The sequence below is a fragment of the Neofelis nebulosa genome, chromosome X, assembly GCF_028018385.1.
Source record: "Neofelis nebulosa isolate mNeoNeb1 chromosome X, mNeoNeb1.pri, whole genome shotgun sequence".
Classification (NCBI taxonomy): Eukaryota; Metazoa; Chordata; class Mammalia; order Carnivora; family Felidae; genus Neofelis; species Neofelis nebulosa.
This window is the reverse complement of record NC_080800.1, coordinates 34179155-34467512: the sequence shown is the minus strand read 5'-3', so window position 1 is coordinate 34467512 and position 288358 is coordinate 34179155. Positions and strand designations below refer to the sequence as shown.

Here is a 288358-nt window from a genome sequence, read left to right as displayed (position 1 = left end):
GGCTCATGCACCTGCCTGCAAAACTTCCCAAACCGGGCCTCCTCAGCTCCCCGGTGCCAGCGCAACAACTCACGCCCACCGGAGTAACTCCGGAACGAAAAAGTCCCCGGGCCAGGGCTCCTGGCCCTTAGAATCACCCCACCACCGCCCCTCCAGCTTCAGCCAATCAGATGCCGTCTGAGAATGTTATGCAAATAAGCCTTCGCGCCCCAGCCAGTGAGAAGCCACAGCCCCCTCCCCCCAGCGTCCTCTTTCACCCCAGCCGCGCCGAACTGGCGGCCGCGTCCCTGGCAACTGGCGCGCAGTCAATTTTCCCTCACACGCGGCTGGAAAAAAAAAAAAGATGGTTCCCTGGGGTCACTTGGGAGGGGTGCGGGCGGGCCCTGGCCCGTCCGGAGGCGGCCAGCCTCTCTGGTTGCCCCAGGCATTTTCCCAAATCGAGATCTGGAACTGGCTGAAGATGCTGAGCTACCTGCCCAGGCTTTATTTTGCCTCCGGAGAAGAGTAAGTCGTCCTTGACAACTTCTGAGTACTTGTAGTCCGCCAACAGGCTCAAGGCTAGCAGCCCCTGGTCTCTGCTTCCTTCCCAATACGCTAAAATCTCAGTAAAAGCCTTGTCTGGGGTCTGGCGCCCACCCCAGCTTCTTGGTCCACAGCTCCAACTCTGGAGCTCTTAAGTTCTGCTTCCTAATTTGCACTTTACCTTCTAACTTCAGCAATCAGAAAGTCATGCGTTGCTGGCCCATCTCCCAAAAAGTGTCCGCCAGTTACTCCTTCTGTGTCCTTTGGATAGTTGGGAGGAATGGCATTTTAAACGATGAGAAATTCATAAATAAAATAGAGAGCAAGAGTCAACTGCTCAAAGTAGGCAGATTGGAGAAATAAGAGGTTCAGCCAAACGTTGGAGAGAAGGTGGTATAATTCTAAGGCTAGGAAGCAGCCCAAGTCAAGGTAGTGGAGATTCTGGATTACTTTGAGGCAGAACTTAGAAGGAACCACTTAATGCAAAGTGTCCAAGAAACACAACAATCAGTCTCTTATTCAAGGGCATGTCCTCCAGCCACCCACTTATACTGAAATCGCTCCCAACACCCCCACCCAGTGGTCACCCTGGCCCACATTCTTGTCATTTCTGTCCTCCAGTATTAGCTGTCCCTCCTTGGAGCCTCCCCAGGAGGCCGTGCAGCACACCATCACATATCTGAAGGTAGATTCGGTCTCCCTTAAATCCATTCTTCTTCTGGCCATCTATCCCCAGGTCCTCCAGTGGTTTTTCACCTTCTCTTTTGAGGTGCTCATCCATCCTGGTCAGTCTTTGGAAGTAGCTGCAATTTGCCTGTAAGGGTGGCATCTTGAATTCATTCCAAGCACCGTCTTTTCTAAACGGAGTGGCCTGGCCACCTATTTTATTGTTAATGGTAACTTTCTATGCTGCATTTATTGCACACAAGTGCTTGGAACTTAGACATGTCAATGCATTTAACTTCACAACAACAGAGGAAGTGAAAAACAGAGTTTACATGGCCAAAGTAGCAGCGCTGGGATTTGACCTAGTTTTCTGATGCCAAAATTAATGTTCCTTCTACACTACCCAACAAATATCTATTTCCTTACAATTCCACCTAATTCCACTTTAATGGACTTCTTTTAACAGCTACACCCATATGCTGCTGGTTAACAAAATTTGGTGCAGCTCTTTTTGGACCAAAGCACAAAACTTTATATGTATCTTACTTAAACTTTATCTCATTAGATTTAGCTCATTACTTCAGCCTGTTTCAATATTTTAGGTCCTAATTTTATGCTCTAATGCATTCAGATCGTACCCATACACTTGATCACTATTCTATATATTCATCCAAGTTATTGATAATAGGAAAAAGGCAGCACTCGGTAAAGGGCAAAGTTCTATAGAATATTTGGAAAGCTCCTTCAGCTTTGATATCAGTCCATTAATTAGCAACTTTTGCTGTATGTTGTTTCAGCCAGCTATGAATCATGTTAATTGTACAATCACCTAGCCTACATATTTTTTCTTGACGACAGAATGTTATGAGAGACTTTGCTAAAGGCCTTGCTACAGTCCCCAGTTAATGGCCGGTTTTCTTCTGATCAGAGTCAAGAAGCAAGGTATTTTTTGTCATCTGCCCATGGAGGAACCACTGTCGCAAGGTACAAAAATGCAGAAATAACATAATAATATTCTGAGTTAAAATAGGGAGGAAAGGATAACCCCATTGTAACTGTCATTATAGGAAACACCTTTATGAAGATTTAGCTGGGAGAAGACAGACAGGAGGATGCTAAAACCCAGGAACATGGCAGTAATGAGTCTGTTGGCTGTAAGCCTTAAGCTTTCAGGTTCTGGCATGTCTAAATATGTTGGAGTTAGCATTTTTGTTACATCTCATTTAAAAAAAAAAAAAAACAGAAAAGCTCTTTAGGGGCCCCTGGGTGGCTCAATCAGTTAAGAGTCCAACTCTTGATTTTGGCTCAAGTCATGATCTTGTGGCTTGAGGGGCCAAGCCCCACGTCAGGCTCTCTGCTGGCAGCACAGAGCCTACTTGGGATTCTCTCTCTCCCTCTGTCTCTGCCCCTCTCCTGCTCTCTCTCTCTCTCAAAATAAATAAACATTAAAAAAAAAAAAAAAACACAAACCTCTTTAGCTTTGAATCCGGGAAGTGTAGAGCACAGGAAAGGTTGAGAATACTAAAGACTACCTTTTGTTATATTCTCAGCATTTCTATCTTTGAGAACTTTCTATAGAAAATGAATCATTTAATTTGAGTATGGTACATAAGAAGAGTACATGACTCATTTTATGTTTGCTTGCCTACCATCTAGGAGCATCTCAATTGGGTTATTCTTGGAACTCTTAGAATTCCAGGACCTTCTTGTACCACTAGCATAGGAGGACACAGGCAAAGGGGTAGAACATTTGACTGCAGAACATAGAAAGAACCATGAAGAGTGTTCTTCCTTCACTCTATCCTGTTTAAGTGTGTCCATTTGGTGAGTTTAAATTATGAAATTAGATCCAAAGTTTATAAATTATAATGCTAAATTAACATAGGAAAAAAAAGATATGTGTCAATATTTCATAAGTTCAAGTCCTAACCTGAGTGATGTATGTGTGTGTATGTATGTATGTGTGTGTGTGTGTGTGTGTATATATATCCCAATTTATTGTTTTATATATATAACTTTTATATAAATTTTATATAAACATATAAACATTTATATAAGTTTTATATAAACATATATAAAAGTTATATACACATTATATATACATTTTTATATATTCTTATAGATACATACACACCCCCTTTTATTGAAGCTACAATATCATAAATACAATATTATCTGATAGAATGTGTCAATAGTTTCACACCATAGTTTACTCTTCTAACCCTACTAATAAAAGAAATTGGACCTGGATGAGGTACACTGACATTGAGCTGAATTCACTTATATCATGTTAGGTCTAGACAGAGCATTTAGGCTAATCTCATAATCCTGAGCAAGAAGAAAAGAATAGTGTGGCAAACTAAAGCCCCCACAAAATTAGTCGGCAAGAGATACATTTGGAAGCAAATACAACCCATAAGTCCCTCCAGCCATAGAAGACCTTAACAAGAATAGGAAAATTAATAAACCACTGGGAAGATTTTAAAAAAGGAACCTGCAGCGCAAAGAAAGCAAAATTTGAACAACAGCAGCAACAAAATACCAACCAAACACACCACTGGAGAGTGAACAAATGAACCAGAAACAAAACAGGCATGATGGAACGTTAAATTACTGCCATAGAGCGAAGGGTTTAGATCCTCACAGAGAGAAGCCACCAAGAGTTAAAGGAAGTAGAGGGGGAATGTTGGGAATAGGAGGCAAAGACAACACAACATGATCATAACTGATGTCACTGATGTAGAGATCTCAACAAGTAAAATAGAAAACAATTCAGATGTGATACAGAAAATTGTCCTTCGTAAAATGTGTTCATCTATAGGTTTAATAGGCACACTGCATACCAGGCAAAATTATTCTGACAAGTTGACGTTGAAAAACAAGCTAGTTACGTTTTTCAACTTCAAGGAAGAAGAACAAAGTCTTCGAGTATCCAAGCAGGAAAGGAAGTTACCAAAAAGACGGTGGTTACCGGGGAGGGTAGAACCAAGCCAGCTTTACAGAAACATTCCACAACAGGAGACAATGGAGCTAATCGGTAGGTTAGTCAATGAAGTCTAAAACCAAACTGTGCCGTTTACCAAAGGAAGACACCAACATCTTCATGGTTTTCAAGCTGTTTTTTCTTGACTTAGAAGACTCTTTTAGGAACTAATATTTTCTATTGCAGACTCTCTTTTCTAAAATTCAGTATTTCTTTTTGTGTCACTTCAGTCACTCCTCAAAATTCAAGTAAAGTTAATTGTAACATTTCATTTCAAGTAGCATGTATAATAATGCTCTATTCATTTGAGTGCTAGATGCCATGTACATAGGTGTGTTCAATTTGTTAAGCTGACACATTTGAACACTTTCTTCATAGATGTTGTACTTGAATAATTGCTCAGAAATTTCATGTATACAGAATTTTCTGAGAGCGAAAGAGAGATTGTCAACAGTCTGATCTGGTGAGTTGGTTTGGAGTCAAATGTTCTCAAGGGGCACGGGGGTGGCTTGGTCGGTTGAGTGTCCGACTCTTGATACCCCTCTGGTCATGATCCCAGGATCATGAGATTGAATCCTGCCTTATGCTGAATGTGGAGCCTGCTTAAGAATCTCTCTCTCTCTCTCTCTCTCTCTCTCTCTCAGCACCTGGGTGGCTCAGTCAGTTAAGCATCTGACTTTGGCTCAGGTCATGAGCTCAAGGCTCATGTGTTTGAGCCCCACGTTGGGCTCCATGCTGCCAGCTCAGAGCCTGGAGCCTGCTTCGGATTCTGTGTCTCCCTCTCTTTCTGCCCCTCCCCTGCTCACACTCTGTCTCTCTCAAAGAATGAATACACATTAAAAAAATTTAAAACAGTATTTTTCTATAAACCCTTTAAATACTGTTTCTAAAAGTGCAGTCACACAGCCCATTTATGGATGCGTATCTGCTTCTGTTATGCTGTTCTTTGTTATCCATCTATGACAGATGATTTGAAAAACTGGAAACATGGTATCTACCATTCTGTCTGTGAAGTCTGCATTTCTTTAACCCTAAAGATAGAAAAGTTCATGTTAGTGGAGTTCTGAGAGTTGCCTGTGCACTCATCTACACCCTGACCCTGGCCAGAGGAACATAGTATTTATCTATAGCGTATATATTGATTATCACACTACTGTGCAAAGATTATCCCTGCCAGTTGGGCCTGCCAGGATTGGACTTCAGGTCACCATTGCTCCTGGGAAGTTCAAAATCCAACTGGGGCACATGGTCAATTTCCTTTTTGCCTAAGCGGCTTCGCAACTAGGAGAAATTTGGAAATAAACTCAGTGTACACCATTAATGACCACCTTGAACTTTGTTATAATTATTGTTGCCTTCCCAGGAAAATATTAAACAAGGAAACACGTGTTTTCCATCTTTAAGATACAGTGTCTTGTGTCATTGCATTGTGTGCAAAGCAGGTCATTACCTTGGCTGGAATTATAAAGTGTGTGCTCGTGGTGTAGAGTTCAGCCAGCAATATTCGTCATAAATGTTTATTTTGGGCTACGTAGTGTCTATAGAAATGACTTTCTTGGTTTCTGTTGAGGGGACTTAAACATCATTTCAATCCTGTTTTAAAACAGTAGCAAATGTAACTGATAATGCTGGAGTGGTTCACTTTAATGATTAGATCTGGGGGTTTTAGAAAGAACAACCTTCATTTACATAACAAAACAAGTGTAAGAGAAAACATCAGGGCTGGGTGTTAAAACATCTTTTTCCTGTTTAGTCTCCTTCACTAGAAGGAGATTACCCACACCACCTGGCTTTGGATTCCGAATCCAGAATATTCCAAACTGAAGTTTCTTGGGAGTCTGTGAAACACTGAATTAAGAAATTCTGAGTGTGGCCTTAGTGTTTGTTCATTCCATCCTATTTTTTTTTTCCACTTAGTTTTACACAGCACAATCACCTTTATGAGATCCAGGTTGAAGCAAATTGGATGCCATTAAGAATGGCCAGTTCAGCTGCTTTTATAAATGTTGTTCTTGACCTACTGTAGGGACTATGCCTTTTGTATGTTCATCCAATTGGTTCAAGTACTTCACATGTCTTTGTTCCATTTGTGTAATTCCTCCATGGCCAGAAAATAGAGTGCTTGTATTATTACCACCTAATGTCATGTTTATTTAAATTTCTATTTTTTATTTATTCAAGCAAAGGCACTAATTTGCCTTCCTTCTAGAATACAATCCTTGACCTATGTCCCCAGACTGAAACAGTCTCCTTCTCCCCTTCTTCCTTCTCTTCTCTCTTTCCCCCTCAAAAGGGCCAGAAATTGAAATAGAGAAATGCTTAATGGGAAGATGATGCTCTCCCAATCCCTAACCATTTTTGGAACCCTTCTGGAACCCACTCAGAAAATGTAAGCTGTGTTAGGAGGTCAAGTTCACCTACAAGATACCATGTAAGGGGATAAGATAAATTAACAAAACAGAAAAAATAAACCCACCAAACATTGCAAAGTAAGTGATTAATTCTAAAATTATGACTGCATTCTTATAAAGGCCATAGAAACATCCAAGTAAATTTGTGTTATAATGCCAAAGTCAGGTAGAAAAAAGTTTTCTCTAACAAACTCTCTACTTACTCAAGAAGGTGGTAGGCCACATAATGTGAAAAGAGCCAAGTATCTGGAGTCACACCCGTCCGTCCCCTATCCGCTGCCCGCCCCCCCCCCCCCCGCCGCCCCACACACACCCCTCAACCCCAGGGTGTAAATCACCTCTCTGCCACTTCCTACCTTGTGAGCTCAGAGAAAACACATACTCTATGTAAGCCTCAGTTTCCTCACCAGCCTCATGAGGTATACACCTGGGGTGCTTGGGTGGCTCGTTCTGTTGAGCATCTGACCCTTGATTTCAGCTCAGGTCAAGATCCCAGGGTTGTGGGATCAAGCCCCGTGTTGGGCTCCACGCTCAGTGTGGAGCCTGCTTAAGATTCTCTTTCTCTCTCTCTATCTCTTCCTCTGCACCTCCTCCCTGCTAGTGCTCTCTCTCTCTCTCTCTTTCTCAAAAAAAAAAAAAAATGCAGTACACAGCTTACAGAATATCAGGCATAGGGTCAGCAGTATGTCACCCCACAGTGATACATCTCCACTGTATATTGCATCATGTCTATATCACATGGATGTATATGAGAATTATGAATGTATTCTCAATCTCCAGATTCATGTCTTCCTTACGTTCAAGTAAGTTTCCCGTGATTTTATCACTGAACGTCTTTTGTTTCCTCTGGATTCTCTATCCTCTTCTTCTGGAGTTTAATGTCTGCTTTTGCCTCTCATAGCTGTCACTTTGTTAAAAGTTTCATTTATTTGTCCTTTTTCAGTTCGTATTGAATAGTTTCTCTGAGCCCATCTCCATATTACTCACTTCTGGTATCAGTAATATCTATTCTACTTTTTGTCTTTCATATGTGTTTTTTTCCAACAATCTCAAATACGTCATGAAAAAAAAGACCTTAAAAAAAATGTTTATTTATTTTGAGAGGGGGAAAGGGCAACGAAAGAGGGAGAGGGAGAGAGAGAGAATCCCAAGCAGGCTCTGCACTCTCAGTGCAGAGCCTGACTCGGGGCTCAAACTCACGAAACTGTGAGATCATGACCTGAGCCAAAACCAAGAGTTGGTCACTTAACCGACTGAGCCACCCAGGTGCCCCTCAAAAATGATTTTTAAAAATCATGGTGAATATGCCAATATTTGATAAAATTGGATTGGGTTGTTCATTATTCTCTATATTTTTCTGTGAGCTTGGTATTTTAAAAGTAGACTTTATGTTTTTGAGCAGTTTTAGCTTCACAGCAAAATTGAGAGGAAAATACAGAGAGCTCCTGTATACCTCCTGCCCCCAAACATCTGAAGCGTCTTCCACTATCAACACTTAGCACCAGAGCCGTACATTTGTTATAATTCGTGACCCTACACTGGCACATCGTCATCACCCAAAGTCCATAATTTACATTACAGATATAGTCTTTATATCTGTAATGGTTTTGTTATTATCTCTATTTCCTGAGTCCCTCCAGCACACTTTATATCTTTTTCTCAGCATCTTATCATCCCTTACTATCTCTTCCTTGAGCCATTTTCTTTTTCAAAAACAAACTTTCTGGGGAACTTATTTATAATTGTTCATTTCTTCTTAATTGAGAACAGCTGCATTTTTCCAGTTGCACAGTTTTTTTTTCCTCTTTACATCGCTCTTACCCTCACATAGGACCTATCAATAAATTGTACTGGCTCGAATTTCAAAATATCTCCAAGATATGATCCCATTTTACTACCACCATCCCCACCCCCTCTTTGCAGCTAGGAGAGGTCAGCTCTAGCCAATGACATGAAAGAGGAAACTTCTCCATGGCTTTCAGGAAAAACTTTTGTGTGATTGTTGCTTATTTTAATTTTGAGAGAGCAGGAGTGGGGGCGGGGGCAGAGAGAGAGGGGGACAGAGGATCCAAAGCAGACCCTGTGCTGACAGCAGAGAGCCCGATGCAGGGGGCTGGAACCCAGGAACTCATGAGATCATGACCCAAGCCTAAACCGGAAGCTTAATTGACTGAGCCACCCAGGCGCCCCAGGAAAAACATTTATTTAAAAGAGGACAGACGGCACTGGCAAGTGCCTTTTGCTTTTTTCTCACTGCCCTTCGTCCCTTCGTACTGTTGGAAAAGCAGCTGGTGCTTCGGATACAGCTTCCGTTTATCACCATAAGGAAGAGGGCCACATATACCAGTATTAAAGCATGAATCTGTAAGAAGCTGGCTGTGGATGACATCTACGAGCATCTCTATCAGCCATAAAGTGTCTACCTACATATTTCCTGTTACATGAGAAAAATAAATTTCTATTTAAGCTACTGTGGTCAGCTTTCTGGTACATGCAGCTGAACACCGTCTTGACTGATGAACACTGTGTATACAGTATTTATTAGTTTCCTGTGCCTGCCATAACAAACTACCAAGGACTTGGTGGTTTGAAACAACAGAAATTGATTTTTTTTTTCACTACCCTCGAGTCCAGAAGGCCAAAATCAAGGCATCGGCTGGGTTGCTTTCTCCTAGAGGCTCTGAGGGAGAATCTGTTCCATGTTTCTCTCCTGGTGCCTACTGGCTGCCAGCGACCCTTGGCATCCCTTGACTTGCGTGTGCATTACTCTAATCCCCGCTTTGGTCTTCTGATGACCTTCCCCTCTGTTTTTTTGTCTTGTCATTTTTCTGTCTCCCGTGAGGACAGCAGTCATTGGATTTTGGACCCACCTTCATCCAGGATGATCTCATCTAGAGATCCTTATCTTCTTGACATCTGCAAAGACTCTTATTCCAAATATGGTCACATGCTGAGATTCCGAGTGGATGTATCTTTGAGGAGGGGTACCGTTTAACCCACTAAGTGTGCCTGTATGCACATAAATGGGGTAGTATGTACGTAGTTTTATTTTAGGGCAGTCCTTTTATTTATGTTTGTATTTATTCATATCGTACTTTTTTACTTGATTCTTCTTTCTGTCTTCCCACATCAGCCTACATTATACTACACCCCTAATTCATGTTAATGTATTGTGTATCTTTCTGTTCTTAACTACAGACATCTAATCCCATACAGACAGAATTTATACACACACACACACACACACACACACACAGTATGGGTTAGCTATTCTGCATAATGAACTATTCCCAAACTCAGTGATTTAGTATGGCAATTACTTATTATAGTTCATAAAGCATGAAATTGGGATTTGGTTACTTTTGGCTGGGCTTGCTCGTGTATCTCAGGATCAGCTGAGGTCTCTGTTCTAGCTTGGGTTTGTCTGGAGTAGCTTTTAGTTTTGCGAGAGTGGCTCTGCTTCTCTATCTCTCAACCTCCTCCTGGGACCAGTGGGTTAGCCCAAGAATATCCTTCCCATGGAGATAGCGGAAGTACAAGCAGGCAGATCCGACCACACAGGCTCTTTTTCAAGTGTCTGCTTGTGTCACATCAGCTTACATCCCATGGGTTAAAATCATAATCAATGGGCATGGAAATCCATTCCATCTCCTGATGGAAGAAACTGAAGTTACATGGCAAGGGCCTGGATACGGGAAGGAGCAAAAATGGGGTCCGTTAATGCAATCTATCTCATATATGGATATGATAAACACATCCGCCTTCATTTGGGGAGTGTTTGCCTCACAGAAATAGCACCATATTATGTAATTTGTTTGCATCTTGTTTTCTTAATGTAACCATGGAAATACCTCTAAATCATCTTTTTATCTCTGATTCAATTTTAATTAGCTGCATATTATTCCATCTTGTGAATCTATAATTATTTAACTATATAAGATATATTTTAAACTATATATATATAACTATAATACAGTTACTATATACAGTTTTATATATATATATATATATATATATATATATATATATAACTTTCTTGATGGGTATTCAGTTAGTTTCCTATTTTGTGCTCATTCATTTTGAACAGTACAGAAAGAAAAATCCCTTTGGGGTAGTTTTCCAGGAATGGATGTCCTGGACCGAAAGATATGTTTATTGTTAATTTTAGTAGAAACTTCCGGGCGGCTTTTCAAACGAAGCTGTGATACTTCACTTTTACCAGCAATTTATGACATCCCCCCCCCCCAACATTGCTGACAAGAAGTGCTGGCTGTGCTCTTTATTAATCTTTGCCACTTGTGCATAAAGTGACCGTGGCTTCTTTACTTTCCATTTCTCGAACTATTCATGAATTTTGGCATCTTTTTGTATGATTGCATTTCAATTACAAGTGTGTTTATACCCTTTTCTCAGTTTCCTATTGAGCTGCTTCTCATTTTCTTGTCAATTTGTAAGAGCTCTTTGTATATTGTAGAAAGTATGCCTTTGATTGTCTTATGGGTTATGTCTCTTTCCGGGTCTTTGTGTGTTTATTGACTTTGTTTATGGTATCCTTTGCCATGCAAACATTTTGTTCAAGGCTGTTGTTACTGTTTGAATATTTATCAAATTAAATGGTTTTAGAAACACTGCTATGTCAGCTAAGCTGGTGTAATCATCAGGAGGTGGAGTGGGGGAGAGGGATCATCTCTTGACACAGCCTGGAGCTTCCTGCAAATCCTCAGTGCATGCAAAAGAGAAATGAAATAGGGCATTTCAATTATACCTTTACAAAATTGAAAAAGGAGAGAGATAAATGAGAAGTCACAGGTAAAGAACATGTGATTGAGGCCCCAACAACTGTTATTTAACAGAAAAAAAACCCACTTGGGTTAACTAGAACCGAAGGAGGAGCTCAGCTAGCCCACCGTGTTTATTTCCTAGGACTGCTCTAACAAACTGCAGCAAACTCGATGGTTCCAAGCAGGAGAAATTCATTGTCTCACAGTGAAGTCAAGGTGTTAGCAAGGCTGTCCTTTTCTAAAGGCTCCGAGGGAGAATCTGTCCTATGCCTCTTTCCTAGCTTCTGGTGGTTGCTGATAATCCTCGGCATTCCTCAGCTTGTAGGCACTTGACTCCAATCTCTGCCTCCGTCATTGCGTGGATTTCTTCCTCCTGTGTTTTCCCGTGGCCTTCTTAAAAGGACACCAGTCGTTGGATTTAGGGCCCACTATAATCCATTATGACTTCCTATTAACTTAACTAATTACAGCTACCAAGACCATATTTCTAAATAAAGTCACATTCTGAGGTTCCGGGTGGATATGAATTTTTTAAGGACACTATTCAACCCAGTACAGTCTGCTCTCTGCCTGCTGTTCCCCCACCAATCACATCAATACCATGTGCAAAATACATCCCCACTGTCTTGACTCATCCCCGCATTAGCTTTAAATCCAGAATCTCGTCTAAATATCAAGTTATCGAAAAGCTAACAATCTCAAAAAGTTCCAAATCTCATCATGTAAATCATCTAAATCAGGGATGGGTAAGATTTGGGGCATGATCCACCCTGGGGCTAACTTCCTTCACATCTGCGGACCTGTGAAACTAGAAGATAAGTTATCTGCTTCCAAAATACAACGACAAGACAGGTATGGGATAGAAATCCCCATTCCAAAAGGGGGAAAGTGGTCACAGAATCTAGGATCGCCTCAGTGGAGAGCCTGAATCTGTAGGCTCCGCCATTGAGGCTGAGGTATCTGGCCCAGAGTGGTTCAGTCAGCCCCACCTTCAACAACTGGCCTTGCAAAGTAGATACGATTTCGAATATGTGTAGACAAATCTATCTTTTCCTTTACAGCTTCTGTGTTTTTAATCTGAGTTAAAAATGTTTCCCCTTTTTAATTGTCTAATTTTGTGTTTACATTTTTTAGAGCTTCTGAAATTTATTTGTCATATCATGGGAGATGGAGTCCATTTGAATTTTTTCCAGATGGATATTCTATTGTAATGTACTGCCTATTTTAACAAATCCATCCTTTTCCCAAAAAGTGGTTTGAACTATGACTTTTGCCATTTATTAATTTCTCAGATATATTGGGATATAATTCTTGGCTCTTGTTTCACACCGATTACTTTGTCTCTTCCTATGTCAATATTATATTGATTTGATAAAAGTGGCTTTTCAATATATTCTGATACTTAGTAAGAAAAGACTTCCCTCACTGACTTGATTTGCTGAATGTGTCTCTTTTTATCCTCCAAAAAGTTCATGTGAGAGGACAAAATGAAAGTATACAGCTGCACTAAACATTTGGTAGCCACTAGCCAACATTAAATTAATTAAAAATAAATTAAAGTGAATTAAAATTAAAATTACCCAAAACCTGAATGAAATAAGTAAAGTTAAAAATTTGATTCCTCAGGGACATCTGAGTGGCTCAGTCCGTTAAGGGTCTGACTCTTGATTTCGGCTCAGGTCATGATCTCACGGTTCCTGAGATCAAGCAGCCAGTTGCGCTCTGTGCTTCAGAGCCTGAATGGGATTCTCTTTCTCACTCTTCTGTCTCTTTCTCTCTCTGCCCTTTCCTGACTCACTCTAAATAAATAAATAAATAAATAAATAAACATTAAAAACCATTTCAATTCCTCAGTTGTACTGGTCACATTTCAAGTGCTCCACAGCCACATGTGGCTGGTGGTTACTGTATCGAACAGTTCAGAAAGAGAACCTTCCCATTGTTGCAGAACCTTCCATTGGACAGTGCTACTCTAAAGTATCTGGCTTTTTTTGTTTTTGAGGATGATTCTTCTGATGTAAATTCTTCCCCCAGTTTTTGTTACATGTTTATTTACTTCCCTTCTTCTACATGTGCAGGTGGGGACTGGTGGTGATACAAGTATCTACATATAGGCTATGTAGTATCCTTCCTTCATTTTGCTTATCTTTAAATGGTGCCACTTCTGCAAAAGGCCACTACCTGATAATAGCGTGAAGAGTATTTCTGCTTCCATTCATGACGGCATAACTGGAAATGGACTTACCCTCCCACCATAAAATACTGTACAACTGGAAAAAGCCACAGGAGACGATTGCTTTCAGGCTTTGGACAATAGACAGTACAAGAGTGTGACCATTCAGAGGCTGGAAACCAAGGAGATGAGCCTTAAATTCACATCATTTTTCTGCCTTGGGGTACTTTTTGGATCATGGTGCCAACCAAGCAGAATATGCCAGTCTCATTGCGCTGAGGATATCAGAGTTTGGGGTAGCTGGAGCATATGGGATTTTTTGAAAGTGTACCAGGATTTAAGAAAAAAAGTTGGGGGACTCACACTGCCCAGTTTCAAAGATGACCATAAAGCTACCAAAATCAAGACAGAAATCAAGGCATAGAGAAGGACAAATAGTTTGATGAAACAACATGTAATACATGAAGTTAATATAGATACACAATCAATTGATTTATGATAAAGAGGCCAAGACAATTCAAAGAGAGAAAGGAAAGTCTTTTCAAAAAGTCCCGCCAAAACAAGCGGTTATCCTTATGTTAAAAACAAACCAACCAACCTTCCCTCACACCATACACAGAAATTACTTCTAGATGAATCACAGACCTAAGCACACAAGCTAAAATTATAACCTTCTGGAATAAAAATCAGGAGACTCTTTCTGACTTCAGGGAAGCAAGGATTTCCCAATCAGGATGCAAAAGAAATGTATCATTACACATTGTAAATTGGGCTTCACCAAAAGTAAAAAGCTTCCAGTCACCCAAGGTCATTTAAGAAAATGAACAGGCAAACACAGTCTGGAAGGAAATATTCGCAATGTATGTGTCTCACGAGGTGCTTCATCCAGAATTCGTAAAAAAGGCCTTCAATAATAATAAGCACTCCAATTTTAAAATGCATCAAATACTTCAAAAGACACTTCACAAAAGAAAACATATGAAGGCCAATAAACACATGAAAAGGGAGTCAACATCATCAGTAATCAGAAAAATGCAAATAAAACCACAGTGTGGCACTGCTTCAACACCCACTAAAATGGCTCACATTTAAAAGTGTGATAAAACTCACTTTTGGTGAAGATGTGGAGTAATTGAAACTCAACCGTGCTGTCAGGAGTATAAAATAGTCCATCCACCTTGGAAAACTCAGTTTCCTGTGATGTGAAACACACACCTGTGCTATGACCATTAATCCCACTCTAATTCATTCAAGAGAAATGAAAATGTACGTCTACAAAAAGACTTGTGTAAGAATGTTCGTAGCACCTCTATGCATAACAACTCAAAACTGGAAACCATCCAAACATCTATTAACTGCAGCCTGGGTAAATAAATGAGCCATATTCGCACAATGGAATATTAGTCGGCAACGAAAATGAGTGAATGGCTTCCACTCAGAACAATGAATCTCCAAGACGCATTGAGCAAAAGAAGCCAAACACAAAGGAGTACAGACTCTGTAATCACCTCGATGGGAAGTTCAAGTATGGGCAGAATTAATCTATGGTGATAGAGATGAGAACAGTGATTGTTTAAGGGGGAGGGTGGGAGGGGTTAACAGATGATTAATGGCAATGAGGCACAGACAGCTCTCTTGAGTGATGGAAATGTTCTGTTTTGTTCTTGATGGGGGATGGTGATTAGAAGGAACACTGTGGTGGGGGGGATGAAAGGAAGTAATCTGTGGTGGCCTGTGGCTTTAAATCAGGTATGATGGCTTAGAAAACTCTGTGGTCAAATCTGTCTCTCTTCCCTGTGGGTGCCCCCATCTTCATCAGCTCTTGGCACAGCCCTTAAGGGGAAGGTCTCGTTCACAGGGGAGGTTGATTGTTTAATTTTTCCCTGGAATTTTTTCAGGGAAATATATGTATAATATATATATATCATATATATATATATATTTATTATATTTATTTATAAATATGTTATATTTATTAAATTTATTATATTTATATATTTATATAATATATAATATATTATATAATATATAATATATAATATAATATAATATATAATATATTTAATATATTTATATAAATATATAATCACCTCTGTATTTATATTTATATATTTATATATTTATATAAATATAATATATTAAATATATTTATATAAATATAATATATTAAATATATTTATATAAATATAATATATTTAGTATATTATAATATATATAAATGTATATTTATATTTTCAGGGAAATATATATTATTTATATATTTATTATATTTATTCATAAATATATTTATTAAATTTATATTTTTATATATTTTTATATATTTCTACATTTTATATATATATATATGTTTATCTTGTCTTGTCATGTACTGGTTTTGTTTTTCTTTGCTCTCTGGCTCTGTTGTCACCTCTGCCTTCTCCAGAGGAAGTTTATCTGAGCCTGGTGAAACAAAAATGGCAAACCCGCCGTGTCTTTTCCTCGCTGTCGCTTTCCCTGTAGTTCTTCAGGGTGGAAAGAAGTCTACACAGGGATGGCTCCTATTCCACCATGGCTCGCTCACTCCCCCAGCCCATCCTCAACAGTAAGAGGCTTGCCTATCGATGCCTCCAAACCCTCTCACCTACATGCAGACATTTTTTTTTTCAGTTTATTTATTTATTTATTTTGAGGGGGGGGGCATGGAGAGGAGAGAGAGAACCCCACGCAGGCCCTGAGCTATCAGTGTGGAGCCCATGCGGGGCTCGAACTCACGAACCAGAAGATCATGACGTGAGCTAAAGGCAAGAGTTGGATGCTTCACCAACTGAGCCACCCAGGTGCCCTGCGTGCAGACGTATCTGTACCCGCTTGAGATCTGGAGAGTTATTTGGTAGCTCCCAGCATCAGCCTAGAACTTTACCCAAATTCCACCGTACTTGGCAGATCGGCTTCACTATGTGGGTTGTCTAGCCATTTCTTAGTTTCATTGTGGGTGGAATCTTCTTTTGTTTTCCTTCATTCAGGTCTGTGGGCTTGGAGTGAAAAAGTGTAACAAATATACCTTTATTTCACCATCTTTTGTTGGAAACCTTGAGTCTTGTGTGAGCTTTTCTTTTTCTTTAAATCCAAGTTAGTTAACATATAGTGTAATAATGATTTCGGGAGTCGAACTTAGTGATTCATCACTTATGTATGACACCCAGTGCTCATCCCAACAAGGGCCCTCCTTATCGCCCATCCCCCATTTAGCCCATCCCCCCCGCCCAACGCCCTTTGGGCAACTCTCAGTTTGTTCTCTGTATTTAAGAGTCTCTTAGGGTTTGTCTCCCTCTCTGTTTTTATCTCAGTTTTGCTTCCCTTCCCCTGTGTTCATCTGTTTTGTTTCTTAAATTCCACATATGAGTGAAATCGTATGCTAGTGTGAGCTTTTAGAGATCCAAACGTGGTTCTGCCACAGCCATGCCTAATGCCTTTGGCCTCCCGCTGCCGCTGCCTTGCAAAGATAGTCTCAAAGCCCTGGGGTAGCTCAGCAGGCTCTATGTAGCCTGCCTTCTATTTAGCAATTCAGTCTCCTTTTGCTTCTGGCTCCCCAAATCTGGGATGCCCCAGTCATTTTCACCTTCTCTTATGCTTTTAAGATAACATTTATTGTTCTTCAATTTATGAAAGTAATTGTATTCAGAGATAGAGAATTGGAAAATAGCGAGAAGTATAGAAAAGGAAGAAAAAAGTCACCTGTTATCACACTTCCTAAAAGATAACCCGTGATACCCTTTTGTCTTCTTTTATTCCAGTATTATTTCTCTATGTAACAGCCAGATATTACTTTTATATGTTACATAGTTTATATATGTAATTTTAAGGCAATTAGTCTTTCAGACTCCTACCCTTCCACATTTTATTATGAGTATTTTCTCTTACCTCACCATCATATTTTAAGATATAGTGAATATTAATAAATACTTACTATGCCCCAGTACTACGTGGCTAAGCACCTGACATGCATTTTCTCATTTAATCCCTTGTAACCATCTATGAGATAGGTACTGTGATAGTCCCATTTTACAGATTAGGAAACCGAGTCTTTTCCGTCTTTATTTCTTTTAATGTTTATTTATTTTTTCGAGAGAGAAAAAGAGAGAGCACAATCGGGGGAGGGACAGAGAGCGAGAGGGAAGCACAGAATCTGAAGCAGGCTCCAGGCTCTGAGCTGTCAGTGCAGAGCCCAAGGAGGGGTTCGAACCCATGAACTGTGAGATCATGACCTGAGCCTGTGAGATCATGACGCTTAACCGACTGAGCCACCCAGGTATCCCAGGAAATCAAGTCTTAGTGAGGTTAAGTAACTTGCTCAAAGTCACATAGCTACTCAGTGTTGGAGCTGGGACCTCAATGCAGGTGAAGAAAACCTCAAAACTCTCCTGAGGTGTTAACAGAATTAAAAGAAAAAACATTAATTAAATATTGAATAGATACTGATGAATAATTACAGCCTATATGTAAAGTATAAAGAACTGTGATACAATGGAACAAAAGTTGCCAACCACCCAGTTTAAGGCAAATATGCTTGCTTTTGACAGTTCTTCAATGTGGCCTTCAATGAAACGATCGAGATTAGAATTGGCACACATACAGGTCCTAGGATGAAAATTCCTCCACGTAAAGGAGACGATGCCTGCCCTTGGGATACGGGGATCCCATGGGATACAGCAGGCCCTTGCGGTCTAGAGAGAATCAAGATCTGTTGGTTGTTGTGAGTCCAGTTCTGGTGGATGCTTCTTAGGTTTCCCTTCCCTAGCCTTAGCCTCTGCACTGAGGGGGGCTGGAGCCCTTAGAACAAGGCCACCCTGGGTGAGATTGACTGAGCAGCCTTGGGAGCAATGGCATCAAAGTGGGTAGTGACTGGGGTGCCCAGTCGGTTAAGCATCTGACTCTTGATCTCAGCTCAGGTCATGATACCCCAGTTCGTGAGTTCGAGCCCCGTGTTGGGCTCTGTGCCGATGGCAAGGAGCCTGGTTGAGATTCTGTCTCACCCTCTCCCTGCCCCTTCCCCTCTTGCACTCTGTCTCTCTCTCTCTCTCTCTCTCTTTTAAAATAAATAAATAAACTTAAAAAAAAGTGGGCTGTGACTAGGGGATGAGTGGGGTCTGTGCTGGTTGCAAGATCAGCTCGCAATGAACACTCTAGGTGGACAAAGCAAGGAGCCAGTGTAACAGCGACAGCACCTGTGGAGGAAGCAGGTACCTTGAGCAGCTAAGGTGAGGACACAGCCTGAATCGCTACCTAATTGGGTGACTCTGAGTCATTCTGGGAAAAGTCCAAGGACATTGAGGTTTTAGGAACCCTGTGAGATTCAGGGGGCTCAGCGCCAAAGGATTTTTTGTGACTACAGCCATCCTTACTCATCCCCTCATCTGTCCACCCTCCTGGTTCGTGTGGGCTGAGCAAGTAAGGATTAATCAATATTTAATAAAATGCAAGTTTCACTGCCCAGACCACTTGCTTCGTTCAACTTCGGTGGCCCTCCCGCCATTTTCTGTTGTACCGAGGGGGAAACTCAAAAGTTGCACAAATCGTCCTCAATCAGACAGACGCTTCTAACAGACACAGGAAAGCAGCATGCTGAGGTGGACTTGGTCACGCCACTGTCTGGGCCTCTTCTCCGCCTCCCACCGCCCCCGGCGATGTGGTTCAGGACCCTTATCATATCTTGTGTCTAAGCAGCATTCTTGCTCCCTGTCTGTCTGCCAGATTTGCTGCCAATTTGTTTCATTTTCCAATTGCTTTTGCTTTTATTTTTTTAACAGACATGGACAGTTTTAACACATTAAATTTTATCATATTAAAAAATTTTATTTATTTATTTTGAGAGAGAGAGAGAGCACACACGCACGGAGAGGGGCAGAGAAAGAAGGAGAGAGAATCCCAAGCAGGCTCCGTGCTGTCGGCCTGGAGCCCAACTCGGGGCCTGACCTCACAAACCGGGAGATCATGACCTGAGCCAAAATCAACAGTCGGATGCTTAACCAACTGAGCCACCAGGTGCCCCTATGATTGCTTTTAATTGACTAAAATGCATCTGTATTTCCAAAGTCAGTATAACAAGTTCTGTTCAGAAAAGTTTCACTCCAATCACTGTCTCCTCCCCACCCCCATCCCTTTCCTCTCTAGTTTAATATGTTTATTAGTTTTTCCTTTGCCCCTCCAGTGATTTCTTTTTTTGGCAAACACAGCAAAAATGTGTGTCCATACATGTGTTTATTAGTGTTTTCTCCCTTTCTTAAATATAAGCTAGCACGCTAAATATAATGTTTTGTATCTTTTTTCTGAACGACAAACTCGGGAGATGTATTTATGTATAGAAATTGTCCTCATTCCTTTTTATGGTGGCTTAATACTCCATCGTGGGGGTGTACTATTCTTTTTCCAACCAGTCTCTGTATAGAATGCCTGGGTTATTTCAAATCCTTTTACTGGTGACAAATTTAATAAAAAATAAATTTAGCGACAACATCGCTCCCCTGCTCAAAAACCTCTATGGTTTTCTGTGGCCTGCAAAACCAGATGCCCTTAGAAGTCTTCTAAAGTCCGTAACAATCTACCTTCCGCAACTTGTTTTTCCCCTATCCACCTGTACCCTGTGTAGCAGCCACAGTGGAACCTGTCCTCTCTGTTCCCCAATTTTATTTCCCCAAATTTACCCCGTGCAATGCTTGTGCAGTTCCCTCAGTTGAAGTTACTCTTTCCTCTTGTCTCTCCCTTTCCACTTCTTGTGTCCATCTTGGTTGAAACTATTGCTCAGTTCCTAGAAGAAAAGCGATCTTTCCAGGACTCCTTCACTGAGTCCTGTCCTCATTGACACCTTCCCCCAAGTGAAATTAATCACTTCACCATGGGATTCCCAAAGCATTGTGCTTGTATTTTTATATTTCATGTTTGTAATTTACATCATGCAGTGTTCTCTGGTTATTTATGTACATTTCCCCCCTCCCAAGTAGATTATGGAAAAATGATTCCTGCACAGAGCTTTTACATGGTTAAGTGCTCAATACATACTCGCTGAATTGTTTGTTTTTATTAAATGTCTGTAAAAATAAAGCATACATAATAGCTAGGGCCACCATTGCTTATGGCTTTGAAAGCCAAATGAGTGTCCTGAAGAAATAAGAATTCTCTGAACAACCGAAGGTTGTTGTTGTGTTTGTACAGCATATTTATGGAGTTTTAAAATTACCATGCCTTGACACATCAACCTTCCTCTTAATAGCTTTTTGCCAACTACACTAAATTTCAAATTAAGTTAGTTAGGTCCTACTCAGAATGACTGCCAAGCACTTGCAGAGTTCAAAGGGTTTATTGATACCTTAAAATCAATGTTTAAATTTAAGGACACGAATTATCATTGCCCTATGACATTGATATGGCAAATTCAAACCATTCATGGGGCCTCTTTAATAGGTGTACAGATCTGACCTCCTGGAATCCACTAGAAAATCCTTGGAAATATTCGATTTGCTTCTTTCTGTTGTAAGAGAAACAAAACCCCCAAAGTTTTAAAAATTTTTTTTGAGGTTTATTCATTTTTTTGAGAGAGCAAGTGGGGGAGGGGCAGAGAGCGAGGGAGACACAGAATCCAAAGCAGGCTCCAGGCTCTGAGCTGTCAGCACACAGCCCGATGCTGGGTTGAACCCAGGAACCGCTATATCATGACCTGAGCCAAAGTTGGATGTTCAACCGACTGAACCACCCAAGCGCACCCCCCCCCGACAAATTTTATTAAGCATCATCAGAAAGAGTCCTCATGAGCTCCCTCAAGGGAATTTTATCAAAATTAAGACAATATAGTACAAAATCTCTGATTGTAGAGACAAAAGTCTTTCTAGATATTTTGGAAGACCCAAAAGGTCACATCAACACTGATGGGATGCTGTCAAGTTCTAATTGATATGAGTATTTTTGGTGGGTCAACAAATGTTCGTTGTGTTGGGTGACCTATTTAGTCCCTGTATAGAGCCCACAGTCTATATCTTCATAGACTTAGAATCTCATAAGATATATAAAACCTCTCAATGGGAGAACTGTCAAGGAATTGGTGGCCATCTTTGATCCACCAGAGACTTGGTCCAGGATAATGACTACGTAAATAAGCAGATCCCAGGACTAGCTCTTGTACAGAATCCTCATTTGTAGCATTGCTCCTGTCAATTAATACATATTTCATGAATTAACAAATAGATATTAGAGATATTGTGGAGGAAAAAAATTAAAAGCTGGGCTTTGTGGTAAATTGTACGCAGGAGGCAAAGAAGAGGAGGGAAGGGAAATGATGATGTTATGAAGTTGGGAAGCTGATGGACCCCTTGATGGTTGTACTGATAGCAGTTTCAAGAAATGAATACCAGTTCATTTTCTGACAGATTGACTTTCAAAAACCACTGAAACCATTCCCAGAAATTGTCCATTTAAAATAATACAAACAATAATGCCAAATCATGGCTTAAAGGTAATGAGTTAAGGTGAAGATTTGGAAATCACAGAATTCCAAGCAATGGGTAAAAATGAAACAAATGATTTCATCCATGGGAGAGACTGTAGCAGGAACAATTTTAAACAGCCACCGAGCAGCGCCGTTAATGAACACTATTACAAGAACATTTTCATTGACCTTATTAGGATTGTTCCCCCATGAGTGTTAGTAGGTGCTCCATAGAGATCAGTAGTAAAGATACCTTGACTCTGAGAAGGAGCCATTTCCTTGCCAGAATTTCAGAGCTTCTCAAATTGTGAAATCTGTGATCAGATGGAATATGGTCAACTCCCATTCCATTCCATGTTTCAAGTTTACATTTTTCTAAAATTAAAACAAAATTTTTTAATATTTTTTTCTTGTTGAGAGACAGAGTGCAAGCAGGGGAGGGGCAGAGAGAGAGGGAGACACAGAATTCGAAGCAGGCTCCAGGCTCTGAGCTGTCAGCACAGAGCCCGACCTGGGGCTCGAACTCACAAACCGTGAGATCATGACCTGAGGTGAAGTCAGACTCTTAACCGACTGAGCCACCCAGGCGCCCCTCAAGTTTCCATTTTTCTACAGATGTTGAACTGGCTGCAGCTGGGGCGGAGGAAGCAGGAACCTCTTGTGAATCAGGGCTGCTCGCCTGGGGTTTACGTAGGGGCCCTCCCAGCCGCGCAGTGAAATCCCTCCCTGCCTTCCCGTAGCACAAGTTGTAAAGTGCTTGGTAACCCCGTGACCAGGAGAGAGGCTCTGCTGTGACTGTAATCTCACTCTACACAGGTCTCCGGGCGAGGGCTGGTGATTGGTCATACGCCACGCGGCTCTCTCCTCTAAAGGTTCCCAGTATCACCTCTCTGGTGCTCCCCGCTCCGGCTGGAAGATAGGGGAGCTTCCAGCGAGCGCGAGCGAGCGAGCGACGGGGATGGGTCGAAGTCTCCCGCGTGTAGCCCGCATGGCGCGCATTAGCTGCTGAGCAATAGGCCTGGCCCACAGCCTAATTATTAACATTTGAAAGTCGGCTCCGGGGCAACTGCAGGAATAGCTTCTATGACATTTAAAAGTATGGATTTTTCTCCCCCTTGTTACTGGACAGGCCTATTGCATATTAGTTTCTGGATATACTGTCAGGGCGATTGAAGAAGCCATCTCTCCACCATGACCACTGTGACTATTGATCACAGCGAGGATGAGTTCTTTCAGGGACAATAATCACTAAACACATATTGGAAAATGAGTAAAAGAAATATTCGTATTACTCGAATTACTTAATACGAATCCTAATATTATATTTATTCAAGCATGTGGGTGCCAGGTTCTATGAGAAGCAAAACCCTATCACGATAGATATCCCTGCTCATAGGACATTTTATATTCTGTTTAGATAAGGCAGACGGATGTATTAGAACTGTATCTCACACATTCAATCAATAGGCCATAATGATTCATCAATAGAGAAAGAGTTCACTTAAAAGTATGACCTTCCCAGCTTCTGACAGAGTGTTTATAGTTCCAAGGATTTGCTCATATGCATTGAAGGGAGTATTTTAGGCTGGACATATCACTGAAAGCTGGAGAACGTGGGTTACCTTGCAGAAGAGGAATTTTGTCGGAACCTGGCTCCGGGGAGAGACAAGGGGTGACTTACGCTAGAGCCTACCTTTTCCTGCCGTCACCGACAGATGCTGAGATAAGTCACATCCTGAGGGTGGTGAGCACAGTCGTGTTGGTCCTTTCTCAAGGGGGAGACGGGGACCAAGTTGTCCAGTGAGTGCTCAGTACATCAGGGGAGGGAAGCATCTGTTACAGGGATGTGCCCAGTGAGATGGTTTGGAACCTCTTTTCTTAACCCTGGATAATCCTCTCATCGAGGGCAGGCGTTTGCCTGATCTCTGGCTCACGGATCTGAGTCATCTTGTACGGTGGCTGCAAGGGGAAAATAGACATGTTCGAAGCTCTTCGCTTCATTATCCTACGTCTCCACCATTTCACCTGCAAAGCTACAAGAATAAGAAGACCCAGCACAAAGTAGCTGTGAAAAAGTAAAGAACACAAATATTCAAAAAGCACTTTTAGCCAGTAATAATAAAAACAATAATTTACACGTATAGAATAATTTATAACTAGGTAAGTCTTCATAGATCACTTTGCATACATTATACAGGACATTTAAATCTCAAAGCCAACCTACAAAGTGTACAAATACTTTATAAATACTAAATAACTAAGCCCAAGAACAAATTAGCTTAAAAATTAACTTTACAGATGACATTATTTTAAATGAATGGGAAATCATTCTTTTAGTAATTTAACATTGGCACCAATACCCCAGAAAGATAGACGATTTGACCTCGGCTTTAAAGTTGTCTCCATTGTTAATTTCCATAAAAACCTTAACATTTGTCTAATTATAGGGTTCTGCATTCATTGATCTCACTAATTCAACTGTTTTATCTGAGTGCCTCTCCTGAATTGATAAGTCTAAATTGCACATTTTCTAAACTGCTAAGCTCAGGAGAAATCTTGAAGGTGGCCCAAATGACTGTTGGAATCTTTTGCACCCGTCTAGCACCATCTACTGTAACTTTGTAATATTGGGTTTATCGTCCTTTTCTTGAAACCACAATGTTCAGATTCCTTTACTCTGTCCCGGCTTTACTCATTCCACCAAAGCTATGTACTCATGGTGAAAACCAAGCGATTTCGGCGGCACAACACGTAAAAGGGAATCTGAACTCCATGGCGTTGTTCAATTTTATCATCCAGGAGCAGGGTTCTCAGATTTTCTGGCTTACCCCGGAGTCTGTTGTGGTGGCGTAAGCTATATTTCTGCTAGAAACCTTTCTAAAAGGAATGAGTAGTTACATACGACAAAACTGTGAAGCCTTTGCAATTGCTTGCTTTGTCCTGGAAGAATGTGTGTTCACATGATTCACACAACTTATTGTTTTATCATTTATCTGCCTCTCTGGAAATAACAGGACATAAAGAGAATGAAATCAATATTCTTTTCTACTTGCCTAGCACAAATGGTTACTTACTTGGGGTCAATAGTCTTTCTTGAGGGCTTTATGTAATGCTCAAAACCACCTCTACTCCAGGTAGGGAGAATCCAGAGGATGGAATGATAAGGGAAACATAGAGTTAGCTGGAGTTATTACCAAGGTCCTAGGTTTTGTTTGTGGCTATGGGCTTGCAGGTGATTATTACGTTATTCAAACTAACCAAATAAACAAAGTGGAAAATTAATTGAAGTAAGCCATGAATGAACCAAAGATAGAGTCTATCACGGACCTAGGATTATGATGACTCCAATTCCTTGCTCCTACAATCCAATGTTAAAAGAAAAAAAAGAGTGAGAAAATATTCCTACTTCGGTTTGAGTATCGGAAACCAAAGATTTTCTGCCTAGTGATGTTTTGACCAGCGAGGGAACATCCCCCGTCAGTTCCTCAACACTACTTAGGAGTTGCTCAACTAGTCTCCTGATCTTCAGAAGAGTTTCCTTGTCACTAGCCTCTCTGTAAGCGATTCCATTTTCATGTGTTGCTGCGACCCTGTAGACATTGGGAGATAGCCTATGCATCAAGAGACAGGTTCAAGAAGCTTCCCAGAAGCACTGTTCATGACAGCCCCAAGCCAGAAACAATCCAAATATCTATCCACAGTAAATAAATAAACAGTAAATAGTATGTTCACACAAAGGCATACTCTAGAGCAATGGAAATGAATGAAAATACAGATACCACAGCATGTGGATGAAACCCACAAATACAACGCTGAGTGTAAGAAGCCAGATACACAAAAGAATGTATACTACATTAGCCTGTTTATGTAAAGCTCACAAAACAAGCAAAAACTGAACTTTGTTTAAGGGGTGCATGCCTGGGTGATAAAACCAGAAAGAAAAGCAATGATGTCATTATCGTAAAAGTCAGGCTAGTGGTTGCCCTTGAGGGGGTGATATAGTGACTTAGGAGGACACATAAAGAGTGGGCCTCTGATGCACTGGCAGTGTTCTGTTTCCTGACCTGGGGTTGGGTTGGGTCCATAGGTGCCTGCTTTATGATAATTCCCTTAGCTATATACACTTATGATTTATACACTTCTCAGAAATGCTGGTATATTTCACAGTTACAATAACAGTTTAAAGAGAAATGATGAAAACCCTGCTTTGTGACTGCACTGCCCCTCCCAACTTCCTCATATTGTTAATGAGTGCTCCCCACATCTGCTTTCGGCTCCTGGTCTTGTCTGGTTCACTCTTTGCCCCATCATGTACACCGTGTTCTGATCATGTTATTCTCTTCGAGTGACTTTGTACTTTCTCCACTTGGGTGCCTAAACACCCACCCCCCTTCTCCCAGCCCCATTTCTACACATTTGAATTCACACCCAGCTTTCAAGGCATAGCCAAACCAAGACTTCTTCCGTGAAGTCATCCCTCGGCTTATCAAAGCAATATCTTATGTCTCTGAATTCTCATTTCCATTTGAGCCTCTCTTACAGCAACTATTATATTTTCTGTGGTCTGGTCATGTGTCTGTATGTGTATGTGTGTGTGTGTGTGTGTGTGAGTGTGTGTCCTCTTTGTCCATAGACAAAACACAGTTTTGAGCACAGTAGGTGCTTAATAGATGTAGAATAAATTCATTCTTCAATAGATGAATGAGAATGATTATCCATTTGGCGGTTTGGGACTTAAAATACCTGCACAGAGGCTTGATTGCAGAGAAAGGGTCATTGTTTGTTAGAGGCACACTGCAACCCATGCAGTAGGGTTTACTGGCTGTTATGAGAGTTGGGTTGTGCCATTCTGGGAACTGGGAACTGGCCTGCAGCCCCCCACCAGGTGACTGGATGCTGCTTGTCCTGGAGTTGTGACCCAAATTTTGTTTGTTTCTAGTTTTTAACCCAAATCAGTTTGTGGAATGTATCTGGAAGGCTCTAGAAGGCACTAGAAGCTATTCATAATGTACATAGGAAGACACCCTGCATGTGAGTGAGCTTTTATGGAGATCCTACAGATAGCCACCATTTTGTGAGCATGGGTATGAGTGTGTGTGCCAGTGGGAGTGGGCAATGGCATGTGTAATTACGTTGTAAGTTACTTTGTAAATCCACAACTTACAAACGGGCGTGTGACCTGGTGGAATTCAGAATACCTCACTCTTTCTCCCCTTCCCACAGTCTGTGGGTCAGTCTGAGTACAGAATGAGACTGGGCAATAGAGAAGACTCTTCGGGCTACTTACAAAGCAAATTGATGCCATTACCGGTTAGCTGTTTGTATGCATAAGGACATTCATAAGTTAGGCATTCCTGAGTCACAAAACACCAACATTGTGAGTATGCATGTTTGTGTGTCTGTGTTGTGGCCTATATTTGGGAGCCTGTTCATTAGCAAATGAGCATCTCTATTTTGGTTGACCTCACAGAATCATGCAAAAATAACTGAAGTGTCACCAGGTTTTGAAGGAAGGATTATAGTAATACAAATGTTGACTTAGGTAGGAGCTAAACAGAAAAAACAAAACAATGAACCATTGAGAGAAGATTCTGGAGAACTTTGCTTGGGTGACTTTGAAAGGCACAGAAAGTATCCTTGGGTGAGGAGTCCTGTTAATCTGCTTAGCTCAAGTCAGAAGTAATTGTTCAGAATGGTGGTGGGGGGAGCAGGGGTTTGACCTTAGTGGTTATTGGGCAGGGCCATTAGTAGAGTTATAGGATCACAAATAAGTTAGTTTTGCATGTGGACTCTAAAATGCATTATACACATATGAAGTATTAGATGCGAAGTGTAGTTAATGGCTAACAAATGTTGGAAATCCAAAGCTATTCCAGGAAAGGAGGAATAAAATGAGTCCATGTTATATTCATTAGGCTAATGGCCTCCAACATTTGATATTTTACAAACATTCTGTGAATTGTTAGCTTTAACATGTTGCAATGTTGTCGGTTAAAAAATTATCAAGAAAATTCAGTAGAAGGCATTGAAATGATGTCCCACGCAATGATCTGTGAAGAAATACTTTTAACTTCGAAATCAGAGAACACTCCCTGTGTTTTTCCTCAGGTCCTAGATGAAGTAGAACTCAGGAAATGAAGTCATGTGATTAGAAAATATCATTAACTTTCTTTGTTATTATGTCATGATAATTTTTTATGGTTTGAATAGTTTCTTTACAAGTCCCTTATGTAAGCTGTAAACCCAGTTATCTATGTTTGGGAAAAATTTGGAACTGTCTGTGAATTTTATCCAGTTGTCCATAAGGAGACACAGCAAAAAATAGGCGGCTGTTCGGCTTTACCTTGAATTTGCTAGTTTAAAAGTGCTGCAGCTGCGTTTTTCATTGGGGTTCTCTGAAGAAATGTGGGGTTTTGATTTTGAATGTCAAGACTTTTTTTTTTCTTTAGCGTTGTCATTGGAAGTTTACAAGTGTTTTTCAGTTGTGGATGCTGGAGAAAATGAAATAAACCATAATAAAAATAATTTTGTCCAGGTGGCACATAAATCAGTTGAGGAAATACAGTTCTTTGTGGCAAATAAAAAACATATGTATTACCTAGTGCACTGAAATGTTATTATTCATCAAATGAATGTTATAGATGTGTTAGGGTTTAGAGACATGAGGAAGAAGACTATTAAGGTAGAACATATCAATACTGTGCATTTTTGCCTAGTGTGGAATAATTGGAAACAAATACTGAGGGCTTTTGCATGAACTTGGAAGGGCTGAAGTTGATTTCTGGGGTACATGGGGATCTCCCCATTAGGAAGACTCTCCGATATTTTCTCTTAGTTCACCATTTGTTGACCACTGCTGAGTTGCTATTCAACTCCAACTGGAGAGTTCAGAAATAGAAACAACAGCGGATAGAGTGTTTGCTAGAAAAATACCTGGTTACAGCGTAATGTGGAAGCAACAGGAATGTCTGATGATATGTATGTGTGTGTATGTGTGGATAGAGTATGTGTGTATTCGTCTTTTTGTCATTTGGCCAATCACTAGAGTTTGTAAATTCTCCTTCTAACCCCAAATCAGACACTTCCATCTATGTCCTTTCTGCGTTTATGTATGCAGGGTATGCCGCATTATTTTATTTGTCCTTATCCATGTGTTACTTTATAATTTTCTGATTGTTTTCTGTGTACTGCTTCCCACTTTAATTACAACTTAGAAATGGTTTGTAACTTCTTTTGTAACCCCCCTTCAACTGTGCCCACAAAGTGCTTAATACACAAGACACGGAAGTACTTAAAATTGCTTTTAAACAAATGAATGAATTTATTTATTTGCTATTATCTACCAGTGAGTTATTTTAAGAGATTAGACTCAGAGTTTGAGGAATTGACGTGGGATATAAAACAACTTTCGGGGCGCCTGGGTGGCTCAGTTGGTTAAGCATCCCACTCTTGGTTTTGGCTCAGGTCATGATCTTGTGATTTTGTGAGTTCGAGCCCCACACTGGGCTCCGTGCTAGCAGTGCGGAGCCTGCTTGGGATTCTTTGTCTCCCTCTCCCTCTGCCTCTCCCCCACTCATACTGTCTCTGTCTCTCTCAAAATAAATAATATATAAACTCAGGGGTCCCTGGGTGGCTCAGTTGATTAAGCATCAGACTTTGGCTCAGGTCATGATCTCATTGTTCATGAGTTCGAGCCCCAAGTTGGGCTCTGTGCTGATAGCTCAGAGTCTGGAGCCTCCTTCGGATTCTGTGTCTCCCTCTCTCTATGCTCCTCTCCCACTCATGCTCATGCTCATGCTCTCTCTCTCTCTCTCTCTGAAAAATAAATAAAACATTAAAAACAAACAAATAAATAAACAACCTTAAGATTTTTAAAAACAACTTTAGAATGTTATACTTTGTTGGCTTTAGTAACAGTAATCATTTTCGTATTTTAGTATTTTCTTTAAATCCTTGTGTGTTTCTGGGGCACCTGTGGCTCAGTCAATTGAGCATCTGACTCTTGATCTTGGCTCAGGTCATGATCCAGGGTTTTGGGATTGAGCCCCGTGTCAGACTATGTGCTGAGCATGGAGCCTGCTTGAAATTCTCTCTCTCTCTCTCTCTCTCTCTCTCAAATTAAAGAAAAAAATCCTTCTGTGTTTCTTATATTTTTTATGCCAATTTTGCACTGAAACGAAGTTTCAGGCTGAAAGTAAATGAAAATATAACTTTGCTCTTTTTCTATGACATTTACTAAGCAGGAATGAGCTATTCCAATGTTCATTTTAAAAATATTTTGATGCAGGGGTGCCTGGCTGGCTCAGTGGGTGGAGGGTGCAACGCTTGATCTCGGGGTTGTAAGTTCGAGCCCCATGTTGGGTGTAGAGAGTGCTTGAAAATGAAACCTTAAAAAAGTACTTCTGATGCATTACTTTTGTACTCAAAATACTCCTTGATTTAACAAAAATCATTATAGAGTATCACAATGTTCATCATTTGAGAGCAACTTTTTTTTAATTGAAGTTTTTAGTTCTCAAAAGCCCAATCTATAAATTATTGGTAATGAATTTTATATAGATTAAATGAATAGTACAGGCATTTACTTTTTTAATGAACCCGGTACACTTGTCACTTAAAATAAACGTTTGACCTAAGTCAGTCATTTGTTGGCTAAATGCACATTTGTTATGCACAAATTATTTCTTCTTTGATAACAAATTCAGTCCCTTTAAATTTCTTTCTCTTCCCTCTCCTCCTCCTCCTCTTTTTGACCTGCAAATCATAAAGGGGGCAGAGGTAATAGAAATAAATTATCAGAGGATTATGAACATTTTGAAAAACAGTATGAGTTAGAAAAGATCTGTGTGAATGATGACCTAAAATAAAACCAGAATGTTCTTTCTCAGGTAAGCGTGCTTTACATTAAGACATATGTTTATTCACCTCAGCACACAGGTCAGACTATGATTAAAAAAGTATCCCACAATTTAATGCAATCCATTAATGCAAGTTAAAATTGTCACAAAATCCTATCTTAAAGCATCAGAGCTCTTAATAGGAACGTGTCATGATGTTAAAGTTCAGATTTAAGGAACACACGTAGCTCCTGTGGTTTGCCTGAGTGTGTGAACGTGTCACATGGTAAATATCAAATGGGGACTGGATTGAAATAGTCTCCCTTGATATGCCATGTAGTCAAACTTTATGTAATATTGGGTTTATAGGGGCGCCTGACTGGTTCAGTCGGTTAAGTGTCCGACTCTTGATTTCTGCTCAGGTCATGATCTCACGGTTTGTGGGTTGGAGCCCCGCATTGGACTCTGCGCTGTGTGTGGAGCCTGCTTAGGATTCTCTCTGTCCCTCTCCTCCTCGCCCACATGCACTCTCTCTCTCTCTCTCTCAAAAAAAAAAAAAAAAAAAAAAAAAAAAGTGAAACCAAACAGTGATTAGGATATTTTGGCAGGAGTACTGATCCTGAACCTTGCTTAGCACTTGGAATGGTCAAACATACTGAGTGAATGAATGAATGAATGAATGTTTGGATGAGGCATGGATCATTAATTGAAGAATTGAGATTAGCCTGTTGCCTTTCACAATTCTGGGTCCTCATTTACGAAGAGAGGATAAAATTGGTTTTGGAAGTGCTTCAGAAAGTCTTAGGTCACAGTTGGTGTGTGTTTTGTGGGATGTGTGGGGAGGGTAGTAGTCACAGGGTACCTTCTCCATTCCATTTACTTTTGGGACCTGAAAAGCGGTAACAAGTGCTTCGGGGAACCTGGGAAATCAAAGAGCTGATAGCTTCTTGGTGGTTCAGGGCACTCAGGTTTTAGGACGTTTTCGACATTCACTAGGTAACCTATGAAATGTCACAACCTGTCAGTAGTTCCCCAATCTTGGGTTCGGATCGGAAGGCGGTACCACTCTTTTGTAAGAATTTGGCAATTTGCATCCATGACATCATCTTTAGAAGTTAGGGATGTAACTTGAACCTGCCTAATTTGCCCTTAGTGAACTGCTAAGGTTCTGCTAGCCACGAATCGATCCAAATTCTCCTTGAGCACATTCATCTTCTCATCCTGCCCAGCACTGTACAAGCAAGTTCTTCATGTTTGTTCTAACACAATGCCCATAAGTTTTAGGGCACACTGTGCACTCTAGACTTTTTATCAATAAGCTCATGTGCATGCTGGCTGTCCCTTCTTGGTGTCTTACTTGTTGATCCCATCCCATCTACTTTAGGGGAAGATCGTTGTACAAAGGAATTAAGACATTTCAGTACAGTCCTTTACCTGTTAGCCCAAATAAAATACACCCATGTTTTTAAAACTTTGAAAATTCTTTCAGAATGAAAGCTTCTCAGTCTTAGATTTTGGAAACTCCCAAATCCTTTACAATACATTTGTTCTGTGACAAAGAAAAAGATTTGGTATGCAAACACTCCTAGCCAGAGCACATACAGACTTTCATAATTCACTCAGATATACCAGCCTAACCCTCAATATGTGATAAAAATTGATTATCCATTTAAAGTTGTTTCATGGTCCATGCATGTGTTTCCACTGGTGTTTTAAGTGGCTTTACACAGAGTGAAATAGCATTACTTAAACAGTAAAGTATAAACATAATATGGCTCGTTTATTAAGGTCCCAATGCTGCAGCTGGAAGGCATCCCAGGCAGTCCTGATGCATAGAAAATGTCAGTGTCCTTGGCTTCATAAGCCGCTGAGACAATTGAGACACCTCGATGTGGACTATGACCCTTCTCTCCTTCTCCTCTAGCAGTAGATGAGACACTGTGCTTTTATCTTTCCCTCTAATCTAACCATTTCTTGTCAACTGAGCATTGTTCACATGAGTTGCTTGGTAATAAGTGTTGCAGCTGAAATTTTAGAGTGGATTGAAATCCATTTCAGTGTAAAATGTTGGAGTTGTCACCTTTGTTGATGGTCGTCAAAGGAGGCAGTGTGGTCAGCAAGATCATGGAAAAAAGGGTCAAAAAAAAAAACCTATTGAGCTTTTGCATAAAATCTTCATGAGATATCCTGAATCTGGTCTCTTCTGTTAGTGCCCACCTGTATCCCTAGACATTCCCCGTCTCTGTGCAAGCCAACCAGATGGCATCCAACCGACCACATCCCCATCTCTTTGCCTTTGGGCTTTCTCTGGTTGCCAGAGAGAGCCCCCCTTGGTTTACCTGTAAGTCAGGCTGGGAGTGCCAGGGAGGCAACAATGGAAGTTGACATATGTCCCAGCTTATCTGCACTGTGAGTGAAATATTTCTAAGATGTGATCTGCACTGTCCCCACAAGTTTCTAGTGGAATTGAACTGCGGTTTCCCACTGTGGTGGCCTGCTCAATAACATATGCCTTATTGGACTTCTCCCCTTCCTCACTCCCCTATCAGTATTTTCTGGAATTCTCTCCCGAACAAACTTGCTCTCACACTTTTGTCCCAAGGCCCAATTCTGAGAGAATCCAACTTTAAATGATTTAAAAAAACAATACATGTTCTCTGGCTCAACCTCAGATCAATTGCTTCAGCATCTCAGGGGAGTGAGGGTCAGGAGATGCAGATTTTTAACATATGCAAGTGAGCCTCATGTGTGGCTGGTTGGGAAACACTGAGAACCCTTTCACCACAAACCCTCTCTCCCAGCAGATTTCAACAGTAAGAAGGGGAGGCAAGAATGGCTTCTAGAACATGGTGGCCATCAGTGAAGTGGTACTCACAGTGTTAAAACATGGCCTCCAGGGGCACCTGGACGGCTCAGTTGGTTAAGCGTCCCACTCTCGATCTCGGCTCAGGTCACGATCTCAGTTTGTGGGATCGAGTCCCATATTGGGCTCTGTGCTGACAGTGCAGACCCTGCTTGGGATTCTCTGTCTCTATCTCTCTGCCCCTCCCCTGCTTGCTCTCTCTCTCTCTCTCTCTCAAAAAAAATAAAAATAAACTTAAAAAATATTAACCAAAAATCCCCCATGGCTTCCATCACCTTTTTGTTGGGAATCGCACAAACTCTAGGAAATCGTAGGTGAAGTTTAGATTAGGGCAGCCTGTCCTCGTACTTTTAGACTTTCAGGTCATTCTGTTTGTTTCATTCCCCACGTGGATGCCACAGGTTAAGCCGACAGACTGAAGTCGCTGGGCTGTACCTAAAACAGAATGCGTATTTAGAATTTCCACTGGTTGATCTCAGGCAAAAGAATGGTTCTTTACTATGTCTTTTAAGACAAGAGCCCTTGGTGCTTGACAATGAAGAGGGATGCTAACGGAACTTAAGGGCGAAAACCTCGTTGTGCCTGTTAATACTTTGGAGTAACTAGAAGGAAAAGCTCTCCAAAGCCAATGCCAAACCGGTGCCAAACCTGAAGCGATGAAGCACTGGCGGTTCAGAACTCACTGAGGCCGTTTCCGGCCCCGCAACTTGGAAGGTTTCAGAAGAATTTCGAGAAGTGAGAACAAAATTACGTCAAAACCTAAAGAATGAAGATACATTTTGTCAGGAATCAGGTAGAAGGAAGTGTGTTTCTTTAACCTGGAGAAGATACTACTAACGGGGGTGAGAATAAATTGCCATCGGGCTGGGTCTTGAAGAATCAGTAGGTTTGTTTTAAGGATATATTTTAAAACTTAAACAAAAATGCTTATTTGTGTGTGTGTGTGTGTGTGTGTGTGTGTGTGTGTGTGTGAGAGAGAGAGAGAGAGAGAGAGACAGGCAGACAGAGGATCTGAAGTGGCTCTGCACTGACAGCAGAGGGCCCACCGTGGGGCTCCAATTCACTAACTGCGAGATCATGATCTGAGCTGAAGTGGGACGGTCAACCAACTGAAGCCACTCAGGCGCCCCATGAAGTGCATATTTGAAATAGAGATTTATTTATTTAACTCAACCCGTGACTTTTCATTTCTAATATGGGTCAGGTGCTATGCTGGGCACAGGGGTTACAAAGGCGAGTCAGGTACAACCCTGGCTTCTCGTTAACTATCATGGAGTTTTGGGGGAACGTGAACTGATAAAGCACTGCATCCCTGTAGTGAACAGAGCGCTATATAGCTACAGAGGAGAGAGTGGTTAATTAGGATAACGTATGTAAGAGAAGGTATGTATTATCGCCTTTAACCTGTGAAGCACTACCCAGATGCTATTAGTGTTGAGAACAGCTGTACCTGGGGAAGGGCGAGGAAGGGGGTCAAGGAAGATTTCACAGAGAAAGTGACTTCTGTCCCAGGCCTTGAAGACCAGAAGGCTTTCAACAGGCAAGGTAAGGAGCAAAAGCAATATAGGCAGTGAGCCCAGCGGGGACAAAGCCTGGAAGCTCGTGTGTGGGGCCGTTTGCTGACGGACAGTCAGATTCTGCATGTGCCAAATATTTTCCATTTTCCCCAAGGCCACCGCCCCTGTCCTGCCTCCATTTACCTCTCCTCGGCATCACAGACATCTCTGTGAACTTGCTGACTTCTCTTTCTCGTCACCTCTGCGCCTCTGGATCTTTTTCCATCTTTTCCTCAGCACCAAAATGGTTCAGAAACCATAAATTCGGCCCACCTGCTGACACCTCTGAGCCAAATCTCCTAGACTAGCCCTTTCCTCTGTCCATGGCCTCGGCCACCCCTTGTCTTTGTGATGTTTGAGCGCTGCCTCAATCCTTCTCTGTCATCTTTTTTTTTTTTTTAATGTTTATTCATTTTTGAGAGAGAGAGAGAGAGAGAGAGAGAGAGAGAGAGAGAGGGGCAGACAGAAAGGGAGACACAAAATCCAAAGCAGGGTCCAGGCTCCAGGCTCTGAGCTGTCAGCACAGAGACCAATGTCGGCCTTGAACTCACAAACTGCGACCTGAGCTGAAGTCAGATTCTCAACTGACTGAGCCACCCAGGCGCCCCTCCTTCTCTGTCATCTTAAGTCTTTCCTACTCCACTGATTTTTTGTCTTTTGTTTTTGCTTTTTCTTGAATTGCATACTCAAGTTTCCCCTACCTTTAACAATCACCCTCCATACCCTTCCCTTTACCTCCCTACTCCTATGAGATGCTAACCCATCTCCCTTCCTTTCATCTCCGGTCTTCTAGAAAGCTCTACCTGTACCTGCTGCCTGTGCCACTCCCTCTGTAATTTCTTATAACCTAATTCCACTTCCTCATAAGCAATCCCCCTCGTGCCACCTGGCCGCACGCACCTCAAGCTTTACCAGGGACCCTCTGTGGGTTTTGCGGCCCGCAGACCAATTGGCATTGCATGCGTCTCTCTGCTTCCTCCCTCACCTTTGAGGGGCAGAATTCACTCCTTCATTCACTGAACACCCGTGTTCTACCCGACCCAGCTTCTCTGCCAGGCGCCTGCTCCACACATATACAAATGAGGCCTACTTTTGCTCCCCTCCGGACACCAACACTCATGTCTGTGTGTTGGGATAAAAGCACGTGCCCAAGACTCTGGAATGCTGAATAGGCAGTGAATAAATGAGTCTGGGGTGGACGAAGCTTTGGGGATGATCCCAAAGGCAGTGTAGACAGTCTTGCCACTGGCAGAAGTCTGGAAGGCAGGAGAGGAAATGAATCTGGGGACGGTGAGTCCAGATGTGGCTGTGTTGAGTGTGAGAAAGCAGCTAGGTTATCCAGGAAGTGGAGCCGGTCCGCTAGGTGTAAGTCACAGACTAAAGAGGTAGGTTTGGAAGTCACCTGCTGATGGGGGGTGGCTGACACTGGGAGGGTAGTAGGCTCACCGGGAGACAAGGCTAGCGAAAAGGGAGAGAGCCAGGGCCAGAGCTTTGCAGTGAAGGCAGAGGAGAAGCTAGAGATTCCCTGAAGGAGGGCTTGTCCCCTCCCTCTACCCCTCCTCCACACCGGCATGAGACTGGCGGGTTCGAAGCACAGATCTGTGATCGCTCCTGTGCTTGGAAACCCTCAGCGGCTCCCATACCGCACAAGATTAAACAAACAGAAAAAACAATCTCCTTAGCGCAAGGCCCTTCAAGTTCTAACCCCTGGGTAGCTTACCTTGTCTATGAACCCCTCTGGCAGGGCCTGTGCTGTAACCCAGTGCTTCTGGACCTTGAGCCTGCATCAGAATCACCTGGGGGGACTTGTTTCACACACAGATGGCCAGGCCCCACCTCCAAAGCTTCTCACTCCGTGGGTTTGGGGTGATGCCTGCGAGTTTGCATCTCTAACAGTTCCCTACCTCCAACTGCTGCTGGCCAGACCATATTCAAGCACCGCTGCTTTAAGCCTCGCAGACTCCCCTGTCCAGGACAGAGTTCTCTTCCTCTGCGTCTTTGTGGATGATACTGCGTGCCCGGAAAACCACCTTCTCCCCGTTGCCCAAGGCAAGGTTCTAGAAAACTTTCTGGACCAATTCTCCTCCTCGGTGGCTATACACCATGATTCTCTTCTCCCTTCTGCTACTAGGTATTCTGCATCTCTGATAAGGCAGGGACTCCGCTGGACTTGATCTGCCAAGGCAATTCTGAGAGCAATACTGCGGACTGGGCTGGCCCTGAGCCCCTGCTGGATGGGGCCAGTCGTCATATGTTCATGTGCTGCCTGCCCCCCCCCCCCCCCCCCCCCCCGTCGGGACCCTGGGTGGTCCCAAGGCTTGCGGGGTGGGGGAGGGGAGGGGGCCCAGCGGCTCTAACTGTGAGGCTCTGGAGAAAGAGTGATTCAGGGGGGCCGATGGCTGCCAGTACCCATGCATATGTCTTTTGTCCCCCTCTAGAACACAGGGTTCTTAAAATGCCAGAGTAGAACTCTGGATTCTGTGCTGTGACTGCCTCGTACATAAGAGAGGTGCTTATTCTTGAATGAATGCAATGAGAAACAGCAGCACGTCCAATTTGTTATTTGCTTCTAAGTTTATTTAAACAGAAGAGGCCATGACAGATGACATCTGTGCCATATACATTTGTCACATTTATGTCACATTTATGTTAACATGCAGCTTTTGAAAGTACATTTCATACTATCTCCATTATCTTCTGTTATCTTCCCGTCTTTATCTGATCAATTAGGAGGTAGCTTTTGACCAGCTGGCCATTAGGCAAAGAGACATCTATTTACCTATTTGATAGAGCCTGGGAGACTTGGGCAATTCAAAACGGTTCATTTCTAAACAATGATGCAGATACTAACTTCATATAGAACTTTGTTTTCCAAAAATAAACTTTTTTTTTCTTAAAGGACAGCTCAGTGGATTTGGATTTTTTGGGAAGACTTTTATACCAGGCTCTTCCGGCTCACAGGACAGTAACATAGCACCATTTTGCCATCTAGTGTTGCGGGGCAGTATTACCTGTGAGGGAAGCACCATGCAATTTTCTTCACCTTTAGGAAAGCTTGTAAAGACATCTGGGGCAGTTAAACGGATCTTCGAATCCCAAGGATCCTAATTTCTTAAAAGTCGGGTTTCCTTTTCATCCTTCCCTTCTCCAGGCTTGTGGTAAATCACCGAATTGAGCTAAATTCAGAACATACTGCAATTGTGTCCTTAGAAAGCACCCATAGGCATCTGCGGGGCGATTTCCTTCTTGGTGGGAGTGGACGGTAGACGACAGCACCCACCGAAGTGGGTCCAAGTTGCTCAGCTGCAGCGGCCGTAGAATTGAGCAGGGTTGTAGAAGTAAACCTCAGCTCGTGAGGAAAGAGCGTAGGTTAAAGCTTACACAGACAGCATCCGGAGCAGTACCACAGGGTTCACATCCTTGTGCTGTCATTGCAGCTGTGGGACCTTGGCTGAGCCATCTGGCCTCTTTGTACCTCAATTCCGTCATCTGCGAAATGGGGATGATGATACTACCCACTCGTATGGTTGTCGGCACAAATATAAAGCATGCATGCTATTGACTGCACAATATTTGTTCGAATCCTTCGTCTATGATTTAGTACTTCTGTGAATTTAGGCAAATTTCTTAACTTCTCTGAGCCTCAGTTTCGTTATTTGTGGGGAGGTCACACCTTTTGGTTACAAGCTGTAGCATACCTAGTGTATTTGCCACCCAGAGCAGATCATTTTTTGAAAATAATTTTTTTTTTTTTTAAATTTTTTTTTCAACGTTTTTTATTTATTTTTGGGACAGAGAGAGACAGAGCTGAACGGGGGAGGGGCAGAGAGAGAGGGAGACACAGAATCGGAAACAGGCTCCAGGCTCCGAGCCATCAGCCCAGAGCCTGACGCGGGGCTCGAACTCACAGACCGTGAGATCGTGACCTGGCTGAAGTCGGACGCTTAACCGACTGCGCCACCCAGGCGCCCCGAAAATAATTTTTTTAATGTTTATTTTTGAGAGAGGGAGAGAGACAGAGCGTCAGTGCAGAGCCCGACGCGGGGCTCAGACCCATGAACCTCAAGAGCATGACCCGAGCCGAAGTCCGACGCTCAACTGACTGAGCCACCCAGGCGCCCTAGAGCAGATCATTTTTAACACTGTCTTCCTGTATATGACAAAATCTTTTTCAGTAATAATCATGAAATGAAACGAATGATTAGAACGGCCAGCAAAGAAACACAGTGAAAACATTTTCTTTTATCTGACTTCCATTCTAGTAACCATAAAATAAAATAGAGATCAATACCATCATGCCAAAAAGGAAAAAAACTGGACTCATATTTTTTTGTCTGTATTAATATGTATTTTAAAGATGGGGATGCCACACGAAGACACACCCCTAATGCAGTGAACACCACATGGTTCAAAGAATGGTTTGTACCTAGAACGGCAGATGGAAGCATCTCAAGTGCTATTTCTTTGTGTTCGCAGTCACCGTGCTACCTGTGTGTTTCTGGTCCACCATCTGAAGGCAGGAACGTGCAGTGCTGCCGCGACTAGAGACACAGACTGCACCCAAAGTGAGCGCAAATGGTATCCAACCCGCTCGAACTTACCATAGGATTGAAGGCGCGTGACCGAGTCCACAAGGGTCGGCTGTCTACGTATCCTTGGGGCTTCTCTGCATCATCTTCCATGCCGCAAACAATCTTTGTTAATGGGTAAGTAATGAAAACATGCTCACTCAAAGCTCGCATACACGTTATTTCAAATTCAACAGTGACCTCCGCAATGTTAGAACTGGACCTGATAAGAGAGTTGGGGGGTGAAGGGAAGAGTATTATCACTGACGTTGTTTAGAATTACTTGCACATGTTGAGGGGCTCCTGGGGACCCCTGGGTGGCTCAGTCGGTTAATTTCCACTTGATTTCGGCTCAGGTCATGATCTCGTAGTTTGTGGGTTCAAGCCCCGCGTCGGGCTCTGTGCTGACTGTGCGGAGCCCTTGAGATTCTGTCTCCCTCTCTCTCTGCCCCTCCCCTCCCCTGCTCGCTCTCTATCACTCTCTCAAAATAAATAAATAAAAAAATCCAAACATTAAAAAAAAAAGAATTACGTGTACATGTTGACAATGAAAGCTACCAACTTGTAGTAGGTTTTATTATTGTTTTTGATTTCTCCACCAACAAGGCATCCTTCTTTGCCTGCGCCTGGGGCCCACCGTGCCCCCCACCCTGCCCTTGGCCCCCATTGCCTGCAAGAGTTAAACGAGAAGCGCTGCCAGGGAAATCCATTCAATAGTGAATATTTAACATATCCAGTATTCTTGCTCGAGTTATCTCCTCCTTCCCCTCCTCCTACCAACCCAAAGCCTGCTCTCCACCCTCCAATATGCACAAGTAAATGATTTCCAGCCTTCGGGTGAGTAGTGAATGACAAGGGAACCAACAAATCCAGTGTTCTGTGTTGTCTGATGGTAAACAATCAACAGCTTAGGCCTTCATTTGGAATCGTGGGTTTTCTCTGGATTTCCCCTCAAGACATCGCTCAACACCAAAAGAGCAGAGTTGTTCTGAGTCGTCTTGGCAGTAGGGTGCGGAGGTACCACCGCGGGGTTTGGTCCATGAGCCTGTCATCTGCTTCTTGGCTCTCAGATCTACTCCCAGCCCTACGCCTCCTCCACTCTGTATGACGATGCACTCCATTCCCCCAGTTTCTGGGCAGGTTTGGGCCAGCAGGAGGCAGAGACAGAGACCGGAGGGGAGAAGCCTGGCCACTTCCATTCTCGCCCGCCCTGGCTCCGTCTCCTCTGCTGAGACAAGTTTCCTGAAAAGTTAATGAAGCTTAACCCCCAGGGCCTCTCACTTACGCAAGCCCCTTCCAGGGCCCTGTGTGTATAATTTTGTAGCAGCTTTTTTGAAAGATAATTTACAAACCATAAAAATCACCCGTTGCGAGTGTATGCTTCGATGGCTTTTAGTAAACGTATCGGGTTGTACGACCATCACCACAGTCCAATTTTAGAACATTTCTTATCACCCCCAAAGGTTCCCTCATGTCTTTTTAGTCAGTCCTGGCTTCCTACCCCAGGGCCTGGTAACCAGGAATCTGCTTTCTGTCTCTATGAATTTGCCAGTTCTGGACATTCCATATCAATGGCATCGTGTAGTAAGTGGGTGACTGGGTTCCTTCACTGAGCACTATGTCTTTGAGGCTCATCCATGCCATAGCATGTGTCTGTACTTCATTCCTTTTTATGGCCAGATAGTATTTCATTGTATGGATAGGCCTCATTTCCTTTGTACCTTCACCAGTTGCTGGTCTTGAGTGTAATTCTGGATTTGTAACTTTGCATTCTTTATCTTAAAAAGGGTTTTCCAGATTGCCTGAGCTTTGGGCCCCCCAAAACCTAGAGCTGCCCGTGCCTCTGTGGCTACCGTCCTGTGGCAGGAGGCCTCTAAGAGGGCCCCCGTGATCCTGCCTCCTGGTATTCACGCCCTTTGTAGTGCCTTCTTCTTGAGTGTCGGCTGTACCAAGTGGCCCCCTTCTAATGACTAGGATGTGGCTAAAGTGTTGGGGCGCTGTCACAAAAAGATTGGGTCACAAAAAGGCTGTGACTTCTTCCATCCAGCTCTCCCTTTCTCAGATGCTCTTTTTCTCAGAGCCCTTGCTCGACAGGGAGCGAGTGCGCCATACTGTGAATAGCCCTAGGGGAGGCCCATGTGGCAAGGAACTGATGTCTTCAACCAGTAGCCAGTAAAGACTTGGGATCTGTTAATGTCCATATGAATGAGCTTGGGAACAGATCCTTTCCAGTTGAGCCTTGAGAGGACTGCAGCCCCAGCTGACGCCTTGATCTCAGCCTCGTGAGATACCCTGAACCAGAACCACCCAACTAAGCTGCTCCCAAGTTCTTGAGCTGCAGAGACTGTAAGGCGATCAACTTGTTTACAGCTGCTAAGCGTGGGGTTAGATAACTTGTTACTTACAAATATAAGCACCCCTGCTGGCAGCTTCCAGCATGGGTCTAGCTCCTGCCATATGAACATAGCTTCTGGTTTCTGGTAACACCACCTTCTCCCATGTCCCCCTAGTCCTAGGGGCATAGCACCTTCCTGCTGTGGCTAATCTCCGTGTTGCCTATGGGCCCTTCCTTGACTTCTTACTCTTCTCTGACCCATGTAACCAGCTGCTGGTATTAATCCCCCTGTGTTTTAAATACCTAGAGTGGTTTCTGTTTCTAGCATTGCAGGGTAAAGCAGTTCATCTTCTATGACATGTAGCCTCACTTGAGCCTTCACAAGTCTGTTTAGAGAAAGAAAAAAATTAGCGTGGGACCAAGAGTCTTGTAGGTCCTAGAATCAGTCTTCACAAATAAAATAGGTTAAGACAGAAAGCCACCCGCTGAGCTACCAGATAGCACAGCAACAGCTCTGAAAGGTGATGACAGGGTGACTGAGCGGCCCTTCTCACCATTCCAGTCGGTGGTGAGCATTCGCGAGCAGGGAGAACGGGTGTGTGAGCAAGAGTGTGTATTCTCCAGTGGCAGCGGCCGTACTTGGGTACTTGGGATTCCTCTTTGCAGACTCTCCCTGGGGCCACAGCGGGGCAGGGGGTGGGGGTGGGGGGGGCTGGTCCACAGCTGCAAGAGGGGCAGATGTGATCATGAGCAGAGAGCCAAGCCCACCTCCTCTAGGGCTTGGGCAGTCTCCCTGAGGGCTCCACACTGCTTAGGTCAGAGCCTGGCTGCTCTGGGAATGCAGTTCAGCCCCTAACATGGTGAAGAAGTTTCTACAGACTGCTCGAGGGCTGTGGTGCACCAGCGAGCGCGATGCTTTCTTTTCCCTGCTGGACGAAGGAGCTGCTCTTTCCTAGCCCAACCTGGGAAAATAGAAAAGAAGCCTCTGGGCTTGGCTCCTCATCTTTCGATCTGTTCCTTGCTCGGGAGCAGGGGCTGTTGGCTGGGGAACTCTTTTTCTCAGAAACTTTTGGCTTCCAGCCCCCAGCACTGTTACTGCCTCTTGTGGGTGGGGCCAAAGAGTAAACGAGCAACAGAGATAGCCCCTGGAACCTTTTGGCCCCTTAAGGGGCTTACTGTCCTGTGCAACCAGCCATCATTCTTCATTACCCCGGTAGCCCATGAGCCTCTCTCCCCTGCTTCTGGCACCTTCTCCCTTTCTCCCTTGTTATTTCATGGACCAGCACCTTCAAACCAACCCCTCCCCCCCCCCAACTCTGAGGAATTGGCAGGTTCCTCTGACACAAGTGAGCTCAGCAGCAATCCGCGCTCCGAGAGGTGATGAATTGTCATCATGCCCCTCTCGGCGGCGCAGACCCCCAGCTGACAGAGGGACAGAGAGGATGTTGGCAATAGGCAAGTCTGATATCAGAAACCCTACGTGGAGTTTGTTTCTGAGTGCACAGTCTGAACAGAGAGAAAGGGTGGACAAAGGAGGGAAATTAGGAATAAAATGGCTAGGAGGATTCTAAGATTGATTTCACTCGAGCTGCAACTGTCAGCTGTTTGGGGAATCTGGGCCAAGGCCTCAGCTAGAGCTGGAGAGAAGTTAAAGAACAATGGCTCATAAGAAAGACAGTTCTCCTCTACAGACCACTGCGGCTGTCTCTTGCTGGAATAGATTTCAGCGAGCAATTCAGTATTGACTCTCATCATTTACATCTTCATTAAATATTAATTTGATACCCTGTAATTGTTCATTACTTTTCAATCCGGGCTGGATTGTGTGAGGCACTGTGCTGATTTGCTCTCCTCAGGCTTGGACTCCTGGTCTCTTTGGGATGTCATCACCAAAGGCTGTTGGGCACCGGGCTCGGATCCAAAGCAGGGTACAAGCTCCGAAGCAAGGGAGTCACTCATTGCCCACAGTGTGTTTGATGGTTATTACTCGTGTGATGATGGGGAGGAACGTACATTATGCAGCCTCTCAGGGCTCCGCTGGTGAATTACAGATCACTTTGTCCTTTAGCCTGTTAGCCCATCCATAAATTTACAGCACAGCCTGGGCAGAACTCATACGGAAAACTACCATTTTAGAAAATCTTTTCTAGTGCCTTTAATTTGGGGACCACAAATCAATTAGGTTACCAGTCACCATAAACACTCAGTGAGTTGAGCAACAGGAACCACCTCCATTTTGTGGATGAAGAAGATTTGAGGACAAGTAGTGGTGAGTGTAGAAAGGGACTTGGGGTGGGGGGAAGACCTGCTCCCCGCCCCCCCCCCCCCAGTGGCAACCTATTGTTGCACATTTTGTCAGGCACCTTAAAGGAAAACTGGGTTTAGTTTCTATTGAAATATTTGAAAAGGAGAGAGCTCCTCAATATAGTGGTTATAATGCTTGGGGCTGCATACGACGAAATAACCAATTAAAATTGCTTCAATATCAGGATACTTATTTCATATACAAAAAAATCTAGATGTTGGTTCAGTGGTTCCATAGTGCACTGAGGACCCAGATCCCCTCCGTCTTTCTGTTCTGTCCTCTTCTGGGTATTAGCTAGGTACTTAAGCCTGTCTCTACCTCCCATGGTTGCAAAGCGGCTGTCTGGGTCCCAAGCATTGAATGGAAACACAACAGTGTCCAGCTAAGGAAGGGAGATGTTTCTACGCAGGAGAGATTTCTTGTAAGGGAGGGAGGCTTCCCCAGCAGCCCCTTCCTCAGTTCTTATTGGCCAGAATTGGGTCACGTGTCCATGCCTTAACTGCAAGGGAGGCTGGAAAGCAAGAAGCTGGCACTTTCCGTCTCTGGGATGGGATGTTCTCTGCCATCAAGAAAGGAGATGGAAATGGCCTTTGTGCTTATAATCAGCAGTGTCTTCCACATTCAGATTCAACTTTTACTGAGTTCTTAGGCATGCATTAAGCACTTTGTTAGGCACCTTCACGTGCACTACATTATTTACCTCATTAAGCTATCATAAAGTTAGAATGCTCAATAAATCACCTTCTGGGGTCTTAGAAGCCACTTGTTCATCTATTTCTCTCTGCAGCCCTAGAGCTGTTCATTGGCAAATAAGACTATCACCCAACTGACCCTAGAAACCAAGTGCACTGAAAAGTGGTATTAAAAAGAAAGACTGAAAAATCATTATCAACATGGGTTCAAACAATCTGGATCATTGAGACTTGGAGTTTCTTTGTTTCTGGCAGGGGGCTCACAGGGACACTGAACAGGCCACTCCGAACATCCGGAGTAAAAGCCACACGCTGAAAGGTCTTAATTCTTGTTCTTTCAAGTTAGGTAGGAACCAACATTGGCCACAGGTACAGACTCACCATAAGGAATGGCTCAGAAATAAAGGGCCCCAACGTTGCTGCGTTCCGGTTTATTAGCTTAGGTCAAACCCCATTGGCTCAGCTTATTCATTTTAGCCCCACTGAGAATACATTGCCGTTCACCTGTGTTTTGCATCGGAGTTTCTGTCAACAAGTAATCAAGTCTCTCCAGATGTTTCACTTGCTATAACAAAGCTACTGTCACAAACAATAATGCACAGATGTTCCCTTTGAAAAGCAGATTAAAAATGTTTTTGTTAATGTTTGTGAGTTATCAAATGAATTGCAAAGACTGTGAATGCAAAATTGGTCTCAGGAATATCTACTTGAAACGGGGTTTTTAAAAAATTAATTATCTGTCACCTCTTTGGGTAAGATTAATTGAACTTCAACAAATAAAGTACAAAACTAAACCCGGCGTTTTGGGGGCAAGATTCAAGTGGTTCGAGATTATGAAATTTGCTCTTCAGAGAAGGATTTTATTTCTGTTTTCTTTTTCTAGCCTCAATTTCCCTTACTGTACTTCACGTGGGGTCTCTTCGCTCTTGCACTGCTCTGACTGTGATTCTGGAATGTTTTTTTCTTTTAAAAAATATTTATTTATTTTTGAAGGAGAGAGAGGGAGAGAGAGAGAGAGAGAGAGAGAGACAGAGAGAGAGAGAGATACAGAGAGAGAGGGAAACACAGAATCTGAAACAGGCTCCAGGCTCTGAGCTGTCAGCACAGAGCCCGACACGGGGCTCGAACCCACAAACTGTGAGATCATGACCTGAACCAAAGTCGGATACTTAACTGACTGAGCCACCTAGGTGCCCCTGGAATGTTTTTTTCTTTATTTGCTAATCCTCCCCTAAGATCCAAAAGCTCTTTGAACACCCTCCTGTTGGTTAGCTGTAGCATTTCAGAGCCTTGCCATTTTCTGATTTATGTGGTTCTTTGATAGCCTGATCATTTTCTTATTTTCTTTTAACCTCATTTTGTATTATTACACACTAGGTCCCATTGTTTTTCTGCTGTGCCTTCATTATCTGGTGATATGTTATTTGATTCATCCCTCTTTTTCCTTATAATACCTGTTGTAAAGGGTTTGCTCACAATGTGACTCTACTGCGCATATTTAAATGAGCCAGACTGTCCCGTGCTTTTACGAGAAAGGTCCTGACGAGGGGGTAGGCAAAGCAGAGCTGCTCTCCTCTAGCTTGCATGCTCCACAGCTCCTTCTCTGCTTTGACTTGGAAGCAAGGCTTTCATGCTGTGCTCTCACCTTGAAATTAATTTTTTTTCTTTTTACTTGAGAGAGAGAGAAAGAGAGAGAGAGAGAGAGAAAGAGCACACGAGCTGGGGAAAGGGGCAGAGGGAGAGGGAGAGAGAATCCTAAGCAGGCTCCACACTCAGAGTGGAGCCCGATGTGGGGCTTGATCCCGTAACCCTGGATCATGACCTGAGTCGAAATCAGGAGTCAGATGCTCAATCTACTGAGCCACCCAGGTGCCCTCACGCTGAAAATTTTTAATAATTTGTGAACAAGGGGCCCTGGGTGTTCATTTTGCGCTCTGCTGTGTACACAATGTCACTGGTCCTGCTGAGGAGTATTAACAACATGGCCTTTGTGTGTAGCCCCCCCCCCGCCCCCACATGGCTCCGAGGGTGGCCCCTCTGGACCTCTCCTGGCCGCTGTGAGAAACTTCTGTCTCTCCCAGCAGAGTTTCCGGCTTGCTCAATTTGGATTCCACTCCCAACAAGAATTTTTCTTTTTCCTCAAGAAGCATCTCCATTCTTCCGGGTGGGGGATATTCTCGGGTATTTCCGAGATTCTTGCGGGCTTACTTCACCTCAGTACCCTGCGACCTTCCTGTAGCCTCTTAGTGGTCCTTTCCAGGCTTCCCCGCAAATGGAAAACTCTGAAGACGTCATCCAGGGTTGTTCTAGACCTACTTACTGAACATTCCACTCAAAGTAGAATACTTCTGTGGAAGCGTTTGCTGGCAATTTCTGTGTCCTAAGTCTCTCAGGGCGATCAGAACGCCCCACTGTCCTGACTCCATTTCACTGCGCAGCTACTAAACCCACAGGGGTCCTGCTGCTGTCAGGGGTTGGAGCTACCCACGCATATTCTGGAGTTCCTGGGTGAGCTGTCACTTACTTTTGTTGAAGATGTTGTCCATGGTGTGTGTCTTCTGCTATCCTAGCTGTTATGAGAGGATTTGGAGAGATCGAAAACGTACATTGCCGTCATGATCTTGCCCCAGCTGGAAGCCGTATAACAATTTTTAGATCTGATGCACTTAATTCAGAATCATTAACCATTAGCTGAGTACCACGTGAAATTTCCAAAGAGCACTTTCTGTCACTGGTCTTATCCAGGCACGTATTATCTCAGAGGCTGAAGTACAAAATAGGAGAGGAAGTGGTGTCATTGTCCTCAGCAGGGCACATGGGGTCTCATTTAAGCAATGAATATTAAACGAATTTTAAAATTTGGCTCAAAAAGTAAAAACCTTCACAAAATGAATAAAGTTCCATGCATGAGTCTTGTGAGTGGGGCACACGAATATGGCCATTACATTCTTCAAATCTCACCAAGTGGTAAACTCTGGGATAATTAGAGCCAATGAGAGCTACCCACTCAACACCTGGAAAAAGACACATGCTTGTTTTTAAAAAAAAAAACCATTTATGTTGTAAATAAAACGAGGGGCTATTATATAGTCTTCACTCAGTATATGTGGCATTATTTATTTTGGCAGAATAGGACACAGTAGCAGGGCACATATCAAGAGCATCGAGAATCATAATACACAATGCCCCCAAAAGTCCTTCTCGTACAGCCCAAGTTCACCTGTCATTCACTCATTTGTCAGATATATGTGAAATCTACCACGTGTCAGACATCTTTTGATGAGACGACAGAGCCCTTGTTTATTGGAAACTAGGCAGGCAGCCTCCTAAGTTCTCGGAAAATGTGATGAGTGCTCAAATAAGGACCAGAAGGGGGAAACCCGGGTCAATTTAGGAGGTCAGAGAAGGCTTGTTCTTGCACTGTGACTTTGGCTCCCGTTGTTTTCCAAAGGCAAGCTGTCCTTCTAACTGAATGACATCACGGTTGTCAAGTCTTTATGATTCTACTTATCAGTTAAGCCTTGCCTCCTGAAAAATAGCTGATAATGACATTTTTCTTTTTTTTGAATTCTGAGGTCCATACCACACTGTCTCATATTTGTCTATACATTATTGGAGAATTATCCTACACTTGCTTTGTCTTCAAGTGCCTGTGTGTATATTGCTTTTCTCCAGCTGAATTCTAAGCTTTTTCCACGATAGCAGCCATATCTTTACTTGCCTTTTATCTTCTGTAATATCTAATGTGATACTGGGCACACAATAGACATTTCATAAATACTTGTTAAAGAAAGGGACCAATGAGTGAGTAAATGAAGTTATAGATCCCATTTGCTGCAAACTGAAACATAAGATGTGTTTATGTTTGGTTTTGTTTGGTTTGCTACACGAAACTCGATAAGACCAGTTATACATTCTTCCAAATATGGATGAATGGAGCTGCTTTGGAAACTCCAATGATACCACTACACTGGCTTTCTTTTGCAAGGCAGATAAGGATTCTGTTGCTAATACAAAAATGTATCTTCGAGTGACTTAAAGCTCTTAGTTCCAAATACACAGCTTGTAGAACATACAGTGGAATCATGTGGTGGGAAGAACATAAGCTTTGGAATAAGGGACAGCTAGAGTCAAACGTCATTCACCAGCTGGGTGGCCCTAGACAGATTAATGGACATCACCCAATCTGCGTGTCTCCACATGTATTTTGCCTACAAGTACACGTCTACATTCTTGATATGCGCCCAACTTGGCCCAAGAGAACAGGTTCACGAGCCTCAACACTGTGTATCAATTGATACTATAAGCTTTGTATCGATGTTCTAAAATTGGGTCAGTGCCCCAAAGTTTCTACAGTCATGGGACTGATTTGGAGAACAAGTCTTTAGCTTCCTGTTGCATAGATAAGATCTTTTTCATCCCAAGCCCCAGTCATGTACAGTTAGAATCTTGTTTGGAAATTATAGCATCTGAAACTTAAAAACAACAACAACAACAACAACAACAACAACAACAACAAACAACAACCAGGCCTAATTCTTAAACTTGTCATACATGCACGGCGGTAATAATAGGCTTGAGAACTGCAGATTTTTGTACTGAGCTCCATGTAAAAAGGAACAAAAACAAAGACATCTTTCTACTATGCCAGTGGAGCATCTCAGCCTATGATTAGAGAAAGAGGTCAGACTCAATTCATTATCTGTTTGCCACCATTCTGCCAATACAGGTTCTCTTCTGTTGTCAAGTTCACAGGACTAAGGGCAGGGGATATTTAATAAAGCAATGAGTCTCTTTATATTTCAATCGTTTGCTGGTAAGCCTGCAAAGCTCATGAGAATGTTTAAATATGTTGACAAGGAAGAGAAAAAAAAAGGTATTTCTAAGAACTCTTATTCTGTCGACTACCTTACATTTCATCCTTGCTTCCAAAACCTCAAGTTCATGTCAAACTGAGAGCTCACAAATTTCACTCATAGATGTGGAAAACAAACTAAGCGGCCCCCTTCTGACGGACAGCTCAATAACACAATGAAAAATATCAACACGCGGATGATGGAATCACAGGAGACGGAATCTCCAGCAAACGGGAAAATGACCTTTATTTCTTGTTTTAGAAAATGTTCACTCTCCGTTTCTCCTCCAAAGATGTGCACATTTCGTGAGTTCACACACACGTGAGCAAACACTCAATAAGTCAAATGATAGGTGCCAGAAGGTAGTATAATGACTTCTATATCATAGCATTTGCCTGGTAGTGAGGTATTATTTGACCTTTTGGACACGTTTGTATAATTAAGTATGTAGTCAGTTTTTGTAGGTATTGTCAGGTGTTGTTGAGGAAAATATGTATTCACAGGTCGTTGGCCTCAGTTCTATACATTCCATGAGATGCAGCTTGTGAAGCATGTTGTTTGACTCCCGCTGCGCGCTAAGTTCTCTTCGTGATCTATAGCTTTCCGAAAAAGATTTGTTAAAATTCCCACTAATTGTGGAGTTTTAAATTTGTCTATGCAGCATTATCGACTTTTTATCTCATATATTTTAAAGACCTATTTTTGGATGCATGCTAGCTGGTGACTATTATATATTCCTGTTCTATTATTTTACTATGTAATGAGCTACTTAATCTCAAATAATGCCTTTTTGACTTGAAGATTATTTCATTTGATGTAAATATTGCTATGTCTGATTTCTTTTTGTTATTCTTTGGTTGGTACGTCTTTCTTCTTTATCCCTTTGCTTTCAGCCCCGTTCTGTCATCATATTCAAGGAGTTTTTCTGGATTAAAAAAATCCAAGGCAGGAAACTATTTTATAACTTTTGAATTCACACATATTCTTGTGGTTACTTCCCTTGCACCATGCCTTCCCTTGGTTTCCTGTTTTGTTATTTCTTTTACTTGATCTTTTAAAAATTGCTTCCTTAAAAAAATAAAAAATAAAAATTGCTTCCTCTTGTTTTGTCTTCTGGTTTGGAAGTTGTTATCCCATTTCTAAAATTTTTTTTAACATTCATTTATTTTTGAGAGACAGAGAGAGACAGAGCCTGAGTGGGGGAGGGGCAGAGAGCGAGCAAGAGAGAGACAGAGACAGAGACAGAATCTGAAGCAGGGTCCAGGCTCTGAGCTGTCAGGACAGAGCCTAAAGCAGGGCTCGAACCCACGAACCATGAGATGATGACCTGAGCTGAAGTTGGACGCTTAACCAGCTGAGCCACCCAGGCACCCCTGTTATTCCATTTCTATTCTTTTCTTGGGCACCCTTAAGTGCTTAACATGCACATTTGACCTAAAAAGTTAGCATCCGTACCCTCCTCCTGAACAAGATAAGACCTCGGAACACAAAGTCCAAGCATAACCCTCCCACCTTCCACGTTTTTGTTGTCTAGTATTTAGTGGCCCGTTGTCTTTAATTTTCTATCACTTATCATTATTATGGGTTCTACAGTTAACACTTGTTTAGACTTGAATGCCATGTTGAGCAATAACCACTCACATTGCCTCTTACATCCCACTTCTTCCTTCTGGGTTCTCTCCTTACTAAAGTATTTTCTCTAGAGGTTTTTCAACAAAGGTCCGTAAGTGGTCAATGTTCTCCTTCTTGTTCTTCTGAAAATGTTTTTCTTTTGACTCAATCTGGAATGCAAATCTAGCTGAGAATAGAATTGAGGTTAACAGTTGAAAATAGTATTCAATTGTCTTTTGACATTATTCTTGTTGATGAGCAGTCTGTTTTCAGTTTAATTTTTGTTCCTTGGTCTTTTTCCCCTGATTACAACTTCCTCCTTGTTTTTAGTGTTTTGAAGTTTCACAGTGATGGTCTCTACCCCATTCTCTCTAATCTCGCCTTCTGGAACTCTTATTAGGTATATGGTATATGTTGGACCTTCTCATTCTTGCCTCTGTGTTCCTTAATCTCTCTGCCCTGTTTTCCACCTCTTTGTCTCTCTTTGATGAATTATGAATCATTTTCACAGGTTTGTTTCCAGCTGGGTCTAACATAAGCCACTGAGTTTTTAATTTTAATGATTCTATTTTTCATTTTCTTTTTAAAAATGCTTCTCCTTTTTCTTTTTCTTTCATTATGGTTTTGACTCCTCCTTTTATCATTTTAAAGGTCTCATTTAAGGGTGCCAGGGTGGCTCAGTACACTAAGCATCTGACTCTTGATTTTGGCTCAGGCCATGATCTCACAGTTTGTGGGATCCAGCCCTGCATCAGGCTCTGTGCTGACAGCATGGAGCCTGCTTGGGGTTCTCTCTGTCTGCCCCTCCCCCGCTCCTCTCTCTCTGTCTCTCTCTTTCTCTCTCAAAATAAGTAAACATTTTTTTTTTAAAGTGTCTCATTTGAAGTCTCATTTTATCCATAAAATTTACAAATCAGAACAACATATTCCTCCCTCAGTGAGTAGCTTCATTTATTAGTTTCCTGTGTATCCTCACAGGGTTTCTTCATACAAATATAAGAATTAAAAAAAAAATTTTTTTTAATGTTTATTTATTTTTGAGAGAGAGAGACACAGAGCGCGAACGGGGGAGGGGCAGAGAGAGAGGGAGACACAGAATCGGAAGCAGGCTCCAGGCTCTGAGCTGTCAGCACAGAGCCCGACATGGGGCTTGAACTCAAGGACTGTGAGATCCTGAGCTGAGCCGAGGTCGGATGCTTGACCGACTGAGCCACCCAGGCGCCACTCTAATTTTGATAGACGAACCCCAATTGTTATGCATACAGGTTCCAACATTTGGTGCTCCATCAACAATGCACGAACCTGCCTGATCCTCTACAATCTCATGAACAAAGTGTATGTCAAACTTCTTTAATATTTTTCACACACCTCACATGGAGTCTTTTTCAGAGACTCTTTTTCAGAGAGTCTTTTTCAGGGACATTCTTCCCAGCTCTCAGTATCCCCCTGCAGGTTGTCTGTGGACTTTCCCTCATTGAGGATCATTTCTTCTCACATTCAGAATTTGTGTTAGTGAGCATCTCTTCACCAGAGATTTTCTTCCCCCATTTTTTGGTTATCTATGGCTACAAATCACTCCAAAGCACAGTGGGGTCAAATGACTATTTTATGTTGCTCACAATTCTGCTGGTCAGGAATTCAGGAAGGGCTTGACTGGGCAGTTCTTGCTTGAATTCTTTCATGTTGTTGCAATAAGATGCCACCTGGGCCTGGAGTCATCTGAAGGTTGTACTGGGCTAGGCATCCAAGATGGCTGGCTAGGCATCCAAGATGGCAGTTGGTTCTGGCTGCCAGCCAACAGCTCAGCTGACCTATAGGTGGGAGCACCTACATGTGAACTCTCCATCATGGCAACCTCAGGATGAAGATACTTCTTTATGGGGTGGTTTAGGGCTCCAGCATGAATATTTCAGCAAACGAGGTGGTAGCTTCAAGGCCTTTTTAAGCCCAACCTCAGAAATCACGTAGCATCACGTCGGCTGTATTCTGTTAATCAAAGGACTCACGAGCCTTCCGGGATTAAGTGAAGAAGCATAGACCCCACCCCTCAGGGGAATACCAAGAATATTTTTTCAACCATCATGATTTCTGAAGTCCCATGTGTCCTGGATTGTGGAAGAATCCCTACAGGATGTTTCCTTTTTCCCTCGGCCAGGTGGCTCGGAGATTCTGTTGGTCTGGAACCAGTTTTTACATTGATTTCTCACTTTAGGGCTTCTCATACCATATGGATAGTGAAAAATCCACACTCTGCATCCATTTGTGGCACAAGTGCCTTCATTTTCTTACAACAAACTTTTTTTTTTTTTTTTTTTTTTTTTCTAAATCCATCTAGAGGCTCAGGCAGACATGTCCTTCCTGGTAAATCCTTGGACCAATCAGGAAAGTTTTTCTGATCTACCTTCACTGAGGGGACAGCTCTTTTGGAACTCTGGCTTTATGAAATGAAATAAATTTAACTTGTCTTGCATGGAAAGAAGGTCACATCTTTTGTCCCTATGTGGCCATTAAATCCCAATGCTTGGCCATAAGGACCTATATCTGGGTCTAATGCTGTACCCTAAACCCACCCCAAACACATGGGGCCTTGCTTGTGATTCTTCTTAATTTTTCAGTCATAGGGATTGCTTTCCTTTATTTCCAACTAAGCTATATGTTTGAAAGTTATCATTGATATAGTCTATCCAGCGTCTCTGTGTGTTTGTAGTGGAAGGATCATCTGCAGTAACTCAGTCAAAGATGGTCCCAGAAGTCCCCAGTCCTCAGTTTTGAGAGTTGAAAAAGGGAGAATTATTGAATGATTATCTTGGAAGGTGACTTGAAGAGGGCATTATTAGTGGGCAAAAATAAATGCCTTCCTTTCACCGGCATGCTCTTTTGTAAGGGCGTCTCTTTCTTATTTTCTGATCTAGATCCGTGGGCAGATGCCATTTTAGCCAACCTCAAATGGCAGCTGAAGCATGGGTAGTCACTGCCTTTTTGCCATCCAGCACAGCTATTCTTCTTGTCGTAGATTTGGCAGGATAATCAATAGGACCCAAATGACAATCAATTTCATGTGATTGCACTTGGTTTCCCATCGATTTCAATGCTGACTCTATGGCAGAATAATGAGGGAAAGCTGATGCCAATCATTGCCTGTGAATGCCACTGCACATCTTTCTAGGTGACTGAACACCATCAAAGAGATGGGGAGAGAGAGAGACGTGCTGGCAAGAAAGACAGAGAGAGGACAGAGCAAGCTTCAATGATGAAGATGAAGAAAATGATGTTAATAGAGATGTGAAAAGGAAAGCTTGAATTATGACAGTCTTCTGATCCAGAACACCACTGAAAAATCTGGAGTTCGTACAGTGGAGGAAAAAATCAGCCTCGGGGCCATTGAGCTGGAAGAAGATTCCAAGGTACGTTTCCCTAACTATCATGATGTTTAACAGCTTCTTCTTAGTGAGGAAATCTTGGTTGTAAGTTTGCACTTGGAAACGATTTGTCTAATCACTGTTTGATCATCAGATGTCATTTTCTTGAAGCCAAGAACCACATTTTTATTTACCCACAAAGTAGTCAACCATCCTCCACCATATGGATTCTCAATGAATAATTGATGGAAATATAGATTGTACCTTCTATGGATATATTTTTCTAATCTGTGGACCTAATAATGTATTGTTAGTATTCTCCAGAGTTCTTTCAATGTTGACATCCTAGTTTGACAGATGACAGAGCCATCACACCAAGCGAATGATCGCAGTAGATGCTAATGAGGAGGCAAAGTTAACAATACAGTGAGACACATTTAACTTAGATCTCTTCGAAGGCATAAGCTCTACTCCACTCTTGTGCTTTGATCTCTGCCTTTGGCAAAAGTCTTCTACAGAGTATATTTTCAAATGTTATTTCTATTTTTTTGGAGAAGGAAGTATATCCACAATAGCCCAAAGTTAAAGTAATATGGAAAGACATATTAAGCTCTATCCCTCTTACCTCTGTCTCCATCCACTTCTGTCTCTCCTGTCCCCTTTTGATAATCAGTCATAGTAGTTTATCGGGTTCCAGTGCTTCCTTACACAAATACAAGAAAATATGAATAATTATTCTTATATTCTCCATTTCTTATGCAAAAGGAGGCATACCACAGATGATGTTCTGCCCCCCTTTTCACTGGATATACCCTAGAGCTTTTTTCCATATTGGTACCTAGAGAAGAATACATCCATTCTGTTTTAGCAACTGCATAGTATTCCATTGCGCGGATATGGCAAAGTTTATTCAGTCTCCTATTAACGGACAACTGAGTTGTGCCCAATCTCTTGCAATGACAAACAGTACTGCAATGAATGATCATGAACATATGTCATTTCTTTCGTGTCGCAGGTGAGTCTGAGCAATAGGTTCAAAAGATAAACACATTTGTAATTCCGACAGTGTTGATTTGCCCTCCATATGGGTCATAACACTTGCATTTCCACATGTAACGTACAAGAAAATACCTGCTGCCCCACACATCCCCAATAGAATGTGTTGCGGTGTATTCATATTTTTGCCAATCTGAGGTGAGAAATAATGCCTCAGTGTGATTTTAACGTACATTGCTACAATTATGTCTGAGGCTGGGTATCCTTTTACATGTTTGAGGGGCCATTTATATTGTTTGGTGTGCGTGTGTGTGTGTGCGCGCGCACTGGTTCTGTATATTATATACCTATTCACCCATGTTTCTTGAAATGCTTTTATGGTTTCTTTCTTACATGTAAGTCTCTGATTCCTTTGGGGCTTGTTCTAGGGTACAGTCATACAATCTGGGGTATAGACCCAACTTTGTGGTTTTTCAGATCACAACCCAGTAGTCCAAAATGTTTATGAGCCTACCAATCAGAGAGCCAACTTTATTTCTGATATCATGTACCTACCTGGCTTAATTTCTGGACTTCCTATTCTCTTCCATTGATCTCATTCATTATTCAAGCACCTTTTCAATTTTCTGAGACATCCCTGTATATGGTTAGTGTCTGGTAGGATTAGTGTCTTTGTATCATTTTCCTTTTTCAGAATTTCACTGACTACTCTTGCTTATTCTATAGTGGATATTTCTTATATTTTTGCTGGGAATCATTTGACCTTGGGTCTGAGGACATGACCTCTACATATGTTATAGAAACTTCTTTCTATAGATGGATTTTTCTCTCCTTGTTAAAAACAATTAAAACTGAAACTGAATGCAAGTGCCAAGTTTAGATGGGAGGGTTTGCTTGTGAATCTAAGATGAACTTTGCAGTGGTCAACATTAACCCAGCAGAATTTTGCTCTGAAGAATTACCTTATCTTACCAAGTAAAATAAAGCAGGTGAACCCACAGCAGTCAGAGCCCCATCCCCCCAGATTCTAGGATGAACTAAGCCAGTAAGGCATAAGCCTCTGGCTTCAGGTCTAACAGCTTTAAGGGAAAGGATCCAGGAAGCAGCTCTTTGACTCTGATGGATAAAAGCTGGGAGAGATGCCATGACATTTGCGAGTGAACCCTGCACCCAGACTAGGGCAGGGATTACATGCATCCCGTAGCCTACCTTAAGCTGCTCCTTCCTTAGATTGGAAAATGGTGGCCCAAGCAGCTGGGCATGGCTAGGAGGAGCCATTCATAGCACATCAGTGGAACCACAGGCATTCATCCCAGAGAAAACACACCTGGGCATACCTGCCTGGGAAGGACTGGGGTTTGGGAGGGTCAGGAAAGACATCCAATAGGAAGGTGCACTTGAACTAGATCCTGAAGGAAGACAGGGAGTTTTCTGATAGATGGGTTTGGAAAGGGCACTTCAGAGAGAGGAAACGGCACAAAACCCCAGAAGTTCTGGGATGCACAGTGCATTCTGGGAAGAGGAAGTGGTTTGCTGGGGCTATAATGAGGCACACAGGGGCATGGGTGGTGCCTGTGTGGGCAGATCCTGTAGCGTTCTCTAGGTCAATACCTGAACTCAAACCTGAACTGCTTTCTCTAGTCTGTGGGAAATCACTGAAGGATTCTTTATTTAGCCTTTTTTTTTTATTATAAAAATCTTACTATCCCATAATAAAAATTTAAGTAGCACACATAAGTCTTTCTTGCCCCCACTTCTCTCCTCCAAAAAGGCCGCTACTACAGTTTCTTGTAATTTTCTCTCCAGAAACTCATAATTACCATGGGTATGTGTCCTGTCTAAAAGGATATTGTACTACGTTGTACCGCAACTTTTTCCATTGAATTACCAGTCTTTTTTAGAACTGCTCCTGAAAAGCCACACCATGTTGTGTGTGGGGGGGGGGGCGGGGGGAGACATCACATTTTTCTGGGTTGGTATAATGACTTTTCCCTCACAAAACGTACTAAATAGATGTGCTATAATGCGAATTTTGACACTACGTTTTCAGGCCAAGACATACTCACCAATTTGCTCGAGTAGCGGTTTCTAGTCAGAGATTATCCTATAGAACTCCTCTGAGCTGTGCACCATGTTTGAATGAAGCCCAAGCAAGAGAAGTGAAGCATCAGCCCCTCCCACACATCTTCAGGGTTTAGTTCACGTGTGCCATTTCCACGTGATGGAGCCTTTGCTTCACCCCTACCATGGTTTTCTATGCTTTAACTCTGCTTTTAAGAGTAGCTTCAGGGCACGATAACCATGAGCCCACATAAAAGTGAAGGAAATGGCACAGAAAGCAGCATTCACCTCCCAAGGAACGACTCTTTTGCCCCCCACGCCACCTCCCACCATCCACTATTAAGTCTCTTCCCCTTTGGGCAAGAACACGGGGCCTTCATTACCTGCACACTTGCAGACTGTTTACTGCTTACATCCACTTGTTTTCATAGTTCAACGGATTTATTTTTCTGTCTGCAAAACATTTTGGAGTATTTGAGGTTGGATTAGAGCACAACACGATTTTCCCAGTGAGATGAATATAGGTGGCTTTTCATGAAACAGCTCTTCACTTCGTGGCCAGGCTTTCAGGAACAAACCAGAGTGTTCAGGGAAGAGGTAGAGGGTCTCTCAGGGCGTAGATCATGGCCAAGGCCACAACAGCCCACCCCAATCTCCACCATTCGGCTTACGACTTTCCAGTGTCCAGTCTCTTACCGTTGCCGTCTCTTACCAGATGATCTAGAGTTGGTTTTTTGAACAACAAAACAAAACGAAACAAAAAGCAAACCCAAAGGGAAATAGAAGAATCAACAAAAAAATGCTGCACTGGAGATCCTTTTATGCGCATCTTGAAACAGTCGTGCAGGCATATCTGTAGGAGAAATTTCTAAGAGTGAAATTGCTGGGTCAAGGAGTGTATGCATTTACAATGTGAAAGCAAATGCCAAATTGTCCTTCCCGGAAGACCTACCAATTTACATTGCCATTAACAGTGGACGAGAGTCCCTACACCCTCATCAACAGAGGACCATGGCGAACATTATCAGATGTGAAAAGCAGTCATTTGTTTTTATACGGATTTCCTTAAATGTTAGTGAAGTGGAGGAGTGAAGGCGAGCATTTTTCATGTACTTGTGGCTATTTGCAATTCTTTTTCTTTGAACTGCCTCTTCATGCTCTTTGCCCACTTTTCCATTAACTTGTTACCCTTTCTTTTATCGAGTTGTAAGATTTAAGGGCTTTAAATAAGGGTGAGATACCATCACATTTTAGGAAGTCCTTTTGCTATATAGCGCTACATTGATATTACAGTTTATCACTCACTTGACTAATGTGCCCATATTTTAGTGATTTCTGACGAATCTGGACGTAGGGTTCTCCGAGGCCCTCGGAAGGAGCGGAGCTACTATGAAGGTATAAAGTTTATAGAGTCTCGTACGCTACGTCTTGCTGAGGTAGAATTTTATTCTCTATTTTCTTTTTGAAGTCTGTGGGTGAGGCAGGAAATAACAGTCACCGGGAAATTGGACAACAAGAAAGAGCAGATAAATTATACCTTCTGCATCTCAAATGAAAATTTGATTTGTCAGATCATTTCGAAATGAGAAAATAAAAGATACACTGGCATTGTATGAATTTCTCTAAAACACTGCTTTCATTTCTCTCTGCAGGTCAGAAACATTTCCGCTTACTCCTCTTTGGAGAATACACACTTGGTTAATGAAGGCAATTCTTTTCCTACACTGAACTTTCCATTTTCCCTCATACACACTCTGAACTCCCCCAGGGGGCATTCGTGCCCTTTCCGACCTGGCTTTGAGCTACCTTCCCAGGAAGCTCTGCCTGTGCTCCTAAATGAGAAGTAGCTGCCCCAGCCACAGTAGACATTATCTTGTCCTCCTCTTGGGCTTAGTTGTCACGCCCCCTTTCCTTGGAGGAGATCCCCCCATGGCCCATCTAGCCCCCAACATCAGCCAGGTCCTGTTCTCTTTGAAATCTTGGTCCCTTCACTCCCACAGAGTCCTCTAGACCTCACCTTCCCCAGCCGTTTGCTTCTTCCTTAGGCCTTTATTTAACCTCTTTGATGAGTGAGTTTTGTTTCCCCGCGGTAGAGTCCTTAGCGGCCTCCTCCCCCCACAGGGACCGTCACAATGCTAAGCACTGCAATATTTACTAACTGAATGGCATGAGCAGGACACTGGGATGCTTCTAGCATGTGGTGTGAGGTCCTTCTCAAAACTTTCTGCCACGAGATGCTTGCTTCTGGCCATTCCTTCTCTGGCCCAGCCTGGTGACCCACATCCCTTGTGGTCCCATGTATCCCTTGAATGCTGGGGTACTCCAACCATAAGTCCCGGCCCTTCTGCTCTGGGAGAATCTCATCCATCCCATATTGTCTGCCACCAGGGACTCGAGAGGATAGCCTGAACAACCTCTGAAGCCAAACCCAGGCTCCCCTGGCTGATACGCCTATGCCCTCCAGACACCCGCTCCTAGCTACAAGTCTCTGAGGCACCCAAATGTAACCTGTCTGAAACCTGACTGATTGTTGTAACCCAGCCCGGATCTTGTTCCCGAGTCCTCTGTCTCCACTGGTGTCCCCAGCACCCTCCCCGTCATCCCAGCTAGAGATCCAGGAGTCATCCCTGATACCTCATTTGCCCCCCTTCCTACATCCAATCAATTACCAGGCTCTGACAAATGTGACCCCTTTCCAACTCTCTGTGCCTTAGCTAAGGTTTGCATCATCTCTGGATAATTGTAGCCATTTTTTACTTTGTCTCTCTGACCTTAATCTCATCTTCCCTCAAATCTTCCGGAATGATCAATTTCCCCTGCTCAAACAGTTCACCAGCCCTTTGTTGGCTGCAGGGTGAAGTCCCCAGTTCTCAGCCTGGTGGATGAGGCCCGTGGAACTCAGTCTCTGTCTATTCCTCGCGTTGTGTCTCTCACAACTGCCACAGAACACAGCAGCAACGCACAACTGCTTATGGTACCCGCCCACCACCCACCACCGCAGCATCCTATTCTTGCCCTGCCTTTGCTTCGAGTGTCTGCCTTGGATCCAATGCTTTTCCACCTTCTCTCTGCCTGGCCACCTCTATTCATCCTATAACAGTAGACTCAGGGTGCCCTTCTCCAGGAAGCAGAGCCTTTTCTGATATCTGACCCCCCCACTTTGGTTCCCCACTCCCAGCGAAGCAATGCCCCATCCAAATCACTGTGGTTTCGCATAGAATGCAATATTCTATTTGTTTATGATATTTTTCCTTTCTTGTATCGGGCTTCCAACCTGACTGAGAGCTCCATGAGGCCAGGGTTCAGATTTTATGCATCTTCGGTCTGACACATATTAAGCGCCCAGTTTGTTGACTGAAACAACATCAGTGTTTATTTTACTCCTCAGTGCATAGACCATGGCAGCGATGCACGAACAAAATCGTTTACGGTATTTCATAATCCAGCTTCTATTGCCTTATAGAAGGTACGTCTTTGTGCCTTGACACGGGGTGGAGGTTTCAGATATTGGCACGAATGCCGTGATTTATGACATATATTGGATACTTGTTGACTCATTCCTTTGCAACTTTTCCTGGCTAGACTTCAACATGGTGTTACAGAACAGGAGAAGCGAACTCTACACCTGTTATGAAATGACTGTGGAATAGATCAAACGTGTGTGGCAACAGGTTGCCTTATAAACCAGATTTGTTTGGATATTGCTTCTGGGATCCCAGAGACCACAAGTTGCCACACGATGAGGGTAACCGCAGGCAGAAGCCAGAATAAATCGAGTAGCTGGGGGATGAAGCAGACGGTACGACTGCAGTTGGAGAGAAACAGAAAATGAAGCAACATCGTCTTGTCCTTGGGCAGGCTGCGCTCGTGGCCCCTGGGTCAGTGTTTCTCACCAGATGGTGACTTCAGCATCAGAACAGACACAAAAGAGAACACGTAGGAGATTTTATCTTGGTTTCTGGTTCTTAGTAAGGAAAGATGATAAATTCAAACTCCAGCTAACATAAAGGGGGCAATTATCAGCAGTCTATCTCAAGTCACTGCCAGGGTGAGTGGGTTCTCAGGGTAACCTGGTGGTCAGCTTGTCTGCTTCTGCCCCCTAGTGGTTCACTCGGAGTTGCTGCTACACTTAACCTTGGCCTTCTGTACAGCAAAGGGGAGACAGTTTTCCCTAGAAATAATGAAGAAAACAGAGTATCTTTGTATAGCGGCCCGTGCATTGTAAAATCGGAGTTTATGGAGTGTATTTCATTTATTTTGCAACTACCCAGTAACTACCTATAGGTTAACCTGTAAAGACCTGTATCAACTCTGACTTTGCTTAAGTCTGGCCATGCCCGCGAAAAAAACTGTGGCTTCTTTATTCTGGTGGAGTGATTGGCACATTGATTTTATTACCTTCATCCTGTCTGGAATTATTAATAGTTCGTTGTTCCGCTTGATCTTCCTTCCCTGTTAATCTTGGTGAGATTTGTGGTTTGTAACTGTTTTGTAGCTGGCATTCTCAAAGAATGTAGTTTTCGTTTTACATTAATCTGAAATGGAATGTTATTGGGCAAAATACCCCTTAGGAGTATAATGAAAAGGACCCATTAATTTTCAGGGCAAGAGGGCTAATTACTCCCCTCCCCCTTAAGCCCGTATTAATTGCTAATAACTTTTTATAGAATTGAGTACATGAAGCTAATTTTGATTTCTTCTTTCCAACATATAGCATATCTGAAATACTTGGCCAAAACAAGAAAAGTAGCTTTGGAAGGTCAGGTGCTTAATAAATATGCTTTATGATATTGCAGTTTGTAAATGAGTCAAAATGGAAAGAAATTGGGGGCTCCAAGAGGGAATGCTCATGTTTTTAATTAAAGGGGACTGTAATTGGGAGACCTGAACATTTTATGAGCCCACACATGGGCCATACTTCATGGGAGATACTTTGTAGCAACATTATGTTGGGGCTAGAGAGTCCAAGATAACCTCTCACCCTATAAAGCTTCTCTTTTGTGGTCTCTAGTCATTTGGTTATCTGTCCCGGGCATTGTTTTGGCCTGATAACTGGGATGCAAGAATGCAAAAACAGAAGCTAACAGAATTTCTGCAAGGTTTAGGCCTAAAACAGGGACAGGGGCATTTGGACCCCATTATATTGGTCAAACCAGTGTAAGGTAAGGCTCATTTTAAAAATATATAGAATGTCATGGTCAATTCAGTGTTGAAAGACTTCTTCCTGCTTTGCAGCCCATGCTCCTCTGTTCTCGCACAGAATTCCATCTATTTTCTAAGAACCTGTTGAAGTGGAATCTTCATAAAAAGTCATCATCTTGGGGCGCCTGGGTGGCGCAGTCGGTTAAGCGTCCGACTTCAGCCAGGTCACGATCTCGCGGTCCGTGAGTTCGAGCCCCGCGTCAGGCTCCGGGCCGACGGCTCGGAGCCTGGAGCCTGCTTCCGATTCTGTGTCTCCCTCTCTCTCTGCCCCTCCCCCGTTCATGCTCTGTCTCTCTCTGTCCCAAAAATTAAAAAAAAAAAAAAAAAAAGTCATCATCTTCCAGTTGCAGATACATTCTCTCACTTTGATGTACATCTGTAATTTTATATACCTCGGGTGTTCTTTGTAACAGGTTACCTTTCCCATCGCTTGGGCATAGCTCTCTAATAATCTGGAAAGTTCCGTAAGACAGCAACTTTACCTTGAATGAGGATGTTGGCTGAAATGAATCCGAGCTGCACAATTGGTCACATATAGTTTTTATTAGTTTTTGTAGAATTTTACAACAGCCATGTTGATATAGCCCTAGGGCTCTGAGAAGGCAGGAATTAAATTTCTGTGAATAGTTTTGTCTTCGGTGTTTAGCTCACTGATATGTAAGAAACAGCCATTAGAATGTTATTGCATGTTTCCTTTAAAAAAAGAGAATGTAATGATCATTATAAAGTTATTCAGGTAACACAGATTTTATATATATATATATATATATATATATATATATATATATTTTAATATATGTATATATATGTATATATATGTGTATATATGTATATATATATTTATATATGTATATATATATATTTTTATATATATATATACACATATATATATATATATTTGAGACTCTCCCTCCCCCCCAAAAAGAGAGGCAATATAGCATGGTGGTAGTGACCTTGGGAAAGTTGCTTAACCTTCCTGTTTCTCAGTTCATTAATCTATAAAACAAGGATAACAAAAGCGCTTCCTAATTCATATTATTACAGTGAAGATTAAAAGAAATCATGTATATACAGCCTTTAGAAAAATTCCTGACATTAGTGTCATCAGTGCTAGCTATTTTTAGTATTGAAAGAAATTCTCATATTTGTAGCCCTGTATTCATAGCAGCCTTATTCACAATAGCTAAGAGGTGGATGCAACCCAAATGTCCATCCTCAGATGAGTGGATAAATAGGATGTGGTCTAGCCATACAATGGAACATTATTCAGCCTTCAAAAGGAGTGAAATCCTGACACCTGCTACAACATGGATGAACCTTGAGGACATCACGCTGAGTGACATAAGCCACTCACAAAAAGACAAATCCTGTATGATTCCACTTGTATGAGGTATCTAAAGTAGTCACATTCAGAAAGAAAATGAAACAGAAAGAAACAGAAAGTAGAATGGTTATCAGGGGATGGGGGAGGGGGAAACAGTTGTTTAATGGGTACCGAGTTTCAGATCTGCCAGAGGAAAAAGTTCGTAAGATGGAACACGCAATAATGTGACTATTCTTAACACTACTGAACTGTGTACTTTGCAGCAGTTAAAATAATACATTTTATGTTATTTTCCTTACCATAGTTAGAAGAAAAAAAAAAGACATTCTCTTCTGAACATGAGGGAGTTTCCGGGGCGTTGGGAACATTCTATATCTTGATCTGAGTGCTAGTGATAGGAGTAGGTTTCATTTGAGAAAATTCATCAAAACATGTTTATGACATGAGCACTTTCTGTGTGTCTCCTACACTTTCATGAGAAGTTTCAAAACAGAGCTACTCCCTTCTTTCAGTGGCTTGAGCTTGCGATCTCACAGCTGGGAAAAGCACACAACTGCTTGTGGAAGCAAAATTTTAAAATATTAGCATATATGGGGCACCTGGGTGGCTCAGTCAGTTGAGCATCTGGCTCTTGATTTTGGTTCAGGTCATGATCTCACAGTTCATGAGTTTGAGCCCCGAATCAGGCTCTATGCTAACAGTGAGGACCTTGCTTGGGATTCTCTTTCTCCCTCTCTGCCCCTCCCCTGCTCATGCTCTCTCCCTCTCAAAATAAATAAGTAAACATTTAAAAAAATATACTAGCATATACGGAAATGACTACTAGTTCAAATAGAAATGACTCGTTAGCAAGCAGGTGTATTAAGAATTCAAGGAATTTGGGGCGCCTGGGTGGCTCAGTCGGTCAAGCGTCCGACTTTGGCTCAGGTCATGATCTGGCGGTTCGTGAGCTCAAGCCCCGCGTCGGGCTCTGTGCTGACACCTCGGAGCCTGGAGCCTGTTTCAGATTCTGTGTCTCCCTCTCTCTCTGACCCTCCCCCGTTCATGCTCTGTCTCTCTCTGTCTCAAAAATAAATAAACGTTAAAAAATTAAAAAAAAAAAAGAATTCAAGGAATTTAAACACCCTTCATACATTGTTACAACCTGAAAAAACTATGTAGGAAAAGGTGACACAATTCTTGCTAACCTGCACAAGAATTTCACTCACTTTTTTAAACAAATTGTTTTTTAATGCTTATTCATTTTTGAGAGATAGAGAGAGACAGAGCATGAGCGGGGAAGGGGTAGAGAGAGGGAGACACAGAATCTGAAACAGGCTCCAGGCTCCGAGCTGTCAGCACAGAGCCTGACGCAGGGCTGGAACTCACAAACTGTGAGATCCTGACCTGAGCTGAAGTCGGATGCTCGACCGACTGAGCCACCGAGGTGCCCCAAATTTCACTCACTTTTTAAATCAACTCAGAACTCGGTGGCACAAAATATACCTATTTAAAAATTTTTTTAAATTTGTTATTATTATTTTTTGACTTGCTTTCCTACAGAGAAATCAGGAGAAAGCAGGAAAAAGGGATTATTTGATTTTTCTTCAGCTGAACTGGTGATGGAGAAACCCCAAATTGGGCAAAAGGCAAGAAACTATCAAAGTGACTGCCTTCTTTCTTTCCAGTGAGAGCACCTTGTCAAGGTGGGTAGACAGATTTCAGGAGCTCTGGCCTCATGGCTGTGATTGTATTTCTCCATGAAGATACAAAACCCCCAGGCCGCCTCTCCAGCTGCTGGCTTCACTTCCCTCTGTGTCACACCTTCTACGTCAGGCATGAGGCAGAAGATACCACTGAATTTGGATAGATGTCCCTGGTATGGCCAAGAAACTTTCATAATAATCTTACCTTTTAATGAAAAACGCTGCAGACTGTTTGCCTAAAGGGCAACAGATATGACTGATTGACTGATGCTCACCGTCTTGCCTGTCCAGATTAATTTTAACATATAGTTGTTTTGAACTTTAAATACTATCTCCCACAAATCTCATGGGACTCCGTGGGAAAGGGCACATTTATCCTCATTGCTGGCCCCTGCCTGTGAAGTTATTAATGACCCTTTCTCTTTTTCCCATGAAACTTTTGGAGTTGGTCTGTGCCAGGTTGCTGGCTTGAGAGGCAGGGGGCAGGTCGTGAGTAGGTTTGGAAGACATGTGGCAGTCACCCTTGGGCTTTCCTGGGGGGATTGTACTTTTTTTTTTAGAACCTCATTTTTAGGAGACTAGAGAGAGAAGCATAAGGTTGTGTTGATGTTTGCGTGGAAGTCAACTCACTACCAGCCTTTGGGCTGACAGCTCAGACTTCATCACTGTGTTTCAACTGTGATCTAGAAACCAGGCTGTGGGTGAATAGCAGTCCAGAGAAATGTCTTGGCCCCAAGGATTCTCCTCCCAACATGGCCTAAAGGCACAAACACACGTCCTCGAAGATGCCAGCGGGACTCTACTTACCGAAGACTCATGAGGAAAAGCTACTGGTGGCCTGGAACATGTGATCTTAGAGAGGGCTCTGTGAAGGGAATTTTTAAAAATCTGGATTTCTCATTGGTTTATATTATGATTTCCGAGCCATTGTGACTTCATTTTTGGAAATTCTTCATTGGCAGTGATGCCCAATACTTTGGCTTTATGTTTCCCTCTACTCTTTGTCACGACCACCCATCCCAGGAAAACTGTCACATTAAGGAATCCCTGTTTTAAAAGTTTCAAAAATTTCTTGCAATTTATTCGTTTTTTTCTCTCAGCATTTTTAAATTGACGTATAATTAAAATACAGCGTTATGTTAGTTTTAGGTGTGCAACCTAATGTTTCAACAATTCTACATTACTCAGTGCTCACCACTGAGTGTAAGTGTAGTCACTAAAATTTTTGCAATTTATTTTCTTTTTTGAGAGAGAGAGAGAGAGAGAGAGAGAGAGAGAGAGAGAGCACGCGCAGGGCAGGGGCAGAGGGAGAGGGAAAGAGAGAATCTTAAGCAGGCTCCATGCCTGGCATGGAGTCCAATGCAGGGCTCCGTCTCAAGGCCATGAGATCATGACCTGAGCTGAAATCAAGAGTTGGATGCTTGACCGACTGAGCCACCGAGGCACCCCTTGCAATTTACTTTTAAATTTAAAATTTCAACAAGGCTAGAGATTGCCTAGACTTATCCTTATCCCAACGCACCTGTGCCCCCCAAATATCTTCCCAATTCTTGCAGTCAGAATCAAGAAGTGAACATTTGGAAGATTAATAAGCACTGTTTACTCCCAAAGATCTATATGGCTAATATAAAATTATTTGGGGGGAGGGCCTGAAATAAAGTCTATTGATCATTTCAATCCTTGTTCTAGCTGATACAACAGCAATGATGTTACTGTCTTCCCCCTCCCCCCACCATTTTTGTACCTATGGGAGCATGTCTTCCTAATAATAGTGACGGTATGGAGACGCCAGAATCAGGAAGATAAAAAGAAATTAGAGAATCCTCCAACCAAGTCACGATTTCCTGTATAACAAGGATCTTATGGCATACAGGTTTGTTGAAACTCATAGAGGCCGAAAGTAGAATGGTGCTTTCCAAGCGCTAGGGAGAGGGGGAAGTGGGGAGTTGCTGTTCGATGGATAGAAAGTTTCAGTTAAGCAAGATGCGTAAGTTCTAGAGATCTGTACATCATGCTTATAGACAACAATACTGTATTGCTCACTTATAACTTGTTAAGAGGGCAGATGTTATGTGTTCTTACCACAATAAAAACAGAATGAAGATTACGGAGAAGATTACAATTCTTCATTCAGAACAGCTTGATGGACTAAGGGTTGCTCTGGGGCAGACAGCCAGGTTTTGGACTTCCTGTCTCTTCCTCGGAAGAAGGCCCAGCACAGATCTCTAACAAAGAAGGGTCACGGTCTCTTTTGAAACGAAATGCTATTAGGTCAAAAGAACTGGGAGGATAGAGAATCGCTTGTAATAATTTATCTCCAAGTGGTGTGGCTACTCTGTATTTCCCCATTGATCCTATGTGCACCTGTCGACGGGCAGTGGGTATCTCCACGATTAATTTGTGTGAAACGGTACTCCTGTCCGGGGTAGGAATTCCAGGTTTGCAACATAAGCACATTCTGGTGTTTCCGGCTGTCGTGGACGCTGGGTTTGGAAGATCACAACTCTTGGAAGCCTTAGCACCTTCATCTATTAAATGAAAGAATACCTTCCTGCTGAAGGTACTGGCTCAGACTTCTTGCCTGTTATTATGGGCTGGCATGCATGTCCCACAGCCATCAGCTCGGTGTGGCCTGTTTCTTGAGCAAGAAAACAGAACTTCACACACACCTTGTCTTAGCTCCCCTCCACTTGTTCTGTTAAAGCAACTCTGGGACCACAGAGAACGGAACACACTGGAATTTAAAACATAGAGTCTGTGCCTGCCTGTTTCCGTGATTCAGTATTCATTTAAAAAAAATCGGCAACGCCTGATGCAGAATGAATTTGTTGAACCATCTTTCTGGGAGACAGAGGAGGTGAAAGGAAGAAGCGCCCCCCCCCCAAAGGTATCCTCTTCTGAATGTTCAGCCACCTTCTCCCCTCCCTCAACAATCCCCTGCTATTTGCTTTATGACTTAACAAATGCACAAGGCCATTCTGTTTACTGCCTTCCGCGGTTTGAGCGATCCATGTGGCTTCCTCCCCTGGAGGAATCTCACGGATAAATTATTGCATACAATTACATAAAATAAATTTAAACTGGATAGGGTGAGTAGCAGGCAGGCTGGTCTGAGTGTTTCTACTGAGTTAATCCCTGGTGAAGAGGGAAAATCGCTGCATATAAATGAGATCTTGCTGCTGTCTACACCAGCTGATAAATGGTACCATCTGCTGGAAAGGAATCCTCAATGCCCTCACCACTCCCCCCGCCCACTTACAAGAATAGCCATTCTCCATTCATCATGCACTAGCTTCCATACACAAGGGGGATGTTGGACTGGGGTGCGGTGGGAGGCTGTCACCTCACCCCACTGGTAGAGGGTTCTAGTGAATTGACTTATACTATAAACCTGGTTCTCCAGGCGGCCAAACAGCCCACATTTTCAGGACACTGATCATTCTTAGGGTTCAGTCTGTGGCCTAAATCAGTGTTCTCAGACTTGGCTGTACATCAGAATCCTCCGGAAAGGTTTCACTCTCAGGTGATTCCAACGCACAGGCAAGTTTGGAAACCAGTGGCCTAAATGAGTACTTCTCAAATTTTTGTGAATATGCATCCCCTGGAGATCCTGTTAAAATGCAGATTCCTATTCAGATTTGGGGCAGGGCATAAGATTCTACGTGCGTAATAAGGTCCCGGTGAAGCCCCGCCCCAGGCCACATTTTGTGTAGCATCATGATCTAACTCCGTGATTTTCAAACTTTCTTCTGAAAGCTATGAAACCCTTTCTTCAACTCCAATCTCGCCGGCAAGCCCCATATACACAACACATAGTAACGTTGTGGTTCTGCAGGGGAAGGGCCAGAGCTCATCCACGAAGCTAGTCAACCATGATTATAGCACACACACTCCTTGTGAAATGTGCACACACGGGCACAGTTGTTATGCTCTTCCGTATGAAGTTGGCTCTGCTTTGCAAGGGAATAACCTTGATTAGTGATTAACTGAATTTGTGGAAGTGTCTTCAGGGTTCTTATCGGGGGGGGGGGGAGGGGAGGTTTTCAGCACACTGCCCAATCCAAAGCTTCAGGTGGACCTCAGCTCACATCTAAATTAACTCCAATGAGATGGTGTCAGAGACACCCAGCCCAAGCTCAAAAACAAATTCAAACATATAGCGCAAGTTGGACCGTTTGATGTCATCGACTTCACCCATTTTCATTTTCTTTCTAAAATATATCACTAATTTCGTTCATTCACACATCTATCATCTGCCTGCTTCCATAAAAATTTAAGTCGCACGAGGCCAAAGGCCTGCTCTGTCTTGTCACCGTTGTAGCCCCATATTCAGAAGTGTGCTGGGGCACCCGGGTGGCTCAGTCGGCTGGGCGTCCAACTTCGGCTCAGGTCGTGATCTCACAGTTTGTGAGTTCGAGCCCCACATTAGGCTCTGGGCTGACAGTCTGGAGCCTGCTTTGGTTTCTGTGTCTTCCTCTCTCTCTGCCCCTCCCCCGCTAGCACTCAGTCTCTCTCTCTTTCATAAAAATAAACAAACATTTAAAAAAATTAAAAAAAAAAGAAGTGTGCCTGGCACATAGTATGTGTTCAATAAATATCTATGCAATGACTGCATTGCTACAGTCCATCAAAAGTTTTTGTTTCTTTTAGTCCAAACAAGATCGGTCTGGACCTTCCCTTGATTTGCTGTCCGAGTCGGCCTCCCCGCCGTCACCACTCTGGGCTTCTATTCTTTCAGCCCAGTGGTCGTTGACAGCTGAACTGAACAGATCTGGAGCTCCAGAGACATATGTAAGCTGGCTACATGAAGATGGAAGTCACCAGCATGTACCTGGCAACTGAGGTCACAGGGATGGATAAAATCGCCCTGGAGGAGAGCATGCACATGACCTAGGCTTGAGGTCTCGTGGACTCAATCCTGAAAAAAGATTATTTCCCATGCTTTGCCATAGCGCCCCAACATGCCCCACCCCCCTGCACACAAACTTGCACAGCCAGACTATCACAAGTGCCTTCGAGCCTGGAATGATTTCTAGATGCTTGCTATTCTGGAGAGGACTCTGGACATACTCGTTTATCGGTTCATCAATGTCCCTTTAAAAATGTAACCTTTCTGCTACCAAAGAAATTACAAATAGAACCAATACCAACCCCACTGCTCCATTCCTTTCGCTGCACCGAGCATCATTTAAAAGGATCCTCGTGAAGTAAAGGTAATGGAAGAAAGGGTTAAAAATCCAATACCGGGGCGCCTGGGTGGCGCAGTCGGTTAAGCGTCCGACTTCAGCCAGGTCACGATCTCGCGGTCCGTGAGTTCGAGCCCCGCGTCGGGCTCTGGGCTGACGGCTTGGAGCCTGGAGCCTGTTTCCGATTCTGTGTCTCCCTCTCTCTCTGCCCCTCCCCCGTTCATGCTCTGTCTCTCTCTGTCCCAAAAATAAATTAAAAAAAAAAAAATCCAATACCAAGTCATCTACTTTTAATGATTTCTCCTCAGGGTTATTTTACCAAGAGGTGTGTAGCAGTACAGAAATGAGACAATTACTAGGATTTTTTTTCCCAAAAGAGAGTAGACACGCACAAATGAGAAAATCTTCCAAGATAAGGAAAAATAGTTTCGATATATTTGGAAACTTGCAGCAAAACTTGATTTTGCTGACCATAAGGAATTCTAACTCCTAAAGAAAAATATTTGAGGAAGCGGTGCAAAAAAGAAAAAAAAGAAAAAAAAAAGCAAGCCTTGGCCAGTCATGAAAAAATGAAGATAGTGGAAAACACCAAGGTTAATGACAGTGGAGTGTGAACTTACGTGTACAGAACCCTTCTTCCTTAGTTCAGTTACTGTTCTCGGTCAACTGTGTGTGTCATTCAGTAAGTCCCAAAGGGAAGCAAATCTAGTTGTGCCAGGCAGCCTGTCAGATGGCCCCCAATGATCCTAGCCGGCTGGCATTCACACCTTTGTGTGATTCCTTTCCCTTCTGCATGGACTAGACTTAGTCCCTGACTTCCTTTTAGAGAAGTGATGGCATGTCACCTCCGAGGTTAGGTTATAAGAAAGTGGCTTCTGTCTTAAACGTTCTCTCTTACTCCCTCTCTCTTGGATCTCTCATCCTGGGGCAGGTCAGCTGCCAAACTCCCCTACGGAGGGCCGGAGCAACCCTTGGGAAGGCCCCTGTGACGAGGGACCAAGGCCTGTCAACAATCACCTGAATGAGGCTAGAAGTTGATTACCTTGCCCCACGCTGAGCCTTTAAAGGAGATCACGGCCCCAACCAATAGCTTAACTGCAACTTCATGAGACACCTTGAGAACCAGAGGCACCCGTCCAAGCCGCACCTGGATTCCTGTTCCCACAGAAACTGTGATAATAAATGTTCGTTATTTGAATGGCTACGTGATGGGGTAATGTTTAATAAATACATAGGAAACTAGCACAACTGTATTCATAGAAGGTGTTACGTTGACCTTTTCACTATCAAGGGTACAAACCTAAATTATTCTACTAAAAAGATTAGTAGCTTGCATGATCTGCTATATACATAGAAATTAATCAACATCTTTTCCACATACCCCATCGTCTAAATCCGGTAGGTCTCCTATTACTCTTCTTTGAATTAAATTCTATTACTCCATGGACACATCACACATCCTGGGTCAAAAGGATCCAAGAACAGATCAATGAATTCCTCCTAGCCCGGTAGCTCTCTGCGACAATCAGTACTGGGTAACAGGTCACACTTTCTGTGCATACATTGAGTCTTTCTTAGCCTATTTATGCAGGTTATCTTGAAGGTTCTACTAGGAGACAGAGGCCACCACTTTTCCTCCTCCAAGAAACAAAAATCTGAGGATTATAACTATAAATCTAAATAAGAATCCAGGTTGGATCACACCAGTACTACTCAAGACATGAAAAGTTATTTATATTGAGGACAGTGGGAGAAACTATGACAAATCCATGGGATAAAAACAGTAATACATTAAATGGAAAACAAGACACGAGGCAAAAATAGAATGCCACAGAATTCTAGAGATAAAACAACAAATAGGGCTCAAGGAACAACTAAAATAAACTAAGACAATATATGTCCAGAGGACCAGTTCAGCTTCTGGCACATAGTTTAAGGACTTGGAGTTCATTCATTCGTTATTTATAAAGTAATTTGAGAACCTAAAATGGTCTTTCTTCTTTGCTAGTCACTGTGGGGATATAAAGGCAGTATTGACATTGTCCTCACCCTCAAGAACGCTATTAAGAGATCCTAAGCAACTGTGAGTGAAATTACTTACAAATGAAACAGAGAACAAGGGGTCATGTGATACACTGCAGATAACAGAGTATAGGTCCTGGCAACATGAAACACTGGGGGGGGGAAAGGAAGCCATATACACTAGGCAGAACCTCAAATACTGGATAAAAAATATGTTTAAGAATTAACTATACATGGGGCACCTGGGTGGCTCAGTCGGTCAAGCATCCGACTTTGGCTCAGGTCATGATTCAAGGTTCGTGAGTTCGAGCCCTGCGTCGGGCTCTGTGCTGACAGCTCAGAGGCTGGAGCCTGCTTTGGATTCTGTGTCTCCCTCTCTCTCTGCCCTTCCCCCACTTGTGCTCTGTATCTCTCAAAAATGAATAAACATTTAAAAAAGTTAAAAAAAAAGAATTAACTATACATCTAAAGACAAAGATGAATCACCAAGAGACAGAAACAAAGAAACTTAAAGCTAGAGCAACAGGCTCATGAATTGTGTTCCATCAATGACCAGGGTAGAGGGTGTGGTGGGATAGTGGACCTAACATACTCAATACCTTGAGAGTTGAACCCCTACAGGGGATCAAGAGACATATCCTTGGGCCCACACTGAGCAATGATCTGTATCTCAGTACCTTGCATAAATACAGTGAAGGGGAAAGTAGAAAAAAACCTGCAGAAATAACAAGCATATACAGGTGTGCAGTCTAAATTTATACTATCTATGTTGTATAGGATTCCGCAAGCTGAGAAGCAACTATAAAATCTGGTTCTGGATCAACAAAACTTCTGGGTGCCTGGCTAAACAAATGCAAAATCTCTCTGCAGGGACAATTCTATAACCCAGATGGCATGGTATTACCACAGAAAAACCAATCCACTCTCTAAATGTAATGTGGTATCCTGGATTGGGTCCCTGAACACACACAAAAAAAGGGCACTAGAAGCAAAATTGGTGAAATCTGCATGAAGTCTGGAGTTCAGTTAATAGCAATGTACCAGTACCCGTGTTGGTTTTTAAATATACGAGAATAATGTAAGGTGTTGACATTAGGAGGACTGGCAGGAAATCTCTGTATTGTCATTGCAACTCCTGCCTAAATCGAAAATTAGTCCAAAATAAGAAGGTATTTTCAAAAACCCTCACTGAAGAGAAGCTTACTTACACAAACTCAAAACACAAGAAAACAATCTACTATGAGTAATAGTCAGCAAACATAACATACAAGAGGATTAGCACCCGCAAACTTTAGATACTAGAATATCTGAAAGAAAGGATAATGATAGATGAGTATTAGACACAAGATGAGAAGTCGGCAGAAGAGGCCATCAAAGAAAAAGAACAGAAAGTTTTAAAAAAGAAAATGAAAATGACAAATAATGAGACAAAATTGAGAAGAGAACTGGAAGACATAACTGAGGAAGTTATCCAGGATGCTCTCCAAGAAATAAAGACATGGGGAAAAAAAATGAAAGGCTCTAAGAGGCATAGAAGATAGAAAATCCATTATATATGGAAGAGGATCATCAAAGGCAAAGAGAGAGTCGTACAATGATTTAGTGAGTCGTTTTTTCATTAAGATTTAGAAAGAGAAAAGTTGGCAATTAATTAAAAGTATTAAAACACTCAACCCAAGAGCATGAGGCTAGCATCACTGTTATATTAGGTATGAGATGCTTATTTTCTCCCAGGGTGTTACATGCAATGATGTCCCGGGCTATCCAGTATTAACCATGATTCAGCTATCCGAGGGAGGTCAGCATGCAATTATCTTTTCCCACACCTATTAAAAGAACAAGACCTAGTCCTGGGGGGTGGAGGAAATGGGGACATGTTGGTCAAAGAGCACAAATTTTCATTTTTGTAAGTTCCGAGGATGTAATGTACAGCGTGGTGAATAGAGGTAACAATACTGTACTGTATACTTCAAAGTTTCGGGGCACCTGGGTGGCTCAGTCGGTTAAGCGTTTGACTTCCGCTCAGGTCATGATCTCATGGTTTGTGAGTTCGAGCCCCGCGTCGGGCTCTGTGCTGACAGCTCAGAGCCTGGAGCCTGCTTCGGATTCTGTGTTTCCCTCTCTCTCTCTGCCCCTTCCCCACTCGTGCTCTGTCTCTCTGTCTCTCAAGAATGAATAAATGTTAAAAAAAAATTTAAAAAAAGTTTCTATGCAAGTAGATCTTAAATGTTCTCACCAAGACAATAACAACATTGGGAATTACGTGAAGGATGTGTTAACCAACCTTATTGTGGTGAACATTTCACAATGTATACATGTATCACACTGTACATCTTGAGCTTACACAATGTTATATGTCAATTATATCTCAATAAAGCTGGGGAAAAAAAAGAGTCTTCTTTTTTGAGAGAGAGAGAGGGGGACAGAGGATCTGAAGTGTGCTCTGTGCTGAAAGCAGTGAGCCCGATGCGGGGCTCAAACTCATGAACCACGAGATCATAACCTGAGCTGAAGTCAGACACTCAGCTGAGTTACCCAGGCACCCCAAAAAAGTCTTAATGGCAACTAGTGAGAAATGATATCACTAGGGAGAAATGATAAATGACCTCAAAACGAACAATTAGACTTATTATTAACAACAGTGAAAGCCAGGAATACTTTCAACTACCAAATTAGAATTTTAGCCCCAGTTAAACTATCATTTAAGAGTACAAATGACATGCAGATTTTTCAAAGGTTGAGATAATTTAGCACATATAAATAAACTCCTTGATAAGCTAACAAACATGTACTTCAAAAAAAAAAACAAAAAACAACAAACAAACAAACCCAAAATTGAACCCCAAAGGATGAGATGCAAGGAACAGTGGCTAAAGAAACAAAACAGAACAAAAAACTGGTATGCAGGTAGGTAAATCTAAATAAGCCCTAAAAACAGTGATGGTCATGATTCATTTTGGGAGACAGTAGAAACACAATGTCAGGCAACAGAAGCATGGAATTTAAGTGAGAAGTGCCTAGAATTAACACACTCCGAGGTCTTTGTGTTATTTTGGAAGAAGATAGAGATTCTGATTAATTTTATATTTCGGGGCACCTGGGTGGATCAGTCAGTTAAGCATCGGACTTCGGCTCAGGTCATGATCTCACTGCTCGTGAGTTCGAGCCCTGTGTTGGGCTCTGCACTGACAGCTCACAGCTAGATGCTCAGAGCCTGCTTTGGATTCTGTCTCCATCTCTCTGCCCCTCCCCCACTTGTGCTCTGTCTCCTTCTCTCTCAAATATCAATAAACATTTAAAAAAATTTAAAAAAGCTTTATATTTCAAGTATACACATTAAGAAATTAAGATTAACCACTAAAAGAATAAATATAATGTATAGTTTCCAAAAAAAAAAAAAAAAAAAAGAGGCAGGGAAGAGAAACAAGAAAGAAATGTAGACAGGAAACAAATGTGCTAGAGATAAAACCAAATCCTGTATATCCATAATCACAATCCATAACTGGATTAAGCTTTTCGGTTGAGACTTTCTCATATTGAGCCAAAGAAGAAAATATGCAGCTACATGCTGTTTAAGAGATGCATCTGAAATACGACACAGAAAGGGCTGGAAGCAGAGGGGTCTGGAGCAATAGCCTTGCAAATATTCATCAAAAGAAAAGTAATCTTAACATTTGTAATCGTCAGCCAAAATGAACTTTAAAAGAAAAAAATCATAATTAGGGATAAAGAGGGTCAGTTGATAATGACGAAGGAAATAATTCATCAATGGGACATAATCATGAACTTGCATGTCCCTAACAATATAGCTTAAAAATACATGAAGCAAAAATCGACAAAATCCACAGTCACGGTGGGGGATATTAGGGCATCGTCCTCGGAACCCAATAGGTCAAATGGACAAAATATTCCTAAGAACGCAGATAATTTGAACAGTCCTAAAATTTACTACTTGAATATATTTACAACCTTACTCAAACTCTGCACCCTATAATCAGAAAATATACATCCCTTTCAAGCACACACAGAACAAACTGGAACCACATACCAGGGCACAAAGCAAGCCTCAGCAAATAACAGAGAATCTTTATCTCACAAACCAAGTTGTTTTGAACAAAAATGCAGCCTCAAACTCTACACATTTGGAAACTTAGAAAACAAAACAAAACAATTCCTGTATGATTCAGTGCATAAATCCTAAAGAAAACTGCAAAATGTCTAGAATAAAATACAACCAAAATTGCAAACCAAAACTGAAGCAACTAAAGCAGCACTTTTTTTTTTTTTAGCACATATTAATGAGCTAAGATACAACACAAAAAGTTAGAGAAAAACCCAAAGAAACTCTCAGAAAGATCTTAATTCTCTCAAAATGTTGACCTTCAAAAAATTTTTTTTAACTTTTATTTATTTTTGAAAGAGAGAGCGAGAGAGAGAGACAGTGTGAGTGGGGGAGGGGCAGAGAGAGAGGGAGACATAGAATCCAAAGCAGGCTCCAGGCTCTGAGCTGTCAGCACAGAGCCCGACGCGGGGCTCGAACCCACAAACTGCGAGATCGTGACCTGAGCTTTAGTCAGATGCTCAACCGACTGAACCACCCAGGTGCCCCAATGTTTATTTATTTTTGAGAGAGAGAGAGAAAGACAGAGTGTGAGCAGGGGAGGGGAAGAGAGAGAGGGAGACAAAGAATCCCAACCAGGCTCCAGGCTCTGAGCTGTCAGCACAGAGCCCAACGCAGGGCTCGAACCCACAAACCATGAGATGATGACCTGAGCTGAAGTCTGACGCTTAACCGACTGAGCCACCCAGGCAACCCTAAAAATGTTGATCTTTTGAAGATGAACTATCTGAAGGTGTGGGGCAGTGCCCTTTGTAAGCACCGATGTATGTTCAGGCTAATAAATGCATATGGTTAGAATGCCATCTCTGTCCTCATTACAGGTTGTTCTACAGAAAAGAGGGGGCTTTTTAGATCTACTTTTTTGGGATCAATATATACTTTTACTAGTTTTTTTTTTTCCTCTAAGGGGACTCATCAGGAGGAAAATACAGATCGCAGATAACATATGCTGTACCTATTGCTAAAACGTTCTTTTAACCAAGTATAAGGATTCCATACTTTAGTATAAAGCAGGGCATGGGGATGACGGCATGGTATGATGTCATTTCTTCTCTAGACTATCTTCCTTCAATCCAGAGGAGAAAAAAGTAAGGGAAAAATACACGCTCATTAGAAACAACAAAGGAGAGAATCGATGCTCATTTCCTTTTTTTGTTGGTTTGTTTTAATGACATCCAGACTTTTGAAAACCGCTGAAATCTTTCTGCCTCTAGCCTGAAATAATGCGAAGCATCTATTTTTTGCAGCCAACAGTAATACATCCTGTTCATGATAAATGTTTTAAGTTCCTGAAGTGTTCATAAAAAAAACCTAACCCTTCAGCTTTGACACTGCCCGAGGCTGTTTCGGTAGGGTGAGAGCATGCGTGGAGCCGTGTGTCAGCGTGGAAGGTGGTCCTCCTCCAATCCCCCGTGGAACAAGATGAAATAGAAATACGTGTTTAGAAACTTACACAACAACCAAAGAACAAAACAAGGCAAGTTGTAGTGATTCTATTTATTAATACATGTATCACAAATGTTTCACAATATCAATGCATTCTTGTTGGCATGCTAGACAGAGGCATTGTTTCTGAAGGTCTTCTAAAAATATTTTGACTTTGTTCCCCCTTCACACTCATTTTTAAATTGATTCGATGAGGTCCTCGATGTCTGTAATGTCAATGCAAAGAAAAAATACAGAAGTAAAATAACACAATAGCAATTAATTGGGGAGAAACAGAAGTAATATTTCCTTCACAGGAAGTAACAATACGGCTTGGTAACAGGATTATACAGGTTTCAACCGAGAGGCATAGGTGCACTAAACTGTCTACACATACCCAGGCATGTAACAATAACGAGCAAGGAGGAGGCCACCTAACGCTCAGCAGTTCCCTTCATGCGTGACGCATGCTTTTTTTCTCCGCATGGACAATTACTGATGTATCTCTTTACATATCCTAGGCAGCCTGAAGAAGGTAGTAAGAGCCTTAGTAAAGGGAAAACCAAACCAAAGGAGGTTAAGCCAGAAGAACAGCTAGCTAGCTGCTTATCTACATCAAGGGGTATGGCGTTTATCGATCAGGAGGAAGGGCTAGCAGGAGCCTTCCACACTACATGCAGGGCCCGGCCGGGCCAGTGATGGTGGGATGACCAGTCACCTACAATGAGCTGCAGTCGGACCAAGTACAGATGGAGGATCTGGTGCGCACGGGGCCTCAGGTGGGATCCGCTAGGACCGGATGCAGGGAACCTGGCTACACTCTGGCACACGGGGCTTCACAAAATGGAACGCTACACATGATGCGGGCTGGAAGGCGGAGCAGAGACTGTGTGGGCGGGTCAGTTGCACGCTGGGTGGGGGGTGAGGGAGCGCGGGACAGGTGTGTTATGCACTGTGCTCTGACATCCTTTGCAAGTCTTTCAAAGATTGCCGTGGTTCCTTTTTAAAACAGGTCTCTTAGGCCATCGTTCTTGAAAGACTATGAGAGAAATGAAAATATGTGAGTGACTCACCATTACTAAGGACTGAAAAGAAGGTGACAGGCTGAAAAGGGCACTACATTTTGCACAAGAGCAGTGACCACATCTCCTCCCCAGCACCACGGAAACGAGGTTTCAGCACATGCACAGGTGCCCCAGCGAGCAAGTAGTTAAGTGGCCAGGCGGTACCCTTGCCCCTTTGAAGGGTAGTATGTGCCCCAAAGGGAGAACCCCGAAACTGAACGCTCCCCACATCCACTCACCTTCTCCTTACACCATCTCATACTGGTTGGCCGTGATGAACCGGGACAGACAGCAGGCCAGCAGCATGCCGATCAGCTGGTGCCAGAACGAGAAACGAAGACCAGAGTCTCAAGTCACGGAACGACACACGCCTATGACCCTCTAGATGTAATTTTTTTTAAACGTTTATTTTGCGAGAGAGAGAGAGAGAGAGCAAGCATGCGCGAACAGGCGTGTGTGCGCATGAGTGGGGGCGGGGCAGAGAGGGAGGGAGGGAAGGAGAGAGAGAAAGAGAGAGAGAGAGAGAGAGAGAGAGAGAGAGAGAGAGAGAGAATCCCAAGCAGGCTCCACACTGTCGGCGCACAGTCCCACTTGGGGCTCGAACTCACGAACCCGTGAGATCATGACCTGAGCCGAAAGCAAGAGTCAGACGCCTAACTGAGCCACCCACGGGCTCCACCCCTGGATGTAATTTTTGACAACTGAGGGTTTTTCCATGTGAGTGAGGAAAAGGGCACTAGAGAAAAAGATCAGAGGTGATCTCAACAGTGGGGTCGAAGACTTCGGGAGTCTCGCTGCTCAGGCAGGACAGCTGGAGGCTCTAGAACTGGCCATAACGTCCCACTGCAGCTTGCTCTGGCCGCTTGAAAGCAACTTTTGACACATAAGCACTATTTAAATTTGTTCCCGTGTTAGGAGAGTAGTGAAAACACTGAAGGACCACGGAATCCGTGAGGTCTTAACAAAAAGGCCAACATTTAATTCAAAGCTGTAAACACATGCACTGGGAAGAGATCTCAACGTGGTATGCCACCTCAGCCATACCTGGCTGACGCGAGCACAGTTCTTTCCTTGAGACAAGGAGACACTATTCTTGACCAGGTGAGTTTGCCAGTAAGAAAGTCATGGCTCGTGAGAGGGAGGTGTTAGGGAGGGGAAGGGGAAATCAGGGTTTTCTCTTTGTCTCTAACCATGTAGATATTTTAGGCCTAAACGAGCCCATCCACACTGAAGGCCCAACTCCTAGGTTTTAGGGGCTCTGGAACAACAGAGAGCAGGATATCCCCACCTCCTCACAAGACTGTGACTTCAGTAGCACAGGTGGATCTGATAAAAGCTGCTGTGACACCATCCAAACATCCTCAAGCACAACTGTTCTGCTTATTGGAAACCAAAATTCTCATTCCTGACTCTGGAGGATCAGCATTCTTTGGACAGGAACCTGACTGTGCACTTGAGATAAGAGGCCTGCAGCTTCTCTTGGCCACATGGAGTCCCTTCTCCTTAAGCAATTGGCCTTTTTTTTTTTTTTTTTACTGGATCAAAGGTGGGAATGACCTTTACAGATAATCTGGCGCAGTGTCACTCCAAGTGTGGCCCCAGGACAGCAGCATCAGCATGCCGCGGAACCTTGTTAGAAATGCAAATTCTCAGGGCCTCACCTCAGACTTGTGGGACCACACTCTGAGGCGTGGGGCCCAGAAGTGGTGTTTAAGGGGCCCCTGGCTGGCTCAGTTGGTTAAGTGTCTCCGACTCTTGGTTTCGGCTCAGGTCATGATCTCCCGGTTCGTGGGTTTGAGCCCCACATTGAATTCCGTGCTGTCAGTGAGGAGCCTGCTTGGGATTCGCTCTCTACCCCTCCCTCTCAGAATCAATAAACTTAAAAGATAAAGAGTTTGTGTTTAAACAAGGCTTCTGGGTGAGAGAAGCACTCAGCGCAGTCCAGGTAGTTGCCCTTATCTTACAGGCGGAACACGTGCAGCCCACACCAGGTCCCAGTGTTGACCTCTGTTCTGTTGGCTTTCCACCCACCCGTTCAGGTTCCCGTCCATCTGGCTACCTCTCTTGCTGAAATCTTAGATTCTTATCTTCCTCTTCAAAAGTAAAACCATGCTGTGAAATATAAAAACTATAGCCTCTGTCAGGTAAGGAAAAACCACCACCTTATTGGGCTCACCCTCCCTCCTACCAAGGCTCTGGCCAACCTCATTTTGTGCCACAAGATACACAGTCCTGTGCATCTGGCACCAAACCACCAAAGGAACCATGGCTGTGACCTCGAGAATTCTATGGCAAGTGACACATTAAACACCCCCCCCCCCCAATGATTGTAAGGACTTTGAACCTCGTAGCTCGTCCCTTTTCATTAGAACTGCCATTTTCCAGGACCACTGCCATACCAGAACATAGTGGGAAGGTTTAAAACCCAGATTTCCGGGGCGCCTGGGTGGCTCAGTCGGTTAAGCGTCCGACTTCGGCTCAGGTCATGATCTCACGGTTCATGGGTTCGAGCCCCGCGTCAGGCTCTGTGCTGACAGCTCAGAGCCTGGAGCCTGTTTCAGATTCTGTGTCTCCTTCTCTCTGTGACCCTCCCCCGTTCATGCTCTGTCTCTCTCTGTCTCAAAAATAAATAAACATTAAAAAAAAAAATTTTAAAACCCAGATTTCCGCCAAAAAAACATGTGAGCATTAGAGGAACAGCATATTCGAGTATATCCAGCTCTCTAACCCTTCCCACCTCCCTGTACAATGTTACCATCCCAACATTCCAGATAAAACAACGGGCTCAGGGGAGGAGAAAGAATCTTCCCCCAAACCACACTGGTAACTCACATTGAGCTCTACCTGTTCCCCTGGAGGAGGACAGCCCCTTTCCTTGTCCCCCACCCCTACAGCTCGGCCTAGACCCTGTCCTTTCCAGAATACCTCCTCCGTCTCACATTACTGGGGGTTCTTTTCTGCTTCATTTTGCAAACTTCAGAGAGAGAGGGCTTTCAGTGGGCATCTCCTCATTTGATTTCGAGTTCCTAAACTCTTCTTTCTTTGTGAAGCTTATCAGTTTCGTGTTTTCTCGTTGAGCTCATGTGTGCTTGAAACACAATAGTTACCATTATGCTTCATGGTTTGCAACGCTGCTAGAATTCAGTACTTTCCGATGCTCCTGGCCTCTGTGGCAATTCATGAGCCATACAGCCCGAAATCTCTTTAGAGTGTTTAAGTATTGCTTGTATCCAAAATCTCTGATTTCAAGGAAATAGAGCATGTGCCTCCACTTTTTTTTTTTTTCCCACAACGGGAACGGCATCATTCTTAAGCACTGGACATACCTTCTCACAGAAACAGTAACTTTTAAAAATATTGGCACAAATAAAAGCTACTTGCTTTTAAACTTACTTTAGTGTATATTTCTGGGGCACAAACACACCTTCCTGTTTGCCCATGGAAAAAGACAGATTCTAAAAATTATTATTTTTAAGTTAATTCATTTATTATTTATGAGAGACAGAGACAGAGAGAGATTGAGAGAGAGAGAGACAGAGCACACAAGTAGAGAAGAGGCAGAGAGAGAGGGAGACACAGAATCCGAATCAGGCTCCAGGCCCTGAGCTGTCAGCACAGAGCCCAGTATGGGGCTTGAACTCAAGAACTGTGAGATCATGACCTGAGCCAAAGTCAGACGCTTAACTGACTGAGCCACCCAGGCACCCCTGGAGTTACTGATTTTAAATTTGCTACTGCATTTTTAATCATATTTGCAAGAAACTTTGATCTCTCACCTCCATAAGTACCAATTAAGGGAAAGTCGGGGTTTGGGGGGAAGCATCCTATACTTAATAGCAGCTATTACCAAATGACTTGGGGGGTACATAACAGAAGGCCTGTTCAGCCAAAGTCATGGAAGACTCAGGGGGAGGACAAATGCTTGCTTGCCACTAGACGGAGAAGTCCATCCTTATTTAGATGATACTTTTTCTCGGGTCAGATATATGTAAAAAGCACCTCAAAGAGCAGAGGTATGTTCTGTGGGGTTCCGGGCTGCCTTTGAGGACCACACTGCTCATATGCATGAAGGATGCAGTACGTAGGCATTTGGACAGACTCCTGCTTTAAACCCCAGGCGGAGGCAGAAAAGAAGACCTGGTCTCTTATGCTGGAAACCCCTCAGGACGGAGACCCCAGAACCACCACTTGCCATTCTTGTGGCTGGTGAAATGCCTAATATCATACAGCCTATGGAGTTTTAGTCTCTGTCTAATTTTTGGAGGTAAACTTTTATTTTTCCCACTCTCTGCCTTGCCGGTACTATATTCTACTTTCTTTTGGGTCATGAAAACCTCTGGGAGGTTCTGCTGCTTCAAGAACTGAGAAACTAAGGAGGGGGGAGAGAGAAGAAAGGCCCTCTACTTAACAAAAGGGTGACTCCAGGCTTTCTCAAGGCGCTCTCACATAGATGGCTGAGCGGCCTGGGTGCCGCAAAGCTCTAGGGACGTGGATTGCATCACTGGGGCTCTGCAAATCACAGCAACAGGGCACATTCCTAGAGGTGGGAGAGAGGGGCTGGGGGGTGGGTTGCCCATGTCAGCAAAGGCAAGCGATGTAAGAGGAGATAGGCCAAGGGCGTCCTCCCTGCCATCACCATGGGAACCAAATGTGGCCCAAGACCTGATGGCTGAGGGGTGGAGGGAGGATGGCAAAGTTGTAAAGGCAACTTTTTCTTTTAATGTTGATTTTTGAGAGAGAGGGAGAGACAGAGTGTGAGCAGGGGAGGGGCAGAGAGAGAGGGAGACACAGAATCTGAAGCAGGCTCCAGGGTCCGAGCTGTCAGCACAGAGCTCGATGCTGGGCCCAAACCCACGAACTGTGAGATGGTGGCCTGAGCCGAAGTCGGACGCTGAAGCAATTGAGCCACCCAGGTGCCCAAGGCAAATTTCTTAATAAGAAAGTTTCTTAATAAGAAAGTGACAAGCAATAGATCAAAAACTTAGATCTTTATAATGCCTGTGGAGATTTTACGCTAATGACTTCAGTGGGAAACTAAATAGAACTTCCAAGTCTTTGGGAAAGTGCCGAGGAACCTGGTTTGACATAAAACTGTACAAATGCTATCTGGGACCATCTCAGGCCCTGAAAGAGGAGTAAGTAAATAGCTCCATTAACTTTCTTTGGCCATGTGTCATCTAGGCTATCAACAGCTTTGTCCTGCCCTCTACATGGAAGAGGTCAACAGGTCCCAGAAAAGAAATCCTGGTTCGTAATGAATCATCCCAGCAGCCTATGGGCCCTGGGGGAGGCTCTGCAGGGGTGAGGGTCAGAGCATGGATGGGTAGGAGGAGGATCTGTATTTTGTGATGAGTACCTTCTTGCTTTCAACCCCACAGACTCAAACCCTTGCATTATGAAAGCACACAATGAGTTTCCCTTAGGTGCCACACCTGAGGCAAGAACAAGAGGGATCTTTGGCCCCAAGATTTGACATAGCAGGCCAGCTAGAGAAGTCAGAATTATAATCCTGGATCTAGAAGAGCAGCCTAATCTCAAGCAAGCCATTCAAGTCTCCCCCGTTCTGGAAAACACCTCTACCGACCCCACTCAGGACTGTAACATCTTGTGATGTGGAGAATTAATCCAGCCTAGTGAAGCCCTGTGTCTATTTACATTGGACGCAGAAGCGTTACCACTTCTCCCCTGCAACACACAGCAGAAAGCCAACCAAGGTGGGAAGGGGCGTCACAAATGGAGTAAGTGTCCAGACCCAGACACCCTCACCTTTGGCTTCCAGGCCGTGTTAGGAGCAGGGGAGGTGATATTCCCGGTTTTGTTCCCTCCGTTTCTCTCTCGCTCTATCTCTCCCTCCTTGTCTCTCTCCTCTCTCATGCACAAATATGCACATACATTCTGCTTGAGTGTGTGTCTCTCCAAGCTCTCTTGAGTAAAAGAGAAGCTTTCAAAGATGCAGGGAGGAGATACCCTCTCAAAACACTCCAACCTCCTGCTACAAATTTCTAGGGCAGTGGGACCTGCCCGTCCAGTCCAGACAAGCGGGCTTTCCCTTGACAGGGCTCAGGCAATGGAAGTTTGTGGAGAGAAGCCTCAAATGCCTGCCCAATTCCTGCTGTCCACAAACAGAACTCAAGGGCTTTAAGTTAGCTAACGTGGCTAACGGGACAAAGTTTGCACAGTGTATTAAAAGGCTAGACTTGGCTTAGTTTTCCTTGTACTTTATACCACCTTTAATTTCTGACACAACAGATGGGCAAGGCCAGTGTGTCCCGACAGATGAGAATGATGGATGTCGCAAGAGCAGGTGAGGAAAAGGGCAAGGAGCAGGTAGAGGGCAGGTGAGGAAAGGGGAAGACAGAGAGAGAGAAAGAGAGAGCCGGCAAGCACATGAGAGCGTGCTCTGTTCTTTCCTACCTACTTTGGCCTCTACTCAGTAGAACTTCCATCAGTATAGGAGGGCCAAGACATAGGCTGACATGACTGATTCATCTAAACAAGCCAACATTTGCTGAGTTTTACTCTGGCGTCGATCTTCAAAATTTTGAACACTGGTGGCTAAAGCTTCCGTTCTGGGTGGTTGACTGGAGTCAGTATTGCTGGTTCTACCTGAATAGGCATCTAGTAAGTGGCCACCACTGTTCCAGAGAGGCCATGGATGGATCTACTGGTACCTGGAAGCCAACTCCAGCTTCCAGGAGCCCCGAGGCTGCTGGCACCATTAAAAACTGCAGCTGCTAGCACATCAGGCTAGTAAAAGCCAGCGATGGCTCTTCTTCTCCCTGCCCCAAGTTGAGCGTGGCAGGTCCCAAGTCTTGTACCACTGCACCTGTCTGGTCACGTAGGTGGATGGTATTAGCTATGCAAGGCCACCGGGCTTTGTGTTTTGTTTTCTCATCCCAACCACTATGTAGGACCTTGAGGACACCTAGAATCCCTGCAGAGAGTTTGTTTGGGGGTTCCTTGAGGGGCTTTGGCCCCTCTCTCACTGCCCTAGAGGGCCACAGAACAAACTCGACCATCCCCACGATGGGGATTTCTCCAAGGTTAGTGCAGACAGCTTAATGCTCATCAGGCAATTGGTCTAAAGCATAAATCCCCACACACCCCTCCACAGGGAAGCATGAGAGAGAAGTAGAAGCGAGGTCTTAATCAGATCCTTCATGACTTGGTTCACCTCACTAATGAAAATAGGAGAATCCCCTGTGCCCCCTCATGGCTACGCAGTAATATTCTTGGATGATAGGTTTTGTCCATGAGATTCCAGGCTCTGTGATGCTCTCTTCTCCCCATGGAGAGTATTGACATCATGTTCCTTTACGGTTCTAGGATAGCCATTAGGGGAGACCTATATCCCTTCTTCCAATGCGACAGCTGTCCTCAGTCACCAAGCACAAGCCTGGCCTGTCGGAGGCGTTAACCTGACACCACATATACATGTGGTAAACTGGACGTACAAGCTCTCAAGTGCACCTTGCACATCTATATCGGACATGACGTCCTGGAGCCTCTACAATGTCCCCTGGCCATAACAGATACGTCACTGAAGTGTTACTACTCAAGTATGATAGCAATCGGAAGAAAGGGCGGGGCAGCAACTTTCTGCGAAACGTCTTTGGAGACGCATTGGCACTGTTTGTGGTGTCATTCTGTGTCGGTGTGTTGGTGTGTTGAAGGTTTAATTCATTTCCTGAGCTACAAAAAACGAAGTGTGGTAAAAGAATTTTAAAACTGCTGGAAGGAGCACACACTCCTGTTGGATGATTCCACACGCTCTTGTGACATAAAATGTCACACGGGATTTTGTAACCACTGAGGAAGAAAAGCTTTTCGACACACCTGAGCCTAAACCCTCTCTTTGCAAAAACTACTAGGGCAATGTTCTAGTCTTTGATCTAAGTGAAGGTTACACAGGTGTAACATAAAGGTGTGTTCATTTTGTGCTAATTTATTAAGTTGCACATCTATAATTAATGCATTTTTCTATATGTGTCATATTTCAATTAAAAAGTTTTAAGGATGGGGGTGCCTGGATGCTTCAGTTGGTTGAGCGTCTCTTGATTTTGGCTCAGGTCATGATCTCACAGTTTGTAAGATCGAGCCCGGTGTGGGGCTCTGTGCTGACAGCACGGAGCCTGCTTGGGATTCTCTGTCTCTCTCTCTCTCTCTGCCCCTTCCCCTCTTGCCATCTCTCTCAAAATAAATAAATTTAAAAAAGAGTTTTAAGGACAAACTTGGCTAAAAAAAGTACATTCGCATTACGAGGCAGGAAGGAAGGAGGTATGGGGGCGTCGGGAAGAGGGAAGCATAGTCTGAGAGAGCCAATATTGAATTCGGGCAGGGGAAATTAGAGTGGTGGAGACAGGACTGAGAGAGAGAACATTAATTAGGCTTTGTTAGAAAAACGATCTGTTGGTCTGAAAAAATTCTGAGTTAAACATACATGAAGTTTTCATTTGGTTGTTGAGTATACATGCCAATCCTTCTACCCATAGCAATATCATAGCAACAATGTATCATTGGCTGTGAGATCAGAGGCCTGTGGAGGAGGGCCAAATTTTTTTAGATTTAGATTTTTAGATTTAGTTTAATCTTCTTCCATCCTTGAGTATGTGTTGTTCACTTCATGTGCAGAATTAGTTCCCCTACTATTTTATAGACACTGGGTGGGGATATAGGGATATAAAATTTAATATACAAAAATTCAGTTTCCTCTAAGAACCACTAGTCCTTAGGAGTAAAACAATGATCACAAAGATGAAGTTTGCTAAATGTAGACTTTCTGGAAAAGGAGACGTCTCGTGCATAATCGACAGGAACTAAGAACAAAACCGGGACAGGTCAACCAGGAAAAAAAAGCCTCCCCCAAATCCAGATCAGCCATTTGATGCTTGGAGTTGTTTATGCTCCAATTAAGACAGCACTTTGTTCAGTTAACCTCCATTTGACCTACAGAAGAAGCAAGTTGTTTTCTGGAGCTAGTCATTAGTTGAACTGTAACCGATATTCCCTTGATGGCAAAACTTCATTTAAGTTGAAAAAGGAAAATCAATAAACAGATGACCTGAGGACTAATGAGCAAGGAGCTCTGACCCCATCTATCAGCCTTCCCCAAGGAACAGGGAGGCAGGAGGGGAATCCGGAGACCAGGGAGGGAGGCCAGGGCAGGAGGCTGGGGAAGGACAGGCCTGACCGCACAATGACGCAGGCTACCTGGGAGAACGCGATTCCAAAAGCCACTCCAGCGATGATCCCCATGTTTGTCTCCATGAAACTGGTCACCAGATCGTAACAACCCTGCAGAGAGAGAGACAGAGAGAGAGAGACAGAGAGAGAGAGACAGAGAGAGAGAGAGAGAGAGAGAGAGAGAGAGAGAGAGAGAGGGGTGGCCTCAGAGATGTGTTTTACCCAGGCCAGACTGGGCTGTGTTAACTTGTGACACTCCCAGCAAACATTCTGACCCCGAAGTCAGCAAGTACAACTGCAACTCACCCTAGGAACTCTCATTAGCATTCTTTTCAAACTTAAAAAAAATCAGAAAAATTCCAAACATACAGAAAGGCACAGAGCGTAGTACAGTGAACCCGGAAGTAACTCCTTCTCTAACCTCGTAATTAACACGTGGCCAATCTTGTTTCATTTAGAGCTCCTCACCTCTCCTCCCCTGGCTTGATTATTTTAAAGCCAGTCCCAGATATATACTTTCAGCCAGAAATGTTTCCGTAGTAGGATTAAATATAGCAGGAAATCTGTAAGATCTATGAGGCAAATGCTGTAGAGGTAGGGAAGCAGACTCGAAGGATACAAAGGCATTCCACATCCTTGCACGGAAAGACTCAGCATCACAAACATAGTTACTAGCATTTTGACAACAAATGACAACATCTCAGAAAAAAAAGTGAAATCATCTGGTTAGAGAATGTGCTTGAATGCCTGCCACCTTTATGGTGTTTTGGGGTTCTTCCTAAGGAGATCATTATTTTATTTTTTTAAAACAGGGAAAAACCTATGTCTGAAAGTCCTCTTTTCCACAAATTTACTATGTGACCTTGGACAAGTCACTTCCCATTTCTGGAGTCAGTTGACTTAATCCATAAAATGAAGTGAATTTCCCCATAACGTACTATGAAATCTTCAAACGTGATTCAAACCAACACAAGTTTTACCAATTTCAATGGTAGTTTGATACTGATAATGTGAATCACCTTTCTTTAAAATAAACGATCTGGTTGGAGTTCAACAATGTTGCTGAACAAGTTTTTTCACTGTTGTTTTTCAGGATTACATTTTATCAACCTAGTCTAGGTAGTAAGCACCACAGTTTGTGTATCGCCCATAATGCAAAGGCGAAAGTGGACTCTTCCTGTTAAGTACCCAACAGGTTGAACTCTGTGTGTGCGTGTGCCCGTGTGCATGCATGCGTGTGTGTATATTTATTTGAAACTGGACCACATCAACCTAGATTTCTGAACTGACATAACAGACTCAGAAGACATGGTCTTTTTCCAGTTTTCTGAGAGAGGGCTTCTACTTAAATGTCTCAAGTCTGCAAAAATCAAGACATTGATTTCAAAAGGGGGCAAAAAGGATTCTTGCTTATCAAGAAAGACACACTAAATTGTAATAATATCTGAAGAACACACAAAAAAACCACGTCTTCCACATTTAAACTCAAAATTTAACACTGTAATATTTCTCGTAACTTACGAAAATTCTACCAATGCTGTACCTTCTAATGAGTGATATTTTATGTAGCCTCAGTCTGTCTGCAGAGAAGTACATTAACGTAGCAGCAGTGCTTTAACATGTTTCCTTTTTTCATGTGTATTTATTTTTTAGAGAGAGAGAGAGCCAGCCAGCGAGGGGAAGAGAGAGGGGGACAAGAGCTGTGTTGACAGCACAGAGCCCGACGCGGGGCTCGAACCTACGAACCGTAAGATCATGACCTGAGCTGAAGTCGGACGCTTAACTGACTGAGCCACCCCGGTGCCCTTGACACGTTTTCGATGCAATGGGAAAACTACACTTCTTGGTTAGCTGACGCAAATTTGAAGGCTGGGGGCGGGTGGGAAAGGAGATATATGACTACTTATGAGGAGTTCTGCAAATTGATTCTCTCTTTATTGTAGAAGATTGCTTGCTGATTTCATTTTTACTAGTGAAAGTATAAAACCAAACTACTTTTCAAAAGGTGGTGGAAGGGAGAACAGGTTGGGTTAGGAAGAATTCAAGGAGAGAAAAGAAGAGAGATGGATATTTGAACACTTTGCCAAATGGTAGCAATTAAGACAGAGCTTTGCTGAGGTGGCCGTCATGACCGTATCTTCTCCAGGCCAGTGACGGTCGGGTGGAGGAATGAAGTTCAGCCCAACACCAGTGTTAGGTCAGCTCAAAATATGAAAACACAAACCCAACCACACAAACCAGAGAGAAGCAAGGTGGGTGAGTTTCTTACTCTGCAATATATTTTGGCATAGACATTTTTCCTATGAACTTGGATTCTGCATTTTGCTAATGCATGATTTCTATTCTGTTGTAGGAGATTCCACAATCAATCACATTTTTGATAAGCCCATGCCACATCAGCAAGTGAAACCAGAAAAATGAGGTTCCCGCCATTAGGGCAATTGTGACAAAATCGTTCTCTCCAAACCTTGCTTCTCAAAGTAGGGCTCTTCCAGGGGCAGCAACAGCAACCATCACCTGAGAGTTTGCTAGAAATGCAGAATCTGAGGTCTCGCTCCAGACTCCAGAATCTGTCAAATCCCCAGGTTATTCATTTTTAATGAATTTTAATGAATGTGACCAATATCTCCAGATGTTTCATATGCCCTTTAAAGCTTGAGGAGTACTCTTCTAGAAGAAAAGTTCTCACATGGTTTTTCACTCCACAGAAGAAAGCAAATTAATGAAGCCTATCAGAGGGGGGGTTACTTAAAATGAGAAGGATGGAACTGATTTCGCTTTTTTTGTTGTTGTCTCCACAGTGTAAGGGCAAGGCGGAAATAAATGCTTTCCCTCTCTAGACTCATCTCCATTACTCACCACGTGGACCCACAGGCCCATCCTCCAGATCTCAACACAGACCGGCAGACCACAAGGACTGCCGTGGTATTAGAACACAGGCCGTGTTTGTATCCCACGCCATGGTCCCCACTACACCGTGATCTTACCCGCCCACAACAATCCCTTTTAATTTCCTAAAATGAAAGCCTGGTGGTCCAGGTGTGAGATAAATCTACAGAGACCTGCTAAGTGTCCTAGGAAACATCCAGAGACAGAATAGGTCATTTGCTTGCCCTCTCAGCATGTCGAAATCAACACAGTCGCCAGTGGGAAACAGCTGTCAGTGGCAGATGTTTGATATGAGGAGTAGACAGCTCGTCCCAGGCAGGTTCTGGGAAGAGGTGTATCAGTAGCGGCCAACCAGAATAACCATCTCACTTCCTCTTGTTCTTAAAAAAGGTCAAGAATTCCTATGGAGTAGGGGCTCAGTCAATGCTGTTTAGCCATGTGAACCTGCAGCTATCTCAACATCCTGCTAACAAAACCAAAATAAATTCCATCCCTCACACAAAACAATAAACATCCTGCTTAACTATTCTCACCTCCCCCCTGCTCTCTGCCCATTATTTGTACAAGGTAGGTTTCTCAGGCTGCCAGGAAAGAGCCAAGAGTCATCCTTCTGTGCTATTAAAGCATAGGGTTCAAGACACCAAAAGATCTACAGGGATTTAGAATATATTTATTCTAGACAACAGGATTCCATAGAACTACAATGTGGCAGTAGTTAAGCCTCCCGGGGGAGGGAGCTGGGGGGTGGCTAACACTTATAAGTATCTACTATTAGTATCTTCACGTCGTCCCCATCTCCTGCCTCTTACAGGTGGGGTATCTGAGCCTCAGACCCAAGAACTTATCTCAGTGGTTCGTGTGGGCATTGAATGGGAATATCTGATAAGACTTAGTAGACAAATTTCAGTTTTCACTCACTTTTTCTCCATGGAGAAAGCCAGGTCGGAGGAATTAAGCACCTTTTCCAGGTATTTGAGGTGGCCAAGAAAACGTAAAGCAGGACGGGGGCAGGAGGTGGGGTGGGGAGGCAGGGAGTGAGGTCAATTTGTAGGTTATCAATGAAATGGAAAAAATGTTACCCTATCTTTCTTTCTAAGGATCACAGAGATGCACTACAGGCTACGGCTCTCAACTTGCTTGTGAATAGTAACAAAAGACCCTCCAGCCGGGGCCCTGGGGTATCTTTCCTAATAAAGGACACGGTGTGGTGTAGTGGAAGACAGACCTCACCATCATCAGGGTGATGTTTACGTCACAGTTAACATTTAACATCGCAGTTCACGTTTCTCTTGTCTATACTCTGGGCCAGGCACTGTGCTTTAGATACTTTATGTCACTCAATCCTCGTATCAATCCTAGGTGGGGGGGATGATCATCTCCCTTTTACTGATGCGAAAAAGAAGACGGAGAAAGGGTAGGTCACTCGATCAGGGCTGCACAACCAGCAAGTGGCTGAGCCAAAATTTAAACGGGAGTCTGACTCCAGAGCCCATGCTCCTTCCTGACTTGTAGATCTCCACCTTTCACAAAGGAAATTTCGCTGTAATGGAAGACTTTATCCAGGTTGATGGCTGCCTGCTTCAACAAACGACCTCTTGAGACTTTGCTATGCCAACGTCTCACAGCCAAAAGCATTTCTTATCTTTTATAAATTGGAGCGTCCACTGCAGCTGGGTATGCTCGGCGCTTCGTAAAATGGCAGCATACCAACATCTATGGGGGCTCAGTGGGGATGTCCACAAGGAAACCAGAAGTCACCTTACTGATGAGAGGCAAAGGAAGCCTCACGCTTTGGATTCATAAGAAAATTCCAGTAGGAGCAGATGTCCTCTGAGCTAAGACAGGAAGTGGAAGCAGTCAGTACTGAACATCTTAACCTCACGACACCAGTAGCAAGCAATAAGCCCAGAATGACAGAATGAGCTTCTAGAATGGCAACAATGCTCTGTAGCATTTATGCTACAAATACCAACATTAAATGGGTAAAATATAGAGACCATTTCTTAACATTCTAATCTTGAGAACATGGCTATCTTCTATGAATTATTCAGTAGTTGGCCCAGATCACATCAAGTTTTGAAGACCTTGCAAGAACAGAATTTTATCTTAGTAAGAAAAGATAATTTACCCGATGGCTGCGGAACAGCAGGTAAAGTCAACAATAGGGTGTTTTTTTCCCCCTCCCTTCTGTTTTACCAAAACATATTTTTTATCTGGAATTTCTCTAAACATTTAAGAACACAGACCCCCTTCACACAGTTTTATCATGCCTTCATCATATTCTCTGTGAAGTGGGATACAGAATTGGTCTTCCTTTTTTCTCTGACTACTGAAATTTTATTTCCTTCATTTTTAGTACATGCTACCTTGCAGATTTCTTTTAGCCTGTCTTTTCCTCTCTCTCTCTCTCCCTCTCCCTCTCTCTGATTTCTTTGGGAGTCAGGATTCTGACAGTGAGTTGAAGCGGAGTTGCTGATTTCTTTTCCTAGAGCCGAGAACGCCCTAAAATAAAGGCCACCCTCCTGGCAGGAGCAGATGTTGTCTGTCAACTCTAGTCCCCCTTCCTGCTAAGGACTGGCACCCAGCTGTGAATAATTCCATGTTTAGAAGGTAGATTAAGCAGAAGAAAGACAGCCAGAAAGAAGAAAGGCAACATTCCCTGTCTGACATCCGCACCAGGGTGAACAGGAACCGTAGCTAAACCTCCCTAACTACGCCTGGTAGCTTCTTGCTGACTCACAGCTCACTCCTTCAGGAGCGGACAGCCTCGAGTGCCTCTCCCAGGCACCAAAGGGCTGCACAGAAAGATCCCGCACTCTCTCCTGGACTACATTTCTAACCCGTTTGTCACAGTTCCATAGAAACAACAACAAAAAGCCCTCCCCCAAACATTCACCACGGATCCCGTCAGGGCTGACAGGAAGTGTACCTTCTGGTTAACTTTGGTGGCCGCCACAGTCAGATTGTGTAGATCCTGGGAATTGCAGTCGGTTTCGTTCATGCAGCAACTCAGGGGGATGCCGCGCTCCAGGAAGTAGGGGCTGGTGCTCCAGTTGGTGTAGTTCTGCACGCCACAGCAGCTCAGCTGTTAACGGGGGAGGGGAAGAGCCAAAGAGTGCAGGTCAAAGACATAGCAGTCTCCTCCCTCATGACCCTGCACCATTTAGAAGAGAAACACGGGCCGAGGCCCTGAGTGAACAGGCACAGCTGTGGTGAGTACAGATGAGCTGAGACTCCATTAACTATTATATTCACCGGGAGGCTCAACTGGACTGAGAAAAAGGAAGTCAATCCTAGATTGCGTTTTTGTGTTGGCTTCCTTACCAAGTCCACAAAGCAAAGCAGTAGGTTCTCTGGCCTGGATCAGCATCAAAATCAATAGTTGGGTGCTATTGAAGGTACAGATCAACTAAATCAGGATACTGATGGGGAAGCTGAGACAAAAATGGTTTTAAAAATCTCTTTTTAGGGGTGCCTGTGTGGCTCAGTCGGTTAAGTGGCCGACTTCGGGTCAGGTCACGATCTCACGGCTCATGAGTTCGGACTCCGCTGTCAGTGCAAAGCCCGCTTCAGATCCTCTGTCTCCCTCTCTCTCTGCCCCTCCCCTTCTCATGGTCACGCTCTCACAAAAATAAATAAACATTAACAAAACTAAAAAGCTCTTTTTAGACCTTATAGATCTATAAGATCTCTACTGGTAAGTAATGGTTTAGGGTGGAGAATGATGTACACAGAGGAAGAGAGAGCTGTTGTTGGTAAACTACAGCTCACCAGCTGCCTGATTTTGTAAATCAAGTTTCACTGAGACACAGCCACGCCTGCCCATTTACACAATATGGCCGCTTCTGTGCCATAAGAGCAGAGCCGCGTGGCTTTGACAGAGACTGTACCACACTCAGAGCCTAATTACCATATGACCCTTCCCATAAAAGATGTGCCAACCCCAGACATAAAGAGTATTCAAGGAAATGGGGCAAAAGTGGAAATGGATTAGTGACTGGGTAAAAGGTAGCTAGTTCCTTACATTCTTCTAGCAACTTTTCTGTTAAGTTTGAATTTTTATCAAAATACCAAAAAGAAAAAAAAAAATACTGCTTCTGAAGTAACAAAACAAAACATGCAAAAAACACCCCAGACCCAAAACTTCCCCGGGTGCTCCAGATGGGCCATCAGCTTGAGCACCTCCAGGCACGAGACCGCCATTTTCCTCATCTCCTCTGCAAAGCATCAGGCAGCCTAGGGCCTTCCCACTCCCGCCAGACCCTCGGCTTCTCCTAGGCCCCCTGCCCACCCCACGACACCGCCCATGCCGGTAAACACGGCTCATCTGAGCTCTCCACCCAGCCTATACACACCACTTCCAGAATGCTCAGCAAGGCTGCCTATACCCACTGCCTCCTTTTCGAGGCTTCAGATTTTCAGGGCAAGCTGGCTTTCCTTGGGGTGTTCCTAATTCATACTGACGAAAGGCAAGCCACAGGCAGGGGGCCCTCTTGATACCAATGGCCCGGATAACTGGCCCCTGGACCAGTGCTGGGTGTGAACTCTTGGACACAGGACCGGAGAGCGGGAGTCAAGAGCAAAGGCTGACGGCCCCCCACCCCCAGCAGCCCCCCAGGCCGAAGGCCTGACGTCACGGGCGGTGGCCAGCCCAGTCTCCTTCCCTGGGACTTACGCTGCGCTGCACGTGATCCACCGCCCGGCTCCTCTCATCGTTGCCATTGTAATTCTGCATGGCGTCCGTGTAAGTCCTCAGGAAGGTGTCCTTGATCTATGGAAGACAAGGGGGAGTGCGGTTCTGGTCCACTGCCGCCCAAATGGACTCATGTTCATGCCCACTTCTACCCCAAGATGACCTCTTCTGAAAAAAATCTCTGAATAAATGTAGGCCAGGGAGGGAATGCCGTTTCCTGAGACAAAAGACCTCAGAAAATTCGCTGAGGGATTTGAAAGAACGCTCCCCTCATCCCCAATCCAGAGGAACCCAGTGAAGTGGCCAGTTTCTGAGAGGGCTGTGAGGGTGAGCGGCCAACCTCAGGTCTGGCTTTTTCTACTTACGGTCTTCGAATTGACTGATGCCCACCCTTCTGTCCATAACTTTTCCTGCCCTTACTCAGAAGAATAACAAAGGACAGGCCACTGGAGGGCAGGAAGCCTGCTGTGGCTGTGACGGGAAACAGGTCCCTGTTCTAACATACAGGGGGAGGGCACAACCAACTTTCACTTACCTGTCCTTATAGGGGCCAAAAAGAGAGGCTAAAAGATATGAACTTTTCTTACTACTAAGTAGTTAACAAAACCCCTCCCCTCCTCTGCGAGCGCATTTGACTGTGGGGTAACTTTCGAGCTCTGTTCCCCTGGAAACCTGCTGAAGGTAGAGTCTCAGGCGTGTTACCAGGCAACTCCACACTTAGGGTAAGACTGCCCCCAATTGCCCACATGACTCTGGAGTCGGGGGGACAGCAGATGACAATAACTGCCTGCTGGGAAGCTTAGGGCTAAGTATGGCGGCTCTCTTGACTAGGCATGTTCCTTGCTGAAATACTGGACGGTATGCCCATGGGATAAAGAAGAGATCAGTGGGCACTAGTCACATGGAGCTTCTAAGCCATGGTGGATGCCACACCTGGCTGTGTCCTTTCATGTCACTGCACCTGCGTTGTCTGTTGTGGGCAGGTGCACACAGAATAGAACTGGGCCGCTTTGAAGACTTCCACTCGCCGGTGGTCAGAGTGGCATTGCAACCCCTCCCCCTCCCCCCAGCTCCCTTAAGTGTTTTAGATGCACAGAGGGGAGGTAGATAAGGGGGCCCAGGCACTGGGTATCAGGGACCACTGAGAGAACCCTCCACGCCCTAGTGGAGCCCAGTCACGGCAGTATATTGGGGGGAAGGGGGCAAGGGCTTGGCTGCATCTGGGGTTCGCACACCCACTGGGGGTACCTCTAGGGCTACCGAGGCCGTGACTTCATCAGGTTTCACCTCACCTGAGAATAAGAATGGGGAATCTAATTCCAGATATGGCACCTGCACAAGATGGGTTCTAGAAGTCAGCCTTGACACCTGAGACTGCACCTCTGGTAAGGGGAAAACCACAGCAAGTAGGGGAAAGGGGCAGAAAGTGCATAAGCCAGCTGACTGGGAACTGAACTTGGTCAAGCACAGAACCAGGGTCTGGGACAGATCATGCCAGACTTTCAACGGCCTCATTGTCTTTTCCACCTCTGTCTTGCGCTTCTTTTCCTTTCTAACACGTGCGTATCTACTTGTGGCTTTACTGTTATTTACAGGGTGTGCTAACAGCCTATCGGGGCGGGGCGGTAGGGTTGTCAGAACCAGCCCTTTATCATAGCACCTACCCTGCCTGACCTATCACCACTATACGTGTCTGAAAGGCGACACCACGGTGGCTACAGACAGCATGAGGACGTCTTAGCTCTGCCTGAGCGGCTCCCCATGGTCTGAACAGAGCAGCCACAGTGAGGGTATGGGTGAGAATGGCCACACACGATACCAGACAGCCAGCAGTGTCCTTGAAACTACATCACGATCACAAAACAGTATTCGAAATCCTTTTTCTCCAGCTTTAGAAGTCTAAAATAGGACATGTGAATTAGAAACAAAGCGCTGTAGGGGTTTCAGATCACGACTGCCTTCTCTCCTTCCGCAAGGCTCCTCGCATCTGGCCTCCATTTCTACCCCCCCAGTTGGCAGGGGGTGGCCCCCAGGGCTCTGTGGAGGAGACAGGGGAGCCCAGGCTGTTTGGGGGATACCAAGCCATCACAGAAATCTTGGGCCTTGCTGAAGCTGCTATTTTAAAAGGAGTATTTAATCTACTTTGAAGGTCACTTGCTTTAAAACCGGGTGGAGAATCATTTCAGGCAGTAGCTATATCAAGAAATAGACGATCAACAACTAAGGTTTTGAGTTTGGCGAAATTCCTGTGGCATTTAGATTTTTATTGGCATTTCAGCCCATATTAAGTGACATTTGGAAAACAGCGATACCACCGGAGATGCCAGCTAGCCCATATGTGCCCTTTACACATTGTGAGAGGTTTCAGAAATCCTCCTCCCAAAGCCCCTTTCAGTGAGTTCTGTACTTCGTGTATACTCACCTCATGACGAAACACAAACCCTGAAATGCCAGCTACCAGCTCAGCCAGGAACACCAGGGACAGGAACATGGCATACTGAAAACCAGGCACACAGGGACAGAGTCAGACACGTCAGGATGGAAATGAGTGTTCCTTCGGGGTAGCTAACTTCTTATCACAGGGAATCACACAAATCCTCATATTCCCCAAAGTTTAGGAAAAGCTTAAAAATACCCTTGTCCAGATTTCCCCACATGAGCCTCAATATAGAAACGTGTCTGTTTAAATATGCGCGAGCATTTTGGGCCACACATGCTAAGGAGAGCACATCCGGAGACTGGGCTCAACCGGGAGAAATCTGGAAGGGCTTTTTATAACTCAGGTATGCACTACTTGTGATGCCGGAATCGTCGAGTGGGAAAGTACTCTGGAGGTCGCAGGACACGGTTCTGCCCCGTCCGGGAGTCCTTCAGACCAGCTCGGTCACGATGGTCAGCCGGCACCTGCATGCACCCTTCCTCTAGCATCTGTGAGCCCAGCCTAGTCCCTCCACCCACGCGCCCCTTGCAGCCCATTCAGTTTTCACAGCGTTCCAATTGCTGGAAAGGCTTTCTTTCTCCTGGCCACAGTCTGCCTCCTTGCAACTTCTACTCCCTGGTGTCAGAACTGCTTTCAAGAGCTAGAAGCACCAGCCCAACCTTGCTCCTCCACAATCGCCCTTCGTATGTGGGAACACAGCCATGGTGCCAACCTGCTGCTTCTCTTCAGGTGGGCAAATCCCTCCAGTTTTCTTGAGCAAAGCTAATAAAATGGCTTCCAAACCCCTTCCTCTGTGACTGTACCGATCCCATCCTGACAGAAAGACCAGAACACGCACAGGTCAACGTTCTTCCTCGATACGGTGATCGTGCCTGAATGTAGCACTTACAGCAGGGGCCGGTGGGCTCCGTACCGGTCTTGTTCTGCACAGTGTGTGGAGTCGCTAGTCTTTAAAAAGCAAAGAAGCTGTACTACTAACACTCTCCATAAGCATCCGAAACCCTTAGTGCTTCTTACTCATTTCACGCTTCCCGTACTTCCCAAGTTGAGTGTGTGTGCGTGTGCACACACGTGTGCCTAAGTTCAGGGATGAATTACATGGTACTTATGAGACATTAAGGGTTTCCATTTTTGTGACTTTGAAAAGCAGATAAAAGGAAAGAGAAGTGACTCTTTTCCTACAAGGCATATGTCTTACAATCTGTTTCTTCTCATCTCAAAATAAAATGGAATGTTTGGAATGCTCCTAGGTGATGCTTTAGAATTTGGATCGACTGTACATGGTCATGTTACTTGCTTGTAAAGTACGTATGTGCATAAGATCATAAACTATTTTTCTCAGCTAGTGGCACATGTTAAAAGGAGGGAATATTGGCTTAAAATGCCAGTTTTGTAGAAAATATTAACAAAAGTCTCTACGTACACTTAAAGCATGGCCACTAAACTAGCAAACACAGGGGCGCCTGGGTGGCTCAGTCAGTTGAGCTTCCGACTTCAGCTCAGGTCATGATCTCATGGTTCATGAGTTCAAGCCCTACATCGGGCTGTCTGCTGTCAGCACAGGACCCCCTTCTGATCCTCGGTCCCTTCTCTCTCCGCCCCTCCCCCGCTGGTTCTCTGTCTGTCTGTCTCTCTCTCTCAAAATCAATAAATAGACTTTAAAAAACATAAAACAAAATAGCAAACACAGTTATGAGTAGAACGCCCCATGGACATGATATCTGTCTCTCAACTTACTATAAAATACAATAAGAAACACATTTGACTCTGGAGAGAGTCTCACACCAGGCCTAGAATCCACCAGAAAGTCCTGTGGGAAAGTAACTGTCAGAGGCAGGTGGGAGAAAGGACATTCAACTCTGTAGTCAGAAGTCCTCGTAGGTTTACGTCCTAGCTTTGTTGTGGGCTAACTCTTAGGAAAGAGGCAGTCAATCTGGGCCTCCATAAAGTGGAAATAGTTATCTTCAGTTGTTTTGCAGTTAATGAGGTTAAATGAGGACCATAAAATTCTAGACTGACAGACAGTTAATCAAGTGACTTCCGCTCTTAACAGCCAGATCAGCGGTTTCCTGTCGCTGGGAAGTTCCCGGTTTCTAGGAGCTTCCAGAGAACAGCTGCTTCTCCTTCAGAAGGCCCTGGCCAAAAGCCTACTGTGGAAAGCGCACACTAAATACAGGTGGTAGGGGGCGAGTTTTCTCGAGATGAAAGTACCGTAGTAGAAATCGTCCTGGCTTTGGAAGGAGACACCCCTGGGTTCCCATCCCAGCTCTCCCCACACCAGCTGATGGCTTTTAAAGGCCAAAGCTAAAAACTAAACAAAACCTCAAGAAGTTCTCTCCAAAGGCTCACCTGCTAGTGAGCTCGCACGTGTTAGGAGAACACGGCAGAGTGGTTTGAAACCACCTTCAGCAGAGTCCAGAGAGGACTATTCCATTGTTGTGTCCCCTCTCCTATCCCCCTTCGCTCAGGAAGAAACCTTGGTGAGTTAGTCCAATGCCGTTCTCTCACAAATGGGGACAGGCCCAAAGAGGTTACATCTCGGCCACTAGAGACGTAGGCCAGGTCTCCTCCCTTCTTGTTCAGACGGATGAATTCCTAGCCATCTTTCTTTTCTGGTCCTTTCAAGTTAATCCTTCCCTTGCTACTCATTGTACTGAACGGGAGGCTCTCAACCTTCGCTGTAGGATGGCATCTCCTAAATGGCTTTTAGAGACTGTGGCGGTTGGCCTCGCTGCTGTGGAGTCTGGTTCGGTTGGCTGAAGGTGGGACCCTGGTGAAGGTGTCTTTCAAAAGCGGCCCAGGTGATTTAAGCAGGCATCCAGAATTGAGGACTATCACACCAGACAGAAAGAAATCCTAGTGCTTCTCAGAAGTACTAGAAGGTAGACTCGGGAGGCCAGCATAGAGTAGCAGGTGACAGCAGCAGAAATGCCTCAATGTGGCCTCGCTCTGGCTTTTCCACCAACCCAGAAGAATCAGTGGTGGCCAGGCCATCAACCTCCTGCGTGGTCTGCAGGACACAAGTGGCTGAATCAAACACTACTTCCGTGAGGCTGTCGAGAGAGGGACTGATCAGTGCCAGTTTGGAAGGTGGTTCCCTTGGAGAGAGTCATCCTCACACCCATCTCTGTCACTAGAGGGTATGAAATGTCCTCTAATCTAGGGCTAAACAAGGAAGTATGGGCAGCACGGCGCAGACAGACTCTCCACTCTCCCCTTTCACAAAATGAGACATCTGAAATCAATCTCTTCAAACAAATTGTTCTTTTGAGGAGAGGCCCTTGCTACCTTTTATCTATAAAATCCTTGAACATGAACTCTTATTAGCATAGGCAGTGAGCACGGGCAGGGGGTAGACAGTTGGGCAATGAGTCCACCAGAACGTTAAGAATCATGGTAACAGCCTTTCAGCAGCCTGCCCCTTGCCCTTTGGGGAACATCACGCCGAGTGTCCTATTATAGTAAAGGCGCCCAGCGCTGGGCTGGCAGTCAAAATCTGCTCCTGCGCCAACCCTCTGTCGAGCGGGGAAGCTCTCTGGCTTAGCTTGACTCCCATAGCATTGAGCTCAGGTGTGCAGGTTCGGAGAAGAGTGCGCCCACTCAGCCAAGCACGGCCAAGTTCAAGGAAGCAGGAAGTATTGCTCCAGTGGGAACTTGGAGAGGAAAGGCTGCTCATGTTAGGGGTGCTGCCTGCCCACGCTGCACGTCACATACCTGAAGAGACTTGGGAGGAACACTTCAAAACTAACCCAAGGCGTCTTGCCATGAGGATATAAATGGCTTCATGGAACCACTGGCCACTGCTCTGTCACCACCCACTTCGAGGGACGAGAACTGGCTTTTTGCGTGTGTGTGCCAAGCTGTGTTTGGGGTTGTTTTGCCCTCTAGGGCATTAGACGGTGGATTAGACAAGGTTCTGGACTAAGATTAGAGGCAACGCCTATGAAGGTCTTGTCTGTGGCTTCAAGAAGGGCCATGTCACTTTCGTGTGATTTCTGTGGTTTCAAAAAGTAATCGAAAAAGCAGTATTATGTCGTGACACACTCACCAGCTTCAGCATCCACGGGCTACCACGGCATGTCGCAAAGCATCCGAACAGGCCAAACACCACAATAGTGGTGCCGGTCCCGATGAGCACATAGGGGGCATTTGTGGAGTTCTCGGCGATCAGGGAGATGTAGGTGCCCAGAGTGAGTTTGCCCCAGACTCCAACAGCCAGCAGGATCACGCCAGTGATCTGAAAAGAGCAGGGAGGAGAAGGGAGCGTGAAACTGTGAAGCTGGGAATCGACGCGGCGATGTGGCCTGGATGCGAAGACTCACGTTCCCGTGGGCAAGTGGCGCTTGCTGCAGGAGTCCCCGGAGCAGTGGGAAATGTGGGAGACGGGTGGCTCAAAGGCATCACAGTGTAAACACCCTTTTGTTTTGTACGATTCGACCTGTCCCTTACACAGACCCACAGGCAGTTATCACATGAACTGGAAGTCAAGCTGATAATAAGAAACTTTGTCTTTAAAACTGCTTTGAAAAAAAATGCACGCGGGGCGCCTGGGTGGCTCAGCTGGTTAAGCGTCCAACCTCGGCTCAGGTCACGATCTCACAGTTCATGAGTTCGAGCCCCACATCTGGCTCTCTCCTGTCCACGTGGAGCCCGCTTTGGATCATCTGTCCCCCTCTGTCTCTGCCCCTCCCCTGTCCTGTCTCAAAATAAGTAAATAAACTTGTAAAAAAATTAAAGAGAATTAAAAACGCATGCCAATGCAGGTGCGAGAGCCCTCCCCGGGAGAGCCGCTGCCCAGTGCCGAGCCACCCTCTTCAATAGCATGTGTGGCTTCCGTACGATTTTAAAAAATTAACTAATTAATTTAAAGTAGGCTTCATGTCCAACGTGGGACTTGAACTCATGACCCTGAGATCAAGAGTTACACACTCTACAGACTGAGCTAGCCAGGTTCCTCTGGATATGGTATGTTTTGAGGACATCTCGCATGATGTTGTAAGGAGCAAGATGATTTTCTTTCACTATTATAGCAAAGATCTCTACAAAAGCAAAACATTCAAAATACTTTTGAATCCCTATGGATACACTTCCTTATTTACAGTGCTTTAGTCAATACAAAACAACAGAAGCGTCTGAGTAGTTCCTGGAATTAGCTGTAATGCGATTTGGCAAATCCTGCTGATCAGTCCAAAGGAAATCCCCACAGCATGTCTAAACTGAGAACCTTGCATCAATCGGGCCCTTACTTCAGGGGGTAGACTTGGGGCTACATGCTATGCCTTACTCTCCCTCCCCTGCAGGCCACACAACCCAGCAGCATCAGTGGCTAAAGCCAGCACTTGACTTTCTGTCTCTATCTCCCCAGCTGGTCTCTCCTTCAGTTTCCCAGTAGCTTAGCAGCTCATTCAAACGGACATCCCTCTAACGGCCACCTCTTCTGACGCCGCACGAAGCTTGAGAGAAGCCCGGGGTGTCCAGGGAGAGCCTTCCCCAGTTTTGTCCCACCCTATCGCCCAGTGTCCTATACCAAATGCCTCTGCTTCCTGTCCCGCCTGGCCATCCCAGCGAGGGGGCGTGATGAGATGAGAAACGGGAGCAAAGCCGTATGATACAAACCAATACCCACCATGCCAAGGTTTCCCCTGTCAATCAACACACTGTCCCAAATACATGCTACACGAGGAACCAGATGGCAGGGCCAGTGAAGATGCCTGGGCCTCTCTCCTGTACACTCTGAAAACTCCTTCTGCAGTCTGGATCCACCAAGCTCCACCATCAGACTGTTTCTCTTCTATTTGGTGGAAGGGATGAGTGGAAAAAGCAAGAGCTTGGTGATATTCCCCCACCCCCACCCCGATTGCCTTCTACTCTGTAGAACCATCACCGTGAAAAGACCGAATTAGAAGCTTTAAATCAGAAAAAAAACCGAGGGACTAGTGCTAGTTTTATAAGGGAAAGGTGAATAAATGTGATGCAATCTTGAGGAGAAAGTATTTGACACTGATATTTAGGAGAAGGCGGCCCAGTGCAGGTCCACTGCCTTTGAAAAGTTCCAATGGGGGCCTCGGGGAGTTAAGAAAGCCAAGAATGCAGACGCGGTCAAGAGTTTCAAGTCCTTTGCTGACACCTGGTGGCTGCTAAAGAAACTACCTCCCGTGAACAGCCTCTTCTGCCACATGGAAGCATAAAATGGAAACATAAAATGCTTTTTATCCACCAGAATCAAAACTGAACTCTCCGCTCATTAGGAGTAAGAGTGCAGTGAACACTAGGGACGAAGGATAGTGCCTGAGCTTTTATCACTCAATGCTTAGCACAGCGCCAGGCACAGAGGAAACGCTAAATATTCATTGCCAAACACATAGATTTCATTTCTCTGGGTCTTAGAACCTCTTCTTCATAAGAGTCCTTTGAATGTCATATACTTACAAAGCTGCTCCATCGGCTGGATACTGTGAGGGGCCTTAAAATGGAACCAGAGAAAAACCTCTGCCTCTGCTTCCCACTCTACCGTTGTCTGCCTAATGTTGTAGATGTCACAGCATAAATGTTCTGAACAAAACTAAAAACTCAGTTAAGCCAGTCGCTGTTCAGGCTGAATATAAGTCTCATCCACAGACGTGCTATTCCATGTGACTGCCTCCAAAGATTCAGTAACGCTTCAGACATGCACTGAGCAGCTCGTTTCTACACACCTACCGCCAGTCACTATTGGGGTGCGATGGCTTTAGTGACCAAACATGAGAGTCTGATAGCTTAGATTTCTGGGACCAGTCATTTCATCAAGTACACTTACCATCATAACAAATAGTGAATGCAGTATATCAAAGTTAACAGAAATCTGGCTTTTAGGGCTAACGGTATCAACATTTCTATCCCTTTCCTCCTTTCAAAAAGTACTTTGTCAGAATGCGACCACTGCTTTTGTATAGGACACCTCTCTCACGTAAGGTGCAAAACCTATGATAACAACTTATTAAAATCTTCATAAAATGTAAACTACATTAAAATTAAAAGGCTATTTTTGCAGACCTCAGAGGTACCTCTTAAAGACTGCCAATGGACGCAAAGAAACACAACACTGTGGGCGCCACATTGTATGGGAGAAAAGCCATCCAGTATCTTGAACTTGACCAGGTCAGTCACCCTCTAAGGAGCCCTTTCTCCACCCAGCACCTCTCTGGTAGGAATCTAAGAACAGCCCAGAGAGAAAAGACCTTCTCCAATGTTGCTCGTCTCACACTCAAAGATCCCTGAGCGACCAGCTCTGCGTCTGGAAGCCCGAGCCCCACATATGCAAGGTGTTTTGCACAAACAGGACCCGCCTCTGCAGCCGCAACTCCCTCCTTAGTCTTTCTGCACTCTGTGTAGTTCCAGTAAAATGGAGCTGTTCTCCGTGTACTTCCTGTGCTTTACTGCTTCTCAAAGTTTGCTCGTGATGATCCCCTTACCTAGAATTCTTCCCCTTCCTATCACTACCCATCTACAGCCTAAGCTCGTTCGGCATACTGTGCCCACGCCTCCCAGCCTCCTTACACAGAACTTATGCCATCGTCGTGCTGCGCCCTTTCCTCCTCCTGTGCACATCCAGGACTGTGACCTCCCTCGAGGGCAGGAGCTGTGTGTCTGCTGCACGGACGGATACACAGCCGATTGCGGATGTGAGGAGGGGAAAGAAGTTTCATGTTAGCCATCTCCCTGCCATACTGTCTGAATCTCTGCTAGGAACTCTCAGAAATGGTAAGAATGCCAATCCAGGCAGGTGCTGTGATTCGGGGAAATCATAATGCTAAGGGCAAAGAAGAAACGATGAGATGGACAAGGGAGAGAAGGTTGGGCTGCGGTGCGCCCTGCAGTGAGTAAAACCCTACTTGCTGGTGGCAGTGCTGGTGGACGAAAGTGCCAGGCTGTTGAAGGAAAAAACTACCGGCAAAGGGCTGAAGCTCCGTAACACACAATCTAGTGCTTTCTCTTTTTGCCTACGATAATAATGCTTCTTACCAAGCAAAAGAAACATACAAAGACAAGCCAAGTGCAAAAGTCTTCGCTGTCTGGGTGATTTTCTCCTTGGTTCTTGTCAGCACCCACACACGCACACTCACCCCTGCGTGTACCTTTACAAGCACACGCGAGGCTCAGGGCTCACCAAAGCAATTCTGTGTCCGGGCACCTCAGAGACCTGAACTTTCTAAGCCAATCATTGTGTCACTGCTTTAGCTTTCTCAAGGAAGTTGTGTTTCTTTCTCGGAAGACTCCATTAGCAAGGAGCCGACGGTGTGGCTTAAGAGGGGACAGATCAGAGCCCGGAGATCAGAGCCCACACAAGTGGCCTGGGGAAGGTACCGCCGCCTCCCATACACCCTCACGTCAACCACAAGCCAGGAGGGCAGGCCCAGCGCCTGCCGGCAGTAGCCAGGCTGAGGCTCAGTCTCATATCACTCCTAGCATCCCGGGGCAGCTCGACATATTCTGTGTGCTTCCTGTGCAGCTCAAGATATACAGATAGCGATGCACCCCCGCTACTTCTAATTTAGGCTTGGCGATGAGGCCAAAAAACCTATAATGGTAGCAGTAGAAAAGGTAAATCAGAAGTAGGAAATCAGAACTAGGCTCACGTTACCTTAAAATTACATTGAAAGGATACCGCGGGCAGGTTTGCCACTATATCACGGGGTGTCCAAAAGGCTCTGGAAGAGACTTACTGAGGTTTGGTTTCATCCTAAAGTGGATACTGGGGTAGCAGTGGCAGAGATCAGCACTGTCCTTTGCTCCCGCCAGGTCAACACAGCTGATGCAGGGAAGTCTCTCAATTGTCCCTGCAGCGTCCTGATCCTCAGAGAGGAGCCAGAGATACAGCGCTTCTATGTTTCTCACGCGCCCACAGGCATTGAACTTGGGCCCGCTGCCTCTTCTGCACACAGACCACAGCCCTCTGACTAAGCGGCAGCAGCAGCAGCTCCTGTCTTACCGTGAAAGGCTGTGCCTGGTATGGGTCTGACGGTGCAAAGTCCCTGTATTTTTTATTTCTTTAACTGTATGAGATGCTAAATACACGCTTGTGTCACCGTTGGAATAATGTGTATCTGTTCTTGTAGGTGGGGCTCATGAACCCACGTGTTATGGAATTAAAGAAAAGACAATGAAAAATTGACTTACAGAAGCACAAGCTCTCTCGAAGACACCCCATCCTTCAACAAATTTTTTTTTAATGTTTACTTATTTTTGAGAGAGAGAGAGAGAGAGAGAGAGAGAGATGGAGGGAGGGGCAGAGAGAGGGAGACACAGAAACCGAAGCAGGCTCCAGGCTCTGAGCTGGCAGCACACAGCCCGATGGCAGGGCTCCATTCCATGAACCGTGAGATCATGACCTGAGCCAAAGTTGGACCGACTTTGTTAACCAACTGAGCCACGCAGGCGCCCTGAAGACACCCCATCCTAAGAAGCCAGATGGGATACAAAGCACAGGAACTAAAGCCAGCCTAAAGAAACACACAGGAGAAGTTGTGGGCAGGAATCTCAGCTAGGTAGCATTTTAGGTGAAAGCCAAGGTTCACTCATCCTAGGGGTTTATAGGTTTATTCACCCCTGGCGACTCCGTGCAGAGCAGAGGCATTGTCAAATGTTCTTCCCCCACTCCAGACGATTCTATACCTCAGAAAAACCACATGGCACAGAAACCCCAAGTAATAATTAAAACAGTGATTAAATCCTGAAAATACAGGGTCCTCAGGAGTTAGGTTTTCAGAAGGAACCAGCAAACTGTGCTTTCTGCCCATTCTTCCTTGAAGCGTGATGCTGAGGAGGCTGCGGGGGAGGGCATCTCTGCACAGCTTGGAAGGTGTTCTGACCTGATTTTGTGCATGTGGATAAAACACACAGGAAGGCAGACAAACCAGCAGTTTCCACCACGTCGTGGTTTTCTCTTTAAACTTGAAGTAGTAAGGGTGCGGATCCATCACATTTACAACTTAAGATTGTATAACAGAGTATTTTTGAAAACACTGTTTTGGACCAGGAGGCGGAATTTATTGGGGTTTTCCAGGGGGCTGGAGAGCCCACTCCAGATGAGGGGCCGCAGGGGAGCCGGTATGTTTAAAAGGCAGGTGAAGGGAAGAGCTGTGGGCTGGGAGTCAGGATACCAGGGCTGGGGCCGCCGTGTGTCACAAATCAGCTGTGTGACTTTGGGCAGTTCACCTAACCTTCCTGGGCCTCCGTCCCCTCTTCAGTAAGATCAGGAGGTGGAGAGGCCTGACGTCCAGTGCTTCCCTGCAGCTCTAACGTTGTGATGCACCAAATCAGAATCTCCACGTCGTCGTGCTTATTCACTCTGAAATCTATTTAGGGACGTGCCCATTGGGCAAAGGAACACAAGAGAGTTTATTAGGTCCTCCCCGTGACTGACAAACCGTCAGCAGTGGGAGTAGGAAAGTCGGCTCATCTGTGGACTCCACGCCTACTGTTCCGCCAGCTCTCCGAGGTGACAGCTGGTTGCCGGGGAAGACAAGGAAAGAAAAAAGCTGCCCAGGGGGTCATGCATCGCAGTTTTAAAGAGACGCTCAAAAATGTATAAGGGTCCCTAGCATGACAACAAGCCTTACTTTTTATATGAAGATGCCCGTGTCATCCTGAGAGCAGTGAAGACATATGCTCTGAGCTGCTCCTCTCTCAGCGAGTATGTCAGCCAATTCAACCCTTTTGCTCCCTGGCTTTTGCGGCTACAGTATGTGTGGAAGAGAGCACACGTTACACGACTTACATAATGGGGAGATTAGGGTGATCATTAAAAGCGGATGGGGAAGTTTGAGGAAAGGGAGAGAACTGAGATGATCTTAAACACGGGTTTGTTAAACCTGGGTTTGCGAACCAATAGGAAACTCAGAGACCATCCGGTCCTGGCCCTGTTTTCTATTGGATTTGAGGTGACCAAAGGCCCCGCAGGGAATATTCAGAAGGCACCCGTGGATGTGCGACTGCATTCTGGGAGAGAGTCGCAGAGGCAAGTCAGGGCTGAGGCCGGAAGTGACAGCTGAGGGACCGTTGTGTCTTGGGAAACAGAAGCAGAGGATGGTGGGAAGGACGCCATCACTAGAATGTGGGGAACTGGTGCCGGAATTTGGGGAAGAGGGAGGAGATGCAGAACCGAATGCACAAGTCTGTGAAGGGGGCTTCCAACAGGAGAAGTGGGAGACTCGAAGAAAGGGACTTCTTCCTTCTCTAAACACTTCTGGGAAACAAAAGGCAGTACAGTTCACGGGCCCCGAGTACGCCAACAGGCAGGCACGGTAGTCGTTTGTATACCCGGTAAAGCCCACTACAATTGCATTTTATATTTCAACGTTGTGTCGTCCTGGAGCCGATTCCTAGAATTCAAATTCCAGGAGTTAGGTCACGAGCGCACAGTGACTTGTCACAAACTCTGGCTTCTGCTTGGATCTTATCACTGAGCAGCCAGGGTCTGATGCGCACACTGTCTAACGGATCCTACATAGATGCTTCTGAAAATATGAAAAGGGCTTTGAACAGCCCTATGAAAAGTCAGGAATTCCAGCTCTGGCGGTGGGCTCACCACAGGCCTTTCTTCACTTACGCTTACGTAGTGAAGCGGCACAGCTCCAAGAATGCTTTCATTCCATCAAACAATGCTTCCTGTCCTCCCGCAGGCCTTAAATATGCAGCCACCAGCTCACGCCCGTCGCAGATCTGTGCCTTTGTTCTTTCTCTGTGACATGACGGGACTGGCCTCAGGAACACCTACAGGAGCCCTTCCAGTGCGAAAGTTTTACGTGCTTCTTTGAGGTGCCCAGCGTCCCTGAGAGGGGCCAACAGCAGGCCCCGCCACTAGCTAGGGTGCAGACCACGCTCGTCAACAGCGCTCACCCGGGGCCTGTGCTGGCCGAGCTGTGTACTCAGCTTGCGGGAGTCTAGCTGGGGAGGGGCCCCCAAGCAGGTGGCTGGCTGGAGACTGGACAATCTCTAATGTCCTAGGGGCCCAGGAAGCGGTGGAAATGGATCACTGTTGGCAGTCCTTCCTGAATTAAAAACTGGGTCCGGACGTGGTGGAGACATGGTGGAGGTAGGCCGATCACAGGAAGTCAAGGTGACACAGCTGCTAAAATCATAGTAAAGACCACTTCACTCACACAGCCTTTTGCTACTTCAATTACTAGACCCCTTTCGAATTAGCCCAACCGGTTCCACCTTATATTAATTCCACTATTCAACAAAGGGTCGTAGGAAATGTTCCAACATGTTATTAGGGACCCTGTATATCCTAGTAGGAAATGAGAAAGAATGGGCAGCCTAAAAGGTTCTGGACTTTAGGTCTGCTCCCTCTTAAACAACAAACAAATAAACAACCAAACCAGAACAAAACAAAAAACAAATCCACAAAGGAAGGCCCCAGAAGCCAAAAAGAATTTCGCTTCATGCTTATTAACACGTTGAGAAACGTTCCGTTGTATCAGGGAGAAATTTTAAGGGCAGCCTATTCTGAGCTTCTCGGCATTTTTTTCCCCCGTTGGTAAGTATTGTCGAGTCCTCCCCGAAAATGTTGACCACTGGACTTGGGTGTTTGATTTACGCCAACAGGGAGTGTCCTCCTCCAACTTCAAGCCTCTAGGAGCATGTAAGAGAAGTGAGTGAACAAAGCAGAGGTTAAGTCTGTCTGGGCGTAGCTCACACCTCTGGTTGCACGGATGACCCAGATATATAAATAGATGGCATATAGGTGAGTGCCTATTAAGAATTGGGGCAGCGAAGCCACTTAGGAGGAGATTTGTGTACTTAGGAATCAGGAGCAGCTGCAGTGGCTAAAGTGACAGAAGCTTAATGTCTGGGGGATTCCCTCTGTGCCACACCCCCTCCACAGAACCCCCAAGTTGATCTTGCTCAGATTTAAAATCTGTTGGCCCGGTTGACACACACACACACACACACACACACACACACACACACACACACAGGCAGGTGAGCACCAGGGACACCAACAAACAGCCTTAGTGTCATGAGCAGGTGGCTGAGCAACCGCAGAAGTGCTGTGCTTCCTTTCCTTGGGACCTATGAGCGGACCAGTGCTGTGAAAAGATGGATCAAATTCCACACTAATAAGAAGAGGTATTAAAAAAAAAAGATCATGCCAGTGTAAGCTTACAAACAAGAGCTGCAACTATATTATTAATACCCATTGACAGAAAGTTTCTGCTGACTGCACATTTATCCCATCTTGTGTTGTTAATTGTGTATATATTATGATTTGCAGAGTCTTGTGGGAGGAAATAAGGTCAGTTACCTCCTCTGTACCCACCGGAGCCTCACCCACACACAACCTGGGTCTGATCTTACAAGACAACAGGTCGTTCAGACATTCTGTCCTAATGCCCATTTAATAGAATCGCTGCTCGTCTGAGGATGATTCCCATTGTTTTTTTAATTTGAAAGCCAGTCACTGTGCCCACAGTGAACACCCAGCGGGAGATCAATAAACGCGGACCGAATCTTGTGGTGATCTCGTCTTCAAATTGAGCTCCCTTCCGGGGGCCATGTCCTTGGGAGTTGCTGGGTGGGAACGAATGTGGATAAACTACTCCTATCAGCAACTCCATACGTATGACTCTAAATGCCAATCTGTGGCTGAACAGCACAGGTCTCCCTCAGGATTATGTTGTTGAACAGGTTTTGCTTTCCTGGAGTTTCATTATGCGCAAAAGGGAAAATTTTCTTTGCAAAATTTTTACATATCATCTTCAAAATACCAAAAAACCCCCAACAATCCTACATGTATATATACACATCTAAAGCAAACAAGAAGCGAGAATGTAGACAGCAAGGCAATCCCTGAAGGCCTGTGCTCGATCTGGCTTTGTGTTAATGGGGGCTGAGGGGCCAGGCGAGCTCCTGCCTCTTTTCAGATGAACTTGGCACGGATGAGACGTAATGCCAGAAGAGGGCCCATTTTTAAATGAGTAGAACCACCTGTTCGATAACAAGATTCTTACACAAATGGTAAGGTGGTGGTGGTCTTTCGGTGGTCCGAACTTTCCCCCGAGATGATTCAAGGGAAGACAAAAACTCATCTCTATTAGTGACTTATTTAACCTTCCCCTCAATATTCAAATATCCACGTCGCACACATATGTGACACTGCCACCAAATAAGAGACATGGGCACTATTCAGACGTCTGATATTGACAGGGTATCGCAGGAATTAACTTTAGGTAACACGTGTTCTTGGCAAAAAAAAGGAAAATAATTCAGTCATTCCAGAAACGCACAAAGAGGATACTTTGCCATGTCTACCACTGCCACTTGGGCCCAGCCACCATCCCTGGCATCTCTCCCTGTCTCTACCCTTGCCCCCATGCTCTGTTCTCGACACAGAAGCCAGAGCTATCCTATTCAAACCAAAGTCCAAGAAGATTACTCCTTTGCTCAAAACCTTCCGGCGCACCCCTCCCTGGTTCCTCTGATGGGACCTCCAGCGGCTCCCTCCGTGCTTACTCGGCTCCAGCCCTCCTGGGCCTTTTTGCTCCTCCAGCGTACTCTTGGCCTGCTTGCTGCCTCAGGGACTTTGCACTTGCTCTTTCCTCTGCCTGGACTTCAGAGATCTCTCATTTCTGAGTGAGAACGAGCCCTTCCCCTCACGACACGATTTAAAACTAGAACCCTGCCTCTCTGGCATTCCTTATGCCCTTTCATCCTTTATTTTTCTCCAGCACACTTACCATCTCCAAATGCCATTTGATTTACTCTCTTCGTCTGTCTCCCCAAACGAATTTAAGCTCCATGAGGGTGGGGAGTTTTGCCTCTTTCATTGATGTATCCCCAAAGCCAAGACAAATGCCCCCCCATAGTAGGTGCTCAGTAAATATGTGTTAAGTGATTGACTACAAGATGACAGGCTGGTAGGCCAGTGTGAGCTTTGGAGGACAGAAGGACAGAAGACCTATGGTCACTGACATTGCACTAAAGAAACCAAATAGTGGACTTGACTCTCAGGGTCCAGGCAGCTTTACTCAGATAAAACCCCGTTCCTTGGCCAATTCGTTTCTGATCCAGCACTCCGCTTCACAAACGTCTGCTTGTGACCACAAGGGGGACTAAATGAGAGAGCGCGGGCATGGCTAGGTCTGATCCACTAATGGAAATGTAATTCGAGGCTCTAACATCCTGTAACTCCATGAGGTCAATAATTGATGGTTAGGAGTCAAGAGAATGAGCAGTGCTTATACCAGCACGCTTTGTCTCTCAAAAAATGTACAACAGTGAGGGGCGGCGGGGGGGGGGGGTGGGTGGCGGTTGGTGGAGGAGCTTACTGTGTGCCAGGCACGCTGCTAAGTGCTTTAATGCTCTGTCCAGCTCAATCTCGTAATAATCCTATAAACCTTGCCTGAGGTCATCCCCACTAAGTGGCAGAATAGGCACTCAAAGCCCTGGCCCGCAACCACTGCCTTCTCTTAACATCCTCTTAAGTAGCTGACCTGTGCCCTAACTCCTCTGTAAGAAAAGCCCAGAAGCCAGTGTCATCCATGCTGGCAACAATGCCAGGTTGGTTCTCAACCCTGAGAATCTGGCGGCCAGAATTAAAAAAACAAAAAACAAAAAACAAAAAACCCCTGCAGGCCTAGTCACTAACTGATTTATTTTTAAAGGCTATCCCATTATTTCTCGTCTCTCAAGCACGCAAATCTATAGAAACGGAAACACGTTCTGCTCCAAGCTACAGCTTGATACCTTAAACGAACCAGGATGGGGACTAAATATCCTGATGTGTATGCTGGGATGAGCCGGAAGTGTTAAATATCACACACTTCACACACAAATCTACGTGAGGACCGCCAATCTGAAGAATCAAAGATGCAAACAGAAAACTGTAGCACGTTCTGGGACAAGTTTAGGAAACTAAAGTGTTCTGGGTTTTACCCTGGGGCGGGGGAGGGGGGAAACTCAAACACCAAGAAGCTGTGGCTGAAATATATATATGAGGGGAACCCACTCTGAGGCTGTGGAAGTCCGAGACACTGACTTTCAAAGTAGTGCGGACCCAAAGCGGTGGGCTGAGTTGCCAGCTGAGGCGGTTGGTGACGTATCTGCCTGCCCCACAGCCTGGGAGGGGGAGGTGATCGGTCCTTCACAAACCAAGAGCACGGACCGGAATCAGTCACCTGTGTACATGCCTGTGATAAATGGCATGCTCCTTTCATGCTTCATCACATTTACTCTTGATCTCTGTTTTGCAGATGAAAAACAGGCTCTAAAAACCAAGGCTCTGAGAGGTTTGGCTACTTGCTCGGAGTCGCAGAGCTAACAAGGGGTACAGCCCAGAGTTAGACTGTTGTCTGTGCGACTGGAAGGCAGCTCCCCCCACCCTCACGACTCCCCGCATCCCGCGGCAGCGTGAGCAGAACCAGCGAGCTCCCAGGGCTGAGGTCCAGGAAGGGGGTCCAGAGAGAGAAGCCCAGTCTTCTGTACACCACCCAGGAGCTTCTTAAGGTGAATGGTGAGGAAAGCAGCATTCTGGACCAATCTCCACGCGTTTTTAAAGCAGTTTCTAGTTGTCAACATGCAGGAAACGTGGGGAAAGGCAGGGGTGTGAACAGATGGGCTCTACACACCAACCCTGCGAGCATCGGTCTTCTCCCTTCTCCTTTCCTGGCGCACGCCTGCCGTGTCCACTACTGGGCATGCGCCAACTTATGAATGGGGTCATGCCCCAGAAGATTATTTATACGTTACTTGTTTGGAGCTCTGAATGCATTTGTTTTGCAAGCAGTGTTAGGTGTGGTGCCTGTGTTTCTAGGTCAGTCCTCAGAAGTCTATATTTAAGCCAGTATTGGGGAAAGTTACAGAGGAGCAGATTTTTGTCTCAATACAGGGAAGAACTTTCTAATAATAGGCATTGCCCAAAATGGAGTGGGTCGCTCTAGGAAGTGTGACAACAGAAGGTAAACAGCTTTCTGGGTACTCCCACAGAATCTCCAGAGGCAACCATGGGACAGAAGTCCTATGGATGGGAAGCCAGCAGGAAAGGCAGAATTGCCTGAAAAGTCATTCTGATCCGGACTATTGTCCCGGAAGCTTTGTGTGTTTCCCAGACAATTATCTCCCTGGATTTTCATACATGAATGAATAGGAGCGTTAGCAACACAGGCAGGCACCAGGGAAACCATTTTCCCAGACTCCAAGTTGTATTTTCTTTTGATCTCCAAAGAAGAAGTGATAGGTCACATAATTTTGTCACATGAAGACCAACAGAAATACCCGTTGGGTGTAATGAGGTTGCAACGAAAACGAGCTGGGTTCTTTAAAGGGGGATACGGCACTTGAAGGAGCGCTTGCTTTATTATCACAATGCCCTTATTTTCCCTAGGCAAACACACTCTCAACCTTTTCTCACCTAGAGTCAAACATCCTGGCTCACTTTAAGAATCAGTGAAGCTGGTTAAAGATAAATTCATAAAACCTGTACAGGCAACCTTCCCACTTTTCACATACAGACAAAGATTCTGTCAAAAACCTGACAGACGTTGGAAGCAAAAAAAGAAAGTATCTAAGAAGGTACTATTAGTAAATGGTGCATTGCACCAGAAATCTATTCCCTATAAAACGGGTGCGTAGCTCCTTGGAAAAGCTATGTAGTTAGCTCTTGGTCCTGGTGATGGGGGCAAACACAGCTCCACTTTTTACCCCTGACATGACACAGCTGCCCCTGGCAAGCTCGCTCCTGCGTGGCACCTGCTGGTTCCACGTGCCCGGCCCTCCTGCCCCACGGCCGCCCAGCCAGGTCGTGCCTGCCTTTCCAAGCCTAACTTCGATGCCGTTTGCACCGAGAGGCCTTTCCCGACACTCCAAGACAGTAATCTCTTCGTCCTCCTGTGAACGTGCTTAGGATTTTCCACAGATCTCTTGTGACTGGCATTTTACCCAGTGTTCTAGGCCTTTGTGAACACCTTACCGCATCCCCGTAACCCACTCCCTGCAAACAGAGGAGTCCCTCCTGGCGCTGTGTTATTAACTATGTACATCCTGTGACACCTTGCGCTTGGTTTTGCCAACTATGTGTGATCACAAAGAGTCCTTTTGTAGCAAACGGGTCTCATCTAGGACATGTCAACGGGCACCTCCACTTTGCACCCTCAGGTTGCGGAGAGGGCATGGGATGGAGAGGTGGGACGGGGACCCGACAGGCAGAAAAGGACTGGAGAGACACCAACAGTCGAGTGTGGCAGTGGCATTCCAGGCTGCTGCACTGCTTCCATTGTGCTTAGAAACAAACAGGACTGCTGTGGTCTGAAGCAAATTAGCACTTCAGAAAAGGACAACTTGGTAATTGGGTCCCCCCAACTCAGAAGCCACAGACGAAAGCCCCTCCTCCCCGGAAAGTCACCATCAGCAACTTATTTTAGAAAACTAGGCTTTTCAGCAAGCAGCAGCAATCCTTCCCCACTGACAGGCAGCGTGTGCTGAAAGTGACCCGCCTGCTGACCGCTCCTTAAGGAACGTTTGAGGGGCCAGAACTGCTGAGACCTCCCTGTACTGCACACAAGCTAATGACCAAGGACACACTTTCCTGGCATGGGGGAAGCCACTGGATCTTACCATATGTTTGCCCCCAAAGCCAACAGCCATCCGAAGTCCTGGTACGCACTGCGAGTGACTGTGACCATGGGACTTCCCGGACTCGCCGGCAGCGTGGACCAGCGGGCACCATGGGTATATTCTGCCCCCTGAAATCAGTAGGTATTGCTATTTTTGCTGAATTGTTCTTCCAACTCATTTGCCTTGTGTTGTTCAATCAGAATGTATTGTGAACCACAGGCTGGTGTGGCTACAGGGAAAAGCCATACAAGCCACCTTGAGCAAAAAGGGGGTTTCTGGAAGGCTGCAAGCATCGTAAGGGGCAGCACAAGCAGCCGGTAACTCCAAGGACGGGAGCCAGGAGAGCTACCTTTTCCCACCCCCCCCCCCCACAGCAAGGGCTCTGGGAAGTGCCTCTCTTGCACGCCTACCACATTCCTCTCCTTCTTGGGGAACTAGCTCTCTCTACCCAGTGACAAGAGCCTCCCATTAGAGCACCTCCTGATTCAAACATCCAACCGAGACTGAGAAGCAGCCCTGGATACTGATTTCCAACTGGTGGAGGACAGAATCTGAGGGGCCAACCTCAGGTCAGGTGACCTCACTGATGCAATCAGCTGTGATGGGGACAGGACCATGTCCCCGTGCCCCATCTTATCAGCAGGAGCTAGGAGAACAGACGCTCAGAAAAAGCTGGGAGCAGGGCAACCCACTGATTCCCATGCCTGCCACTGAGACACTTGGCCATCCTTCCCCTCCGGGAACAAGGGAGAGACTGTGAGGCAGTCTACATTTGTACCCTCATTTATTTTTTTAAATTTTTTTTCATGTTTATTTATTTATTCTGGGGTGTAGAAAGCGTGTGAGAGGGGGAGGAGCAGAGAGAGAGGGAGACAGAGAATGCCAAGCAGGCTCTGTGCTATCAGAGCAGAGGCCAAGATGGGGCTCGAACCCACAAACCGTGGGATCATTTGACCTGAGCCAAAATCCAGAGTCAGACGCTCAACTGACTGAGCCACCCAGGTGCCCCATCAGCCTCATTTAAACACTCTAATCTATGCAGCACCAGGAGATACAAATGGAAGACCAAACCACTGCCTCTTGAGAGAGTCCTGTGACCAGCACAACCCTTTGCCCAGGAGAGGTCTTGGGGAGACCCCACTTGAGGAGCCAGAACCATCTTACATGAGGAAGCCCTGGGCACCCAGTTGGGGTGCCCTGGGAGTGCGTGCAGCACTGGCAATTACTGGGGGGCCAGATAATTCCCTCATCTCCTCCCCCAAACACGGCTCAGGCCCCTGACCATATGCGAGGCTCAATGCCAAGTAACCTCAAGTGAAGACACGATCGTCAGGGAATCTGGCCGCTGCAGTACTCGCTCTACTCTTCGAAGGACCATTCGAAGTAGTTCTCTCTTAAAATCTAATGGGGTTGGCTGGATCCTTTGAACACCCTCACGCCTACACTGAGCGTCGGCCAAATCTGGTTGAATACCATCCCTCTTCTGACTTGCCAGCTCAGCCGATGGTGGCTTCCAGTACCGCAGCAGGGACTCCACCAACTCGAGAATGAGGGCTTGGTTGTTGGGAGAGAAATGGGAAAATATGGAGAGTACCATGTCGGAAGGGCTGTCACGCTGTGTCAATCTGTTAACATATTCATTTGGGGAAAAGAAAGAGCCTGAGGCTCAAACACATATGAAACTAACACCTTCCACAATGCTAGAGGATAGTAGTAAGAAATTTTTTTAAGTAAATCACATAGTAAATAAAAAAAGCAAGCGAGTTTGGGATCGCATCAGGGTCCCTCCTTAAACGACGGGAATAACATAATATTGGCATGTGTTGATTCTTGACTCATTTAAATTGCAAAAACTGAAACTAACCTAGTGTGATAGAAATCATAAGAGTAGCTATCCCTGGAGGGGACGAGACAGACAGGAAGATCGGGAGGGGTAACAGAGATGATGCTCATCTTCATGGAGGTGTGTTTTCAGGGACGATCTCAAAACACAAGCAGAGAAGGAGGAATGAAGGAAAGTTATTATATAACCATGAGAGACAGCAGGAGGAAGAAAATGGTGCCTGAATTTTAGGTAACAAGTAAGATTAAAATATCATCACATCTATAATGTGCTCTACAGTTTATAAAGTATTTTCATTCATAGAACTCCACTGAATACTTGTAAGAACCCCATTAGGGTCACGTGATCAGCATGCCGCCTTGCAAGATGAAGCAGCAGGTTCAGAGAAAATTAAGTGTTAACCGAAGTCCCACAGTCTGTAAGTGACCGAGACAGGATTAAACCCACAGCCTTGACTCACAGGCCAAGTCCTTTTGACTATACCACGCCATGAACTTTTGTCAGTTAGCGTTCCTTGGTTTAATTCATTTTATTTTGTGTATCCGGCTTGTGCCTGGCCTGGTACTCTAAACTGTGAAGTTCCCCTGAAAAATGAGTTTATTAACAACATCATCCAAGTGTACAGGACTCAGAGTGGACAACCTGCCACAGGGCACAGGGCCCCAGGCCTGCCTAACATCCAGTGTCTAGGGCTCTTTGGTAATCAAACGCTGAGGGTAAAGAGCGAAAATCAAAGAGTTAAAATAAAACCACGCAATCAATACTGCTACAATTATGTGACTTTGCAGACTGTGGTTTTTCCATCTGTCTCACACTTTGCAGGTGTTGGTCTTGTCATCTTTTTTGTTTAATGTTTGTTTGTTTGTTTGTTTGTTTATTTATTTATTTATTTATTTATTTATTTATTTATTTATTTATTTAGAGGGAGGGAGAGAGAGCGAGCGAGCAAGCGCAAGCAGGGCAGGGGCAAAGAGAGAAAGGGAGACAGAGTATGCCAAGCAGGCTCCATGCTATCAGCACGGCCCCCGATGCAGGGCTCAAACTCAAGAACCATGAGATCATGACCTGAGCCGAGATCAAGAGTCAGACACTTAACCGACTGGGCCACCCAGACGCCCCTGTCTTGTCATCTTGATAGCACACAACCAGGTGAGGGTAGGAACTGAGCCATCGTGTTTTATATTTCCAGGAGCACCCACTATGGCGCCCCACTTGCAGCATCAACTCAAGAAATGCTTATTTTGTCAATCCAGTTGGTACCTTCTAGAAATTAATATGTGTTTAGTGTTCAACACCGAATCCGGTGACACAAAATTCTGTATTGCAAAAACGTATTTCAGTAAAATTCAGGACAGATTTACTGTGATGGTTTATGTATTAATTGTATGTGTTCTCAACCCTTAATCCAAGCAGGGGAATAATTTACAGAATTTAACTAAAGGGCTCGGACTAGCAAAACTGACCTGCTGGCAATTTCTGTGTTAGAGTAGAGCAGTGAGGATACTTCTTTTCTTTTTTAACGTTTACATTTCTGAGAGGGCGTAATTAGAAGATAATCTATAGCCAGCCCTTTCCAAACTCTGACGTCTACCTTTGACCCCAGAGCACCCTTAATTCTCCCCCCAGGTCAGAACAGTTTTCAGGTTGAGTTATCTTCGAGATACACATCAGTGCTGCTCTTTGTAAGTGGAGCACAGGGGAGCGCAAGCCCTGACCTCAGTGAAGGACCACGCGCTGAGACAATGTGCTCTCCCACGGCTTTCTCTGGCAATCTGAAGGTACAAGTATCCCAGAAGTCAAGGTGGAAGCGATGAAGTTGCATGCTTCTCAGAGGCAGAACCTGAACAACTGAATGACACCGAAATGCATTTTAACACAACTTTTTTCTTTTTTTAATTTAGGGGCTTTTCAATTCACATGAATGTATATAATTATAGCATATACATCGCTCGAGCTTCTTACTTTTAAACTTACACCCCTTTTGGACAGCACAGAAAAGCTCATGCCCTCTTTTAAGATCATGTGGGATTCTGGGGCGCCTGGGTGGCACAGTCAGTTAAGCGTCCGACCCTTGATCTCGGCTCGGGTCATGATCTCACAGTTCATGAAACTGAGCCTCGCATGGGGTTCTGCGCTGACAGTGAGGCGCCTGCTTGAGATTCTCTGCCCCTCCCTGTCCCTCCCTTCCTCTATCTCTCTCTCTCTCTCAAAAATAAACAAACATTACTAAAAAGATTATGTGGAATTTCAAATATTCTTTCAAGCAGTGATCACTGTGAACATGCTTTCTCCAACTGCACCCGCCTCTCTCATCTTGCGTCCGACACCTCCTGTTGAGAAACCCTGTGTCACATGCACCCAGCCCTCCCAGTATGCTAGTCTGTTGCACTGTCACCCTCAGGGAAACAGCAAAAACAAATGCCATGTCCACAAATTCCCAGAGCTATATATGTTAATTTGTAGGAGCCAAATTGCCAAAAACCTTTTACTACTCAAAACCACGGCCCCATCCCACTTGGCCCCCAAACCCTGCAGCTTTTCCTGTCTCTAGTGAACATGGAATACAAATGATCTTAGAGCAAAACCTCTGCAGTCCTGTGTCTGTACTCTTTACGAGAAGACTCTTCCCCAAAGTGGTTTTTTTTTTTAATTTTTTTAAACATTTATTTATTTTTGAGAGAGAGAGAGAGAGCACGCGCATGAGTGCGCAAGCAGGGGAGGGGTAGAGAGAGAGAGGGAGACACAGAATCCGAAGCGGGGTCCTGGCTCTGAGCTGTCAGCACAGAGCCTGATGCGGGGCTCGAACCCACGAACCATGAGATTATGATCTGAGCCAAAGTCCGACGCTCAACCGACTGAACCACCCAGGCACCCCTTCCCCAGAGTTCTAATGTCTTGACAGGCTTCATTAGAAAGTGCACCGACTATTACTGGATTCAAAACCAGACGTGTACATCTGTTTGACCAATAGAAATCTGGAACTTGCCAGATCACTGCCAGGTGACTGACAAGAAATACTCGAAGTGTCACATAAGTTGGGCAGACACCAAGAAAACCACTCTGCTTCCAACTTCTTTCTGTGCTCCATGGCTCCGATTTACTTTCCGGAGGGTTGATGAGTGGTTTAAATAGATAATATGTCTAATGTGCTCAGCAGTCATTCAGGCCTGGTAAGCAGGAAATGTTAAACAAAAACTGTGGTTATCCCATTGTTATTTTATGATTAGTACTGTTGTTATTATTAAGCTCTTCCAAATATTTCCACAGCCATGAATGCTACCAAGAATCTGCACTGCCCAGAATCCTTTTATGTTCTGAATTGCCTCTTGGGAGAGTCGTTGAGTCTGTGAAACATCTAGATTGTTATGAATCCAGAGGTCTGCGCTGGCTTTTAGAAAAATAAACCATAACTGTTTCGCAGCTAGAGGATACCCATCACCTCACTTTCTGCATGGCCATTGCTGCCTTCTCCAGAAAAAGCTTGTTTCCATTCATTTCTGAGTCCATAGTAACAAATCGTTTTAAATTGAGCTCTTGGAAGAGGCATGGAGTTTCTCGGCTCCTTCGTCTGTGGCTCTGCCTTAGGATGTGAGAGCCAGCCAGGCAGCCACGGGCTCTCAGAGCAGCAGGACTAGAAGGTCCTGGGAGCCAACGAGGGCTCCCAGCATGTGCCTTCCCCACCGCCAGCCACCTCAGCAGATTCCGCACATCGCAGGAGCCCTGAAGGGGCTCAACCTGGTATGGTCAGAGTAGGAATGTACATGGGTGGGATGACATCACTGTAAATCCTGGGGTCATGGCATGTCCTAAACCACCTTCCCTCATCTGCAAAATGGGGTCAGTGATGTCAGCGGTCAATGGGGTTACTGGATGAAGTACTTGGAACACTACCTCATGCATCAGAAGCATTCAGTTGGTATTAGCTACTATCTTCATCAGTCACTACCTACTCCAACCCCCACAATTTTACACATGGGAAGACTGGGGCCCAGGGAAGCAGGAATATTTGCTCAAGAGCACACAGCTACTTAGGGGCAGTGCCAACGTTAGAATCCAAGTCGTTCGTTCATTCGTCCACACGGACTCCTTCAAAGTGTCCCCTTTAAAGGCCTCTAAGAAATTTCTGTTAGAGGGGCACCTGGGTGGCTCAGTCGGTAAAGCGTCCGACTTCAGCTCAGGTCATGATCTCGTGGTCCGTGAGTCCGAGCCCCGCGTCGGACTCTGTGCGGACAGCTCAGAGCCTGGAGCCTGCTTCGGATTCTGTGTCTCCCTCTCTCTCTGCCCCTCCCCCACTTGCACTCTGTCTCTGTCTCTCAAAAATGAATAAACATTAAAAAACTTTTTTTAGAAAAGAAATTTCTGTTAGAGGAGGGTATAAAAGAGTTTCTGGGGGACATGGATAGATGTATCAGGACCGTTTATAGTGACAATCGGTGATTTATTCTGAAATTTGAAAGTTATTAACGAAATGCAAAAGATACAAATCAAAAGGGGCACTTGTTAAATTACTGAAAAACTATGCCATGGTATATATTGTATAAAGATGTATCGGTGGGTCAGGGTGCCTGGCTGGCTCAGGTTAAAGCATGCAACTCTTGATCTCGGGGTTGTAAGTTTGAGCCCCACATCAGGTGTAGAGATTACTTCAAAATAAAATCCTCAAAAGAAGAAGATTTATTTGGATATCAGTGTGCCTTCTCTCCATCCCCAGGCCCTGTCATCGGGCCACACAAGGTTGGAAGAAAGAGTTAATGCCACAGAAGGCCACCAGAATAACAACGCTGCTGTTTCTTCAACTCAAGGTCAGAGGCATCAGCACTTCTCAGCAAAAGGGTCCCCAAAATAGGTGACTCAGAAGAGTTTTAGCCTAGACATCACCCTATTGAGTCAAAATCTCTCTCCTGTGCATAGTTCACTGAGGTCAACACAGTTGAACACTCGCTGGAGACATCCGTTGATACTCAGAGAGCACTCATGGGGTGCTATGAACTCCAGGGAGTTAGCCGGGCTTTTTTAAGAGCAAAGATACCAGCCTTTCCACCCGTCCTTCTCATCATTGTCCACTCATTACCGCCAAAGCAAAGCCGGTTGACATTCCCCAGTCTCCCTCCTTGACCTATGATTTGCTTTGTCTCCTTGTCACTGATTTCTTTCCTCTCACGCTCAGCTCCATCCCGACACTGTCGCTTTCCTTAGAAACATGGGGGAAACCGCAGTTTGTTAAAGGCTAAATCTCAATTCCATGTTTTAGCATTAGGTACTTCCCTGCAAGTCTCAGCAACCAGCCACGTTGCTGAAAATGTCCCCTTCGTGACCTTATTTGCAGACTTATATTTGTTTGAACAAGCAGCTTTAACTCTATACCTCTGCTCAGACATGGTCTCCAACCCGAAAAGCACCCCTTTCGATCCTACCCAGGGTTTATTCCTCTTTTACAGCCCAACTTGGGCCATATTTTCTCCCACTTCCCCTCCACTCCAATCTGCTGTTACAAGAACACCCACCCAGCCGTAGCTCCCTACAACCCGTCTTGTCATTTTGCGTCGTTACTCATCGTCGGCCTGGACGGCTCGTGGACATTTGCAAGACCCTGTGGTGAGGACGCATTGTGCAACTTTTGCTGACCTCTGCCCTGCCGTCTTCCAGCTAAGGTTCCTTCCCCACCAATGCCAGAGCATTGCCGTGTACTGGAACTCGTGTGCATGACTGTGTGAACTTAAGTAATCCTTATCACAATCTTACCTCCCATGAAGTAGATACTGTTATCACTCCCCACTTTACATATAAGGAAATGGAGGTAAAGGGTGGTGAAATGAGCTGCCCAAGATCACATAATCAATAAGTGACAGAACCGAGCTTTGAACCCCAGCAGTGTCTTTCTAGTCTATGGTTTTAACTGCTGCCCTCCAGCTGCCTACTCTGGGGTCCATTTCCATTACATGATGACACTATATTTTAATCATTTACATGTGTACCTTCTCAGTAGAGACAGGCCTCCTTAAAATTTTTTTTAGTGTTTATTCATTTTTGAGAGAGAAAGACACACAGAGTTAGAGAGGAGGAGCGGCAGAGAGAGAGAGGGAGACACAGAATCTGAAGCAGGCTCCAGGCTCCAAGCTGTCAGGCCAGAGCCCGGCGAGGGGTTTGAACTCACAAGCGGTGAGATCATGACCTGAGCTGAAGTCGGACACTTAACTGACTGAGCCACCCAGGCGCCCTGACAGAAGCTTCCTTAGGTCAGAGGTGGGATCTTACCGAACCTGTTTCCCTCTCAGTTTTTTCACTCCAAAGCCAAATTCTGTGAGCACCCTATGTTACAAAGGCCACTCTGCACTTATAGTGAGATGCTTACTCGTTCCTTATTTGTTTCATGTTTTAGGTCTTACCTCTCCAAAGAGATTACAGCTAGAAGGTAGAGGAAACCTTACAGCCTTTTCTGGGCCCAGAAGAGTACTCAGCACAGCAATGAGCACCGTGTAATTGTCATATAAATACCCACCACAAGATTGGGTGGCTTTTCCCGCATGAGGATATTGTCCACTTGCCCTTGTTCAACATCATTCTGTGGACTTCTTCGATTTGTCACGGTCACCCTAAGTCCTAAGTTTAGTTCTGAGATGTCCTAGCCACAGCTGCCAAAGTTATGGTCCCTTTCACCTTAAGATGTATTCCCTTTAATCCCTAGGAATCTCGGTGGACAGGGTTGAAGACAGTTACAAATTCACTCTTGCAAAACAAATACACACACTAGAGCATGCCAGAGACGGAACAAAAAACAACAACAACAAAAAAAACACAAAAAACCAAAACTGCTAATGGCTTTCGGGGAAAACAAAATGTGACAAACATCTAGTCTAATAGGTGGAGGACTCTTCAGACCTAATGGAAATCAGGACTTTACACTCAGTAGCAGCAATAGGTGGCGGCCTGTGGGGGCAGACCTTCCAAATCCCAGGGTGAGGGCGTAAGGGGGCTTTCCAAAAGACTAGAAGGAGGCAATCCAGATTTGAAAACGCATTTCTTTTCTGTTCTCTTTTGAACCCACATCTGCCTTTTGCATCCGACCTCTGCCACTTTTGATCTGACTCTCAGCCTCTGTTCTGTACAAGGAAGACAGTATCTGCACCATGGGGTAGGGACGAAATGGGAAACACTCCGGAACCAAGTGGGAAAGTGCTCTGAAAGGTACGCCAAGGAAATGGCACCACAGAGAGAGCTCTGCTATTGGGTGGAGCCGGCCAGGGGACTGTCACCTCCGTCAGAGAGGGTTTTCGGCCTCCATCCCTCCGAGCTGACTCTGTCAACGTCGTCCTGGAGATAAAAAGAAGCCAGAACGTGGGTTCTGGGTTCGGCAAGTCGAGAAGGAAGTGCATGCTTTCACAGGGACGGTTGCGTTTCTAGTTTCACACAATTTTCCTTGTTCTTCAACCCCAAACAAACATCTGGAAGGGACAAGCCTTCACTTGAGAAAGTTCCAAGCCTCTCCTCAGAATTGCAGACAGGAGAAGTACTTGAGAGAGGCAACCTGCACTCTGAGCATCGATCAGGCTGCAAACATATTTCAGACTTCTCACCAGGAGGCTGGGCTCCTTCTGCAAGGCCAAGAATTCACACACAAATCCTCTAGTGAGAGACTGATAGACTAATCCACAGACCCCAGCTCCCCTGACAACCTAAACTTGGGTGTGACCTTGGGCAAAGCCTCCCTTATCTCATGTGTCAAATGGGGATAACATACTTATCTCGCGGAGGTGTGGTCAGGATTAGCTGAAATAGAACTAAAGCGCCTAGTTTTAGTGCCTAAAACTTGGAAAGTGCTCGATGCATGTATTGCTCACCAGTGCTACTCACAGGCACAGGTCTCCTACTTAAGTAATTTGAGAAGCATGAGGTGTGATCTTGAGGTAATTGCTCCTTCCCCTGTAAATGTCAGAGTCCCTGAAATTTCACTTTAAAAGGCAGATTTTATAGCTGAATTTTAACATTTTGAGAGAGAAAAATACCTTAACAGGCAATAAAAGAGCAATTCATCTCAAAGTGTGAGCGATTTGATCAAGTCAGCCTTGGCAAAGAAGGGGAGAGCTTGTTCAGGAGACACTAATTCAAAGTGTATCTCTCTCATCCCACCTAGAAAATTCCAGGGCTGCTCTTTGAACAACAAATGCTGTGGACAAAGAACTTTGGGGCACGGTGGGCATGGTGGGCCTGGATTCCAGTTCAAGCTTTATCAGACAGGGAGTGTTGTAACTTTGAGCACCACCTCCCTGAGCCTGTTTCCATACCTGGAAAAATGGTGGTAAGATGCAATCTTGGGAATTGCCCCTTTTTTCCCATATTTTGCTGTCATGCTCTTTGTGAGTTTTCAACAGGGTTGGGGAGGAAGCAGGAGTAGAAACATGCATTGTTGCTTGTGTCCATAATTTCAAAAAGCCTATCCTGTGGCCAACAGGCACATGAAAAGATGTTCAACGTCGCTCCTCATCAGGGAAATACAAATCAAAACCACACTCAGATACCACCTCACGCCAGTCAGAGTGGCCAAAATGAAGAAATCAGGAGACTATAGATGCTGGAGAGGATGTGGAGAGACGGGAACCCTCTTGCACTGTTGGTGGGAATGCAAATTGGTGCAGCCGCTCTGGAAAGCAGTGTGGAGGTTCCTCAGAAAATTAAAAATAGACCTACCCTATGACCCAGCAATAGCACTGCTAGGAATTTATCCAAGGGATACAGGAGTACTGATGCATAGGGGCACTTGTACCCCAATGTTTATAGCAGCACTCTCAACAATAGCCAAATTATGGAAAGAGCCTAAATGTCCATCAACTGATGAATGGATAAAGAAATTGTGGTTTATATACACAATGGAATACTACGTGGCAATGAGAAAAAATGAAATATGGCCTTTTGTAGCAACGTGGATGGAACTGGAGAGTGTGATGCTAAGTGAAATAAGCCATACAGAGAAAGACAGATACCATATGTTTTCACTCTTATGTGGATCCTGAGAAACGTAACAGAAACCCATGGGGGAGGGGAAGGGAAAAAAAAAAAAAAAAAGAGGTTAGAGTGGGAGAGAGCCAAAGCATAAGAGACTGTTAAAAACTGAGAACAAACTGAGGGTTGATGGGGGGTGGGAGGGAGGGCAGGGTGGGTGATGGGTATTGAGGAGGGCACCTTTTGGGATGAGCACTGGGTGTTGTATGGAAACCAATTTGACAGTAAATTTCATATATTAAAAAATAAATAAATAAAAAAAAAATAAAAAAAAAAACAAAAAAAACCAAAAAAAACAAAAAGCCTATCCTGGTCATGACTAAAGATTCTAAAAGAATCACACTGGCAAATACAGTCACAACCAGAAAATTCATGACCTTCATTTAAGATCTCTTCATGATGATTACCCTGAGAGTGAAGAAAAATCTTCTCATCCCTCAAGGTCAACAATCATTGCTCAGAGATGAAGGAAAGGTTGAGCCTGAACCGGAAATTGCCAAAGTAGGCCTCACTCATGAAGACAGCAGGTCCCCCCCCGCCCCCCCCAAAACCAAAGAAGTAGCAAGAGAACCATCCATTGAGAATTCCAATCCAAGAACATTTAATATTCATATCTGACAACAATAAACCACTATGCAGCAGAATGGGACATACCACAGAAGCACAACCACGTGTCACATGGGTACAGAAAACAGGAAATCACTTCTCACCAGGAGAAGCAAAAGGGGCTTCCAGAAAGTTAACGTTCAGACTAGGGCCTACCAGATGGAACAGATTCTGATGGCTTGGAATGGGAAGGAGGGAACACTCCAGGCAGGAGGGAATACACAATCACCCAACAAGACAACATGGCAAGGTGAGGGCCGGGCTCATGGTCTGGCCTCATCGGTATGTATCACTTCTCCACTGCTCAGGTATGTGACCCTGGCTAAGTGACTTGACTTCCTTAACACCCAGTTTTCTTCTCTGTAAAAGGAGGATGATGACAGCCACCTGAAAGGGGTAAGCAGCTCTCGGAAGAGACAGAGTAATCCATAATCCCTTAGGTCCATGCCTAACAATCGGTGCCCAATAAACTGGGGCGGCTACCATTCTACCCTCATTCTCCTTCTAAAGACTAAATAAATATGCCTTTAAGAGGACTTTGTAGATGTGGCTCAGAAGAGCTTGCTGAACAATTCCTTTCCCCATGCCATAGGTCAGAGGCAGAGGGTGTTGTGTCGATGGCTAAACGCATTCTCCGCACATATCGGGGACCCCCCCACCTATTAAAGCATGAAAATGCTAGGTACCAAAGCCTGCCCTCTCCCTGCAGGTAGCCTCTGATTTCTGTCCACTTTAAACTCCTGGATCTGGGGGCACCTGGGTGACTCAGTCGAGTGTCTGACTCTTGATTTTGGCTCAGGTCGAGGGATCAAGCCCCATGTTGGGCTCTATGCTCAGCATGGAGCCTGCTTAAGATTTACTCATTCTCATATTCTCTCTCTCTCTCTCTCTCTCCACCCCCCCCATCCCCTTCCCCCACCCACACCCACATGCGCTCTCTCTCTCAAAAAAGAAAGAAAGAAAAATAAACTCCTGGATCTAGAGAGAAGGATCAATGAACCAAAATGCTTAGCGAGTGTCATGCTGGGGTTCAGTGAGTTTTCTTATCAACTGACCGTTAATACAAAACCAATTTAACTCATAAGGAAATCTTAATTCTGTGAGCACATCCTTTGCTGCAGAAAGTGCACTGTGGTCATGATGACTGAACACCTAGCAGTGCCCCAGGTTGTCATTAAGGAGGATCCCCCACAACTGAAGCTCGGCAGAGCAGGAGCTGGGCCAACTGCAAAAGCAAGCTGATGGGAGCAGGAGGCGATGTGAGACCAAGAAGATGGGACCCCTAAGTCAGAGCTTCACACCTAAACACAATCGATCTACACAAGAAAAAAGGTTTATACCGAAACCCTGTATATGTATTTTATTTTTTTTTCGGCTTATTTAGCTATTTGGAGAAAGAGAGAGATAGTATGTGTATGTGTAAGCAGGGGAGGGGCAGAGAGAGAGAGAGAGAGAGAGAATGAGAGAGAGAGAGAGAGAGAGAGAGAGAGAGAGAGAGAGAGAGAGAGAGAATCCTAAGCAGGCTCTGCACTGACAGCACAGAGCCTGATGCGGGGCTTGATCCCACGAACCGTGAGATCATGACCTGAGCCAAGATCAAGAGTCAGCTGCTCAACTGACTGAGCCACCCAGGAGCCCTAACCCAGTATACACAATTTAAATGACAGTTTCTCAAAGCAATGCTCCCTCTCACTACGAACACACATGCTGATATTTTCTCCTCTAGTGAAAAATCTTTTCATAGGTAGCACTTAGATTGCCCCCTGGAGAGCCTGCTTTGTGGTTTTGGAGAGCACCACACGTAGAGAGAAGGAGATAAGTCAATATAATTTCAATTTTAAAACAACAGACAGAAGGTTAAAGGCTACAGTATTTTGCCAGAATTGGGGAGTTCGTGGGGAGGGAGGTATAGCTCCCTAAGGTGCAGCTCTAGGGAGTTGCCTTTTCTTCTCCGCTTACAGAGTTAGCCAGGGATGCAGGCCATGCCCTATAGAGTGGGGGTACACAGTGGGGAATCCATAACACTATCCTTCAACAAGCCAATCAAGGGTGAGTGGCTCTAAGGGACTGTCCGTGGGCTCCAGGTCTGATGTAACTGCCAGCCAGCCCTCCTGGGGCTGAGGTAATCCATTACCTCTTGAGGGGCCTACGGTATACCCTAATCTTGACACATCCCGTGCTTCACAATAAGCTAAAAATCAATGCAACATGAAATCATTTTTTTTTTTTTTGCATAAGTCAACCGTCACAAATGTCTATGGGGCCCCAAAGCACACCAGAGGCGCTTCTCCAGAAAGAAGCTTCTATCAATGAGGAGCCTACTATGTCGCAGGCCACCTGTGTGGCACAGCAGTGTCATCCAGGGAAAATAAACTCCTCGCAACTAGAGAAAACCATTGGCAGCCATCCACGCCGGCAAATTGCTGTGTGCATGTGCACGTGGAAAGATTTCCTATCAGCAGGGGCTTGCTCTCCTGTGGGGAAAGATGGCCGTGTTTCAAGAGGTACTGGGAAGGAAAAAGTGAGTTCAGCATCCCCAACAATAACTAAGCAGCACAGGAAGGAAAACAATCACTGCTGAACCAGGCCACTCAAGGGACCCAGTATGGAACTAAAGCAGTGACTGTCATGACATTTCTAAGCCTAGGATCAAAGACACAAGATTATCTATCTCTTAGATATGGTCATGACCTTGAATATGTAAAACGGAAGTCAACTGGGGGAGGATTCTCACAGGAGGCAAATATGTGCCACGGTACACAAGGTTAAAGCAACATCGGAATAGCTGTATTCATAGGAATTCACAGGTCATATGAATTAAAAACAGCACTTTTGGAATTTTACAGGAAGGAAATCTGCTTGTGAGAATGCCCATAGGCCAATTTGCAGGATACCAAAAGCAGCAGTAAGCTGAACTCCTACCAGGACACAGAACTTCCAGTGTGGCCAGCTAAGGCAAAACCTCCCAGAAAGTCAGGATGCAGGAATTATGAAGGGATAATTTCTTACAGCCACATGCTTTGTGACATCTTGGCAACTTGCCCTGTGGTGTCTCTTCAACAGGACAATGGTTTTATTGCAGAAAGTACTGGAAAAAAAAAATCCCTGCCTGGTCCTCATACTGACTGCTAGTCACGAGGGGCATAGGCCCATGGTTCCCTGGCTTGGCCCATCCCACCAGGTGCCTCAGAGCTGTCTTCTATGCTTGGTGTCATCTTCCACTTCTGTTCAACATGATGGCATTGGGGCTGGAATCCAACTTTTTCCATGATCTACTCTTTGTGCTGATTTTCAGCCAAAAAATACCTCGGGGATTTGCTTAGTGCCTCGCTGCTCCTGAGTGCAAAAAGTTTGACTGTAAACAGGGACAACTGTTTGGAACAGAGGGTAATGTGCAGTTTCAAATGTTTTTCTATGAGAAAAGAATGAATAAGGGTGATTTACTCAAAGTTGGAGTAATGGTTATGAAGCAATTTGAGCCAAGGGAAAAGAAAATAATAAAAGAAACAGCTTCTGTTCTCCTGCTAAGTGGTTTGTCTTACTAAAGAGTGGAGAGGGTAAGTATACTTTAGCTATTCTAATCATAAACAACAAGGGGTTTTTGCACGATTTGGCCCAAATGTGGCCTGTCTTAAAGCTGGGGTACAACACATTTCAATTTGGCAAAAATATTTTCCCCTAATTAGCAAGTGCATATGAATTAGTGGGACTGCCAGTAAAGAATTTCAAAAATTTTGCCTGAAAATGAATAATTGAATCCTCTGCTAGAAATAGGAAGTCTGCAAATAACTTCACGGTAGGGTACTATTCATAAACCAAGGCCTGCATGGCACCCCCTGGAGTTTGCAATGGGGTGGCCATGCCGACCCATAGCCCACCTCACCTGGAAGGGCCCACATAGCTAGTAGAACAGTGTTCTAGAAAATGGGTTGGGGTTCCACTCTGTCTGCCATTTAGGATGTGGGACTTTGGGCAACTTACTTATCCTCTGCCTCAGTTTCCTTATCTGTTAAATGAAGATAATGTTACCTCCTTTTTCACAAGACTGTACTAAGGACTAAATGAAGTAACACAGTATGGGGCACATAGTAAGTGCTCAATAAACATTAAGTATCAGTATTTTAGATTATTCCAAAGCTTGCTTTCTTTTTCTTCTTTTTCTGGCAAGGATGTTTCCAGAAAGTAAGTATCATTAGTCTTTGTCAACAGAGAATGAGAAATGGGGCCTATTTCATAGGAAATTTAACCAAAGACCTATATCATCTTTCTTGGGAAATGGAAATAGTATAGAAGACCCTTTTAGGACATTGCTTCTGCCCCTAAAAGTCTTGGCAAAATGTAACATAAGAGTCATTCCACAATATTTTTCTTTCTTTAAAGGCATCTCAGCCTCTGCTCGAAAACCCCTCCACCCAAGTTAAAGTAGAAAATTCAAACTAGGTCTATGCAGAAAATTCAAAGTAGGGTATGTTTCCTTTAAAATTAATTTAAAATTGATTTCACTGACTGCATTCAGTAGCTCTTTTCTCTTCCAACCTTCAGAGTTCCAGGTGAAGATGTCACGGATTTTCACGGAGGAAAGTCCCCAGTCATAGAAGTACCCCCAGATGCATGTCTGTGTAAGGCTGCTAACAAACAAGGAGAGGAAGGGGAGTCTGGAATGGTAGTATTAAGAGTCGGCATAGAGCCCACTCAGCAGATCCTGAAGTTCCAGGAGGAGGCAGGGTTCACCACCTGGAAGTTCACCACGGAGTCAGAATCCGGGCTGACCATCCTGCCCGGTGGGCCACATGCTGCCTCTCTCGTGGCCTGTGTCCTAGATACGTGTGCTCACATTTGTTCATGGGGGAAGGGCTCACTTCCTGGATCCCTCCTGACCTGGCTTCTTATCAGCTTATGCACTCAGGCAGCAGAGAGGTTTAGCAACATCAGACAGCTGAGGTTCAAAGTGCTAGCTCTCACTCCTCTGACTTGGAATTTTCTCATGTCCCTGGCCTTCTAGAAAGAAGTTTTATGAGGACCGTCTGGCTGCTGTAAAGCTGTAAAGCAAAGAGCTGTGTCAATCAATGTGAGGTCCCTCATGAAGGAAAGGGGACAAGCAGGGGGAAAACGTCTGGATGCTGAGAATAAAGTCCCTAAGAAGATGGAGGAGTTGGTAATGCTGCTACCATGGCAGGGCGCTTTCCTGCCCCCTTCTAGAATTTAGCCGATCTCAGACAGAGATGGAATAGAGCCTGGGGCTGGGTCAGACGAACTGGATGGGGATCTGCTGGGTGCAATGCAGAAGCAGGGGAGTCACAGCCTTAACAGGGCCGCAGGGCAAGTGCCAAGTCCCAAAAAACACTGGTTCTATTTTAAATCATCAAGACCGATCTTCAAAATGATATCGAAAAATTGTCTTCAAACTCCTACCATTATTCACATATGCACATGAGTTGGGGAATGATAGAGGAGTGCTTGATGGTGGTTATTTTCTGAAGTCTTATCCAGGTCTGCTGGAGCTGTTAGATTCTAAGGGCATGTGCCCTTTTCCTCGCCCTCGGGTCTTCACATACCCCAGGAGCCTTTGCTATCAGCTACCTGGTTTCAAGGAGTTTTCTGTCAGTTGCTTCTTTCCATTAAGAACATCTGTATACACACCTAGTAGGCAAATCAATTTTAATTCAAAGGGAGAATGACTGATTCTAAAAATCCTCATTTGTATATTTTCAAGTATTAACCACCAGGAACTAGGGTAATAGTGTCTCTTATCTCAATCTTTCACTAATATGAAAGAGCTACATCTGACATTGGCATCTAGCAATCATCTCAAATATAATAAAATTTGAGGGCAGGGCTTAGTTAACAACATGTTAAAGAAAATTAAATTAGCAAATTGGTGGATATCATCGAAGAACCCAACATAAATGATTGTTAAAGCGATAAGCATTTTTAAAACAAAACACATTGTCCTATACCACATTGCCTTAGACCGCTTGGTGGGGTTGTCTGCTCCCCATCTCTAGAGACCCACGGAAGAGCAGAAGAGACTTCTGCAGTCAAAAAAAAAAAGAATGAGGAAAACAAAAAAAACAAAACAAAAATCTGGACCAAATGACCTTTAGTCTTCTTTCCCTATATGGTTACATATCTTCCCCCAAGGTTTACCCTCCTACAGATTATCTTTCTTCCTCTTTACCCGTTAATGCTCTGGTTTGTGTTCCTGAGTACTAGAAGAAAGAAAAAAAAAATCTCAGTAACAGTGATGACAACAATGAAATCATCACTCAATAGTCAAGCCTTACAGTGTTGCTCTATGATAGAAGCCATTTTGTAGATAGTCACATGTGTGACACTTGGAAGAGATACCTTCCTGACAGTACAATGTTGACGAATGGCAGTCAATGAATATCACAGCATTAAGTCATGAAATCAGACTGGACTTCAACTTTTTCCAAGGTTAACTAAAGGCCAGAAGGCCAACCATTTCAAACCCTCACTTCCATTTGCCTGCTGGCAGCCAGAAAGGAACCCTTGGTGTTATAGTAGCTCAGCAGAATTAGTAGTTTAAATTAACTCTGGTTCCGCTTAGTAACACAAGTCTCTTTGCCCCCAGCTCAAACTTAATATTTAAATGATTCTGCTTTTTAGAATATCTTCTAACAGAGTTGCTCAGAAATAAACTGTTCTAAAAAAGGTTAACAGCCACGGATTTTGGAGGTGAGTGTAAGAGAGTTTTACACAAACCGAACAACTAAATACTAACGGGATTCTTCAACTCTGTCCAGTGGAATGTTACCAATTAGCATCATCATCGCTACAGATACAAAATGAAGAGCAATTGTCTGGGGCAACTTCAGAATGCCGTTCTGGTGAAACTTAAATGGCATTAGCACAATTAGAAGGCAAGCAGCTTATACCAATTAAGGCAGGTGTAATTTTAGAACCAATCCACTAGAGAATGTTCTCTAAATGATGTGTCTTTTCTGGAGTTTAACAGTCATGAGACCTACAGATACAACTGCATAAGACATGTCAAAGAGGTACCAGACTCAGAAAAGCCTTTGGAAGCTTGATACCTGTTGAAAGCACTGCCTTGGAGAAGTAATGTCACAACATGAAAGCTGAGAATGTAAGTAAGTATGTCCAATTTGACACTAAGGTATAACAGATCACAGAGCCAAGAAGAAACTGCTCTTTCCTCAATCCACGTCTCCCAAATTAGGGGAGCAACAGATGTCTTGAAACGTAGCAATTGTTCCATTTTAAACCTGGGATTCTGGAAACACATCAAAACAAAGAGCGAGGCAATGCTTATTCAAATGGTCTCTATGCAAAATAGGTGGGGACCTGAAATTCCCGAAAGGACTATGGCGATTCAAAGACACATCCGTGCCACCCGTTTGTTCTGTGTACTTACGAGTCTGTTTTTGTTGGTTCATTTGTTTTTTTAGATTCCACATGTAAGTGAAATCATATGGTATTTGTCTTTCTCTGACTTATTTCACTTAGCACTATACCCCCTAGGTCCATCCGTGTTGTTGCAAATGATAAGATGGTATTCTTTTTATGGCTGAGTAACATTCCACGGTGTGTGTGTGTGTGTGTGTGTGTGTGTGTGTGTATGCGCGGGCACGTGCACATGCACATATACATACACGACAGGGTTCTGGGATGGGCAAAATAGGTGAAGGGAATTAGGGAATTATAGGTACAAAGTTCCAGCTATAAAATAAATAAGGGATGTAAAGTACAGCATAAGGAATACAATCAATAATATTGTGACAACTGTGTATGGTGACAGTAACTATTGTGGTGAACACTGCATAATGTATAAAATTGTTGAACCACTATGCTGTGTACCTGAAACTACTAGAACATTGGATGTCAACTACGCTGCAATAAAAAAACCACAGATTCATGCCAATCAGAGCCAGTTTTCCTTTAAGTTCCAAACTCCCTGCCATAAAATGCCCCGAGACCACCACTATTAGGACGCCAGAATGAAAAGAAAAAGCATAACGGGTGTTCAAAGAGAATTGGATGGAAAATATTTACTTTTAAGGTTGGTGGATTAAAAACATTAAGAAAAGTAGTTCATGTTCCAAAACGTATTACACCTAGGAATAATGAAGAATTCTAGCAAACCAGTCATTTATTATATCCAACTTAAAGGGAGAGAAAAAAAACCATCTGTCCCCCTTTGTCCCCGGAGAAATGTGTAAATGGACAACACAGGCTACAAGACTAGTATTCGAGATTTATCTAGTTCTTGGTACTCGATTTCCACTCTTGCACTGTGCAGATATGAACACGAGCACTGCTCACTTGGCATCACAGGTGGGGCATTTCTGCACAACTGTGGTGCTGTGTCGCAGGAGCCTTCTCAAGGTGACTCTGGAGTGAAAACAGATCATCTGAATCTATCTTAGACCACACCAAAAAGACAGCTGTAAAAGTTGAAAGACGAAATAATGGGGATTAAAAAAGAAAGATATGCTGGCCCCACAATGGTCTAAAAGTATACTGTACCCATAACATATCATTACATCAGAACAGTAGAGATATACACAAAAACTATTTGGTCCCCATTCGTAAATGTGTTTGGATTTCGTACCACATTATATGGAGGATATTGCTATATCCATAAACAGTCCCTACCTGGGCATACCAAGGTGGCATAATCCTCACCGTTAGGCCCAACTTTGAGTCTAGATGGAGGTAAATCCAGTCTTCACATGGGAAAATAGAAACAGAAACTAAAAACAAAAACAAAAACAAAACCCACCAGACCCATTTAGAATAAGATTTCTTAGGAGAGGCCTGTTCATTCACCATTCTTTAAACTCATGGCTTGTTTTCAAAACTCATTAATATAAAGACGGCTACAGACCACGACATATTTTCTCCTTGAAATGAGCACACGTTTGGCAATATATCCAAATCCTCAACGCAACCGTGCGTGGCAACACTTTTTAGGCTACATGAAAGACGCAACCATTTTCTAAACTGACTTGGACATTTTGGATTGTAAATAGGCATCAAATAACTGGAATGGGTAAATGAAAACCATCATTTGTTGTTCTTTCTAGATTTTGAAAATGCCTCATTTTTCTTCTCCAGCACAACCACAAGAATCCTAAACCTTCCATAGTACAATACTGCGAGCTGGAAAGCAAACTCATTCTGGCCGCAGCTATACAATCAGGCCAATTCCAGAGTCACCCCTCCCCTTCCCTGTGCAAAAAAAAAAAAAAAAAAAAAAAAAAAAAAAAAAAAAAAAAAAACCAGCCAATGCCATTCGGATGAGAATGTCCTGGTTTCCAGAGTTTATAAACAAGGTTGGTAATGCACTCCATCACTATAGAGTAACAAATACTAAATTGAGCAAGGACCTGAAGATGAAATAAGTCTGGGGGAAACAAGACAGTGAGAAGGCCACACTTCTGGAAGTCCTACATACATGTGTCATACTGGCCATACCTCAGAGCATTGGAGGCCCTCAGGTAAGACAGCATTAAGCAGCACCAAATCTCTAATGCTCTTCGATATCTTTGCCCTGAGTATCACACGTCCAGTCCTTTTCCATGAGAGGAAGAGACAGAAGAGGCGAGGCTTGCATCGTGTACATGCAGCCACATGAACACTGTCCCACGTTGCAGTCAAGCTGAATGTTTCTGCTATTGTGACTCTGCTGTTTGCTATTACCAGGCTCTTTCAGAAACAGCAGTGGTTCTCCACAAGTTCTCTTCCAATGCTATTCAAAAAACGGGCTGAAGGGTCATCAAGTGAAGGATGTGACAACTGTGGATGCAGTTTAAGCCCTTCAAGTGTATTGCCCCAAACTGAATCAAAATGCTGCTGTTAACAACAACAACAACAACAACAACAACAACAACAACAACAGGAACAACAAAATGGGAACTGTGGTGGAAGATTCTCCACACTGTACCACATCACCTCCTTGATGTTGTAGGCCTGTGCCATCCACTACTGTAACCAGTAGCCACGGTGGCCACGGACCACTTGAACTTGGCCAGTGCAAATTTAGATGTGCTGTAAGTGTAACATACACACTGGATTTCAAAGACTTTGTGTTAAACATAAAGAAATGCAGAAGATTTTATTCATTTTACCTCTTTCTTTCTACTTTTTAATGTGGGCCACTAGAAAATTCAAATGACCTATCAGGCTCGCATTATATTTCTTTTGAGCAAAACCGTTGCAGACTTTCTTTAAGGAGAAAAAAAATATCAAAGGGAAAAGCATTTGAAATATATGGAGTAGTGCTTCGCTTTATCTGTGCTACTTAGCCCAAACACAAAGACCATCTGAGACCTAAAACTTACTGGCCATTAAAAATAACTCTAAGAACGCAAGACATCCTGCATTGCACTCATTTCCTTAGGTCAGAGGTTCCTGGTTTTACTCTGCAAGAGGCAGGAGGTACTCTTGATACCTCTCTCAACAGAAGTCCCTCTCCCACTGCCAGCCCCACATCCCAGGAAAGCCAGTGGGCAGGTGGTCCAGAAATGCTGGCAGAGGAAGGAGTAAAGTACATATCTAGGAAGGAGAAAAGAAACCCTGAGCCCAAGTCAGAGCGATCATTCCCAGCAGGGGATGGTGGCTGAGGAAAGGAGAGGGACGGACTCCCCATTTTGAGCTATGAAAAGGCCCCAACCAGAGGAGCCAGGGACAACGCTTCAGTGTCTCACTAGAGCTGTGATCATTGTTCCCAGCCCCTCGGGACACTGGAATGACAGTCCCCACCCTGGTCCTGATAAATCCTGCTCCAGGCACCAAAGCCCAGTGGCAGAGGCATTTCCTTAAACAAATAGGCAAAGAACAGACTGGTTATACTTTTTGAGCTTCTGGAACTGCCAAGTCTCTGTGATATATCTGTGTTGAAGCAAATCTGTAAACAAGTGGGCCTCCGGTCAAAATTTAAAACCTCGCAGGAGGGATCTTCATGGTCAACGCTGGTGGGCCAGCACTAAGCTACATTAAGATTTCTAAAATAAACGGGCAGTAACTTCTCATTATAGATCCCGGTTTTTTGACATTTCCCATATGTCAGTTTTACAGAACCAACTTAAATAAACATACCCCAGTGAACAGAGCTATCTTAATGATGGTGCCATCAAATACCAAAAAACAAAAGCCAAATGAAAACCAAATACTCAATAAATGTGAGAACCAAGTCAATACATTGACAAATATAAATGCTTGAAATGACCCAGCGTTCCAAATCCACCAAGAAATGGTCACGAGGGCAGGGGTGTTTAAAAACAATGAGGACAGCTAGCTGACAGTTGAATATAAAACAAGAAGTTTGACATTCAGCTCTAATGCTGACCTGAGATGAAACATAGAGCAATATGGCAGATAATAAAACCTCGCATGCAAGGATTTTTATTGTGCTACTGAAGTCAAGATGCAGGACATTCATCTGGAAGCTTCTGCAGATGGGCACAATGTACCTGGCCACACCACGCACAGGTAAGGGCTACTTCCCTGTTCACTAAAAGAAGATTGCAGATTTTATTTATTTATTTATTTATTTATTTATTTATTTATTTATTTATTTATTTATTTTTTACCAGAATTGTCACTCCAAGTGCTCCCAGAGTGAAAAAGGTCACGTTTGGCACAGTCTCTCTGTAGTCACAGATGGGTCCTCATAGATATGACCAGGATCACACCAGAGTCATTTGCATACCTGGCTTGGGACCTGCAGGACGCTTACTAACACAGTCCCCCTTGCCCCATGGTGGGCACTGGGGAGGGGCATGGGAAGAAGAGAACTTGGGATTAATGCCAACAGACCCGTTTCTGGACACTGCCCAAGAGGACACGATAGGGTCTGCACTCCTACATTTGAAAAGACTTCCCTAATCAGTAGGGAAGCTCACCTTTAGCCAAGGGAGGCCAGCCTAGAGCAAGCCACTCTGGAAGTTAGGCAGGCTTGTTTTCCCAGATTCCAGTCCAGGGGGCTCTGAGCAGGTTCTCTGAAAGAGCTTTAACGTCCTACTGCGGCCACTAGAGGACGTAGCAGGGGCTGGGTGGAGGGCACTGCCCTCTAGAGGAGCCATGCATTATTTCTGATTTACGGTCTGTATTCTTCTGTGCTACTTGGTATCAGTCATCCATGCCCTCCACTCCAGGGGCAAAAGTTACTCGGTTTGATAGTCTCCTAATGATAAAGGAAATGTTTTTTTTTTTTCTCTCTTAGCAGACCTGTGGTTGGGTCACTGAAATGTTGGTAGGGGTTTGAGACATCTATACAGACTTTACCTGATAATCTGGCCCCAACATTCTTCTGTGGCTTGGATGATCTTGACTGGGCTTATTCACATGCTGGGGGTGGCCAGCTGTCAGCTGATCTATGCACACCTACCACCATATTTTAAGTCCATCATTTACCAAATGTTTGCAAATGTATTACCTCAATGTAATCTTAATCTGAAAAATGTTAACATCCCCATTTATACATGGGGAGGCCAAGGCTAAGAGGATAAGTGGATCATGCTCTTCCCGAGAGGGCTTATATTTTCCACCTCGATCAGAGATCTGTTGGAACCGATGCTTCTATAGCCATTCACCACACCTGCTTTACCCACAAGTCGTCCTTGCTTACCCCTAGATGTAATCCCTTCTAGTCAGTCTTTTCAATTCCTCTCTTCACCCACTTTCCCAAAGTGTGACAGACTGCAAAAATGACTCTGGGTTCTCTCTCTCTCTTTCTCTTCTCCATACCCTTTGCCATATAACTTTATGACTGACTCTAAGCTTAGCTCTGTGACTTGCTTGGGCCAACAGGATGTTAGCATATATGACCCATGCAGAGACTTGAAAAGCACTTGAACAAGGGTGCTTGTTCGTGTTCCTATCCGCCATCATCACTATGTTAAAGCCATGCCCAGGGTAGTCTCCTGGTCCCAGGAAGAAGATAAGAGACACACAGAACACAGCCAGGTTACCCCAGCCTAGATGAGCTGATCACTAGCTAACCCCCAGACATACAAGTAAGCCCAGCTAAGATCATTAGAGTCACCTCGGTGATCACCATCTGACTCTAGAAACACGCACAGTAAGTACCCACCATTCATGGCCATGAAGCTTGTTAGTACTTTTCTCATGACCCAAAGCCACTTCCAGACCACTGCCCTTCCACTCACAAATGCCATCCCTTCTTCCCTGATGCTCAGACTATGTGGCTATACCACATACCAGGCTCTGCCTTTTCCTATTAAAGCACCGATCCCTTTGTAGCCTTGAAGACTGACAGCTGGTTGACAGTTTTCCTCTACTCCATGCCCTCTCATCCAGAGTGACTTTGTGCCTTTAGCCTCTTAGTCCTGAGGTACCCCCAATGTCAATGATCTTCACCTCCATTCCACTTTTCCAGCTTTCACTTCTTTAGTGTCACCATATTTATTCTTCAACCATTTATTTAAAACCTGCCATGTCCCAGGCATAATGCTGAGCACTGAAGAAATAGCAGTGAAGAAGAAACATAGTGTTTGCAATGACAAATTCACATGATGTCCATCCTTAATGAATTCTTGATGCCAACTGCTACTAACTTCTTTGTGTCTATTTCCTACTCTCTACAAGGGCTTATTCAAACATTATCTCCTCGAACCACCTACCCTGCCTCATGAAGTTCCCATAGATGAGTTATCTCTTAGACATCACAAGGAAAACTGAAGCCATCAGAAAAAAAAAATTGCCGTAACTGCCTCCACACCTCCAAATACACTTGCCTCCACACTTGCTTCTCTTTCCCAGTTGTCAAAATCAAAGATAGGTCCTTTCACCTGGTTAAGACTAACGCTTCCACTTGTGCTCTGGACCCCACATCCTGGGATCTCTACTCCATTATTTTCTCCCCTCTCCACTTAATCTTCAGCCTTTCCCTTTCCACAGAGTCATTAATACACAGTACTTATTTTTGGGTAGGGAAGACTAGCTGCTCAGACGCATAAAGCCCAGATCTCTCCCTTAAGGCCATTTTTCTCGTTCATGTAGAAATATTCTGTGGCTATTTGGCAGGTGGCCATCCAAAGGTGGTCCTCACTCGTAGCCAGATGATGGGGAAAGAATGGAGGATGATCTGGGGAGGCCAGGCATTGAGCTGACATATGTTACTTCTGCTTTCATTGCATGGACTAGAATCCAGTCACATGGCCACACCTAACTTTGAGGGACACCAGGAAAGGTGGTCTAGCTGTGTGCCTAGCAAGAAGATGAAACGGGTTTTGGTGGATCCTAATAGACTTTGCCCTTTGTCCTTAAACAAACGAATCTTGGGGTCAGAAAGATCAGGGTTCAAATCTCAGGCCTGTAACTTACTGGCTAGGTGATGGTGAGCAGGTCTCAGAGTTTAGACATATTGAGAGAAACACTAATGAGTCTCCTACACTGAGTAGGGTTTGAAATGTATCTGTTCCATGCCCTGTTAACTAGCTATGTACATGTAGGAAGTGCTCTAGATCCTGGAAAAGTATAATGTTTAAAGTCAAAGAGGAACTACTGTTCATTTTCCTATCTTCCACAAGTGAGTAAAAGACATGGAAAATTCCAAGGAGGTTCTTGAAAGCAAAAATTGCTTCAGAAAACAAAAAATTAGGACAGGTGTCCACAAAATATTTTCAAGTCCCTGTTACAAGAATTCTCAACCCTCAGCTGCACACTAGAATCATCTGGGGAGCTTTGCAACATCCTGATGCCTGGGCCACACCCCAAACCCATTGAATTAGAATCTCTGGGGGGTGGAGCCAGGCATCAGTGTTCTTTAAGCACCCCAGGTGATACCAATGTGCAGCTAAGGTTGAGAAGCACCACCTTAGAAGAATGGACACTCAATATTATAGTTTTTCTTTTTAACTTCAGTAAGATACAGAAATATTAGATACACTATTTATAATCAGGCAAGACAATTCTGCCTCGATCATTTGTTTCTTCTTGTCTCAATCTTTTGGGCTCCAGAAACTATTTCTAAACAATGTTTCTTAGTACAGAGAACACTAAAACCGAAACCTATTTCTAAAGACCTGTGAGCTTACGAAGCCCTATTAAGACCCTAGTAAGTCAACATTTATTAGTCAAAAAGCTGAGAAGTGACTCTATTGCCAGCATAAAAAGTTTAATAACCTGAAAATAAACACAATAATTTGCAATTTGCCCTTTCATAGCACCTTTCATCATGAATCTGGTTTTAAGGGTCTCAAGAGATGAGCATCGTGAGAACCAGTCTGGCAGCACCATTTCCTCTAGCTGGTAGGTTTGATACAGCTTTATGACTCAACGTTTTTAATAACAGCACTCTCGAGGGCTGGGTATTGTGGCTTCCAGCGTAGAAAATGGAAATGTTGAATGTATAAAATACGGCTAATATATTATTTGGTCATACCTCTAGCCTAGAGCCAGCCTGGGCTATCCCATCTTTATAAAGAACTATACTGCATTGCTCTAAAACAAACAAACAACCACCACACACACACACACACACACACACACACACACACACACACGCACAGCACCCCAAAGCTCATATAACAACAACAACAACAACAACAACAACAACAACACACACACACACACACCACTCCAAAGCTCATACAGCTGTTTGCCAAGAGAACAAGAATTTATGAAACCTGGCTGTGATGCCTCGGATCTGTGTCCTCAGCTTTAAAATAAGTAAAGTGGATGATAGCATATTTAAATTCTAACAGATATTTACTTTTCCTCTATGTGACTCTACCACAGGCACTTGGTGGGGAGGGGGCAGGGCTTGGAGATGTATCTAGAAAATAATTTGGGAAAGAAAGGAGCAGCAGCTTATACAGCTATAGGTGGAACTGGTTCTTTGTTATCTTTGAGAGGAGAAGATCCGTTCAGATTGGGGACATAATAATTGGAGATAAAGTAGAGAAGTCTGTGGGATACGAGTCTGGATTTCAGGAGAAAGTCTGGGAGTTTTCGAGATTTAGGTAGTATGTAAAAAGTCATGAGATGGGGTAAGGTCAACAAGAGAGTATGGAGAAAGTGGAGGAACCAGTAAAGGGAGCTGAGAAAACAGTGAGTTGTAAGGAAAACCAAGAGAATGGGGCGCTCTGGAAGCCAAGGCAAGAAAAATTCCTAGAATGTATGATGAGCTTTAAAAATCGTCAGTGATTAAAATTCAATCCTCTTCTTGCTTAATTGGAGGAACGGAAGCCGAGTTCCGGGAAGGTCTTTGATCTTACTTACCACATGGCATTAGCTTCAGCAGCCTGTCTCTTCATCCCAGTGAAAGCCAAGTTTCTCAGAAATCAGAGGGTCTGCCGGTAACGCTTACGAATGGGACTAAATAAAACTGAAGATGATCGCACTTTGCTGTTTATCAAGTGCTGCCTTACACAGGGTCTCCTTAGACACAACTCTACGGCCTCCCTGGGACATGAGGAGGGGGTGTTCTTGAAGGTACAGATGGAAAACCCTACAAATGAGACTTGCTCAGAGCCAGCCATCTGAGGTTGTAGAAGAGAACTGGGCTCTGAAGACCTCAAATCTTTGGTTCTGTCTTCCACATCTTTTCACTTGTTATGTAAACGAGAGAAAGCCAGCTTCTTAACCTCAGTAGACAAGGCTATCCCAAACACAGAGAAATGGGTGCACAACTAAGGTCCGCATACTGCTTTGTGGGTCACACCTTACACATTCTTCAGCAGGGAAAGAAAGAAATGAACCAAGTGCGAACGGCACAAGTTCTGGAAACCCAAATCACAGGCATATGAAATAGGCCTATTTACCTTTGCCTCACCCCCATCTTACATTACACTTTACTGAAGGTGAACTTGCCAACATGGTTCTCAATTCCTCCACCTTTCTAAGTAGCACTCAAACCTGATCTAATGCAAGGTATCACACACCAGTTGGAGTCTTTTTTTTTTTTAATTTTTTTAATGTTTATTTACTTTTGAGAGAAAGAGAGAGGGAGACAGAGGCATGAGCGGGGGAGGGGCAGAGAGAGGGAGATGCAGAATCTGAAGCAGGCTCCAGGCTCTGAGCTGTCAGCGCAGAGTCTGACGCGGGGCTCGAACTCATGGACCCCGAGATCATGACCTGAGCTGAATTCAGATGCTTAACCGACTGAGCCACCGAGGCACCCTCAGACCAGTCGGAGTCTTAAGCAAAGTTATAGCTTTTCTCTTAGCACCAAGGAAATTCAGTTACTTGGAGCCTTTCAGCCCCAGGCAAACCAAAGGAAGCTTAGATCCTAGAACCAAGCATGAGAACTTTCAAATCTTGTAAAGAACTAATTTTAAGACCAATAATCAATATACTGTAGTTTTGCCAAGGCCTGGTGATCTGGAAATTTTTCAGACTCGTTTCAGAGATCCAGAAGCAGAGTACTATATTAAATTGATTCTTTTTGCCTTTATAAATTAGAAATGTATGGACTATTAGCTACACAAAGCCAAAGAGTAGAGTGTAAACGCAGAAATCACTTATCTATACAGCATCCCCCGGGTTAAAATTCTGCATCTGTTTGTGCAATAAGCCTTGTTGGAAAGTAATTACCTCAGCAAAACCGGGTGGGATGGGACAGTACAGCTACCATCAGAGCTTGGCTGCTACGTTTCCCAAAGACAAATGACACAGCAATTATTCCCTTTTTCTCATCGGGAAGCTGCTGTCATTTGTTTTTAGCTAATTCATTTCTGGAAGAGCATAAATGAATGTAATACAAAATTTAAAGGACCCAAAAGGATCATACGATGAAGGGAATCTGCCTTCTACCCAGAACTCCTAATCTCCTGGTTCCCTTTCCTGGAGCCAACCACCATTACCAGTTTGGGCTCAGGGGACTGTCTGAAATATTTTGATGAGAATTCCTCTGACCTTCTACTCTTTTCCTTATCATCTTAGATCTTATTACTTTAATCTTTGTCCTTTGTCTAGCTGGGTTTCTGTTGTGCTGTCATTAAGATGGGTTGTTCAAAAAGTAGCATGAATAGCTAGGGTCTAGAAATTTCTCCCTCCCTCCCTCTCTCCTTCCTTCCTTCCTTGAGAGCGAGTGAGTGAGCTTGCAGAGACCAGTGAGTGGGGGAGGAGAAGAGAGAGAATCCCAAGCAGGCTCCAAGCCCAGTGTGGAGCCCCATGCGGGCCTCAATCTCCCCACTGTGAGATAATAACCTGAGCTGAAATCAAGAGTCAGACGCTTAACTGACTGAGCTACCCAGGCGCCCCCCAATTCTTCCCAGAGAGCTGTAATGGCAGACAATATCTTATTCAGAGGCTCAGGCGTGGTTCACTGGGATTACTTCCTAAAAGTTAAAAAGACTACCAAAGACAGAATGACCAGGTATATCCGCCCAGGATTTTTAAAACTACTGTCAAATGAAGGTTTAAAGAAAAGTCTTATCTTTAAAAATGAAACGTAAAGTTCTTTATGATGGATTGATCTTGCTTTAAGACCAGTGAAGTAGTATGTTCTACGGGTAAGTTAAAATGTCTAAATGTCATTTTAAACCTCTCAGTCTTTGCTGATATCCAATCTGTATATCCTCAGTCTTCCTGCAACAGACTGGTCTGTTTCTTAGAACATAGACAACAAGGGGCGCCTGGGTGGCGCAGTCGGTTGAGCGTCCGACTTCAGCCAGGTCACGATCTCACGGTCTGTGAGTTCGAGCCCCGCGTCAGGCTCTGGGCTGATGGCTCAGAGCCTGGAGCCTGCTTCCGATTCTGTGTCTCCCTCTCTCTCTGTCCCTCCCCCGTTCATGCTCTGTCTCTCTCTGTCCCAAAAATAAATAAACGTTGAAAAAAAAAAAAAAAAAAAAAAAAAAAAAAAAAAAAAGAACATAGACAACAAGTTTTTGGTCATGGACTGCCACAGAATCCAACACCCTTGGATCTATAGGTTCTCCCAATCTATCCAGAAAGAAAACATCCCTGATTCTGGCAGCCTCTAAGTTCCTATCTATTGGGCTTCTATGTGCCAGGCATCATGTTCGATGTCAGGAAGAGAGTGATGAAAAGCATATCGCTATCCTCCATGAGTCAGCGGGTTCAGGACACCAAGGGGCAGAGATGGGTCACAAGCTTTCCCACACTCTTCATTCCTTACCAAATGTCCCATCAAGTCATACTTGCATGCATACACCTGCCCTCTGTCTATGCTGTGCCTAACGGTGGGTCTCTTGTGCCTGGAGAGGTTGTGGATTCCGGACCTGGGGTGGCTCCTTGGAACACTCACAGTGGACAACAGAGGAACTGCCCACACTTCACAGCCAACTCTCTATGGACCAGACCAGACCAGACCAGACCACTGCTGGAGCTGGGGAATGAGGCTTCTGATCCTTTTTTAAATAACTTTTATGTAGACAGACATCATCGGTCCATAGGGACAACTTCATTTGCGACACAGGATTAAGAAAAATCTGGTTGTCAACATCAAACAAAAAAGGTAAGCAGTTTCTAAAGCGACGACTCTAAGAAGGGGACTCTGAAATGCCACATATTATCCTGTGTTGAAGATTCAGGGCCCGTCTCCCAGGAAGGGAGTCAAAGACAAAAGCCGGGACTTGAAGAAGTTAATCTACCCCACTCACAGCTCCCCTGCCTTTCCTCCCCGTCCCGCTGTTTTCCCCCCTAAAACACGGCTTCCACCTTGCTACCCAGACAGACGGGTGTATCCACCCCTGCCATGTCCCTCAGAGACTTCCAAGTGGGTCTGCACCACAGTAAATACATGACACTCATTTCGGTGGTACAGAAGACACAACTGTCTCAGCAAAAAGAATGGGAAAATATATTCTCTTTTATTTTTTAATTTCTTAAAAATGTTTATTTGTTTATTTTGAGAGATAAAGACAGAGCGGGAGTGAGAGCGAGCAGGGGAGGGGCAGAGAAAGGGAGGGAGAGAGAGAACCCCAAGCAGACTCCATGCTCAGCACAGAACCTGATGCAGGGCTCGATCTCACAACTGTGAGATCATGACCTGAGCCAAAATCAAGAGTCAGACAGTCAACCAACTGAGCCACCGAGGTGTCCCAAGAAAATATATTATCTTTAAATCAGTAAAGTCTGAATAGCTACATGTTTGGTTCCGATAGCTCACTGCTTTAGAAATTTTACTTTTTTGTGTCACCTTCCAATGTAGGTTTTTAAAACTTCTGTATTTATTACTATCTACACCCCCCCACACACACATAAAATTATGTATACAGTGCAGGAAAGGCCCCAGTCAATCCTAAAATTTCATTCTTAAACCGCACAGAATTTTACAGTTTAGTTCCAGAATGTTCTGGGTTGACAACCCACGAATACAAAATAGAGCATGTCAATACTGTGGAAGTCCCAGCGCTGCTCAGATTCCCAGTCTAAATTAGGAACTCTGGGTTGTGAATCTAAAATGACAATATGTTCTGCCTGAAAACAGGCTCCTGCCTTTCAAACAGCTATCAGCCCCTTGAAGGCTGCTGTGGGTAACTCTGAAAAATAAGTGGCAAAGGATTGTTTCGGAAACAACGTGAAAACCCTTTTAGGTAGCTTTCGGAGAGGGACTCAAGCCCGAGGCTCTGCCTTAGCTAATTAACGCCAGTAACCTTTCCCGTCTCAGGTGCCCTTTAAGGGTAAACAAGCCGAGGGCAGGAAGAACATCTCCTGGAGCGGAGGGCAGCAGGCTGGTGCTGGGTTCTTTTCCGAGGCATCAAGCACTCCAGGCAGAGCCAACACAGCAGGGGCAGGGCAGCCGCATGAGGTTCACGCTCCGGCATCGCACATTCCAGCAGGGCAGACTCTGGTGTTACGTTCCTGCTGCAAGCTGGTCCCCAGCAGCGGCCATGGCTGCTGCCACCCCTGTCCCTCTTGGTCACACAGGGGGCCTGGGATATCTCCGGGGCAGCAGGGGCCACCACCTGGACATTCTTATCACTTAGGCTCCTGACACGAGCAGAAAACTGCATTCTGGGGTGGCTGAGATTTCAGAATAGGTGGTAACTCGACAGGGCCAGCAAAACAGGCAAGCTCTGAGATATGATGTCAAAGCAAAGACAAGATGCAGACGGAATCTTCGAGAAGACACAGATGTCAAAGGAGCCTGGGGTGCTCAAAGCCGGCATTTCAAGGTCAGGAAGCAAAGCCACCCAGCTATCAGTGTAACACAACCACGTGTCAAGTATGTGCCACCAGGCAGGCCTTCCCGCCTACCCCCATCCACAGAGGGGTGACTGCCCACCCACTCCCAACCCCACACAGCCAGGATCTGTGGTTGCTGTCCCTTGAAGCCCCTGGTCCTGGTGCAGCATCTTTCAGAGGATTACCTGATGGAAAACGGTCTTCCCTTTAAACTACTGAACTCACTGAGCAAGGCAGTTCACTGGGAATTCTCCTGCTAGCATGAAATGGTACCATTTTCTTTTTTTTTTTTTTTTAATTTTTTTTTTAATGTTTATTTATTTTTGAGACAGAGAGAGACAGAGCATGAATGGGGGAGGATCAGAGAGAGGGAGACACAGAATCTGAAACAGGCTCCAGGCTCTGAGCTGTCAGCACAGAGCCCGACGCGGGGCTCGAACTCACGGAGCGCGAGATCGTGACCTGAGCCGAAGTCGGCCGCTTAACCGACTGAGCCACCCAGGCGCCCCAGAAATGGTACCATTTTCTATGCAGCCCTGTGACTAGGAACACAGTCTGAGAACCTGGAGGTATTGGAGGGAAACATTGGGAGGACTGCACCCCTCCTCACATTCCCACCCTCACTCTGAGACACAAAGGACGGCTCCCACTGGACGGCATATCAGAGGGAAATTACGTTCCAACCACCGTGACTTGACGGTAATTTCCACAAACCTTGTATCAGTGACACCCACCCATCCGTCCCTTTATTTTTTTCACACAGGCAGAAAACCTAGTAAGAAGGAAGTCAACCAGCTGACGGTCCGGGGTTTTTCTGAACTTCCCCATCCTCCGGAAATGCACAAGCCAGGAGTCCAGGGAGGAACAGCAGTTGATAGAGCAGAACAGCTGTTGGCAGTTAAAGATCTGCAAGAAAGTAACTATATAATGGATTGCCAACTTAATGTGTTCTGACTTCCCTAACGTGCTTATTGATTGTTTAACTTTCATGTTTCATGGTTTCCCTGTCTGTGCCCACCTGACTGTCCCTCCCAGGGCTGGGCTGCATTCTCCTGGTCTGCCTTCCTCCCCCTTCCTAAGACTGCACTGAGACCTTTCAAAGTTCATTCATCCTCTGTTGCAGACACCCTTTCCTTAGTCTGTGTAAACTATTTTTTTAAGAGAGAGGGAAAGAGAGAATCCCAAGCAGGCTTTGTGCTGTCAGTGTGGAGCCTGATGCGGGACTTGAACCAATGAACCATGAGATCATGGCCCGAGCCAAAATCAAGAGTTGGCCAGTCAACCACCTGAGCAGCCAGGCGCCTCCTTGTACACTACTTTTATGATCAATTGGGGTTAAGTCTCCACACATCATCCCTTTGGTCTTCCGACACGAGCAGACAAACAGTAAACGTAGAACATGAGGATGAGTTTGCCCCAATATCCAATCTCTCCCTGTCCCTACAACAGAGAAGCTACTTGTCACCCCTCTGGTCAAATGGATGGGTGAATCTCACAAGGTGAGGATTGATTTCCCTAAATCAGGGGAGGGGAGTACTGAGCAGAAGTGGGTGTTTTGGGGAAAAGAGGCACACACACAAACAACTGACTTGTGTACGGAGTTCCTCGAAGTGTTGCATGAAGCCTTCCTGCTTGATCAAAGCTTTGGAGATCTGTTCCAAATGCAGATTTCTGAGTATAACACCAGGCCTACAGAACCAGTCTCCCGGGGGTGTAGAAATACGTGTTTCAGAGGAAGACTCTGCATTGTCTACTATGGCACACCCCTCCAGATGATCTGCCTCCCCATTTTCATTGCCTTTGAGCTATTTTGCAACTCTCTGCGCTGTAGGTGACTGAGTGACAGAAAACCTCTGTCACTGTCCAGTTTTGATGGGCTTCCCTCTTCCCAGCCTAAAAAAAATCAGGTTTGCCTCCATTTGCAAATCAATTCCTTCACTCAAGATACATTTCTGCTTTTTGCCTTTGAACTGCTTAGAGCCTCTGCTGGGTTCCCTCATCTGAGCAAAATAAAATTGTTAACACGTGTTCATTTTTATATCTGCATGAAAGAAATGATTTCACTTTTTCCTGAATATTATCTTTTAACAGGGGCAGCGCCCAGGATCTCTATTTAAAGAGGTATACCCTAGGGGATTCTTCAGCACTACAAAGTGGGAAAACCAGCACTCTGTGGCAGGGTTGACAAAAGACAGCTCTCAGACCAAATGCATCCGGCCAGCTTCTTTTTGGAAATAAAGTTTTCTTGGAACGGAGCCACACCCATCCACTTATTTATTGTCTGTGGCTGCTTTTGAGCTACAATGAAGAAGTCGTGACAGAAGCCCTATGGTCTGCAAAGTCTAAAATATTTACTATCTGGCCTTTCACTGAATCACCGTGCCAACGCCTGCTCTAGGGGAATCGCTTTAAAAGATCTGCATTTACCAAGCAAATTTTTCAGCATCATTTGGAGGCAGTTAGGGCCAGGCTGGCTCCGGAGATCAGCCACGCTATGGAAGGCTCAGTAGAGGTACTGACATAGGGGCGCCTGGGTGGCTCAGTCGGTTGAGAATCGGACTTCGGCTCAGCTCATGATCTCGCGGTTCATGAGTTCAAGCCCCACGTCAGACTTTGTGCTGACGGCACAGAGCTTGCTTGGATCCTGTCTCCCTCTCTCTCTCTGTCCCCTCCCCTGCTTGTGCTTGCTCTGTTTCTCTCTCTCTCAAAAATAAACATTTAGAAGTACTGACATAGGGTTTGGCCCTGGTACTCCAAGTTCACAGGAGGTGGACAGGGACTCAGGGAAAATGAATAAGGTGGTTCTGAAAAAGAACATGTTTTGTGCAGCAAGACTGGCCCACCTCAGCCAGTTTTGGAAATGTCTTCATACACTCATTCAGCAAACGCTTATGGAGCACCTACTAATACATACATCACGCAATGGGTGCCACAAAGATGAATGAGACAGCAACTCTACCTGACCGATGACCACAATCCAACATATTTTCAGCTACCACTGAAACGACACTAACTGGGTAGCAGTTAAGACACAGGCTCTGGAATCAGACTGTCTGGGTTGAAAGCCTGACTCCACTACTTACTAGCTATATAACTCTGAGCACATTAAAACTCTCAGTGCCTCCGTTTTCTCATTTGTGGAATGGGGATATTAATATAGTTATCTATCGTAGAAGGTTGTTGTGATGCTTCAGTGAGTTAATGCACGTAAAATCCTCAAAACAGAGGCCAGCAGGTAGTAAATGCTGTCAATTTGTGCTATATTATAACTGGGGCCCCCAGTCATACACCAGTTGCAGAAGTGCAGCCCCCCTCTACATGCACTCTGTCTATACCTTACAAGAACCATGCAAGTTGGGATTTATCCCCATTTTACTGAAGCAGAAACAAGCCCAGAGAAGTCCAAGAATGCAAAGTGTGGGCAGAATTAAAACAAACATCCAACTCCAAAGTCCAGGCTTTTTCCAGGGTTAGCCCCCTCACACGAGGTCTAAAGGGGTGATGACCTTGGGACCGCAGGTCTGTGTTGACAAGGTTTTCTGAACTTCTCTTCTGACTCAAAATCTGGTGTTGGTATAGCAGATTTTTCTGAAGTGAGATACCTAAATATTTTCCCTTCATTAATGAAAAACGTTGAAAACAACATACAAGGTAAAGCCCTTTATTGCTCTCAAGATAAAATACTCAAGGCATATGTTTATCCTCTCCTAGGTAAAGATCTAGTTGAATGTGAAAGCCAACACTGTAAGGCCTTCGACAGTGTCCTGAGCATATTCTTTTCTTTAGAACTTGAGGGAACAGAAAAAGGCCCCAAATGTGCATTTTAAAGCAGCTGGAATAGCTCCAGCACTCGTTAAATCCCTTGAAATGTAAAGGGTTCTCTCTGCAGAGACTAAAAACAATTTGGCTCAAAACACTGTATTCAAATGGCACCCCAGCTAATTTCAAGGGTTCATAGGCAGAGGCAGGTTGATACTACTCTGCACTTTCAGAAACCTTATTTTCAGTTATTTGTGTTTTATATTACATTCTTCTAGGCAAAGGACCAGCTATAGTTATGGGAAAGAATATAAATAGAATCCTATTCTTAACAAGCAAGCAGCCATGGTTAGAAAGCTCACTCAAGCTGAAACCTATTATAAGAATAACACTCTCAACATTCAGGGGGGAAAAAAGGTCTCATTGTTTACCGATACTTCCAATATAGTCAAATATGCAAATCCACCCAGTGCATACTTAAAGTTATAGGCAACTTTTTAGGTTTGAAGCATAATTTTTGGGGGGGGGGTACATAATATGGTCTGAAAAATTCAGCCTGAAAAAGGTTTGCAAAATACCATCATAATAATTAAATCTGTAAAGACTCTAAAGCCCCCATTTACGGCTGTATTTCTTTTGCAAATCCATGGCTTCACACTGTTGCAGAAAAAAGCAAAACTGTCAATAGGGAAATGAAATGCTGGTGCTCATGACCTTGAATGGGCAATGAGTTACCTAGCTTTGTGGCCACGCAGGAAATAAGTCCCTCATTATAGCACAGTCTCACCAGTAGGACACATATTCTACTGGGTGGGCTAGAAAACCATGCACGCTTTGTTCTACAGACAGCTGGCACAACAGCGTCTGTGAATGACCTTCAGCCACACACCAAGCTAGCAGGGAGGCAGGAGACGGGAGACGATGCAGCTGGGAAAAGCAGATGCTTCTCACGCTTCGTGGGTGCCCCATTCACTCTTCAAAAGCCCAGGCAAGGTTACTCAACCCAATACATGCCAGAATATTTTTCCTCCCTCAAAGTCCAATTAACTCAGAGATCCTCATAGAATTCAGAGGCGTTAGTTCAAATCAGCTCCTGGTCTAAGGAAAACACTGGGTGTGTTAAAAACTTTCACAGGGTTTCAAAACCCAGATCTTGGACTGGATTCAGATGCCCGCACCGCCACTTTTGAGCAGTGACCTTGGGTGCACTGCTTAATCTGAGTGTCGGTTTTGTCTTTTGTAAACTAAGGATAACATCCATTCCTACTTGCGTGTCTGCACATGCAAAGGCTCAGCAGCACCTGGCACAAAGGTGTTCGGGAAACGGTCACAGACCTTGTTAACAGACTTGGCCCTTGGCTTCAAATAGTCAAAAATGTACTGGATCCGATAATGTAAAAAAAAAAAAAAAAAAAAAAAGGAAAAAAGTTCCAGCTTCTAGGTTAAGCTGGTGGACTAAACACATGCACCTCATTCTGCTCTCTTGCAACCCCACTAAGACCATATAAAAGAATTGGTTTTTTCAAAGATAACCCCAGAAGAAAAGGACAGGGCAACAGCAAGAAAGTTTCAGAAGCTGCAAAAACAGGTGGGGGTGGCAACCAACTCAGCAGGTGGCAGTCGAGGTGGTGGTGGTGGGGGGGGGGGGGAACTGATCTAAAACCAGCAGGGAGGAAAGTGGAATTGGGGGGTGGGGGGTGGATAAAGTGGATGGTGGAAGAGCAACGGGCTGGATAGAAAGCAGTCTTAGAAGCTGGCCCTATTAGCTCCTTGCTCCATTCCACTGTCCCTCCCCTGCTCAGGCAAACGTCCAGAGGATCAGTTCCTAAAGAGGGGAAAACGGGACCTCTGGTTCGGGAGGCATACTTGGGCTATGGGTACTCTGGGGCAAGCAGGGGCATTAAGTGACCGGATTTAAAAGCACACTGAGCCCTGAATGCAGAGACAACCTGCAGTCCAGTGCTCTTTCTGCACGAGCTGCCAGGCTGAACACCAGAGGCGCTTCCTCCCAGCAGGAGACGGGAAGGCTTCTCTGGGGGCATCTAAGCAACTCAAGGGGAAAGACTTCAATATATCGACACTGGGGTTTTCCCCAAAATGCCCAACCCAGATCTCCACCCGCCAATCAGAACTTCACAACAGCTTTCTAGTCCCCCAAACAACCGAAGATCACAGGATGCCTGTGAAAAGCCTCTCTCAAAGGTGACAGAGATGAAAACAAGCAAACAGAAAAGTGTTAACTTGGAGGGAACAGAGGCTACTGAGCTCAGAGGAAACTCAGGCAAATATGTTATCAGTGATATCCTTGGAGAGGTAACATGCTGTCTCCATGAAATAAGAAAAGGTAAACAAACAAACAACCCCCCCCAATTAAAGAGCCAAAACAAACATTTCCGGAATCTAAAAAGTAGTATCAGAAATTAAGAACAATAGAAGGGTTAGATGGTATCTTCCACAATTAGAGAAAATACCAAGAGACTAAAAATGGGCAAATGTGGGAACTGAAAGAGTCCAGCTCCTAAATGGGAGCTGTGGAATGAGAAGAGGAAAATGGAGAGTGAAAAGAACATTCAAGAAATATTTCCCAAACTGAAGGAGTTGAGGTGTCAGGGTGAAATGGCACATAGCAAGGCACACACCACCTGGCACAGTGGATGAAAACGAATCCATGCCCTGGCCCATTAGTGGGACATTGCAGATCTTCAGGGACAAGAGGACTTTAGAAGCTTCCAGGGAGGAAAAAAATCAGGTCACAAACAACCTTTCAGGAATCAGAATGGCTTCACACTTTGCGACAGCAAGAGTCGAAATTGAGGACAACGGAGCAACGTGGTAATTCAGAACTTTGATTTCTAACTTGGAATTCTATCTCCAAACTGCCAATCAAGCATGACAGTAGAAGAGACATCGTCAGGCACACAAGGCCTCAGAAATTGTACTTCCCATGCACCCCTTCCCAGCAGGTTGCTGGAGGATGTGCGTCACCAAAATGAGCAAAGGGGAAGACAAGATTGAAGGAAAAGCAGCTGGAACACAGGAGAGAGGCCAGGGGGTGTCCCGGGTGAGAGTGAAGGACAACCCCAGGATGGGAGCTGGGCCCCAAAAGAAGAGGGCAACCAATCCAGGCTGGAGCAACGTGATGGCAGAGATGGGCACATGGAGGACTGTTCTCACAAGATGCCTGCTGCTGACGATTTGGTGGACAGAACCAGGCGAGCAGGGCCCAAATCCTCTCCGTGTTGCTCTTCTTGACCCTGGGCCACTGGTGGTTGTCCCAACCATGCTGTGCTGCCTGCATCGGCAGAGGACTCTCATCTCACTCCACAGCAGCATTGTGCTTTGGCCTATTTCTGAGAGATGGAGGCAGGCCCCGGAGAGCTGAGAAGCAGGAAAGGCAGAGCCGCCCCTGTCCCCTGACCACCTTCCTGCTGGGCCTCTAGTACCTGGCACTATGTTACAGCACCATCACATGCCCTGATGGCAGAGAGCCCCATTTTCCTGGGGACTCACTCGTGCCCTTGCCCACCAAGTTCCCCCAGAATAACCTCACAGAACCTGAGGCCACACTTCTCCCAGAGACTTGGCTTAGACTACCTTCTCTTGGGAAGCAATGGCTTCCCAAGCTCTTCTACCTGAAATAGAAGCAATGGCTTCCCTTCCTTACACAGCTAGGTTGGCACTTGCTGCTGTTCAGGGTTTTTTTGTTTGTTTTTTGTTTTTGTTTTTTTAGAAAGCAATGTATTGTTTAGGGATACACACATACATGGGAACACTAAAAAGAAAATGGGCCACATGAGGTAGAACACTGGTTATCTCTGGAAGGAAGGAAGTTTCATGCAAATGGAGGAAGGTGCAGGGGAAGATTCAGGAGCTATTGTCCTATTTCTTAAACTGGAGGGTGGACACATAGGTATTTGCCTTAGTATTCTTCATGCAGTATTATAGCTGCAAAACACTCTTCCGTATCTGGGATGCATTTTGCAATTACAAAAAATATTTGGGTCACAGATTACATTACAAATTCCATAGAATCTGTGCCATTTGTCTCTGTTGTCCCCCAAAACAGCAGTAGACAGAGTCTATTCCAGTCATCACATTCCTTTTATGTGCCCCAAGACAGCAGTCACAGAAATGCAACTCTACAAGACACTTTACAACAGGAACAAACAGACACGGGACCCTCTGTAATTACCTTTCGTGTACAGCCATAATGAGAAATGCCTCGGCGCTCTTCTACCAGTGGGATTACCACTACTGACAGGCTTCTGAGACAAACCGAAGGGTCGAGTCAGAGAGATTGTGTTCACCATTTCCCTGACATGGTTTAGTCTTGTTTGGACACACCGGCAATTCCCAATTCACGTTCCCAGCGTGATGCAGAACAAACAGGAGAGATACTTACTATTCACTACTGACCCACACCTGGTAGATTTCCTTACATGCTACGTATGCTATGCTCCCGCCACCATGACCACAAATCACTTTTTATGAAAGGCATTTTGCTCTTCGATTTCACAAAGTTGCTCCGACAGAAAAACTCTTTCCAAATTCTCATGTGTTCCATGCTCCCTTTCTCTGTCCAGTCAAAGAAAGAAAGAAAGAGGTCTACAGCTCTCGCAGAAGACTCAGGACATCATAGCCCAAGCCTCTGGCTGCCACTCAGCCATCTAGCCGAGACACGGCCTCCCTTCCCTACTGCCAATGACTTCACCTCTTGTAGGGTTCACATGGAGGTGCAGACATACAGGGTCAAAGCAACTGTCCTCTGACTTGAGTACGAGGGCATCCATTCCACTCATCCAAGCAATAAAGTGAAATAGTTGGCGAAATTCTATTAGCACAGATGGATGCACACCCCTGACTTTTCTCAACCATCTTCAGAACCAGAATCTCCAGAAGGAATCATTTTTCCCACGCTTGAACTGCCTCCCCTTAAGACAAGAGTGCTTGTTTGCGAATCAGTTCACCTCTTAGAAGCCTCAGTGAAGTGAATCAAGACACTGCCACAGTGTTCTTTTTCATCAATGTTTCTGATAAAGTAATGGCCATCAGTAATCCCCTGCTCCTAGATCAGAGCTTCCCAACCTTGGCTTCCTGCTGAATCACCTGGGGAGCTTTAAAAACTACTGATGTCTGGGTCCCATTGATTTACCGGGCCAGGGGTGTGGCCACGGCTTTGTGAGTTTGAAGAGCTTCTCAAGTGATTCCGACATGCAGTCAAGGATGAGCACTGTGGTCTAGCAGGAAATAATCGTGACCAGTTTTGTCCTGTCAAAAACAGAAGTCAACATGTCCTAAAACCCATCCCTGCTATAACACAGTGGGTATGCTTACATACACCAGGCAGCACAGCTAAGTGATTAAGAGCACAGAATCTTGAGTCAGGCTGCCTGAGTTTGACCACCGGCTTTGTCACTCACTGGCTGAGTACTGGACAACTTATATAATTGATCCGTGCTTCAGTTTCCTCATTTGCAAACTGGGCTCATATTCGTACCCAGACCTTACGGGATGGTGGGTATTAAATCAGTTGATATTTATAGAGTGCTTCCAACAATGGCTATGACACAGAACATGCCTCAGAAATGTCTGTGAAGTCAAACGTTGAACCAGTTTCTACAAGCTCCAAAGAGAAACTAAAAAAAGAAATTGGCAATTGTATTAACTAAAATAATTCAGAATCAGATAAAAGTTTCTTCAGGATGCCAATTGCACATTTTTTGGGACAAACATCCCTCAAATTTTCTGCTCTACCTCTTATTTTTATAATGGAACTTTATCCAGCTCTGGTAAAAGGGGCAGTTTTGAGGTCCAAGAGAGAAATTTAACATAACACAGCAACATTCTTTCTTGCTGTGTCCACCCTTCTCTCCATCGGTTCAGACATCCGTGTCTTTGTTAATAACCTGGTGTGAAATCTGAGTGCCGTATTTGCAGGAATTGGCAAGAATGGCTTTAGAATTCCAAGTTTTTCCTTTCAAAGGAATACGTCCCTGCCTCCACTCAGAAGATAAAGGAGTATTTTTTCAAAGGGTTCTCTGTACTGTTGTAGGAAACAGAGGTCCCTGAATTTTTCTAACTTTAATTAAAAAAAGAAAAGCTGTATGCCAAGCACCATGCACAGAAATCCATTAATTCTAAAAGATATTTAAAACAGGAGATCAAAACTGAATATAGTCTTGGGATGTATGTGTGAACAGACATTTGGCTGCATGAGCTGAAATTTTCAACTGCAAGAATAAACATAACATGGTGTTTGAGGAAAGATATTTTCATACGTGCACCTCCTAAATACAGTTGCGTCAAGAGAGAGCTCTGAGTAATATTCACCAGCGACACTTCAAATATGTTCAGCTTGCTGATGCTCTCATTCCAAAACCGACACTTAAATTCTCTAACGCCATGAAGCAGCCTCTTAAAAAGAATAAAAACTCATTTTGAAACATGCAGATCACTAATCAGACACTGCTGAGAGTGTGTCAACAGACCCATTCCTAGCTCTCCGTTGGTATCAGAAGTATTCAGAATGTATATCTTCTGACCCGGGATTCAGGGTCTAAGGATTGGTTCTTGGAAGTTAACTGGACACACGTGGGAAAATGTGCATGGAAGAAAGGTCATTACGTTGCTTAATGGCAAAAAAAGGGGTGGGGGAACAAAAGTACCAGGGAGCACCGATTACCTAGAGAGAGTCCTAAGACATAGAAATGTATTGAGAGAAATGGAAAAGTATCTGCAATAAAGTTAGTGAAAAATAGGCAGTTAAACTATTTGGGTAGCAGGACTCCATCTGTGCAGAAAATAAGCATACAATATTAGAAAAATGCATGGAAGGCTATACTAAGTTACCTTAGTAACCTCTGATTAATGGGATCGTGGGAATTTTTCTTTGGGGGAGTAATTTCTAAGTATTTAGTTATGTATGGCTGGTACAACTAAAGGAATGAATAAAATATAAAAAGGTTCAAAACTAAAATGCAATAGACATACTAAATAATAAAGGATATATAACAAAAAAAGAGCAGACCACTTTTTAATTTCTCCCCCCTTCCTCAAGAACTATATATAATAAGCTTTAGGAATAACATCTAGGAAAGGAAAATATTACATGGCTCTTTATCCACTAAGAAATGGCCAGAAAACAAAGGCAACAGAATTCAACAATTTAAACCCAATACTGTATTCTCAGGCTGCCCACACTGGATCCTCCTGTCCGGGTGGCAGGCAGTCAAGTTATTTTGGAACGGTAAATTCTCGAGACCCTACTTCGTTCTCTTTAAATGGCATCTTGAGAACTTTCCTGGAAGTGTGAATTGCCTATAAGGAACAAATGTTCAAAGGAACTAAAATCTTAGTGTCCCCAAGTTACTTTGACTTATTTCTTACAACTCTCTGCCCTCTTCATCTTCCTCCCTTTGATTTATTCCTCCAGTTCTCCTGAATTTCCTAAAGGCTGGGATCCTTCCCCACCAGGGATGGGCAGGCTAAATCAGTGATGATTCAGGGGATGCCAGAGGTTGGGGATACTCGGGAAGAAGAAGATTGAGCTTTGAAGCCATTTAGGACTCACTTGGTAATCTTAATTCCAATTCAGAATTGGCTTCTCCTCTTCCTCGCCTTTTCCCTCAAGGTTAAAATCAGAGCAGAAACCAGTCCTTTTGTAGACACTAGCATGGATATGATCTGGTTTCTGTGGGGAGGGTCAGGAAGAAAGCGAGTCCCTAAAGACCATTGCAATTTAACGGTCAGCGCTCGCTTCTGGTCCCAAGCATATGCCTCAAATGTCAGAACATGAAATCACAGAACTGCAGAATATTAGAGCTGAATGTGGCTTTCTAGGTTTTATAGATGAATGCTACTAACAGTGTGGTTGCTCAGCAGCATTGCATGGGTGCTTGCTAGAAATGCAAATTTCCTGGCCCCACGCAGGTATATTGAACCAGAAGCTCTAGGGATGAGGTCCAGGTATCTGCATGTTAATGAGCTCTCCAGGCATGTTAGACCAACACTCTAAGTGAAAATTACTATTACAGAGTAAAAAACTGAAGCACATGAGAGTAGAATTTTCTATCTTCACAAAACTAGAGGAAAAAAGCAGTTATTCTAGATGAGACATCTAAATAAAGCTACATTATTTTCTCCCTGTTTCAAGATCAGCAATATTGTACCTGCAGGTCTCTGGATTATCTTTCATTCCTAGTTGTCTTTTCCCTTTTTACATCACTACCCTTGGCGCAACTGTGGCAACCAATACAGAACGGCCCAATACGGTCTCTGGAGCATGGAAAAGGGTTTAATTCAGACTCTTTTTACAAATCACTGGATTAATGAAATTCATCATACACGGGGGTTCCGAGATGTCGACGGCATGCAAATCACATTTAAAAAGCTAAAGTACAGACTTCGACCTCAGCTCCCAGAACACTGGAGCAGCAAACACTAGAATAGGAATTTGACTCTGCATGAATCTACAAGACCTGGAGCTCCTTATCTTATTTTCTCAGGCTGCCCTTACCTATATCCACACTAAGACGCGGAGAAGGGCTCTGAACTATATAGGCAGTTCTATCTCACAAAAAAAGCTGGCTTCCCGAAAGATCACCTAAATCATCTATTTGAAACCCGGACCCATTTCCTCATACAATGTTATAAATGGTCTTAGAGGTCTAATCACAATAGATTTACAATAAAGCTGAGAGTCTGAAAAATGTAACAATTTAAAAATGCTTCCACTAGGCAAAAAACAGATTCTAACTTCCAATTCAGATGCATCTTCACAAAGAGGCCTTCTCTTGTGACGGTGGCTGCCCTTAGTTGGGGGCGGGGGCGGGGGGGAGTCACAGCAGCAGCTTGCGGTGAGAGAGACATGTCAGGGGCAGATGTCTTTTGCTGTATTCATCACCTGTAGGCTGTAGACTACCCATATGGCAGACTTCGGATTCAAGCTTCCCGGACCAAAAGATCTTGCTTACCACATAGTAGCCTGTACTTAAAAACTCCGAACTAATACCTTGCGGAAGGCTATAGCTATGGCTCTTATAGGTACCAAGACCAAAGTCAACTAATGCTTTATCTTTATCTTGCACATTTCTCCCTCCTTGGCTGAGCTAGGTGCTGCCTCTTCAAAATTCTCTTCTCCATTTACCATTGCTTTTTCTAAAACATTCCTATTTATGTGTCCTTTTTGAAAAGATCAATTGCATGCATAAAAAGATGTCGATATTTTTTTTAAATTTTTTTTAACGTTTATTTATTTTTGAGACAGAGAGAGACAGAGAATGAATGGGGGAGGGTCAGAGAGAGGGAGACACAGAATCCGAAACAGGCTCCAGGCTCTGAGCTGTCAGCACAGGGCCCGACGCGGGGCTCGAACCCACGGACCGTGAGATCATGACCTGAGCCGAAGTCGGCCACTCAACCGACTGAGCCACCCAGGCGCCCCTAGATGTCGATATTTTTAAGGCAACCCTAAAGAAACCCCACACCCTTTGGCTATTGCTCCCCAGTACCCCCTTCTCCCCAGCTCTAGGCAAACACTAATCTACATTCGGTCTCTACAGATTTGCCTATTTGGGACATTTCTTAGGATAACGCTTTCAAGGTTCATCCGTGTTGTACCATTCCTTTTAATTGCCAAATAATATTCATTGTATGCATATGTCCTGTTTGAGTTATCCATTCATCAGTTGATAAACATTGGGGTTGTTTCCACTATTCGGCTGTTAATGAATAATGCTGTTACGAACGTTCGTGCGTAAGTTTTTGTGTGGAGGTAGGTTTTCATTTCTCTTGGGTGTATGTATATGAGTGGAATTGCCTGATTACATGGTAACTCCACGTTTAAGTGTTGGAGGAAGTGCCAGACTGTTTTCCACAGCGGCTGCACCATGTTACATTTTTACCAGCAATATATGAGGATTCCAATTTCTCCACCTCCTTGCCAACACTCAGCATTTCTGTCTTTTTTATTATAGTCATTCTAGGGGGTGTGAAGTGGTATCTCAGTGTTATTTTGATTTGCGTTTTCCTAATGGTTAATGATACCAAGCCTTTTTCATGTACTAATTAGCCTTCTGGCTATCTGCTTTGGAGAAATGGCGATTCAGAGACCCTTTGCCCATTTGTTAATTGTACTATTTGCCTTTTTACTATTGACTTGTAAGAGCTATTCATATATTCTTGATACAAGTCCCTTTTCGGATATACGATTTGCAAAGATTTGTCGATTTTGTAGGCTCTGACAGTCGCTTTTTTTTTTCTTTTTTTCACTTATCACACTGAATGTGTCTGACTGCATCATTAGGTATATATATCAACAGATTTTCCACCACTCCCCAGCCCAGCTGGTTGCAGCCACACACTAGCTGGCTTTCCCACTGCCTGCGTCCATGTCAGGACCTCACCTTGGCGCTTACCTCAGCCTGGAATGCTTCTAGAGCACACGGCCTGGTGCCCTCACTTCCTTCGGGCCTCTGTCCCAAAGGCACCACCTCAGAGAGGCCTCCTCTAAACTGCAACTCCCGCCACCCGTCTCTCCATTCCTGTACCCTCGTCTTACATAAGTTCTATGAAAATATATCGGCAATCGACATCTGTCAGAAATGTATCGTTCGTTTGCCTTTCTTTGGTTACTGGTTAAAACAAATGCTTTCTCAAATGGTTATTGGCAGCCGTGTGGATGCTGATATTTCTTCTTCTGTAAATATCCTCTCTGTGACCTTTGCTGATTTTCCCATTGGCATATCTGTCTTTGTTAATTTTTAGGAGTATTTCCCCTTTGTGTATTATCAATAATGTCCCCAGCTGTGTTTTCCTTCTTCGTTCCCAGTGTTTGCCATATATGAGTTCTTCATTTTTCGTGGAGGCTGGTCTAGTAGTCTGTACGTTTATCCACTGCCTTTCATAGTAAAGCCACTTTTTGTAAAACTCCCTTCACCCGACCGTCTTATGATTTCTCATTCAGAAAGCACCTCCATCACACCACTGTAGCAACTGGGTTTTCCTCCACCCTCAGCTCTCCTCCTAAATCCCAGCAACCAGCAGCTCTGCTTCCATTTTACTGAAAGCGTCTGGCAACTCAGAAGTCCACCGTGGGAGACCATTACAGTAACGGCTCCAGTAAGTCACGCCTCCTCCCCAAGCCCTCCTGTCACATCCCGAGTCACAGTGACTCTGGGCTTGGCGATGGACTCCAGCCCACGTCGTGTAGGCAGAGGCGTGAGGTGTGCGTGTGCATCACTTCTGGGACCTCTACTGCTAAGGTGTGAGAAGGCCAGGCTTGGAAGATGGGAGAGAATGTGGACATAATACCTATTGCTATGAGAAAGAACACAAAGCAGCTTTCCTGCTAATTGGGCAAAAAGGATATCACTTTTAGTTTGAAATTACCCGGATTCATTCAGGCAATTAAGTCTCTGACACTGTTAGCTGCGTAAACAAAAGGAATGAGGCTGGGAAAACATACAAACATGGTTAAATTCTATTCAGGCCTCCTGTTTATAGGTCATCGAACAGTAAGATTCCACTGTTGGCGGGGCTGGACGGACGTGACAGAAACAGCATGGTATCTCTGGAAGTGACCAACAGCTGGCACAGCTTAAGAGCTTCCCTTGCAGATGGAAGAAACATAACAAAGGGCCACAGAAGAGAATGGTGGCCAGTGAGCCTTAAGTGAGATGCTTTTCGCAAGTGGGCCTTCCATTTCTGTGCTTTACAAAACAAGAAAGTAGGGGGCTGGGGAGAAAAACAAGATCAAGGGAAACTTAAGAGCCTTTGTCTGCATAGGCTTTCCAGCTGGGTACACAGCTCACCCAAATATCTATCCTCTCCTGCTGTTACTAAAAATACATGGAATAGCTCTTCTAGGAGGAAAATGGTCACGTATCACCAAGGAGACAAGAAGACCCTCATGATATAGTTTTTTTTAAATGACTTAGGAATCCAGGCAACGCTGGACTCCTTTCTCCGGACTCCGCCAAGAGGGTAACCAAGGCTCCTGCCAAAAGAGAGAATTCACATAGAATTTTGTCTGTTCACATCTGATACTGGGAATCAGCTGAAATCTAAAGTGCCTTAAAACTAGCTCATTGTGCAGGCAGACATTCTGGCATGAAACCTAGAAAAGGCTGCCACCAAAATAAATGCACATTGTCTTGCACCAACTGCTACTAGAAAGCGGTTTCAAGGATTCTAGCAGAAAAGGGAAGGCACGATTGACGAGAAATTGAGCATGAGAGCAAGTGCTCTTGGGAGAAATGGAAAACAAAATCGTTTTCTCATGAAGGGTATTTCTCATAAAATTGGGAAACAAGGCTCTTTTTCTGTGGTAGGCAACAGGAAAGAGATAGGATGCATATTTTTCTCACGGGCCTCACAGAGTTGCTTTTCTTTCAATAGTGCCCTGTGCTTTCCTCCTGCTGCCAAGAAAATGTAGGACAAGCTCATAAGAGCGCCACAAAATGGGGGAATCCATTAAAGCTGATTGCCATTCATCCCCACATCTCCAGTACTCGACTGACTCAAACAAGATGGGCTACTTGTGTATTCTTCCCATTATTTTCTCATTTTCATAATGCCTATTGTCTTCGAATTTACCATTGATATTACATTTTATATTTGGTCATTTTATTCTCTTTCTCCCACGTGTGAAATACTTAAAATTCTTACATACGTGCTTGGTTCACTTCAAGAGAGGATAAAGGGATGGAGGCTCCCCCAACATTTCCAAATAGGGACTTTTTAAAAGTGTGAAACTCAGGCAAAGAGAATTGGATAAATCATATTAATCAAAATCTTTGGTTCATGACCACTCTTCATGGCCTTGTTTATTTTTTTTAAGTTTATTTTGAGAGAGAGAGAGTATGCAAGAATGGTGGGAGGGTCAGAGGGGGGAGAGACAGAATCTGAAACAGGTTCCACATAGCAAGCACAGAGCCCCACCCGGGGCTCAAACTCACGAACCGTGAGATCATGACCTGAGCTGAAATCAAGAGCTGGATGCTTAACTGAGCCACCGAAGTGCCCCACAGCCTTGTTTATTTGTGTTTATTATATTAACACACACACACACACACACACACACGCACACACACACACAACCTAACACGGAGACTAGAGATATGAACAGTCTATGTGGTTCATGTGGTTATCCCCATCCCCTTCTGCTTCCCCCGCCTCCCTCCTCCCAAAGTAACCACTGTCTGGAATCTTGTGTTGAACATTGATATATTCCTATCATGTAATCTTGAGGGACTTCATTTGTCATATTAATAAGATTCACCTATAGTGTTCTACATTGCAATAGAATTTATTTATTTTTGACTGCTATATATTACTCATTGTATGAGTCAGGGAAAGGAGGAATTAAAATCTAGTAAAATCTAGTAAAATTTAGAGTACTGAATTAATTCATTCTATGTTCTTTATTACTTAAAAAAATTTTTTTTAGATTATTTATTTTTTGAGAGAGAGAGGAAGAGAGAGAGCAGGGGAGGGGCAGAAAGAATCCCAAGCAGGCTCCACACTGTCAGTTCGGAGCCCGATGTGGGGCTCAAACTCACAAACTGTGAGATCATGACCTGACCTGAAACCAGGAATCGGATGCTCAACCGACTAAGCCCCCCAGGCATGCCTATGTTCTTTATTTCTTAACAAACATATGCCACACTAAGCATCACTCATTTCTTTTAAACCAGCTGACCACATAAAACAAGTTGCTATTGTACTTCATAGCTAATCTCCCCACCCTCAATTTTTTTTTATATTTTCCAAGATTAAATGCTCATTATGCATTCTACACGGGATTTCCTTGAAGATTAGTGATATCAGAACTGGTGCAGATCAGGACTGATACAAAACCAGTCTATTATGACGCTAATCAGATCAGACTCACCTCTAAATTCTCATTTATACAATACTTCCAGTGACCTCGTGGCCACACACTCCTATAAAAGGCACTAGTGACACCGAACTGAACAAAATCATTCCTTTCCATCAAGGGGAATAAAAAGTTCTCACTGTCTAATGGAGGGGGGAACATTTTTTTTTAAATCTACAATCCCAATACAAAAGGTAATTTTCAGCATCCCAGACCTAGAGGCAACTCCTTGGTAGGTGAAGAAGAAAGGGAAGCAGAGGGACAGCTCACGCAAAGGCACAGAGGTGGGAGTTTCACGTGGTCCGGGATCTTCAAGCACAGTGGCAAGGAAGTCAGAGGTTCAATCTCAGAGGATCTGAAAGTTTATCCCAAGGTAACTAGGAGCCACGGAGCGATTTCACACAGGGAGGGACAGGATCAGATTTACTGCGGTAGCAAGTGGGCTATGCTGGAGAGTGGGATGGAGGTCAGAGCAGTCAGAACATTAGTCTAGGATCCAGGAAATACACGATGTGGGCCTGCACTGACGCAGCCACAAAGATCTTGGATCCGGCGGGGGGGTGGGGGGGGTGGGGGTGGGGGGGGGGACACAGATTGCAGCAAGGTTGACTGTAAAAGAAGACACAGACCCAAAGGAGAATGAGCTTGACATGTAAATTGGTGGCCTAAAAGCAAATGGAGTACAGCTGTTTCACATGCTGTGCCTAAAAAAAAAAAAAAAAAAAAGCAACCTCACCCAGAGGAAGAGGAAAGCTTCCCTGTCATATTGTTTCAGTTCCAAGAAAGCCTCCAAATATTGGTGAAGTCTGGTTTTTTGGTTTTTTTTTGGTAAATAACCAGGTATCTTCATTTGAATTTGTGCCCACAGAGTACAGCTAAATTCCTTATAACAAGTTAGTCTCACCATCATCCATAAAGGAGAAAATGATGCTCCACTGGAATGTTAGTCTAATTGTTCTTTTAAACGTACAGTTGATTCTCATTATTCACAGCACTTAGGTGCTATATAGTCACCACAAACACTGAACTGACAAATAGTGGCCTATTGCTCCTAGCGGAAACAGAGAGTTAGATTCATGCAATTTTGTTAACCAGTCAACACACAACCTTGCTTTATGGGTATTTCTGTTGAAAGACACCTATTTAGCATATACTGTTGGTTCCTTAACACAAACTCATTGCTCAAATCACTACAACTCATGCTTAAATCATGCTGATCTGACACATGTATTTTCTCCACAAGGTGCATCACAGCCTTCTTAACCCTTGGCAGCACGAGCCAGCCCTTCAGCACTACATTTGGGGGCATTTTAAACAGCACAATCACCAACAAAATGGGGATAAAAACAGGAGCCATGTGACACTTAATAGGCCATGGAAAGGATGCTTGTTTACAGTATGAGAGTTTAAAAAAGAAGGCAAGAGCACTGCCATGTTCGACCTCAACTGGGAATGTGTGTGTCGGGGGACTCAGATTGTTTGCAGCTTTATGCATGTCTCCGAATGACTGCAAAAGACGTACCGATTTGGGGGTTACGGACAGATTATAGTGAGGAGGCAAGTTTGCAAATACAGAATCCATGAATAAGGAGGATTGGCTATATCACTCAGAGATCCTTCCTTTCCTGAAGTTATCCAAAGGTACTTTAGGAGGTAGGCAGAGTGAGTCCCTAACAATGCCCAATCTTTTGTCATATGCTTTTCCCTGAGGAGTTCAAAAGTGTCTCTTCAGACATCATATCTAAATAACCCCTTTGCTCATCTCCCATGGGCCTGGAAAAACCCACTTATAAAGCAGTTTTTAAAACTTAAAAACATTTTTTAATGTTTGTTTATTTTTGAGAGAGAGAGAGAGAGCGCGCGCGCGTGCATGAGTGGGGGAGGGGCAGAGAGAGAGAGAGAGAGAGAGAGAGACAGACAGACAGACAGAATGTGAAACGGGCTCCAGGCTATGAGCTGTCACCACAGAGCCCGATGGGGGCCTCGAACTTGGGAACAGGGAGATCATGACCTAGGCGGAAGTCGGACTGAGCCACCTAGGCACTTCATGGAAAAACCCAGTTATAAGTAAGTTTTTAAATGTGAGAAAATCAAAACTTTGGGCAATTAAGAAAGAGGTACCTTTTTCAAAAAAACAAATGAAAAGGAACAGGAGTAAATTCTAGATGCCCCGATTCCTAAACAAATTGCCCATTTTCTCTGTTAGTGTTTCTCACGCTTTACTGTGCTCTAAATCCCCAGGCATCTTGTGAACAACGCAGATTTCGATTCAGGAGGTCTGGGGTCAGACCTGAGGATTCTTCATTTCCAAATAGTCCCAGATGATGCCAATGCTGCACACATACTTTGAGGAGCAAGGCTACTCCAGGAACTGGTCAGCCCCAAGATGGGCCTGCATCCGATAGACAATAGTTACGTAGATTAAAAAAAAAAAAAAACAAGCACTTCAGTTTAAGATTATGTATTAGATACTACAAACGAAGCTTTGGGAATATCAACAGTTCCAATGTAAAATAATCTAGAGTAACCAATGCCATTCATTTTTCTACTGAAGCCTCTCAGTGTTAGAGAGGATCTATAACATAACACGAATATGTTAGAATCTCAATATTATTTTCCAAATAACACCTCAGACTTAAGATGAGTTTTCCCCTCTCCCAATGGACCATTCGCAGCATTAAGGAAGCAAAGGGACAATCATCTGAGAGGTACAGGCTACTTCATTTGCAGGCAGATGACAGAAGTGGCCAAAGCACCACTTGTCCATTTTAACATGCAGATAAGGGGCTGGGACCATTTGGAAGCTGTTATCTGCAGATAAAGGCATTTGCTCCTCACTGCCGTGTGCTCATACCCCCAGAACACACACTATAAATCAAAGATGACTTTGGGAAGTAAAGGGCAGTAGAAGTGCATATCCAGCGACCTGTCATTTTGGAAGGAAATCTGGCACCAAAGAGCCTGTGAGAAAAGCAATTTGATGTAAAAGCCCCAGTGGAAATTTGACTTCCAGGATATAATCCAGAGGAACGCTGGTCTCCCACAAAGATTTGCAGAACTATAAAAGTAACAACAAAGCAGATAAAAAGAAGGACATGTTCACTGGTGCTTTGGAGGGGCAGATATTTTGTGGAAGGCAGGGAGTAAGAAAGGCCTCGGGGATACTCAGGACTGATCCTTCCAGGCCACAGTTTGTGTTTAACAATTTAAAAAGTCAAAGTTCCATCTGAGACCAAGCATAGGGTTCTCCACCACTTAAGCAAGTTTGATTTTCCATTCCACTTGAAAACTATTCACAGTTGTCTTCTTTCTTTAAACCAAGTTTCTTCAGCACACATGGTACCAAATGCAGTTAAGAAAAAATAACTGTCCTCAACTGACTATGTATCATTAATGTGCCAGCAGTTTTGTTGTATTTTTAAACATGGCAACATAAAGATAAAATGCAGATAATTACACTTCAGTGAGCAAATCTCAGCTCAACCTACAAATTAAGGACGTTTTAGAACATATGGATGAGAATTCTATGAAGAGAGAGATTTAAAGAAAGAGTGGGGGATGACTGTAGGAATCTAATGCTCACGGGATGAAGGTTAGATATTAGAAAACTTGTACTTGAAATACCAGACACGTTGGAAAAGTCCTCACTTGCATTCTTTTACAACTTTATTTTTACTTCACTCAAAATCATGAGAGGAAGGAAATGCAAAGAAAAGCTTCTACTTTCTGATACAAATCAGAAACTCTTCAAGTGAACAGAGGGACAAAAAGGGCTATTTGTCCCAGGAATCCCACTTCTAGGAATCTACACTAAGATACTATCTCCAATACAAAAATACTTACACACAAAATTATTCATTACAAAATTGCTAGCAATTACAAAATAATGGGAAATGATTTAAATGCCAATATACAGGAGGGTGGCTAAATAAACTTGGTCCGGCCACAATGGAGTGCTAAACTACTTTTTAAAAAGAACAGGGAAGATCTCTATGCACTGATATGGATATTGAACGATTTGCAGGATAAACTGTTAAGGGAAAAAGGCAGAGCGCAAAAACTGTATCTATGGTATGCTAACTTTCACTTAAAAATGGGAATATAAGAAAACATTCATGTGTCTCCTCATTTGTGCAAAATAAATACAGTGAAGATAAACCAGAAACCAAAAAAAAAACAAAAAAAAAACACTGAACCAGAAAGGAAAGAAATTGGTTATTTAAGGGGGTGGATGGGAAGGAATGGAAAAGGACACAATGGAAAGGGACAGTAGGGATGAGGAGGGAGCAACACTTGCAAGTCTACCTTTTTGTAGAGTCCTGACTCTGAGAATCAGAGTAATGCTTCCTATACCAAAACTATAAATAAATAATTAAAACCAACCAAGATGTGTGTGTTTTAAGGGAAGAGAGCAAAGTGGAATAGAAACAATAACAAAACAGCCCAATTGTGTCACAAGTGAATATGTAACCACACTGAATGGAATAGGGAAGAAAAGAACTAGTCTTAGTGACAGTGGAAAACAATATCTTGACTTAAGACTGAAAAAAGAACTGTACTGAGAACTTACTCTTGCTAGTTAATGTGTTTCTCACAAGGGTTTGGCTTAGTAATTCTGAAACTACTTTAGTATATACTAGGATTAAAGAAGTAAGTAAATATATTTACATATATTATAGATATATTGATGGATGGTAGACAGGAAGGAAGGAAGGAAGACAGAAAGATGAAAGAATGAAAAAAGACAAGATATCAACGCATGTGTTTGCATAGTTAGTACACGTTTACATGTATGTCCTAACCACCGGGAAGGCCTAGAAGCAAGGACATTCCAGTACCAAATGAGCGCACCTAGGGCACAGGCCCTAATTTTTAAATGCCATTCTGCAATAAAAGGAACCAATAAAGGATGGGTCAGAAAAAAAGATTTACAGAAATATTAGCCAGAATTTCCCAAATTTTGTGCAATCAATAAGCCTACATATTCAAGAAGCTCAACAAACCAAAAGCAAAACATGAAGAAATGTACACCTAGGCATATCATTATCAAATTGCTCAAAACTGATAAAGAAAAAAATCTTAAAAGCTGCCAGAGAAAACAGAAATGTTACATACAGCAGAATAAAGATAAGGATGACATATTTCTCATTAGAAACAATACAAGCAAGAAGACAAAGGAGCAACATCTTTGAAGTACAGAAATTTAAAAACTATCAACTGAGAATTTTATAGCAGCAAAGATACCTTTCAAACACAAAGGTGAAATAATTTTCCAGACATAGAAAGGCTGAAAGAATTCATCACCAGCAAAATTATATCAAGAAAAATGTAGAAATAAATACTTTAGAAAGAAATAAAATGATACCAGATGAGAATATGGATCTGCATAAAGGAATGAAGAGTGCTAGAAATAAAAACTTGGGTAAATGTAAGATTTCCCCTTACTATTTAGATGTTTTTAAAATAGGATTGTTTAAACAAAAATAATAACAACAAAGTGTGGTGTTTAAAGTACATAAAAAAATAAAATGTATAAAACAAAGGAAGAAATGCTAGGAATGGAAAAACGGAAGTACTGTATACTATTGTAAGATTCTTGTAATAGTGAGGTAATACACTATCATGGCAGACCTTGATGAGTTAAAAATGTATACAATGAACCCTAAAGCAACCAATAAAATTCACAAAACAAAGAATTATAGCCAACATGCCAACATAAAATAATCAAAAATAAGGCAGAAAAAGGAATCAAGAAGAGGTGGGACAAATAGAAAACTCTGCAAAACAACAGATTTAAACCTAACCATATGAATAGTCATATTAAATGTAAGTGGTCTAAATACCCCAGTTAAAAGGCAGAGATTGTCACACAGGAAAAAATAAAGCAAGACCCAACTATATGCTAAATATAAGAAGCACATATAAAGACACAAGTAGGTTAAAAGTAAAAGGACAGCAAAAGATATATCATACTGACACTAGTCAAAAGAGAACTGGAATAGCTATATTAATATTAAAGTACATTTCAGAGCACAGAATATTATCAGTGATAAAGGTCACTTCATAATGAAAAAGGGTTCAATTTATCACAAGGGCACTTAAGAAAAGAGCTTCAAAATACATGAAGCAAAACTAATAGAACTTCAAGGAGAATGTGACAAGTCTAGAACTATAGCTTGAAATTTCAAAAAGCCTCTTTCAATTGATAGAACAAATATTGATAAAATTAGTTAAGGATATAGAAAATTTAAATATTATCAGTATTGACATACATACAACATTATACCAGTAAGAGCAAAACATACATTTTTTTCTAGCACACATGGAACATTTGCCAAGACTACATTCTAGGCTACAAAAATCTCAAAGAAATGGATGCAAGTCGTATAGTGTATGTTCTCACAAAGAAACTAATTTAGAAATCAGTAAGATAAAGACCTCTGGAAAATCCCCAACTATTTGGAAATAAAATAACACACTTCTAAATCACCCAAGAGTTAAAGAGAAAACTCAGAAGAGAAGTTAAAACTTTTAAATGATTGAAAGTGAAAAGACAACATATTAAAAATTTGTAAAGGCAGCTAAAACAGTATTCAGGGGAAAATATATAGCATTGAATGCTTATAGTAGAAAAGAAGAAAGGTCTCAAATCCATGACTTCAGCTTCTAGTTTAAGCAACTGGAAAAGCAAGAGAAAATTGAACCCAAAGTCAGAAGAAAGGAAAGAATATCAGAACCAAAATCATTAAGATAAACACACGCACGCACACACGCATGCGTGCGCACGCGCGCACACACACACACACACACACACACACACACACAGAAAACCAATGAAACCAAAACCTTGCTCTTTGAGAAGATCAAAAAAATTGATGAATCTCTAGCTGGACTTATCTGGAAAGAGAGAAAACCCAAATTACAACAAGATTGGGGGAAATATCACTATACATTCTACAAATATTGAAAGCATCATCAGGGAATATTATTGAAAACTTTATGCCAACAAATTTGATAACCTAGAGGAAATGGACTAATTCCTTGAAAGATACATACTACCACGGATGACTCAAGAAAAAATAGAAAATCTGAAATAGATACATACTTATTAAAGAAACTGAATTTAGGGGCACCTGAGTAGCTCAGTTGGTTAAGTGACCAACTCTTGATTTCGGCTCAGGTCAGGATCTCATTGTTCATGAGATCAGTGCTATCGGCATGGAGACTCCTTGGGATTGTCTCTCTGTCCTCTCTCTCTGTCTATCCCCCCACTCACGCTTTCTCTCTCTAAATAAACAAACATTTAAAACATATAAAGGTTTTCATAGTTAAAAACCTTTCCACAAAGAAAACTCCAGACCCAGATGGCTTTACTGGTAAAATCTACCAGATGTTTAAGGAAAAATTAATGGCAATTCTGTACAATCACTTCCAGAAAATGGAATAAAAAAGAAGAACAAAGTTGGAGGATTAACACTGCTTGATTTAAAGAATTATTATAAAGCTTTTACAATCAAGGCAGTGTGGTACTAAAGTATAGACAATTAGATGGACCAAAACAGAGATCGTAGACATAGACCCACACAAATATAGGCAAATGATTTCTGAAAAGGGTGCAAAGGCAATTTAGTAGAAAAAAGTCTTTTCAACAAATGGTGCTGAAACAACTGAGTGTCCATATGCTCCCCCCACAAATGAACTTTGAGCCACATTTTGTATTATACACAAAAACAAAATGAAAATGGATTATTATAGACCTGAATGTAGAACATAAAAGTATAAAACTTTCAGGAGAAAATGTTTGTGATCTTCAATTAGGCAAAGATTTCTTAGATATGAAACCACAAGCATGATCCTTAGAGGAAGAAACTGATAAATTGGACTTTATCACGGTTAAAAAAAAACTTTAGCTCTTTTGAAGACACTGGAAAGCAAGACCCAGACTGGGAGAAAATATTTGTAATTCATATACCTGATAAAGGACTTGTATCTAAAAAATATGAAGATTTGTCAACACAAACTTATAAGAGACAATCCTCCAAAAAATAACGGGCAAAAGATTTGAACAGATATGTCACCAAAGAACATATGCAGGTGCAAATAAGCACATGAAAAATGTGGTATATACATATAATGGGGTGTTACTCAGCCTTAAAAGAAGGAAATTCTGACATATGCTACAACATGGCTGAACCTTGAGAACACTGTGCTAAGTGAAATAAACCAGTCACAAAAGAACAAATACCATGTATTTCTACTTATATGAGGTTCCTAGAGTAGCCCAATTCATGGAGAAAGAAAGCAAAATGGTGGTTGCCAAGGGTTGGGGAAGGGAGGAACAGGGAGTTTTTGTTTAATGGGTAGAGATTTTCCGTTTTGCAAAATGAAAAGAGCTCTACAGAGAGATGGTCGTGATGATTCCATAAGGATGTGAAAGTACTTAATGCCACTAAAAGGAACACTTAAAAACAGTTAAGATGGTAAATTTTATATGTACTTTACCACAATAAAATAATATGGGTAAGAACAAAAAATGCTCGACATCATTAATCATCAGAGAAATACAAATTAAAACTGCAACAAGATACCACTACACATCTATTAAAATAAATAAAATTTCAAAACTTACCATGCCAAGTGTTGGTGAGGATATGGAGAAACTGGAACCGTAGATGTGAATGTAAAACAGTACAACCATTTTGGAGACCAGTTTGGCAGTTTCTAGAAAAGTTAAACAGATACCTACCATATGACTCAGCCATTCCATTCCTAGGTATTTATCCCAAGAGAAATGAAAGCATATGTCCATAGAAACACTTGTATATACATATACGTAACAGCTTTATTGCTCATTGCCAAAAATTGGAAAAAACACAAATGTCTGTCCATCAACAAATGAATGGGTAAACAAACAGATACATCCATTTAATGAAAAACAACTCAGGAATAAAAATGAATACATTTGAAATGAAAAATGAAATGAAATAAATATACATTACAACATGGATGAATCTCAAAATAATGGTGCTGAGTGAAAAAAGCCAGACAAAAAAGTATATACTGTATGATTCCATGTCTATGTAATTCTGGAAAATGCAAACTGTGGTGATGAAAAAAAGATCAGTAGTTGCCTGGGAATGGGAAATGGGAACAGGAAGCTTTTGGCAGGATGGATATGGTCACTTTCTTAACTGCTGTGATAACTTCCCAGATATACACATTTCCCCAAATTTAAATCGTACTCTTTAAACATGTTCAGTTTGTGGTATGTCAATTATACCTCAAAAAAAGTTGTTAAAAATCATCAAGCAAGCAAACAAATATGCATGGCAAAATCCTACCTTCTCTTTCCACATTCACTGCATGTTCCCCACCGCTAGAATATAAACTCCCTGAGAGCAACAACTATCCTAAGCATTCGTGGCCAGGCTAACAGACAGGAGCCATTCCCAGTAAACATGCCCATGACACTGCAAAACTAAGAAAACTTCTTAGAAGTTGAAAGACATTATTAAGGAAACTTTGATCAAGGACCTAAGTAGCAAAGACTAACAACTTCCTGCAATTAAGAGCGATGACCTTAGTACAATAAAGTAAAATTTCAACCCAGCTCATGAGGTGTGAAGCAATTAAGAAAAAAAAAAAAAAAGGCAAATGAGTCATAACAGTGCTGAAGAAAAGCAGAATCCGGACCAGATCACAAATTCTCAGCCACAGTGCCTTCAGGATTATGTTTAGTTAGGTCCTTCTACAGAAGGAAATATGCATTAATACCAAGCTTTTCTACAGCATGATAGCTGTATATGAGTTTACTTTTTATTTTTTCAAATTCATAATTTATATAGCTCCTACCGCATAAATTACAAGAGGAATGCCATATTAGGTAAAGTGCAACACACACACAAAAATGGATAGATAGCTTTAATGTGTAAACACTCTTATAAAACACTAAAGCATCACTAATAGGAAAATGGCCAGAGTAAAATAACAGACAATTCATAAAATACAAATAGATTTTTAAAGTTTCCCCCTTATAATTAAATACACACACACACACACACACATATATATATATATATAAAATGTACTCAGTTTTTAAAACTAAGAATTCTGAAATGTTTTAAATCTTTGTCAATGGTAAGAGTGTGCTGTAATTAACATTTTCTTATGCAATTAGCAGGAGGATATTGGCAAACATCCCTGCTGAAAGCTCTTCTAGCAAAAATTTTCAATATCTAAAAACATTCATATTTAATCCTACCATAAGAAGTTAGTTTAAGCAAATAATGAAATGCAAAGGCAAAGATTTAAGTTAAAGGCTATTAATCATATTAATGAAAACCTAGAAACAACCTACATATACTACAGCATAAAAATTGCTTAAATAAGTGAATCTCAGGATAGAAAAATATGTGGCCATTTAATGCTATTTTAAATGAATTTTTAAAGACATGGGAAAATTCTAGCTGAATGAAAAACACCAGGACACAAATCTGTTTAGTACTGAAGTATTCCAAATCTGTCGTGCTCCTCCAGGTTTTAAAGTTTTCCGCTGCTCTTGAAGCACTTTTGCCAAGTTGTTATCTGTTAGTGGCTCATTGCCAATCATGTGGCTAACCAACTAAAAGGCTTGAGTGCCATCAAACAGAAATTCTAAACTCAGAAAGTCCAATCCCTCCTCCCATTGCTAACCTAGCCTCGGCCTGGGGGCTAAATAACCACATATCCATTAGCAAAACACCCTTCCTGTCAAGAGGGCCAGTGAAAGTAGGGAAGAGTAAGGAAGCAGTGCAGTAGGGACAAATGGGGAATTTAAACGCCTGAGATTTTTGTCTGGTATAGTCCGTTAGCAAAAACAAACTGGGATCATTCTGTCGATGTGCAAAACAAAGATATCTTTCAAAACAAAGATAAGGCCACTCCAAAATATCACTTCTTCTGGACAAGACACTCACTCCTGGAACTCTACTACCAGTGGCTAAGATGGCGCCTTGAGTTACGAGGCCACAGAAGAAGGGACTGAGGACAAACATCCGCAGAGAAAAATCTTTTCTTAGCATTTGAGATGTTGGTCCAAAAGAGTCCTGGTTTTCTTAAGTTGGAAGACTCTTTTCGTCCTGAGTATTCTGAAATACTCAGGTTACCATGACGGGTGACACAAACGATCCCAAGATTACGTGGTGGAATTGGCAGAATTGTTCAACATGACTTCTTTCTCCAACAATTTCTTGATTGGTGCATAAGGCCAAGAGAGGAAAACCGGCAAACACAGCACTTTAAATTTGTGGGTAGGTTGTTTTTTTTTTTTTTTTTCCTTTTCACAGAGTATCATTTCAGTACTGTAGATAGTTTGCCTAAACTAAACCCACAAATAAAACCAGCAAGACTCCTATGGCTGTTCTGAGCCATAACCTATCGTATTAAAATGTAATTAAATACCTCTAAATGTTGCAATGCTCCCAACCCTACCTCATTTTTTGCTATTATATAAGAATTGCTATGTTCTCATCATGCCACCGTTAGTATGAACACAAATCGATAGTAACTGCTGACCACCTTCCCACCTCATGTTACTGTTTCTCCTTGAGACACACTAACAAACTCCCTATGAAACCCAGAGTACGAATACCATCTTGACTGAAAAGAGAGCTAAGGGGGAAAAGAGAGAACACCTGCCAAGCACTCAGACTCACTTATAACTCCAATTCTCATCTCAAATCATCTCCCAAGCTCCAATTACAGCAGTTAGTGGTCAAGGCAAAGCTCCCCCTCTCAGAATGTGGTTCAGCAACGCAAGCAAGGGTTTCCATTCACTTTACCGCAGACAACTGCTACTACTTACGGAGGTTAAATTTAACCACCAAAGTAGCCAACATTCTGGAAATTATCCTTTAGGATAGAAGCATACATTCTGGGTTTGCTTTCAAACATCCAGTTTTATTTTCACTTGCATGCACAACAATGAAAAAAAAAACTAGAAAATGCAAAGGAATACAGAAATTTGTGGACACAAAACTCGGTACTTTATAACAGGCTAATACAGGTTTCCTACTTATGCTGCAGCAACTGTCCCCTAAGCCAATTATTCAGAGGACTAAACATGACCCACTAAGTAAAATAAAGCACCCATCAGATTCATACTATAATGGAGCAAAATTCGGAACTCAGTTCAAGGGCATCATCCTTCATGAATTACCACCTATGTTCTACCTATCAGTCACAAGCTACCCATCAGTACCTGAATTACTTTAACTTTCCTTCTGCCCTGTAATATAGTATTATTTACTGAATGCGTATTTGAAGAATTAAAATTTAAACATACTAAACACGAGTACAAGGGTGGTTGCACAACAGTAGGCATTTGTCAAAATTCATCAAATCGTACACTTTAAATCGGCAAATTGCATTGCATATATATGCAACATAAGTGGGAACTGATCATTCACTCATAAAAGATGGAAATAACAGTGACTGGGGAGGACATGGAAGGAAAGAAACTTGTTTACCCCAGAGTAGGGTTTCTCTGCCTCACCTTCCCTCTTCAGTCGTGACAACCAAAAATGTTTACAGACACTGCCAAATGTCCCCTGGGGGCAAGCTTCCCCCAGCCCTTGAGGATTTCTGCATCACATCCTTCTAACAAGGATCTATTATGTAAGGATTTATTACGTAAATTTAGCAGAAGCTAGTGGTAAAAGGTAACAATCCCAGAGAAAGAAAAAAATGGAGAATGTTGATGACTTAAGGGTTATTTAGAACACTTTTTTTTAACAGGTGAGCTCTACCAAACATTCATTCATTCATTCATTCATTTATATTTAAAATTAAAAAAAAATTTAAATTTATTTTTGGGAGAGCACAAGGCAGGGAGGGCCAGAGAGAGGGGGACAGAGGATCTAAAATGGGCTCTGTGCTGACAGGCTGACAGTAGTGAGCCCAATGTAGGGATCGAACCTCACTAACCAGGAGATCTGACCTGAGCCGAAGTTGGAGCCCGCTGAGCCACCCAGGTGCCTCTATATCTAAAATTTTTACTTTACTTTGAGCTAACATACAATGTTCTATTAGCTTCAGGCATACGATATAATAGTCACTCAACATTTTGTTTAGGATACTTTCAAATACAGGCAATCAATACTATCAATGCCTTCCTCCATGGCTAATGAGCATAGATAAACCTGGAAACATCTCAAGCACAGTTTTCTAAGAGTTCTCCTTAACTTATATGTTAGGTTTCATAGCCATAAGTCATCACCACTGACCAACTCTACAACACCACAAATTGGTCATTTATTCCAGCAGAACAGAGAGGAATTAAAGAACTGATCATTTACTCTGAGGACAGGATGCAAATATACACTAGACTTTTAACAAATGGTTTCGCAAGGAATCAGCTTTTGAAAACTCAGGTCCCAAACTTCAACCTTCGGTCAAGTTAAAAGAAAAATCTATACCACTTCTGCCTACGAATTAAGCTAACAAAATGCATATTGACTAAGGCTGAGACCGACTGTGGGTCAATAGCTAGTTTGATCAGTTCATCTCCTAACATATGAGATACCAGGTTAAAAGAAATAAGATGTTTAATAATTCCACATTTAGAAATATATTTCAAGGAAATGGCCCCCAAAAGAAATTAGATTAAAAATATTCAAAGCATTCCTGGTGTTAAATACTGCACAGCTCCCAAATTTGCAAACTGAGGCAAAGCAACAGACATTTATGCTTTATCAGACACATAGATGGTTGAAAGAAACCTGAGTTTCTAGTCCAATGTCTTGGCTCCAAACCACTGAGGGGAACTGAACATAGCAAAAAGGGCCCGCTGGGTATTTTCAAAACTTTTTGTAAAAAGTGCCTAGGTTGGGGCACCTGGGTGGCTCAGTTGGTTGAGCATCCGACTCCTGCTTTTGGTTCAGGTCATGGTCCTAGGGTCATGGAATCGAGCCCTGTGTTGGGCTCCATGCTCAGCATGGAGCCTACTTGGGATTCTCTCTCTCTCCCTCTGCCCCTCTCCCCCGCTTGTGCTCTCTCTCTCACACATAAAAAAAAGTGCCTAATGCCCTAGGTCAGTGTTCAGCTGCAAGGTTTAGAAAAACAAAGGAACAGGGGCGCCTGGGTGGCGCAGTCGGTTAAGCGTCCGACTTCAGCCAGGTCACGATCTCGCGGTCCGTGAGTTCGAGCCCCGCGTCAGGCTCTGGGCTGATGGCTCAGAGCCTGGAGCCTGTTTCCGATTCTGTGTCTCCCCCTCTCTCTGCTCCTCCCCCGTTCATGCTCTGTCTCTCTCTGTCCCAAAAATAAATAAAAAACGTTGAAAAAAAATTTAAAAAAAAAAAAAAAGAAAAACAAAGGAACAAGAACAGTCAGATGAATAAATGACAGAATTAATAATTACATATTTTTGTATTGTGTATAAATGATTGTATGTATTCCAAAATTATATACAAATATATTGTATACAAATATAAGCAATTGCATTTATAAAAACATTTTTTAATGTTTATTTACTTATTTTGAGAGAGAGAGAGAGAGAGAGAAAGAGAAAGAGTGCAAGCAGGGGAGGGGCAGAGAGAGCGGGAGAGAGAGAATCCCAAGCAGGCTCCACTCTCTCAGCACAGAGCCCAATGCGGGGCTTGATCCCACAATTCCACAAGATCACGACCTGAACTGAAGAGTCAGACACCCAACTGATTGAGCCACCCAGGCAACCCATTTATCAAAAATGCAATTTATTGGGGCGCCTGGGTGGCGCAGTCGGTTAAGCGTCCGACTTCAGCCAGGTCACGATCTCGCGGTCTGTGAGTTCGAGCCCCGCGTCAGGCTCTGGGCCGATGGCTCGGAGCCTGGAGCCTGTTTCCGATTCTGTGTCTCCCTCTCTCTCTGCCCCTCCCCCGTTCATGCTCTGTCTCTCTCTGTCCCAAAAATAAATAAAAAACGTTGAAAAAAAAAAATTTAAAAAAAAAAATGCAATTTATTAATCAAAAATCTTACAAATTAGTGTTTTCATTCTTTGGGTAAATACCCAGTAGTGGAATTAATGGATCATATGGTATTTATATTTTTAATTTTTGGAGGAAACTCCATACCGTCTTCCACAGTGGTGGCACCAATTGACATTCCCATCAACACTGCAGGAAGGTTCCTTTATCTCCACATCCACACCAGAGGGGAGGGTGCTGGGGGTGAGCAAAATGGGGAAAGCGGAGGGGGAGATCCAGGCTTCCAGTTATGGACTAAGTCATGGGAACAAAAGGCCCAGCGTAAGGTACATAGTGGTATTGCAAGAGCACTGGATGGTGACAGATGGTAGCTAGCGGCCGGTGAGCACAGTGTGACATATAGAGAAGGTGAATGACTATGTTTTACACCTGAGACTAATGTAACATTGTGTGTCAACTATATTCAAAACATTTTTTAAAAAAATTTAAAAAATCTTTCAAATCATAGGAGTTAGGGGAAAAAAACCAGATGTCTTTTCATGGGGCAATGCAACATGGCCCCAAAATTGATATAAGAATGGGCAACAAATATATGAAAATATATACTTCCTTGTTATTAACCAGAGGAGAGGAACACAAAATAAAAGCACCATAATACTATTAAACATCCACCAAAGTGGAAAAATATTGAGAAGTTTCACAAGATTAAGTGCTAGAGAAGATGTGAAACAATTAGAATTCTCACCCATCCGTGACGAGTAGAAAAAATAGTTTAGCAGCATCTTTTAATTTAAAGATGCACTTATGTCTTCACAGATGTTCAACAGGAAACAAAAGAATGTTCATAGCAGTATTCATAAAGGCAATCTGAAGACCACCCAAATGTCCAGCAATAGAATGAATAATTTGTGGTACAGTCCTATACTGAAATATTATAAAGCAATGAAAAAGAATAAACATAGCCCCAAGTAGCAACGTGGATGGATCTCATAAGTGAAGTGAAAGAAGTCACAGAACGCATGGAGTATTACTCAATGTACGTAACGTTCAAAGATAGGCAAAAACAAAAGAGAGAGAGAGAAGTACTAGGCCATCTAAGGGTACATTCATATGTGGTACAGCTATTAAAAGCAAGGGAATGATCAGTCTAGTTTCCCTACAGAGGGGAGAGAGGGAGATGTGATAGGGTTATGCAGGAGGCTTCTGTCCTAGTTCTTAAACTTGGAGGCTAACTAGATGAGTATTTGCTTTTTTAATTATTCTTTAAGCTGTACCTAAGTATTTTCACACTCCTTTATACTTGGTTCTTCCATAAAGACTTAATTTTTCAAACACAAAGTAACACACACAACCATTTCCACACATCCATATGCAGTCCACACGTGAATCACACAATAACTGGAAAAAGCAGAACTGTGTGTCTAGGATGATTACAATTGCCCAGATAGGAAGATAACAATGACAAAGCTCGCAGGCTAATTGGAAGTAATGTGATAAAGTCATGTTCATCAGAGGCTTTTCCTAGAATTCTTAGGTTCATAATTTCAAAACTATTTGATTGCTATCACACAAGAGATTAAATTTAGAGCTGGTGGTGTCGAAAAATCAATATGCAAAAAGGAGTCCGATTGACAATGAGTTTAGAATAACTACAAATCCTTGAAATGATGTCTAACAGACATCTTCAGAAGGCAAACATTGTACAAGGGAGATTTGAGAGATTTGCGACTGTGTACACAAGCCTACATGTTACCTGACTATACAACAGATATTCATCAGCCGTGGAAAATTTTGGGTTGATAATTATATTTCAAGGCAAAAAGTTTTTATTGTCATTGTAAAGCAGGGTACTGCCGTTTTCTTGCCGTTCATAGGGGGTATAAACGACCGGTCAGATTATTGCTTGAAAGTAAGTTCACGGGAGGAAGCAAGTTCACTCCAGTTGACAAACTTACTTGGCAATTGGGCCAATGCGCTTAATCTGTGTGTCTACCTGTGGATTAGATAACTGTATTTAAGCTAGTGTCAGCTCTCTTAGGAAAATGCCTGACGATTCCCACTGCTTTCAGCTTTGTTCCTTTGGAGGAAAGAAAAAACTGCATCTCCAGCAGCTTTTAATGACTTGGCTTCTGTCTTGTTCAAAGTGGTTGGGAGCTTATAGGCATGAGAGACAAGTTCACATCCTTACCATGTTTCACAGCAGCAGGAAAAATAATACCCATGCGGTTTGGGACAGTAATTTAGTCTTGTCGGGATATGTGTTTTGTTTTTTGTTTTTTAATGAGAGTAGAATGACCATCCCCATGAAAGTTTTCAGGATTTCTTAACGTCTTGCCCACCCCAGCCATAAAATGGAGCGAGACAAAGACATTTAGAAATTCAAACATTTGGAAGCGAATGGGCAGCTGCCCAGTTTCAGGAAGAGCTCCAAGCCTGACATTAGGATCCCTTAGACAGTCCTCAGCATCCACTTATCTGAGCAGCAGTAAATCTCCCACTTGAGGAACTGGAGTTGTGAGCGGAGAGGGTAGATAGGAAGACACGAGAAAAGATGGCCTTGGCCTCAGTGTTCTACAAAAGAACCATGTAAGATAATTATTCCTGCTGAAGTTGTAAACTTGGACCTTTCTGGAAAGCCAAGGCTGCTTCTTTGTGCCTTGAACCCTTGGCCAGCTTCTAGGAGCCAACGCTGGAACTGATGAGGATTTGTGCCTCAGAGCAGTGTGGATTCTACCCTCTAGCCCACCTTCAAAGGTCTACCACTGAGAACTTGACAACAAGCGCCAGGCCAGGGCAGGCGGACAGGTCCCAACTGAAGCCTCACTTAAACAAGACCTTGGGCCAAACTCTGGACCTTAGCTGCCTCTTTTCAAACTGAGGAACGGTAATTACTACCTCCACATGTTGTTATGAGAATTAAATAAAATAATGCACGTGAAGCATTGAATGCTATCCTTGTCCTTTTGTAAATGCTCAATGATCAAGTAGCAACTATAAATAGTAACAACAACATCACCATGACCTAACACAGTTACCTGCCTACACAGGGGGTACTCCCTGTTGCTGACAGGACCATTCATAACTCTCCCTTTGCTCTGTATGGACCACTCAGCACTATTCCCTCTTCAGCAATAAAAATCGACTTTGAGAAAAGCCATTTACATCAAGAATAAAAATATCTTCTCTATCTCAAACCACTAAATAACAAACCTATCAGCTAACAGGGCCACTGTATGCCTTGAATTTTTTTTTTTTTTTGCTAAGTATGGAAAGCAAGACCAAAATATATGAAAAGCCTAATTGTCTCATGATCAATGTGCTACACTGGAAACCCTCTCACTCACACACACACACACACACACACACACACACACACACACACACATCACTGTTCACCAAAGCACTGCTTCTTGGAAAGAAACAGGAAATAAGTGTCTCCATAGGCAGGAAAACAGATAAATAATGATATATCCATACAAAGAATGAACTAGAGCAAAGGTCAGCAAACTCTCCAAAAATAGTAAATATTTACTAATTTCTGAGGTAAAATATTTTCTTTTTTTAAATTTTTTTTTTAACATTTATTCATTTATGAGAGACAGAGAACACAAGCAGGGTAGGGGCAGAGAGAGAGGGAGACACAGAATTGAAGCAGGCTCCAAGCTCTGAGCTGGCAGCACAGAGCCCGACGCAGGCCTCGAACTCACAAGCTGTGAGATCATGACCTGAGCCGAAGTTGGATGCTTAACCGACTGAGCCACCCAGGCGCCCCAAATATTTTCTGTAGATAGTAAATAATTTAGGCTTTCTGGGCCATCCAGTCTCTGTTGCAACGACTCAACTCTGCTGTTTTGGTGTGAAAGCAGCCATAGATAATACCTAGTTTACATACCAAAAGAGGTGGCTGGCTAGATTTGGCCCCTGGGCCAAATAGGGGTTGTCAGCCCCTAACCTTGAGACACATTTATTAACATGGAAACATGTCAAACAATGTTGAGCAAAAAATGTAAGCTTCAAAACAATATCCATGGTGTGATTCATGTATATACAGTTTAAAAATCTGAAAGCAATACTTTATAATCATTGTAGATATGCATGATAGATACAACATTTATACACTTACTCCACTCATAAATTCTGGATTTATGACAGACATGTTGAGGAATCAACTGTAATTTTTTCATGTTTCTTTAAAAACCAAATACCCAAAGCAAATAAGGCTTAATGCCAAGATCTGATTAAGTTGGGTGATAGAGGGGCGCCTGGGTGGCGCAGTCGGTTAAGCGTCCGACTTCAGCCAGGTCACGATCTCGCGGTCGGTGAGTTCGAGCCCCGCGTCAGGCTCTGGGCTGATGGCTCGGAGCCTGGAGCCTGTTTCCGATTCTGTGTCTCCCTCTCTCTCTGCCCCACCCCCGTTCATGCTCTGTCTCTCTCTGTCCCAAAAATAAATAAAAAAAAAAAAAAAGAAAAAAAAGTTGGGTGATAGATACAAAGATAATTATCATATTATGCCCTGTCTTAGTATTATATTTGAAATACATGGTGAAAAAAAATTTTTTGTTTACTAGAAGCAGGCATTTTCCTTTATTATGAAGGGACAAGGCTTAAAAATCAAGTTAAATGTGTTTTTGCTCTGCATCAATTTCATCCAATGGCTAAAATGGACTAGGGCAAAGAACTGCTACATTATAAATGACATGATGATGTAAAAATAGGCACTCGATCTTTGAGAAACAAAGGAAAACTACATACTATAAAATACCCAGAATATACATATATATTTTTTAATTAAACCCTACACCACACGTGGGGCTTGAACTCATGACCCCGAGATCAAGAGTCACGTACTCTACTGACTGAACTAGCCAGGCACCCTAGAAAATTTTTGTTTTTAAAACAGCTATTTACTGCCTTCTTAATTCATGCTATATGCAAGGGAAGAAAAGGAGCCCCCGAAAATAAAGAAAAGCACACAAAAAAAGTAACCCATGAATTATCTCACCACACAACCATTACTAGTAACATTCTGCTATGGGTCCCTCACCAGGATTTGCTACATGCATTTTCTTCCTTACAAATATGGTAAACCATATACAGATTGTTTTGTAGACAGGTTATTTGTATAGCTTTTTTACTAGAATATTCAGTTTTGAACCTCTCTTTTCCTGTATTTTTATCTCAAAAGAATTCACATGCTATATACAGAGTTCACACCTGACATCTTGGTTTAAAAGACTTTGTTCTGAGTTTCCAACGACGTGGAGAAGTGCATTTCACCTCTATTTGTCATCTAGACCAAATCAAAGCCCTCCAAACCACTCGTTGAGCCACCATTCAGAGCTACCTGTTCTAAGCCATTTATAAAAACTGTCAGGCTAGCTACCTCTGTAGACCAGGACTGTCTTACGAAAAATACAACATACAAAGCAGTTACTTGTTTGTTCTCAAAACATCTCTAAAGGATATAAACAACTGCCAGCTTCATGTCACAAGAGCAGCTGCATGTTAAGAAGATTAATAAGTAACTTGCGCCAATAACTTGCTTCTACCCTGTAGTAGAACCTTCAACCCTTAAACAAGATTTACTGGAAACTTGGGCTTCCGTTAGTGCTGAACGCTTTTACACCTATTACATCCACTACCAGCAAGCAATTTAGCATCAGCTACATGTAGAACTCTGGGCTTACCATGCAGTTGAAAAGAATCCTGTTTATGATCTCATGCTTCTTATGTGAACAAACAGACTTTCTTCAATTTTGATTTCCACACCAACCTCCTCTTTTAATTCCAAACCTACCTTTTTGACAACTCAAAACATCCACCTAATCACTCTTCCTGATTAGCCAAGAAGCCTTAACTGTTAGGAAAAAGGAGAGAATAACGGGGATAGGAATCACACCTCCTTGGTCGTACCTCACCAGAACCATGAAAGGCCATTCTTCCAGGCGAGAAGGAAACGTGTGGGCTCCCACACAGCTGTTCAGGAGCCTGCACAGTCTTGTGGCCAGGGGTTTACTGAGCCCACTCAGTGAAGTTTTTCCTTTCTCTGCTACTTATCCCTATGTTTCTTTCTCCTTCCGTCCCTACACCAGCCATGTCTCTTGTATCTTGAGTTCAAGTGCCTCCAAAAGAACAGCTCCATCTAGATCCCACAAGCCTTATCATCTTAAGTTCCACTGACCAGCCAACAAGCAAATAGCCAAGGGTCAGATCCTTTCTCCTGGCCAGTGGGCTGTGATCATGGTGGGCAGTGGGAAGGGTCAGGAAGTACAGAGATGGCCAAAAGTAAAGAAGTGTGCAAGGCCACTTCTGTCAGCAAAGAACACAAGTGAGCAAGCTTCTGAGAGCTGGCCTATCTCCTAAATCCACTGGTATCTCCAACTAAACACATGCAAAATGGAACACATCATATTAATCTCAAACCAGCTTCTAATGTCTTCATTTCCATGAGGCCATCATCATCATTCAGGTTCTTCAAGCACGTAACACTGGGGTTCTCACTCATTCACAAATATCCTTGCCACATCATAAAGTGGCTGTCCACTGTCCTCTATCCTTCATTCTCATTATACACTATATAAGACCTTTATGCTTTCCTAAACAGGTTTCACCACTTTTGCCTTTCTTATTCCAACCCAACCAACTTACTGTTTCTAGAGTAGACCTACCTGTAAACAGCTTCCAAAACTACCACTCCCTGCTCAAAATTATGGCCTAGTCCCTCCACCCCCACCAGTAAAAACAGGTCCAAAGCCCTAACTTGTGCAGTCAACCCACAATAAGGCCTATGCCTTCTTACCTAAATGTAGCACGTTTTGTCCCTTGTGATAGCTAAACTCACTCCTGCCCCAAACACAGAAAGCCTTCTGCTGTCTACAAACTTCTATTTATGCCACTTCCTCCATCTGATTAGCCTTCAGGATCCTCTCAGAGCACCAACTGTCAAAATCCCATCATTCTCATGGGGCGCCTGGGTGGCGCAGTCGGTTAAGCGTCCGACTTCAGCCAGGTCACGATCTCGCGGTCCGTGAGTTCGAGCCCCGCGTCGGGCTCTGGGCTGATGGCTCGGAGCCTGGAGCCTGTTTCCGATTCTGTGTCTCCCTCTCTCTCTGCCCCTCCCCCGCTCACGCTGTGTCTCTCTCTGTCCCAAAAATAAATAAAACATTAAAAAAATTTAAAAAAAAACAAAAAAACAAAAAAACAAAATCCCATCATTCTCCAAGGTAGATTCCATCCACATGACTTTTCCAAATTCCTCAGCTAGATGAACTCTCTCCCTTGGTCCCATAGCACTTAATTTCAACTTCTAGTACTTTAAAAAAATTATAGTACTTCTAGGCCAGTGCTGTCCAATAGAGATCTACTGGCAAGCTGCAGATCTAACTTAAAATTTTCTAGTAGCCACAGTGGATGTGGTGATGGGGTGCCTGGGTGGCTCAGTTGGTTGAACGTCCAACTCTTGATTTCAACTCAGGTCATGATCCCAGAGTTGTGGGATCGAGCCCTGCATTGGGCTCTGCACTGAGTATGGAGCTTGCTTAAGATTCTCTCTCTCCCAGGGCACCTAGGTGGTTCAGTTGGTTGAGTGTTCGACTCTTGATTTTTGCTCAGGTCATGATGCCAGGGTCATGGGATTGAGCCCCATGTCAGGCTCTGCACTGAGTATGGAGCCTGCTTGAGATTCTCTCTCTCTCCCTCCCTCTCCCCCTCTCCCTCACTTGTGCTCTCTCTAAAATAAAGAAAAAGAAACAGGTGAAATCAATTTTAATAATGTTTTATTTAACTTAGTATGTCCAAAATATTATCATTCCAACACATAATATAAAAATTGAGAGATTTTTTCATATTAAATCTTCAACATTTATGTATTTTGTACTTGGAGCACATCTCAATTTGGACTATCCACATTTGATGTGCTCAAATGGCTGCTTTACTGGATAGGGCATTGCTAGGTCTTTCAAACCAAAAATTGTTGAGGCTTGCTTCACTCCAACTCCTACAGGCCCATATAAAACTTTGACTCTCGAGGTTAAGGATTATCCCTTTCTTATATTGGTACTCCCTAGAGCATGAATCAGGAAATCACAGCCCATGGGTCAACTCTGGCTGCCCATCTCTTTTTGTAAATAAAGTTTTATTTGAATATAGCCTTGCTTCTTTAGTTACACTGGTCTATGCTGATATCACATGATAATGGCAAAGCTGAGTAGTTGCAACTGGGACCATATTGTCCACAAAGCCTAAGATATTTATTATCTGTTCCTTTATAGAAATGGTTTGCTGATCCCTTCCCTAGAACAGTGACTCCCAAAGTATGGTCAGTGGGCCAGCACTGATCAGCAAACTGTTATCAGTCCAAAATGAGAAGAAGCTTGCATCAGAATGTAAATACATTTTGGGGCGCCTGGGTGGCTCGGTCGGTTAAGCGTCCGACTTCGGCTCAGGTCATGATCTCACGGTCAGTGAGTTCGAGCCCCGCGTCGGGCTCTGTGCTGACAGCTCAGAGCCTGGAGCCTCTTTCAGATTCTGTGTCTCCCTCTCTCTGACCCTCCCCTGTTCATGCTCTGTCTCTCTCTGTCTCAAAAATAAATAAACGTTAAAAAAAAATTAAAAAAAAAAAGAATGTAAATACATTTTTTGTAACAGGACTTTCCTGACAAAGAAAGCAGTACATTAGCTAATAGTCCGACACTAGCTTCTTATTTCACCATAACTGTTTAATTGACTTTATTGTACCTTTTGCCATAGAATTTTAAAAAATTTTATAAGGAAATACATTGTTTTTTGATTGCTTCTTCTGAGTCTCCAGCTAGGTTAAGGCAGTCTGACTGTACATATGATCATATTGTACATATGATCTCTACATTTTCTTACAGGATTTTAGTTTTACATTTATGCGTTTAAACCAACTGGAAGTTTTAATATTATTTAAGTAGGGGCTCCAGTTTTATTTTCTTCCACATATCCAGTAGCATCATTTAGTAGCATCTCTCACTAAAATGAATGTATTTTTCATATAGTAAACCACATACACCAGAATTTAATTCTGGATTCTCTATTGTTCCACTGACCTATTTGTCTCTTTCGAAGTCAATATGATATTGAATCAATTAGTGACTTTAAAGCTTCATTGGTTATGTATTGCCACAAATGTAGAGGCATAAAACAGCATACAATTATTACCTCACAGTTTCTGTAGGGTCAGGAGTTTGGGCACAGCTTAGCTGGGTCTTCCGTTTCAGAGTCTCACAAAGCTTCAGTCAAGGTTTCAGGTGGCTGCAGTTTCATCTGAGGCCTAAATGCGGAAGGATCTGCTTCCAAGATCACTTTATTGTTGGCATCATTTCATTGCTTGCAGGCTACCAAACTGGGGATCTCAGTTTCTTGCTGGCTATTAGCCAAAGCTGCCCTCAGTTCCTTGCCATGTGGCCCTCTGCATAGGGCAGATCACAACAGGGTAGCTTACTTCTTCAAAGCCAGCCAGGGACAGAGTGTCTCAGGAAGACAGACATTACAGTCTTATCTAATATAATCACGACCACGTATTCACATACACCTGAACATCTTTGTTGTATTCTATTAGAAGCAAGTGATGTGTCCTGCTAATACCCAAATAGAGGAGATTACACAAGGACATGAATACCAGGAAGTGGGAATCATGGCAGCCATATTATAGTATGTCTGCCACAAGAGTATATTCTGATAACTGATAAGGCACATACTTCTTTCTTCACCCAAAATTTCTCTTGATTTTTCAGGCATTTATTCTTCTACATAAACATTATTATTTTATCAGTATCACCCCTACCCCTCAAAAGAGTCCTGTTGGGATTCTCCTTGGAATGGCGCTAAACACATTTCTAGAAAACTGATATTTTTATGATATTCAATCCCTCCATTCAAGAACACAGTGTCCTTTAATCTGTTCAGATCTCATTGTATGTCCTTCAATAAAACCTTAGTTTTCTTCATGTAATAGCCATGCCCTTCAAAAAGAATGAAACTTTGCCATTTGCAACTACGTGGATGGAACTAGATGGTATGATGCTAAGCGAAACTAGTCAGAGAAAGACAAATATCACATGACTTCACTCATGTGGAATTTAAGACACAAAACAGATGAACATCAGGGAAGGGAAGCAAAAATCATATAAAAACAAGGAGGGGGATAAAACATAAGAGACTCTTAAATACAGAGAACAAACTGAGGGTTGCTGGAGGGGTTGTGGGTGGGGGAACAGGCTAAATGGGTAAGGGGCACTAAGAAAGACACTTGTTGGGATGAGCACTGGGTGTTATACCTAGGGGATGAATCACTGGAATCTACTCCTGAAATCATTATCACTGTATGCTAACTAACTTGGATGTAAATTAAAAAAATAAATACATAAATAAAATTTAAAAAAAGAGCCTTGCCTTTCTTGTTAGCTTTATTCTAAAGTAGTTATGATCTGTTGCTACTAAGACCAGAAGTTTTTCCTCCCTCTCCTTTTCTAAGGCTTATGTTAAAATAATGAAAAGCAAGTAATTTTTGTATTTTTTAAAAAGTTTATTTATTTTGAGAGAGACAGAGAGCACAAGTGGGGGAGGGGCAGAAAGAGAAGGGGACAGGATCTTCAGTAAGCTCTGCACCGACAGCAGTGAGCCCAATGTAGGGCTTGAACTCATGAACCGTGAGATCATGACCTGAGCTGAAGTCAGATGCGTAACTGATGGAGCCACCCAGGTGCCCCTAATTTTTGTATTTTTATCTTGTGTCCAACCACTTTACCAAATTCTGTTAGTCTTATTTTAAACTAAAAAACTATTGGGTTTCTTAGTATACAACAATTGTATCCATGAAAAGATCCAACATTAAGTTGTTTTTATTTTACTGCAGTGGCTAGATAAACCAAAATCATAAATAATAATGGCAAGCAAGAATCCTTGTCTAGTTCCCAACTAACTCAAATGTCTTTAATATTTTACTGTTTTTTGAACAAATATTTACTGTTGGTTTTAACATTTGTTGAACGGAAATCGTCTCTGTTAATAAAATAATGATAGATACCCTGCCCTCAAGGAAGTGGTGCATAACTCCACAATCCTTAAGTGTGAGTTAGGCATAGTGACTTTCTTCCAAAGAACACAGTATGGAAATGGGGAAAAAGAGTACCTTTACAGTGAGAAACCTGATAAACCATCTCAGTCAGATAATCATGGTCAATATCAACAGCAATAAGTCATCTTATTAGTGGGTACCCTTCATATAATGTGATGAAAATAGCACTTAACCACTGTGGTTTTCTTTCCCAAAACACGTAACCCCAGTGACCATGAGAAAAACATCAGACAAATCCCAACTGAGGGCCACTGTACAAGGTATATGACCCGTACTCTTCAAAAATTGTCAAGTCACCAAAAACAAGGAAAGTCTGAGAAACCGTCACAACCAAAAGAAGTCTAAGGACACATTACTACTAAATGTAATATAGTAGCCTAAATTCGATATTAGGTTAAAACTCAGGAAATCTGAAAGAGGTATGGACTTTAGTTAATAATGTATTGATTTTGGTTCACTAACTGTAACAAAGGTACCATACTAATACAAGATGTTAATAATAGGAAAAACTGGTTGTACGATAAGTGGAAACTATGTACTATCTCCACAATTTTCTGTAAATTTAAAACTGTTCTAAAATTAAAAGCTTATTTAAAAAAATAATAAGGTAAGTCATCAATACTTGGTTTAATTTTAAGTGACAGATTGATATTTTTTAAGTTTTTTTTTTCAACGTTTTTTATTTATTTTTGGGACAGAGAGAGACAGAGCATGAACGGGGGAGGGGCAGAGAGAGAGGGAGACGCAGAATCGGAAACAGGCTCCAGGCTCCGAGCCATCAGCCCAGAGCCTGACGCGGGGCTCGAACTCACGGACCGTGAGATCGTGACCTGGCTGAAGTCGGACGCTTAACCGAATGCGCCACCCAGGCACCCCGACAGATTGATATTTATTTACCCTATGTAAGAATATCCTTATCTCAATGACAGCTACACTCAGCAACCTAAACTCACTATATTTTCGGTTCCTATTCAAACTCTTTTGCAATCCCAGCTCTCCTTGGTCACAAACTATAAAATCCGAAGAGTTAATCATCCTTGATTTTCAGGATTGGGAGAGTCCTGATCAATTTACTCATTTAACAAAGATTGACATAATACCTCCCATGTGCAAGATATTAGGAAAAAAGCAACACTCTACACCATAAGGAATAATGTTGGCAAAATGTGTATGTGTCACACTTTACAAAGCACTTGAATGTCATTTGGCCTTCAACACCTGACTAAGGTGGGTAAGCACAAATCTCAATTCTGAAGAGGAAACTGAGGCTCAGAAACACTTGTGTGACTTGCCTAAGGCCACACATCAACTCTCCAAATCAAGACTTCCCACAGGACTGATTTCAAGCCCCCTACAACAGAGGGCAATAGTTAAAAGAATACCAAGTGACTGGTACAGTTTTGAATATGAAACAGAAGTGGAGCAAAGCAATAAATCCTCAAAAGTTTCATCAGAAATAGAAATGGAACGTAAGTAATGATGAGGATGTGAAAGGACCATTTACCACTCAGACTCATTATCAAGTTTTAGGTTCCTTTTCAGTGCAACAGAATCTACCTTAGGGAAGTCCTGGAACAATCCCTGGAAACGATAAACTTTAAAATAATCTTTGTGGAATGATTAGAACAATTAACTGACCCAGGAATTCTGTACAACACCATGACAATGTTTGGAGAGTGGGAACTAAAGTGCAGAAGCAACTTCCTTTCATTGCCAAGCAAGAAGTGGTAGTCTGAGGTGAGAACAAAAGTCTCTACACTTCTGGGTAGAAGCAAATTGATTATTCAATAGGCATCGTAACTGGCAACCACCAGTACCCACTTTCAAACCTATTTGATCAATGACAATTCACCTCAGTCTAATTATCAGTGACAACTCAACTTGCTTCAGGGATCATTCTTCTGAAAGCCAGTTACAGTGACAGCCTCACACACTCTAAGTCCAACCAAGCAGCAGCAGACACTGCAGTGAACACATTTTCTGGAGTCAATCAACAACAGTCTCACCCAAATGGTTCCAAGGCCAAGGTCAACCACTCATGCCTCCGTAACCAGAGCAACCCCCAAACACCACCACACTTCCCATAAAAGATCAGAAATCTACTTTACTCATAAACTTCTCTCTCCTACCTCACTTTTTGTTGTAGATATTGGATAATAGTCTGATCTCTTGGCAGAGGGCTTCTTAACTTTTCAGTGCAAATGTGAACAGAAATAGATTCCCTCGAGGAAATGAAACTACTCCAAACTCCAAGAGTTCAATTGGAGACCTGTGGGCTATGTCTTGCTTGTGGAATCTTCTCAAGCTAGCTTTATGGTACCACAGATCACACCACAGGAAAGCATTCATATGGTAAGAATTTATAACAAACTGCATCGTGGACTAGAGTCACATCCCAGAAATCAGAATCACCTTGGGAGTGGTTTTAAAAAATACATAACCAGGCCAATCTCTAGACCCATTAAAATAAAAACTTCAGGAGACAGGACCACATATCTGTGTTTTTAAAAGTCCCTTAGAGGGGCGCCTGGGTGGCTCGGTCGGTTAAGCGTCCGACTTCGGCTCAGGTCATGATCTCACGGTCCGTGAGTTCGAGCCCCGCGTCGGGCTCTGTGCTGACAGCTCAGAGCCTGGAGCCTGTTTCCGATTCTGTGTCTCCCTCTCTCTCTGCCCCTCCCCTGTTCATGCTCTGTCTCTCTCTGTCTCAAAAATAAATAAACGTTAAAAAAAATAAAATAAAAAAATAAAAGTCCCTTAGTGATTCTGATAAGCACTCCTATAGTTAGGAATGGCTAGCAGGGTCTCCCAAGAGGGACAAGGTCGCTTTGATTTCCCAAGAGACACTGGAAACCTAGCTTCAGACTTTGAAGCAAAGCAGAACAAATCAATAAGCCAATGCTAGATACTCAACAGCTAGATATCCCCTAGCTACCTCCAGATCCAGGAGAGTCGAGATGAACCAGGCTTGCTATTATATATCGAGTTCTCTTGGAATCAATGGTTCTCAATCCTACTTGAACAGCTGAATCACCTAGGAGATTATGGGAAAGATCCAAATGATGCTACCCAACTCCAGACCAACTGAATCAGAATCTCTTAGGGTGGGAACCTAAGCATGTATTTCAGGTCTCCTCAGGCAATCCTGATGGGCATACAGGGTTGAGAACCACTGATCTAGACTATTCAACTAGTATCTGTGTCTGACCCACTGCATCTTCTAGTAAAAGGCATCTGTAATTTCTCCTAAAACAGATGATGAAAAAGCCCACTGTGCCTTCCAGAAAGCACTAAAGAAAATCTTCCACAATAGAACTGTGATCCTTAATTCTACCACCAAACTATTTGGCATGCTTTCCTGCACAACTGATCAAATAATAAAAAGGGAAACCGAAGAAAAACCCTCTCCTATCTTTTCCCTCCTATGTCCTTTACTTGACGGATATTAGGGATCTGTATAAAAGAGGCCAAAATGTTGAGCCAAAAATGAAAAGCTTTCTGTCATGGCAAGGGGGATAACAGCCAAAAAAAAAAATAAATTTAAGAAGAGTAATCCAACGATCTGCTTGCCATGAGGAGATAACCCAAATCAGAAGCTGCTGTTATGGGAACAGAGGAGAAAAAGATATAAGAATATATTTTTAAAGTGTGTTTCAAATTGGTTTAGCAGTGCATTAGTCACCCATGTCAAGGGCTTAATACATTTAAACAAAGAAACGCAGTCAGAGATGACTTTCAACTTTCAGCACCCTCTGAGGTGCTTACTTAAAACAGTATATAACGCTGAACAAGTCCATGAATCATAAGTAATATAGCTCATGGTAAGGTCACATCAAGAACTCTAGCTATAATTAAAATTGAGGAAAGTATTTCATTCTAATTGGACAAAATTTCAGCTAGTTTCTAAGCAACTACTAAGTGGAAAAGACTAACGTTCCCCAAATGCTATAAAAGGTAGTGCACATATCCTAACTGCATACTGCATATGGGGAGTGAAGTTGATTAAGAAGAGACTCTTCAGATTACAACGTACAAATCCTATAATAAACATGAAGGGTTATCATGTCATAACAGAAAGACAGCAGAGCAATAACCCGTTTAACATCATATTTCGAACTCTGGTGCTTCCACGTTCAATTAATTCAGCAAGGTCTGAATTAGGTCAGAAGACACAAAGGCCTTCACCTGGCAGGAAGAAAGGAGCAGAAAAAGCAGCAGCAACCTTCAGAGCTTCATTTCCATTTAATCCAACTCGAGTCCCCAGAACACTCCCCTTGACATCCAAAAGCTTTGTAAAAATTGAAAAGTAGATACCAGTATCTACTAGCACAGCCCAACTATCGCCATTTTAGATGCTCCGGTCGATCACTCACAATCAACTACGTATTTAATTAGTACCATGCAATGAAGAGATACAAATATAAAGGACTTTCAGTTAAAGATGATGGATTGAACACATCCATTTACCTTGGCGATCTCCCAAAACTCCACCGAAATGACACTGAAAGGATTTTTTAAAACCCACAATAACGAAGAGAATGGAAGAGGAGACAACCACAATGACATTTTGAAAGCTGAGAAAAAGCCAAATCTCATGGCAGCTATGAGAAAAGCCAAGAACAAAATATTTGCACGCAAGCGCACCTGGAACTGGGGATGAAATGGGGCTAAAATAAGGAGGATCTGGTTAAAAAAAAAAAAAAAGGCGTTCTGTGAAGTGATTAGATCCTTGCCAACTTCTGTCTCTGGCCTTTTCCCATTCCAGCATAGGCTCAGATTCATTTTCCAGGGAGGGTGAAACAGAGGGTCTCTGAACTGTGGAACAAAAGCACAGTGGACATATATTGTATACTTAAAATAGGGGCTTAACAAAGTTTTATATACTGCATGCGAAGACACCCAAATTTCTAACCTTCTTCATCCACCTCATTTATAGCATTCAATTCATCATGACTATTTTTTAGTTCCTTGATCTCTGCAGCAATAGATTCTCTGCTGTCTTCTATGCTTTTTTCAAGCCCAGTGATTAATCTTATGACTATTACTCTAAATTCTTGATCAGATATATTGTTTATATCTGTTTTGAGCAATTCTTCAGCTGTCATTCCTTCCTGGAATTTCTTCTGAGGGGAATTCTTCCATTTTGTCATTTGGGCTAGTTTTCTGTCTCTTATGTGCTTTAAAGGCTTGTTATGTGTCCTGCACCTGTGAGCACTACTATGTTAAAGAGAGGTCATACACTGTCCAGGGCCCAGCCCTTTAGCAGGTGTTTTTTGGAGTGTGTTACATGCTTTCTGTTGTTATAACTCTGGTTACTTTATTACCCTACTCGCAGTGATGGTTTGGACCCTCCACCAGGTATGCTTTGATTTGTTCATTGAAGTAACCCTATGGCCTGCCAGGTTGTCCCCGTGGGCCCCTGGAGACGTCTCTGTCGCTCTGCAGCCTGGGCTCTTGGAATTCCAAGTCCTCTGGCCTCAACATTCCTGTGTTTGAGGGACAAGGGAACTTTGGCTCCCCCTACTTCTCTGCCATGTTGGATTCCCATCCTCCTAATCTTCTCCATGCAAAGAGATGATCGGAAGATGCTTCTGTAGGAAATCTGATCGGGCCAAGGGAAAAGACCTAAAGATACTGACCTTGGTTCCAAACTCAATTGTCCAGCCAAATGACCCAACTTAAAAATCAACAAACTCCCACTTAATATAGTAGGGGCTTCCAATCAGCTTTTTAGTGTTCTACTCTTAAACACGCACAGAACAAAGAGCAAAAGGTTGCCAGAAATTTGAGGTAAGTCTGTAATATGCCAGAAAGCAGAGAAGTTTGAAGGAAACCATGCAGAAGAAGCAAACTTAAAAAAAATCATCAGTATTGCCAAAAGGATTTTAAAAAGATACTACATTTTCGAAATAAGAGTAAGATGATAGGAAAAGTAATATTCAGATATCAAAAAGGAGCTCCTAGAAATCAATATATAAATCAAATGAAAAATTCAATAGCAGGCAAGATCAAGTAGGTGACATGTCCCAGAAGGTAGAGCAAAAAGGTGAAGAGGTAGGGGTGCCTGGCTGGCTCAGTCAGTGGAGCATGTGACTCTTGATCTTGGGGTCATGACTTGGAACTCCATGTTGCATGTAGAGATAATTTAAAAATAAAATCTTAAAAAATGATGAAGAGGTAGAAAAGAGGAAAGAAATTAGAGAATCTGTCTAAAAGGTACATTCAAAGAGAGAGACAGAATAGAGAAAATGAAAGTAACCAAAAAGATAATTCAAGAAAATTTCCCCAAACTGAAGGACCTTGGTTGCCAGATTGAAAGAATGCACAGGAAAGAAATGAAAATAAATATATAACAAGAAATATTCTGATGAAATTTCAGAGCACCAAGAATAAGAATTTACACAAGCTTTCAGAGAAGAAAAAGCAGAATTTAAGAAGAATTTGACTAACATTTGATTTTTCAACAGTAAAAAGAGTAAGAAGACTGGGAGGAGGAGAGGAGACAGTAACATTCTGAGTGTAAATGATTTATAAACTAGAATTCTATACTCAGCCAAACTATCAAATTAAGTGCAAGAGAAAAATAAGATTTTCACACCTGCAAGACTTCAAATATTAACCTCCCATGCATCCTTCTCCAGAAAGTTACTAGATGATTTGCTCCAACAAAATGAAAGAACAAACCAAGAAAAACAGGACATATAGGAAACTGAGGATCCAACATAAAACGAGACCGGATTTTCCAGGATGATGGTAAAGGGAGATTATAATGATGTTGGCTGTTTCAAAGGGCCAGAGAACACTAGTCCAGATTGAAGGTCAGAATGCTCTAGGAGAAAGGTCTCTGATAGGAGCTGATAGGAGTCATGAAGTATTTGAACATACTGAGTGAAGATACACAGCTCTTGGGGGAGAGTCTGGGGCTAAATTAGGAGCAAACATGGAAGAGGGACAAGCAAAGGATATAAAACAAGGCAATTTTTAACAGAGGAAACAAAAAGCTGTGCACATAATCATAATATACACACTAAATGGCTCATCTATGAATAGGCTTACCGAGTCACATTAATGTAACCACTGGCTACTGCTCTAACCAGAATGATATATGATAATGATAAATAATACACTGGGGTCTATCCCAATAGAGAAAGGATGTGAGTGTGGGAGAAAGGGGTAGGAGAGCTAATCTTCATCTTCCATAGTGGGAAGACAATATATAACACCTACTAGTTGAGAAGTAGTAAAATAAGTGCATTACCTAAAAATGAAGGTAAAACGCTAAAAGCAGCAGCTGGCAAAAGTTGGTAAACATTCTATTGAAATACCTGGCATATAAAAGCCCTTTAATGACTGTTTATTGAATTACACACACATGCAAAATAGTAAGTATGAACTTCAGTATGTGCCAAAACTCAAACACTTAGTAAAATGTTAGGGAATTCTCATTAAGATATTTTTCTCCTCTATTTAACCCAAGGACCTAAACTTTCTAGATGATAAAATAAAAAAGAAAAATATTTTGACCATTTCTTTTAATTCCTTTCAAAAAAAAGGGGCCACCTGGGTGGCTCAGTCCGTTGAGCATCCAACTCTTAATTTTGGCTCAGGTCATGATCCCAGGGTCGTGGGATCAAGCCTCATGCCTGGCTCTGCACTGGGCATGGAGCCTGCTTGAGATTCATTCATTCATTCTCTCTCTCTCTCCCCCCCGCCCCCTCCCCTGCTTGTACACTCTCTCTCTCGAAAATAAAATAAAAAAAGTTTAAATCCTCCCCCCAAAAAAGATTGGTGATGCTTATCAAGTGAAAAAAAAAAGAAGCACTCATTTTGCCATAAGACAGTTTGATAGCATTACTGATAAGCTAATTAGGTCCTTGGATATTTAACGAAGAAATCAAATCTAATATACACTGGAATGAAGTGAAGGATATTTTTCTTCACACATTATTTAGTGGATTTAGATGCCGTGGATTTAGAACTCACATGAGTGTCTAAAATACATTAAAAATTAAAAGTCAAAACAGAATTTACCTAATAAGTGGCATGTTTAAAAAACTGCCCCACTTGTTGTTGAAAATAATTATATTTGTCATGAAGAAGAGACATTTTGCTTTGTATTAGGACAAAATAGATACCTTCTGTATTCAAGCTTAAGACATTAAATTCCAACGAAAATTTTAGATAACTAAAATGTCTGAGAAACTAGCTGACCATAAAAATATAATAACTGAACTATCATTAGGATAAGCTATTCTTTAGAAAGTCCTCTGTCCCATGTTTGTATGTATTAATGTCAGGAACACATTTAAATCACCACAGGTAGACTGGAAAGGAGACTGTTTTGAAAAGCCTCCCAATTACTTTAATATACAAATTAAGGTAAATTGAAATAAATCAATGAGCCTAAGAGTAGTCAATAAAATTTCATTCATTCATTCATTCATTCAGTACTTCCTGAGTAAACCTATTATGTGCCAGGCACTGTTTACTAGTCTTTGAAGCACAGGATAACTTACTCCTAGGTGTGTTTTTTTCTCCTCTTCTATAAATCTGAAAATGAGACATATAAACCAGGAAAAATAAATGATCCATTTACCTAGCATTCAAGTGATGTCATTTACTGGAAGACAAATCGTCTTATGCTTTTAGACACTATTATATAAAGAACTACCTACCTTTTATCTTCAAAAAAGAATTACAGTGCACTATAGAGACTGTTTTTCCTCTAACCTGGGATTGTGTTGAGCATGCTCTGGTTTGGCGGTTCCAAACACTACTAAATATAATTTTGCATAAGACTCTATTTTTCTTCGTAGGACTTACTACTGTATAAAGTCCAATAGTATAGAGGTTGCAGGCACTGTTAACGTTGAACCAGGTAATTCTTTGTTGTGAGGTCTGTCTTGTGTTTTATAGGATGTTCGGCAGCCCTTGTGGCCTCTATCCACTAGATGCCAATAGCACTCCAACCCCAGCTGCAACCCAAAAGGTCTCCAGACACTGCCAAATGTCAGGAGATGGGTGAACAAAAATGTCACCTGTTGAGAACCACTGCTCTAGAGGAATACCTCAGAAAGGGAGAATGATTGTAGACAGAAGAGGAGACAAGATAAAACAAAGATCTCTCTTCCATAACATTAGATTTCTGCTTTAGTATACACTCAGGTGCATCCACCCCTTGATGTTACTGGTCTACCATCATTTTAAGTTCGAATGTCTTCTGGTCCTAAATCTAAACGGAAGAGAAGAGAGGTTGTCCCACAAAAGCAATTCACAAAGAACACAAAGGAAACAATTCTGACTAATCTTCCCTCCATCTTCCACTTAAAAGAACTAAGGTCATCTTTTTAGTTAATTACCTAACCTAACCCCAGAAGTTTTGACAGATATTTGAGTACCTACAATGTGCCAGACATAGTTCTAGATATAAATTTGTCAACTGTATTTACTGAATTGATAAATCACTCTAATCAACAGCATTTTCTTCATGATCTTGAATTTGGCAAAGCATTCCTAGATAGCACACCCAAAACACAAGCAACAAAAGAAAAATAGGTAAGCTAGACTTTGTCAAAATAAAAACTTTTGTACTTCAAAGGACACCATCAAGGAAGTGAAAAGGAAGTCCACAGAATAGGAGAAAATATGTGCATACGGTATATCTGATAAGAGACTTGAATCAAAAAGTAAAGGACACTTGCAACTCAATAATAAATGAATAACCCAAATAAAAAATGGGCAAAGGATATGAATAGACATTTCAAGGAAGATACACAAATGACCAAGAAGCACATAAAAAGATGCTCAACATCATTACTCATCAGTTAAATTCAACTCAAAACCACAATGAGATACCTACTAAAATGGCTAGAATCATAAAGTCAGATAATAACAAATGTTGGCAAGGGCGTGGAGAAACCAGAACCCCCCAACACTGCTGGGGGTGGGGGGTGGGATATAAAATGGTGCAGTCACTCTGGAAAACAGTCTGGCAGTTCTTCAAACAATTAAACATACAGTTACTACATGACCCAGCAATTCCCAGGAAAGAGAATTGAAAATATATGTTCACACAAACATTTGTATGTGAACATTTATAGCATCATTATTCACAATATCCAAAAGGTAGAAACAACCCCAATGCCCATTAATGGACAAACAGATGAACAAAATGTGATATAGTCATACGATGCAGTATTATTTGGCAATAAAAAGAAGGAACATGGATGAATCTTGAAAACGTTATGTTAAATGAAAGAAACCAATCACCAAAGACCACATACTGTATGATTTCATTTATATAAAATGTCCAGAATAGGGAAATCTAGAGACAGAAATTAGATTAGTGATTACTTGGGGAGGGGTGGGGGAGGAGGAGAATAGCTAAACGTATGGAGTTTCCTTAAAAATGATGAAAATGTTCTAAAACTGACCAGGCTGATGGTTGCACTTATCTGTGAATATACTAAAAAACCACTGGATTGTACATTCTTAAAAAAGTAAATTATATAGTATATGAATTACATTTCAATAAGGTGTTTTATAAAAAAACAACAACCAGCATTTAAAGTACAATGGAAACATGACATTTGAACAACACTTTATTAACGACAATGTCTTATTTAAAATACTCTTGAATCTGGAGACATCTCATTCTTTTGGTTGTGAAATGATTACTGAATGCTATTTAAACTACTGAAAATGCTCCAGGTAAACATTTTATTTGAGATTATAAAAAACTTAAAACGCAGGTATCACGAACGTCAGAGGACATAAAATACAGTGCTTGTTTACGATTTATTAGGGAGCATTAAGTAATTATATGCATGGGGTGGGAGCGGGAGGTAAGCAAGAAGAGTTAAAGAGATCATATGAAAAGCCTCAGTCTAGAAGACTCCCTTCTGTACCAGCCTGCAGTGATGCCGAAGAACACTCCCTATATACTGTAAATCTTATTTTTCAGGAAGCTCAAAATAATCACCCATATGATTTACTCCAGTAACAAATAGGAAGTCAAGTAAATACTAAAGTGCCAAACACAGAGATTTAAGGAAATAAATAAAAGGCTAAACCAGTTCCCAGGAACGGCTACTGGAAAGTTTCGGCTAAATTTTCAACCTGTGTCGTTTTCAGTCCAAATAAAGTCCGTTTCTGTGTCTGCCTTGTGTGATATACCAGTTAATCTATCCTATCTTACTGCAGATCTCTTGGAATGTCCGGTCCCTAGAGTCCACAGTTTCTTGGATCTGAAGCATCACCAATGCCAGTGACAAGGAAATGCCAGCGGGGATGGGGGGGGGGCACATGAGAGATTTTTTTTTCATCCTTAATAAATCTCAGCTCCTGCCTTGGTCATTACAAACAGCTTGCCTCACCGTCAACCCGAGTCTCATACGGTACTGTGCCCAGTTTCAAACCAGAATTAGGGCTAATTGGGGTGGGGAGTGACACGGAGAAAAAACGACCAAAGGCGGGATTAGCTTTTTCTACAGAGCCTCAGGTTTCAAAATGACTGCCTGGGAAGGTGAAATGACCCAAATTATTATTGGGGTGGGCGGAAGGAGGTAACAGACATTCATTCTCCTGCAGAGTGGCTGTGGCTTGGTGTGGAAATGCAGAACTTGGGGAGGGAGGGGGTTTCTACATGGAAAGAGAAACAACAGGGAACGGTCTTTAGGTACCACCCACCCCTCCAAGTGAATCACTGCAGTGTCAGCCCTGCACTGATCCCACGAATTGCCAAACAGGATGAGGTAAGGCACAAGCCTTGAGCCCCCCCTCCTCCTCCACCTACCCCCGCGCGCAGAAGGGCGCATCCCTCCGCGAGGTGCACCACGCAGCCCCCCGAGGCCTCAGCTGAGGGGCTGACGTCACCCTTCTGCATTGAGCTTCAAGGACTGGGAGCAGCACCGGTTAGGTGGGGAGTAGAGTTGGGGCGCTACTGCTGTCACCAAGTGGCAGGGGTCCTCCCCCAGGACTCTGCGGCTTGGGTACGCGCAATGACCGAAAGACCAGATGAAGAGTGGAGGGGTGGAGGGGAGTGGGAAAAGGGTCATAAGACCCACCTCCTGGGTCTCTGAGAAAGCTTAAAGATGCCCCTAGTTTATGTAAGATCCTCTCAGGTCAGTGCGTCTCCGTGCGACTGCAGCGCCCTCTCCCCATCAGTGCGTTTGGGGGGCCCTGGTCGCCCTTGCCCAGCCAGGCAGGCACAGGACTCCTGGCGCCTCCCTCCCGCAGCCCCGCGGGGCTGGGAATAACCGGGAATCTGGGATCAAACCCAGTACTCCCGCGCCCTCTCCCAGCCAGGTTAGCTCCCAGAGACACCGCGAACAGGATCGTAAGGGAGGCCGGGGAGGGGTGTCCAGAGAGGAAAATAGAGGAATAAAGCCGCAACTTTCCCTAGAGGCTGACTCTATCCCGCGAGCTTAAAAAATAAATCCGCGCATTAAAACAAATTTGGAAAGATCGACAACCTGCAATCACCGCCACCACGCAGCCCCTTGCAGCCCGCGCCGGGCGGGGTCCAGGGTCCCAGCAGCCCCAAGCTTGCACCCCGACATCCTGCAGCCCCAACCCAGCCCCCTGAACCTATTTCCTTAAGCAGGGGACCGAGATTAGATTTTTGGTTTGGGTTTTTTCACCCCTCTTCCTTTCTCCGAGCATCACTATAAGGATGGACGGCCGGAGGCCCGGCCACCCGCCTGGCGTGGCCACTCACCCAGAAGACGAAGGAGTAGATGATGAGGAGGGTTTTGAGACAGGTTATCACAGGTTTGGTCTCCATTCTCCTCGATGCCATACTACAGAGCTCCGGCGGCGGCGGCGGCGGCGGCGGGCGGCGGGCGGGCGCGCGGGAGGGGGGAGGAGGCGGGGCGGGGCGGGGCGGGGGCGCGTGCCGCGAGAGGCTCCGTGCACGCGCAGATGAGGCCGTGCGCGTGCGTGAGCGCGCATTCCGCGGGGCTCCAGTTTAAGGAGTTGGGCTGGCAGTGACTGCGCATGCTGAGAAGGCCGCCCGCGCGGGCAAGCCCGCGCAGGCTCAGACCCCCCCCCCCCCCCCCCGAGGCGAAGAGCCGGGCAGGGCCGCGGGGAGGGAATGGAAGAGCCTGGGGGCGGGGTCGGAGGTCAACACAATCTCTTCCAGGCCACCGAGGCACGTAAGTTTCTGCTTTATGCACCGTAAGGCTTTTACATTTGCAGGGCTGTGTGCACCTGGCGACGCGAGCTTTATGGGTATCCCCGAAAAGCGGGCACGTTTCTGCATTTAGACACCCCACCAGGCCTTCTCAGATGGAAGTGGCCCAGTAGTCGTGTTCTTGGAACAAGCAAGCCTTGTCTGTGCCAGGAACAGACTGTGACAGGTGGCCGGAGATACAGCTGGAGGGATGGTCAGGAACCTGGGAGCTCAGACACCCCAAAGACTGGCCACCGCAGGAGCGCCATTTTTTAGAGGTCACATTTTGAAATGATGCTGAATGGCATGTTTCTGTACGAAGGTACCATTCTTCCTGCACATAAAATGTTTAGCAGATAACAGAAAAAAATGTTTAAAATGCCTGAGAACCATTTTTCCCACCCTAACAAGTCCAACAAACCACCTCACACCCAGGAAAGAGAGCTGTATCAAGGTCAAAAAAATAATGTTCAAAAACAATTTGGAACTTCCTCAAAAAGCTAAGCATAAGAGATACTGTGTGACCAAGCAATTCTACCCCTAGATATGTACCCAAAAGGTATGAGAACATATGATCATAGCACTATTTATTGTAACCCCAAAGCAGAAACAACTTGAATGTTCATCAGTTATGCATGGATAAGCATACTGTAGTAAATCCATACAATGGAAAATTATTTAGCCACAAAAAGGAATGAAGTACTGCTTATCTATGCTGCATGTATGAACCTTGAAAATCTGCTAAGTGAAATAAGCTAGACACAAAAGACCAGTGTTGAATAATCCATTTAGAGGCAAGGTCCACAATAGATCCAGAGAGACAGAAATAGAGGTTGCAGGGGGAGGGGCTGCAGGAATAAAGAGTGACTGTTAATGAGTTGGGGGTTTCTTTTTGGAGGGACGGAAATATTATGGAATTAGTGGTGATGGTTGCACAATTTTGTGAACATACTAAAACCCACTGAATTGTACCCTCAGAAGGGCGGCTTTTATGACATGTGAATTATACCCCAATAAAAAAATAATGTACACTCCACCCTGATTTCCTGTGGCTGGTTTGTAGAGGAACACACAGTACAGATTCTGTGGGAGATTTAGCCTGATTCCTGAGAGATTCTTCGGTCAAAATAGCAACACTAGCTCAGGCTAACTCTACCGTGGATAATGTTAAGGACACCTTTTGTGAAAGAGTAAAAAAGCAGTCAGTAGGCTTGAGGAAAGCCGGCCAAGGTCAGTTGTTGCAGGAATAATTATTACCTCCAGTAAGTTGAACATGGTCTGAGGTCAGTGAGGTCATTGTATAAACAGGACTCAAACAGGAGGAAGAGGAGAACCTGCTTAAGGAAATGATCAACCATAACAAAAGGATATGTTGGCATAGAGGGGAGTGGAGAGGAATATGGGTTCAGGTGAAAAAAAAGATTAGGAGCAGATTGGCAAGGTTTGTGTTATAAAGGCAGTTCCCGCACAATTATTCTCAACGCTGGTTACTCATTTGCATCACCTGGAGAGCTTATTTTTAAAAAAGCAAAGCAGAACACTGACTGCCTGTGCCCAATCCCAGGTGGCCTGAATCATTTGCTGTGGGGTGAGGTCTCAGGTGGTCCTGATAGGAATCAAGAGTTGAGGGATACTGTCCTTATTGCAATGATCTTTAGCCAACTTCAGAAAGCTTTCTCCTACGTGTTTACAGTCCCCAGGCAGCAGCAGGAAAAGGATAGTGAACACTTCAAACCCCGTGGCCACCCTTAGCCTCAAAAGGTCTTGCCCATGCCTAATTACTCTATAACGGAGTCAGAAATCTCAGTTTTCAACCTAACAGGGACACTGCTGAGCATCATAGATAATTTCATGAGTTAACGCGTGATATTCCCAGACGGCGTCCATCAGGTCAACGATTTCCGTTTTGAGTGTTCTAGGGATACCTTTTAGGTCCAGATTCTTGAAAATGTGGACTGTTCCAGCAAAAACAAATTAAAAGTAAATATTCAATAATACATTGAATTAAAAGTAAATATTCAATAATGATATTCAATAATGTAATTCTTGGGTAAATTAACATAGCTGATAGCTACATCCTTGCTACTCAAATTATGGTCTGGGTGATACAACAGGGGGACAAACTATCCCAGTTTTCCCAGGACTGAGGGGTTTCCTTGCACTCTGGGTTTTCACTGTTAAAGCCAGGAAAGTCTTTGTCAAACCAGAAAAAGTTGGTCACCCTGCCCTTAAACTAGTGGCACTGGCATCTGCTGGGAGAGCTTGTTGAAAATGCCGAACCTTAGGCCCCACACGAAGCCCATGTTAACAAGATCCCTAGGAGAGTCAGATGCACAGTAATTTCTGTCAGTTTGTCATGGATTGAACTGTGTCCCCCAAAAGGTATGTTGAAGTTCTACCTTAACTACCTCAGAATGGGACCCTACTTGGAACTAGGGTTGTTGCAGGTGCAATTATTTAAGCTAAGATGAGGTCATACTGGAGGAGGGTCAGCCTTTATTCCAGTATGACTGGTGTCCTTAAAAGAAGAAGAGACACGAGGAGGGGTCCGTGTGAAGACACAGAGACACACGTGGGAAGGGCATACAACCAGTTGGCATGATACAGCTGCAAGCCAGGGAACGCCAAGGAGTAGAAGAGGCAAGAAACAGTTTTACCCAGCCTCAGAGGGACCATGGCCCTGCTGACACTCTGATTTGAGACTTCTGGCCCCCAAAACTGCGAGACAATAAATTTGTGTCGTGTAAGCTGCCCATTTTGTGGTACTTTGTTAGCGCAATCACAGGAAACTAGTAACATCTTAAGACTCACTGATCTCCAGTTGCTCAAAACAACCACGACCACCCTATCACCCAGCAATTTCACTGCCAGGTATGGACCCAAAAGAAATGAAAACGGGTGTTCAAACAGAAGCTCATACATGACTGTTCACGGCAGCACTAGTCACAACAGCTGAAAGGTGGAAACAGCCGAAACGTCTACCAGCTGACGAACAGATCAACAAAATGTGGTCGATCCATACCAGGGAATATTATTCAGCCATTAAAGAGAATGAGGTAACGACACACGCTATAATGTAGATAAACCTTGAAAAGCTACCGAGTGAAAGAAGCGGCACACACAGCCCGCTTGCTGTGTTACTACATTTGTATGCACGATCCAGAACACGCCAGTGCATAGAGATAGAAAGCAGATTAGTGGTTGCCTGGGCTGGGGGCAGGGGCCATGGGAAATGACTGCTTAGCAGTTCCAGGGTTTCCTCTTGAGGTGATGAAAAAGTTCTGGAGCTAGACACCCCATCGTGAATGTACTCAACGCCACTGAATTGTACACTTTGAAATGGTTAAAATAGAGAACTTTATGTTATGTATATTTTATCACACAAATAACCACAGCAAGCCTGAAGGCTCTGAGGCCTGAAGGAATGCTGCATTTGGAGAGCTGACAGAGTCAGCAAGGCTCAATAGCAGGGGCAAAGACGGCATATGGGAGGCTGGAGAGAGAGAGGTCAGCCCATCCAGGCCCCAGTAGATAATAAGAATTTTAATATTTTGCCTGAAGTAAGGGGGGCTTTTGAGTTTCATTTGCCTTAACTTCAGCAGTACTTCAAGGAGAACCGGACTGTCCACCAAGGCTCCTCCCTGGTCCCTGCTACCGTTAATCTTTTGTTCACACAGCAACCAGAGTGAGCTTATTCAAACACAAGCCATATCATGTCACTCTCTTGCTTAAAACCCTCCAGTGGCTTTCCATCATTGTACAAAGAATCAAATTTCAGCCCTTTGCCCTGACTTAGTAAGCACACATGAGCTGGCCGCGACGTCCTCTCCTGTTAATTTCTCCCTCTACCCCTGTGCTTCAGCCTCTCTGGCCTTCTCTGTGTTCTTCAATCACACTTGGTTCCACCTGAAAGCCTTCATGCTGGCTGGTCCCATCATTAGAATGCTTTGCCCCCGAACTCTGAATGCTTGCTCCCTTCCTTCCTGCCATTCAGACCTAAGCATAGTCGTCACCTCGTCAGAAAGGCCTTTTCAGATGAAAATAGCCACCCAGTCCTATATGTTCTAATCCCCTATGTGGCACTTCCCTACCACGTTCTTATTCGCATTTTTGTTCTGTTGTCTGCCTCCCCCACTAAGCTCCACATGGCAGGTATTTTTTGTCGGTTGTATTCGCTGTTGCATCCCCACCACCTAGATGAAGTAGCAACTCAGAACGTGCTGACCAAATAGATGGCACACAGTAGTCACTCAGTAGATGATTGTTGACTGATCGAAGAAGGGTGGGATGTTTGAAATGGACCTTGAAGTGTGACTAAAATAATGGCGGTGATTGAGGAAAGGAGAAGGAGATCCTTACAGGCTATGGCACAGCAGGAATAAAACAAAGCAGAACACGTAGAAGAGTGGTGAGGTGCGCCAGAGGACATAGATTAGGAAAGGATGCAGAAATGTAGGGCTGCGGGGGAGGAGAGCCTTGCCCAGGCAAGTTACACTCTTGTGTAGGCAGTAGAGAGCATCGGAGGGGCTCTCAGTAGAAGTGATGTGACCTGACCAGCATTCAGGAAAGGAACTGGAGTTAGGAAGCAACTGCAGTCACCTGCCTGGGACTTGATGTGGGCTAGACCTCGGCAAATGGCAGTGAGGCTGGAGGAGGTGCCAGAGCAGTGTGTCTCAACTCCGGCAGCAGGAAAATCTGCCGGAGAGCTCACAGACTCACAGATGCCTGGGCGCCGGCCCCCAGACATTCTGATTGACCCGGTCTGTGGTGGGGCCACGGCGATCAGTATTTTTTAAAAGCTCCACAGATGCTCTAGCTGGGATGGAAACCCCTGGGGTGGATAAAAGAACCTGCTTAAGAATACACAGTCTCGGGGCGCCTGGGTGGCTCAGTCGGTGAAGCGTCTGACTTCGGCTCAGGTTATGATCTCGCGGTCCGTGAGTTCGAGCCCCGCGTCGGGCTCTGTGCTGACAGCTCAGAGCCTGGAGCCTGTTTCAGATTCTGTGTCTCCCTCTCTCTGACCCTCCCCTGTTCATGCTCTGTCTCTCCCTGTCTCAAAAATAAATAAAAACGTTAAAAAAAACTTTAAAAAAAGAATACACAGCCTCTAGGACCCAGTTGGTTGGGGTAATGAAGGAAAAGGAGGAACAGAATATGACTTTTAGTTTCAGTAAACTTGGAGGGCAGCTTTTAAAATGTGTAGTCCCCAAATATGGTACATCCAGGCAAGGGACTGGCTTACAGTTATTACAAAGTATGTATATGAAGAACTTGTTTAGTCACAAAGGGAAATTTTTGTTCTAATAAGAAAAAGTCATCAAAAACTATATATGCAATATGACCTCAACTATGTAAGAACATATAGAAAAGAAATTAGAAGAAAATGTGTACAAATTGGTGTACCTGGCTGGCTCAGTTGGTAGAACATGTAACTCTTAACCTTGGGGTTGTGAGTTCACCCCACCTTGGGCATAGAGATAACATTTAAAAATGTGTATAAAATTTTCACACCGGTAGATCTGGCCGGTGAGGTTATAAAGGATTTTGTTTCCTCTTTTTTGTATTTATTCTCTTTCTCAGAATTTTGCAATAATCATATATAATAGGAGGCCCTCCCAAAAGTTTAAAACACTAAGGTTGTAGGACTCAATAGGCAGAAAACCTTGAACTGTTTGAAAACTTGCTTAGATGAAATTTGAGTGTATGTGCATTCATCTGAATTTCTTTTTTAAGATGTTTATTTTGAGAGAGAGAGAGAGCGAGCGAGCAAGCATGCGTGGTGTGTGCACGAACAGGGGAGAGGCAGAGTGAAAGAGAGAGAGAATCCTAACCTGGTCCACAGTCAGCGTGGACCCCGACATGGGGCTTGATCTCTTGGTTGTGAAATTGGGACCTGAACTGAAATCAAGAGTCGGATGCTTACCTGACTGAGCCACCCAGGCACCCCCATTCATCTAAATTTCTATATTTATTAATATATCTCTGTGCTTCCAGGGTCCTTACCTGAACACCAAGATGACTTTCTCCCTGGGTATCAGAAATTTCTGCATGACTGAGACGGCACCTGCGAAAGGTATGTTTGCAAAAGCCACTCAGAAAAGCATGCACCCAAAGAGAGGAGAGATATGAAGTATGCCAATTTGGTTTAAGAAACCTTCATAAGCATCAGAGGGTTAGGTTTGTTCTGAGGACAGCTCGTTAGGACGTGGAGGAGGATGTAGAATGAATCATGCTTTTTCCTTGAATGGATTTACCCCCAAGCCTGGGGAAGAAGCACATGTTTAAAAAAAAAAAAAAAGCTAAATGAGAAAAAAAAAGTTCATGAAAATACTGGGAGCATGAAGGTTTATAGCCGATATAGCCTGCCGCATGAAAACTTAGCAGGGACAAAGGGTACTGTTCTCATTTTGGCAGACTAGCAGTTGAATATCTCAGAACATGGGGTGGAAACATGAGACATTCAGACAACCTCCTCAAATAGCACAAGCCAAAATGAAGGAAAAAGCCAATGCTATTTAGTAACAGGACTACATTGGTGAGACTAGAGTGGCAGCGCAAGGTGGTAGCCGAGAAGACCAGATTTATAAATTCAAGTGCCACCTCCCTTCACACTGGGGACTTCCTGAACGTGTTGGGAGGAAATTGAGAGAGGTTGAAGTTCTTCGGTTTTGTTTTGTTTTCTTTTATGATTTTACCCTACAAAAATAAATAGATGTATAAAATACCACTAAAAGATTAGGAATTGCAAAATGCATTACTGGAATAGTAAAAACGAATACAACTCTTCATCAATAGTGTTTTGACGTTCAGTCATTCATTCTACAAAATTTTTGAGCGCCTACCATTTGCCAGACACTTTTCTAAGCCCTGGGGATATAGCTGTGACCAAGCCAAACCAGGTCCTTGTCCTCAGGGAGTGTACTCTACTGGGGAAGGTGAACCATAAAATAAATCTTAGCATATCTATACTATAGAATTTTATGAGCGAGGTTTCTAATATTAAATATATTTAGCATCAAAATATAATACATAATATATAATTTTTAGTTATAAAAACAACTTGTAGGAGAGAATTATAAACTCCTAAGTATAAAAATAAAATGTAGTAGAATGTTCACACAAAAAAAATCAGGATGAGAATACATGACAATGTTTGAGCAGTGAGTTGTGTTACAATGGAATTTCACCACTGAAAATGCTCACTTGATTTTTTTACAAGCAGTATTACATTTATAGTAAAAAAATAAATTATTAAAACCAAACACTGTATAGCGGCTAAACCCTAGAAATGCTTTTTGAAAAATTGTTGTTGGGATCTCCTTTTTATCCTGTGGCTATTGGACATAGGGAAAGGCAGATAAAACTTTTGTGCATTTGGGGATACAATACAAAAATGTATAATTATGACTTAAGAATAATCCCTTCATATCTCAACCAAATGGGAATACATACTATTTCTTTCATTCATCTATAGATGGACATTTGTGTTGCTTCCATATTTGGGCTGTTGTAAATAATGCTGCAATAAACATAGGGGTGCATATATCTTTTTGAATTACTGTTTTCTTTTTCTCCAGGTAAATATTCAGCAGTGGAACTACTGAATTATATGGTAATTCTATTTTTAATTTTTGGGGGGAAGTTCCGTTTTCCACCATGGCTGCACCAACTTGCATTCCCACGAGCAGTGCTCAAGGTTCCTTTTTCTCCACATCGTCACTCAAACCTGTTATATCTTGTCTTTTTGATACTAGCCATTTTGACTGGTATGAGGTGATAGTTCATTGTGGTTTTGATTTGCATTTCCCTTGTGATTAGTGATGTTGAGTATTTTTTCATGTGTCTGTTGGCCATCTGGATGTCTTGGTAAAAATGTCTGTTCAGGTACTCTGCCCATTTTGTAACTGGATTGTTTTTTTGGTGTCGAGTTGTAGAAGCCCTTTGTGTTTTTTGGATATTAATTCCTTATCAGATATATCATTTGCAGATATCTTCTCCCATTCAGTAAGTTTCCTTTTCATTTTGTTGATGGCTTCCTTCACTGTGCGAAAGTTTTTTTTATTTTGGCGTAGTCCCAATAGACCTTTTTTGCTTTTATTTCCCTTGCCTGAGGAGACATATCTAGAAAAATGTTTCTAAGGACAATGTTAAAGACATTACTGTCTATGTTTTCTTTTATGAGTTTTATTATTTCAGATCTCACATTTAAGTCTTTAATGTATTTTGAGTTTATTTTTGTGTATGGTATAAGAAAGTGGTCCAGTTTCATTCTTTAGCATGTAGCTGTCCAGTCTTCCCAACACTATTGGTTGAAGAGAATGTCTTTTTCCCATTGTATATTTTTGCCTCCTTTGTCATAGATTAGTTGAACATATAGATGTGGATTTACTTCTGGGTTTTGTATTCTGCTCTGTTGATCTGTGTCTATTTTTGGGCCAGTACCATATTGTTTTATTATAGCCTTATAGTATATCTTGAAATTTGGGATTGTGATACCTCTAGCTTTGTTTTCCTTCCTCAAGATTGTTTTGGCTATTTTTTTTTGTGTGGTTCTGTACAAATTTTGAGGTTATTCTATTTCTGTGAAAAAATGCTATTAGTATTTTAATAGGGATTGCTTTGAATCTCTAGATTGCTTTGGATAGTACAGACATTTTAATAATATTTTTCCAGTCCCTGAGCATGATTTATCTTTCCATTTGTTTGCATCAACTTCACTTTCTTTCACCAGTGTTTTATAGTTTTTAGAGCACAAGTCTTTCACCTCCTTGGTTAAGTTTATTCCTGGGTATTTATTCTTTTTGGTGAAATTGTAAAGGGAATTGTTTTATTAATTCCTCTTTCTGCTACTTCATTATTAGGGTATAGAAATGCAACAGATTTATGTATATTAATTTTGTATACTAAAACTTTACTGAATTTATTCTACTAGTTTTTTACTGGGGTCTTTAGGGTTTTCTAGGTCATCTGCTAATAGTGGCAATTTTACTTCCTCCTCACCAATATGGATGGCTTTTATTTCTTTTTCTTGTCTAATTGCTGTGACTAGGAATTCGAGTACTATGTTAAATAGCAGTGGTGAGAGCGGACATCCTTGTTTTGTTCCTGATTTTAGAGGAAAAGCCCTCGGTTTTTTCATCATCGTGTGTGATGCTAGCTGCGGATTTTCATATATGGCCTCTAGTAAGTTGAGGTATGTACCTGGTAAACCCACTTGTTTATCATGAATGGATGTTGGATTTTGACAAATACATTCTCTGCATCTGTTGAGATGATCACATGATTTTTATCCTTCCTTCAGTTAATGTGGTATTCACATTGATTGATTTGCAGATGAACTATCCATGCATCCCCTGGAATAAATCCCACTTGATTGTGGTGATTCTTTTAATGTATTGTTGAATACGGTGTACTAATATTTTGTGGAGAAGTTTTATATCTATGTTCATCAGAGATATTGGCCTATAGTTTTCTCTTTTTTGTATTGTCTTTGGTTTTGGCATCAGGGTAATGATGGCCTTGTAGAATATATTTGGAAGCTTCCTTCCTCTTCTATTTTTTGGAGTAATTTGAGGAGAATAGGTAGTGCCTCTTTTTTAAATGTTTGGTAGAATTCACCTGTGAATCCATCTGGTCCCAGAATTCTGTTTGTTGGGAGGTTTTTGATTACTGATTCAATTTCATTGCTAGAAATTGATCGGTTCAGATTTTCTACTTCTTGCTGATTACATTTTAGAAGATTGTGTGTTTCTAGGAATATATCCATTCCTTCTAGATTGTCCAATTTGTTGGCATACACTTTTTCATAGCAGTTTCTTATAATCCTTTGAATCTTTGTGCTACCAGTTGTTAGCTCTCCTCTTTCATTTCTGATTTTATTTATTTTTGTCCTTTCTTTTTCTTGACAAATCTGATTAAAGTTTTGTTTATCTCTTCAGAGAATCAGCTCTTGGTTTCATTGATCTTTTTTATTTTTACTTTTTTAGTCTCTATTTCATTTATTTCCACTCTGATCTTTATTACTGTCTTCCTTCTACTAACTTTGGTCTTTGTTCTTTTTCTAGTTCCTTTCAGTGTAAGGTTACATTGTTTGAGATTTTTCTTGTTTCTCGAGGTAAGCTTATATTGCTATGATTTCTCTCCTAGAACTACTTTTGCTGTATACCGAAGATTTTGGACTGTTGTGTTTTCATTTTCATTTGTCTCCGTGTATTTTTTTAATTTTCTCTTTGATTTCTTCATTGACCCATTGGTTGTCTAGTAACATGTTGTTTAGCCTCCACATGTTTTTGTTTTTTCCAGTTTTTTCTTGTAATTGATTTCTAGTTTCATATTGTTGTGGTTGTAAAAAATGTGTGATGTGATTTCAGTCCTCTTAAATTTATTGAGACTTGTTTTGTGGCCTAACATGTGATCTGTCCTGGAGAATGTTTTATGTGCACTTTTCATTGCATTAGTAAGGTTATGGACTCCTGAGTTTCTACTTAGTGATGGCAGCATCTCCTAAAGATGCAGCAATAGTACCTCTCACAGGTCAGCATTAAGTGTGAGCTTGTGGGCTTCAGCCCAAGAGTGGAAGCAGCTTTCTGGTCTCTAGGTAGGACACACTGTGATCAGTTGTTTGCAGGTCTGGCCAGAATTCTTTCTCTCCCTGTTTCCATACCCTATTGCCATGTGATTTTGAAACTCCTCCCATAAAAAGTGGAATCTGTTTCTCTACTCTTTGAATCTGGGCTGGCCTTGTTTCTTACTTTGAACAATAGAATGCAGAGAAAATGGCATTATGATAGTCCCCAGCCTAGGCCTCATGGGAACTCACAGGCTTCTGCTTACTCTCTGGAGCCTCCTGACTGCTAATGGAATAAGCCCATGCTAGCCTGCCAGCGAATGAGAAACTATGTGTGTCAGAGTCTAGCCAGCCTTCTTGTCCCAGCTGAGGTCTCAAATATCTAAGGGAGCCCAGCCAAGGTCAGCAAAGCCAATGCACACTCAACCATGGATGTATGAGGGACCTCAACTGAGAACAGAAAACTGACTAGCTGAGCCCAGCCTAAATTGTCAACCACAGAATTTTTTCTTAAATAACTCTGGTTTTATATCTGTAAGTTTGCAGCGGTTACATAGCAATAGCTATGTAATAGATACACGCCTTTTTCCTTATTTTTAAAAGCATTTTTATACCTTTGTAGCGAGTCAGTAGCATTAAGTTGTTTCTGCTGTAGATGTATAGAGTGATTTGTGTTTGCTTGACTGGATTCTATTACAAATGCTTTAGTGTCCATTGAATTCACAAATGTTACAGTGTCCATAGAATGGAATTCTGTGCAGCCATCAAATTAATGAGGCAAATTCCCATAGCATGTTTCTCAGTGAAAACAATGATATTATAAAAACTACATATAGTATGATGCCAGTTTGGAGGCACACACACAGTGATAATTATCATCTTATAATCCTGATATCTTTTCATTTTGTGATTTTTTTCTTTTATTTTTTACATTTTCTGCATTTGCTAAATTCTCTGTGAAAGCATGCTTTTTTTTTATAATTAGAAAAAATTTCATGAGGTGCCTGGGTGGCTCAGTCGGTTAAGCATCTGACTTCATCTCAGGTCATGATCTCACGGCTTGTGGGTTTGAGCTCCACGTCAGGCTCTGCACTGGCATTGCGGAGCCAGGAGCCTGCTTCACATTCTGTGTCTCCCATTCTCTCTGTCCCTCCCCCACTTGCGCTTGTGCACGTGCTCTCTCTCTCTCTCTCTCAAAAAATAAGTAAAAATAAATAAACATTTAAAAAAGTTTATAATTAGAAAAAATTTCAAATTGTTAATTTTTCAGGACATCTAGATTGATATTCAACCTGGTGGAGTCATGATACCTTCTGTAACTCCCTCTTTAGCAATATATTCAAAGTGACTTTTTTTTCCTCAAAAAAATAGTTGACAAGAAATCAGGGTCTTACCTCTCCTAAAAGCATTCCAAGCCAGGTTGCAGTCACTCTTGTTGCCCAGTAGTCCACAATCATGCAGTAGCATGTGAAGTCGTATATAAACCATTTTTTTTTGTTTCTGTCCTCTCCCTAAATACTCTAAGTCACCTTACCACTCAGCGGCTGCCGGAACATCCTCTTGACACGTATCCCCTGCATGTGTGCAGCTCTAGATAATTCAGCAGATACATGAATCTTTGGTTACTGATAATCTTAATTGAAAGGATATCATGCGTTTATGCTGACTTCAATACCTATGATAAATACTGCATTCCTGTGACATAAAAGTGTAATTAATGGAGACTTGGCTGAGAAGAATTCAGCCAAAAAGGTGATAGTTGGAGGGATGCAGCTTCTGTGCCGTTTTGGTTTTTTTTTTGTTTTTTTTTACCATTTTTAGTCATTTATATCATAATGTTTATTGGACCCTATTTATTTCTGCAATCCAAAGATTAATTAGCATTCATTGACTCCAGTAGGAATATTTTCTACATAATTGTGATTCATCTGTTTTAGCTTAGATTCATTTATTAGAGAATTATATTTGATTGCACTTTAATGAACCAATACATAAAAAATGAGTGCATTGAAATTCCTTCTATCTAGTTATAGTGATATGTACTTTATTTTTTTTTTTCAACGTTTTTTTTTTTTTTTAATTTATTTTTGGGACAGAGAGAGAGCATGAACAGGGGAGGGGCAGAGAGAGAGGGAGACACAGAATCGGAAACAAGCTCCAGGCTCCGAGCCATCAGCCCAGAGCCTGACGCGGGGCTCGAACTCACAGACCGGGAGATCGTGACCTGGCTGAAGTCGGACGCTTAACCGACTGCGCCACCCAGGCGCCCCAGTGATATGTACTTTAGACATTCAGGCATGCAGATGTTACATAACCCAGGCCAGAGCCCCATCTTACTTCAGTGTACAAGTGGCTATATTTAAGGTGAAGACTGGGCCAGCATGACTAAAGCAGAGCAGAACATCGAGCTGATTATCGATAAGTTAACCTCTGAATTCAGTTGACATACAAAACCCTGGCTCTAAACATTTTTTGTTAGAAGTATCCCCATCAGTAGACTGCTGGCTTGTAGTAATTGGCTTGTATCATCATCAAAATTAGAGACATATAGGGATCAGCTGGATTAGGATTTGAACCCAAGCAATCTGGCATAGGAGCCTGCACTCTTGATGGTAGATTTTGGAGTCAGGCTGCCTGGGTTTCCTTTTGGCCTCTGCCATTTACCAGTCTTCACATCTGTAAAATGGGGATATTAATAGTACCTACCTTACTGTCTTTCCATGAGGCAGTGTATGTGAAGAACGGTTCTGGCAGGGCGCCTGGGTGGCACAGTTAAGCATCTGACTCTTGGTTTTGGCTCAGGTCATGATCTCACGGTTCACGGGATTGAGTCCTGCATTGGGCTCTGCTTTGACAGTGTGGAGCCTGCCTCTCCTTTCCTCCCCCCTCTTAATACATAAATAAACTTAAAAAAAGAAACAGTTCTGGGGCGCCTGGGTGGCGCAGTCGGTTAAGCGTCCGACTTCAGCCAGGTCACGATCTCGCGGTCCGTGAGTTCGAGCCCCGCGTCAGGCTCTGGGCTGATGGCTCAGAGCCTGGAGCCTGTTTCTGATTCTGTGTCTCCCTCTCTCTCTGCCCCTCCCCCGTTCATGCTCTGTCTCTCTCTGTCCCAAAAATAAAATAAAAAACGTTGGAAAAAAAAAATTTAAAAAAAAAGAAACAGTTCTGACATAATGGGGGCTCAATAAATGTTAGTCTTCATTTAAGAATGCCATGCTGCGGGGCACCTGGGTGGCTCAGTCAGTTAAGCGTCTGACTTCAGCTCAGCTCATGATCTCACGGTTCGTGAGTTTGGGTCCCATACTGGGCTCTGTGCTGACAGCTCAGAGCCTGAAGCCTGCTTCAGATTCTGTCTGTCTGTCTGTCTGTCTGTCTGTCTCTCTCTCTCTCTCTCTGCCCCACCACCGCTCACACTCTGTCTCTGTCTCTCTCTCAAAAATAAATAAACGTTAAAAAGAAATTAAAAGAACGCCATGCTGCCTCTGAGGTATGAAAGTTTAGATCCAAAAGAGACCTCAAAGATGATTAAGTTCACTGTTTTTCAACTGTGGTTCACAACCTGTTAGTGGATTTTGAAATCAGTTTAAGGGCTCACTTCTGTCATTTAATAAAGCAAGTGAGAATATGATAAGATAGATACTATCAAAACGCATCGCATGTAGTAAGGTTAAGTATTTCATGAAACATTTGTTTTAAAGTAATAGCAGACGTCATTGATGTCCTGCCCACATCCCCTCAGGTCTCTTTTGTTGGTTCTGCCCATCCCTCCGTGTCTTTGTGCTTCTCTTCTAAACAATCTTCCTTATAGTTCTTCGGAAACTACCCTTCAGCTACTGGAGGCACATTAGCCTAATGTATTGTTATTATTTATCTGTTGCTACCTAACAAAGTGTTCAAAAACCAGGTGACATGAAATGACAAGCATTTATTACCTTACATCATTTCCGAGGGTCAGGAAACCAGGAGCGACTTAGCTGGATGCTTCTGGCTTGGGGCGTGTCCCAGGAGCACAGTGGAGCCCTTTAGCTGGGGCTGCAGTCAGCCTGCTCGATGCTTGAGTGGGGCTGGAGGCTCTGCCTTCAAACTCAAGCCTCAGTTCTTGGCTGCCTGTTGCCTGGAGGCCTTAGTTCCTTGTTATGAGAGTCTGTATCATGCGTCTTTTCATAGGACTGCTCATAAAAGGAGACCTTGCTTCCTTCAGAAGCAGTGATCCAAGAAAGAGAGAATCCAGGATGGAAGCCACAGTCTTTTATATCTTAATCTCAGAAGTGACATGCCATCGCTTCTGCTGTATTTTATTGGCTACACAGACTGGCCATGGAACAGGATTAGGAGGGAACTACACGAAGGTGTGAATACCATAAGACAGGGATCATTGGGGGCCACCTTTAGGGTCTGGCTACAACAGGTACCATGGGCTGAAATACCTGGAAGTTACATCTTTCTGGAGGCCTGTAACCAGTGACTGACTAGGAATGAAATGTGAAAGCCCAGCTCCCTTGCCTCAAGGTGAGTCAAACTCTGTGCTATATTTTATGCTCCAGAGCTCCCCATGGGGTCAGGCTGAGGCTGAGGCTTCAGCTGAAATCTTACCGTGGGTTGATTTCTATTCCTTTCCTGCTCTGCCTCTTCTACCCCCACACCAGTTACCAGTTTCTCATGGGAGCACATCCTCAATAAATTACTTGCACTCGAATCCTTATGTCAGGGTCTGCTTCTGGGAAATCCCACCTAGGGTGAGGTGGTATGTGTGCCTGCGCACACACGTGCACATGCTGGGTCAATATAAAACATGTCTTACTATAAGTCATGGTCAAAAACGTTGAATTGAGAAACAGCCCTGACTCTGATCTATATCAGTCCTTTTATTTTACAATTGAGTGAACTGCTGCCCAGACAGGTGAAGTGATTAAGTCAAGATTCCCCGACCCCGAGTGGTTAGATGAGCCCTTGATTTTATTTTGACTTCCTATGCTTAGCCTCTGGTTGTAAAATCATTTCTGTTGGATTGAATTCCAACTCTGACACTTGAGAGTTATGGGACTTAAGTCAATTCAGTCCTTCTGGGCCTTAGTCCCCTGATCTGTAACATGAGGATAATCATTGCTATGAGTAGAAAGAAGAGATCGGATAGAAATGAAATCGAATTCAGCTTCACTATTCATTGGCTTCCCCCACCCCTGATTTTTTTATTGTAATAAAATACACATAACATAAAATTTACCACCATGACCATTTTTAAGTATATATATAGTTCACTGCATCTGGAGCCGCCATCACCACCATCCATCTCCAGAACTCTTTCATCTTGCAAGACTAACTCTATTCCCATTAAACTGTAACTCCCCATGCGCCTCTCTCTGGAGCCCCTGGCAACCACCATTCTACTTCCCGTACCATCCATTGGCTTTTTGACCTTAAGCAAATAGTGCATTTTCATTCTCTTCATCTTGGGTAAAAAGAGACTAATACTTTCTAGCATATAGTTTATCAAAATAGCTGATATATACAATCAAGGGTGGCTGGGATTAAATGTGTGAGGGTTTTTAGTTTTTTGTATCTCACAAGCTGGTAATATGTCTAAAAATAAGGTAGAATTTGATAATAGTCAGCCTCGAGGGGCCATTCTTCTTTGAATAAGGAAGTGGAATGATTTTATAGTATGTATTAACATGAGCTTATCTCTTCATTTAGAACTACTACCACTCTGTCCTGATGGGTCAAATATTTCAAATTTTTAAGAAATAGTTAAAAGGAAATGTATCACGTGACACAAATTATATCAGAAACCAGAAGAAAAGACACTTAGAAATGTAATAACTTGAGGCCTGTATTTAGAAAGAACCAATTTGCACTTGGGTTAGCCTGAGTGCAAACTAGAAGAAGAATGAACTTGCCTACACAGAGGGGGAAAAAAAATAAAGCCTCATTCTGGCTGAGGGACTATAAAACTAGTTCTTGTTTTGTGTGTGTGTGTGTGTGTGTGTGTGTGTGTGTGTGTGTGTGTTTTAGTAAACAATTGAGGTCACTGAAAACTATGCAAAGAAACAAGCACCCATATACATGTCTGGTGGAAAATAGTACATATCTCTTATGAAAGGCAATTTGGCGATATTCATCAAGATTACACAGGCAGTTTGGGACCCAGGAATTATACTTCTGGACATGTACATATGTGCATGTACATGTCACTCTGTCAAGTGTTTGCTTCATAGCTGAATAGATTATATAGGTAATAAACGGTCTCTAGGCAGGTGGGGAGACCGGGAAACCTTTTACAGGCATGAAAATGAACATTCATCTACCACATATATAAGAAGATGTATATGCAAGGTTGTTCATTGTTGCTTTTTTTTTTTTTTATTTTGGTACCACTTAAAAGCTTGGAAGCCATCCAATGTCCATCAAGTTAGGATTGGTTTAAGAAATTATGATACATCCACACAATAAAAATGCTATGCATATATGAAAAGATTGAGGCTGATTTTATGTGCTGATATGTTACAAATTGTAAAATATATTAAGTACAATTGGCAAGATGCAGTATAGTGCATATGCTAACTTTTGTGTAAAATAAGGAGGAAATATGAATATTTATGTTCAAACACTGGTAGGATAAACAAGCAATGAAACAAAATACCCACTTTGTTGAAGCTGGAGGTAAAACAGTAAAATGCACATGTTCAGTTCTCCCCTCTGTATAAGGAAATGTACTAATAATTGAAAAGAATGTTTCACAACATTTGGACTTGTCTCTCAGAGTGTCAGACATCAGTCTCCCAAACCCAGAGGCACATGTGAAGCTGAGCAGCCCCCTTGAAGCCAATTATGTGTCTCCAAGATAGATGATGTGCTAAGGATTGAAAAACATTACTTTTATTCCATTCTCTTCACAAGTCCTTGGGCACATGAACGTATTTGGAATTTACTGGCTTTTCTCGTCCTTTGGGGATTCAGCCAAAACTGAGGCAGAAGGACTTTCATTCTTATATCCTCTTATACAATTTTACTCTTCACTGGTAGAATACAGAATTGAATGTATCAGTTGCAACTCATAAAATTGTCCCGCACTCTCGCCACTTGGGTGAGAGGTTACCTCATTTAGTAAACCACAGTTAAGCAATTATTCGCATCCCTAAATTCCCTGCCACACCTAGCACAGGGCCTCATTTAACAGATGCTCACTAAATGTTTGCTGAATTGAGCCACCTGCTTTATTTTACATTGATGCCAGATGCAGATAAAATGTTAAAATGATTTACATTTCAATTGTGACATTAAAATCTAGGACTACTATCGTTGAATAATGCTTATTCAAATGCTTATTTCAAAAGACCCGTTAGTTTATCATTTTGGAAAATATGCTCTTAGGCTTTGATTCTCAATCTCTAGATAAAAGAGGCAACTGCAATTGCCTTTTCAATTTCAAACCTTAGAAACAGAGCTCTTCCAGAGCACACCTTCTCATTAACTTAATTTGCTTCAAATGTGGTGCATTCCATGCACAAAATCAAATAATTGGTGATAATTATACTACCGAAAGCATAAAATCTAGGTTCCTGACTGGGAGAAAGGTTACATACTAGAAGAAAATATTTGTAAATTATATATCTGATTAAAGTCTTATATCTAGAATATATAAAGAACTCTTACAACTCAATAACAAGACACATGATTGAAAATGAGGAAAGTACTTGAATAGATACTTCATCAAAAAAGACATATAACAGGATAATAAGCACATGAAAAGATGCTCAATATCATTAGTCATTAGGGAAATGCAAATAAGAAGCAAAATGAGACACTACCCTACATCCACAAGAATGGCTACAATCAGCAACAGACATGAAAAAGTGTTGGGGAAGATATGGAGAAATGAGAACTTAATACAGATGGGTATATTAAATGGTACAGCAACTTTGGAAAAAGTTTGGCAGTATCTTAAAAGGGGAAACACACATACCCAGCAATCCTCCTGGGTATCTACCCAAGAAAAATGAAACCGATGTTCACACAAAGACATATGTGAATGTTAGTAGCAACATTATTTATAATAGTTAAAAACCGGAAACAATCCAAATGCCCTTCTGCACAACTAATGAACAAATTGTGGCATATCCGTACAATGGAATTTTATTCAGCAATAAAAAAGAACAAAGGACTGATACATGCTACAACATTGATGAACCTCAAAAACTCTTTGTGGAGGGAAAGTAGCCAAACATAAAGACTACATATTGTACAAGAATTGGCAAATCCATAGAGACAGAAATTGTGTAGTGGTTGCCTGGGGCTGGGAGTAGGGAGGATGGAGATTGACTAAAAGTGGGATTAACTAAAAGGAGGGGTCTTCTTGGGGTGGTGGGACTATCCTAAAATTGGAATTTGGTGGTGGTTACAAACTATAAATTTACTAAAAAGTACTTAATTGTGTACTTAAAACAAGTGAATTTTATGATATAAAGTCAGATCTCAATAAAGCCATTAAAATGTTTTTAAACTTTAGGTGACAGGTATTCTTTCTGATTTTTTAGCCTGCATTTTTTTTTTAAGTATCAAACTTAGATTTGAGGATATGTTTGTATATCTTAGTTTGAAATTAAGGAATATGTGTTCCTTGATGAATGTTCAGAAAATATATGCAGGAAACATCCTTCTGTAATTCTATTCCCTAACCTAAACATTGTCAATATTTTGGTGGACACCTTTTGTAGATGGTATCCATCATAGTTCTCATATTCATAGCTGACCATTAGCTTTTGGATAGTCTTTGAATAGTTGGGGAATGTGATGGTTTAAAACCTATCTGAAAATTTGTGATCCCTCCCATCAAAAGGGAAAGACTAATCCCCTTTTCTTTGAACATAGGTGAGGATTTGTGATTACCTCATTGACTAGAATGTGGCAGACATGGGGGCATCTGGGTGGCTCAGTTAGTTGAGCATCTTAACTCTTGATATTGGCTCAGGTCATGATCCCAGGGTCATGGGATGGAGCCCCACATTGGGCTCCACACTTAGCGTGGAGTCTGCTTAAGATTCTTTCTCTCCCTCTGTCCCTCTTCCCTGCTTGCATGCATACACACTCTCTCTATAAAATAAAAAAAAATAATGAAATGATGCTTCTGACCTTGGATTATTAAAAGCCATGCCACTTCTACATAGCTCTCTCTTTTGCGATGCTCACCTTTGAAACCTAATCATTATGTTGTTAAGAAGCCCAGGCCCCATGGTGTCAAATTCTGGCTTCCCAAATACCACCAGAACAACACATTGGTGAGACAAAGCTGAGCATGTTGCTTAAAACACTACCTAATGGAATCTGAGAGTCTCAGACAGGGAAGACAGTATATTTAGTGATTATTATGAGAGTTGGTCTAAAGTGGGTCTTTCAGTATAGGGGCTTGATTAGGTTTGGGTAAGAATCATAGGATTGGTGGTCACAACAAGGTGAACATTTTGAGGCTGGAGGCGTATATAAACTCTTCTATTGAAGAGTGATAGGTCTTTCAGAAAGTTCCTATAAAGAACAATAATTTTATTTGCAAATTTCTCTTCTTGGACAACAGCCTACTAGAATATTAAAGTCATGTTAACAAATATAATGGAATAGTGAAGTCCGTTTAGAGAGTAAGCTGTGTAGGAGTAAGTAGTTTGGTTCTTAGTGGAGAGGACCTTATGTTAGGTATGTGGTCAATGGCCTCAGGTAAATTCACAGCCTGAAAGCCAGCCTGGCTTTCATGTCACTGGCTTTACATGTCACTGGACATGTAAATGAATGAGCTGCTGGCGATTCTAGCCCCCAGTTACACTGAGCCAAACAGACTAACTGCCCCCTGTAAACCTTGCCCAAATTGCAGATTTGTGAGCAAAATAAATGTTGTTGTTTTGAGCCACTAAATTTTTGGATGGTATATTACACACCAGTGAATAAACAGAAAAAGGAAATCCCCATACCTGAGTCCAGGTCCCCCAACATAGGGGTAAAACCTCAAATTCACAGCCCCACTTGCATCTAGTGTACAGGAGTGTGACCTAGACCCTGTCAATCTGATGTGAACGTCGGTTTATAAGTGAGCAGTCTGTGATGCTTCCATTTCATCTGGAGCGGTGTCTAACCAATGGTAGTGGCAATGATGGTAGTTTCTTGGTGGCTGGCAACTTGAGTGCCTGCCTTAGATCTGGCATCAGGATAGCAGCCATGAGGACTTCCTCTAGTGATTGGTGGCAGTAGTTTTTCAAGTCTGTCTTGCGGTATGGTTTTGAGTTCTGTTCCTGGAAGTTTAGCTTCTAGCCCTCCGAGCAATTTCGCGAAGCGTTAATGAGTGACTTTTCTGCTTAATAGTCAACTTGATCAAGAAAGTCATATAGGAAGTGGCTGCAGGTAATAGATCCTCAGGAGAAAAAAGGAAATGTCAGGTTAATTATCTCTTTTAATTGTTATTGATATCTCTGAAAACCACTGGCACTGGGTTAGTCCAAGACATGCATTGATCAAGAACAACAACAACAAAAGCCAATTAAATTATTATCTTTGCCCACTAGGAATAACATGCTCATTTGGGGTAAGGTTCTAAGGGCAATAGGGGCAGTTGGACTAGAATGATATGAAAGGCCTAAGGAATTCAAACTTTATAGTGTCAGTCTCTTTTAGCTGAGCTTGACAATATAAAGAAAGAAAAGAGCAAGGCAAAAGCAGAAATTTGTGGCATTTCGATGATTTTATTCAAAGAATCTCTTATTGCATGCTGCCTCTAGGCTGAGACAGCTCAAACAAAACTCAAATTTTTATTCTTAGGCTGCTGTATGAAAAACATTGGTTTACTAGATATTTTACATAAAAGTTATATTTGTGTTTGGAGAGAGTAGGATCCCCAGAATTGGAATGGAGACATGTAGAATGCAGATAACTAAGTACTCCAAACCCCACAGAGCCTTCCTTCCTCTCCTGGTTGATGAAGCTGTTCATTCCTTGAAGACTCTGTAACAACCTTGCTGAGAGCATTGCCTTTAATTTTTAAAAAATGTTTGTTTGTTTAAAATTTTAATGTTTATTTAATTGGGGGGGGGGGCAAAGCATGAGCGGGGGAGGGGCAGAGAGAAAGGGAGACACAGTATCTGAAGCAGGCTCCAGGCTCTGAGCTGTCAGGACAGAGCCCAACATGGGGCTCAAACCCTCAGACGGTGAAATCATGACCTGAGCCGAAGTTGGACACTTAACTGACTGAGCCACCCAGGCGCCCCGAAAAAATTGCCTTTATTTTTTTTTTCAACGTTTTTTATTTATTTTTGGGACAGAGAGAGACAGAGCATGAACGGGGGAGGGGCAGAGAGAGAGGGAGACACAGATTCGGAAACAGGCTCCAGGCTCCGAGCCATCAGCCCAGAACCTGACGCGGGGCTCGAACTCACGGACCGCGAGATCGTGACCTGGCTGAAGTCGGACGCTTAACTGACTGCGCCACCCAGGCGCCCCATTTTTTTTTTTTTAATTTTTTTTTTTCAACGTTTTTTATTTATTTTTGGGACAGAGAGAGACAGAGCATGAACGGGGAGGGGCAGAGAGAGAGGGAGACACAGAATCGGAAACAGGCTCCAGGCTCCGAGCCATCGGCCCAGAGCCCGACGCGGGGCTCGAACTCACGGACCGCGAGATCGTGACCTGGCTGAAGTCGGACGCTTAACCGACTGCGCCACCCAGGCGCCCCTCGAGAAAATTGCCTTTAAAAGGATAGAAAATTTCTTTTGACTTCTTAGATAACTGCTTCTGAGTATTGTCACACCAAAGCTAGCTCCAGTTGGCAAATTGTGAATTTACTAATGTATGTTGTGTTATCACAATAGATTCAGTGAATGCCATAGGAAGGAAGGCAGAACAAAACACTAGATCAGTCTAAATTCATTATTCAGGAAGCTCTTACAAGGAGATTCTGATTTCACTGTGCTAGCTTAAGATGCCAGAAGTGATTCCAATGGTTTGTTCAGTTGAACTCAGTAAGGGGGCCAGGGTAAATGAAGTCAAGATGCTAAAAGTTTCTTGGTGCAATACAAGTGAAGGTATCCAAAGATAAGAAAATAGGAATTTTGTAGTGGATTTGTTATGCATTGCCTATTCTTTCACTCAGTTCACAGTTTGAAACTTTATACCTAGTGCTTGTGCCATAACCTTCTCTAGTAGTGGGTGAGATATATAGGCAGTGAACCAAGTGCTCAGTTTAACACATATTTGGAACTGAAAACCGTTAGCAGTAACCCAGTGCTCATTTCCTGACCTTTTCTAGACACAAAGTAACTAATGTGTTCTTTCCAAAGACAGAATGCAGGGCACTTAATGATTGGATGAAGTGTGCTTCATCAGTGAAGAGAAACAACTAATGCCCACTGGCCTTGGAAAGTAGTGGGGAAAGTATTTGACACTGCTTTGCCCTGGCTGGCCACATGAAGTACCAGTCTGTTGTTATGTATTAAGGCACAGCCTGCAAGATGCACGAAACTGTCAGGTCCTAATTGGTGGGATCAGAGGGAACTTATAGTTTAGGTCAGTGATTCTCAATTGTGGGTGATTTTGCCCACCAGAGGATATTTGACAATGTCTTGTAGACATTTTTGGTTGTTGCAAATGGGAGGCATCTAGAGAGTAGAGATCAAGGATTTTGCTAAACCTCCCACAGTGCAAAGAATGGCCCCCTTTTTCCCAACAAACAAGTATCCAGCCCCAAATATAAATAGTCCCAAGGTGGAGAAACCCTGGGTTAGGTGCGTATAAAATACGTACAGGAAATAGAAGCTGACCAGCCTTGCTGTGTTACATATAGAGCAAAGGTTGGCAAATATTTTCTTTAAAGGGCCAGATAGTAAATATTTTAGGCTTTGTGGGTCATGTGGTGCCTGTTTCAACCATAGACAACACTCATTAATCAACGAGTCTGTGCAACCAATAAAACTTTATTTCTACAAATAGGTCATGAGCTGGATTTGGCTTATAGGTAGTAGTTTGCCAAACCCAATAGAGAGATTAGCTTGACTCTCATATAGTAATTTTGTCATTTATTGTATGATGCTGATAAACAACTATTTTATACTGTTTAGTAATCTTTTTATTTTGCAATGAACCCTTTTAGTTCTAATAGGCTTAAAAAATGAAATTCATGATTATTAATGACAATGAACTACTGAATTTCCATTTGTCAAGAAAGTTGATCATGGGTCTATAATTTGCACAAAATTTTTGAAGACATTTACCATTCACCTTGGGAGCCCAAATAATATAATGGACTGTATAAAATCCAGGGATATGAATCTGTGGGATACATAAATATCTATTTTGAGACTTAATACTTTATTTAAGAAGCCTGGGCCTGAGGACATCTGTTTAACATGTGCATCTTCAGAAGATGTATTTATATATCACCCTGTAAGACATCACTTTTCATTTAGATCAAATATTCATTTTACTAAGTTAATGTCATTCATTTCATTCTAAGTTTTCATTTACACATATTAAAAATGAAATGAAGGGCGCCTGGGTGGCTTGGTCGGTTAAGCGTCCGACTTCCGCTCAGGTCACGATCTCGTGGTCCATGAGTTCGAGCCCCGCATCGGGCTCTGTGCCGACAGCTCAGAGCCTGGAGCCTGTTTCGGATTCTGTGTCTCCCTCTCTCTGTGACCCTCCCCCGTTCATGCTCTGTATCTCTCTGTCTCAAAAATAAATAAACGTTAAAAAAAAAAATTAAAAAAAAAATGAAATGATACATGTTATTGTGTTAGCTCCGTTAGTAGAAGAAATGCTAAAAGAATTAAGTGAGGCCAGTTTTATATCAGTGATATTGGAAGCTTAAAATGGAAAATCTGCTCATATCAATGATGGTTCAATTTTATACCACTCAATTCAGGGAATCAAAGTAAAGTTTTTAGAAGTTCATTCTGTCAGAGGGAAAAAATGGGATTATTACTAATTAAATTGAAAATTTAGTTAAAAAGTTCAACACTGAATACAGAGTTGTTTTGTGGTACAATATGAAAATACTATTTTGTTCAGTTTGGTGTCATACTGAAAACAAGGATTTTACTAAGTAAAGATGCCTAAGGAGCTGAAGTATATTTGGAACTGGTTGACAGGGTCAAATGATTCCAAGCTGAGTCAGCAAGCTATGCCATTATAACAATCAAAATTAAAAAGGCCATTGTCAACATTTACAAATACTTAACAAAACACACATTAACTAAATTTTAAAAACTTTGGTGATAAAGTTATTGAACATAAAATAAATATTTTAGCATGGCAGTACATCGTTTCTTTCAAGCTGTGGAAAATGCATATAGGAAAGACTGGGGAAATTTTTTAAATTAAAATAAGCTTTAGGGGCGCCTGGGTGGCTCAGTCAGTTAAGCATCTGACTTCAGCTCAGGTCATGATCTCAAGGTTCTTGAGTTCAAGCCCCGCATCAGGCTCTGTGCTGACAGCTCAGAGCCTGGAGCTTGCTTCTGATTCTGTGTCTCCCTTTCTCTCTCTCTGCCCTTCCCCCACTCACACTCTGTCTCTCTCTCTCTCTCTCTCTCTCAAAAATAAGCATTAAAAAATTAAAAAAAATAAAATAAGCTTTAGTTATACTACAATTATCAAATTTATATTTTGGCCTCCTTCGCTAGCAGGCCAGAATGGGCAATGCCAAAGTAATATTTCTGTGAAAGTGAAATGTTTATTCTGGTAACATTGACATGAACTGAAAAGTCAGTTTCTCCATATTTCCATCTTCTGATGATTACTGTGTATATCTTGCTAGTACAGTTGCTTTCCTCTGATTTGTGCAAAAAGTCACCCTAATCTTTTAACTTTTATATGTATGAAAATATGTACCACAAAACGACACTCTTCAGTATTTGTTCTAGGCTTTTTGCTGACCTTCACAGAAAGCACTTAGACTTTTAAGAAATACAATGAGATACAGAACAGGTCACTAATGAGGAGATAAATGGATGGTCCCTCTGTGCCGATCAGAGCTGTTGTTGAGATGAATTTAATAATGGAATCACTGAAAAGGTCATTAAGTTCCAAATACAGCTAATTAAGAAGCAGCTGAGAAGGGGGAAAAGGGCCTTCTCTGCCCTCCACTGCTCTGCCCTGTGTTCTTTCTGGTAGATATTTATTGTTTTCAGCTGCCCGGTATCAGCTGCTATTTTCCAAGAGCTGTCCAGTTTTATTTTGGGGAATATTTGTCTCTCATTAGGGTGGTCACACCAAGAGGTGTGACATAATGCCAGATTCTTGCCTCCCCCTTTGGAAGTCAAAGGCATTCAGTTGTCCCTTGCCTTGGCCACTTTAAGAGCCAGCATGGAGAATTTGACCTGAACTTGGCTAATATGATGTCTCTCCTAAGACTTTGAATCTTGAGCAATTGATGCCCAGAAACAGAGGTCCTGCATTGATTAGTCATTTCTTGCATTGAGTTGGTGATTTTTGATTCTGTGCCCTAGGCCTAGAGAGTGACCTTGATTTCTGCAGGCTCCCCAGCATGACTTTCTAATCTTTTGCCTTCAATTTAATCAGAGTTTGTTTCAGTTACTTGTAAACAGGGAATCCTAAATGACACATTCTCCTTTAGCAGGGCTTTTCCTACATCTGCCTCCAAGTAAATCACTTTACAACCTACCCACCTTTCTTGAATCTGAGGAAGCCATTTCTTACCAAAGGTAACTTGCACTGTTAAGAGCTTGGTGTGTTACTCTTCCTAGGAGTCTTAGGATGGTGAAAAGATCTTTAGGAAGAAGGCAGTAGACAAGCCTTGAAGATTAAATGTTCAGATATTTGGTTCTCATAAGACTATCAAGTAAAATGCTACCATTTTTTGAATACTTGGCTATGTGTGTCATTGTGCTAGGTAAGCACTTTACAAAAACCCCCATGGCAACACTTTGAAGAAGGCATTATTGTGCCCATTTTATAGATGTGAAATAAGAGGCTCAGAACAGTGAACTAATTTGTTCCAGGTCACCCAGCTAATATTTGGGGGATCCAGAATTTGAATCTATGCTATTTGACTTCAAAGCCATTTTCTTAACCACTAGCATGTGCTGTCTCTCTGTATGATGGGTATTGTCTTGGGAAAGAAAGATTTTCCCTTTCAGTCATTCTGTATGTGTGCTTTACCACCCCTGTGTGGAATTGGCCCAGCATAGGCACCCAAGTATAACATGCCAATACGGAGGCTGACATTTTTTCCCTGTATGAAGCTGCATGGGTTAGTTGGACCAGGCTGGAAGTGCACTTCTACAGCTTTTCTATCAGGACTGAGCTCTTATTTTAGTACACTACTGAGGTATAATTTACATACATCAAGATTCAAGCATCTTATATATACAGTTTGGAGAACTTTAACAAATGTATGTATCATGTAACTATCACCCAGCTCAAGATGCAGAACACTTACATCTCCCAGAACCATCCTTTACTTTCCTTTGTAGTCAATTCCTCCACCCATGGAGACAACCAGTTTTTAAATTACCATAAGTTTTCTTGCTCTCCAATGCCATATAAATGGACTCATATACGCAGTCTTTTGTGTAAGGCTCCTTTCACTCAACCTACTGTGGTTTTTTTTTAGGTTAGTCTATGTTGTTGGATGCATCTTAATCAGTTCCTTTTATTGCTCATTAATTGTATGAATATGCCATGGAGTTTTTTTTATCCATTTGCCTGTTGATGGACTGTTGTTGGAATATTTTCAGTGAATAGCTAGCCTGAATAAAGCTACTTTCAACATTCTTATAGAAGTCTTTCTATGAATTTATGCATTCATTTCTCTTGGCTAATATACACTTAGAAATGGAATTGCTGGTCACGAAGAAGCAATATAATACATTTTAATAGAAACAACAAGGATGTAAAATTCTGCATTCCTGTCAGCAATGTTGGAGAGTTCCAGTTGCTCTACATCTTTACCCACACCCAGTGTTTTTGATATTTTTTTATTCTGGTGGGTATATAGTTTTATCTCATTGTCATTTTAATTTGTATTTCCCTAATGATTAATGATGTTGAACACCTTTTGCTATGCTTATTGGCAATTCAGATGTCTTTTGTGAAGTGCCTGTTCAAGTCTTTGGTTACTTTTTTATTATTGTTGACTAACTATGAAAGCGTGTGACACCACACTTGACCAACACAGACAGCCTGTATTTTGTACACATGTCAGCATAACCACCAGCCCAGTGATGTTCAATATTTACCCAAAGCTAAGTTGAGAGAGGTCATATTTGTAAGGATTGCCTTGCATAAGATGTCCCTGTCTACTTTTCCAGGCCAGAGGTTTTCAGTTGGCAGTGGTAGGCCAACTCTGGATCACAAAAGCATTTTGTTCAGCTAGTATTTTAACCGATAGAGTTGTTAGTACATTAAAAATCAGGAGACAACTCCCTACACATCTGACCTTGTAGGCTCTTAAAAAATTGGAAAATCTGGAAACATTGGGTCTACTCTTTCCTCATGGCAATATCAGCTAAAGCTGAGAAGTGGCCGCCCTCTTAGACTGGACATGCACTTTTCACTTTAGCACAGCTCCATTGCCCCACTCCGTATTGGCTTATTCCTAATCTGCTTCGCTCACAACTGGTTTAGTATCTCTTAATGACTGTTATGAACTAAATAACTCACCACATCACCCTCTTAACTCTACAAATGCACAAATTTGTGACTCAATGGAAAAAGACTTTATGCATTTTATATATTTAATTTTATTCCAGATTTCATCTTTTCTCTGTCCTTATCTTTCTTCGTCTTGAATTCCTCACTCCTCATTAAGGGATATTGTTGTAGAAGATTTATTTAAATATTTTTTTGGAACAAAGCAATGTATTTTGCCTCTGCATGTATATTAGGAATGATTGTACTTCTAAGAAAGTAAAGCCAGCCATTAGTTATACACCCCAAGTAACTCATTCACTTCTGTATTTCAAAGAGAATGGTCAAGGGGAAAGAGGTGATAGTAAAAAAAAAAAAAAAAAAAGAGGTCCTCCCAACATTTGACAAGAGCGAGCAGTTTCTTAGCAGGCGCTAGGCCTAGAGACCCTGAAGAATATAATACCCCTGGTGTAAGCAAGAAGAGTTAGATACACACAGGGTTTATGCACATCTGGTCTAATCATATGACAAAATATATCACTGTATCACTCTACACCCATCAGAATGGCTGAAGTTCAAAACAGTGATATCACCAAATGCTAGTGAGGATACAGAGGAAACTGGATCACTTATACATTGCTGATGGGAATGTATGGTACAGCTACTTTGGAAAAAAGTGTGACAGTTTCTTACAAAACTAAACATTGTGCTTACCATACAACCCACCAATTTCACTCTTGTGTGAGAGAAATGAAAATTCGTTTTCACACAAAAGCTGTACACAAATATTCACAGAGCTTTATTCATAATATCTCTAAGCAGAAAACAACCCAATTGTTCCTTATTGAGTACATGCTTAAACAGCTCTGGGACATCATCCATATCATGAAATACTGCTCAGCTATAAAAAGGAATGAGATACTGATATGCACAACAACTTGGATGGATTTCCAGGGAATTATGCTGAGTAAAAAAAAAAAAAGGTAGTCTCAAAAGTTTACATACTGTATGATTTCATTTATATAACATTCTTGAGATGAAAAAGTCATGGATATGGAGAATAGATTAGTGGTTGCCAGGGATTAGGGGTATTGGTAATGGTGGGAGGGAGGTGGCTGTAGCTATAAAGGGTTCTTACGAGATCCTTGTGATGGAATTTTTCTGGATCTTGTCTGTGATGGTCATCATATGAAACTACATGTGATAAAATTGCCTAGAACTAAATACACACACACACACACACACACACACACACACACGACTGTGTATAAAACTGGTGAAACCAGAATAAAATTGGTAAATTGTATCAATGTGAATTTCCTGGTTGTGATATTGTACCCTAGTTAGGTAAGATGCTACCACCATTAGGGGAAACTAGATGAAGAGTATATCCAATCTGTGTGTATTATTTCTTATAATTTCGTGCAAATATACAATTACTTCAACATAAAAGGTTGAAAACATACCATTATTTATACAAAAGTGTTCATTAAAAATTTAGCTTCAAGTCAGTGGGTTTAATACTATAGAAAAATGATTTAGGTAATTATGTATGATTCCATATAACTATGTATTAGTCATTATATACCCTATCAGGAAAGAACCTGTTTCAGTTACTATGGCTGTGTAACAAATTACCCCAAAACATGGTGGCTTGAAATAATGACAACATTTATTTTGCTCACAAATCTGTAGTTTGAGCGAGATTCAGTGGGGATGGCTCATCTTCCTCATTATGACATCAATTTGGGGGGCAATACTTAAAGACTGGGGGCATGAATTATTTGAAGGCTCATATATATAAAGATTGATGCTGGTTGGTTGGTATTGAGATCAGAGCTGGAGATGTCAACTAGAACATCTACACATGATGTCTTCGTGTGGGTTGGGCATTCTCATAACATGGGGATTGAGTTGATGATAAGAACCTCCAGAGAGATGGAGAGCTTAGTGGAAATTCAGTACCCTTTCTGAACTAGCTTCGGAAGCCATGCAGCATCACTTTTGCCATAGTCACAGTCCTTCCCAGATTTAAGGGGAGGGAACATAGACCACATCTCTTGATATAGGAGTTCCAACATCACAGTACACATTTTTAACGAATGGAAGGAGGGAGGGTGACTAACCAAATATATACCTTCTTTCCTCTCCTTGCGGTGCCCTTGCCCTCTTCTCTGCCCTGCTGGAAAAATACCTTCATTTCTATTTATTAGAGACTCAGAAATCTGTTAACACTTCTGTCCTCTCCCCGAGTACAGTGACTAGTATGGGGGCTTTGCAATGTGTCAACTTTGCTAGGCTGAACGACATATTTCAGAAACCCCTTTCTTATACGTTCCTGGTTATGGTGGGCCAGAAGAGAGATTGTTATGAGATTAGGAGGGAAGAAGAGAACAGCAGCTACTCTGTAGCTCACACACATCATCACTGATCTGTTACTGCAGTGACACAGCAGCTGGGCTTTCTGCTGCTTCACCCTCCTCTAATTCTTCCCTCAGCCCCTTCTATCCCTGGGCTAGCTGTGTGAGCTTAGTTCGGTGATGAAGGGTCCCTAGCTTCTACAGGACAGCCATTACATTAAGGTTAGAGACACAAACTGACGGTTTTTCAGCCCCTCCTTGAGGTCTTCAGCTCCTGCTTGTGGGTTCCAGCTCATTCTTGCTTTCCGTCACTGCATATCCATCTTCCCTTCACCCACTGCCCACTCTGTGCACTTTAAGCTTCAGCATCAGAAGCAAACACAACCATCTTACAGAGACTGATTAACTAGCTTCCACAATTGTGTGAGGTTGCATCCCTGTAACAAATCCCTTTTGTGCATGTGCTCGTGTGTGTGTATGTGTGTGTGCATGTAGTATGGTTTTGTTTCTCTGTATCCTATAGGATGCAAAATTTGGTATCAGAAATCCCTAGTTCAAATATGCAAGTTCCTGGGAGTTAATTTGTAAATTGTATGTTGAGGTATAATTGACAAATATATTGATTAATTTTTCATTCAACATCCAACAGATATTATGTCAAGCCTCTTCCATACCGCTATTCATCTAGTCTTTTTATTTTTAATACAGACTCTTTCTTTAAAAGTATGACTAAGTGTGATTTAACTTTTGATATTTTTGAAACCCGTTAAATGTATATATGAGAAAATAAATTTGGGGAAGAACCTAGGTCCCATTTTCCCACAGGGGAGAAACTTACAAGAGATGTAAGTATCTCTGGCTTATCGGGAATCATTTTGTTTATTTGGGCACTGCCAGAGACAAATGGAATGTCAGGATTTCAAGCTATGGGAGAGACGTTAGGGGTGGGGGGTCTTCGGTGGGCTTCTTAGGGGGAACATTCCTGCACATCCTATTGTTTAGCTTTCATGTACACCGTGTCTTGTGTAGTGCCTCCCGAGGAGCTGCAGAGAGGAATGCTGAGTGAGAGAACAAAGAGCGTCTGCATGCACACACCCCCACCCGTTCCTGGGTTTGGGTATTCCCTATTCTTCTGCTCTGAGGATAGGGAATTGAATTGATTAGGTAATTTGTACAAAGTGGTCTCCATCAAACAATCTTGTGATAGTCTTACTGACAAGGGCTACTTAGCTGCTCTTAAACCGCATAAATCACAATTTAAAATCAGTTGCACAGAGGGAAACATTGCTGTGACTCATTTTTCCTTGAAGACAGATAAGCATCAGCTCATACATTTTTAGAGCGCTCACATTTCTGTGCGGATGTGTCTGTTTTGCAATTTAAATATTTCATCTTTGAGTGACACTGAAAGGCTGCAGTGCTCTAATGCTGCTGGATGTGTGAGACCCCTAGATTTTGGTTAATTATGTGTATTGTTCAGAGTACCTGGAAGTTATTTTCTTGATGCCTATATTTTGAAAGATTTACAGCATATCACTTTGCAGAGACTGAGTCTTTACACATCAAAGCACTGCAATGAAGACAAATATATAACTGAGTTTTATCTAAATTAGACCAAAGAACCATATAGACACAAATGCCCCACAACTGCGACACACTTGGATGACTGTCCCAGTCACTATACTGAAATAATTCTTTATTGGTTGGTGAAGAGATGCTGCTGTGTGCTCCACAAGCCCCCCTATCCACCAGTCCAGTAACCTCTGTCCATCCCCTAGAGACCCACAAACCATTCCTTGATCAGGCAAATAAAGAGCTATTGTCCACCACAACAGGGTGCCTTCAGGACCCTACCTTAGCGCTCGGGTGGGTCTTCAGCCTGGTGCCTGAGGTATATATAGCTATTAAATATTTCCAATATGTCTCCTGCACACAGCTGAAATGGAGAGAGGGCTGGCATGGAAGTTGGGAGATTTGAGTTGGAGTCCTTGCTTATCCTCTCTGGGCCTCAGTTTCCCCCACTTATAAAATGGGAGGTTTGGACAAGATTAGATCTAATGACCTGTTGAATTCTATTCTGGAATTCCATTATTTAGAAACATCTGAACTTTTTCCATTTTCATCTTGGAGGTTTGGTATCTTGCAGAGGGAAAAGAATGGCTAAATGGAGTGGGGAGAGCTTGTTCCAAAAGGCTGGCCAGGCAGTGGGATGATCAGGAAAGAAGGCAGAGGAAACAAAACAGGTAACACTGTATGAGATCCCTGCACAACCATGCTGAGAAAACCATTTGCAATTCTGATTCTGAAACCTCTCCAAAAAATTTATGGTGGAGCTGAAAAGTGCCCAGAGAAGGGGAGCTAAGATGACTGGGAAAATAGGGAGTCCCCCTGTTGAAGGCAGATTAAAAGATTTCTTATTCTTCTGCAAGGTTGCATAAGAGATAGAGTGAGAAACACGGAGGGATGAACACCAACTTATTTGTCAAACCTTACAGCAGCTCTTGAAGATGGAAAGAACTAAATTTAGAGGCCTCTCCCCTCAGCACCCCTGATAGGGGTGTGAAGTAGGGGCAATGAATTTATGAAACTTGTTACCCCCAAGAAGCACTATGAGCAATTTATACTGATTCTAATAGGAGAGGTGTTACTTTGTGGTGGCAGATCTATAACCTGTTAAGGGCACACTAGGGAAGGCAATTCTGACCTCTTTCTAATCTAGTATGGCCACCATCAAAGAAAGAATGTAGGCCCAAATGGTATCTAGGAATGTTCCCAAGGGGACAATTCACTTTCATCATTTTCCCTTTTTAATTTTTCTTTGTTTTGTTATTATTATTTTATACATGTAATGAATTGTCACTTCCAAAAAGAAAATTCAAACCGTTCAGAACTAGGAAGTGATAAGTAAAAATTTCCCCTGACAACATCCTTCTCCTCAGAGGTAACCGCATAAATAGGTGCCTGTCCATTTTGCCTTGTGAAAAATATATGTATGATAGTATGCATTACAGTTTACTTCATGAAGTATCTTGGGTGCCTTTCTATATCAGTACATATAAATTTACTTAATTCTTTTTAGTGGTTGTGTATCATTCTACTATGCAAATAAACCATGATTTCTTTAGCCCACTAACAAACATTTAAAAATTTTCCAGCATTTGCCACATTTGCAATGTTATGATGAATATCCTTGTATCTCCCATATATCTTATACCTTGGTTCCCTTGTCTGTTAGGGTGGTCCTATACAATAATTTTCTGGAAAAAGTACCGCTACATTAAATTCTGTCAGTGAGACATTTTGATAAAATGACCAAATTTGTCCTCCAAGCTATGCTCTAAGCAACTGTTGATGAACGTTTTATATTCCCTACACTATCACGATATGACAGTTCTTACAATTCCATGTTTTTATGCATCTCCTCCCATCTGAACAGAAAAGTATTCGCTTAAATATATTCCTACTCTCCTAAGAGCACAGATGTTATGAGGATAGCAAAGTGATATAAATAAGCTTGGGGACTTGGAGACATGCCATGTAACAATATCTCTACTGGCCAAATAGATTAAATTATGAAGAATTTGCTGATGAATTTCATTTCCACATTCCCAAACAGGGTATTTCATCTGAATCTTATTTTTTTTTAAATGTACTTTATTAGATATTTCATTCACAGAAAAAATATACCTTAGGAAGTATAAAGAATAAACACCTGTGTAGAATCATCTTTCTTTGTGGCAATGAGAGGTTGGATTGAATGGAACAATGGCAGTTTTCATTTCCATTGACCTGATCATTATGGAGATCCCACAGTGTCCCCCTTTTTAAATCTTTCTTTGCCTAATCCTTTCCCTACCCGTATTCAGTAAAGTGTAAGTGATCAATAGAGCTTATTCAATTTAATTTTCTGACTGTTTTGAAGGAGTTAATTTCAGTGAACATGGTGGGTTGGTTTACATTCAAAAGCTAAGGAGTTAAGGCGTTATTCATCCCAGGATTATATATACACATTACTAAGAAACAAGGCCTTATATCCAAGGAATAAATCCTTAGTTGTGAATTTTTTGGCATCCAAAAGCAGATGGGAATGTATATGATAGAGTGGGCCTGGAGGGAGACCTAGGTGGAGGTACGTGTGTGTTGGGGAGGTGGGGCAGTGATCCATATGCTTCTGAAATATACCTGCTGTTCCTGGGTATGCAAATTGATGAAAAACTGCTAGAGCTGCAACGCTGGCTGATGTGAAGAAATAGCTCCCTTCTCTCCTCCTCCTCTGCCTGCAGCATATGGACCCAGAGACTGTTATAAGCAGGAAGATAACCCAGATACTCCATACCTGAGCCAGTTGACTCTCTACTCTACCATAGCTGCATCCTACTATACCACAGAGACATATGCCTCTGTGTATCTGATCAAGAAGGAGGTGTTTGTCAAGCAGGAATGCGGAGCCTAGGGTAGAAATTTCAGCTGGCTTATGGATCTGGGCATTGGTTTGCTACTCCCTGGCACTTTGGTTTTTATTACCATGGCTACACTTCCCACACCATGAGACCATGGGCATTCATTGGCTTCATGTTGCTTTTTCATTGGAACACCATACAGCATTTTTTAAGCCCCAGTAGTCAGAGGCATTTGTTTGCAGAACCTAATTCCCATACAAAATAAATAAATAAATAAATAAATAAATAAATAAATAAATAAATAAAAATCACTTCCTCTTTTGCAAGCCTGCCAATTTGTTTTCTTCAAGGGGCAATTATGTTACTGCCAAAACCACACTGATAAATAATCTCCCTGTATTTGAATTTTAAAATGAAGCCCTCCAGAGGGTTAGGCTCAGAAAGAACCAGTGATAGCTTACTTTGCTGGACTGAAGCGCAATTTAAAATTCACATCTTAATAAAGAGAACTTCTTCCTTTCTATTTTGAACTGAAAGAGAGAAAATAATGATGAAAGGGAATTAAGACTTACCTCAGTCATTAGGGAATCCCAATGGATTAGACTTACTAATGGAAACCCAATTAAAACACATTTTTGAAGGGTTTTGTTAGAACTCACAAACACCCCAGAGCTAGTTCTAGAATGTCAGCTTTTTTCTTTTAAGTTTACAATTATATTTTTGTTGTATGTTGCATACCAAGTAGGACTAGAGGAAATCAGTGTCTATTAATCAATTTTTCGGCGATGCACAGGTCCCTGGCACTTTAGAGCCAGACATAACTTCATGATTTCTTTATAGTGCACATGCCATGTCCTGTCCTTTTATTAGAGAAGCCTGTCATTAATAAAAGAATCTACATTGCTTCATTTGTGTCTGAAGATCTGAAAATGTCATACTTAGTAAGGTCATAGCCTCACGCCAACAGGCAGGCACCTGCCAGATTGGGAGGGTATAGCCATCTGGAATAGCATAGAACAGGGTGAGGAAAGCTTTTTCAATTTGCAAAGAAAGAAATTACTGCCTAAAATGAGCAATATGGGACCAAGAAAAAAATGAATGCCCCATCTACTCACCTGCTATTCTTGATCTACAAATAATTCAGTCCTTTGGTTGTTTCCAAGGAGCTTTGGGGAGGAAACCCATTTCATAAGTCCCCATGGCTCCAGAGATTGCTACAGTGGTTATTATCACACCCAAGACCCCTGGATTCCTATGGACTGTTACATGGTTCAGCTGACTCTGACTCACCAACACATGCTGCTGTGAAGCACCTTGATGTCCTCACTGCTGATAAGCCCAGCATGAGGGTTTGAAAGCCATGGATCCAAGATGAAATGGCTGCCTTGGGCTCATTGCAGGTGTTAACACTCCTGGTTTTATCTCGGGTACAAGTCACAAGACTGGAATGGCAAAGGTTATACATTTTTAATGCACTGCACTGTCGGTCTGAGAATATAATGAAAAGAGCCTTTTCTTAAATATACTCCTAGGCAGGAGTCTTCCTGGGGGTCTTCATGGTGCCAAAGCCATGAACGTTCAATTCAGCGATGAATCAGCCAAGCTGGTTGTCTCAGTTTTGTTTCTCCCAGAAACAGACCTCAAGACGAGTATCCAAGTTCAAGCAGCTTATTTGGGAGGTTATTCCCAGGAATACTGTTAGGTGAAAGCGGAAGCAAGACAAGGAAGATAAGGCAAGCAATAAAGGGTGAATTTTGTAGTAAGATACCACTGTGGAATCCCGAGGGAAACTTCAAAAGGTAATGCAGAATAGGAGTTGGCACACTACAACCTGTGGGCCAGATGCAGCCTGGTTTTACCGAGCCTGTGAGCTAAGAATGGCTTTTATGTTTTTTAATAGTCACAAAAATCGTGTCACATAAAAATTATGTGAAATTCAAATTTCAGCATCCATAAATAAAATTTTATTGTAACAGCCGCGATCCTTCATCTCTGAATTGTTTATGGTTGCTTTCACTCTGCAACAGCAGAATTGAATAGCTGCAACACAGGCCATGTGGCTGCAAAGTCTAAAATATTTACCGTCTGACCCTTTGCAGAAGTCGTTTGCTAACCATGACGCAGACATGCACCTCAGAGTTATCCCACCTGAGAGGCTTGAGAGCCGGTGTCCTTATCCAGTTCCCATCCATTAGGACACGAGGGCTTTAATTTCCCGGCACTTACGTAGCCTGCCTTACAGAATATCCAGGTATTCTGAATTCTATGAAAATTCATTCTCATTACCAGATGACATGATTTCATATTTCTCCTACTTAAAGCAATAGATTCAAAACATGCTCCCTCTGTAGAGCAGGGCTGGTGGTATGAAGTATGTTTTTTCAGTTGACAGCAGTCCATTATAATGAGTAAGGTGGAGCTGAGAATGCCCTTTTCTTCCATATAACTTCACCAAGAAGATAGTTATTTCAGTTAGAATGATAATCAAAACCTAAGAAGAGGCTGTTACATATTTAATTTCACTTTTAACAATATTTTGCATATAAATAGCTGAAATGGAGACAAAAGACAGAAGCATTTTCCAAGTAATTGTAAAGCAAAATTGGCATTTGCCAAGGCAAAATTTGTTCTGGTGCCAGATTATAAACACCACTTATTTTTAAGACTGTATGCCTTCTGCACAGTTGCTTTTTAAAAATTTTTTAATGTTTATTTATTTTTGAGAGAGAGAGACAGAGCAAGTGGGGGAGGGGCAGAGAGACAGGGAGACACAGAATCCGAAGCAGGCTCCAGGCTCTGAGCTGTCAGCACAGAGCCTGACTTCAGGCTCATACTCATGAACTGTGAGATCATGACCCGAGCCGAAGTTGGATGCTTAACCGACTGAGCCACCCAGGTGCCCCAGTTGCTTTTTAAATGAAGCCTATACACAGCCAATTTCATACACCTTATGCACTAATTTACTTAGATGGTCAAACACCACCAAAGTCTCCCTCTCTTTAAAAGTGACAATAGTGGGGTGCCTGGGTGGCTCAGTCAGTTGAGCATCCGACTTTGGCTCAGGTTATGATCTCACAGCTCGTGAGTATGAGCCTTGCATCGGGCTCTGTGCTGACAGCTCAGAGCCTGGAGCCTGCTTCAGATTCTGTGCCTCTCTCTCTCTCTCTGCCCCAACCCACTCGCATTTTGTCTCTGTCTCTCTCAAAAATAAATAAACATCAAAAAAAAATTTAAAAAAATAAAAGTGACAATAGCAGCATAGCTTAAAATCCAAAACGAACAATTCAGAACAGATTAAATTGAAAACAGAATCAACTTTTTCAGAAACAATTTCAAGTTCATCTATAGTCACTAAAACTAAGGACAGTTGTTTCCTCAAATGAAGTTGTTAAAGGCTCTGGAGATTTAGAAATTGTTTTCTCTTAACATACCAGTATATTGTTAAAGAGAAAAAAGTCTATTTGTCCTAGCCCAGGTTCAAAGTTAGAACATGCAGTACACTTTAATGATGTTGTGCATTGCCCTCTTATTCCATACTATACATGTTGGAGAACTCCAAGATTAAGTGCTGCCAAATTAAGTCTGCATAAACTTCCCCCTGTTATTTTGAAGGTTAACCTTTCGGTCATGGGATTCTCCCACTGACAGACAATTCTCCTGTGCAAAGATATCTCAGTTTTCCTGTCTTAGATGGAGGATGGTTGGTGATAGTAGGATAGGAAAGCACCAGTCTTATCTACAGTGGCCTGGTTTTATTTTTCTGACTTGCTATACCTTTTTTTCCAAGGCTAGAAGGCACTTTTGCTCCCATTATTTAAGGTGGTCCCCCAAATTCCATTCATTCATTCATTCATGCATGCAACTATTCATTTAATAAATCTTTGAGTTCCAATAATATTTCAAGCAATATCCCCTCATTTCCCCCTGGCCCCTCACCCCCAACTACCACAGACACCCCTTGTGACTAATCTCAGGTAAAGCAGATTGGAGGATGGAAAAATGCAAGGCCCATGCTGGGCTGGGAGCCTTCCACATGACCATAGCCACCAGAACCACATACGGTCTCCACGATTTTAGATGGTGGAGCGAGGATATGAGGGTTGACCCCGGGACTGAGAAATTCTGGGTTGAATCCCCTGAAAGAGCTCCTGAGGAAACTGAAATGATTTTACCAGCAAGATTTACCTTCTGGACCCTGAAGGCCATTAGGCAGCTGAGTAGGTTGGACTGTCAAATACAAGTTATTAAGTATTGCAAGGGGCGGGTTGCAGCCGAGTTTAGGCAGTATGGCTATGTGATTAACAAGGTGGCTCTGGAAATGGATGACAATAACAGTTCAGCTCTATGCCTATAAAATCAGTTTTGTGATCAATATTAGGAGAATTTTATATGTGTCCTCCATTAGGCCAAGCAGTGTACTATATGGCCATAAAAATACAAGTTCTGTTTCCTCTCTTTAAATCATACCTACATGTTTTTCTTAGGGTTCCAGCCTTAGGCTAGTGGTTTTGCAAAAAGTTTACTCTTGGTGCATGCCTTTTCTTCTTCTGCTGGATCTTTTCTTTCGAACAATAACTAGCCCCTTATTTCCATATACAGTACTTGGAAGGAGTCCGTTATACCCTGCACCAAATCTCATTGATACCTGTGAGATCATATATGCTTCGGAATATTAAAATATTAGATTATCTTTTTATTGCTTTTAATTATAAATACTCCTTGGGTTGTTATATTGCAGGAGTAGCAAACACCTGGTAAGCACACTCTAATCCCTTCTTCCTGCAGGGCAGGCATTGCTAATCAGACAGAGCCCTCTGAATGCAGCTTCAAAATATTTCTCAACACAAAGTTCAGGAAACCTCTATCAAAATGAAGTCTATTTGCCATTCTTGGTATATTAGGCTATGAATCCTGTTCTTAGGGGTTAATATCAAGAAAATTACTTTGGAGATAGGTTTGAGCCAGTTTTTAATTTGGAAGGGATGAAACGAAAGAAATAGAAGAGCAAATAGAGCATTGCTCATATAAAGCAATGTTTTTCCGAGGAGAATGCTTATTGGATTTAATTTCCATTACAGCAGGTGGATTCTAACGTTTAAACAGAATCTCTCGGGTTTGAAGAGACCTCTCGTGGGTCATTTAGCTCATATCTCAGCACTACCACAAGATAGATCTCATTATTTTTCTTAAATCCCGTCTTAAAAATGAATGGGTGTCTAATGAGTCTTTAAATTGTGATTTTACTACCTCCTCTAGATGCATGTTCCATAACTTCTGTATTCTAATAGCTTCATAGCTTCTGTATTTTAATAGCTACCGATTCCTCTCTAATAGTTATTTAAAAATTTCCCATAGCATCACAGGTCCTTTGCTGCATCCTTTATACTCACTCTGCCTTTAACCTTTCAAACTATTCCAGTGGGCAGTCACAGCTAGCAGTCTCTGAATAAGAAACATGAGCCATGGATGTCATGGATAGACTGGTCACTATAACCCCTTGAACTCAACAGCTGTTCCTGGCCAGTTCTTATTTTGAACCCCACCTCCCTTAACTCCAAAAGCTTGGAGGATGCTTGGCAATCATGTATCTGCCCCCCTTTGGATTTAATACTGTTACTTTGGGTCTTGGTTTTTCTCACTTGCTTGCTCCTCCATTTCTCTGTACCCTGAACTGCTCATCCAGGAATCCCTGTAGTGTTTCTCCTGACTGTTCAGCCCTGACACTCAGGCGTAATTCAGACAAATTCTTCTAGAGCCTCATTTAACATGTTGATATTAAGGCATGATTATGTCTAGACTGTGCATACCCAGGTCTACTAATTAGGGTCCTTATCACCCATAGATGGAGTGGGAAGTTATCTTTGTGGTATGATTTGAGTGGGTAGCCTCTATAATCAAAAATATCTTCCCTACTCAGGAAATTCAATCACTGGAGAGCTTTTCTCTTGATTAATCATAAGGCAATCCAAGACTCTCTTTTAAAATTCTGATGAACTAGAAGGGTTAACCTATTAGATCAGAAACTCTTTAGTATGACTTAGATATTTTTAGCCCACTTTCTTCCCAAATAGGTGATAGTTGAGCATAAGTAGTATAATGGAGTCCTTGGAAGAAGTGATGCTGAAAGAGAAGAAAAGAGCAAAGTCATTTAGGAAAAGCACTGGAGGAAAATTTTGCCTACTTCACCATGTAGTCATGGGCTAACCTGAATCAACTCTCACACCCACACAAGTAAGACTTTTTCATTGTGTTTCCTTGAGGCTAGGTTCCAAATCAATATCTCTTCTACTTACCAAGTATTCTTTATTCATTAATCCTACCTTGGGCTGCCTGAGACTTCAAAGATTATCTCCATGCCATCTTATTACCAGGACCTGGGAGGCCTTTCTTCTTTTTCACTGCCCATCAAATCTCAGCTTCCCCTCAAGGCCAAGATCATTACATAACCCTCCACAAAGCCTTCTGAGAGACTTCAAAGCTGACATATCTCTTCACTTTCAATTTCTTTAGCAAAAATCACTCTAGGGAATGAAAATGAGGAGGAAGCTAACTGTGTTCATTGAGTACCCACTATGTGCCAGGCACTATGCTAAGCACATTTCATAAGGCGTCTCATCTTAATATTCACAAGTCATATCACATATGTGTTATTATCTCCATTATATAACAGAAAACTAAAATCAGAAAGGATCTGTAATATTCCAGAATTTAGGAAACCAGTCCAAAATCCCTATCATTTCTCTGCCCATCATTCCCATGGGAAGTTAGCATACATAGCTTTGTACTGATTTTTTCAAGTGTGAAGAAACCACTGTGTAACATTATTTAATGTTCTCTTTTACTTACAATTTTTTGAAGTATTTAAAAAGTAAAAGAGATTAAGTACAATTACACCGAGGATTATGGAAACTCAAAAGGGAAGTCCACAAGGATTGCTATGGCAAGATTCTGCATTTTATGCTACAATAGTGCCCTCCCCCTGACTGCAGCCTCCACAAACGATTTATAGATGTGCCAGCGTGTTGGTTCCCTACAGCCTTCAGGACAGCTCAGTGCATCCTAGAGGAACTAAATGGCTCCAGCCAATTGCTGGGCATGAGCACTGTCCTCCTACTTATCCCACAACATCACAAATATTACCACTTTTTATGTGTGATATGACAGAAATGTTAGAAAATTATCCTTCTGAATAACGATTCTTACAAAAGAAGGTTTCAGTGTAGTATCTACTTACTTATGGCCAACTTTTCATTTTTGAATTCAATTTTTATTTAATTTCTAGTTAACATATATAGTAAAATTGGTTTCACGTGTAGAACTTAGTGATTCATCACTTACATATAATACCCAGTGCTCATCACAACAAGTGTCATAAGTTTCTTGTTTTTAAAAATATTTTTAATGCTTATTTATTTTTGAGAGAGAGAGAGAGATAGAGAGAGAGAGGGAGACACAGAAACCAAAGCAGGCTCCAGTCTCTGAACTGTCAGCACCGAGCCTGACACAGGTCTTGAACTCACAAGCTATGAGATCCTGACCTGAGTTGAAGTCAGACACTTAACCAACTGAGCCACCCAGCCACCTCAAGTGCTATAAGTTTCTTAACTGACAAATGAGACTCCAGGCAAGTGATGTTAGTTATATGGCCACCTAGTTTTCTTATAGTTTTGACGTGTGAAGCTTTGTACTACAGAGGAGATAAAATGAAAATAAAAAACAAAAAGATCTATTCTGGTTACAGGAAATAGAGATCTGTCGGGAAAATTGCCTTGCACCTAACTGGGAAAGTGAAGGAGAAAGATGTTATGTCTTGTGTTCTTACAGGAAGCATTAGATTAGAGCAGTCAGCAAGATTCTAATTTCAAACCCATGAAGATTCAAAAAAGCTGTCCAGCTAAAGGTTGGCAGCTTTTTAGCATCTAGAAGCTTGGAAAGTCTCTGGGTGAGACGAATCACAATTTTCTCAAGAAAAGAATGGAAATAATTTATTAAGGAATTATTGGTGACAAGTAGCTTTGATTTAGCATTGTGTCACTTTGCCAAAATGTCTATTGTAGTTCTTACTAGTCACTCCATCTTTCCACTTATTAGTATTTGCATATTGTCATAAAAGTTAATATTTTTTACTTTTAGTATACCTACATCATTATATTTGAAATGAGTCTCTTGTAGATAGCATACACTCAGGTCTTTTTATTTTTTTCATCCATTCTGACAATTTCTTACTTTTACATTTACACTTAGTGTAATTATTGATGTTTGCATTTAGGCTCACTATTTTACTGTTTTGTGATTGTTCCCTCTGTTTTTTATTTGTTTTCCTTTTTCTGCCTCTTTTTGGATTATTTGAACATGTTTTAATATTCTGTTTTATTTTTTCTCTTGTGTTTTTTACTCTATATAGTATTTTTAATGTTTGTTCTATAGATTATAATATATGCAACTTTTCAGTCTATTCAGAATCAATATTTTAGTATTTTAAGTGGAAAGATATTAGCACCATATAGGTCCCTTTACCCTTTATATTGTAGTTGCATTTTTTGTAGTATATATACATATATCAAAAACTTCATCAGAAAAATCAGAAAACTCATCAAAACACATCGAAAAATGTGATAAATTTTGCTTTCAGTTATCAAATGTATTTTAAAGAACTCAGTAGGAGAGGATATTCGATTTACCCAGATATTTACCACTTGGTTGCTCTTTCATTTCTAGTTCCAAGTTTCTTTCTGTGTGAAGAACTTCTTTTTAGCAATTCTTTCAGAAACTTTCTGCTGGCAAGGGACTTTTGGTTTCCAGTTTCACATGTAAGTGGCTTGGAAGTCACCACTCAATTCTAACAAGTAAAAACCTGAACAGACTGGAAAATCACCTCTCTTTGGATCCATAAGAGAAGGAAGGATATAGGACAAGCTACTGTCCCAAATATTGGAGACAGAAAGGCAAATAAAGGGATTTACAGCTTACTAGAACAGAGACCAACTTGGAGAAACCACTGTACGGACCAGTGCTGGGGTAGGGAGATTTGAATTGTAATTGACAAATTGCTAAAGGCTCAGTGTTGAAAACTCTGAGAGTTAAAAACCCTAGAGGGACCCACTCATGGGGGAAACCCTACAGTATTGTGAGACTTACCTCCAGAAGCTCAACCAGGTTCCTAAAGTAAATACTGGAGAAAAATCCCCTCAGGCTTCCGATAGTGGAAGGGGAAAAGGAACCATTTTGAAATGTGCTAGAACATGCTGTTCTTAACCAGGCCTATCCTCAAGGGAAACGAATTAATTCAGACCCTAACTGAGCAGAAGAAGTGAAATACCCAACTCCAGAACACTCTCGCCATCCTGTCTCACCCAGGAGGGGAGAAAAAAAACTGAGAAATATTTGTGAAGTTTATAGTCCAGAGGCACAGGCTCACTAAAAGACTGACCTAATCATAGGTCATAGAATGCTTTCCCTTTCCCCACACTTCACCACCACATTACTAAAGACCTATTACAGTAGTTCCCTTTATCTGGTACATCATATCTGACTATCAAAAAATAAACTTATAAGACACACCAAAAGGCAAAACAAATAGTTTGAAGAGACATAGCAAGCATCAGAACCAGACATAACAGAGGTTTTGAAATTATTAGACTGGGAATTTCAAACAACTGTGATTAATATGCTAAGGGCCTTAATGGATAAAGTAGACAGCATGTAAGAACAGATGGGCATTGTAAGCAGATAAATGGAAATCTTAAAAAAAGAACCAAAAAGAAATTCAAGAGATAAAAGACATTATTACAGAAATGAAGAATGCCTTTGATGGGCCTATTAGTAGACTGGACACAACTGAGAAAAAAATCTGTGAGCCAGATGATATATCAACGGAATGCCTGAAAACCAAAAAGTCAAAGAGAATAAAGACTAAAAACAGAATAGAATATCCAAGGAATGTGGGACAGCTACAAAAAAGGTAACATACTAGTAATGGTAATGCCAGAAAACCCAGAGAAGAGAACAAAAGAGATATTGAAACAATTTGACTTAGAATTTTTCCAAATTAGTGTCAGACACCAAACCATGGATCCAGGAAGCTCAGAGAACATCAAGCAGGATAAATACAAACAAAACAAAACAAAAAACACAGCACCATACAACTTGGCATATCATTTTCAAATTGAAAAAAATATCAAAGATAAAGACAAAGTTCTGGGGAAGCCAGAAGCGCAAAACATTTTACCTAATAGAGGAACAAAGTTAAGAATTAACATCCAACTTCTCAGAAGCCATGTGAGCAAGAAGAGAGAGAAATGAAATATTTAAAGTGTTGAGACAAAAGAAAAACACCAATCTAGAGTTTTATACCATGAAAAATTATATTTCAGAAGTACAGGGTAAATAAAAACTTTCTCAAACAAAGATTGAGGGAATTTGTTGCCAGTAGACCTTTCCTGCAAGAAATGTTAAAGAAGTTCTTTGAAAGAAGGAAAATAACATGTGTCAGAAACTCAGATCTACATAAAGATAGGAAGAGTATCAAAGAAGGAATAAATGAAGATAAAATATTTTTTATTTTTCTTATTCTTAATTCATCTAACAGATAACAGTTTGTTCAATATAATAACACCAACATTGTATTCAATGATGTATACTTATCTGCATGTATATGTATATGTGTGTGTATATATATGCTTACGTATGCTTATATGTTAGTGAAATTAATGACAGCAATACTACAAGTTATGGGAGGAAGGAATTAGGATTATTTTGTTATTATAAAGTACTTACATGACCATTGTAGTGTTACAGAGGTTACAGTGGTCCAGTGAAAGAGGAATTGGATTAGATGTAAACACATATTGCAAACTCTAGGGCAACCACTAATAAAAGTTAAGTAAGTGTAACATATGCTAAGAAAGGGGAGAAAATAAAATCATGGAAAATCTCAGTTAAAACCACAAAAGGTAGAAAAAGAGTGGAAGACAATCATAGGAGCAATGGCAGCATATAGAAAATAGTAATGAATATGATAAACATTAATCCAGCTATATCAATAATCATTTTAAATTCAGTGGTCTAAATGTACCATTAACAGAGACTATAAGGGTAGATCAAAAACATGAAAACTATGTTTTCTATGAGAAATCTTTAAATATAAAGATATACAGATTAAAAAGTAAACAGTGGAGTGTTTTTCTTAATTTCTTTCTGAGACTTCATTATTAGTGTATAGAAATTCAACATATTTCTGTATATGGATTTCATATTTGGCAACTTTACCAAATTCATTCATTAGGTCTAATAAAACAATCCCAATTATAATTATACCAAAAAAGAATAGAATACCTAGGAATAAATGTAACCAAAGAAGTGAAAGACCTGCACTCTGAAAACTATAAAACATTGAAGAAAGAAGTTGAAGATGACACAAACAAATGGAAAAATATACCATGCTCATGGACTGGAAGAATTAACGTTGTTAAAATGTTCATACTACCCAAAACAATCTACAGATTCAATACAATCCCTATGCCAATAGTATTTTTCAGAGAAATAGGACATGTAATCCTAACATTTATATGGAACCACAAAAGACCCAAAATAACCAAAGCTATCATGAGAAAGAAGAACAAAGCTAGAGGCATCACAGTCTCAAATTTCAAGATACACTACAAAGCTATAATAAAACAATATAGTACTGTCACAAAATGGACACATAAATCAATGGAACAGAATAGAGAGCCCAGAAATAAACCCACATTTTTATGGTCAATCTATAACAAAGGATGCAAGAATATACAATGGGAAAAAGACATTCTCTTCAGTAAATGGCATTGGGAAAACTGGACAGCTACATGAAAAAGAATGAAACTGGGCCACTCTCTTAAACCATATACAAAAAAAACCTTAAAATGGATTAAAGATCTAAGTGTGGGACCTGAAAACAAAAAGGTCATGAAAATATAGGCAATAATAACTGTGACATTAGCCTAAGCAACATATTTATGGATTTGTCTCCTCAAGCAAGGGAAGGAAAATCAAAAACTATTGGGACTACACCAAAATAAAAAGCCTTTGCACAGTGAAGAAAACCATCAACACAATAAATAGGGAAACTACTGAATGGGAGAGGATGTTGGAAAATGATAAATCTGCTAAGGAATTAATATCCAAAATATATAAAGAACTTATACAACTCAACACATCCACAAAAAGAATAATCCAATTAAAAAATGAGCAGAGGAACTGAAAAGAAATATTTCCAAAGAAAACATATAGCCATAATCATCATGGAAATGCAAATCAAAATCACAATGAGATACCACCTCACACTTGTCAGAATGGCTAGAATCAAAAAGACAAGAAATAACAAGTGTTGGTGAGGATGTGGAATAAAGGGAACCCTCCTACACTGTTGATGGGAATATAAATTGGGGTAACCACTGTGGAAAACGGTATGGAGGTTCCTCAGAAAATTAAAAATAGAATTATGATATGATCCAGTAATTCCACTACTGGGTTTTTACCCAGAGAAAATGAAAACACTAATTTGAAAAGATACTTGCTCTCCTGTACTTATTGTAGCATTATTTACAATAGCCAATTATGGAAGCAACCTAAGTATCCATCAATAGATGAATGGATAAAGAAATGTTTTGGGGAACCTAGGTGGCTCAGTTGGTTGAGCGACCGACTTCGGCTCAGGTCATGATCTCGCAGTTTGTGAGTTCGAGCCCCGCATCAGGCTCTGTGCTGACAGCTCAGAGCCTGGAGCCTACTTCAGATTCTATGTCTCCCCCTCTCTCTACCCCTCCCCTGCTCACGCTCTGTGTCTCTCTGTCTCTCAATAATAAATAAACGTTAAAAAAAATTTTTTTTAAAAAAGAAAAAAAAAAGAAATGTGTGTGTGTGTGTGTGTGTACACACACACACATACAATGGAACATTACTTAACTATAAAAGAATGCTGTCTCAGGGGCGCCTGGGTGGCGCAGTCGGTTAAGCGTCCGACTTCAGCCAGGTCACGATCTTGCGGTCCGTGAGTTCGAGCCCCGCGTCAGGCTCTGGGCTGATGGCTCAGAGCCTGGAGCCTGTTTCCGATTCTGTGTCTCCCTCTCTCTCTGCCCCTCCCCCGTTCATGCTATGTCTCTCTCTGTCCCAAAAATAAATAAAAAACATTGAAAAAAAAATAAAATAAAAAATAAAAGAATGCTGTCTCACCATTTGTGACAACATGGATGGATGTAAAAGCTATTGTGCTAAATGAAATAAGTCAGATAAAGACAAATACCATATGATTTCACTTATATGTAGAATCTAAAAAATAAAGCAGAAATAAGACTCATAACTACAGAGAATAAAGATGGTTGTCAGAGGGGTGAGGGTTATGGGGAATGGGTGAAATAAGTGAAGGGGATTAAGAGTTATAGACTTCTTACAAATAAGTCACAGAGGTGAAAAGTACAGCATAGGGAATATAGTCAGTAATATGCAATAGCGTTGTATGGTGACAGATGGGTAACTATGCTCATGATGGAAACATAAGATAATGTGTAGAATTGTCAAATCACTATGTTGTACATCTGAAACTAACACTGTATATAATAAATATACTTCAATAATAAAAAATGTAAATAGTGGGGAAAAATACCATGCTAATGCTAATCAAAAGAAAGGAGGAAGGCACCTGGGTGGCTCAGGTTGAGCGTCTGGCTTTGGCTCAGATCACAGTCTCACAGTTTGTGAGTTCAAGCCCCACATTAGACTTACTGCTGTCAGACTGTCAGTGCAGAGCCCACTTTGGATCCTCTGTCTCCCCTCTGTGCCCCATCCCTGTTTGTGCTCTCCCAAAAACAAATATTTCTAAAAAGGTAAACAGGAGTAGCTATATTAATTTAAGACAGAGCAAACTACTAAGTAATGAAAATTATCAGGAATAAAGAAAGGCATTATATAATGATAAGGTGGTCAATTCTCCAAGAAGACATAACAGTTCTTAGCATGTATGTGCTTAACCAGAGCATCAAACTGTTCTCTTTGAAGTGAAGTTTTTTACCATGAAGCAAAAACAGATAGAACTGTAAGGAGAAATAGTTGAATCCCCTATTACAGTTGTAGACTTCCACACCGCCCTATCAGGATGGATAGATCCAATATGCAGAAAATCAATAAGGACATAGTTGAACCCAGCAGCACTAGCAATAAACTGGATATTATTGATGTCTATAGCCTACTTCATCCAACAACAGCCGAATACACATTTCTCTCAAGCTTACATGGAACATTCACCAAGATATACCACATTATGGGCCACAAAGCATACCTTAACAAATTTAAAAGAATACAAATCACACAATGTCTTTTTTTAGATCACAGTGGAATTGAACTAGAAACCAATAACAGAAAGAAAATTGGAAAATCCCCAAATGCATGGATATTAAACAACATACTTCTAAATAACACATGGGCCATAGTAGAAATCAGAAGAGAAATAACAAATATTTTAAACTAAACGAGAATGAAAACACAATTTATCAAAGTTTGTGGGATGCATTGAAAGCAGTGCTTAAAGTGAAATTTATAGCATTGAATACATATATTAGAAAAAAAGAGATCTAAAATCAATAATCTAAGTTTCCATCTTAGGAAACTAGAAAAAGAAGAAAAAATTAAATCCAAAGTAAGCAGAATAAAATAAATGTTAAGGAGTGCCTGTGTGGCTCAGTTGGTTATGCATCCAACCCTTGATCTTGGCTCAGGTCATGATCTCACGGTTCATGGGTTTGAACCCTGTGTCAGGCTCTAAGCTAGAGTGGAACTTGCTTGGGATTCTATCTCCCCCTCACTCTGCCCCTTCCCTGCTTTCTCTCTCTCTCCCCCCCCCCTCAAAATAAATAAACTTTAAAAAATAAAGTAAATGTTAAGAATTAAAGCAGAAATCAAGGAAACTGAAAACAGGAAATCAATAGATAAAATCAACAAAAGCCAAAGTTAGTTCTTTGACAAGATTAATAAAATCAATAAACCCCTAGCCAGGCTGACTAAGGAAAAAGGGGAAAAGACACAAATTACTAATATCAGAAATGAAACAGGGACATTACTACAGATCCCATGGAAATTAAAAGGTTAACAAATCTGTTCACAAATTTGATAACTTAGATGAAATGCACCAATTCCTTGAAAAACAATCTGCCAAAATTCACACAAGAAGAATCACATCATCTGAATTGGCCTATATCTATTAAAGAAATTGAATCAATTATGAGTAACCTTTCAAAACAGAAAGCACCAGGCCCAGATGGGTTTAATGGTGAGTTATATCAAACATTTAAGGAGGAAATTATACCAATTCTCTATAATCTCTTTCACAGAATAGAAGCAGAGGGAATACTTCCTAACTCATTTTATGAGACCAGTATTATTTTAATATCCAAACTAGACAAATACATTATAAGAAAACTAAATATCTCTCATGAACGTAGATTCATAACTCCTCAACAAAGTATTGGCAAATCAAATCCAACAAAGTATAAAAAGATTATACACCACGACTAAGTGGGATTTAGTTCAGTGGTGCAAGGCGGGTTCACCATTCAAAAATCAACTAATGTGATCCATTATATCAATTAACTAATAAAAGAAAAATCACATGATTATATCAATAGATATAGGAAAAGTATTTGACAGATTCCAACACCAATTTATGATAAAAACTGTCAGTTAACTAAGAACAGAGGAGAGCTTTCTCAACTTGGTAAAGACTATGTACAAAAAATTTACAGCGACCATACTTAATGGTGAGAAACTTGGATATTTCTCACTAAGATCAGGTACAAGGCTAGGATGCCCCCCCTTTTACCACTCCTTTTCAACATTGTGCCTGAAGTTCTAGCTAATGCAATAACATGAGAAAGCTAAATAAATGGTACACAGGCTAAGAAGGAAAAATAAAATTGTGTTTGTTTAAAAATGACATGATAGTCTATGTAGAAAATCCAAAAGAATCAACAAATACCTCCTAGAATGAATACACAATTATAGGAAGATTTAAGGACACAAAGTTAATACATAAAAGTTACTCACTTTCCTATATACCAGCAATGAACAGGTGGAATTTGAAATTAAAACCACAATACCATTTACATTAGCACCCCCCAAAATGTATAAATCCTAACAAAATATATATAAGAGCTGTATGGGGAGAACTACAAAACTCTAATGAATGAAATTGAAGAACTAAATAAATGGGTGATATTCCATGTTCATGGATAAAGAAGACTCAATAACGTCAGGATGTAAATTCTTTCCAATCTGTTGATCTATAGATTCAACACAGTACCAATCAAAATTGCAGTAAGTTAATTCATGGATATTGACAAACTGATTCTAAATATTTATATGGAGAGGCAAAAGACTCAGAATAACCAACAAAATATTGAAGGGGAACAAAATCGGAGGACTGGTGCTGCTTGACTTCAAGGCTTACTTTAAGGCTGCAGTATCAAGACAGTGTGGTTTTGGTGGACAAATAGACAAATAGATCAAGTGACCAGAATAAAGAATTCAGAAATAGACCTCCATAAATATAGTCCACTAATCTTTGATAAGAGAACAGAGGCAATACAATGGAGCAAAAATAGTCTATTTAACAAATGATGCCGGAGAAACTGACATCCATATGCAAAAAAAAGGTTAGACACTTATCACAAAAATCATTTTCTCTGACTGCTCTCCAGACTTTGTATTTATTTTTTAGCAGTTTGATTATGATGTGTCTGTAATTTCTTTGGGCTTATACTATTTGAGATTCATTGAACTTCTTAAGTCTGTAGGTTTATGTCTTATGCCACTTTGGGGAAGGTTTTAACCACTATTTCCTCAAGTAGTTTTTCTATTGTATACTCTTTCTCATTTCCCTTTGGTATTCCAATGACATGTTAAACCTTTAGTATTATCCTACAGGCCCCTGAGGCAATGCTTATTATTTTTTTCAATATTTTTCTCCCTGTTGTTTAGGTTGGATTATTTCTATTAATATACCAATAAATTCACTGTTTCTTCTATTATGTTCATTTTCCTTTTGAGCCCGTCTTGTGAATTTTTTATTTTGGTTATCGTATTTTTCAGTTCAAACCTCCATTTGATATCTCTTTATATATTCTATTTCCCTGCTGAGACTTTCTATATTTCCATTTATTTCAAGGGCGTTCTCCTTTATTTCTTAGAACATGTTAATAATATTGCTTTAAAGTTTTTGTCTGATAATCCCAACATGTCATCTTGGCATTGGTGTGAGTTGAGATTTTTCCTGGTTCCTTGCAGTATAAGTAATTTTAGATTTTTTCCTGGATATTTTGGGAGACTCTGCATTATGAGTTTCTGGGTATTGTTTAAATCTTATGGGGAATGTAGATATTTTTAACAGACGATTGGTTTGAGTTCAAACCAGACATTCCAACCAGCCATCTGTGGGTTGTGTTTCCAACGTCAGTTCAGTTTCAAAGCCTTTGCAGCGCTATTCAACTCTATCTCATGTGTGGCCACCCAGTGGCCAGTCTGTGATCTGGGCAGTGTTCTAGCCCATAATTCAGTTCTCAAAATCTTTGTTGTATTGTTTTGGGTCAGATTCATATGCACACAACTAAAGACTGAGCTTAGGCACTAATAAACAATTTTATGGGTTGGTTTTCCTAAGTTCTACCCTCTTCAACATTTCCCCATTCCTTTTTCCTCCCTGGGGCTCACCTTCCAGGCTCTAACCCAGGGAAGATGGGCTTTGGGCTACTATGCTGTGCTGTGCATTTCTCACAGTTGTACCTATGTCTAAGACCAAGCAGCAGGAGGGAAGAGAGAGAAAAACAGCAATGGGAATTGGCCACATCCTCTTGGGACACAGGTCTTCTGATCAGTCATAATGGTTCTCCTCCCTCAGAGTTTTAGGCATCTATAGGCCCCCATTGCTGGTGCTGTCTCTACTGTTGCTGCTGCTACTCTAGGATTTCCTCACGTGCAAGAGAACAGAGAAAAGGTGGGGGGAAGCCTGAGAGATTTCCCCCACTCTCTCTAAACATCAAGAGACCTTCTTCCTCCTTTTCCAGACAAAACTAGTGGGCTTCTCCTGGAGCTCTTTTTGTCCATGCCCTAGTTCCCATTTCTAGGTTTTGGGCTGCCTTGAGTCTAAGCCAGGGGTAGCAGAGGAAAAAGAAACAAACTCATCACCAGTTTGGTAGTACTTTGGATTCTGGTCTGTTTTCTTTCCCAATCTGCATGCTACTGTGGACTTTTCAGTGTCCTCAACTAGCTGCCTTATGCATTCTTTCCAGGTTTTATAGCTGCATTGAGTGGGATATACAGAGTGTTACCCTGTATATCTTTTACCCCCTTTTACTTAGGTAAAAAGTTACCCCCTTTTACTTAGAACCAGAATCTCCTATTTGTTTCATACATATATCTGTGCATTTATTCACAGAACCTCTTTTGTTATTTCTATAACTTTTTCCTCTTGGAAAAGCCTCCTCAACTTCTGAATAACAATACTTAAGTAGAGTAACCTAGAAGCAGAGAATGAGACAGGGATTCTCTTGAGGGAGTGTTCTCAGGAGGAACCACCAAGGAAGGACATGAAGGAAGCAGGAATGGCAGAAGAGACTAAGCAAAGAAGTGGATTCAACAGAAGTCTAGCATCACCCTGATTTTATGGAGGATTCAGAGCAAAGATGATATCACAGAGTGGTCTCCCTTGAGGCAAAGGGTTTGGTCTTTTGTTCCTTCATATTAGTCATTTGCTGTGTTGGTAGGTATGTTACCTCTGAGGCATCTCTGGATGAGGTGGCTCCTATCAGTTTAGAACAATTCTCCAGAGAAGAGTGCAGCTGTGAGCTGTTAGCAGCTAACACTTACAGCTGCTAAGTAGCAAATAAATAGAGCCAATCTTGGTTCTGGGTAAGATGGAGTCAGCAACCGAGAATGGGTACACTATACTGGTAAAGGGGCTCTGGGTGGGGCAGCAACATCATCATTTTAGTGATTAATTGCACATTTTGATGATAATTGTCACTGAAGGCTTCCATTTCCTTCCAAAACACAGAGAGCCACTAACTAATGGTGGCAGTGCAGGAAACATGCCTAGGCTGAAATCCATCTCTGGGGTGATGGTTCTTAACATTTAGTGTGCATGAGAATCACTTGGAGAGCTTGTTAAAGATTCAGATATCAATACCAAACCAGAGGTTCTTATTCAATTGATCTGTGATGGGAACTGCATTTTAACAAGGACCCCCATGATTCACTTTCAGGTTATGTGAGTGATCATTCAATCCAACCTATTTCGATGATGGCAGACGTCATTCTGTTTTCATTGGTCTCCCCCAATAAATCTGAAGCTCCCATAGGAAGACGTTAAACTGCACTAGTTTCCCCTATAGTGATGTTCACAACCATGATTTTTAAAATACCAGATATTTTTAAAAAGTCTCTATGAGTTCACTGTTCCAGTGATCCAAGTAACTACTTTATGGGGAGCCTGAAATAAGGTTGTTATAAGTGTCTGGGGCACAAAAGCAAAATGTCAGAGCATGGGCCATAGGAATTGTAGAATCCTAGGAGGCAACACAGGCAGCTAGCCCCACCAGCAGTGAATCATAACTTTTTAAAAATAATCTTCAGATAGTCCAGGGGTATCAGAGTCTGACTTACACAAAATGCCCATCTCTGCCAAGTGCCCAGCACCATGAATCAAAGCATATGGCTGGGATGGGCCTGGGAGAGTAGCATCTGTTTTTACAGCTGTAATTGTCCATACAGATTGAGGTCAGCATCAATCATATCACCGTTCACTATAAAGGACAGAATATTGATCAGTATCCATGCCTGCCTAATAATACTAGCTACATTTTGGGTATCTAGACAGAGTCTTAGATCAAAACGAAACAGTATTTCCGAAGGGACATAATAAAACAAAAACTAACATGAGAAACCAATAGACTATCAAGTATTCTTTTAATTCCCTTGTAAGAATTAGGCTGCACGCTGTGAGAGCAAAGGATTTACTTAGGAAGACCTACTTACTGACATAAAATATCTTCCCACAGAAAATCTTAAAAAAAAAAACCCATTTATACGCTGCCGCATTTTTATACTTCACGAAACTTATCAAACACAGTGCTGCACACTTAAATAGAGCAGTTATTTATCTATTCTTGAAGATCAAATGCAAGCTATGAGGTTCATCCAGTTGCACTGTGGGAAATCTGGTATAGGGAAGCATGTTAAGATTTTATAGGCCATTAAAAGTACAGATATTTTAATGATTACTGAGATCAAAATGTCATCTATAGACATAACAAATAAGTGGTTTGGGATTTGCTACTTCCAAAGGGGCTATCATTGAGGCTGACCCTTGCCCAAGGGCATGTTTATAAATATATCAGCTTTACAGAATGGGTAAAACACCTAGTTGTTTATATTCCCTTAATGACTGACTCTTTGTCTGCTTCTGACTTATAGTTAAATGAGCTTGTTGTTTGCTGATAAATCCTCCTAGGACTCAAGAGGTCAAAGTAAAGAACCAGTGTTGTGTGGCAACCCATGATCATCTGTCTCATTTCCTTGAGGAAAGAGAAGCCCTGAGCTGAAGCAATGAACAGTAGGCAAGAAATTGATTAATAGGCATCAGGGAAGATCATTTTTCTGGCTTCATTTATATGCTTGTGTAAGCAGGCAGGCTAGAGTAGACGTGCCTCTGAGAAAAAGTGAAAAACAATGGGGATGGGTTGGGGATTTGGCCAGGGAGATGTAATCCTAGGAGGCCATTTTGTCTCCTGGGTTTAATAGTTTCTGGAAGAATCCAGAGACCATGACAATGAGTATGAGTGAATTGACTAGGTCTTGTGTTATAGGCTGGGCTTCCTGGGAAGCTGACTCTGAGATAGAGCACAGGAGGCAGGATGCTTATCAGGGCATGCCCTTGTTATCAGCTCCTGGGAAAAGGAGAAAAAGCAAGCAGGAGTGGGCACAGGGAGAAGCTGAGCTGTGATGCAGGCCCAACAGTAGCCTCGGCTGACCCACAAGTAGCTCTGGAGTTCCAATGGCCCTTTAGAGTTGTCCTCATTTGGGCCAAAATGGCAGGAATTTATATTCCTACATTGATTTGTCACTGGATATCGACAGCCTCAGAAGGTCATCAAGGAAACTGCCTTTGAGGCAACCCCTGAAGTGACTGAGAGCTAAGAGTTGTCTGCCATGAGGACTCCTAGCAGTTGTGACAATAAGGAATTGTTTGAAGAGAGGTCTGGGAAAAACGTGAAAGTGGCTACTACACCTGATCAAATTTGGGCTGTGGCCCATCTGAGTGATTATACTGGGTAGTGGGAACCCCAGAGAACTGTAAGGCTAGCTGTCAAAGGCAAGTTATACCACGTGAATTTTGTTGCCTCTGCCTCAAACAATCATTTTATTCTGGGATCTGACAAGGCAGTACATTAGCAAAGTGTTCTGGACCTGGCCCTAGGTCTGTCTACAGGGGTAAGGCAAGCTATGGTGGAGTCGAGGGAGGAGGTGACAGAGGCTGGGGCTGTCCATGGAGCATTAGAATAGTGAGTGGATATATATTATCCAAGACCTTCAGCAAGGGTCAATATAGGGCATCCAAAATGAAACAAAAGTCCAGTGGGGGTGACACTTGGAAGTCCATGCAGTCTGTTGGGATGCAGGGGGAAAATGATAACACTTACCCTTTATTAAGTATTTGTGTGAATCAGGAACCCTGCTGTGCACTTTACACACCTCATTTCTTGGTTACAACTCTGTGTGGTAGGCATTATTATCTCTATTTTTATGGGCAAGGAAACTGATTCAGACACGAACTTACTCAAAATTACACAGTTGGTTAAGTGGCAGATTCGGGAGACAGACTTTCTGGGTTCAAATTCTGACTCTTATTACATGTGTGACTTGGGGCAAGTGCTTAACCTCTCTATTGCTCAATATCTTCATCAGTAAAAAGGGAATAGTAATAATACCTACTCTTATGGCTGTTGTGAGCCTTAAATGCATTAATATTAAAGTGTTGAGAGCAATGCCTGACACAGCTTAGGGCTATGTAATTGCGGGGCGCCTGGGTGGTTCAGTTGGTGAAGCATCTGACTTCCGTTCAGGTCATGATTTCATGATTCTTGAGTTTGAGTCCCACATCGGGTTCTCCACTCTCAGTGCAGAGCCTGCTTGGGATTCTCTGTCTCCTTCTCTCTTCTGCCCCTCCCCTGCTCATGCGCACATACTTTCTCTCTCTCTCAAAAATTAGTAAATGTTAAAGAGGTATGTAATCGTGTATGAACTAAGGGAGTAAGTCAGCCTAATGCCAAAGCCTATGTTCTTGACTATTATGCTTCCCTGGCAGGAGTCTGATTCTCAGGATGTGGAGGGAGAGAGCTAGGCAGTGTAAATACTAGGAAGTAACTAAGATATTAGGAGACTAATCATTCATTCATTGATTAACAAATATTTACCGAGCAAAATAATACAAGTATTTATCCTTTATATATGTGCTAGGCACTTTTTCTAAATAGTAGAGATAAAGAAATGAACAAAACAGCTAAAGTCCCAGACATCATAGAGCTTATATTCCAGTGGGGAGACGATAAACCAAATAATAGATAAATATCGAAATAACATCAGGTAGAGGAAAGAGTTGTGAAGAAAACAAAAGCACAGTAAAGGCACAGTGCGCTATGGAGGTGGGGCTGTGGAGAAGGGCGGAGTGTGTGCTACTTTGGGAAAAAACGATCAGGAGAAGCCTTTCTGATGAAGTGACATTTGGGCAGAGACCTGAATGAAGTGGGAGGACCCAGGCAATAACCTGGATCACAAGCCCAGGCAGACAAAATAGCAGGGAAAGAAGAAGGATCCTAAGAGCTGTCCCCGAGTTGGGATATGTGAGCTGCCCTCAGAAGGAGATGAGATCTTTGGTGAGGCAGTTGTCTTCAACAGAAGCAATCTCCAAAGTGGGCTGACAGCTGAGGGCTGCCCGCCAGCGGTGCACCAGGCAGCTGGGGAGATAAGTGTTTGATTCCTGAAGGGCCATCTGGGTGGTACAAACCGGCTTCCACCGCCTTGTGCGTGCCTCATTTGCTTGTTCTATTTGGCTTACACATAGAGAAACAAATCCTTGCCACCAAAGAATATATGCTAAACATTTTGAAACTTCCGTTAAAGTTCTTGTGCAAAAGTACAAAGGTTGAAGTGGGACTTTGGTTGTACATAGGAAGAAAGACAGTGTAAATATTGGAACAGCGATTCCTGAATAACACAGGGGGAAGGAGCAAAAGTCTGAATCGGAAAGTTCTTTGGAAGGGAGTACTTGGCAGATGGGTGATTTTAAAATGTAATACCATGGATTCTTTTGCAATTTGATAACACATCAGCACTGCCCACATGCTCTAGAAACCATGTGCGTGTAGAAGGCCGTCATTAGAGCTGGAAATTGCTTTGTGATTTTGGCAATGGTTTTGCTCTTAGGCCAGGTTCAGATTTCCCTGTTTCTGAATTCTAACCAATGATTGCCATTATGGCGTGTTTGGGAGATGGTTGCTGGAGACTGTAGGGAGAAGACAGAATTCTCTGCCTTTTAAGGAGTCTTAATCACGGTTTTGGCGGCATAGGAGCCTTCAACTTAGTAAACTGAGCAGCCATTTCCATAGCAGAGAAATAAGCTACTGTTTGACCCAGAGAGGCAGCTTTCAGCTGTTGTTTGTTGACCTGAGCCAAGGGAAACAAGATGACAGATTGGACAACCAGCACACCATGCAATTTATGCCCTTCACGGACTGTCAAACATTAATTTAATTTAATTTTAATCATTACCATCTGGTGCTTATATAGAGAGTCAGGCCCAGATAGATATTTCGTTATCTCGAACTGCTGAACAGTGCTATGTTTTGGCCTGCAGCCCCATGCATACACCCTGAGGAGGGGGCAGGGGGATCATGGGAGGGGAGATTTGCACTGATGCCAAACATACAGCCATTGCCAGTTCCAGAAGCTGTAAATGGGACCTGTTGTTGGTGCTGTTCCCACCATGGGTCAGTGGCCCCTTCTCCTGTCCCATTCACGGGGGCATAAGTGCCGAGTCATGTCTTTGTATTCCTAGACCATTGGCAGAGGGGACTGGCTGGGGATGGTGTCTGAGTGAATTGGGCACACTTGACTCTTGGGCTCAAACCTCTTGAGTAGCCAAAGTGACCAGTAGCCACATTTAACTTGTTAATGATCAGGTAATTATCAAGCATTGACAATGGGGATAAGGACTGGGATCAAATGACCTCTGAGGAATCATCACCCCTGAGAATCTGTGATCCTTTGTGTCAATCAGACTGCCAGGCCCAGCAGGGAATGAGGAGGAAATATAAGGCAGCATCCCTGCCCTATGAGCCAGGGCAGCCCCAGGAGGGAGTTTCCTTTTTTCCCAGTCCCCAGACTGAACCTCGGGTTGTTGGTGATTAGTAGGGGGTAGAAGGAGTACCACTGAAGCCCCAAGGGAATAGGGGAGGGGGCATGAGAGAGAAGCCCTTCATTTTCCTGAATTTTAATTTCTCAGTTGCAAAGTACCTGGGTACCTACCAGGCTGGAGAATGCTATGCATCAGGCTAGCTCTGGCTTCAGGAGACGACACTGAGTCCTGTTCATTGCTCTGTGGACTGAGATCATATGACCTACTGAGACAGGAGAGCAAAATTTTCCTTTTCTTTGAAGATAGAAACAGGTCTTTTTCCCTGATTTTTCTGAAATAAATTTCAGTATATTCTCATCGCCCCCAAATCAGATGATACAGAAACGAAAAAGTAAAAAATTGGTCACACAAAGATACAGACCACTGCTAACATTTTGCTATCTGTCTTTACACACACACACACACATATACATATACACACATATCTTTACAAAAATGAGATCATGTTATAGGTAATGAAAAGCACAATCTCTTGCTGGGTGACTCTCTTCTCCAGCCAGATGTCAGCAGGACCAGAAGGAGCATTGAGGGGCTTCAAGCAGGGAAAGGGAGAGTAGTACTGCAAAAGTTGCCACTTCGGATTTCAAGGCTGGATGTTCTTTCCAGCTCAAGCTGGGTCTGTCCAACCCACTTCTTGGCAGCCACGAAGGGCCGACTTGCCAGCCCTTCTGAAATATGATGCCACATCTTATTTGGAATATGAATCTTGTTTCTTTCTATGAAACATTAAAATTTTACTTTTAAAAAGTAACAGAAAGTACTTTTCATCACGGAGGCTAAAGGGCAAGTACAGGTTGGAAGAAACATTTGTAAGAGTTAAAATGGAGCATGATAAGGAAAGAGCAGATCATTTCCTGCCTTGCTTTCCTGACTAGGCAGATTTTGTTCTTTATGTTAAAAGAGAACACTATTTCATAAAGAGCCCTTTTTGATCTACCTGCATCAAAATTAAAAGGATGTGATCTTCAAGTGTATTTCATCCCAGGTAAACCATGTGGTTGAAGCTGTCTCCTTGGGGGGACTCCACTTCCTTTTGGAGAGTGACCAGAGAGTAGAGGCCCACAGAGCCAGGTGGTATGAGGAGTGGCGGAAGACGCCAGGCCCGTTTCAGTGGAGAAGGAGGGTCTTAGATTAATGGAAAGGTGGCATTAACTTATTTTATATTTTTTTGGAAGCCAGAACCAGAATGAAAGGATCAAACTTATTGTGAGACAGAGAGCTGACACAAGAGATTTGAGAGGATGGAGAAGGAAAAGGAGTGAAGGCAGCTAATGTTTATTTAGCACGTACTATGTGTCAGAAGTTGTATTGAATTCCTTGTATTTGGGGCTCCTCCGTGGCCCAGTCATGATCTCACGGGTTCGTGAATTCCAGCCCTACATCGGGCTCTCTGCCCTGACATTTCTCTCTCTCTCTCTCTCTCTCTTTCTCTCTCTCTTTTCCTCTCTCCCATTCTCTCTCTCTCAAATAAATAATTAAGCCTTTAAAAAATTCCTTGTATTCTCTTGTTTAATCTTCACAATAATCTTAAGAGGTAGATAATATTACTGGTGTTTTATAGCTAAAGAGAATAAGACTCAGAGAGGTTAAGTAACTTGCCCAAAGTTACACAGCCATTAAATAGAAAAGTCAGGTTCTGGGGCACCTGGGTGGCTCAGTCGGTTAAGCGTCTGACTTCGGCTCAGGTCATGATCTCACAGTTCGTGGGTTTGAGCCCCACATCGGGCTCTGTGCTGACAGCTCAGAGCTTGGAGCCTGCTTTGGATTCTGTGTCTCCCTCTCTCTCCGCTCCTCCCCCACTCATGCTCTGTCTCTCTCTCTCTCTCTCTCTCTCTCTCTCTCTCTCTCTCTCTCTCTCTCTCAAAAGTAAATAAACATTAAAAAAAATGAAAAAAATGGAATAGTCAGGTTCAAGACTCAGGTCTGCTTGGCTCCCAAGTGACTCTCTCGAACATAGAACGGGTATCCCTCATGAGCTACTGTGTTCCTGGTAACCTGGGTGTGTTCAAGCAAAGACTAGATGGTTATTTGTCAGAGATGTTCCTAAGGAGATGCATGCATTGGTACAGAGCTGGAACACATGGCTTCTAAGAGTCCTTCCAACCACATGTTCTAATAAGATCTCTCTAAAACATATCACTCTTGCTTGTCATCTGGGACACCTACTGTGGTCATGATTAGAATTATGTTTTTGGCTAAAGCATTATCCTCAGAAAAAGCAACTGAAGATATATTCCCATGAGTGTTTTCTTGGACGACCAACCACAGCATACATCATTGGTCCCCTGTCCATACTCACTCAGCACTCACCATTCCCATACATGTCCATGGGCTCTTGCTACGTGTCCATGGGCTCTTGCCACAAGCTCACAAACTCTCTACCTGAGAGGGCATTCTTTTGGTTCTCAAAGAGTAGTCCGGAAGTACATGAAAGTTAATATCCTCAGTCCTCAGCTAATAACAGATAAGATATGAAGATAAATACTCCAGCTTCCTTGTTCTTGTTCAGGATAACCCCAAAGCATGCCTCATATAGTCCCCCAGAGTTCCCCAGTAGGATTGAGTGCTAGCTGCCTATAGGAGTAACCTGTTGTTTAACACAGCCATTATTGGTTTTCTTCCTTTTCCTTGTCTCATTTACCTTAATGCCTGCTGATGTTTTCAGGGATCACCTCAACTCATTGTACTCAGATTCTTATCTCAGGTTCTGCTTTTAGGGTAACCCAAACTAAGACACCAACATTATTTACCCATTAGCACGGAGTTTCTCATCCTCGGCACTACTGATATTTTGGGCTGCATAATTTCTTGCAGGTTGCTGTAGAATGTTTGGGGCATTGTAGAAAGTTTCATAGCATCACAAAGGCCTGCACCCACTAGATGCCAGTAGTTCCTTCCCCCTAATTATGACGACCAAAAATGTCTCCAGACATTGCCAAATGTCTTCTGGGGGACAAAATCAGCCCTGGCTGAGAACCATTGCTTGTTTGAGGTACCCATAGGAAGTACAGGGAGGGTAGGTTTTGCAAGGTAGACCTGTTGGGCTAGGCTGTGGACAAGCTTCTCAGTGTGCTTCAGGGTTTAGTGGGGGTTACAGGTGGAATGAGGAGGAGACTGTGTGCGTGCACGCGTGTGTGCACGCGCGTGTTGTGGGAGAGAAAAATTAGAAACTCTTCGTTTTATAACTGTGCCTGGTGTCAAGCTGTCCCTTGTCTAAAGTAGATGAACAGCTTAGAACTAAATTGTACCCCTTACAGTTCTTTTTAGAAAAATGACAAGCAACAGAGACCATTTTGCTGTTTTTTAACATCAGTTTTCATGTGAGTTCAGTTTGGATGACAAGTTCTTAAGCAGCCATTTCACAGCCTGTCAGTTTCTGCGTTGTTAGGGATGTTTTCACTTTTAAGTACTTCTGTGCAGCTATTAAACAAATCAATATGCGGTTCCAATATAGGGAGTGCTGTCAATTACAGTAGAGGGCCTGATAAAAGATGCAAACAGTTTCTTAGCTGGAGCTTTGGGTCTGTTTGGGCCTTGAATATGTGAAAATGAGACACCTGAAGAGAGTTACAGATTTCCAGCGATGCCAGAAGAGATTTCAGATATAGACTCTAAAACCCCTGTATTCCCTGTAAATGGAAGTAGCAAAGAGGTATACATACAGTATAAAGTCTTTATTTTATCCATTGAATTCATGGTAAAAATGTACAAATTGGGGTTTCTCATTTCCACTGTACTCCGGTACCTTCCAAGGTCAAGTAGAGAAGCAGGCTGGTGGTGGATACTGTACATGCCCTGCCCAAATACTATCGGATCCCTTTTGGCAGTTTGGTGTGCTCAGCACCCAGTTCTGGTGCGCTTTTCTGCTAATGACTGGCACCTGTGACCTTTGGCTGTCCCTTGAGATACCGGAGTTGTTTCACCTGTATAAAGACCATGGGACTTTGTATTTCTCTGGGGATTCCCATAGCCAATGGACAGGACTATGAAAATCCAGTTGCCTTGCCCCATGTTGAAATAAACACTAAGTGTAATTTACACTCCAAAGCTAATAAGCCTCGAGATTATTAGGAAGCTCAGACTTTTCCTGAAATTGCAACCTTGCTTCTTGGCCTCCTTTCTTTCTCTGTGCTGCTTTCTGCACTCTCTTTCGGTCTCCCCTGGGAGCACTTTCCCAATAAATCACTTGCACAGGAATCCTCATTTCAAGGTCTGTTTCTGAGGAATCTGACTCAAGACATAAGCATTCCACAAAGTCTACATTGGAATGAGAGAGGAGATGAATTTATTATTCACACGGGATGTTCCATAATCTTACCTCTCCTATAAAGTAGGTGTTCATTAGATGTTTCTTGCTACAGTGGATGATGATCTTGGGCTGGAGAAATGAGAAAATGAAGAGACTTCTGCTGCCTAGGCATTGCTCCCCTTCCCTCCACAGCTGAGAGTGCCACAAAGGACCTCAAGAGGTGTTGCTGAATCTCACTTAGGCATGGGAAGTAAGAAAAGCTGGTTTTGTTCATGTTTTAAATGAATTGGCTCTTTGGCACCCAAGGCTGTGCCTCTGCTTTCATACTTAAAAGGACATTGCCACTGAGAAGAGTGATTCAGCCAAACAGGTCTGCAGCAAGGACGCTTGGATCAAAAACCTATTGGGATATGAATCTGATACTTACCAGGGTTTGAGAGGATCCCCAAAATTTTACTGCAAAATTCATTAATGATACAGCACTATTTTAAGTGCTTTCTACTTGTTTGGCAATGTTTTCTCATGTATTATATAATTTAATCCTTGTGGTATACTTGTGAGATATTAACAGTCCTATTTTATAGGCAAGAAAGCAAGCTAAGGCTCAAAGAGCTTATGCTACCTGCCTAAGGTCACACTCATAGTAAGTGGCAAAGCTGGGATTTGAGCACACATTGACTTGCTTCTGACAATTATGTGCTTGACCACCTATCACAGCACAGTTCCAACACTGACTGTCTTCTCTCTAACATGGTGAGGGAAATATTTGTCAAATTGTGCACAAGGCAGAAAATGATCTCATCTGAGAAGGTTTATGTAGACATTTTTCTTTTCCAAGAAGAACAAATAAATGTATAGGAAATTGAAATATATTAAATGAGCCTGACATGTTATAATACAGATAATATGTTATATGCTGAAGTTTTCTCTAAGCCCAGCATTTTTTATTACAAGGTCAATATGATGACTAAGGGTTAATGCACAGGGTAAAAAATGAACATTTTCTCTGCAATCATTTGGAGGGTATTCCATCTTGTATAATTTCTTTCCTATTTGGGTATATGTGAGGATTGTTCTTGGGTTTGAATTTTTGTTCTTCCCCTCCCTCCTAACCTCCAGCCTCCTCTTTTTGCTCTAGAACCAAGACTAGAAAGGCTGCACATCTACTTCCGTTTTACCCCGTTCCCCCCAGGGTTGAAAAATGTGCTATTCCTGAATTCTAACAGTTTTTGCAAATTCCAAATGCAATATGAGAATACTTTTGGGCACAACCTTCCATGAAAAAAATTTACAATTTACAGGATATATGCCCGTATTTTGGCTTCAGCAGTGAACGGAGACTGCAGATCTCTTTTTGAAATTTTAACATGTCAGTTTCCAGCAACATAGAAAATAAAAGTTGAAAGTAGCTGCAAAAGACTGGGTGGCTCAGTGGGTTGGACGGTTGGGCTTCCGACTTCGGCTCAGGTCATGATCTCACCATTTGTGAGTTTGAGCCCCGTGTCGGGCTCTGTGCTGACAGCTCAGAGCCTGGAGCCTGCTTCGGATTCTGTGTCTCCCTCTTTCTCTGCCTCTGTGTGTGTGTGGGTGTCTCAAAAATAAACATTAAAAAATATTTAAAAAAAAGAAAGTAGCTGCAAGAGAATGAATTTTTATTTTCATTTAGAAGTGGGTCCAAGGTTGAGTGCAAACTTTCCTCTCTGGGTTCAAATATCGTTTATCCTGAATAGCATATGCCTTCCTGTTTGACAGAAAACACATTAAAGTGTTCTAATTGTGAAACAGCCCCAGGCAGGTGGTATTTAGGAAAATAAAATGCTAAACATGAAATCACAAACCTGGAAGAGACCCTGTGAGATCATCTAGTTCTACCCTCATCTTCCAACTGAGAATAGGTAACTCATCCTGTATGGATTGTTTTCTATCGTGGTAGGATTTATAAGTCTACACTTTCATCTTTACTTCCCTTTCACATGACATGTTTAAGTTAATGGTGGAACATCTGGGTAATCACAAGAAGCCACCAGTACCTAACAAAACACCTGGCACATAAACGGCATCCAGTAGATCTTCTATTAGAAGGAATAAATGCATCAACACATGAAAAAATGAAGCCTGACCAGTAGAAAATTTATGATGGGATTCTTACTGGTATGATTAATTAATAAAGTGGAAATGAACTATGTCCAAATTCAATGTCTTAGAAGCTCATCCATTTCTCATTCTATAGTGTAGATTTTGACCTTCTTAATAATAATAAGTAAGGTGACCATGTAATGTATATTCCAAACAAGGACCCTTTTGAGTGTGAAAGGGGATACTATTTTATTTATTTCTTAGGGGAAACTATTAATAATTGCACCAGGACAACAAGACTGCTCTGGGCAAACTGGAACTAATAGTCACCCTGTAAACGAGGCTTTAGGAGCAGGAAACGATAAATTCCTACAGACTCTATAAAATAAGAAACAAGGGAGTTTTAAGTCACAAATGAAGACTGGAGGCATTTCACTATCGATACTTAACATTCTTAACCTTGAACGTTCTTACCTCATCTTGTAAGTAAGAAACGGGGCAAAATGAGAGGTAAAAACTCCTTTCTAATAATTAGGAAAGAAAGAATTAAACTCTTATCAAAAACTAGACTCAGAGTTCACCCTGCAGCCCTCTAGAACTGTCTATTGGATTGAACAGACTGGGTAGCCCCAGCCCTTCCCTACCTCCTCCAATCCCTGCCAACCTCTCACCTCTAGGCCCTCCCCTTCAGTTACAACTTCCGGCGGAATCCTCTTTGCTCTCCCGTGCTTCCAAGACCCGCAAGCACCCTATTTTACGCTTCGCTCCTCACGGCTCACCAACCATGAGCACTCAGATCCAGCAGAATTATTCCGCCCAGATGGAGGCTGCGCTCCAGCGCCTGGTGAACCTGCATCTGCAGGCCTCCTACACCTACCTCTCTCTTCGCTTCTCTTTTGAAGGAGGCAACGATGTAGCTCCGAAGGGCATGGGCCGCTTCTTCCAAGAGTTAGCTGAGGAGAAGCGTGAGGGCGCCCACCGTCTCTTTAAGATGCGAAACCAGTGGAGCGGCTGCCCCTTCCTTTAGGACTGGCAAGAGCTGTCCCAAGATGGGTGGCGTGGCAGCGTGGACGCCATGGAAGCCGCCATGGCCTTGGAGAAGAAGCCGAACCAGGCCCTTTTGGATCTGCATGCCCTGGGGGCCGCCAACGGAGATCCCGGTCTCTGTGACCTCCTCAAAAGCCACTTCCTAGAGGAGGAGATGAAAGTCATCAAGAAGATGGGCGACCACCTCACCGACCTCCGCAGGCTGGCTGGCCCTCAGGCCGGGCTGGGCGAGTATCTCTTCAAAAAGCTCACCCCGCAGCACAACTTGGAGCCTCCCGTGCAGTGCCCAGCAGCCTTTGAGGAACCCGTCTGCATTTACCCAGTGTCAAGATGTCCGCTCGAGCTTCTTTCTTCAGCCAGAACGCAACTTTTCGACCATGCTGACAAGCTTGCCTATGCTGTGAGATCAAATGGAAACAAAAAAGGTTCTTTTTGCAGGAGTGGGAGGTGGGGAGGAAAGCTAGGCTGGGGGGAAAAATATGAAGAATAGGAGAAAGGTAGCGTGTTTAATCCTCTAGGTTTTCTAGAAATTGTACCTAGCTTTTGTGAATTGCTTGTGTGCATTGAGGATCTGGTACACGATGGTTTCTCTGTTAAGAAAAATGAACTTACCTATTCATAAAATGCATACAAATTTAGAGGTTTTAGAATTTCTCTGAAGCCATTATTGGTACTGGATTAGATCCCGTTGTTCTAAAATTTACCTTTGGTTTTGCCTAGCAGAGGGGAGATATGAGTACCTTGTGCTCACCCCCAACCCTCAAATTCATGATAAAATGGCTTTCCCGATTTTCAAGTTGCTGTGCTGCCATCTGTTATGTTGAAGATAATAAGAAAAGCCCTGTGAAATTTATCTTTTATGTTTTCAATTAGGTTGCTACCGAGAATACTGATGATGACATCATATACTGACCATCTCTATGAAGCCTCTCAAGAGAAATTTCTTTCTGGTCTCAGTATTGCGAATAACAGTTCTTTGCCTGGGTAATTGATTTGTTTTTGTTTTATGGACACTGCAAATGATTAAGTTTCCTTTTCTGACTGCCTGTGAGAAAGCTTAGAGCCAAATTTGTGGTCCACCCGGTGTCAATGAGTAGGATTGTATAAGCATTTCTCCACAAGCTTCATTTCTGACTCTTCTGTCACTAATTTCTTGGTATATTTTATGGTTTCTTTTAAGCCACCTTAAACCATTTCTAGAACAAGGTTGTGTGTAAATAGATAAATAAACTTTAAAAATGCTGATTGAAAAACTGGCTGTGCAGTTCATGTAACAGAAAAAAGAAGATAACTTTAAGGAAGTACTAATAGAGCCAAAGTGGCTCTACACTATTAGAATGGAGATGGGTCAGATGGAGGTTAAATTCCAGAAGCCAAAGGAAGGAGAAGCAGTAAAATGTAGCATTCTTTTAAAAATACATTGGATTTTTCTGGTTTCTGATTTTTCTAGATTCTACTAAATCTATAGTCCGACAGATAGCAATCTAATAATTGTGTATTATTTTCCATGCACTTTGAAAAACTGGAGTTGTAACTTGTTCTCAAGCCACAGAATTGAAAAAAAGTCAATTCTCTTCCTACAGCAACTTTCCTTCCTGGAGCAGGAAGACCAAAGTCATACTATCATTGCTTTTATCGTCCAAGGGTCAGAGGCATAGGAAGAACATTTTACAGAGATTGGGACAAGTGTTTTTCTCAGTTAAGGAGAAAACCATATCTTCCTGTTTTCATGCAAAGTCTTTTGATAATAAAAAGGAATGTACTGGAAAAGTTATTCCTGGAGAAAGGAATTCTACCCGTTTGCTGGTAGTCGCTAGTAAGAGATGGAAGGAAGCAGTTAACAATTTTCAGATTTGGATTAAAACTCAGATCTCTGTACTTAAAATATACACTTTCAATCAAAATTATTTTAAAATTGGCACTCAAACACATAAATCAAAATGAGAAAAAAAAGGGGTGCCTGGGTGACTTAGTCGGTTGAGTGTCCGACTCAACTGATTTCAGGTCATGATCTCATAGTTTGTGAGTTTAAGCCCTACATCGGGCTCTGCGCTGACAGTGTGGACCCCACTTGGGATTCTCTCTCCCTCTCTCTGCCCCTCCCCTGCTCGTGTTCTCTCTCTCAAAATAAATAAATGTTTTTAAAATTTTTTTAAATGAATGAGAAAAAAATCACCTAATATTGTGAGATCAATTGAAAGACTATAATTTAAGGTAGATTGTTTGTGAAGAAAGATGCAAGCATGTATTTCCAAATAATGGCATTATATTTGTCATTATTTATTAGTGTCTTTTAACATCAATAATGGGGCTGTACAAGAAAGCTTTATTTTTTTTTTTAACATTTTTTTTTTTTTTTTTTTTTTTTATTTTATTTTTGGGACAGAGAGAGACAGAGCATGAACGGGGGAGGGGCAGAGAGAGAGGGAGACACAGAATCGGAAACAGGCTCCAGGCTCCGAGCCATCAGCCCAGAGCCTGACGCGGGGCTCGAACTCACGGACCGCGAGATCGTGACCTGGCTGAAGTCGGACGCTTAACCGACTGCGCCACCCAGGCGCCCCAAGAAAGCTTTATTAAAGTCTCCCAAATAGGCTGAAATGTTCCTTGGGCATCACATAATTCTTGAGAAACAGCAACTTGTGGGGCAAACAAATCATTCAAAGACATATGGACAACATATTAGTTTGGCTTTTATTTTTTTTTTTGTTTTTACTGTTTTATTGAGGTAAAATTGACAACTAAAATTATAATATATTTAAAGTGTACAACATGGTAATTTGATACACATTTACATTGTGAAATTATTACCACAGTCAAATTAATGAATACATTCAGCACATCACAGTTACCTTTTTGTGATAAAACTTAAGATATACCCTCTTGATATATTTTAAGTATACAACACAGTATTGTTAACTATTGTCACCATATATTAGACCCTCAGATATTATTCATCTTATAACTGGAAGTTTGTACTCTTAGTTTGACTTTTAAAAATGACTTAAGGTTCTTAGCAAATTTGCGGGGAAGTGGGGAGTTGATGACATTAAAGCTCTAGAGATTATTTTGGACTCAGGTCCCACAGTGATTTCCTTTATGGCTAACCACTGTGTGTGTGTGTGTGTGTGCGCGCGCGCGCACGTGCACACACGCTTTCACAGAGAGTTATGGTAAATAATTCCTATAGGCTATGACTAAATTCCTTATACCAGAGGCCCCTGGGTGGCTCAGTCGGTTACGTGTCCAACTCTAGATCTCGGCTTAGGTCATGATCTCACAGTTCTGTGAGTTTGAGCCCTGCGTCAGGCTCTGCACTGATGGTGTAAAGCCTGCTTGGGATTCTGTCTTACCTTCTCTCTGCCCCTCCCCCACTTGTACTCCATCTCTCTCTCAAAATAAATAAATAAACTTAAAAAAATTCCTTATACCAGCCTTCAAGGCTCTCCTTGGTCTACCATGTCTAATCTATCTTTTAAATGGAATTTTCTACCACTTCCATGTTGTTGGAAGTTTGGGGAGTACCAGCTGTTCATCTTTCATCCAAGTTCTGATCACTTACAACAGACACAAGAAGTCAGATGGAAATCCAGATAGCTTTATTGGTGATGAAACCAAATTGGAGAGTGTGTTAGGGCTTCGTATTGCCACATCCTGAATTAATTTCAACCAGCTAGTAGTTCCAGGAAGTGAAGCTGAAACAAAGAGCAGAAACCAGGATGGACCAACCAGAGGCAGGCTCAGCCTTTTCTGATAACCCCATGGAGACTGGAACCCAGGGCAATGCTTATTGCCCAAGGGAAGTGGGAAGGACATGGCAGGCCCTATTGCCTTGCCATTGCAGTGACCCTGTACTACAGCCAATGTGCACTTCATAGACATTAGTCTCTCAGAGTTCCCTGTTCGGGACCAGAGTGGATGTTACCTCTCTTTTATAGAAGTGTGAGGCCTAGGACATAAAGGTCTCCTGCAAAGGACTCTTTGCCGGGAGTCTCTGCCTTGGCCCAAGTATTCAGTTTGTTGTCCCAGTACTTGAAGTTGTCATGTGGCTCCCCTTACCTGGAAGGCCCTTCATACCCCTCTTAACCAAATCAAACTCATTCTACCTTTCAGCCTTGTTTAAATCTACCTTGTTCTGTGAAATCTTCCCTGATGAACCTAATCCACTCATTTGGCATGGATTCATCTTGTCTTCATTGTCTTATGGTACCCACTAGACTGTAGGCAAGTTGGAGTCTGAAATACAGATAGCATGGTGGTTGAGCAATGGCCTCCGGGCCAGACTGCCTGCCTGTGTTCAAATCCTGCCTCTACTCTAACTCATCATGGTCTAATCTCTTCACTTTTCTTGGTCCCAGCTTCCTCATCTAATAAACTGGACATGATCACAATAAGGATAATACCATCCAACTCACAGATTTTAGGGAGGATTAAATAGGATAAACCATGTAAAATCTCTACATTGTGACTCAGCACATGGTAAATGCACAATAATTATTAGCTATCTTTATCAACTGACTTTATATCCCAGCAGAGCTTAGTAAAGAGCTATGATAGGAACATCTCAAAATAAGTTTGCTTCTCAGTTTTAGGAAAATAGATAACTTTAGATTCTAGACTCTTCCTTAATGATCATTCCTCCCTCTAAATAGGCCCTATGTGTAGAAGTATAATATAGGTATTTGCTGATTTCTTGAACGTGATGTTCAGTGAGTAGGAGCGGGAAAAAATGAAGGAGGACCATTCTCTCTTCTGCCAAATAAGCAAAGCCACCTTATTTAGAACCTGGGATTAATTGTTTTAATTACCACACTGCTAAAAGCAGGCATGACAGCATTTTAACCTTTCTCTCAGGAAGGACAAGCCACACAAAGGGGTCATTTCAGAGCTGAAACTAATTAGCTGCTGGCTGCTACTCTTTGCATAGTTTCCAATTCTTGGGAGTCTTCTCTGCCCACTCTTCACCCACACATCCTCCTCCTTCCATTTCATGGCAGCCTTGGATATTCAGCATGAGGGAGCAGAGACTGAATAGGCACAGTCAAACTCCAGGCATCACTGAAGCCTTGAACTTCTTTATTTAGGGCCTGTTTAAAGCTCTGTTTTGTGTGTATGTGTGTGTGGCGGGGGGGAGACTACTGTGCAGTTGACTGTTTCTCTCCAGAAAGATGTACGGTCTTAAAGGGTTTGGTTAAAAATGCTACTTATTTAGGGGCATCTGGGTGGCTCAGTTGGTTAAGTGCCCTACTCTTGATTTCGGCTCAGGTCCCAGGGTCGTAGGATCAAGCCCCATGTTGAACCCCGCAAAGAGCACCACGTCGAGCCCTGTGGAGCCCTGTGTTGGGCTCTGTACTGACACTGTGGAGCTGCTTTAGATTCTCTCTCTCCCTTTCTCTTTGCCCCTCCCCCACTCACACTCACACTCACACACACACACACACACACGCACACTCTCTCTCTCTCTCTCTCAAAATTGATAAACTTTAAAAAATGCTATTTATTTTACAAGAAGGAAACATTTTTATTACATTCATGTCATGTTATTTATCTCCATAAGCCATTTATCCACCTCAATGAATAGTTTTTTCTTCACAATAATAATGAAGCAGGTGCTAATACATAGGGAATTAGGAAGGGGGCCACACATTAAGAAAGAATTTGGAATTAATATAAGGTTTCAACTAAGTATAAATTCTTTAAAAAGCAGACATCCTCCTCAGGATTTTAGCATTTCTGATGGCTAAATTAGGGATCATAAGAGGAAGCCGAGAAAAGGTCTATATTTCACCAGGAGACCTCAAAGGTCCCCCAACTGTGTATGGTGTCTGATCAAAGTGTGGGAGATGTGAGCAGAGGGGACTATTCTGGGGTTTAAAATCAAGCACATATTCCTGCTAAAAATTCCTACCCTGGATCTAATAATGAGAGACCATCAGACAGATCCAAACTGAGGGGCATTATACAAAGTAACTTGCCTGTAATTCTCAAAAGTGTGAAGGTCAAGAAAGACAGAGAAAGACCAAGGAATTATCCCAGGTTAAAGAAGACCACAAAGTGTAACAACTAAATGCATGATCCTGGATTGGATCTGTGTAGGGAAAAAAAAAAAAAAACTATGAAGGACATTAAGGCAATTTGTAACATTTTAATTCGATAATGGTTTTACATCAACATTAAATTTCCTGAGTTGGATAGTTGCATGGTGGTTAGGTTGCAGAATATTTTTCCTTTTAGAAGACAGTCGCTAAAGTATTTAGGGGTAGGTGGGCACAATTTCTCCAACTTGCATATAGTTAAGAAAAGCAACTGGCGAGTCTGTATGAAGGGTGAACTGATGTTGCAGTGTTTCTGTAAGTTTGAAATTATATCTAATAAAAATTCATCCCACAAAAGATATCAGTCACAGATGATTTAGACCTATAACTACTCTTCAAAAATAATTTGTTGAATAAATACTGTAATGGCTTTCAAATGACCCTGTGAACTTAGATTTCTAGTCACAGGGCTTCAGAAACAATTTAACTACCAGAAAGTTCCAAGTTGTTTTCTTCTTCCTGAATATAAATTACATACTTACAGATTTTTTATCTATTCCTCATCCCCAAAAAGGATGTCAACAATTTTTTTAAGAGAGTGGCCGAAACAGGGAGGCAACGAAAAGAAAATCCTACTATTTTATCACTACACAAGTGATACTGCTGCTGGATTAAATATTTTAATTTTTCAGACCTTACAGTTTTATTTTTTCAAAGGAGAATCTGTATGACTTGCTTTTCTGGTGAAAAAATTCTTCCTTTCAGCTATTATATGCCTTTTAATACTATGCAGAGCTTCAGGATTTAAAACTCCTGTCAACCTGAAAGGTCACACAACAGGATGGAAGATTCAGTTTGACTTTCATTTTTATTCCCTTCTTTTCAACTCTCATTCCACACTCGTGAATACTCTCAGCACCTGCACTTACAACCTTTCTTTTGGGCCTTCCTTTCCACTCATCATCACACAAAAAAAGAGCATTCGCTGACGTTCAAAACTTATCTGATGTTTATAACTAGACCTCAATATTATTACAAGCTGGTCAAATGATGTTCTCAGCCAGGCTGTTTTGTCGTGTTGGACATAAACAATCTCACAGACTACCAAACTCAGAGTTACTCTGAGATCATGATAAAATGAAACAAAATGAGGTCATTTCATAATTTTGCCTAAGCACAGACCAAATCAGTCACCATACTTCTCACAAAATAGTCATAGCATTGCCCTTGCTTTCTGACAGCATCTAATCTAGAGCAAATCTCTGCTTCCTTGGTCACTCCCAAAAATCATCTGTCACAAGCCCAAATCCTAGCGTAGTTTCTTTCAAATATATCCTTATTGAAATACCCCAAAGGCCCTCATGATGTGTGTTCTCTCTCTGCAGTGAGTAAAATTCCAGCTTGCTTAACTACAGGTGTGTTCTTTTTTAACTTAAAAAAATGTTGTTTTATAGTTGATATACAATGTCGTATTTGTTTCAGGCACACTAGTGATAATAATTCTATACATTATGCAGTGCTCACCATAATAGGTATAGTTACCATCTGTCACCAAACAACACTATTAAAATATTATTGACTATATTCCCTATGCTATACTTTTCATCCCCATGAATTACTTATTTTATAACTGGAAATTTGTATCTCTTAATTAATCCCCTTTACCTATTTTGCTTATCCTCCCACCCTCTCCCCTCTGGCAAGCACCAGTTCCTTTTTATTTATAAGTCTGTTTCTGTTTTTCCTTGTCTGTTTTTAGGTTCCACAATGAAGTCATATGGTATTTGTCTTTCTCTGTCTTACTTATTTCACTTAGGATAATACCCTCTGGGTCCATCCATGTTGTCATAAATGGCAACACCTCGTTCTTTTTATGACTGAGTAATATTTCAGTGTGTGTATGTATACACCACATCTTCTCTATCCATCCATCTATCAATGGACACTGAGGTTGCTTCCGTATCTTAGCTATTGTAAATGGTGCTGGAATGAACGTTAGGGTGCGTATAGCTTTTCAAACTAGCGTTTTCACTTTCTTTGGGTAAATACTCAGCAGTGGAATTACTGGATCACATGGTATTTCTGTTCTTAAATTTTGAGGAACCTCTATACTGTTTTCCACAGTGGTCACACCAGTTTGCATCGTGCATGGGGTTTTGCAACACTCAACAGAAAAGGGGTTCCTTTTTCTCCACATCCTTGCTTACACTTATTTCCTGTCTTTTTGATTCTAGTCATTCTGATGGGTATAAGGTGATATCTTATTGTGGTTTTGATTTGCATTTCCCTGACGATCAGTGATGTTGAGCATCTTTTCATGTGTCTATTGGCCATCTGGATGTCTTCTCTGGAAAAATGTCTATTCAGATCTTCTGTACATTTTTAAACTGGATTATTCTTTTTTTTTTTTTTTTGGTGTTTTGGTGTTGAGTTGTATAAGTTCTTTGTATATTTTGGATATTAACCTATTAGCAGATTTATCATTTGCAGTTATCTTTCCCTATTCAGTACATTGACTTTTCATTTTGCTGATAGTTTCCATTGCTGCTAGTTTATTTTTTCTAGTTTATTTTTGCTTTTGTTTCTTTCTCTTGCCTCAGGAGACATATCCATAAATATATTTGCTAAGGCCAACATCGAAGAGACTGTTTGCCTATATTTTCTTTTAGTAGGAGTTTTATGGTTTCAGGTCTTACATTTAGGTCTTCAGTCCATTTTGAGTTTATTTTTATGTATGGTGTTAGAAAGTGGTCCAGTTTCATTCTTCTGCATGTAGCTGCCCAGTTTTCCCAGCGCCATGTATTGGAAAGGCTGTCTTTTCTCCATTATATACTCTTGACTCCTTTGTCATAGATTAATTGACCGTATAAGCATCGGTTTATTTCTGTGTCTCTATCGTGTTCCACTGACCTATGTGTCTATTTTTGTACCAGTACTACAGATGTGGTCTTGGTCATCATTGCCTGAAGGGCAATGACACAATATTCTGGGAGAATATTCTGTATTAAATCTACAGATATTTGAGAGATATTATTAGAAGTGTCCAAAGCAGGTATGTCCAGCCTCTTGTTTCACATAATCAAGAAGTATTTATTGGTCATGTTCATTTACCCATTCAAAAAATATTTGTTGAGCATTTACTCTATGCCAGGCAGTGAGCTAAGTACTGCAGATAACGAAATGTGTGACACAGTTTACTTTCTCAATGAACTCATACTCGGGTAGTCAAGACTAACATATAAAAATATTACTTCAGTACAACATGATAAGTTGTATAGTAGAGGTGAGAGCCAGGTAGTGGTTTGCAAAATAGGGCAGGATTACTCTACTTGGGTGGAACGTGGAATATTTTTATGAAAGAAGAATTAACTTAGCTCATCTTGAAAGATGATCAGTGTTGACAAGGGAATAAGAGCTATTCTAGGCACTTGAGGTAAATGGAATGACTCGAGTGCTTGAAATGAGAAAGTAGACCACAAAGAAAAGTCTGGAGAGGAAGTCTGGACAACCCCAGGTCATGGTGGGCTTAGTGGATTTTATTTCACTGTAGCACAGAACTCGTCAGAATTTATGGAGAAAGCAATACAAATAGAAGCTGCAGCCCGTGCATTCAAAGAGTTTACATTCCCTTGGGGCGCCTGGGTGGCTGGTCGGTTGAGTGTCCGACTTCGGCTCAGGTCATGATCTCACGGTCTGTGGGTTCGAGCCCCGCGTCGGGCTCTGTGCTGACAGCTCAGAGCCTGGAGCCTGTTTCAGATTCTGTGTCTCCCTCTCTCTGTGACCCTCCCCCATTCATGCTCTGTCTCTCTCTGTCTCAAAAATAAATAAACGTTAAAAAAAATTTAAAAAAAAAAAAAAATTAATTAAAAAAAAAAAAAGAGTTTACATTCCCGTTGGTGAAATGAAACTCACACATTAAAAAAACAATCACAGTGATATAGAATTATAGCACCCACATCCTTTTGTCTACCCTGGAAATTGCTTGCAAATAATTCCCATACAACCCCTTGCCAAAGGGCACTCTGTTTGGTCTGTATGTGGGAGTGTTCAGAAGGGCCCAAGTGTTAACTCTCACCCCTTCCCTCATAGCGACCTTGAACCGGTAAGAGATGGAAATTAGCACACAAATATCTCAGTGTCCTCAGTGTTCAGTAGCACAATTCTGAGACATGTTTTACAAAGTATCTCAGGAAGGACCCAGTGAATTGAGCCCTGGGTTTCCCACAGCAGTAACCCTTTCAGTTACACACATTTTATTGATTGTCCTTCCTTCCTTCACCATGCTTCTGGAGATCACACCTCTTCTCTCAATAAACTGCTTGTACCCAAACCTTTGCTCAAGGTCTACTTCTTCACAACTACAGACTAAGACAAAAGTAAAGGAATAACTCATGTGTTACAGTCTCTATTGGCTCTAGGAACTTCTGGACAATTGCATTATTTTCTGCTTTTATCCTCCAACCAGCATGCCTCACTCTTCTTCCCCGACTCCCTTGCTCCCTCTGTTGCTCATTACTTTGCCCCTAGGTTACAGTCTATCCTTGCGGTGTGACGGCTCCAGGAAACACTCAGCCTGGAAAGCCCTGACCGCCGTGCAGAAATGCTGCTCTTCTGGTCTCAGCTTGGCAAGCGAGTTGGCTGCCTTTCAGCTTTCAGATAAATTGTCACATGTGGGAAGGGGCACTGAGACCATTACCAGTCACTGTCACTTCCTAAATATTCATAAATACAACAGCTGGGGCTGGGTAAACACATTTTTCCAGACAGCGGTCACTTGGAATTCTCTGACTAATGACAACATTAGTACTGGAATCAAGTATAAATTTATTCCTCTAAACATCCAGGTCATGGACACACTGAGACTTGAGAAGAACATTTGAGCCTATTTCTCTGAAGCAAATATTAACGAGCCGGATTTCTATTCTTGAGTCAGCTCACATTCCAATTATTATTAGCTGGTTACATCAGTAAACTTGTATTTAGCATGACACCTGTTGCAAAGAGGATCATGTTTCTTTAGGCCTGTAAAAACAATTTAAATCTCTAGGAGCAGTCAAAATTTGCCGTTAAATCTGCTCCTGTAACAGCATTGACTGGAACATCTTTGTGGCATGATGCGATAGAATGAGAAGTAAAACAAAAATAAGAAATTGGAATATGAAGCCTTTTAAAATGACTGGCCAAACGTTAGTGAGAGCTTTTAAAATATATGTTAAAAATCAAATTTAGTAAATTACCAGGTTATAAAATCACCATATAAAAATCAATAATGAGAATGGTAAATGGGCATAAACTTTTGTTAAAACTCATTGAACTATACACTTAAAATATGTGCATGTTGTTGCCTGTAAATTATAACTTAATAAAGTGGATGAAAATTAATAAACTTGAAATATACCAGTGGTAACGAGTGAGAAAATATAACGGAAGGGAAGACCCCATTTAAAACAGCAAATAATAACTGGAAGCCTATATCACCTGAAACTAATGTAACGTGTGTCAACTACTCAAATAAGAAAATAAAAACAGAGAATAAGCCAAAATAAATAAACTAGAATACCTAGGCAAAACTTTATTTTTAAAAAGTCCAAAGCCTAGGGTCACCTGGGTGGCTCAGTCGGTTAAGCGGCCGACTTCGGCTCAGGTCATGGTCTCACAGTTTGTGAGTTTAAGCCCCGTGTCGGGCTCTGTGCTGACAGCTCAGAGCCTGGAGCCTGTTTCAGATTCTGTGTCTCCCTCTCTCTGACCCTTCCCCGTTCATGCTCTGTCTCTCTCTGTCTCAAAAATAAATAAACGTTAAAAAAAAAAAATTAAAAAAAAAAAAAGTCCAAAGCCTAAACAACAGATGTTGGCAAGGTTGCGGGGAAAGAGGATCTCTTTTGCGTTGTTGGTGGCAGTGCAAGCTGGTGCAGCCACTCTGGAAAACAGTATGGAGGTTCCTCAAAAAATTAAAAATAGAACTACCCCAGACCCAGCAATGGCACTACTAGGCATTTATCCACGGGATACAGGTGTGCTGTTTCGAAGGGACACATGCACCCCCATGTTTATAGCAGCATGATCAACAATAGCCAAAGTATGGAAAGAGCCCAAATGTCCATCGGTGGATGAATGGATAAAGAAGATGTGGTATATATATATACAATGGAGTATTACTTGATAATCACAAAAAATGAAATCTTGCCATTTGCATCTACGTGGATGGAACTGGAGGGTATTATGCTAAGTGAAATTAGAGAAAGACAAAAATCATATGTCTTCACTCATGAAGACTTTAAGAGACAAAACAGATGAACATAAGGGAAGGGAAACAAAAATAATATAAAGAATAGGGATGGGGACAAAACATAAGAGACTCATAAATATGGAGAACAAGCTGAGGGTTACTGGAGGGGTTGTGGGAGGGGGGATGGGCTAAATGGGTAAGGGGCATTAAGGAATCTACTCCTGAAATCATTGTTTCACTATATGCTAACTAATTTGGATGTAAATTTTAAAAAATAAAATTAAAAAAAGTCCAAAGTCTATATGAAAAAAAATTATAACACACTTCTGAAAAACACAAAAATACACATGAACAAATGAAAAGACATACTGTGTTCTGGGTTAGAAAAATTTATTGTCACTAACGTGTCAATTCATCTTAAGTTAACTTATAAGTTTGCATACTGACTATTCAATAGTGTTACAGAATTGTTCATTTTTTATATGAGAGTGATATTGCAATTAAAAGAATTCTGGGGCGCCTGGGTGGCTCAGTCAGTTAAGGGTCCGACTCTTGATTTCAGCTCAGGTCATGATTTCAGGGTTGTGGGATTGAGCGCTATGTCGGGCTCCACGCTGAGCATGGATTCTCTCTCCCTCTCCTTTTGCCCCTCTCCCCGACTCAAGCTGTCTTTCTCAAAGTTAAAATAAAATAAAATAAAATAAAATAAAATAAAATAAAATAAAATAATTCTTCTCTCTTAGAGATATTTTTTGAAATACTTATGAATAAAATAATATGATTATCTGGGATTTGCTTCAAAAAAATCTAGTGGTGGGGAGAGGGGAGAAGTGGTTTAGGGCATATATGAATCAAGATGGCCACGTGTTGATAACTGTTGAAACTTTGTGACGGTATAAGGGGAGTTCATTATACTACTCTTCTTAAGAACTTTCCTATATGTTTTTAAAATTTTACATTAAAGAGTTAAAGTATAAGATAGTCTGCTTTTAAATAAGTAATAATTCTCTTTACAGATATCATTATAATTTTCTGTTTTCTTCTTTTAGAATAATTGATCAAACAAACAAAACCTCAGAATGTAAATCAGTGTTTCCCAAGACCAAAATGAAAAGAAAGAGAGGAAGAAAAGAGGAAGGGAGGGACAGAAGGAGGGAGAGAGGGAGGAAAATATATAAGTATATATATAATTAAAATCAGAATATATTACAGATATTTTTCCTGTTTTTATTTTTTGTTATTCTTATTTATTTTTATTGAAGTATGATTGACACACAACTATACTGTTTCAGGCATACAACATGGTTCAACAATTCCGTGTTATGGTATACTTGCCATAAGTGTGCCTACCTTCTGTCACCATACGACACAATTATAATATCTTTGACTGTGTTCCTTATGCTGTACCCTTTATCCCTGTGATTTTCTCATTCCATAACTAGAGGCCTATTCCTCCCACTTGCCTTTACCTATTTTGTCCATTCCCCCACCCCTCCACCCCTCTGGCAACCACCAGTTCTCCATATCTAAGATTTAAGAGTCTGTTCCTTTTTGTTTGTTCATTTGCTTTTTAGGTTCCGTATATACGTGAAATGGTATTTTTCTTTGTCTGACTTATTTCACTTAGCATAATACTCTCTAGTTTCATATGTGTTGTTGCAAATGGCAAGATCCCATCCTTTTTTATGGCCGAGTAATATTTAATTTTACACACACACACACACATACACACACCACATTTTCTTTATTCATTCATCTATAAATGGACAACTGGATTACTTCCATACCTTGTTTATTGTAAATAATGCTGCGATAAACAGGATTTCATATATCTTTTCAAATTAGTGGGGTTTTTTTCCTTTGTGTAAGTACTCAGTAGTGGAATTACTGGATCACATGGTATTTCTATTTTTAATTTTTAGAAAACCCTTCAAATGATTTTCCACAGTGGCTACACCAATTTACATTCCTACCAATAGTGCACAAGTGTTTGCTTTCCTCCACATCCTCGCCAACACTTGTTATTTCTTATCTTTTT

General features: G+C 42.4%; 1 protein-coding gene and 1 pseudogene across 2 annotated transcripts; one reads left to right on the top strand and one right to left on the bottom strand.

Moving 5' to 3' along the window:
• Positions 1-79051: 79051 nt before the first annotated feature.
• TSPAN7 (tetraspanin 7) lies at positions 79052-206952 on the bottom strand. Of its 2 annotated transcripts, XM_058714417.1 has the most exons (8): positions 206799-206952; positions 103312-103500; positions 99246-99320; positions 96806-96901; positions 95060-95215; positions 89269-89352; positions 80298-80373; positions 79052-80033 (listed from the first exon to the last, which is right to left on the bottom strand). In XM_058714417.1, the coding sequence occupies exons 1-7, from the start codon at positions 206877-206879 to the stop codon at positions 80305-80307; spliced, it is 750 nt and encodes a 249-aa protein (XP_058570400.1). In that variant the 5' UTR covers positions 206880-206952; the 3' UTR covers positions 79052-80033; positions 80298-80304. The 2 variants fall into 2 exon arrangements, with proteins under 2 accessions (XP_058570400.1, XP_058570401.1); XM_058714418.1 differs by lacking the exon at positions 89269-89352.
• Positions 206953-273297: 66345 nt separating this feature from the next.
• Positions 273298-275312, top strand: LOC131503072 (ferritin light chain-like; annotated as a pseudogene).
• Positions 275313-288358: the final 13046 nt, after the last annotated feature.

Excerpts from the sequence above, each read along its gene's own strand:
- TSPAN7 (XM_058714417.1), bottom strand. The coding sequence starts at position 206,879 with ATGGCATCGAGGAGAATGGAGACCAAACCTGTGATAACCTGTCTCAAA. Across the intron at positions 103,501-206,798 it reads TCTACTCCTTCGTCTTCTGG|ATCACTGGCGTGATCCTGCT; the intron begins GTGAGTGGCCAC and ends TGCTCTTTTCAG. Across the intron at positions 96,902-99,245 it reads GGTTTGTGTTTCGTCATGAG|ATCAAGGACACCTTCCTGAG; the intron begins GTGAGTATACAC and ends TGTCTTCCATAG.